The sequence below is a fragment of the Amblyraja radiata genome, chromosome 1, assembly GCF_010909765.2.
Source record: "Amblyraja radiata isolate CabotCenter1 chromosome 1, sAmbRad1.1.pri, whole genome shotgun sequence".
Lineage (NCBI taxonomy): Eukaryota > Metazoa > Chordata > Chondrichthyes > Rajiformes > Rajidae > Amblyraja > Amblyraja radiata.
In genome coordinates, this window is record NC_045956.1 from 128524447 (window position 1) to 128795820 (window position 271374).

At 42.3% G+C, this 271374-nt stretch overlaps 2 protein-coding genes and 1 long non-coding RNA gene across 9 annotated transcripts; 2 read left to right on the forward strand and 1 right to left on the reverse strand.

The window, feature by feature from the left end:
• The first annotated feature begins 43127 nt into the window (after positions 1 to 43127).
• On the forward strand, positions 43128 to 119122 carry mocs2 (molybdenum cofactor synthesis 2). 7 transcript variants are annotated; one of them, XM_033030876.1, is made up of 9 exons: positions 43128 to 43264; positions 46920 to 47041; positions 52411 to 52514; positions 59667 to 59792; positions 79818 to 79971; positions 97140 to 97263; positions 98277 to 98330; positions 99835 to 99950; positions 99987 to 101817. In XM_033030876.1, exons 1-8 carry the CDS (start codon positions 43253 to 43255, stop codon positions 99901 to 99903), a joined length of 765 nt encoding a protein of 254 aa, XP_032886767.1. In that variant the 5' UTR covers positions 43128 to 43252; the 3' UTR covers positions 99904 to 99950; positions 99987 to 101817. The 7 variants fall into 7 exon arrangements, 6 of the variants coding, with proteins under 6 accessions (XP_032886767.1, XP_032886757.1, XP_032886785.1 ...); XM_033030866.1 differs by having other exon boundaries at positions 99835 to 101817; XM_033030888.1 differs by having other exon boundaries at positions 43134 to 43264; positions 52368 to 52514; positions 99835 to 101817.
• On the reverse strand, positions 105445 to 237691 carry itga2 (integrin subunit alpha 2). The gene is made up of 30 exons (XM_033030853.1): positions 237272 to 237691; positions 203974 to 204097; positions 176391 to 176500; positions 173113 to 173204; positions 163697 to 163811; positions 160412 to 160539; positions 158122 to 158270; positions 152920 to 153070; positions 151364 to 151529; positions 149190 to 149269; positions 147975 to 148113; positions 140963 to 141108; positions 138824 to 138967; positions 137611 to 137817; positions 135955 to 136085; positions 132804 to 132967; positions 126997 to 127148; positions 126218 to 126328; positions 126037 to 126122; positions 123228 to 123357; positions 122442 to 122531; positions 120830 to 120906; positions 120640 to 120729; positions 118317 to 118419; positions 114855 to 114965; positions 112404 to 112514; positions 111583 to 111696; positions 109095 to 109181; positions 107710 to 107826; positions 105445 to 107222 (listed from the first exon to the last, which is right to left on the reverse strand). The coding sequence occupies exons 1-30, from the start codon at positions 237327 to 237329 to the stop codon at positions 107121 to 107123; spliced, it is 3585 nt and encodes a 1194-aa protein (XP_032886744.1). The 5' UTR covers positions 237330 to 237691; the 3' UTR covers positions 105445 to 107120.
• Positions 163098 to 179743, forward strand: LOC116979296. The gene is made up of 3 exons (XR_004413674.1): positions 163098 to 163219; positions 164037 to 164038; positions 179731 to 179743. It is a non-coding gene; the product is annotated as an uncharacterized LOC116979296 (long non-coding RNA).
• Positions 237692 to 271374: the final 33683 nt, after the last annotated feature.

Here is a 271374-nt window from a genome sequence, read left to right on the forward strand (position 1 = left end):
ACGGAGATGGATACCTGCCAGCAGGATGTGCTGGCATTAATGTGTACCACACAATTTGAGATCAACAATCTCCGGAGGGAAAACATAAGACCTGCCCTCAATCCCAAATTTGCTGGCTTGTGTAAAGCCCCAGCTGCGGAGACGGACGCGCTGCTATTTGGGAAAGATCTCAATAAAAAACTGAAGGAGATGGAGGAAGCATCAAAAACCTTCGGCCTAATGAGGGCAGGCCCCGGGACGAGCAAACCAAGACCTCCGATACCCAAGCGGCAGCACCCCACGGCATCCACCAGTCGACGTCCGCAATATGGGACTGGTGAACGCTTGGGGTCCGCACATTATCCCCAAAGATCTTTCAGATCAGGGCCCGCAGCGGACCCTCTGGAAAATGCGCCTCCCCCAACATCGCCAGCACGTCAGAACAAAATCTTCAGGAAAATGAAGAAACAGAATCGCCAATAACCATGGAGGTAGGTGGGTCTGGTCCCTACCAGCATATAGAGAATAAGGGTGCTTTACTAACAGGGGGGAGATTACACTTGTTTAAAGAAGCATGGGGTATGGTCACGAGTGACAAGTATATACTCAACAGCATTAGTGGATATAAAATTCAGTTTCTATAAGAAAAAACGCCACCAGTTCAACATTGGCCCCAAAGGGTATTTTCTCCCTCCGTCAAAGAGCAACGGGAGGGACAAGCTGAACTGGTGAGACTTATCACAAAGGGGGTCATAGAAAAGACCAAACATGAACCCTTGGAATTTGTATCGAATATATTCACTAAAACCAAAAAAGATGGTGGCTGTCGCATCATCATTGACTTAACATCACTAAACAAATTTGTTAAGTATATACATTTCAAAATGGAGACATTTGTTACTGCCAAACAACTGATTTCCAAAGGACACTTCATGGCAAGCATTGATCTTAAAGATGCTTACTATCTAGTACCCATATACAAGGATCATCGCAGATACCTAAAATTTATCTGGATGGTACAAAGCATTGCCTAATGGGCTAACTTCAGCCCCAAGAATATTCACCAAAATATTGAACCCAGCCATGGCAATACTAAGAAAACAAAAACATATTGTCATGGCATATCTGGATGATATTCTGATAGTAGGGAAAACGATGGAATTGGCTGTGGCAGCAGTATCAGCTACAAAACAGCTCCTCAAAACTCTGGGGTTCGTCCTACATCCAGATAAATCTAAGTTGAAGCCATCCACTATCATGGACTACCTGGGCTTCACAATTAACTCAGTCCATATGACTGTTACCTTGCCAAAGGCAAAAATGGTTGAATTAGCACAATCATGCAACAATTTAATGGTCAACGAGCGACCAACTATTCGACAATTAGCAAGAGTAATTGGGGAAATGGTAGCAGCATTTCCGGTTACACAATTCGGACCTTTGCACTATCAAAAATTTACAGAGAGCAAAGGTACAGGCAATAAAACGACATAGAGGTCACTATGATCATGTCATGAAATTACCCACTGAAGCAATATCAGAGCTACAGTGGTGGGCAGAAAACGTTTGGCATAGTTTCAGCCCTATCTTCATCACTAACCCTACTTTAGTTATTCAAACAGATGCCAGTGCTCAAGGCTGGGGAGCGACTAACTCCATATCCAGCACAGGTGGTAGATGGACTAACCTGGAGTCATCATTACTACTTACACCGGGCATTAACTATCTAGAGATGTTGGGCGCCTTTTATGGTTTAAAAGCATATGTATCTAATATGCAGCACTTGCATGTTCGGTTACAAATTGATAAATACTACGGTGAAGGCTTATATTAACCATATGGGTGGCATAAAATCATTATCATGCGACAAATTGGCCAACATGATTTGGCAATGGTGTGTCGAAAGACATATTTGGCTATCAGCTACTTACCTACCAGGTAAGCTAAACACCCATGCCATGAGAAAATTAAACGCCTGGGTTGCAAGTTTGAACAGACCTTACCTGGAACTGGGATTGTCCAAACAAACCATCACCACCATGTCGGCATCCCTTCGAACATCCACCAAGAGGCAGTACTTAACCAGCATCAAAAAAGGGAGAAGTACTGCCAGGAAACAGGGACAACATACGCAACAGCCACAGCCACCAACATACTGGAGTTCCTGGCCTATCTACACCACGATGTAGGGATCAGCTACAGTGCCATCAACACAGGTCAACACAGGAACCTAATCCAGTCGAGTGCTCTTCCTGCTTATCTCAAACCAGCGCCAGGACAACAGGCGATGGGATCCCATCCACTGGTGGTAAAACTGATGAAGGGCATTTACAATATCAAGCCCTAAGCCCAGGTATACCCATATTTGGGATATCAGTGAGGTCCTGACATATCTCAGGGAATGGCCACCAGCCAGATCCCTCGGCCTCAAGCAAGCTACGCTAAAGACGCTCATGTTGATGGCACTTGTATCCGCTCAGAGGGTCCAGTCACTACACCTATTGCGACTGGACAACATGATCACAGCTCCAGACCAGATCTGTCGTTATCCAGCGACTGATCAAACAGAACAGACCAGGAACACCTAATCCAGTCGTGGCTTACCCACCAGAACCACGGTTATGTGCCATGACCCACCTACTATCCTACATAGACACAACCAAAATATACGAGGGAGATGAAAAGCCTTGTGGGTCAGTCACAAAAACCTTATGGTCGGGTGACGAGCCAAACCATTGCGAGATGGCTCAAGCAGGTGCTAGAAACTGCTGGGATAAACACTAACATGTACAAATTTTATTCCACCAGGGCAGCATCCATGTCGACGTCTAAAGAATGGACATGCCTATAGACCACATCCTGGCTACAGCAGGATGGGGGGGGGGGGGGAAAGACCATTCAGAAATTTTATAATAAGCCGTTGGCAAAACCTGGTTTATTTGCAGTAAAGATTTACGAACTGCAAATATTTAATTTAAGCCCAGGGGAGCAATTGAATTCTTTGTTGTTATTGTTTAAAAAATACCATTGTGTTTTTCTACAAATAGACTCATTGGTTGATTACGATAACACTTCCTCCCTCAAGAACTTCGGCAGTGAGTGAAATGAAACTGTTACATGGTTTGAAATTACAGAGCTTTGAAGTCTTCACGTAGTCACTCACGTACTCCGAAGTAAAATAGTAAGATTAAACGAGAACTTACCAGTTTGAAGTTTGATCTGTATTTTATGAGGAGTTACGATGAGGGATTATGTGCCCTCCGCTCCCACCCTCATTATATGGATCAAACTAATAAATTGATGTCTCCTTATCTTTACTATGTTTACTTCAAATAACTGTGTCTATCTGTGATTCCACACCGCTGCTTGGAAGTATGCCGCGCCTGCGCACTGAGCGGGTTCTTCACGTAATCCCTCATCGTAACTCCTCATAAAATACAGATCAAACTTCAAACTGGTAAGTTCTCGTTTAATCTTACTATTATTGCCCGTCCTCAGTCGAACTTGAGAACAGGATACGAGTGAACAGGAAGAGACTGTTCCTGTCAGCCAAGAGGTCAGCAACTTAATGACATTGATTAATTGAAGAATTAGAAGGAAATGGAAACAAATCTATGTTGACCCAAAGAGTTGTGAGGATCTAGTGGCTTAGTTCCTCACTGCTAGTGGCTTAATTCCTCACTGCATTTAAAAGTTATATGTGAAGCCATGATCTACGAGACTGTAGACTTAAAGATTGGAACTGGCAGGTTTAGATTTAGGTTTAGGTTTATTACAGTACATGTTCCAAGATACAGTGAAAAAACATGTTTTGCATGCTATCCCAATGGATAAGATATATTATACATAAATACAGTTAAGTCAAACTTAAGTACAATAGGTAGAGAAAAGGGGAAGATACACAGTGCAGAATACAGTTCTCATCATTGTAGCGCATCAGTTCTACAGACAAAGTTCAATGTCCCCTATGGGGTAGAGGTGATTCAAACAGTACCCTAGCTTCTGGAAGGACTATTCAGAAGCCTGCTAACAGTGGTGCAGAAGCTGTTCCTGACTCTACACCTACTGCTGAACTGGAGTGGAAGTAATTACTGGGGTGGGACAGGTCTTTGAATATGTTGGTTGCTCCTTTGAGGCAGCGTGAAGTATAGATGGAGTCAATAGTGGGAAGTCTGGTCTGTGTGATGGACTGGGCAACATCTACAACTCTCTGCAATTTTGTGTGGTCTTGGGCAGAGCGGTTTCCAAATGTGGTTTGTCCACTAAATATAATTTTTAATATTAATGCCAAGGAAATTGAAGCTTTCAATCATTTCCACTTCCACAACATTGATGCTGAGTGAAACATGTACTCTATTATAACTAGTGCCTTTGTCGTACTGGAATTGACAGAGAGGTTGTTGTCCTGACACAATATTACTAACTTCTCCATCTCCTTTCTATAGACCATCTAATCATTGTTCATGATCTGGCAGCGGTGCTATCTGCAAACTTGTAGATGGAATTAGAGCCAAATTTGGCTCACAGTCATGAATGTACAGTGTATGTGGTAGAGGACTGAGAACGCACCCTTGCAGTGCACCAGTGATCAGAATTATTGTGGAGGAGGTGTCGCCACCAATCCTCACTGATTGTGGTCTGTGGGTCAGAAAGTCGAGGTTCCAGTGGCAGAGGGGGGAGCTGATTTCTATGTCGAGGAGTTGGAGATTAATTTGGATGGGATTATGGTGTTGAAGGCAGATCTATAATCGCCTTTTGGAAGTCTAACATAGGAGTCCTTGTTGTCAAGGTATCCGAGAGATGAGTCTAGGGCCAGGGAGATGGCATCTGCTGTGGACCTTTTGCAACAGTTAGCAAACTGCAGTGGATCAAGGCTGGCTGAGAGGCTGGAGTTAATGTGCACCACCATCAGTGTCTTGAAACACTTCATGATGGTGGATGTCAGAGCCACTGAATGGTAGGCTGTCTGCCTACAAAACTGTTCTTTTCACTAGGATGATAGTGGTAACTTATTATTTTTGGCCAACTGGGACTTGAATCTCCTTTTCTGGTATTAATTTCTAAAAAATATTGGGAAATATTCATGTAAAAAGAAAATGTAATGGGAAAGCATGTCAATGGAAGTTCAGCTAAGTAAGGTTAAATGGACATAAATGGGGCAAAGGGAATAATGAAGCAGAAACTATTGCTACACACTTGTTACAAGACCAAGCCAAACCACAATAGCTACTCATAGCTGTTAATCATATTTGCCAAAATCCTAGAGCTGATGCATCAGATTGTTTATGAAAACTGCCGTGGCTGATTTTTGTACTTGTTTTCTCAATTGGGTCGGTGATGCCAGGTCTAACAAAAGGTGAGTCAGAATTCTCGGCTTTTAGATTTTAATAGAAGGAGTTAATGACAAACAGATTATAGTCTCAGACTCCAAAATTATATGTTATCGATGTATTCAGATAACAGTAGCCTTTCATGTTATTAATGCAAGAATCCATACTTACATTTGTTTTGAATAAAATTGTCCCATTCTTTATGAGTAATATTTCCTTGCTCCATATTTCTTACACACTTATGTGTCAGAACACCTTTGAAAATTTGAAGTCCAAACAATGCAATAATTAGAAGAACAAACATCATTAGGAGGAGAACTTCCATTAATAGCCTGGCAGACTTGAATATTGCACCAATGATGGTCTTCAGTCCTGCAGAAACATACAATTTCTTTAACTGAGAATCTGTTTTCAAAAGAAAGTCAGAATTATAATATAAATAGCAGTTGGCTTATATTTAGGCTTGTGTAAATAATCTGAATTCTGGTGGTTATAGTGGGAGTTAACCACATCCAAATACTACTACTGCTAATGCACAATTTTTTAACACTTTGATTGTTTGTTTAAAGCAAGCCAAGTGAAAAATGAAGGTTTATTTAAACCCTATCCTTTTGCTGAAGTCATTTGTCTCATCTGGCAGACTTGTAATATTGAAAGGAACTTGGCAAAATTACTAGAAGATCTGCTGAATTCCACAATGGCAAAGTCTGGCACTAACAATGGTTCACTTACCTGAAATTTTAACTGTTTTTCTTTCTACGAATTTTGTTTAACCTGCTGAGTGCTTCCAGCATTTTCTGTTTTTCTTTAATCAAAAAATATTAGCTCAATTTCTCTGCACACAGGCTGCCTGACTTTGCTGAGCATTGCCAACATCTTCTGTTTTAATCCATGTTCGCATATGAACCCATACTTACTTGCAACGTATTCAACAGAACTGAAAGGGACTCAAAAGAGTATGCTACTGAATTGTTGGTCTTAGATAAGGAATCACATTGAATGTTACAATGCTAAATCGTCCATTGTCCTTACCAGGTAAAATAGCAATCATCTTAAGAGCACGGAAGGCTCTCAATGCAGATAATCCAGGAATCATTGGAAATGCCAATGTCATATAACTGAAAACAAACAAATTATGAAATTAACAGCAATATCTTATTTTGTTCAGCATCAATAGTCAGCAAAAGAAAAAGTAAACATTTTTTTTAGATAATGTCCTTCATGATCTCTAGAAATCCCAAAGTACCTATGAAAATTATGATAATGTAGAAAACAAAGCTTCCACATAAAGTTCCCACAAGTAACAAGTGGGGGAAATAATTAATCTATCGCAACAGGGATAACTTCCTTCCTTTTCTTCAGGCTATCACTTCAGTAAAGGGCTCACTTTAATTAATCTGTGCATAATAAATCAATGCAGCTAACACGTATCATGGAGTCTCTCCCTCCATCTGGTATCATATTTTCCACAACTTGCAATCACCGTTCAATGCTGTAGTGGGACTTGAACTCACAATCTTCTGCTTCAGAAACAAGGTTGCTACCAAGTAAGCCACAACAAAAGATACATATGTTAGGGTCCTCTGTTAAATTCCATTGAAGAGGAAAGTTTCCAAGCAATTACAGTGAAAACAATATTCACTTGAAAAACAGCTGACTCTAGACATATTTTTTGATACAGCCAGAGATAATCTAATAAGCGAGTTCGGTATTTCAACTGCGCATGCTTAGGTCATTGGTCACTCGAGATAAACATTCTCGGCAGCAGAGCTGCTGCGTGTGTACAGACCTGCATTTCATCCGTAGTCAGGATCGAACCCGGATCTCCGGCGCTGCAAGCGCTGTTGAATTGCTACTGGAGTTAGCAACACTATTTCTCCCTTCTCCTCTGGTCCATGCAGAAATCTCAGCAGTGACAATCTAATGTGCACAAACTGCAGGTGACAAAAACGTACGTGAGAGGGCCAATTTCTCGGCATTAATATCGGAGTTTGGGCAGAGGTGATGACATGCCAGATGATGGGGACTATTCATGGAAAAAGAAAGGCCTCAGGGTACAAACCAGAACCAAGGGCCTGTCTCCATGCTGTGTCTCTAAACCAAATTAATCGAACTATGTAAAGGTAAGTCTCGAAGGACGCTGGGAGGGTGGTCACGGGAACAGGTGGGGTTGAAGGAAGGAAGGAAAGTTGTCTGAGACCAAATTCTGGGACCAAAAAAACTAAGGGGGTTTGGTGCGAGGGGAAAGATTTAATACGAACCTGAGGTTCAACTTTTTGTACACAGTGGATGGTGGGAAAGTTACTACGGCAGGTATAATAACAACATTTTGAAAGACATTTGGACATGTGCATGGATAGGAACCCTCTCTCTCTCTCCATCCTCTCTCTCTCTCTCTCTCTCTCTCTCTCTCTCTCTCTCTCTCTCTCTCTCTCTCTCTCTCTCTGTCCACCCTGCCTCCTATTCGCCACTGTCCCAACAGATGAATCACGATCCGGTCCCCTTCAGCCTGGGTAAATGGGTTCCATTCTCAATCAGGCTGCCCTCCCGGATTATACAGGGTTATTATACAGGGGCGAACCATGCAGCCCTCTCCTGCATAACGCCAGGAGGCAGGTTTGTGAGCGGACTCTCACTACCGTCCCCGTCCTGTGTCTCATCCCTGTACGGAGGCAGCCGGAGATGTCCGGGGTGACCCTGGACTGATGAGACACCGGCCCAGAGCAGTGGAGGCCCCAGGTTTACAGCCACTGTGGAGAAAAAGCGCTAACTCCAGCTCAACTCTGCTCCAACTCCCAAGGAACCCGTTCCCTGATGGGCCGGGACCATCAGCTGCACCTCTCGCCTTATCCAGTGGCTGTCAGTTAACCCCCTCGGTGCCGACGAAACCCAAGCACCAGTCATCAACGGGAATACACACAAAATGCTGCAGTAACTCAGCGGGTCAGGCAACATCTCTGGAGAAGGGTCTTGACCCGAAACATCACCTATTCCTTTTTTCCAAAGATGCTGCCTGTCCCGCTGAGTTACTCCAGCCCATTGTGTCTAACTTCAGTGTAAACCAGAGAGAGAGAGAGAGAGAGAGAGAGAGAGAGAGAGAGAGAGAGAGAGAGAAGCCATACGCGGGTCCAGGCAGCAGGCAATGGATGGTCAGGCAAGGGTCGGCTGCTTGCCCCTCTTTCGGGCCTACATCCGTGCACGTGTGTCCCTGGAGAGGGAACATTTGTTTATTTGTTTATTTATGTATTGTATTTATTTACCTTTCCTGGACATCAGTGGAGCTGCACACTAAATCTCGTTGCACTGACGTGCAATGACAATAAAATATATATTATTATTATTATTATGCGGTGTTCACGGGGACTTTGGAGATATTCCGTGGGCGCTGGTCACCGCGAGGGGTTGAGAGTATTGTGAATAGTGATTGTAATGTTGTACTATAATGACACTTGGTATAATGTAATTTCGTTTTGTGTATGACGTGATCTGTTGTATTATTTGATGTGTTGAATAAAGTCTTGGAATTTAAAAAAAAAAAAAAAAAGAGAGAGAGAGAGAGAGAGAGTGTTCTCCAACACTGCCGGGAGAGGTTCTGCACAATTCCAGAGGGTGGGTTTGTGAAGTGAGATCGAATAAAATTGAATTAATGTTCATAAAAGAGCGACGCCTCTCCGCTATTGAGTTGACATAATTCTAAATTAATTAATTGGTCAAATAGTTAACAATTTATACACAGTTTATACAGCCAGCACTTTGTATGCTTTTTCTTTATCAGGAATGACCTTTGATAAATCCCATGATTCCTTGCGTTTTTCGGAATACTGAACTCACTTATTAACTGAAGTTTGGCTTCTGCAATGGTGGGAATGTCAGAAGAAAGTTGAGACAATGTATTCGTTCAGGACCTGACTGAATATGATTCAGCCTTCGGCACTCACTTCATAAGTGTGGATATTCTTGGAGACTCGTCCTTTCTTTTTATGCTTTTTTAACTGTCTGAACACTTAACTCCATCTATTGTACACTGATTTTGTTGTACACACCACATGTTGTACTGAGTTGAAACTCTGCCAAGATGGTGCCTCATTGTAGATCTGAATGAGATAATCTCTCATACTTCTATGCTCCGGTGAGCACAGCTAATATTATTCAATCTCTCCTCATAGAATAAACACCTCGTCCAGGAAATACATTTGTGAACGTATTCTGCATTGACTGCAAAGCCAGTATACGTTCTTTAAATGTTAAAATACTCAAAATGAAGTTTCACAGAAACCCCGCCCAAAATCATAAAACATCCATACTTTTGAATGCAAACCTCCCTGTGACAACATGTTGCCTGTCTCGCTGAATTACCCCAGCATTTTGTGTCTATCTTTGGTTTAAAGCAGCATCTGCAGTCCCTTCCTAAACATAAAGACAATACGGGGAGAAAAGATGAGGTACGAAGGTAAGCTAGCCAAGAATATAAAGCAGGATAGTAAAAGCTTCTTTAGGTATGTGAAGAGGAAAAAATTAGTTAAGACCAGTTGGACCCTTGAAGACTGAAAAATGTGAATTTATTATGGGGAACAAGGAAATGGCAGGTGAGTTGAACAGGTTCTTTGCATCTGTCTTCACTAAGGAGGACACAAACAATCTTCCTGATATAGTAGTGGCCAGAGGATCCGGGGTGACAGATGAAATTAAGGAAATCCACATTAGGCAGGAAATGGTGTTGGATAGACTGATGGGAGTGAAGGCTGATAAATCCCCAGGGCCTTATGGTACTTAAGGAAGTGGCTCTAGAAATCGTGGATGCATTGGTGATAATTTTCCAATGTTCTATAGACTCAGGATCAGTTTCTGTGGATTTGAGGGTAGCTAATGTTATCTCACTTTTTAAGAAAGGCAGGAGAGAGAAAATGGGGAATTATAGACCAGTTAGCCTGACATCGGTGGTGGGGAAGATGTTGGAGTCAATTATAAAACATGAGATAGCCGCACATTTGGATAGCAGTAACAGGATCGGTCCGAGTCAGCATGGATTAACAAAGTGGAAATCATGCTTGACTAATCTTCTGGAATTTTTTGAAGATGTAACTCAGAAAATGGACAAGGGAGAGCCAGTGGATGTGGTGTACCTGGACTTTCAGAAAGCATTTGATAAGGTCCCACATAGGAATTTGTAGGCAAATTTAGGGCACATGGTATTGGGTGTAGAGTGCTGACATTGGTAGAGAAGTGGTTGGCAGACAGGAAACAAAGAGTAGGGATTAACGGGTCCCTTTCAGAATGGCAGTCAGTGACTAGTGGGGTACCGCAAGGCTCGGTGCTGGGACCGCAGCTATTTACAATATACATCAATGATTTGGATGAAGGGATTCAAAGTAATATTAGTAAATTTGCAGATGACACAAAGCTGGGTGACAGTGTGAACTGTGAGGAGGTTGCTATGAGAATGCAGGATGACTTGGACAGGTTGGGGGAGTGGGCAGATGCATGGCAGATGAAGTTTAATACGGATAAATGTGAGGTTATCCACTTTGGTAGCAAAAACCGAAAGGCAGATTACTATCTAAATGGCGTCGTTGGGAAAAGGGGAAGTACAATGGGATCTGGGGGTCCTTGTACATCAGTCTATGAAAGTAAGCATGCAGGTACAGCAGGCAGTGAAGAAAGCGAATGGCATGTTGGCCTTTATAACAAGAGGAATCGAATATAGGAGCAAAGAGGTTCTACTGCAGTTGTACAGAGCCCTAGTGAGACCACACCTGGAGTATTGTGTGCAGTTTTGGTCTCCATATTTGAGGAAGGACATTCTTGCTATTGAGGGTGTGCAGCGTAGATTTACAAGGTTAATTCCGGGATGACGGTACTGTCATATGCTGGGAGAATGGAGCAGCTGGGCTTGTACACTCTGGAGTTTAGAAGGATGAGAGGGTATCTCATTGCAACATATAAGATTGTTAAGGGCTTGGACACACTAGAGGCAGGAAACATGTTCCCGCTGTTGGGGGAGTCCAGAACCAGGGGCCACAGTTTAAGAATAAGGAGTAAGCCATTTAGAACGGAGAAGAGGAAACACTTTTTCTCACAGAGAGTGGTGAGTCTGTGGAATTCTCTGCCTCAGAGGGCAGTGGAGGAAGGTTCTCTAGATGTTTTCAAGAGAGAGCTAGATAGGACTTAAAAATAGCGGAGTCAGGGGATATGGGGAGAAGGCAGGAATGGGGTACTGATAGGGCATGATCAGCCATGATCACGTTGAATGTCGGTGCTGGCTTGAAGGGCCAAATGGCCTACTCCTGCACCTATTGTCTATTGTCTATAAACTCAGTAAATGTTTCGCCGAACCCTTGCGCTCGTTCCCCCAAGCCATACTGGATCTCCTGCTTGCTAATCATTTTAACTCTTTTTCCCATTCCTATCATGACCTTTCTTTCCTGGACCTCCTCCATTGCCAGAGTGAGACCATAAGCAAACTGGAGGAACAGCACCTCATATTCCGTTTGGGCAGCTTATAACCCAACGGTCTGAACATTCAATTATCCAATTTTAGGTAACCACAACTCCTACCCCTTTCTTCCCCACAACGTCCCACCTTCATTTCCCTTATCTCCCCCAATCTCCCCATTGGATTCGGACCTATTTCTCCTCTCCGTCTCCTATTCATCCTATGTTCCTTCCTCTCGGTTCACAATTCGCAACTCTTCAATTTTTGTCTCACACCCTCTGTCTTTTCTTCTCCAGCCTTTGTCCAACCATCTGCCTCTGAAAACGCCCTCTCACCTGTATCAACTAATTACACGCCAAACTTTGTCTTGTCAACCCCCCCCCTCCCCTCCACAATCAGATTGAAGATGGGTCCCGACCTTAAATGCCACCTATCAATGTTCTCCAGAGATGCTGCCTGACCCACTAAGTAACCCTTTGGCCCGTATTCTATTAATTGCAATGTTAGACTTTCCTTAAACTCACCTTAAACCTGCCGCTCAGTCTAACTAAACCTGACGCTCGGTTTAAGAAAAATTTGGTATTCTGGTGGCGAGGTTTAGTTAGACTAAAGTCTAAGGCGAGTCTAACTTTAGACTCTGTTTTTAGCTGAGTCTAAAGTTAGACCACGTTTTAGTTGCCATGGTGACGATGTCTGCTTGAACTGCACATGTGCAATGCAATAGCAAAAGCACGAGCAGACGACAATTTCAACATGGCGGACAAAAAGAAACAGTGGAAAGGAAACTGGGACGCCAGCGAGAAATAATTTCTCCTGACGTTACAAGCCGATAAAATTACAATTATCGAGAAAAAATGGTGCAATGACACATTTATTTTGTTTTGGACAACTACATTTTCTGATGTAAAACCATGAATTCAGAAATCTTTGAAAGGATTTCGTTCAATATTTCTCAGAAATTAAATGATTTTAACATTTACATTTACCTGTACATTCACAGAATATCTGCCCTTCCCATTGACAAACTTCTGAGCGAGATCACCACCTGGACTTCTGATTGGGACATGTGTGCAATCAATTGCCCCTACCACGCCAGAAAAGCGGCAATACAGGTGGAAAGCATTTTGTGTGTCCTGAAATTGCTGGGGAGTTAATGGGAAGGAGATATAGGTTCTTCTCCATTGGGCTATGTGGGATGACACCTTCTGGACTATACGTGACATAGATGGCTGTGATAAACCTGAATCATCTCCATGCATTAGTTGGAAAGTTCCTACTCAAGTCAAGTCAAGTTTTATTTGTTACTTGCACATAAAGTGCAAGTGAAATGAATTTGCCAGCAATAAAAAAAGAACACACAAAAACACAATAAAAAGTTAACACAAACATCCACCACAGCATTCATCACTGTGGTGGAAGGCACAAAAATTGGCCAGTCCTCCTCCATTTTCCCCCATGGTCGGGACCTCAACCCTCCGCAGTCGCCACTGCGGGCGTCCAGATGGTCAGACAAGGTAAGTCCAGGTAAGCTCTGAATCGATTGCCTCTCCACCGGAGACCGCGGCTTCAAGTTGGTGTAGGCCGCAGGCCGGCGGTCAAAGATCTAAAGTCCCCGCCGTGCCGCAGCAAGAAGCACCGCAGACTGCAGGGCCGGCGGTTGGAGCTCCTCTCCAGGGATCCCAAGCTCCGGACGCAGCGTCAGCTGGAGCTCTACAGAGCTCTACAGAGCTCTACAGAGCTTCAGGCTGCCGCGGGCCAGCAAACGGAGCGCTCCCCTCCGGTGACCCCCGGTGAGGGCTCGCCCGCTCCGCGACTAAAGCGTCCTCGCTGCGCCCGCGGCTGAAGCCCCGGGCACGTCTCTGGGAAAGGCCGCACCAATCCTCTATGTTAAGCCACGGGGGAGGCGACATGGAAAAAGTCGCCTCTCCGTGGAGGAGGCGACCAAAGCGGTTTCTCCCTTACCCCCCCACACCACCCGCCACACAAGACACACAGAGAGACATTGAAAACACACATTAAGACACAGTAAAAAACAAAAAAAGTTGCTACTGGCAGCACTGCCGGCTCGCAGCGCCCCCCACCGACCAATTGACGTAGACAATGAAAGAATTTCTCTTTTAAAAATTTCCTATCCCTTCTACTGTTTAACTGACATTAAAAGTTGATTACCATATATCACTATAAAAGAAAAAAAGAAAAAAAGACATAACACACTATAGAATTCAACATGAACGGCCATTTCTTCTCTCCGTAGCGAGCCTAAACCTTCCTTAAACCTGCCCCCTGCTGAGTCTATATTTTGCAGCAAGTTAGACTCTAGTCAAAGGTCAGTCTAAGCTTTGGTGATTAGTAGAAAGACAATTTAGTCTTTAGTCTAAATATCAGGGATTTAAACCAGCCATCGAGTCTAAATTGCAGTTAAACCTGCTGTTGGGTTTAAAAAAATTAGTAGAATACGGGCCTTTGTGTCTTTTTTTGTAAAACATAATCCGCAGTCCCTTGTTTCACTCCTTGCAATAAAGGCTAAAATATCTTTTGCCTTCCTAGTTGTCTAATGTACAAAAGTTTATTTCTGTGCTTCACACAAAAATCCCAGTGTATTTCAATATTGATTATCTTCTCAGTCTAGAAAGTGCATAATGTTTTCTACCCACAGCTACTTGAGCTCTGCCTCACATCTCCAACTGCTGCCTGTGATGTTTGCATGTTCGCATATGAAGATAGGTGGAGGGGCGTGCAGCGCAGAGGAAGCAGGGAGTCTGCGGAAGCATAGAGCATTTCCTAAATGGGGAGATGTTTCAGAAATTGGAGGGGCAAAGGGACTTGGAAGTGCTGATGCAGAGTTCAATTATGCAGGTTAATTTGAACATTGAAACGGTGGTAAGGAAGGCAAATGCAACGTTATTTCATTTGAGAGGACTAGAATATAAAAACAGGGATGTAATGTTGAGGCTTTATAAGGCCAGGTCCGGTTGGGGGGAGTTCCCCCCGCCATGGATACCATTTAATCCCGTGCTACCTGCTCCATGGTCGGATAGTCGGCGACTAAACTGTCTCCCCAACCTGGTTTGCCAGGTGAGGAGGGGGCTGTGGACTCTCAGCAGGACCAAAAACAAGACCTGTCAAAGGACGGATGAGCTTCTGGTGAGCCAACGGCCATCCACACTTCAGTAGAAGTTGCGATCACTGTCATACATAGCATTGCAAGGAATGATGATAAAGCACACACACCAAAATCCTATACGTCCTGCGGCAGAAGTCCGCAGGAGCTGGAGGAGAGAGATGTGTGGTGCATCCGTCACCATGGGGCCCTTTCCAAACTGTGTGGCTCTACGGCTGTGTGACAACTCCTTCTGCCATTTTTATGTTGTTGCTTATCCTGTCTATAATCTCTATTACTCATTTCCCTTTAGCTTTATATCACCCAAATGATTTCCTGGAATACAGAATAATACACTAATTAAATTAATAACAGAATAATACACTAATTTTTCACACCCAAGTGTCTCACCGGCCTGCTCGGGCTTCTATTAAATTAACATAGTACACAGAGCATTGAGTTTAGAAGTTTGGATGTAATGTTAAAATTGTACTGGGCATTGGTGAGGCCAATTCTGGAGTATGGTGTACAATTTTGGTCGCCAAATTATAGGAAAGACGTCAACAAAATAGAGAGTGTACAGAGGAGATTTCCTAGAATGTTGCCTGGGTTTCAGAACCTAAGTTACAGAGAAAGGTTGAACAAGATAGGTCTTTATTCTTTGGAGTGCAGAAGGTTAAGGGGGGACTTGATAGAGGTCTTTAAAATTATGAAAGGGATAGACAGAGTTGACGTGGATAAGCTTTTTCCATTGAGAGTAGGAAAGATTCAAACAAGAGGACATGATTTGAGAATTAAGGGCCAAAAATTTAAGGGTAACATGAGGGGGAACTTCTTTACTCAGAGAGTGGTAGCTGTGTGGAATGAGCTTCCAGTGGAAGGGGTGAAGGCAGGTTCGATTTTATCATTTTAAAATAAATTGGATAGGTATATGGACGGGAAAGGAATGGAGGGTTATGGTCTGAGTGCAGGCAGATGGGACGAGGTGAGAGTAAGTGTTCGGCACGGACTAGAAGGGCCGAGATGGCCTGTTTCCGTGCTGTAATTGTTATATGGTTATATGGCTATAACAGTACAACACAGGAACCCACAATGACCCATAATGTTTGCGCCGAACATGATGCCAAATTAAACTGATCTCATCTGCCTATACGTGATCTATATCCCTCAATTACTTACACTTCCATGTGCCTATCAAAAAGCCTCTTAAATGCCACTATCGTATCTGCCTCCACCACCACTGAGCTCTGTGTAAAAAACTTGCCTCGCACATCTCCATTAAACTTCCCCTATCTCACCTTATAGCTATGCCCTCTAGTGTTGGACATTTCCACCTTGGGAAAAATGTTCTGACAGCCTCCCCTATCTATGCCTCTCATAATTTTAGAGACTTCTATCAAGTCTCCCCTCAATCTCTGATGTTTCAGAGATTTCCGTCACCTTTGTCCTGCTTCTTCTTGGAGAAGCAAGGGCTGACAAACCATGGAAGAATATTCTCCCAGACAATTCTCTGCACGGTTTTAAAACTGTTCTCATAAACATGTTTTCATTATTAAATGAGAAAAGTATTCTGAACAAAAAACACAGGACTTAACCTTTCATCTAGCATTACATAATTTTGGAATCAGTTGCTCACATCTCCTTTCAATTAACAGGGAAGAGAAATTGTAAATGCGAGTCACCTTAGTTGCTCTCACACAGCTGCCAGCAGCCAAATAATATGAATTGGCAAAGGTGAAAGCCCAGATTGTGCTCACAATCAATGCGAGAGATATGTACATTACATCAATCAGTTTCAATTCAATCATCAGAACAATCCAAACACTTATGCTTTTAATGTACATGTTTTCCCCTTCAGTGACATGGTGAAGAAAACAACAATCAAAATGAGAAAAATATAAATAACTCAAACTTGCAAGGATAAATGTTATCTGACTGATGTACTGACTAGATGGTTGATAAAGCACTGGTTATTTTTTCCAAAGTAAGCCTGCAAGACGAGTGTAACATTGAATTTCACCGTTTTAATCTTTGAACTATTTAATCCTTTGGCGTGCATTTGCAGTTGTCATTATTTTTCGTATAATCTCATGTTTAATGGTGTGCAATTAATTTTGAAGTCTTTGAACTATTAAACATTGCCAAAATCAGTTCTCAGGAATCAACCTTGATCCGTTTTTTGCAGTTAAATGCAAGAACAAATTGCAGGTACAAAGCAAACAGTAAATGTTCTAAAGTTGATACCTTTACAACAACAATAAAGTTGAACTTACGCCAACCAAACAACTGTAAAGTCCAACCAGTTCCAAGGGTTCCGGAGATAGGAAAAGGTGTGTAGGGCAAATCCTCGAGCCAGTACCTTAATAATTACTTCCAAAGTATATATTGCTGTAAAAAGGAGACTAAACAGAGATAAATAAAATATTATGAAAATATATATGCAAGTAATTTTACTTCATTATGCTTCATGAGTAAATCTGATTTCCTATATTTTAAAGTTCTGGTTGCAATTAACTTGAGCTGTGTCTCAGAGGAAGGGTTCAGCACTTGGTAACTGTTGAAAAGAACAAGAAAATCAAATTAAGGCCAACAGAAAATAGAGTACTGTTTCAGCACACTGATTTGTATTGTACACAAGGGAAAATCTACCCTGCAAACAGGGGCATGTGCAATAAAGATGGTGGGTGGGAGAGGGTGGGGGTGGGTGCAGTGAAAGTATAGATGGTGTATAGCAGAGATATAAGCCCAAATCCCATTAAAGACGTTAAAGACGAACATGTGTATTTAGTATGCCTTCCCAAAGAGTTTGGATGGTGTGCAGTAGGGATACAACAAGCCTAACTCCAAATAATTATTCGATGTATTAAAGACAAACACATATATGTGTATTTAGTGTATCTTTACAAAAGTAGTTGGTTAAATCCTTGCAAGTTTCTTTGCTGCTAAGAGTGCAAATGGAATGTGAAAGGAGGGTGAAATATTTGAACATGAACAATTATGCGTCCCTGATGGGGCCAAGGAGGAATATTGAATTGAGAGAAGAGATGTTGGTCTTTAACAAAACAATTTGCTTATGTAAATCTGATCCATAATTTTTCCTATTTTAATTTCTTTATAAAGATTTCATGGTCTATCCATTATTAATTTTATGTAGCATACAAGGTAAATGTATTCCGCAAGATGGAACTAAACACTCAGAGTAGTCAGACATTTTTTTAATGGTTAGTCAATAATATTGTCAGCCTTGAAGAAAGAAAATAATCTGCTCATTTTCGATTTCTGATTGGTGATTAGATATCATTACAATTTTCCTTTTCTCTCTTTATACTTTTTTGTGTTACCAGACTCTGCCATTTTTCACTCCCCTCCCATCAAACCCGCTACCACTCCCACCCCACCTCTCTTGATTCTATTTTATCCTTAATTGGGCATTTGCACAGATCCAACTGATAAGTGCTACAGTACAGTATCTCAGTCTATGACTCCTTCTCCTAACAAAGCACAAATGAATCTTGCTAACTTCATTTGCATTCTTTCTTTTTCCTAATGAAAGGGGAAAACGGATAAATAGTCATAAAATATATAATCATTAATTGAAAGCTGGGAGAGAGAGGGGTTGTGGGAGAAGGAAAGAGGAGAGAGGAGAGAGAGAACCATTGAATCATGTCTTTATATACAGAGATTAGAATTTTAAGGTAATTATACTTTCAACAGTCATTTCAGAACTCTGGCAGTTAGGTTCCTTCAACTAGGTGATCTATGATGATCTCAACTGATGACTGTAATGGTTCAAGGATTATTAAATGATAACATCTGCATTTTCACCGCAAGGCCTGTACTATGAAGGAACCTATTACAAATTATGTCTGGCACACAGATTTCATCAGATTACAGAATGACTAAACAACAACACGAGAAGAGGCTATTTGTGCATTTGAGCTATGCTAACATAAACACCATGCAAGCCCTCCCCACCATTCATCCTATTAAATAATAATTCCACTGCTTTCTCCCTCAAACACTTGGAGACACGTACTATTTGCTCAGCTACTTCATGTAATAGTGAGTTCTAATCTCACACTGAGGGCTTGTGAGAACTAATAAAGCCAGATCTTTATTTTCTTTATGTAAACTATTTTCCAGGAATGCAAATCAGGGGTAAAGAGCATTTTGGTTGTGTGACATGCAGTTCCATCCAGCACAAACCTACATCAAGAGTAGATGCTAAGTCAAATTATTTTTGAAATATATGGTGCAGAATCATTAAAAATGCATATTACACAGCATATACTTACTCAATAATGACAAAATTTTTGTTCATTGCCAGCAATAGCATATTGACAAAGATTGTTCCAATGATAACTAAATTAAAAGATGTATTCAAGTGCTAAGGAAAATGATCAGAACTTAAAAAAAAGGGCACAAAGAAAAAAAATGGAAACAAAACTTGACAGCAACATTTATATCAAAAGACAATTCAATTATTGTAGAGCATGCCGCTTAAATTTACCCATATGTCTGATCATTGCTAAAAAAAAGTGTTTACTGTAAATGACTAATAATGATAGAACACTAGTTCTAAATTGAATTTAATGTTAGAAACATAGAAATTAGGTGCAGGAGTAGGCCATTCGGCCCTTCGAGCCTGCACCGCCATTCAATATGATCATGGCTGATCATCCAACTCAGTATCCCGTACCTGCCTTCTCTCCATACCCTCTGATCCCCTTAGCCACAAGGGCCACATCTAACTCCCTCTTAAATATAGCCAATGAACTGGCCTCGACTACCCTCTGTGGCAGGGAGTTCCAGAGATTCACCACTCTCTGTGTGAAAAAAGTTCTTCTCATCTCGGTTTTAAAGGATTTCCCCCTTATGCTTAAGCTGTGACCCCTTGTCCTGGACTTCCCCAACATCGGGAGCAATCTTCCTGCATCTAGCCTGTCTAACCCCTTAAGAATTTTGTAAGTTTCTATAAGATCCCCTCTCAATCTCCTAAATTCTAGAGAGTATAAACCAAGTCTATCCAGTCTTTCTTCATAAGACAGTCCTGACATCCCAGGAATCAGTCTAGTGAACCTTCTCTGCACTCCCTCTATGGCAATAATGTCCTTCCTCAGATTTGGAGACCAAAACTGTACGCAATACTCCAGGTGTGGTCTCACCAAGACCCTGTACAACTGCAGTAGAACCTCCCTGCTCCTATACTCAAATCCCTTTGCTATGAAAGCTAACATACCATTCGCTTTCTTCACTGCCTGCTGCACCTGCATGCCCACTTTCAATGACTGGTGTACCATGACACCCAGGTCTCGCTGCATCTCCCCTTTTCCTAGTCGGCCACTGTTACCATGTTGTAATGGTAACAGTGCTTTATAACCTCTATGTTTCTCTGTTATATATATTGTTCTTAAAAAAATTAATTAGAATTATGTAAAAGCCTGTCCAAAGTGATAGGCTAAGCAAAGCAATATTACAATGGTAATGGATTTCCCTAAATCTCTCAAAAGGCAGTGCTCTCCGAGATGAATGTGAGCCTCATCATGGTAGAGATGGCAAAACCTGCTGGTCTGTGGAGGAGGCAGATTGTCAGTACAAGAAGGCTTTTGGTGTTTACCAGTCTATACATACCCAGAACAGTTAAGCAAATGTAGGAAGTAAGAAGAAAAATCCTGAATCACATTTAAAAAACTTATGTTGAAACTTACATCCAGTGATTTTTTTTTTGCAATCTGGCTGCCAAGCTGGAATAAAAACATTTGGCCTTTTTCCATAGCAATGAATCCTAAGGCATTACTGAAGAACCAGTTCTTGAACATATGTGTACTATTAGAAGACAAAGACTTAAAAATTGATTCAGGCCGATAGGCTGTCACAAAATTGTTCTAGGAATCAAGCCCTTCATGGGAACAGGTAGGCATGTGTCAAACTTGATAATGAACTTCTGTTCTCGTTTTCCGAGGGCAAGTGAACTAAAGGAATCTGCTGGGCATCATGTTGCAGTTCAGCAGCTGAGAACATTTCTACTTCAGATAAATCATGGGAAAAGGAAATAGAGGATGAATTGGGTGGTAATGGGGACTTGGGGAAAAATTAGGATAGAGGTGTGCAATCGACAGGGCTGAAGGCAATAGGGAGAGGTTTGAACAGTTGCTGGTGATGCCCCTAGCACTTCAGTGGGGTTGGACGGGACAGGCTTTCACCTCCATTTCCTATATTCAGTTCAGTATATTTTAGACATTGTTTTATTTTGGTGATGGTCTGCATTCCAGACCTTTTGGTTTTATAAAGAGGTGGACTGGCTTTTAAATGTTCATAGCCGAAGGAACGAACGATGGTTTCAGTTAGCAGCCCTGAATTGCCATTTTGCTGTCATTATCAATATCTATCTGATGCGTTCCTGGCAATCAATGAACATGTTTACCCTGCTTGTCATCCAATCGGATGCTTAAGTATACATTTTTTAATGGAAAACCGAGGATGTACATCAAACAGCTCGCCCACTATCTTTTTTATAATTAAACAATATTGTACAGGCAATGTGTTTTCTAAACTTTTTTAAAATGATATCACTTATTCAAATTAGAGATACAAAACACTTTCAAGAAAACAATTAAAAAAAAGGATATTGATGAGTTACTGCCTGAACTGCCACCTTTCTCACTAGATGGCTATGTGCAAGCAAAAAGAGAGATTTCTGGCAGCTGAAGCGAAACAAATACTGGGCACCAAATCTTGTGGACAGCACACAGAATGTCTGAGAACATAAAAATAAAAATTAAAGGAAACTTTAACAGCTGTTCCGTATTAGTAGTAGATTGTTGGCACAAGATAAAACAGTTTAAACAACCATTACTGATGTTATAGTAAATTATCAGTAGAACATCCTATGACTGAAGTTCTTCTCAGGATGTACATTTTGAACATTACATTTTCTGATCTAATTGAAGTTACTAAAGCTACAAAAGGTTCATTAAAAACATCATCATGTTATAAAGTTTCATGCATGTGCAGAATAATTAGATTCCAACGATTGTTGCGGTTGGATCTTCCATGGATGTACAGCTGCTGAATTGTCTTGGGAATAGCTAGGTAACTCAAGTTCAGGAAAACCATCAAGAACATCAAAAAGTATTAGCTGTTATTGTTATTATACATAACGTGACAGCTAGCTTCTGACAGTTGAATTTCAGTACTCTCACAAACAGATGTTGAAAATGGCACAAATGAATCTAGGATGGTGAAGCCAAAAATAATCAATTAAAAGTACATGCCATTTAAGTACACGCTGAGAAAAACCCAGTGGAAATGAGTAAACACAATTATTGCTAAAGTAAACTTTGAAAGTAATAGGAAAACAACATAACCAAAAAAATGACACGCATATTTTGTAAGTTTCAGTACCAGCAAAATTTGTGATATTCTTTTTAAGTTGCAGTTGGGAAACATCTGGAATGGTAAAGACTGAAACATTTATGGCATAATTAGATATCACAAAGGGAAACAATAGGCTCTTTCTAGATAGAATAATTAACTTCGGCTCTGCGGTCTTCATTCATAATTATAATGTGATCATATTATCTCCAAACACACTGAGGAAGATTTATTAGGTTTAATAAAAATCTTGCAGTGATGAAAGTGGCAATAATGGTAGCTCTGACACGATAAGTATAGGTAAGAAGGTGATAAAACTTTTTGGGATCATATGATATCACTTAACTTCAATGTTAACTTCAGTGTATCATCACCAATTATTTTGAGGATCAAGCAATTACAAATATGCTTGTAATTTAATACAGCGATTTACTTAATTGAAAATATAAAAAAACATTTTTGATCAGGGAACAAAATCAGAAATACAATCAGTCCTGAGAAGGAAGGTGTACCTGTAATTACAGGTACATCAGGCACCAGAGCCCGCAAGGCTTTGGAGATATGCCCAACTGGGTATTCATCATGCAATAGCAATGGATTTGGAACATTAAGGATGTTCTTTTATTGACCATTCATAAGAAAAGATGAAGGAATATCATGAGTCAGTCACGCAGAAGTTAATCTAACATAAGGGGCGGCACAGTGGTTGAGCTGCTGCCTCACAACGCCTGAGATTGTGGGTTGATCCTGAGTATGGGTGCTGTCTTTGCAGCGTTTGTACGTTCTCCCTGAGAACACGTGAAGTTTTTCTGGGTGCTCTGGTTTTCTCCCATGTTCCAAAGACATGCAGGTTTGTAAGCTAATTGGCTTCTGTGATTTGCCCGTAGTGTTTTGGATGTAAAAGTAGGATAACATGGAACAAGTGTGTGGGTGATCAATTTCATATGTTCATAAGTGATAGGAGCAGAATTTGGCCATTTGGCCCATCAAGTCTACTCCGCCATTTAATCATGGCTGATCTATCTTTCCCTCTCAACCCCATTCTCCTGACTTCTCCTCATAACCCCTGACCTGTACTAATCAAGAATCTATATATCTTTGCTGTAAAATATCCATTGACATCCACAGATGAATTCCACAGATTCACCACCCTTGGACTAAAAAAAATCCTCCTCATCTCCTTCCTAAAGGCATGTACTTTTATTCTGAGGCTATGGCCTCTGGTTTTAGATTCTCCCACTAGTAGAAACATCCTCTCCACATCCATTCTAAGCAGGCCTTTCACAATTCGGTAAGTTTCAATCAAGTCTCCCCTCATCCTTCGAGTACAGCGAGTGCAGGCCCAGCGCTGTTAAATGTTCACCATATTTTAACCAAATCATTCCTGGGATCAGCGGCAGTACATCATTCATCAGATATGGGGGCCAAAATTGCTCCCATTATGCGGTCTCACCAGCACCATTTCATCCCTCTTTTTATGTTCTAATCCTCAGTAAGTAAGTAAGTAAGTAAGTAAGTAAGTGAGTAAGTAAGTAAGTAAGTAAGTAAGTAAGTAAGTAAGTAAGTAAGTAAGTAAGTAAGTAAGTGAGTAAGTGAGTGAGTGAGTGAGTGAGTGAGTGAGTGAGTGAGTGAGTGAGTGAGTGAGTGAGTGAGTGAGTGAGTGAGTAAGTAAGTAAGTAAGTAAGTAAGTAAGTAAGTAAGTAAGTAAGTTCATATGCTAAGTATTCACATACAAGGAATTTGCCTTGGTGCTCCGCCCACGTAACAACATGGCATACAGTGACAGTTACGAATGACTCCAAAAACACTAAACATTAATAATAATAAAACATTAATGATAAAACACCATTGATCAAGCATGTGAACCAACAAAATACCAGATCAAAGGGAGGCTACACATTTTTGGCTGTTGAGTAGAGCAACTACTCGTGGATAAAAACTGTATGTCTGGCTGTGGCAGCTTTGACAGTCTGGAGTCGCCTTCCAGAGGGAAGTGATTCAAAGAGTTTGTGGCCAGGGTGAGAGGGGTCAGAGGTGATCTTGCCCGCTCGCTTCCTGGCCCTTGCAGTGTACAGTTCATCAGTGGAGGGAAGGTTACAGCCAATAACCTTCTCTGCTGATCGGACGATTCGCTGCAGCCTCCAGGTGTCGTGCTTGGTGGCTGAGCCAAACCAGACCATGATGGAGAAGGTGAGAACAGACTCTACGATGGCCGTGTAGAATTGGATCATCATTGCCTGTGGCAGATTGTGCTTCCTCAGCTGCCGTAGGAAGTACATCCTCTAAATAAATGCTAATATTGCATTTGCTTTCCTAAACTACCAATTTGACTTGCAAATTTACTTTTCGGGAGTCCTGTACCACCACTCCCAAGTCCCTTCCAATTTCTGAATTCTCACCCCATTTAGTGAATAATCTACTCCTTTATTCCTACTATCGAAGTGTATGACACCACACTTTGCTACACTGTATTCCACCTGTCACTTCTCTGCCCACTCTCCCAACTTGTCCAATTCCTTCTGCAGTGTCCCTGCTTTCTCTACACTTCCTGCCCCTCCACATATTTACGTATAATTTGCAAACTTAGCCACTAAGCCTTCAATCCCCTCACCAAATCATTGATATACAATGTGGAAGAGTAGCGGCCCCAGCACCGACCCCTGCGGAACCATTAGTCGCTGGCAGCCAAACAGAAAAAAAAACTTTTATTGCCACTCTTTGCCTTCTGCCTTCCAGCCAACCTGCGAGTATCTTCCCTCTGATACCATAGGCTCTCATCTTCTTTAGCAGCCTAACGTGCAGCACCTTATCGAAGGCTTTCTGAAAATCTAGGTAAACATAGAAACATAGAAACATAGAAAATAGGTGCAGGAGGAGGCCATTCGGCCCTTCGAGCCAGCACCGCCATTCATTGTGATCATGGATGATCGTCCCCTATCAATAACCCGTGCCTGCCTTCTCCCATATCCCTTGACTCCACTAGCGCCTAGAGCTCTATCTAACTCTCTCTTAAATCCATCCAGTGACTTGGCCTCCACTGCCCTGTGGCAGGGAATTCGATAAATTCACAACTCTGGGTGAAAACGTTTTTTCTCACCTCAGTCTTAAATGACCTCCCCTTTATTCTAAGACTATTGCCCCTGGTTCTGGACTCGCCCCAAATTGGAAACATTTACCTGCATCTAGCTTTTCCAGTCCTTTTATAATTTTATATGTTTCTATAAGAACCCCCTGATCCTTCTAAACTCCAGTGAATACAAGCCTAGTCTTTTCAATCTTTCCTCATATGACAGTCCCGCCATCCCAGGGATCAATCTCGTGAACCTACGCTGCACTGCCTCAATCACAAGGATGTCCTTCCTCAAATTAGGAGACCAAAGCTGTACACAATACTCCAGATGTGGTCTCACCAGAGCCCTATACAACTGCAGAAGAACCTCTTTACTCCTATACTGAAATCCTCTTGTTATGAAGGTACAGCAGGCAGTAAAGAAAGCTAATGGAATGTTGGCCTTCATAACAAGAGGATTTCAGTATAGGAGTAAAGAGGTTCTTCTGCAGTTGTATAGGGCTCTGGTGAGACCACATCTGGAGTATTGTGTACAGTTTTGGTCTCCTAATTTGCTAGTGTTGCTCCTAATTCCTTCTTCCAAATCATTAATATATATGGTAATGCGGTTTGAGGTATTATTGTCTAACATGAATAAAGAATAATAGAAACATAGAAACATAGAAATTAGGTGCAGGAGTAGGCCATTCGGCCCTTCGAGCCTGCACCGCCATTCAATATGATCATGGCTGATCATCCAACTCAGTATCCCGTACCTGCCTTCTCTCCATACCCTCTGATCCCCTTAGCCACAAGGGCCACATCTAACTCCCTCTTAAATATAGCCAATGAACTGGCCTCGACTACCCTCTGTGGCAGAGAGTTCCAGAGATTCACCACTCTCTGTGTGAAAAAAGTTCTTCTCATCTCGGTTTTAAAGGATTTCCCCCTTATCCTTAAGCTGTGACCGCTTGTCCTGGACTTCCCCAACATCGGGAGCAATCTTCCTGCATCTAGCCTATCCAACCCCTTAAGAATTTTATAAGTTTCTATAAGATCCCGTCTCAATCTCGTAAATTCTAGAGAGTATAAACCAAGTCTATCCAGTCTTTCTTCATAAGACAGTCCTGACATCCCAGGAATCAGTCTGGTGAACCTTCTCTGCACTCCCTCTATGGCAATAATGTCCTTCCTCAGATTTGGAGACCAAAACTGTACGCAATACTCCAGGTGTGGTCTCACCAAGACCCTGTACAACTGCAGTAGAACCTCCCTGCTCCTATACTCAAATCCTTTTGCTATGAAAGCTAACATACCATTCGCTTTCTTCACTGCCTGCTGCACCTGCATGCCTACTTTCAATGACTGGTGTACCATGACACCAATGTGGGCTGACAGCCTTCACAATTGAAATATAATACAATACCTTCAGCAGGGGAGAGGGAAATTCTGAGGGAGTACAAAGTATTTACAGCTATTTCCTACATATAACTATCTAGTTTTTATGTATCCCATTAAATAAAAACATTGGCACACTTTATTTAAATTATCGATCAGTACATAATGGAAGATGAATTTTACAATGCCTTTTTAACTTGCTAAGCAACATCCACTGACTCTCCTTTGTCTATCCTGCTATTTATTTCCTCAAAGAATTCCACCAGGTTTGTCAGGCAGGATCTCCCTTTCACAAAACCATGCTGACTTTGGCCTATTTTGTCATGAATTTGTGGGCTAAATGGCCTGTTTCCATGCTGTATCACTAAACTAAACTAAACATAAGTACTCTTGTGTTGTGAATGTACTAGAAGTGATAAGGTTGAGAATAATGAATACTCAAGGTTTTCCATTACAAAGTTAACAGATCCCATTGTGCAGACTTGTTGAAGGCAGATTAACGTGTTGTAGTTAGAACATGTTGACACATTGGTATTACGTTAAGAGGAGATAATTAAGCATATCTAAAATTACAGATAATAGAGCCCCTTGGAAAACTTTTCACTGGTTATTACCACTTGTTAAAAACAAAAGGGTTTTGGTATCCTGAAGATATAATTTATATGAAATTTATAATATTGCAACTGATATCTGAATCTGATATTCACCCTGCTTTAAAGGATTTTAATTTAGCAATTGTCTTGATTTAACTAAGACTATTATCCAAATGTTTAAATAATCCTTTGTTCTCAAACGTATTCGAGACAATGGAAGCTTCGTATCACCCTGTAATATATCCACAGAGAACATTTAGGAAAATAAAGATCATTAATACAACATTATATACTGTATTTATGTGACTGTGTGCGTCTGTGTGTTTGTGTGTGTTTGTGTTTGCTGATTAAATGTCTGATATTCATTAATTTCTCTTTCAATTTTTGGGCCAGTATAAAAAGAACTTAAGAGTCTTGCCCATTTTGGATTTAACAATCTGGTGACCAAAATAATGTCTGATTCAGAGATGCATTGCTTTGTAGCAAAGAATTCACAGATTCATATCTGGACTTTCCATCAATGGAACTGTTGCAATGGACAGCCGGCTAAATGCAAGCTGGGGTCAAGTAAATAACAACCTCATGGGTATCTGTACTGAAATTTAGGTTGGCTTCAAGCTGGCTTCAAACTCTGTCCTCATATCAGCATAAAATCCACTGCAGCTTTCCCTTTATCAGTTTAATTATCAGTAATAAGAAAATAGTGAATCTTAGAATTATTTGGAATCACAGAAGCAGGTTGCAAAACACATGATGGTTCCTCATAGAGTAATCCAGTCACACCGTTCCCCTGCTCTTTCCCCTTGGCACTGTTAATTATTTTTCTTCAAATGTCTATTTTGACATTTTGGGTTTGGACCCTTCTTCAGACTGAATTCAGACGAGTCTGAAGAAGGATCCTAACCCAAAACATCACCTATCCCATTTTCTACTGAGTCACTCTGTTTTGTGCCTATCTTTAGTATAAACCAGCATCTGCAGCTCCTTGTCATTACATTGAATATTTCTCCATTTTCTATTGCCTTGACCCAAATTGATCTTGTGTCAGGTTGCTATTATATACTTATTGCAAAAATATGTTGATTAACTACCAAACTCACTAACTGAAGAATTCACTGACTCTCCCTCTCCCTCTCCCTCTCCCTCTCCCTCTCCCTCTCCCTCTCCCCTCTCCTCTCTCCCTCTCCCTCTCCCTCTCCCTCTCCCTCTCCCTCTCCCTCTCCCTCTCCCTCTCCCCCCTCCCCCTCCCCTCCACCCTCCCCCTCCCCCTCCCCCTCCCCCTCCGCCCTCCCCCTCCCTCTCTCTCTCTCATCTCTCTCTCATCTCTCTCTCTCGCCCTCTCTCTCTCTCTCTCTCTCTCTCTCTCTCTCTCTCTCTCTCTCTCTCTCTCTCTCGATCTCTCTCTCGCTCTCTCTCTCTCTCTCTCTCTCTCTCTCTCTCTCTTTCTTTCTTTCTTTCTTTCTTTCTTTCTTTCTTTCTTTCCTATATAAATGCAAATCATTTTTACTTTTAACATAATTCTTTGATTTGTATTAAGCGCCTGTCCCACTGCGGGGACCTAATTTGCGAGTTTAGAAGAGTTTAGGAGAGTATAAAAAAGTGTCATGGTCTTGTTGTATCGCCGAAGTAGAACACCTCCTACGACCTCTTTCGACTATGTAGAGAACCTCCTACGAATATGTTGAAGACCTCCTTCGACTATGTAGAAGACGTCCTTCGATCTCCTTCGACTATGTTGAAGGCTAGCTTCGACTAGCTTCGGGAAAATTGGACACCGCATAGTGGAGAGTGAAGCCGACCACCTTCGACTACCTTCGATTAACCTCGACTACCTTCGATTACCTTTGTTTGCCTTCGAGTGCCTGTGAATAACATGCCAACCTACTACGACCTACTTCGACTAAACCTACGAGTAAAAAAAATATCAATTTTTTCCATGCTGACCAATTTTTACTCGCGGACAATTTTCAGCATGCTAAAAAAATACTCCTCGGCCAAACTGAGGCCTCAAGTATGCGGGAACTTCTCTCGAGCATGAAGGAGAGTTACATAGACCTCCAAGGACCACGTGTCGACCATGCTTAGCGTTTGAGTCGAGCGCAAACTCTTCTAAACTCGCAAATTAGGTCCCCACAGTGGGACAGGCCCTTTATGATCAGCATTTCTTTAAATGTTATCCTTGTCCATATGCAGTATTGGGAGTGTGTAAGGTAATCCTGATTCTGCACACTTCCACTAGGTTTTACATTTGAAGAAGATTGCCGCATTTTGACGTATGCTATCACCCACTGTGGTACACAATGCATGGCATCAATGATCACATCATTCCTCTCATTAAACTTTTCCTTGCACACTCTCAGCCCTTTTGTCGTTGCTATCTAAAGTAATTGTGTGTCCTGGTTATGCAAAAATGGTTAAGATTCAAAGCAAGTTTTTTTTAAATTGGGGAGGGAGCTGTTTAAGTTGAGCATCATAATTCATTATATTCTTGACAAGGTGATGCTAATATGTGTCATATTAACATGTGTCACATGTTGTAGACATAAATGTTTTAACGTGTAAAACTCATGGTTATTATCTTGGATGTCATTTATCAGAAGAATGGCTAGGAAATAAGAAAGGTGTTATATCAGCTGTTGGCTTATGTACTTAATGGATCTTTGTAGAAACAGATGGTAGAAAAGCTGTCATGACTCCAATATTTAAAAGTAAATCAGATCTTGAATATTACTGGAATCAGATAGACACAAATGTCATTGAAAGGTATTTTACAGGATTTCACCTGTCATTTGGAGAAGAGGGCAAGTACTCTCGGGAGACGAGTCCTGCAGTCACCAACAAATAACTTTTTTGAACAAATTAGTGAATATTAGTCCATAATTCATACTAGCACCCTAAATTCTGGGATACACAACCTATGGCAATGTGCTTGAGGTATCTATTTTATCATGGGAGATCAGAGTTCATGTATTATTGTAAACTGGAAATGGCAACAATTTAATAATGTGAGGAATGTCACTAATGTAGACTGATATGAATGGGCCTTTGGGGTTTTGTGTCAGGATGATAGTAATTTATCATCTTCTTAGAAGATTTGGATAAAACACTGTGATATAGCAGATGAAATCTCTGATTATCTATGCATTGTGCTGTGATATTCACCAAGGATTATGAACAGTCGAATGCAAGAGCTGGAAAAAATTATTCAACCCCATGAAAATACCACAATTCGAATCTAATTCCATCTTTGTGTAAGTGAAATCAGTGGTGGGAGTCATAGTTGGTAAAGATGATCACCCAATGGAGTTTTATGAAAAGTAATTGATTTGAAACATTAAATCAACTTCTCTCTCCACAAATTCTGCCTATTCTGCTGTATATATCCAGCAACTTTCAGAATGCCATTACCTGCTATATTTGCTCTTTTTGAAAGGAAAATAGTCCTCTTGAAAGGAAAATAGGTATTAGGTCTAATATTTAGGAACAGATTTATTTGGTATGTATATAATTGGTGTGTTATATCCAGTTTGGTTTTCTATCCATAGCAGAGAATCATAGAGATGATTTAGAGGACTATGACCAAAATAGTACTCAGCTTCACAAATATTTATTACTATTTAATTAGTCCAAGGATTGGAATTATTTTAAATCATCGGCTTAAGAGAGATTGATTGTGGGTTCTCATTTACAAATGTTTCAGAATCTGTCTTATTGTAAGATGCAGGCATTTGAAATATAAAAATAACAAGGTGGGTTTATGATAGGATCTATTTTTTTCTCAGAGAATTATTATCTTCTGGAATAGATTTTGAAAGAGTGCTGTGAATATGGATTCCCTCCAATATGCCAAAATAGAACCAGATGGAATAATAACAGAAGAAAATGTTTCAATGAATGAAGGAAGAATGTGCACCAGCAATTACTTTTCATAACCTCTGGACAAAACCGAGAACTTCATAGCCATTGAAGAACTTTTGATGTATTGTCACTGTGCTCAGGAATGTACCAGACAATAGTGCACACCAGTATTCCACTTTCAGTAATTAATGAATGATTGGATATTCTGTTTATGGTAGGGATGTTTGAAAGAACCAATTGCCTGGACGGAAAACAGTCTCCTGGTTTTTCTTGAATAGCATCAAACGATCTAATAAGTCCAACCAAAATGGAACACAGGACTTTAACATTATATCCTTCTTAATAGACAACTGACAGTAAAGCATTCCAGCAGCATTGGGCTAGTTTTAATATTAGATATCAAGAATGGAATTTCAGCCTGTATCCTTCTATCTATGAGCCAAGACTGAAGTTAAGAAGTCTGAGTTACTGGTGAGTCACCTTGGTTACTTTGGATTTGTTTGTTTGATTTTGGGTAAGTAGACACATTTCCAAGGGGTTAACATGGAGGGTTTGTTTCTTTTAGTAGATTGCTGCTTCCAATTTCATTCTTGGTCAGCTGAGCTGAACACACAATGTACTAGTTGCAGTATTTTGCATTCTGTCTCTGAAATTAATTCCATTGTATGTTTAGTGCTGCTGACCAGTGATCCCATATTAGACATTTGTGTTTGTTGGATTTGGATACTGATGGCATGCAAAATTACATTTGTTTTGGATGATTTGGGCTAGATGGACTGGATGTTCTCCATTGTTTTCCGTTTCTATGTTGCTCTTAATTTATCTTTTCCCTCAAATGTAACTGTTCAGGTTAGATTTCAAAATTTATATTCATTGTTTCCTAAACGATGTTGTATGATTTCCAATCATATTCATTTCCAATCATATTCATGCAAGAATATTTAATGTACTAAAAAGAGGTGAGCACCTATGGAATAATCTCATGCGTGAATCATTTCTTATTTATAAAAAGGTATATAATAAACTAAGTTCTCCTCTCCAGCAGCAGGTTATTCCAGAACAGCAAAACGCATATGTTACCCTACCTGTTCTTTCCTTTAATATTTAACCCAAAAAAATCTTACAGGGTGACAAAGAATATTGCCGTGCTTCGAAAATGTAATGTGTAGTTAGACAAGATACATCCGGAAATTGATCTAAGTTGCCTTGGAGCAGCGATTAAAAGAATACAACCCTGGAAACAATTGGCGGAATCCACTTGTCTTCATGCCATTGCAATGTCCATGAAAGAATGATCTTGGAGCAGGTGCATGCCACATTTATCAATCCATCTGAGATCGTTCACTTTCTTCAGTTTGCTTTTCTCTCTTATATATTGATCGTCCCCAATCAATAACCCGTGCCTGCCTTCTCCCCATATCCCTTGATTCCACTAGCCCCTAGAGCTCTATCTAACTCTCGCTTAAATCCATCCAGTGACTTGGCCTCCACTGCCCTCTGTGGCAGGGAATTCCATAAATTCACAACTCTCTGGGTGAAAACATTTTTTCTCACCTCAGTCTTAAATGGCCTCCACTTTATTCTAAGACTTGCGGCACTCCACTCGCCACTGCCTGCCATTCTGAAAAGGACCCGTTCACTCCTACTATTTGCTTCCTGTCTGCCAACCAATTTTCTATCCATGTCAACACCCTACCCCTAATACCATGTGCTCTAATTTTAGTCACTAGTCTCCCGTACGGGACCTTATCAAAGGCTTTCTGAAAGTCTAGATACACTACATCCACTGGCTCCCCTTCATCCATTTTACTTGTCACATCCTCAAAAAATTCCAGAAGATTAGTCAAGCATGATTTTCCTTTCATAAATCCATGCTGACTTGGACTAATCCTTTTACTGCTATCCAAATGTCCCATTATTACCTCTTTAATGATTGATTCCAGCATTTTTCCCACCACCGAAGTCAGGCTAACTGGTCTGTAATTCCCCGTTTTCTCTCTCGCTCCTTTCTTGAAAAGTGGGATAACATTAGCTATCCTTCAGTCAACAGGAACTGATCCTGAATCTATTGAACATTGGAAAATGATCACCAATGCGTCCACTATTTCTAGAGCCACCTCCCTGAGGACCCTGGGATGCAGACCATCAGGCCCAGGGGATTTATCATCCTTCAGTCCCATTAGCCTACCCAATACTATTTCTCACCTAATGAAAATTTATTTCAGTTCCTCTACCCCCTTAGATCCTCTGTCCTCCAGTACATCTGGGAGATTGTTTGTGTCTTCCTTAGTGAAGACAGATCCGAATTATCTGTTCAACTCTTCTGCCATTTCCTTGTTCCCCATAATGATTTCCCCCATGTCTGCCTTCAAGGGACCCACATTTGACCTTGCTATTCTTTTTCCCTTAACTTATCTAAAGAAGCTTTTACTGTCTTTCTTTAGATTCCTGGCCAGCTTCCCCTCGTACTTCATCTTTTCAGCCCGTATTGCCCGTTTTGTTTTCTTCTGTTGTCCTATGAAAGTTTCCCAATCCTCTGGCTTCCGGTTACTCTTTGCTGTGTTATACATCTTTTCTTTTAGTTTTATTCTATCCCTAACTTCTCTTGTCAGCCACAGTTGCCTCCTACTCCCCTTAGAATCTTTCTTCCTTTTTGGAATGAAATGATCCTGCGTCTTCCGGATTATGCCCAGAAATTCCTGCCATTGCTGTTCAGCCGTCATTCCTGCTAGGATCCCTTTCCAGTCTACCTTGGCCAGCTCCTCCCTCATGCCTTCATAGTTCCCTTTGTTCAACTGCATCAGAACAAAGGGGACTCTCCCTCCTCAGTTTTCACTTTCCTCTCTGGATTTACATATCCAGTTTTCTCTCATCCAGATTTTGTTTTATTCCTCTCTTCTACTGCCTTCTCAGACACATGGAGTCTTCATGCATGCCACCATCAATTGTTGGACCTGAACTCACACCACCAACTCTGCCACCAGCAAGGACTCTGTGCAAGTGTGCGTGTGTGATCAGTGGAAAAAGTGACTGTTTTCCCCAAGTCAGCAACATTGGTTTATGTCAGGCCAAGCAATTTTGGATTGTTATCTAGAAGCATGTAAATTGCCTCTTCCATGGTCTGGCCAAGCCTGGTGCTGGAGCTGGAGTGAGGGGCTTGGGATGGGGCCGTGACTGGGACCGCGAAAGAAGCCGCCACTGGAACGAAGGACGAGCCTGGGTCCGGGGTCAGGGACGAACCCGGTGATGAAGATGAGGCCTGCACTGGAGCCCAGGCGGCGGCTGAGCTGACGGCTGGAGTCTACAGCCAGAGCTGGGCCGAGTACGAGAACCAGGCCAAGTTCCAGGCCCTGGCGCTGGGGAAATGAGGAGGAGGGAGATGGGGTGGGGAGTGGGGTGGTAGAGGGAGATGGGGAATATTGGAATATTGCGTTGGGGGAATGGGTTGCGTTGGGGGATCGGGTGAATGGTGGAATATTGTGTTGGAGAAGAGGTTGCATTGGGGGACCAGGCCTCCCATGTGACAGAAACCCAACGGGTCCCACTTAGTCTAGTCTCCTTTAAACTCTGCCACTTTTAACTTGAAACTATGCCCTCTAGTTTTTGACATTTACATCGTGGTTCCAAAAGGGTTCTGATTGTCTACCCTATCTATGCCTCACATAACATCTCAATCTCTGACGTTCTAGAAAAAACAAGAAAAGTTTGTCCAACCTCTCTTCATAGCTAATTCCCTGATCCAGGCAGCATTCTGGTCTTCTGCATCCTCTCCAAAGACTCCATATCCTTCCTGTAATGGGTCCAGACTCAAGTTTACCAAATGAGAAACCTGGAACCTGAGAACACTGCACAACAGGTGAACCTGAAGAGCATGCTCTTGGTTTGATGTGTTTCAAATCAAATTTCCAGGGCTTGCACAGAATTTCAGGAGAGCTGCTAACAGATGAGGTACAGAGGTTTCTATATAGCGAGCGTGCAAAAGATCACAATAGGTGTTTAGTTCCTGATACTAACACACTGGATTCATTTTTCGGGGGAGCATGACAATTACAAGTCAAATCAGTGCTATCCAAATATCTGCATTTCAAAACAAGTGCCATCTTCTATGTGAATAGAAGAACCAATGACTACACCATTAAAGCAATCAATTAATTTTGCTGAAATCCTGAAGGATCTAACTCAGACAACTAAAGAAAGATAATCTTGCTTTACAACCGAGCTAGAATGTGAAAGTTAATACCCAAGCACATAGAAATGGTGAACCATTGATGCATTGAAACCAATGATAGAGATCTAAGATAGCTAAAATTTACGTGACTGTATACCTTTGTACATGGCAAATTGCTTTACTCACATAAACCATCTTGTAAAAGGTGACATGGATGTTTCCTAATGCCATCTTCGAGGATCAAATGGGCCATATTCTAATGTTTACTCAATTAACTTGAACAAAAACAGATCATATCCTGGGGCTGGCAGTGAACACAATTTAATAATGATGGCAAAAAGATGAACTGTAGAAAATTGCAAACAAAAGTACACCATGTGTTAAACATGACCAAGGAAAGCTCAAGAATCCCACCAAAACATTAGACCAACCTAAATTTGAATCACTGTTTAGGCTAATAGTGTTACAAAACATTTATTTCGGATTCACTCGGGTGATCAAAGAAAGAGTAGACGATGTGCTTGGGAGATCTAACAGAAGAAACAACAAGAGTGAGCGCCAATATTATGCAAATATTTAAGAAGGAACTGCAGATTAATTAAGACGGGGAAAATAGACTATGAAAGGAATTTAGCGAACAACATAAAAACTAATAGTAAGAGTTTTTATAGCTATATAAAAAGAAAAAGGGTGGCTAAGGTGAACGTTGGTCCATTGGAGGGTGAGACTGGAGAGTTGTTGGTGGGGAACATGGAAATGGCAAAGGCATTAAACGAGTATTTTGTATCAGTCTTCACCATAGAAGACACAAAAAATATTCCAACGCTGGATAAACAGGGGGCGGTAGGAATGGAGGAGCTAAATACTATTAAGATCACCAAGGAGGTGGTATTAGGGAAATTAATGAGACTGAAGGAGGATAAATCCCCTGGGCCTGATGGATTACATCCAAGGGTCTTGAGGGAGATAGTGAGGGAGGGGATTGTGGATGCATTGGTGATAATTTTCCAAAACTCCCTGGAGGCAGGAACGGTCCCAGTGGATTGGAAAATGGCCAATGTAACACCTATATTTAAAAAAGGAAGTAAACAGAAGGCGGGTAACTATAGACCGGTTAGTCTAACATCGGTGGTGGGTAAAATGTTAGAGACAATTATTAAAGAAACACTAACGGGGCACTTGGATAAACATGACTTCATCGGACAGAACCAGCATGGTTTTGTGAAGGGGAAGTCCTGTTTAACGAATCTGCTCGAATTCTTTGAGGAAGTAACAACCCGGGTGGATAAAGGGGAACCGGTGGATGTGGTATACTTGGACTTCCAAAAGGCTTTTGACAAGGTGCCACATAAGAGACTATTGCTAAAAATAAAAAATTATGGGATTGGGGGTAATATATTAGCATGGGTAGAGGTTTGGCTAACAAATAGGAAGCAGAGAGTGGGGATAAATGGTTCATACTCGGGATGGCAACCGGTAACTAGCGGGGTTCCGCAAGGGTCGGTGCTGGGACCCCAGTTGTTCACAATTTATATAAATGATTTGGAGGAGGGAACCAAGTGTAATATATCAAAATTTGCGGACGATACAAAAATGGGAGGAAAAGTAGGGGATGAGGAGGATAGGAAGAGTCTGCAAAAGGATATAGATAAGCTAGGTGAGTGGGCAACAACTTGGCAGATGAAATTTAATACTAATAAATGTGAAGTCATTCACTTTGGGAAAAAAAATGATAGGGCAAGTTATTTTCTAAATGAGGAGGAGCTGCGTTGTAATGCAACGCAAAGGGATCTAGGGGTATTAGTACATGAATCACTAAAAGTTAGTATGCAGGTGCAGCAAGCAATCAGGAAGGCCAATGGAGTTTTGGCCTTTATTGCTAGGGGGATTGAGTATAAAAACACGGAGGTCTTGCTGCAGCTGTACACAGTATTAGTGAGACCACATTTGGAATACTGTGTACAGTTCTGGGGTCCATACTTAAGAAAGGATGTACTAGCCCTGGAGGCAGTGCAGCGAAGGTTTACAAGATTAATTCCTGCAATGAGGGGATTGACATATGAGGAAAGGTTAAGTAGGCTGGAACTCTACTCGTTGGAGTTTAGAAGAATGAGAGGCGATCTCATTGAAACATATAAGATCGTGAGGGGCCTTGATCGGGTGGATGCACCGAGGATGTTCCCAATGATCGGGGAAACTAGAACTAGGGGACATAGTTGCAGAATAAGGGGGGGCTCTTTTAAAACTGAGATGAGGAAGAACTTCTTCACCCAGAGGGTGGTTAATTTATGGAATTCACTGCCCCAGGGAGCAGTGGAAGCAGAAACTTTAAATATATTTAAGACTAAAATAGATGGTTTTTTAGCTGCCAAGGGGATAAGGGGCTACGGGGAGAGGGCAGGGATATTGACCTAGGTATGGTTAGTATAGTAGACCTGAGTGATCTCCTGGACAAGTGTCGATCGCCTGGATTGGGGTCGGAGAGGAATTTCCCGGATTTTTTTCCCGAATTAGACCTGGGTTTTTATCCGGTTTTTTGCCTCCCCCAGGAGATCACGAGGTTCTTGGGGTGGAGAGGGGTGATAGCGGTATAAAGGGGAGGGTAGTGTCTTGTGTTCTGTGTCTTGTGTCTACTGTTTGTGGGTAAGTGTGTCTGTTTAGTGTTCAGCCATGAGCGAATGGCGGTGCGGGCTCGACGGACCTGGTGGTCTACTCTCGCACCTACTTTCTATGTTTCTATGTTTCTATGCTGGAAAATCAAAGGTACACAAAAATGCTGGAGTAACTCAGCGGGTGCAGCAGCATCCATGGAGCGAAGGAAATAGGCAACGTTTCGGGCCGAAACCCTTCTTCAGACTGGTCAAATATGCAAGTTTTATGCAAATATTTGATGCACGATGAAGACAAAAGCCAATAGAGATAAAAGGAATAGATGCTGGTTTACAGAAAAAGACACAGTGCTGGAGTAACTCAGCATATCAAGCAGCATCTCTGCAGAACATGGATAGACGATGTTTCAGTTAGGGATCTTTCTTCAGTCTGAGAAAGATCCCCACTGAAAGCTAAATGTTTTATTCAGAATTTGGGAGACTCAATGCCAGAAATCAGCAATGTGTGTAATGACATTAGACATGCAGAGTTAGATTCTGAATAGGCATGAGAATTAAAAGCAATGACAACTGAGAAATCACAACAGAGCATGAAGGAACTATACAAAAAGTATGGGTAAAGATAATTACAGTGAAAGGTAAGGATAAAACACTGCTTCCAGAAAATAGCACTAGTATCCAAGGGTTTTAAACAAATTAGACACAGAAACAGCAGACCCATTGGCTGAAGTTCTGAGAGATTATAAATGAATGGGAAATCCGTGAATTTGACGCCCTTGTTCAAGAAGGGAGGGAGATAAAAAGTGGGAAATTATAGATCTGTTAACATAATATTCGTTGTTGGGAAGATGCTGGAGAGAAAGAAATAGTTGATCCTTCAGAACAAGCTAATGGCGTCAACATGGTTTTATGAAAGGGAAAATATGTTTAAAATATTTGCTAGGTTTCTTAAACGATATAAAAAACAGAATTGATGGGAAACCTGAGAGATAAAGTCCATTCGGATTTCCAGAAGGCACTGTAGTTACTGTATAAAAGACTTGCAAAAGCTCCCGAACTGCGGGAAATGTGTTGACATGGATCTACTGGTTTCCTCACAGAAGATGGTGTCAGAATGAATGGTTCTTTTCCAGAATGGAAAAAAATGTAATGAATCACAGTGCTTCAAGGTGCAGTCCAATTATTTATCTATATTACCAATGGAGGAAGAGCTGAATACAAGGGACCCAGGCCTGCTGATGTCACAAAATATAAGTGGAGAGCATGCTGTGATGAGGATATTTGGACTTTGCAATAGGATATAGATAGGCTGTGTGAATGAACAAAAATTTGGCAAAAGGATTTTAATGTAGGAAAGGGAAACTGTTGAGATCCTCCAGCACTTTGTTTTTTGTTCTAGAATTCTCAACCCCAGATTGTGGAAGCTAGATCGCTAACATTTTAAAAGAGGAGGTAGATCAGATATTGTCTACGTATGTGTAGGGGAGAACTGCAGATGCTGATTTACACCGAAGATAGACACAAAGTGAAGAAGAAGGGTTTTGACCCAAAACGTCACCATTCCTTCTATCCAGAGATGCTGTCTGTCCTGCTGAGTTACTCCAGCATTTTGTGTCTAATGTCTACAAATATTCTGCATCAATCCTTTCTACAAATATTGTGCATTGTATGAAGGGGGCAGATCAATAAACACACCCTTTGATCTGTGGTTATTTTCTTTTGATTGCTATAAAATGTAATCAGCAGGTCAGCCAGCATCTCCGGAGAACATGAATGGGTGATATTTTGTAGGCGGGACCGATTTCAGTTTGATTGTGGTGGGGAGAAAGCTGGAAGAGAAGTGGGGATGGCACAAACCCTTGCCAGAGTTAAAAGGACAAAAAATATGCGCTAAAGATAGAAAAGGAGAGAATTGTTAAGCTAAAGGAGGCAATTTAGATGGATGGAAAAATCAGGGTGGAGCACAGGGAAAAGAGGGGAGATAAAATTAGGGGGAGGTGGTTGAGATGGGTGGGATTGGTTGCAGCTTAATTACCTAAAATTGTAGAATTCAATGTTCCTACCATGAGGTTGTAAGCTACCTAAGCAGAACATGAGGTGCTGTTCTTTAGTTTGCATGTGGTCTCACGTTGGCAATGGAGAAGACTCATGACAGAAAGCTCAGAATGGGAATGGGAAGAGGAGTTAAAATGATTTGTGACTGAGAGATCTGCAAGGCCTGTTGCTAACCATTTCAACTCCCCTTCCCATTCGCACACTGACCTTTCTGTCCTGGCCCCCATTGCCAGAGTGAGGCCACATGCAAACTGGAGGAACAACACCTCAGATTCTGCTTAGGTACCTTACAACCTGACGGGTATGAACATGAAATCCTCTACTTTTACGTAGCTAATCTACAACCAACCCTCTTTCTTCCCCCCCCCTAACCCTCTCCTTTCCCTATGCCCCACCAATTTCTCCCATTCCCCCTCCCCCTGTCAATCTGAAGAGTTGTCTCAACCCGAAATGTCACCTATGCATGTTCTCTGGAGACTCTGGCTGGTGACTTCAACTGATTTATTGCTGGACGATCCAACAGCAGACTGGGACAATGCCTCCAGGCTCTTGATGAAGATGGTCAAAGATGCAAAGCTGTGCGACATCTTCAGCAACCCTGCTGGCAGCAATTTACCTGCTCGAGATCAGACGGCTCAGTCTGGTCTTGGATAGACTTCCTCTTCACGTCAAAGGTTTTCATGGGCAGACACACCAACGTTCTGACCACTGGGACCTTTGGGCTTACTGTCAGCTGCAGGAGGACCGGAAGGCTGGGAGGCAGATGTGGAAATTAAATGTCAAACTGCTGATCTCAGAGAACGTTGAGGAACTAAAGAGGGACTACACAGGTCGGAGAACCACAAAGTCTCTCTTTAATTCTCTGATACACTGGTGGAAAATAATGAAGGAGAACATCAAGAGGTTCATCATCTCCAAAGGTGTTCAAGAAGCAAGAGAGGGCTGGACGGAATTGTGCCGCCCAGACAGACTTGCAGCAATTCCTCCTTCTGCAGTGAGTGGGGTGGATGTGAGGGAGGAACTCTGAGAGGTTAAAAGCCAGAAAGCCATGTTCTTTGCTTCAGAATCCTCCAAAATCATCTTCCGATTCAGAGTGCACCATGGAACAGAATGAGACGTGCCTACTCTTCTTATTCCAAAAGGTTCATAGGGGGAGCTCTGTGATCCAGTGCCTTAAAGAAGAGAATGGCTTAGTAACATCCTTGCAGACGAACGCTTTGTGGATCTGAATATCCTTCTATGCCGGTCTGCATGACAAAAGCCCTAGATAGCAGAGTCTCCCAGTACCTTCTGTCCTCTAACGGAGGTCTTGGAGGACAGCAAGCGGGAGAGTCTGGATCAAGCATGCACGATGGTTGAGCCGACTGACTCCATCCATTCCTTTGATTCAAATATCACTCTCGGAAGCGATGGCATACACATACCTGCTGGAAGTGTACAATGCTATGCTTCTGGCTGGAAGTATGTCAGACTCCATAAAGAACCTATCATCACCCTCATCTACAAGCAAGAGGGGGAGAAGGATGATATCAGGAGCTGAATATCATGAGCATCTCACTGCTAAATGTGGACTATAAGATCCAGTCCATATCCATCGCCAACCAGTTCAAGTCTGCTGTGGGACAAGTGATGCACCCATATCAAATGTGTGCTGTACCTGGCAGGAAAATCTCAGGCAGCCTCACGCTGTTCAACGAAACCATCACTTATATTGGCAGAGGGGTTGATATCTGGCTGGTCAGCTTGGACTGAGAAAAGGCCCTTCAACAAGATATTTCACATGTACAGGATGGAAGTGCTTTCCGAAATGGAGTCAGGAACTGGATCCTACTGCTCGATAAAGATATCTGTAGTGCAATCCAAATCAATGGATGTGAGACAGATATCTACCATATCATGTCTGGAGTCGGGCAGTCACCCACTCTCTCCTAAGAGAGACACAAAAAGCTGGAGTAACTCAGCGGGACAGGCAGCATCTCTGGAGAGAAGGAATAGGTGACATTTTGGGTTGAGACTGAAGTCTGAAGAAGTGTAATGAGTGTAATGGAGAGCAGACAGCTGCCCACTACGTCACGGGATCTGGAGAATGATGCAAGGGTCCTTGTCAAGGTGGAAGAACATTAACTCAGTGAAAGAGATTCTTTGGCCTCCAGAAACCTTTTGGCCTCTCAGCACAGCGAGGTCCATCAGAGAATGTTACCGACTGGCCCATTCCAGACTGCAGGAGCACGTGCTTAGGGGCTCACTGGAGCTTGGTGCGGACAACAGGGATGTAATGCTGAGGCTCAATAACGCGCTGGTCAGGCCGCATTTGGAGTATTGTGAGCAATTTTGGGCACCATATCTGAGGAAGGATATGCTGACTCTGGAGTCGGTCCAGAGGAGGTTTACAAAAATAATCCCAGGAATGAGTGGGTTAACATATGATGAGCGTTTGACGACACTGGGCCTGTACTGACTGGAGTTTAGAAGAATGAGGGGGATCCTCATTGAAGGGTACAGAATAGTGAAAGGCTTGGATAGAGTGGACGTAGAGAGGATGTTTCCGTTAGTGGGAGAGTCTAGGCTATAACCTCAGAATTAAAGGACGTTCCTCTAGGAAGATGAGGAGGCATTTCTTCAGTCAGAGGGTGGTGAATGGATATTTTTAAGGCACAGATAGATTCTTGATTTGTACGGGTGTCAGGGTTTATGGGAAGAATGGGGTTAGGTGGGAGAGATTGATCAGCCACGATTGAATGGCGGAGTAGACTTGATGGGCCAAATGGCCTAATTCTCCTATCACTTATGACCTAAAAACAGCAAGGCTCTGTTGGGGATGACCACATTCAAGGGTTCTTCTGCTGCTGGACATTGAGGGGCCAGGTGGGTATATCTTTCAAACTTCAGGGAGGCCACGTGAGTGACAAGGGTCTGAATACTAATGAGTATGACATTATTGAATGTATAGACATTGAGAATGTTTTAAGAGTTTTTACACAATTTTGTTTTGTATATATATTATAATAAATAAAGTTTATTTGGGGAGAAAATAAATGATGTTTTCTGCAGAACAGATGCTGCCTGACCCGCCGAGATACTCCAGGGCTTTGTGTGAACCAGCATCTGCAGTTCCTTGTGTCTCTATGAAATTCAGCTTGTTATTTTTGAATGCTGTGACAATTTAAAGCAGAGCGGGCGGAGTTTTAATTTGCCAAGTTAGTAGGAAGAGGCAGGAGGATTGGACGAGCCGGGTAACGTGCCCGAGGTGGCCCGACTGAGTCTTGCCCTAGCCTTGGCCAAAGGAGCCGCTCTGACGGCCGGCAGATGACCGCCCAGGTAGGTCCCGGGACCCCTGATGCTGCTGTTGCTGCAGCACCGCCGCCGCCTCTCTCCGCTTCCCGAGACTGCTCCGCTGCGGCGCGATAGCGGATTTACTGACTGAGCCCGACAGGCCTGCTCTGCCCAGGCCAAAACACAGCCGCCGTTGTCACCACATCCCCCTCTTCATCGGCCACACTCCCCCTCTCCTGCAGGGTCCTGGATTCAATGGCAACTCAATAAAACCCGCGGCCAATGTTTGCAGAACCGGGGCAAGTGAGCTGCGCGGCTGGGCCGCTGGGGAAGGCGGTGAATGGGAGTGTATGAACTCCCCCGCGAACTCTGGACTGTCACCATATTGAGTGTGGCCTTAAGGCTCTCTCCACCCGTAGTCAACATTTAATGTATTGCCACACCAAGAATATCCAGGGTGCATCCGCCCCCCCCCGAATAAATGTAAATACTTTGACCACATGTAACCTGTGTCCTGGGCAACAACTGCAGAGCTCTGGGCTAAAGTTATTGGGGTGCAACAGTTCATGTGATTCTTAATATTATAATGCATCCCCAGTCAGTATTTCTCCAAGCAAAATGTTGTAGAGTTAGCAGCTGTTATGCAGCAGTGCATTTAAATGACTGGAGAATGTTCAAATGTCTATGTTTTGCTGAGGGCAGCCCAATATTAGAAATTAGCATTAGCAAAACTGGGAGGAACTAAATAATTTTTTACCAAAGTTGTGAGCAAAAGTTCCAGCAGTCAGTGTATTTCAGTGTTGGAGCAGCAGTGGGATAATTCAAAAACTAGGCGTTGGATTGGTGCATTGAGTATATTTAAAGTTTATTTTGGAAAATAAATTTTCAGTGAGAGGGAGAGAGAGGGAGGGAGAGAATGAACGTGAAGTAATGTGTAGTGGGTAAGTGAGGCTTTGGCTTAATTGTCTTTGGTGAGAAGGCTGAGCAGACCACCTTAAAACTATGCCCGCTAAAATCGTATTCATACTGTACGGAAACAGGCCATTTTGCCCAAGTCGTACAAACCCACCGACATGCCCCATCGAAACTTGTCCCATTTGCCTGCGTTTGGCCTGTATCCCTCTAACTCATTCCTATCCATGTACCTATCCAATGTCTTTTAAATGTTGTTATTTTATCTATCTCGTCCATTTTGGCATCTCATTCCATAGTAACTACTCTCTGAGTGGAGCCTCAGGTTCCTCTATTAAATCTTTCTCCTCTCACCTTAAACATATGACTTTGGTTCTTGATTTCCCTTCTCTTGGTAAACGACTGTGCCTTCATCCTATCTATTCCCCTCATGATGTTATATACCTCAGCCTCACACACTTCAAGTCCAAGACTGTCCAATCTCCCCCGATAGCTCAGCCCCACAGTCCTGGCAACATCCTCATGCAAATCTATTCTGTCCTCTTTTCAGCTTAATTGCATCTTTCCTATCTGACCAAAAGTGAACAAAACACTCCAGTGCGGCCTCACCAACATCTTGAACAACTGTAACAAACGTCCCAACTTCCATTCTCAATACCCTGATTGAGGAAGACCATTGTACTGAAAGCCTCCTCCACCATTCCTATCTAACAATGCCACTTTCAGGGAACAATGTGATTGTACTCCTGGATCTTTGCATTACAACACTCCCCGGGACCTTATCATTCACTGTGAAGGTCCAGCCCTGGTTTGGATTCTCTATATATAATACCTCCCAATGGTTCTATGGTATGTTATTTGTCACATGTACAAAGTACAGTGAAATTCATTTTTGTGTACAGTTCAGTACAAGTATCACTAAACATAAGCACTTGGATACATCTTGGATAAGCATCTCAGATACAGTGCAAATGCATGGCAGTAGTAGACTGAGTTAGTATACAGAGTGGTCAGTTTTTGGCTCCATTTTCAAGTCTCAGTTGTTTGAAGTGCAGGGATCTTAATCTGTATGAAGGTCTGTTGTCCTGGTGGCATTGCAGGGTCGGCCTGGTCAAGCGTGGCCGTTGTGTCCTCTGTTGCTTCACCGCTGTCGGCCGCGTCTGGTCCACGTGCTCGGTCACTTGGCAGGGCGCCTGGACTAGCCGAGCCCCAGGCTGTTGCAGGGCCTCCAGCAGCCCACTTCACTGTCGAGCCCATGCATCTCCCGCAGCCGATCTGCTTACCGGCCCTCCGCCCTACTCCTTCCACTCTGGGCAGGCGAACAGGGCCTGCAGAGTGGGTCTACAGTGAGCGAGTCCTTGATCCTCGGCAGGTGAGCCGGGACTACCGGGCGAGTCCTCCGTTGTCGGTCTGCGGTGGGAGAGCCGAATCTTCCGGGCGAGTCCCTGGTCCATGGTGGGCGAGCTGGGCCTGCTGGTGGACTTGGCTATGATTTGCCGGGATGCTCTTACTTACCTGAATTAAAAAACTATTAGCCATTCCTCCATCCACTTGCTCATTTGATCAAGACCCTGCTGTAAATCTTGATAACTATCTTCACTGTCATCTGCAAACATACTAGTCATGCCTTGTACATATGCATCAAACTCATTGATAAAAGTGACAAACAGCAATTGACCTAATTCTGATCCCTGGTGCACATCACAGATCTCCAGTCCAAAAAACAACCTTCCACCACCACAATCTTTCACCTCTGCCGCCTAACCTGATGTCAATTCTGTATCCAGTTACCTAGTTTTCTTAGGATCCCATGAGATCTAACCTTCCAGAGCAGCCTACCATGCAGAACCTTATTAAAGGCCCTGCTGAAGCCCATATAGAACACGTCTAGGTCCTTGCCCTCATCAATCTTCTCAATTAATTCTTGAGAAAAATACAATCAAATTCAAGAGAATTATCTATCATGCATAAAACCATGCTGATTATTACTAATCTTTAGAATTTATAAGTCTTTAGAAATACAAAGATTGAACACTGATTTTCTGACAACTAATGGTTTCCCCCCCCAGAAAAAACATCCAGCACAACCCTTTGCATCCCATCACCAAACTTATTTTGTATCCAGTTTGCAAATTGGATGCCTTGACCTCCTGACCAGCAGGAACTTGTCAAGAAGTAGTTACAAACTATAACTTTAAATATAGAGTATACAGTACAAAGCCACTTTATCTTTTCCTTGAAGACAACAACTTGCATTTGTATCATGTGGATGTGGTAAAATAGCCCATATTTCAGGAATATTAGCAAACAGAATTAAAATTGATTCATCTCAAGGGGCAAGGATATTCAGACAGGTTATTGAAAGCTAGGTCATCAAGGTAGGTTTTTATGGAATTTCTTAATTCATAGGCAATATGGTTAGGCAGAGAAGTTTAGTGAGGGAAAGCCATGGCATCTAAAATCACACGTCAATAATGTCTATGTTTACTCTTCATTGAGTTTTATTTGCTTGTAAATAGGTAAATAACTGATTCTATGATCTTTGCTAAATATTTGTACTTTTACACCATTAGCCTCCCTTTGATCTGGTATTTTGTTGGTTCACATGCTTGATCAATGGTGTTTTATCATTAATGTTTTATTATTATTAATGATTAGTGTTTTCTGAGTCATTTGTAACTGTCACTGTATGTCATGTTGTTACTTGTGGGCGGAGCACCAAGGCAAATTCCTTGTATGTGAATACTTGGCCAATAAACTTACTTAAATATTTATTTTCTAATAACAGGTTACAGTGCTGTATTTTGCCAAGAGTGCTGAACTGTCGGGAATTAAATCTGAAGTGCTCTCTGTACCACAGCAACTCACTTCTTTGCAACTATGGCAGGAAATTGTTAATGAGCATCCAAGGTACTGCAATTAAATTTTTTTTAAATTCGTCGAGTAGTAATACTAAATTGATCTTGAGTTTCTTGATTTTCACTTTGTATTATGGATGTTCTCATTACTATTTTGTCATTATTAGTTGTATGAAGATAAAGCATTCTAAACTAAATTAAAGCTATTGGTCCTAACTATATTGAATTATAGGACATCAGGTCTCCATTAAACTTATCTATGTGATAAAGCATTCAGTCTTTCTAATTTCTCCATCAGCTTACTCTCAATTAAGGAGCGCAAGTAGGTCACATGGCCCTGTTGCTGTTTTGCTATGAATGATGAATGAATATTTTATTGTGAATGAATACTTTATTGTCACGTGGTCTGTCCTCGTCCATCGGTCAGCTCCATCATCAACCGCTGCACCAACCTCTCTATTATCGCCGCCGGGTCAATAAGGTAACAGGTGATCTGATGATCTTGGCCTTAACTTAATTTCCTTGCTCAATCTCTGCTGGTTCAAAGACCTGTTTATTTTGGCTTGAAGCATATGCAGTGATATTTTTTATTTTCCCTGATGACTCTCGGTGTCAGGAAATTCCAAAGATTTGCATCTGTCTTAAGAAATTCCACCTAATTTAGTTAAAAGGGTCATGCAGTGCAGAAATTGGCTTCTTGACCCTCCATGCCAAAGGTAGCATTATTGCCCATCTACACGAATCCCATTGGCCCACATTAGGGTGGTTCCTTAATTCTGAAATCCAGCCACTCGTTTTCTGGATTTTCTTCATTAGGGAACTGGTGTGAGTTAGTTTTCGAGATACAGCATAAAAACAGGCCCTTTAGTCATGCCCACCATTCACCCATTCATACTTGTTCTTTGTTATCCCACTTTCTCATCAACTCCCTGCACATTGGGGGCAATTTTACAGAGACCAATTAACCTACAAATCCGCACGTCTTTGGGAAACCGGAGCATCTGGAGGAAACCAATGTGGTCACAGGGAGAACATGTAAACTCCACAGAGACAGCACCCAAGGTCATGATCGAACTGGGTTTTGGCATTGTGTGGCACCAACTCTGCTAGCTGCACTATTACCATGTTCTAGTACAACCCGTTCCACCCAGGAATTAATTTGGTGTGCTTTGAATTCCCTCCTTTGAAAGTATATCCCTCCTCAAATAAGAAAACCAAATCCATATACATTCCTCCAGGTGTGGTTTTATCAATATTCTGTATAGTTATCGCAAGATGCTTTACTGATCCCTATGACACTACACTGTTACAACTTGTTAACCTGAAAAATATTCATTTATTTCTGACATTTTTCTATCGGTTAGTCAATCTTTGCTGATACGTTAGCCCATTCAGCAACCTTCTTGGTATAACCTTGTCAGATCATTCTTGAAAATCCAAATCCAAAATCTAAACACAGTCTTTTGGTTCATTTTCATCTAGCCTCCTGATTGCATCCAACAAAACCTCAAATCTTATGTTTAATAGATTACATGCTTAAGAAACACATTAAGATGTTTTTCCTATGCCAAATAAACTATATAATTTTTTTTTTTTTTTGCAATAAGAGAACAATGCAGAAAGCAATAATTTTGTTTCATGAATTGTCCATCTCTCAAGAGAGGTAATCCTACTTCACAATTTTTTACCTGTTGCAAGATTTTTATATTGCTCAGTTCCCTTTGAGGCTGTAATTGAAGCAGTGAATTTCAGATCTGAATTGTGCTCCACATAATAGTTTTTCTTTGAGTTGCTTATGGATCTTTTGTCTTCTAGTTATCAATATGTTAGCCATCTGAAACCATTTTTCTTTATTTCCTGTATCTAAAATTACATAATTTTAAATGCCATTATCAAATTTCCTCTTAGCATTCCCTTCTATAAGGAAACCAGCACCTGCATCTTTCATTTAACCATGTTAACTTAATCCTTGAAGCCTGGATCTGCTTCAACAAATCTGTTCTGTACCCTCTTTAAAACTTTCATATTCTTTCTGAATTAGAAACAGTTCTCAAATTTAAACCAAATAATGTTTTATGTTGGCACAGCATAACTTCCTGGCTTTTATATTCTGGGTATTACACTTTTGTCCGCAAGTACAACAAAAGCAATGAATATTTCTCCTGTGATACCATTTCTGCTTTTTTTTAAATCAAAAGCTATTGGCTTGAACATAATTCACTGCATCCGCAGCAGATGTAACACCTGTCCGTATATCTCCTGCTTCCCCTCCATCCAAGGACCACATTCCAGGTGATACAGCGGTTCATGTGCACCTCCTTTAACCTTATCTACCCCGATTACTGAGCACATACTCGGTCCGCCAAGGCCTACTGGATCTCCTGGTTGATAACCATTTTAACTCCCCTTCTCATTCCCATAATGACTTTTCTGTCCTGGGCCTCCTCCATTCACAGAGGCCACACGCAAATTAGAGGAACAGTACCTCATATTTCGCTTGGATAGCTTAACGGTATAAACATTGAATTCTCCAATTCTAGGTAACCTCCTACGAAGCTCCCCCCCCCCCCCCGCTCCCCTCCATTTTCTTTCCCTGCCTGGATGCCCACATATTTCTTCCCTCCCCAGCCTCCTCCCCTCCTGCAACTTTTCACCTCTTCAATCCTGTCTCACATTTTCTGCTTGTATCTCTGGCCTTTGTTCCACCCTTCTGCCAAGGGGGGGGGGGGGGGGGGGGGCTTGCCTGTGTCCACCTATTATCTGCCATGCTGTGTCCTGCCTCTTCCCTCATCTAGCTTTCTTTCCACCCATCAATCCATGTTCTCCAGAGATGCTGCCTTACCCGATGAGCTACCTAAGCACTTTGTGTCCTGTGTATTAACCAGCATCTGCAGTTCCTTCTTTATACTCTACAGAATCTACAAATCTACGAGGACCTAATGCCCTTAAATTTACACATGGGGTCAGTCAATTAAAGATTTGGAATAATCCTCATTAGATGTGTAGATTTAAAATGAATGAACATTTCTATTAGTCTGCATTTGGACTGTGGGCTAAACCTGCATTTAAACCGCCATAAATGTTTTTGAGAGTAAAACTGATTTAGCAAAATCGAGGAAATCTGTATCTTAAAATTCCCATTTTGTTGCACTGGACTCGTATCAGTGATCCGTTTAAGTGTGATGTGAGCAGAGTTCTAACGATGCTGTAATGCATGAAGCAAATAAAGATAATTATATACAGGTTTGAGACTAGACAGTTGAGGTCCCTTTTCTAATTCTATATTCTAGTTCATATTTTATTTTATTCTAAATTACTTTCCTGTATCATTCCCTTATTAAATGTGGCGCAGCGGTAGAGTTACTGCCTTAGAGCACCAGACAACCAGGTTGATCCTGACTGTAGGTGCTGTCTGTACGGAGTTTGTTTGTTCTCCGCGTGCCCTGGATAGGTTTTCTAGTGCTCTGGTTTCCTCCCACACTCCAAAGAACTACAGGTTTATAGGCTAATAGGCTGGTTAAATTGTAAATTGCCCTTAGTGTGTAGGATAGCATTAATGTGCCGGGATCGCTGGTCGATGCGGACTTCGTGGGCCGAAAGGTCTGTTTCTATGCTAAACTAAACTAAAATCTAAACTAAAACCCTGAAGAAGGGTTTCGGCCCGAAACGTCACCTATTTCCTTCGCTCCATAGATGCTGCTGCACCCGCTGAGTTTCTCCAGCATTTTTGTGTACCTTCGATTTTCCAGCATCTGCAGTTCCTTCTTGAACATTAAAATCTACCCATTCCTTCTCTTCAGAGATGCTGCCTGTCCCGTTGAGTTACTCCAGCATTTTGTGTGTACCTTTGATTTAAACCAGTTCTTTCCTACATAAAATGTACCCTAGTGGTTGAGAACACTGTTATTTATGAGGAGTAATACTATGTTCTGAGTACCATTGATTCAGCTCCTATTTAAGAAGGGCTGCTAAGAAAAGCCATACTATATAGCCTAACTATAGACCAGTGTGTCTAACATCTGCACAGAGTCTTGTACTTGGGATAGGGGAATCAAGAATAAGAGGACATAAGTTTAATGCGGAGGGGAAAGATTTAATTAGACCCTGAGGGGCGATCTCTTCACAGAGGGTGATGGATATATGGAACGAGGAGGTAGTTGAAGAAGGTACTATAACAGCATTTAAGACACTTGGACAGGTACATGGATAGGAAAGATTATGGGCCAAACACGGGCAAAAGGAACTAGCTTAGATGGGACATCTTGGTTGGCATGAATGGGTTGGGCTGATGGGTCTGTTTCCATGCTGTATAACTCAGTGACTATCACTTGGCCCCGAGTCAGCTGTTTTCCCTCAGTCGTGTTCGCTGTCCTGGAGTGTGTGTAGGGAAAGTATTTCTAACTTGCTTGTGATTGTAAATATTGTGCTAATTTCTTCTAATGTTGTGACTAGGTCATACTATATGAAATATAAATATAAATATAAATTTGCGGCTAAATGTCTACATGCACAGTTATTGACTTCATCTGCCTCATCAATTTGATATGTGAAAGACATTTGCTGGTACTTTATGCTTTCCCATGGGGAGCGGCAAGAAAGTCTGAGGAATATTCATGATGAATTTTGGATATATTGACCTAGACACAAAATGCAGAAGTAACTCGGCAGTTTCCCTGTCCTGCTGAGTTACTGCAGCATTTTGCACTTATCTTCAGTATAAACCAGCATCGGCAGTTCCTTCCTACACATTTTGGCTGCTTGACCTGGAACTAATTCTATGCTGAATAGACAGGATTTCTCTAAGTGAATGTCACCATATTCAGGATCCCATGCAAATCGGGAAATTGTGAGCATTCTAGCTGCTCTGAGGAGGGTTTTGTGGAATATTTGCACAAATTAGGTCAGGACTGGTGATGACTTGCTGGTACTTGCTCTGATAAATTTGTGCCTTGAACAGATTAGGTTATGCATTGGACTAGCAACCTATTCTTTTAAACGGAGGAATAGCTTTGAGGAAGAAAAGGTATAAAATCATGCCTTTATAAAAAAAAATTGACTTTTATAGTTTTTGTGTCTATTTCTATCGTTTAATATTTTTGTTTTGTTGCCCTGAGTTATAATAGTTTTAAAAATGATTGTGAATGTTATGGAATATCACTTTTGATGGTTAGTGAACCTAGGACACACGGCTTAGCCAAACGTAGACAGGTTTTGGAGATGGAGATTTTTCTGGCCTGGCAATGATGGCTATCACTTTGTTTTTAAAAGACAATCATTGGTACAAGTTAAAATAAATACAATTCAATCCCATATATTAAACGACACAGTTACGTAGCATATTTATGTAGCATATTTTTTCTTTCTTACCGCATCCACAGGCTTGGTACCATAAGAGATCATGTCATTCTTGCTGTTCGTCAGGTATACATCGTCCTGGGAGATCAGCTTCTGTTCCTCGAGCCAGGCGACGAGATTGCCGTCATCCCCCCCATCAGTGGGGGCTAGTTCCTGGCTCACATACGCAGGTATTTCCAACTTCTCTTCAAATATAACTTCAGGTGCAGGAGGCCGTATGTTAAAACTCCTGATTGATTCTTTAATTTTGGCCAGGTCCAGTGATTCAGTTGATCCATGTCTTCTGAGCTTTACCTTTCGTCCTTTTCCACCTGGCTTGGAGTCTTTATTAAACGGAGCCATATTATTCTTCTGTAGATGACACTGTAAACAAACATGACCAAGATGAGAATGAACCCATACGACCAAAAACAAACTAGTGAAGAAATATTTTGTTGGGAAAGGGATGGGATTGCAGCATAAATCATTCCAGAACATCGAGCATTTTCTGCCACCACTTAAAAATAGACACAAAATAAAAACAGAAAAATCTGGAAACATTTAGCAGGTCGGAAGGCATCCGTGGAAAGAGAAACAGTTAATACTTCAGGCTCAAGGTCCTTGAACAAAGAAAGAAAGATAATTTGAACTTTTTGAAAGGGTATATAGAGGCACACCATTTTGCTAATGATCATAACCTTAAATTTGACAAGGGTTTCATTGCGAGGAAGAGTGCTCGTTAGCACTTTCAATCAGAAAGTAGTATTATGTGCAGTTTTGATCTCCTAATTTGAGGAAGGGCATTATTGCTATTGAGGGAGTGCAGCGTAGGTTCACCAGGTTAATTCCCGGGATGGCGGGACTGACGTATGATGAAAGAATGGGTCGACTGGGCTTGTATTCGCTGGAATTTAGACAGATGAGAGGGGAACTTTTCAAAACATAAAATTCTTAGAGGATTGTACACGGTAGATGCAGGAAAAATGTTCCCGATTTTGGGGGAGTCTAGAACCAGGGGTCACAGTTTAAAGAATAAGGGGTAGCCCATTTAGGACTGAGATGAGGAAAAATGTTTTCACCTAGAGAGTTGTGAGTCTGGGATTCTGCCACAGAAGGCAGTGGAGGCCAATTCACTGCATGTTTTCAAGAGAGAGTTAGATTTAGCTCTTAGGGCTAAAGAAATCAAGGGATATGGGGGAAAAGCCACAACGGGGTACAGATTTTGGAAAATCAGCCATGATCATATTGAATGGTGGTGCTGGCTCGAAGGGCCAAATGGCCTACTCCTGCACCTATTTTCTATGTTTAGAAGCTGCTGACTGATGTGGCAAAGGAACCATTGTGCCATGCATGTTCTTGTATTTCTCATTGAAGTCTATTGGGCCTGTCCCACTTGCACGACTTTTTCGGCGACTGTCGGTACCCGTCATAGGTCATTGCAGGTCACTGAAAAATTTCAACATGTTGATAATCCAACGGCGACCAGAACAAGTTACGACTCTTAGGGCAACTACTCATGACCATACATTCTTCACCCCGCGACATGTCGCCGGGGTGTCGCCTGTATGGCCGTGAGTAGTCTCCTCAGTCGCCCAAGGAGTTGTAGCGTCTTTCTTGTCGCCGCTGGATTTGTGACATGTTGAAACATTTCGGCGACCTGCAACGACCTATGATGAGTACCGGCAGTCGTCGAAAATGTCGCGTAAGTGGGACAGGCCCATTAGCAACTGAGGCAACTGCCTTCAGGTGCAGAAACACCTAATTATGGTAAAGCTATTGAAATGGTGTCATTGGCATGTTTGTTCAATTTATCCTTAAACTCATAAGGAATAGGAGTAGAATTAGATCATTCGGCCCATCAAGTCTACTCCGCCGTTCAATCATGGCTGATCTATCTCTCCCTCTGAACCCCATTCTCCTGCCTTCTCCCCAAAACCTCTGACAACCGTACTAATCAAGAATCTATCCATCCATCTCTGTCTTAAAAATATCCACTGACTTGGCCTTCACAGCCTTCTGGGTAAATCATTCCACAGATTCATCACCCTCTGATTAAAGAAGTTCTCGCTAATGAGAATGAAATATTTTATCTCCTTGTTCCATGATTGTTTGGAATATTTCTCAATTATGAGTACTATAATGTTGTAAACAAGATTTTTTTCTTCTTGCAAACTTTAAGTTACTAACTTAGAATGAATTGCTGAAATAAGCATGATAAATTAAGTATCACAGTGATATGGGGTAAACCAGAAAGTAATTTTGAGAATCTTCACTGGATTTATCTGAATGAACAGATATTTTTATATTATTTAATCTTCTAATGAAATGCACTGATGCATAAAAGCATGGCTGATACTGACCTAGCTCCTACTCAGAAGAGGGGACTTGGTGATAACTTGATTTGATTTGCTTGGAGATCATAATTTGAAAGAGTAAAACCACCACACAGGAACGAAAGATAAAGTAAGAAGTGAGCAGAGAAATGGTAACTGAGAGTTCGTATGCATTAACAGACGGGATCAGCAATGTTGTGTCATCTATTGTTTTATTTCTATAGTTTTGAAATATAAACTGGGAAGAATCACAATGTGTTAGGTTTAGTATAACGAATAGTGAAAAGGTTGAATAGAGTGGATGTGGACAGGATAGTGGGGGAGTCTAGGACTAGAGGTCATAGCCTCAGAATTAAAGAACGTTCCTTTATGAAGGAGATGAGGAGGAATTTCTTTAGTCAGAGGGTGGTGCATCTGTGGAATTCTTTACCACAGAAGGCTGTGGAGGCCATCAATTGATATTTTTAAGGCAGAGATAGATGGTTTCTTGATAAGTATGGGTGTTATGGGGAGAAGGCAGGAGAATGGGGTTAGGAGGGAGAGATAAATCGGCCATGATTGAGCGGCGGTGTAGACTTGATGGACCGAATGGCCTAATTCTGCTCCTATCATTTATGACCTTATGACCTTCCGTGTTCAGTAAAGAGAGGTTGAAGGATCTTCTGACGTCAGCCTCTGTGACCGAGATTGTAATACCATTGGGGGCTATGGGGGCCCGGGAAGGCACATAAATGTTCTCCCTATTAAAGTGTGCGTAGAATACATTGAGCTCATCTGGCAGCTCAATAATACATAACTAATGTATGTAAATGTCAACAGCTTTGCATCTTTAAACAGGGACCACTGTTTCTATCACTCATTCACTTACAGTATAAGTCCAGGTCTCTCCCTAATGCAATAATCTGACTTCTGTCCTACAATTTTAGTGATGAAGGATGGCTATTACAGATTTCTGATAGATGAATTACAAAATAAGTGAATATAAAACATTCATGAAACTATGGATGGTAAATACATGTGGAGAAGACTAATCCAACAGAAATAAGAGATATGAAGAAGACAAGGCAAATGGCAAATGTGCTAAACAAAAGAGATTGAGAGGAGGTTTAGAGCTACGGACAGTACAATTATATGAAAAGCATGCACTTTGAAAACGTGAGTTGAACTGCAAGGTGAACGAAGACAGGACCTGCAATGGTTAAGTTATCGAATGGATTGCATTTAGCATTATTTATCACAATGACATTGCACGAGTCTTGCTTTCTTGGGCAACTTCCAGAGTCAATGTATTTACTCACTGTAAATTTTAATAATCAGTATATTTTAAAGTACTCAACTTTCTTTATTTGTGCAACTTGAAACTATACAACTATTATTGTAATTACTGATTTTACAGTCATCGTGTGTTTGGTTTTACAAAATATTGCAAACTTAGTTTCATTAACATCATGGACCTGTACACTTAAAAGCAATTATTTTGTTTAACTTTTCAAAACATTCAGATGTGCTCACCATTACTGTCATTCATTCTAGTGGTAAATGGTACTAATGAGTAGAGCAATGACAGATAGGAGAACTCCTTTACAGTAGAGACTCAAGAAACTGCAGATGCTGGAATCTTGTGCACAGCAGTGCTGGCTGAACTGAGCAGGTTAGGCAGCATTCACGATACGATAGAACTTTATTTATCCCAGGAGGGAAATTAATCTACCAACAGTCATAATATACAAGATACATGAAATTAAAATGAAGAGTGGAAAGGATTGGGGATGTGCAAAGTTTTGGGGGGAGGGGTGTCGGTCTACTCCATGACAGAAGGAGATGGCGTTGTACAATTTGATAACCACAGGGAAGAAGGATCTCCTGTAGGGAGGGAGTGGAAGGGCCCCATCCCAAAACGTTGTTTTTCCATTCCCTCACCAGGTGCTGCCTGACCCACTGAATTGTTCCAGCATTTTGTGTCTTGCTCCTTTACAGTAACTAGTCAGAAGCTTAATACATTGATAGAGAGAGATGTGCCTCACCCGGAATATAAATCAGCCACGTGGAGAAAGTCTCTTGAATCAACATATAGGATGAATAACCCCAGTATTTTTTACCTTAACTATTATTTATTTTTACTTCAAATGACTAATTTCTAAAATAATACATCTTTAGCAGATCACTACATAAATAAAATTGGTTGAATTGACATTAGTTATGGGGAAAAGTATATTTATCTAGAACCTTTCCCTTAGGATCACAGCTTGCTCTTCAAAATTTTATGGGACTTTTATATATCTGGATAATGTTCAGAGCACCCATCAGAATCTGAGCCATTGTCACCATCAAATGTGTATCTCCATTTCACTTGCTTAGAGCAACACTGTCTGTTTCAACTCGAGCCTCTTAGAACTTAGCACAGGGTAAAATAAATTATTTATTCATGTGCAGTACACTTAACTTTTAAGTCAGTGGGAAATAAATGTATGCACAATTAATGTGAAAAGATATGTCAGATTACAAATGAAAGCATTATTACTTTTGCAAAGCAATTAATCTGCTTTCCCAGATTATCATAATATTTCTAATTCACATTGGGCATTCTTAATATTAAAACCATAAGACATAGGAGCAGAATTAGGCCATTCAGCCCAACATGTCTGCCCTGCCATTCGAACATGGCTGATCTATTTTACCCTCTCAACCCCATTCTCCTGACATCTCCCATAATCTTTGACGCCTTTACTAATCAAGAACCTTTTTTTTAAAATACCCAATTATTTGGCCTACGCTGTCATCTGGCAATTAATTCTGCAGATTCACCACCCACATATTTGAGTAATTCTAATTTGTAGGTGTGATTATGTTTCTGATATGATTTAATAATGTCACCTCTCATTCTCCCCTTTCTCCCTGTGACTGCATGGGTTTTCCTTGAATGCTCCGGTTTCCTCCCACATTCCAAAGACGTACAGGTTTGTAGGTTAATTTGCTTTGGTAAAAATTGTATATTGTCCCTAGTGTATTGGATATACTTTTAGTGTACGAGGATCGTTGGTCGGTGTGAACACGGAGGCCTGTTTCCACGCTGTATCATTAAATTTAACTAAAACTAATGCTTGTGTAATCTCTCTCAAATTAGAGAGCCGAAACTTAATGTCATTCTGCAGGCAAGGCCTCACTAAAACTGTACTTTGGCAACAATACATTTCTATTTCTAAACTCCAACCCATTTGCAATAAAGGCAAATATGCGATTTATTTCCTAACTACCCACTACTTGCATGCTACCTTCTTGGATTTCATGTATCAAAAGAGCTAGATCCCTCTGTACTCGATTAGATAATGTTTTGTTTTTTGATTCAAACTAGTGCAGTGTATGACAGACTTCCTCCCACGTTAAATTTCATTTTGTCACGATTTCACCACCTCTTGCAGCCTATCAACATCCTGTTGGGTAATGCAGATATTTTTACCACAGCATGCTCTCCTGCCTATTTTTGTGTCGTCAACAAACTTACCTTTATCATCTACCCAAGTCGTTAATATAGATAATAAATAATTGAGAATGAAGGATTCAAAGCAACATTAGCAAATTTGCAGTTGACACAAAGCTGGGTGGCAGTGTGAACTGTGAGGAGGATGCTATGAGAATGCAGGGTGACTTGGACAGGTTGGGTAAGTGGGCAGATGCATGGCAGATGCAGTTTAATGTGGATAAATGTGAGGTTATCCACTTTGGTAACAAAAACAGGAAGGCAGATTATTACCTAAATGGTGTCAAGTTGGGAAAAGGGGAGTACAACGGAATCTGGGGGTCCTTGTTCATCAGTCAATGAAAGTAAGCATGCAGGTACAGCAGGCAGTGAAGAAAGCGAATGGCATGTTGGCTTTCATAACCAGATGAGTTGAGTATAGGTGTAAAGAGGTCCTTCTGCAGTTGTACAGGGCCCTAGTGAGACCACACCTGGAATATTGTATGCTGTTTTGTCCCCAAATTTGAGGAAGGACATTCTTGCTATTGAGGGAACAATGTTAATTCCCAGGATGGAGGGACTGTCATATGTTGAGAGAATGGAGTGGCATGACTTGTATACTCTGCAAATTAGAAGAATGAGAGGGGATCTTATTGAAACATATAAGATTATTAATGGTTTGGACACGCTAGAGGCAGGAAACATGTTCCCGATGTTGGGGGAGTCCAGAACCAGGGACCACAGTTTAAGAATAAGGGGTAAGCCATTTGGAACAGAGATGAGGAAACACTTTTTCACACAGAGAGTTGTGAGTGTGGAATTCTCTGCCTCAGAGGGCGGTGGAGGCCGGTTCTCTGGATACTTTCAAGAGAGAGCTAGATAAGGTTCTTAAAGATAGCGGATTCAGGGGATATGGGGAGAAGGCAGGAACTGGATACTGATTGTGGATGATCAGCCATGATCACATTGAATGGTGGTGCTGGCTCAAAGAGCCGAATGGCCTACTCCTGCACCTATTGTCTAATGTCTATTGTCCTTATGGAATTCCCCTAGTACATCCTCCAGCATGAGGAAGGTCCATTTGGCCAGCCTCTCTGACTTCATGTGATAACTAATCTGCACCGAACGTTAACACACTTCCCCAATACCAGAGTTCTTATCTTGTGCTCCAGCCCTTTATGTTGGGTGTGTTGAGATGTAGTGTGAAGTACTTAGAAAAGTTATATCTCTTTTAGATATTTATTGGCATGTTCTTGTTCTCTGTCAGCAAGTTAAGTTGCAAAACAGTTCATTAAACAGCTTGAAATTATTTTTTCAATCACAATATCCAAGGATTAGAGCCCCCATTTACGTTTATTATTGTTGCAGAATGGATATATGGAATCAACATTTCATTTTTAATTAATTAATTATTTCAAAAAGATTGTTCTAAATCGTTGAAATAACTCGATGTGGAACTGTATTTAGGGACAACTTTGCTGAAAAGTCAGTCTGATATTTAATCAACATGGCATGACTTTTCAACTCGCTAAATTATATCTCTCTTTCTCCAGTTACCATGTGCGAACTGGAAGACCAACCAAAGGATTTGATAAAAGTGACTTATGAGAAGCTTTCCACAGATGAAGTAGCAGAATCAGTAAAATCTCCATCTTGTGGAGCTGTGTCTGTGTTTATCGGTAAGCTGTTGAGTTGTCTATCTCACATTTGAACAGCATGATTGATAATGTAATTTTCTAGGTGTTGACAATGTTATGTTCCAGATGCCAGTTGATGGTTGAGTGGAGTTTGTAAATGGTAATGATATAGACATGTAGCATAATAACTGGGTCCTATGCCGAGGACTCAATTATTACGCTACATGACTATATCATTGCCATTTTCATGCATATATATCACTCGCAGGAGGGACAAGACATGGGTAAGGCCGTTTGGAAAACAGTCCATTAAAAATGGGTATAAGATATCGGTATTGTCGCTGAACCAAATAAGGTTTTGTGGTTTCAAATCAAATAAGGTCAGACAAAGCTCCAACTGATCTCTACTGTCTTCCTGCAGTAGCTGATGAACTTGACCTTGAACAAGTAGCATTTTGATCATGAACATCACCTGGCGGTAGGCATATAGCATCATCATCCAGCTTCCGGCGTATCATGGGCACTGATTTGCTTCCAGTTTAACATCTGAGCACACAATGTTTAAGCTGTCACTACATGCAGAGTATGTGGATCGATATTTAAATATTAATTGTAACTTGGGATCTATGAATTAAGCATATTATGTCTGTCTTAACATTTTTAGCAATGGAAAATGCTCCTCCCTCTGCACTGTTTAAAGGGTACTTCTGGATTAATTTCTGATTTATTTTCACTGGAAAGTAGCATGTTGCAAATGCTGGAAATCTGAAATAAAATAAAATGCTGAAATAGTCATCAGGTTGTTTCCATCATTTTCTATCTTACTTCAGACTTCTGTTTAGTATAGCTTTATAATCTTTAAATCTGCAGCGGGTGCAGTGCCAGGAGCTAATGTAACTTGTTTTGACTTCAAGATTTCAACAACTCCTTGACCCAGGTGCTTCAGTGCCATTCCTCTGAGTCTAATATCACAATGCGCCAGAGGCAAGCAGGGCAGCTTCTGCTTGTTTGAAGAGGTTGGGATGGGAGGGTTTGAAGGCTCTCAATAGGAGGCCATGTTTCAAAGGTTCTTCGGAGAGCAACTTGCTGATGTTTACACCATTAAAGAGCAATATGGCTGCTGCCTGGTTATCAATATGAGTGTCGTTACTGGGAGAAGTCACTTATTCCAGCTACAATCAATATCAGAACCAAGCAAGACATGCTTTTGCTGTTAAATCAGAGTAACCATTAATTTTTCTGTGTCAGACTCATACAAGCCTGACAATATCTTGACCCCATGTCACTTCTCACAAACTTTGGTTGAATGGAAATTATTTTGGAAAGTATTATGCAGTCTTCAAGTTCTGTAAATAACTTCCTTTAATCCATTGTAGATTCAAGTTTCCTACCAACATGTTTAATTTAGTTTTTTGCCTGCAGCGTTTTTGCTTCTGTGAATTATTTGTAAAGGTATAGGCAATCGTCTTGAGTGACAAGAGTAGTAGAAGTGATTTTTGTGTTCTTATCTTTTACTTTGTACTGTTTTATAAAATTCTAAATTTCAAACTTTTTAAAGTCTAAAAAAACTTATCTTCCCTTCGCTACAGATGTTTTCAGAATTTATTTTACTTAATGTCAATATTGGGAATTGGCTTTCGTTCTAGTCTTTCATCTTCTACCATTATTACATGTTGATATTCCTGTACCAGGTACCATCTGCGATTTAGAAAATGATCTGGTAACCTGTGGCCCTGCCCCAGGCTGCTGCCTTTGACTCTCCGTAATAGGATAACTATATTTTTTCTCTGCATATTTTGGGAATTGCTTGTCCGTTGTTGAATGTATTCCAATAATGTAAAAGCTAACATCTAAGTACTTATTGTGTATTTCTTTTGTGAGCTGCCATTTCCTCAGTCAGATTTTTCTCTGAGTTTTATTGATCACATCACTCTCCGGCAGTGATGTGAAGACTAAGTACATTTTGTGAGGGTAAAACTTTGAGGCAAAAATTGTAGAACATTTTTAAGATGGTGAAAAAAAGCATAAAGTTGTTTTGTGATTTGCCTCAGATTTGGAAACAAGTCCATTTGGCGACATGCTGTAAAAAGTTTTTTTTTCCTGTTCTAATTATCCCAGTTTGAAAAGATGGAACAAATGCATTTTCCATGATTAATGATTAGATTAATACATCATGAGCTTCAGGAAGATCTTGCTTTGCAATAACTTGAAATATTAAGGTATTTACTTTTAAATAGCGAATGAATGAATGAATTATTTAATGAGTTTGGCAGTGATGTAAAAATATAATAGCGGATTCCCAAGTATATGTTTGATATTCAAAATCAATCAGTTTCTGCTGTTTATAGTATTTACTGGAGGTGAAAATTTTAATCAATAATTGTGGGTGGCACGGTGGCACAGCAGTAGAGTTGCTGCCTTACAGTGCCAGGGAGCCGGGTTTTATCTTTACTATGGGTATTATCTGTACTGATTTTTACGTTCTCCCCATATCCGCGTGGATTTTCTCCGGGCGCTCCGGTTTCCCCCCACATTCCAAAGGTTAATTTGGCGTTGGTAAAAAGTGTAAATTGTCCATGGTGTGTAGGATAATGTTAGTGTGCGGGGATTGCTGGTTGGTGTGTACTCAGTGCGCCAAAGCGCTGTATCTCTAAACTAAACTAAATAATGGTAACCACTGATTCATAGCAAGGGAATTGCTCTTTATTTCCAATCTGTTTGGTGAAAAATAACTTGTTAAATGAGTTATTGTGACTATTTATACGTGTGCACTATATTGAACATGGATGTTTAATCACTCTTTAAATCTGGAATTGTAATCATTGGCTTTCTCTTCAGCGTGTGCTAACACATTAATTATTTACATATTTCCATTCAATGCTTTCTCAGATCATGTCTCTATGATAAAATATAAAATTTCATTTACGGTTTGAACTTCTTTGGACTAGGTTTAAATTATTCACAAGATAACATGTAGTTAACCTTTGCTTAAGATGCTAGAATATTATGGAATATTCACACATCAGCAGCCTTAAAGTGATCATTTTTTTTTAAAGTATGAGTTTAAGTGCAAAATGTATTCTTTAATTATAAACATAGATTTAAATGCCATATACTTTAGACAATTCTCTATTTATCACAGTTTATCCTTGGGGGGAAAAAGAACAACATTCCTGGAATGTGATAGGAGGTGCTAAATGGTGACCTCATCTTCGTATTCCTGTAATATGATGCTGCCTTTCACTGCTGTGTCGGACCTAAATCTAAATGGCTGAATGTGGTAATTGTGGAAGGTTGTACGAATTGTAGCAATATTCTTCAAGTGACGACAGTAAAGGAAACTAATGGACCTAGAACATAGAGCAGCAGTACAGCAAACGAACAGGCCCTTTGCCCCCCGATGTCTGTGTCAAATATGATACCAACACCATCACTAATCTACCTGCACATAACCCATATCCCGCTATTCCCTGTATATCCATGTGCCCACACAAAAGTGCTTTAAATGTCACGATCATACCTGATTCAAACACAAACTTCGGCAGTGTGATCAAAGCACTTGCCACCCTCCGTAAAAAAAAAAACATTGCCCCAGTTATCTGCTTTAAACTTTGCCACTCTCTCCATAAGCTACACCCTCTATTTAATTTTTCCATCCTGGGGAAAAAGATTCTTACTGCCTGCCCTATCAATGCCTCTCATAATTTAATATACTTCTGATCTGGTCTTCCCGCAATATCCGCCATTCCAGAGAAAACAATCTGTCTGTACAACCTCTAGCTAATACCTCCTAATCCAGGCTTCATTCTGGTAAACTTCCTCTTCACCTGCTCTAAAATTTCAACATCCTTCCTGTAACTGGAATTGCACACAATACCCTCTAAATACGGTCTAACCAAAGTCTTATAAAGCTGAATCATGACTTTTTGACGTACTCAATGCCACAGCTTATGATAGCAAGCATCATTAATGCCTTCCACGCTATCTACAGTGCCCTCCATAATGTTTGAGACAAACACCCATCGTTAATTTATTTGCCTCTGTACTCCACAATTTGAGATTCATTATAGAAAAAATCACATGTGGTTAAAGTGCACATTGTCAGATTTTAATAAAGGCCATTTTTATACATTTTGGTTTCACCATGTAGAAATTACAGCAGTGTTTATACATAGTCCCCCCCCCCCCCCCCCCCTCCCCCCCCCCCATTTCAGGGCACCATAATGTTCGCAATGTCATGTAAATAAAAGTAGTCATGTTTAGTGTTTTGTTGCATATCCTTTGCATGCAATGACTGCTTGAAGTCTGCGATTCATGGACATCACCAGTTACTGGGTGTCTTCTCTGGTGATGCTCTGCCAGGCCTGTATTGCAGCCATCTTTAGCTTATGCATGTTTTGGGGGCTAGTCCCCTTCAGTTTTCTCTTCAGCATATAAAAGGCCTGTTCAATTTTGTTCAGATCAGGTGATTGACTTGGCCACTCAAGAATTGACTTTTTTTTTTGCTTTGAAAAACCTCTTTGTTGCTTTAGCAGTATGTTTGGGATCATTGTCTTGCTGTAGAATGAACTGCTGACCAATGTCTTGAGGCATTTGTTTGAACTTGATCAGATAGGATGTGTCTATACACATCAGAATTCATTATGCTATTACCATCAGCAGTTGTATCATCAATGAAGATAAGTGAGTCAGTACCTTCAGCAGCCAAACATGCCCAGGCCATAACACCCCCACCACCGCGTTTCACAGATGAGGTGGTATGCTTTGGACCTTGGGCATTTCCGTCTCTCCTCCATACTTTGCTCTTGCCATCACTCTGATATAAGTTAATCTTCGTCTCATCTGTCCACACGACTTTTTTTCCAGAACTGTGGTTGCTCTTTTAAGTACTTCTTGGCAAATTATAACCTGGCTATCCTATTTTTGCAACTAACCAGTGGTTTGCATCTTGCAGTGTAGCCTCTGTATTTATGTTCATGAAGTCTTCTGCGGACAGTGGTCATTGACAAATCCACACCTGACTCCTAAAGAGTGTTTCTGATCTGTTGGGCAGGTGTTTGGGGATTTTTCTTTATTATAGAGAGACTTCTTCTGTCATCAGCTGTGGAGGTCTTCCTTGGCCTGCCAGCCCCTTTGCGATTAGTAAGCTCACCAGTGCTCTCTTTCTTCTTAATGATGTTCCAAACTGTTGATTTTGGTAAGCCTAAGGTTTGGCTGATGTCTCTATGATGGGGGGGGGGGGGGGGGGGGGGGGGGGGGGTGGCGGGGGGCACTATATGTAAACACAGCTGTAATTTCTACATGGTGAAACCAAAATGTATAAAAATACCCTTTCATGAAATCTGAAAATGTGCACTTTAACCACATGTGATTTTTTTTCTATTACAAATCTCAAATTGTGGAGTACAGAGGCAAATAAATAAATGATGGGTCTTTGTCCAAAACATTATGGTGCTGCCACTTTCAAGGAGTTATGGACTTGTCCCCAAAATCCCTCTGCACATCAATGTTGTTTAGGAAAATGCCATTAATCGTATATTTTCCCCTTGCTCGGATTAAACTCCATTGGCCAAATCCCTTCCCATTAGTCTATATTCCTTGTTCATTTAAGGGCCTGTGCCACTTGGGCGCCATTTGCGCGTCACGCAGGTGGAGCGCGAGGAATTCGAGAATCCCAAAATCCTGGGGTGCCGCAAGCAACCGCGCGTCACTGCCTACGCCACCACGTGCCATGTGCGCGTAATGCACGCCTTGCGCGCATCGTGCGTCGTGACACTTAAATGATGTAGCGTAAATGACACGCAAATGACGTCCAAGTGGGACAGGCCCTTTAAGTTCATCTACTTTCTCCACAATACTCCATGCATTGAACTAAACACATTTCAGCCCATTAGCGAATCACATTGCTCACCTCTCCCTGCCTGTCCTTCCTTTAAGACTTACTAGTCCTGCCTTCCCACCACTTCCAGTTTCTGATCTCCCACCCTGATTCCCACCCTCCTGCCTCTCTAGTTTATAGAAGGGAAGGAAAATAAAATAAATGTATATTAACTGTTGGTTTGGCCTCGATATTGCACATTTTGTGTATTGTAGTGTCTGATGACACTTCACATATTAGTGAAAAACAATTTAACACTTGGCCATTAATGGATATGATTGGATATATGATAAAAAGTTTGATGGATGCTAAGTCTTGAGACAATTAATGGCAGAGTAAATCGAAGCAAGTCTGAAAACTTTGAAAACAGATTTCAGGGCTTAGAGCATTATCACTAACCAGTAATTACATTTTATGTTTTACTTGACCAACTGGGACCCGTTGGGTCCCTGTCACATGGGAGGCCTGGTCCCCCAACACAACCCATTCCCCAACGCAATATTGCACGACTAACCCGTAGCCTCCACGTGAGGCGTTGTCCCCCAGCTCAACTCGTTGTCGAACGTAAGATTACAGCGCTCCCCTGCCTACCCCAGCACTGGACTTAAAAAAAATTCCAATTGCACTTCCCCAATTGCAATACCAATTCACCATCCCCCTCCTGTCCTGCCAGGAGCTGCATTAAGTGTTATACGATTGCAACATTGTTGTAAAAAAGTCGAGTGGTGAACTGTGATATCCTATTCAGGTGAAAAGTTGGTGGAAGCAGAGTGTTCCTGTATTGCAACTTTGTATCGATGTTTGTTGGAAGCTGGCAGGAAGGATTTTAACAGCAAAAATCTTGTTAAAGTTGGCTTTTTAAACCTTGAAATATCAATAACGTGAAATATAACATCAAATCTGAAGAAAACTTGACAAGACCAATGACGGGAAAAAGCTGAGGAAGGTTCTGCAAAAATTTCAGCGCTACCGAATAGAGTTTTGGTGTAGCTCCTGAGATCACAGACAGACAAACAAGTCAAGACTTTTAATAGTATATAGATCAAAAAGACATGACATGAGAAATAAATATATGAAAAACATTGAAATATATAAATAATTGTCTCAGCTACCAATGTTGGAATTATTGAAAATGAGTGCTACATGAAGGGTGGATCATTGAAATACACTGAAAGAGCCTCGTTCAGATCAATTTACGAACTAGATTTACCGAATGCATTTTTCTTTTTTCAAACATTTTATAATGCAGATAACCAAAGCAGCTGACTTGTCAAAAGCAAAATTCCACATAGCAACAAGATAATGACCAGACTCTTTTTCCGTGATAGTACAACAAGTATTGGTCATGTCACATGGAACTCCCCTGGTCTCACTCAAACTGCCACCGGAGATATGTAGGAAAGAACTGCAGGTGCTGATTTAAACCAAAGATAGACACCGAATGCTGGAGTAACTCGGGCAGCATCTCTGGAGAGAATTAATGGGTGACATTTCAGATCTAGTCTGAAGAAGAGTCTCGACCCAAAACGTCACCCATGTGTAGAAAGGAACTGCAGATGCTGATTTAAACCAAAGACGCAAAATGATGGAGTAACTCAGCAGGACAGGCAGCATCTCTGGAGAGAAGGAATTGGGTGACGTTTCATGTCGAATGTGAAGAAGTGTCTCGATCCGAAAGGCCACCCATTCTTTCTCTCCAGAGATGCTGCCTGTCCCGCTGAGTTAATCCAGCATTTTGTGTCTATCTGTCACCAGAGAGATGGTTGGGATAGGTCCATTCAAAAGACTAAATGACAAGAAATGTACTCCATTTTAATTGGGTAATCCCTGCAGTCAGTAGTTGTATTGTATTCAAGCTGACTGTGCAGTCAACCAATTTAAATAATTCTCATTGACAGGAAAATAGGGAGCAATTTGTGATTTACTGTACATTACACATAATTTTAAATAAGGATTTGAACATGCGTAAATGATAAATTGAATTAAAAATACTTTAAAATATTTTTTGTTCAATGTTCATCAAAAGAATTACATAAATTTAGACATACACTGGCAGATAGTTTGCTTGGCAGTAGTTAAGGTTTATTAAGTCATAACACTTCATTTTGACGATGTGTAATTAAGAGTAATGCCCCTGTCCCACTTAGGAAACCTGAACGGAAACCTCGGGAGACTTTGCGCCCCACCCAAGGTTTCCGTGCCGTTCCCGGAGGTTTTTGTCAGTCTCCCTACCTGCTTCCACTACCTGCAACCTCCAGCAACCACCTGCAACCTCCAGGAACCGCACTGAAACCTTGGGTGGGGTGCAAAGTCCCCAAAGGTTTCCGTTCAGGTTTCCTAAGTGAGACGGGCATAATAAGTGTACTTTACAGTGACACTAGCTTATTTACAGTGTCACCAGCTGTTTTACATTGGTTCAAATTAATGAAGTTTGATTGTGATGGATAAAGCTGGAAACACCATTGTCTCTTTTGTCACTAAATTATCGCAGATTTGGCACTGATAACTTCCCAGACCCCATCCTACATTTTTGTTACCCAATGGTTTATGTAGACACAAGGAACTGCGAAGCTGGAATTTTGAAGAAAGCAGTGTGCGGAGGCAGGTGAGATGAAAGGTGAGAACTAGAGGATGTCTCTCCTTGCTCTGTCTGGGGGGAAGGGGAGCAAAGCAGTACCGTGGGACACAGGAGACAAGGTGAGGGATCCATCTACAACAGCAGGGGGCAAACTACGCAGAAGCTTCTGGGGTGAAAGGGAGGACTGCGGGTATGCTATCCTTGTTCAGTCTGCAGGTGTGGAGGCTGGTTGGGTGAAAGGTGAGAACCAAGGGTACTAGTCTTGATAGACATAAAATGCTGGAGTAACTCAGCGGGGCAGGCAGCATTTCTGAAGCAAAGGAATGGGTTAACCTCTGCCTAACCTGAAAGGACTGTCGGGTTCCCTGGACAGAGTCGAGGGAGGAGGTATTGGGACAGGTGTTGCATCTCCTGCGGTTGCAAGAGAAGGTACCTGGGGAGGGGTGGTTTGGGTGGGGAGGGATGACATAACCAGGGAGTTGCTGTGGAAGGCGGAAAGGGGTGGAGATGGGAAGATATGACTAATCTCTCTACATCATCGTCTATATCTCTTGTTTCCCATTCACGTGTCTTTCAGTCTGAAGAAGGGTCTCGACCCAAAGTGCCACCCATTCCTTCTCTCCAGAGATGCTGCCTGTCCTGCTGAGATACTCCAGCATTTTGTGTCTATCTTCGGTTTAAACCAGCATCTGTAGTTCCTTCCTACACATACTCTATTCTTGTTCAGTCTCGGGGGTGTGAAGGCTGGTGGGGTGAAAAGTGAGAACCAGACGAACTATGTCCTTATTCTGTCTGGAGGGGTGAGGCCCATGGGAACTGGACTTTGTGTTTTGTTCCTGGTTTATGTATTAGAAAATAATTAACCATTTCTCCAATTTATTGTCACACATTTCACAGAAGGCAGTGGAGGCCAATTCACTGGATGAATTTAAAAGAGAGTTAGATAGAGCTCTTGGGGCTGACAGAATCAAGGGGTATGGGAGGAAGGCAGGCACGGGTTGCTGATTGTGGACGATCAGCCATAATCACGATGAATGGCGGTGCTTGCTCGACGGGCGGTATGACCTCCTCCTGCACCTATTTTCTATATTTCTATTAATCTCACCAACTTTCATATTGGTAATTGACTGGAAAGAATAACGTATTGTAGATTGCATTTAGTTGACTGTTTCTCCATTATGACAGCAGCTGCACATGATGTTTTCTCTTTTTTCCCCAAACCTTAACTTTTCCAATTTTAACAAAATTATTCCAACAGTATATTCATAATCTGTAGAAAATATAATATAGAAACATAGAAAATAGGTGCAGGAGGAGGCCATTCGGCCCTTCGAGCCAGCATAGCCATTCATTGTGATCATGGGTGATCGTCCCCAATCAATAACCCGTGCCTGCCTTCTCCCCATATCCCTTGATTCCACTAATCCCTAGAGCTCCATCTAACTCTCTCTTAAATCCATCCAGTGATATTCCCTCCACTGCCCTCTTTTTTTAGATATAGTTAAATCTGGTGACATTTTAAATTAATTCTGTTTTTAATGTAAGATTATGGATTCTCCAACTGAAGCTGTTCAAACGTCATCTAATATTGTGATTTAAAATATAACTGCACATGCTAGAAATCTAAAATAAAAATAGAAATTGCTGAGATCCTCAGCAGGTCGGGTAGGATTTGTGTTGAGGGAATCGGAGATAATATTACAGGACTGTTCACATTTCAAATGCCCTGCAATGTTAACTGTTTCTCTGGAGGCACTGCTTGATCTTTGGGTATCTTGGGCGTGTCCTGTACTTTAAATTGGCTGTTCAGTTTTGGTATAACTGGAATAGAATCATTGCATTGGAAGATACATTTACAGTACATCTGGATTTTCACTATTTGCACCTGGAAATCAAAAAAGGGTCCATTAATCATTGGATTGAACGTTAGTAAACATCAGAGGGGTGAGCAAAGTGAATGCATTATATTAAGATGGAGATATATGAAAGGATGACAAACCAAGAATTTACAAACCTTAAGTCAAGTGCAATATATATAGATGGAATTAACCCTACAAATGCAATTTGTAAGTCAGAAATTGAAAATGCTGGGCGTTGATTTTAAAATGGAGATGCATAATACTTGCAAATAGAGGATGATCTTTGGGAGCATATTTATATCCCTTGATGCATATATATATATTGTTGGAAGAGATTAAAACTAACCATTTTTAAGTTGCTGTAATCAAGGATTGTGCCGGGAAGACCTGAGTGAAATGGGTAATTGATTTAATGGTAAGGAAGGCAGAAGTATTGACTTTTCGCAGACAAAGACAACATTAGAGTTATGAATTTGACCATAGATGGCAAGATTTAAAGTAAGTCAACCATTTGCAAGAGGTTCTGACCAAGAAAATTGAAATATATTGAATATTTGAATTGCTTCAAGAACTATTGTCTATTGTCTAAAGCAAACGTTTGTGTTGAAACTTATAATCTGAACAGTTTTACTGGTCAGGATTAATACATTGTACAGAAGAGAAAATGTGGAACTTGGATTGAAGAGTCCTAAAATATTTGCAACATTTTGCAAAAATTTATAAATATACACGCCCGATTTGTCATTGATTGTGAATGTTCAAAATAGTTTCTTGTTACCTTAGCTAAGTTTATTTCTAGAAAATGTGCTATTTTATAAATTTCTTCAAATATACAGCCTGGGACCTTTTGTTTAGTTTAGAGATACAGCTCGGGAATAGGCCCTTCGGCCCATTGAATCCGCACCGACCAGCGATTCCCGCACGTTAACAATACCCTACACTACATGCTAGGGGCAATTTAACTTTTTTCTCATCAAGCCAATTAACCTACAAACCTGTACGTCCTTGGAGAGTGGGAGGAAACCGAAGATCTCGAAGAAAACCCATGTAGGTCATGTAGAAAAAGTATAAACTCCATACAGACAGCAACCGTAGTCAGGATCGAACCTGGGTCTCTGGCGCTGTAAAGCAGTAGCTCTACCACTGCGCCACCGTGCCATGTTTTGCTTATATTGTTGAGAATCTCCACCACTATTGCCGAATACTGCTTATGTCTGTTTGTAATAGCACCTTTACCATTGTTTTCCAGTGATTGCTGGGGCAACTGGAAAGGATTTTCTGACCATAATCGTACTAACGTAAAATCATTCATGGTGCTTTTGTTAAATGGCTCGAGTGTGGTTTGTTATTCAAACCAGACTGGTAATAACATTGCTTTGTTTGGCAACGAAGCTGATGATTAATATAGACAAAGAAGAGTAGTTGGGGAATACAGTATGTTGTTGCTAAAATTATGAATTAAATACTTGGCTCTCGTAATATTTGTAGACACTGCTTTTTTTTTAATGATTTCAAATGTCCTCCAGAGCTTCATAGACTGTGAAGTACTTTTGAAATATGGTTATTATCACCTCTTACGTGCATTTTTAATGAGATAAATGATCAGATAATCTTTTATTTGCCTTAGTTGAAGTGCACATTGTTATAATTCATGTCTGTTTAAAAGATCCCAGACTAGTCGGGGATCTTTCGAGCAGAATTTCAAGCACAATTCAATATTTCCTCAATTTCTGACTGCAATGTCGTTTAGGAGTGTATGTTTGAGTCTGAAATGTGGTGTGAACCCAGAAGAGAGAGTGCTGCCATTTGGCCAGGACTGGCAACAAACAGTAATATTTTAATGATTTCTCAGTGCATTCAGAAATGTAATGCAAATGTGTAATCAGTAGACTGAAAAAGACCTAAAATAATGTTTGTCCTCAAATGTCTTTCCAGGACTGAGTATCAGCTGGAAGGAAAAATTGAGGACAGAATAATTGCAGTTAAGTTCATAGCAGCTGCCACTAAGCAAAGATTTGTCACTTGGCTGGGTCATGGTTTCTAGATGCAAAATTTCAGGCTGCACTGCTGAGCGCTGGAATGGCAGCTCAGTGGAAAAATTATGTGTGCAATGCCGGCAGTATCCTGGCAAAACATGAGAGAGATAAACCTCATAGAAACTTACATTGGTTGCTTACTTGGAAAGAGGCACAATAGCTGGCTAAATTCTGATTCTGTGTGCATCAAGGAAACAGGATGGGGGCATAATTTAATCTCTTTACTTTGCACATGCTTTGATCAGAGAGGAGGGCAGGACAGACATATGATTAATACCCAAGTCGTTGTACAGTAGCCTGTGCAGCACGTTCCCATACTTGCCCAGACATATCTGTCAATTGATTTTTCTTTTCCCACTGCTGGCTGCAGCTTCGGCACAGCATATTCTTGTGTGAAACAAATTAAACACTAGCATTTAAGTGTTCAATATGTCTGGATCCATACTTTTAAAGGTGCTTACTGCACTAAAATGAAACATACATTTTAAATTATTTTGTTTGAAATGTGTCAAATAGATATACAATTAAATTTAGGGTCAGAAAGGATGATAATTATTTTACTTAAGATTATTTTACTTTAAATTATTTACTTCAGAAATGCATTTAAGGGGATTTTCCCATGTGCAGGATGATTTTTTTTTGTGTTGCAAGGCTGAGCACTTTACTACTGCTTGAAGCAATTCCATAATCTTCACGATTCAGCAACTTTTTTCAAGGAATTATATTATCACCTTTTGTGCATTAATATTTCATAGTCTAAATAGTGTTAAAGAACAGTACAGCACAGGAAAGGACCCTTCGGCCCTCAATGTATGAGCTGAATATAATGCCTATTTAAACTGATCTTTTCTACCTGTACATGATCCATATCCCTCTCTTCTCTGCACTTCCATGTGCCTATTGAAAAGCCAAAGGTTTATTTTCCATTGCAAACCTCAGGCATTTCACCGTTAAAATTGGCAACCTTTTCAGATGGGAAAGTGAGGTCCATTGACAAATTTGGGTGAATGATTTGTGAGATATCTCTCATAGTTTCTTGATCAGCATGCCTTCCTCAACCAGCAGTACCTAAATTAACTGGTTATTTATCATAATTGTATTTTTTTGTGTGATCTAAGTTATGCTAAAGTTTGGTTGTATGATTGCATATCTGACAAAACTATGCTTTTTAAAGTTGAAGCATTGAGCATTGATGTGAAGTATTCAAGCATCTTAGATAGGCAAAGATACTATTCAAACAGTTTCTCCTCGCTGAATATCTTATTATTATCACAAGCGTGCTAACATGCCAGAAATGTGCTTGTGGCTAGTAATTTGTAAAGTACACCAGGACGAGAACTTCTGAAAGTGGTAAATTGGCCATGCTTGTAGGTGATATTCATGCATTGATCTTGTATTTTCTAGATCTGATCACGTTGATTTATTCGCTGAAACTGTTCTGATTTATGACAGACTAATCCTGCCATATAGAACATCTTGTGCGACTTAAAGTTGTCATGAGGGATGAGGAATGAGAAAAAGACCTGACCTTAAAACAAAAAAAATGAAAGCCTGGCAAAGCAACAGTTTGGTTGTCAAAACTGTCAATGACTTGCAATGCTTATGCATGTTAGAAACATTCAAAACCTGTGTATTAAAACATTTAAATATAAAAACAATTAAAGAATAATTAATAGCTCTTTAAAAAAGTAATATTTTACTATCTTAAAATGCTTAGACACTTTTTAGTTGAATTTGCTTAAATCATTTAAAATATCTGTAAATTACCTTTTTACTTATTTCTGGTTCAAATAAATGTGTTTGTATCTGTGCTGGGTCTTACCTGATGCAGGTTCAGCAGGCAGAGTGCCAAGTGTAGCTGATGGGAAATTGTTTGAATGAGTATTCCATCACCAGACCGCTGAGGACTCTGGTGTTGGCGTGTAGCCAGGATATTACTGGCAGCAATCAGCCAGCATATTTGGGATATTTTTGTTCATATTCTATAATTTGTGACATTTACAGGGGTAAATCCTGGTGGTTCACGTTAGGATTTCTTGGAAGATTGTACCCCTTGCATTTTACTTTTTGCATGCAGTGTGTTGCATTCTGTGTGCTGAAGCAAATCAAGAATTTCATTGTCCTATCAGGGACACATGACAATAAACTCACTTGAACTTGAGCTTTATCCAAATATAATGTGGTATTGTTAAGCAGTGAAATATTGTATCGAACTATACAGCGCCGAAAAAGGTTCATCCCTCGTGTCCATGCTAGCTGCCAAATATCTATCTATACTAATCCCATTCTCCAGCACTCAGCCTGTAGCCTTCGAAAAAAGGAATTTCAAGTATTTAGCAAAATAGTTCTTAAATATGTGGAAGTATCTGTTTCCACTACTGTTTTAGGCAACCCTGCCAGATTTCACCTGTGTTGAGGTCCAGCTGGTCAGTGGACCTTGGGTGCTGAAGTTTTGATTCCCTATTTCTAGAGGCCCAAACAGCAGACGAAGCTGAGGGTAGCAATTACATTGGTGTCAAAGCTATGAGGCTTTTATATAGTCTAGCTATTGCAGATATCCAGACATTTTTGTTTCATTTTAGAAATCCTATCATGTCACACTTTGAACTGTGTTGAGGTTTCTTTCATGCAAATGGTCCCAATCCCTTTGTAAGTTGTGTTCTGACTTTGGGACTTGCGGTACTTCCGACTGTATTCTCATCTGCATTTTGGAATTGAAAACTCTATTTTATCAAAGTCGTTTGAGTATGAATTCCCATTACTGATCCTGGAGATATCACTATCCAACTCTAAAAAGAGCATATTTTCCAAATAGAGCATATTCTCTTCATTGTCTTCTTCCTGTCGTGTGGCTACACTTTTCCAAGCCGCTGCATAACGCAGGCTCTGGCACATGGGGTGAAGACCTTGAGATCTTCTGGTTTGCAGGGCTCTGGGAGGAGGGGGCAGGGAAGTAAGTGCTCCATAGTTTGGGTTGCCTCCCTGCAGTGACATTGGGCGGGTCCAATGTTGTTGTACCCCCACTTCTGCATGAGGGCTTTGCACCGTCTGACCCGTGTTCTGAGGCGATTGAGGCAGAGCCAGACTGGCCATGTCTCTTTCGCTCCCGATAGAAGGGACTCCTCAGGGTATAGTGTCAGTGTGTGGGGTTTTCCTGGGATGTCAGGACTTTCATATGAAGAAAGACTAGATAGACTCGGCTTGTATTCACTAGAATTTAGAAGATTGAGGGGGGATCTTATAGAAACTTACAAAATTCTTAAGGGGTTGGACAGGCTAGATGCAGGAAGATTGTTCCCGATGTTGGGGAAGTCCAGAACAAGGGGTCACAGTTTAAGGATAAGGGGGGAATCTTTTAGGACCGAGATGAGAAAAACATTTTTCACACAGAGAGTGGTGAATCTGTGGAATTCTCTGCCACAGAAGGTAGTTGAGGCCAGTTCATTGGCTATATTTAAGAGGGAGTTAGATGTGGCCCTTGTGGCTAAAGGGATCAGGGGGTATGGAGAGAAGGCAAGTACAGGATACTGAGTTGGATGATCAGCCATGATCATATTGAATGGCGGTGCAGGCTCGAAGGGCAGAATGGCCTACTCCTGCACCTATTTTCTATGTTTTCTATGTTGTAGGTGTGTCACCCAAGCATCTATCTTACTGGTGCGGGGGTTATCATTCAGATGTTGAACTGCATGTAGCTCTTCATTGTGCTCTGCTTTCTTCTCCTCAAACCATTAGTTCCAAGTTGGAACACTTTTATTACAGGTAATCATCTTTGTTGGAGCAGAACCTTGGCAAATATCTCATGTAGTCATAATCTATTGAGACTGCTCTGCACCTTGCTGGTTATGTCCTCAACACATACAAATTTATTGGTCAGACCTGACCACATTACAAATCCAAAATCACTCTCTTTGATCGTCACCTAATTGTCCAGGTTTTCAGTCATTTAACGCTTTGATGGCTTCTAGGAACTTACCTATACCTGATAAGGCTGACTAATAAAGGGAAAAGCTGGTGATGTGGAAATAGACTGGATAAATATTATGACTGTTATGTGCTTGCATTTAGAATAAATATTGGAACGAATAGTCCGGTTGAATGGTCCTATTGTAACTTTGAACTTCTGTTACTTCCATGAGGCATTTATCTCTGACTTAAGTTTTCCTAGCATGTATAAATATGACTGGATATGCAATGGAGAAACGAGGAACTGAATATATTGGTTTGCAAAAATGACAGTGCTGGAGTAACTGAGGGCTGAGGTTTGCTTTATCAATGTTCACTCCAATAATTCATCATGCTTGCTTCAACAGTGCCTCTATAATTTGTGACCACTGGCTTTCAGAAAGATGAGCAATATGGATATACCATAAAGTACCACAAGTTACACATGATCTTGACTTGAACATGTTCTTGGATCAGATAATGAATTTTATTATGACATCAAAAACATTGTGAGAACTGCAATAATGCAGTCTTTATCAGCTTTTAAGGCAATGTGGGACCGGCAATAAATGCAGCAATGCCAAAGTCACTTGCAATTCATTATTAAATGAAAACCATTCTGAAATGACCTCAAAATAATCTAAGCTATTGTCAGGAGGTTCGACATCTAAGTTCACATCAGAAGTTTTCCACTTAACAACAACCTGCGTGAAGATTTTGATGTGAATTCTAGTTGTTAATTCTTCAAGTCTATTGTACCTTTTCTTTCGTAATTAATATTTATATTTCAAGTTTCACAACAAATAAACTGTCATTACAGTTACGAATGTGACAAATGCATTGCAAACCTCACAACTCGTACAAAAGATCTCTTTTATTCTATAAAAACCTAGTTGCTCTCTTTAAAATGCACTGTACAATTATTCTTACCTTTTACAGTTGTTTTCCATCACAAAGGTAGTGCCCAAAGTATTATTCTTATGGTTGTCGTTTATAAAATCTCGCCATTGGGACGCATTTCAGACAGTGTGATGTACTAAATTGTGTGATGTTACTGTTTATGAATATTTTATTGTGAATATTGGATATGTAACCAGATTGCATTGCTTCTGAGGAACCAATTGAATGTGATAACTTTGATCAGCAGAAATCCTCTTGCTTCGTTTATAATACTGATACTATTAAAAAGTTAATTGTTAGTGTATTCAGAGGCCGTGAATTTACAAGTACTGTTAGCACCATTGAAATTACTGTCAAAAGATTTAAGCCATGATCCAAATTTCTGTGCAGAATTTTAAAAAATCGAGTAGAGGTTTGAGGTGTTAATAATGAAGCCAATCAGAATTACTTTGATCCACCTTCATCTAATGTTTGCCCTGATTACAAAACAGTTGCCATAGAAATGGCACTTTAATATTAATGAACAGTCATCTCTACCATAGACTGCATATGATTTATACAATACAATGTTTTATTTCATTTGTACCTGTAACTAAATGGCCTGTAACAACATATTTTACTGATGAGTTCTGTTCAAATAATTTTTCTGGCATTAGTTTATTGTTGTGTATATTGAGATATGGTGAAAAACTCTTGCATGCTATTGAGTCAAGTTATACCTTGCATGAGTATAATCAAGCCTGTACAAATACAACAGGTAGTGTAAAGAGAAATAACCAGATTGTAGAATATAGTGCAACAGTGTTCCAGCTACAGAGAAAGTGCAGATTAAAAAAGAGTGCTGCACTGTGTTGTGGTGCAAGATCATGTCTCCACCCTTAGCTTATGAGAGATCTATTAATTTCATGAAAGAAACTGTTCCGGAACCTGGTGGTACATGCTTTCAAACCTTTGTATCTTCTGTCTGTTGGGAGATGGGAAAAGAGAGAATGACCACAGTGTAAATTGTCCTTGATTATATTGGGTGAGGAACTGGGCTGAATCCACAACTCTGCAATTTCTTGCAATTTATTTCTGGGCAGAGTAAATCATAGAAACATAGAAACATAGAAATTAGGTGCAGGAGTAGGCCATTCGGCCCTTCGAGCCTGCACCGCCATTCAATATGATCATGGCTGATCATCCAACTCAGTATCCCGTACCTGCCTTCTCTCCATACCCTCTGATCCCCTTAGCCACAAGGGCCACATCTAACTCCCTCTTAAATATAGCCAATTAACTGGCCTCGACTACCCTCTGTGGCAGGGAGTTCCAGAGATTCACCACTCTCTGTGTGAAAAAAGTTCTTCTCATCTCGGTTTTAAAGGATTTCCCCCTTATCCTTAAGCTGTGACCCCTTGTCCTGGACTTCCCCAACATCGGGAGCAATCTTCCTGCATCTAGCCTGTCCAACCCCTTAAGAATTTTGTAAGTTTCTATAAGATTCATAAATCATGATGCATTGTGATAAAATGTGCATGGTGCATGTGAAGAAATTGGTTGGAGTCATTAGAGATAAGTTTAGTTTGTTGTCATGTGTACCGAGGTATAGTGAAAAACTTTTGTTACGTGCTAACGAGTCAGCAAAAAGACAATACATGATTACAATCGATCCATTTACTGTGTATAAATACATGGTAAGGGAATACCGTTTAGTGCAAGGTAAAGCCAGCAAAGTCCAACTGAATTTCCTTCATCTCCTGAGCATGTAGAGGCTTTGATGTGCTTTCTTGGTTGGAGTGTCAATACACTTGGCTGAGGACAAATTATCACGTTGAAGAAGGGTCTTGACCCGAAACGTTGCCTATTTCCTTCGCTCCATTAATGCTGCCTCACCCGCTGAGTTTCTCCAGCATTTTTGTCTACCTTCGATTTTCCAGCATCTGCAGTTCCTTCATAAACAAGTTCTATTGATGTATTTTTAAAATATTTTATGGCACCATAACGTTCATCCACTATGGGGACTCTGGCATTCGTTTCAACGTTCACCAATGAGTGATTTTAAAGTTGTTCTCTTTGGCTTACTTAAATTAAATTTCTCTTTTCAGCTGCGATAAGTCAGTAACTACTGCATTGGAGCATTTTTTAAATCATTAATGAAATTCCAATTTGATTGATAAAAATTATTTCAATTACATTGTATGGCGTTAGCAAAATTGGTCACTTCTTTATTTTGACTGTTTTAAGTACAATATTTTGTAAATTGATTTGATAAGTATGTCATATTAAGTGATATTAAGGTTGGAATTTGCATGTTGGTTGAAATAAAGCAACTTTGAGGCATACAGACAAACTTTCAGCACTGTAAGGATTTTTATAGTAATTAACCACAGGGAAAGTGTCAAGTATATTAATTTCAATTATTTGTAGTTATTTTATATATATTCATTACAATACGTAAGAATACGTTTTTTTAATAATATTCGGTTGTTACGTGAGTCTTCCATCTTGTTGCATCTGGGGAAGTTAAGGTGAAATGGACCAAAGTCAAAGTGAAGGTATCGGAAGATAGAACCCTTGAGTATTGGGCACAAGACAAGATAGAATGTAATCAGGAGGCCAATTAAATGGATGGAAAGAATACAAAGAGTCTAATCTTCAGGTTGGGAGCAAAGAATTAATATACTTTTGGTGATAATGCAATTGAACTGGAGAAGATAATGACAATTAAAGGCTGAGGAGATGGTGCTTGAGAATGAAATATTCATAACATCGTATAGAGTTTGGGAAGGGCATTAGATCGACTACTGAATCAGGAAGAGGTGTGAGGTGTTCAGAGCTGTTTGGTAAATCATTTTAACAGTCATCTGAGCTATAGTTTTCATTTATTAGGTACAACCAGAAATAATTTTGAAGGAAAGAAAGTAGTCCGACTTGAATATGAAGCTTATATTCCGATGGCTGAAGTTGAAATAAAGAAGATCTGCAGAGGTATTAGAAATCGTTGGCCAGCGATTCATCACATCAACATCCATCACAGACTTGGGTAAGTTACTGGTACTGAATACGCCATGACATTGAAACGGCGATAGTTTAAATGACGGGAACAGACAACTAATATGAAACAATTGTGCTCTTCTGTGCTACTTCGTGCTGTTTGCACAGAAGATTATGCAGATTTACATTAGAGTAACATTTGGCACTTATCAAAGCAAAGATTAAACTATTTTGCCTTTGACTGCCACTAAATTTGATGTTTAAGCAAGTATGAAATGAGATTTTGAAGCAAATGCACTTAAGAATTTGTACTGTTTAATGTGTGTGTTTTAATTGCATAATCTCAATCGTACTAAATCAGTACTTGAGGAGCCGAGCAACAGGCTGAAGTTGGGCAGGCTGCGTTCCTTGGAGCCCAGGTGGCTGAGGGGTGATCTTATAGAGTTTTATAAAAACACTAGACCAAGTGCAGACCCGTTGGGTCTGTTCCCCCAACGTGCGGTTGTAGGGGGGGAGGCGGCATGCAGCGTCACACACACTAACTATCCCACCCACCCATCCCCCATCCCCCCCCCGCACTCGCGCTAATTACCTCCCTTGATATTATAATTATATTATTAATTTGCTCCTTTTTACCCCATAACCATATAACCATATAACAATTACAGCACGGAAACAGGCCATCTCGACCCTTCTAGTCCGTGCCGAACACGTATTCTCCCCTAGTCCCATATACCTGCGCTCAGATCATAACCCTCCATTCCTTTCCCGTCCATATAACTATCCAATTTATTTTTAAATGATAAAAACAAACCTGCCTCCACCACCTTCCCTGGAAGCTCATTCCACACAGCCATCACTCTCTGAGTAAAGAAGTTCCCCCTCATGTTACCCCTAAACTTCTGTCCCTTAATTCTCAAGTCATGTCCCCTTGTTTGAAACTTCCCTACTTTCAGTGGGAAAAGCTTATCCACGTCAACTCTGTCTATCCCTCTCATCATTTTAAAGACCTCTATCAAGTTCCCCCTTAACCTTCTGCGCTCCAAAGAATAAAGACCTAACTTGTTCAACCTTTCTCTGTAACTTAGTTGCTGAAACCCAGGCAACATTCTAGTAAATCTCCTCTGTACTCTCTCTATTTTGTTGACATCCTTCCTATAATTAGGCGACCAAAATTGTACCCCATACTCCAGAATTGGCCTCACCAATGCCTTGTACAATTTTAACATTACATCCCAACTTCTATACTCAATGCTCTGATTTATAAATGCCAGCACACCAAAAGCTTTCTTTACCACCCTATCTACATGAGATTCCACTTTCAGGGAACTGTGCACAGTTATTCCCAGATCCCTCTGTTCACCTGCATTCTTCAATTCCCTACCATTTACCATGTACGTCCTATTTTGAATTGTCCTGCCAAGATGTAGCACCTCACACTTATCAGCATTAAACTCCATCTGCCATCTTTCAGTCCACTCTTCCAACTGGCATAAATCTCTCTGTAGACTTTGAAAATCTACTTCATTATCCACAACCCCACCTATCTTAGTATCATCTGCATACTTACTAATCCAATTTACCACACCATCATCCAGATCATTGATGTACATGACAAACAACAGTGGACCCAACACAGATCCCTGTGGCACCCCACTAGTCACTGGCGTCCAACCTGACAAACAACCATCCACCATTATTCTCTGGCATCTCCCATTCAGCCACTGTTGAATCCATCTTGCTACTCCACCATTAATACCCAACCATTGAACCTTCTTAACCACCATATCTACTGACGTATAGCCCCCAACTTGCAGTCACATCTAGAGACACAGAGAGAGGGGCAAGAGGGAGAGGGGGGTGGCGAGGAGGAGAAGAGGGAGGGTGGGTGAGAGGGGAAAGGTGGGGGTGGATGGGAGGAGAGAGAGAGGGTGAGAGTGAGTGGGAGAGAGGGGGGGAGCAGGGAGGGTGGAGGAAAGGGGGTACGGGTGTGGAGGGGAGGGACGGTGGGGGAGGGGGGGAGGAGATGGAGAAAAAGAGGGGAGCAAGAGAGGGGGGGGGAGAGAGGAGGGGGGAGAGAGGAGGGGGGGGAAGAGGAGAGGGGAGGGAGAGGGGGTGGGCTGAGAGGGGGGTGAAGTGAGGGGAGGGGGAGAGGTGGGGAGCGGGGAGGGGGGGTGGAGGGAAGGGGGGTTAGGGGAGGGACGGTGGGGGAGGGGAGAAAAAGAGGGGAGAGAGAGGGGGGAGTGGAGAGGAGAGGGGGGGGGGGAGAGAGGGGGAGGGGGGGGGGAGAGGGGGAGGGGAAGAGGAGAAGAGAGGGGGTGAGTGAGAGTGCCGTTTTATTTCAACCCAAACCCCCCAAACAACCATTTGCAGGCAGTGCTTTTTTTACTTTAACCATATTTTCATTTTCAAACCACTTTAAGGGTACTTACTCACAGTTGTGTGAACATGTGTTCAGTGTTATTCACAGCTCAGAGAAACGTGACCCTGTGCCTTCCTCCAGCTTGCAGACTAATTGAGGCACACCACTTCCTGGTTTTATAGTCCATCCCCCCTGCCGCCAGCGGGGGCAGCAGAGCGAATGGGGAATTTTGTAAAATCATTAATATCTCTGTCATTTTTCATCGACTGGAAAAATCCTCAGCACACATGTGGCGGAGGGGGGGCTCTGAGCGAGGTGGCCAAAAATGACGGCCGTAGGTGGCGGCGTTCTCTCGGAAATCGCAGCACAGATCGCCAAAACCGGTCAAGAACAGACTTTTAGTAATATAGATGAGGGGAATAGATAGGGTGAATGTCCAGAGTCTTTTACCCAGGGTAGAGGAGTCAAAAACAAGAGGGCATATGTTTAAGGTGAGAGGGACGATTTAATACGAACTGGAGGAGCAACTTTTTCACTCGGAGCGTGGTGTGTGAATGAAACAAGCTGCCAGAAGAGGTAGCTGAGGAAGATATCACAGTGCCTTCCATAATGTTTGGGACAAAGACCCATCATTTATTTATTTGCCTCAGTACTCCATAATTTGAGATTTGTAATAGAAAAAAAATCACATTTGGTTAAAGTGCACACTGTCAGATTTCATTAAAGGGTATTTTTATACAGTTTCAACATGTAAAAAATACAGCTATGTTTATGCATAGTCTCTCTCCCCCCCCCATTTCAGGGCACCATAATGTTTGGGACACATGGCTTCACAGGTGTTTGCAATTACTCAGGTGTGTTTAAATGCCTCCTTAATGCAGGTATAAGAAAGCTCTCAGCACCTAGTCTTTCCTCCAGTCTTTCCATCACCTTTGGAAACGTTTATTGCTGTTTATCAACATGAGGACCAAAGTTGTGCCAATGAAAGTCAAAGAAGCCATTATGAGACTGAGAAACAAGAATAAAACTGTGAAGAGGCATCAGCCAAACCTTAGGCTTACCAAAATCAACTGTTTGGAACATCATTAAGAAGAAAGAGAGCACTGGTGAGCTTACTAATTGCAGGCCAAGGAAGACCTCCACAGCTGATGACAGAAGAATTCTCTCTCTCATAAAGAAAAATCCCTAAATACCTGTCCGACAGATTAGAAACACTCTTCAGGAATCGGGTGTGGATTTGTCAATGGCCACTGTCCGCAGAAGACTTCAGAAACAGAAATACACTGCAAGATGCAAACCACTGGTTAGCTGCAACAATAGGATGGCCAGGTTACAATTTTGCCAAGAAGTAAACATAGAAACATAGAAAATAGTTGCAGGAGTAGGCCATTCGGCCCTTCGAGCCTGCACCGCCATTCAATATGATCACGGCTGATCATCCAACTCTGTATCCTGTACCTGCCTTCTCTCCATACCCCCTGATCCCTTTAGCCACAAGGGCAACATCTAACTCCCTCTTAAATATAGGCAATGAACTGGCCTTGACTACTTTCTGTGGCAGAGAATTCCACAGATTCACCACTCTCTGTGTGAAAAAAAAAAGTATTATCTCGGTCCTAAAAGACTTCCCCCTTATCCTTAAACTGTGAGCCCTTGTTCTGGACTTCCCCAACATCGGGAACAATCTTCTAGCCTGTTAAACCTCTTAAGAATTTTGTAAGTTTCTATAAGATCCCCCTTCAATCTTCTAAATTCTAGCGAGTACCAGCCGAGTCTATCCAGTCTTTCTTCATATGAAAGTCCTGCCATCCCAGGAATCAGTCTGGTGAACCTTCTCTGTACTCCCTCTATGGCAAGAATGTCTTTCCTCAAATTAGGAGACCAAAACTGTACGCAATACTCCAGGTGTGGTCTCACCAAGGCCCTGTACAACTGCACTTAAAAGAGCAACCACAGTTCTGGAAAAACAGTTCTTGTGGACAGATGAGATGAAGATTAACGTATATTAACAGAGGGATCTAGGGATAAATGTGCACAGTTCCCTGAAGGTGGAATCTCATGTAGATAGGGTGGTAAAGAAAGCTTTTGGTGTGCTGGCCTTTATAAATCAGAGCATTGAGTATAGAAGTTGGGATGTAATGTTAAAATTGTACAAGGCATTGGTGAGGCCAATTCTGGAGTATGGTGTACAATTTTGGTCGCCTAATTATAGGAAGGATGTCAACAAAATAGAGAGAGTACAGAGGCGATTTACTAGAATGTTGCCTGGGTTTCAGCAACTAAGTTACAGAGAAAGGTTGAACAAGTTAGGTCTTTATTCTTTGGAGTGCAGAAGGTTAAGGGAGGACTTGATAGAGGTCTTTAAAATTATGAGAGGGATAGACAGAGTTGACGTGGATAAGCTTTTTCCATTGCGAGTAGGGAAGATTCAAACAAGAGGACATGATTTGAGAATTAAGGGCCAAAAGTTTAGGGGTAACATGAGGGGGAACTTCTTTACTCGGAGAGTGGTAGCTGTGTGGAATGAGCTTCCAGTTGAGTTGGTGGAGGCAGGTTCGATTTTATCATTTAAAAATAAATTGGATAGTTATATGGACGGGAAAGGAATGGAGGGTTATGGTCTGAGTGCAGGTAGATGGGACTAGGGGAGAATAAGTGTTCGGCACGGACTAGAAGGGCCGAGATGGCCTGTTTCCGTGCTGTAATTGTTATATGTTATATGGTTATATCCGAGTGATTGAGGAGAGAAGGAACTGCCCAAGATCCAAAGCATACCACCTCATCTGTGAAACACAGTGGTGTTATGGCCTGGGCATGTATGCTTGCTGAAGGTACAGGCTCATTTATCTTCATTGATGAAACAAATGCTGATGATAGTAGCATAATGAATTCTGAAGTGTTTGGACACATCCAATCTATTTAAGTTCAAACAAATGCCCCCAAAACTATTGGCTGGTAATTTATTCTACAGCAAGACAATGATCCCAAACATACTGCTAAAGCAACAAAGGACTTTTTCAAAGCTTAAAAAATGGTCAATTCTTGAGTGGCCAAGTCAATCACCCGATCTGAACCCAATTGACCCAAAATGGCCTTTATTAAAATCTGGCATTGTGTACTTTAACCGCATGTGATTTTTTTTTTTCTATTACAAATCTCAAATTGTCAAAACAAATCGAGTCAAGTTGAGAGAATTTATTGTCATGTGTCCCAGATAAGACAATGAAATTCTTGCTTGCTGCAGCACAACGGAATATTGTAAGCATAAAAAATACAGAACAGTTCAGTGTGTCTATATAGCATAGACCATGTATATACACATATAAATAAACAGATAAAGCGCAATAGGCTGTTATAGTTCGGAGTCTGTTTGTTGGCGAGTGTAATAGCTTGATGGCTGTGGGGAAGAAGCTGTTCCTGAACCTGGATGTACTAAATTTCAGGATCCTGTACCTTCTGTCGTGCCGCTGCCGATCGGAACGCCTGTTGATGTTTAATAGAGAGTAGAGTGTTTAATTTGTTCATGATATATGTATTTTTATTTCTATTTATTTTTTACTGCACACTGAATGGACACTGGTTGAGCAACGTTTTTTTGTTTCCTCTGGGTATGTGAGTACTCCGGAAAATGACAATAAAGATATACTATACTATACTTTACTATTCTACCCGATGGTAGCGGAGAGATGAGAGCATGGCCAGGATGGTGTGGGTCCTTGATGATGTTGGCAGCCTTTTTGAGGCAGCGACTGCGGTAGATCCCTTCGATGGTGGGGAGGTCAGAGCCGATGATGGACAGGGCAGTGGTCACAACGTTCTGCATTCTTTTCCGCTCCTGGGCGCTCAAGTTGCCGAACCAAGCCATGATGCAACCAGTCAGCATGCTCTCTACTGTGCACCTGTAGAAGTTCAAGAGAGTTCTCTTTGACATACCGACTCTCCATAATCTTCTCAGGACATAGAGGCGCTGATGTGCTTTCTTTATAGTTGCATCAGTGTGCTGGGACCAGGAAAGATCTTCGGAAATATGCATGTACAGAGGCAAATAAATGATGGGTTTTTGTCCCAAACATTATGGAGGACATTGTATAATGGCATTTTGTTTTAGTTTAAAGATACAGCGTGGAAACGGGCCCTTCGGCCCACTGATTCGACGCCGACCTGTTCATTAGTTCCCTGTTATCCCAGTTTTGCATTCTACACACAAGGCACAATTTACAGAAGCCATTCAGCCTACAAACCTGCACACCTTGAGGGTAGAGTGCTGTCATGGATAGAAAATTGGTTGGCAGACAGGAAACAAAGAGTAGGGATTAACTGGTCCCTTTCAGAATGGCAGGCAGTGACTAGTGGGGTACCACAAGGCTCGGTGCTGGGACCACAGCTATTTACAATATACATCAATGATTTAAATGAAGGCATTCAAAGTAACATTAGCAAATTTGCAGATGACAAAAAAGCTGAGTGGCAGTGTGAACTGTGAGGAGGATGCTATGAGAATGCAGGGTGACTTGGACAGGTTGGGTGAGTGGGCAGATGCATGGCAGATGAAGTTTAATGTGGATAATTGTGAGGTTATCCACTTTGGTAGCAAAAACAGGAAGGCAGATTATTACCTTAATGGTGTCAAGTTGGGAAAAAGGGAGGACAACAGGATCTGGGGGTCCTTGTTCATCAGTCAATGTAAGTAAGCATGCATGTACAGCAGGCAGTGAAGAAAGCAAATGGCATGTTGGCCTTCATAACAAGAGGAGTTGAGTATAGGAGCAAAGAGGTCCTTCTGCAGTTGTATAGGGCCCGAGTGAGACCACATCTGGAGTATTGTGTGCAGTTTTGGTCCCCTAATTTGAGGAAGGACATTTTTGCTATTGAGGGAGTGCAGCGTAGGTTTACAAGGTTAATTCCCGGGATGGCAGGACTGTCATATGCTGAGAGAATGGAGCGGCTGGGGTTGTTTACTCTGGAATTTAGAAGGATGAGAGGGGTTCTTATTGAAACATATAAGATTATTAAGGGTTTGGACACGCTAGAGGCAGGAAACATGTTCCCGATATTGGGGGAAGTCCAGAACCAGGGGCCACAGTTTAATAAAAAGGGGTAAGCCATTTAGAACTGAGATAAGGAAACACTTTGAGTTGAGTGTGAAATTCTCTGCCTCAGAGGGCAGTGGAGGCCAGTTCTCTGGATAGTTTCAAGAGAGAGCTAGATGGGGCTCTTAAAGATAGCGGAGTCAAGGGATATGGGGAGAAGGCAGGGGTACTGATTAGGGATGATCAGCCATGATCTCATTGAATGGCGGTGCTGGCTCGAAAGGCCTACTCCTGCACCTATTGTCTATTGTCGATTGCCTTTGGAATGTGGGAGGAATCTGGAACACCCGGAGAAAACCTACATGGTCGCAGAGAGAACGTACAAACTCCATTCAGACAGCACCCATAATCGGGATCCGAACTGTAGTCTGTGCTGCCCATTTAAAAGATCATAAGTGATAGGAGCAGAATTAGGCCATTCGGCTCATGAGGTCTACTCTGCCATTCAATCTCTCCCCCTCCTAACCCCATTCTCCTGCTTTCTCTCCATAAATAAGGACACTTGGAAAGGCATATGGATAGGAAAGGTTTAGAGGGATATGTGCCAAATGCGGGTAAATGGAACTAGCTTAGATGGTTGGCATTGGCAGGTTGGGCCTGATACTGCGCTGTATGCTTCTATGACTATGACAATCAACACTAGTGCTTAGCCAATTGGGGAAATTCAGTGTGATGTAGGTTAATAGTTTATTTCCTGTATTTAAATTAAAATGTATTATGGTCTGATGTTTTAGTCAATGTTTATGGGTTATTGTTTTGTTTTTTTGCTTTGTAGCAGTTTCTCTCTAGTTTCTAAAAGTTTAACCTATTGTCTGAAAAAAAACTGCTCTGTCTGCCTGGGCCTGCCTGGAACTTCCAGGAACAAACTATTTTGATTTCCCCTTGCTCTACCCATACCAATCTGTCTGTCCATTGTCAGAGTGTGACAACACGCCAACTGGATGACCATCACCTCGTATTCCATTTGGGTAGCCTCCAACCCAACAACATAAACATTGAATTATCCAATTTCAGGTAATGATCCTCCCTCCTTCTCATCCACTCAGCTTTCCCAACCCCTCCCACTCCCTCACCTGCACATGCCTTTCTTTCCACTCTCCCTACCGCCAACATCTTATTCCTTTCCCCTCCCCCTTCCGCTCATCTCTCATTCTTCCTATTCCTGTTTTCCTTCCTTTCTATCCATCATCTTATAGAAAGGGATTGGACAGGCAAGATGCAGGAAAAAATGTTCCTGATGTTGGAATCCAGAACCAGCAGTCACAGTTTAAGAATAAGGGGTAGGCCATTTAGGACTGAGATGAGGGAAAACTTTTTCACCCAGAGAGAGTTGTGAATCTGTGGAATTCTCTGCCACTGAAGGCAGTGGAGATCAATTTACTGGATGTATTCACGAGAGAGTTCGATTTATAGACAAGAGGTCTATAGGACAATGGGGGGAGGGACTCAAATTGGGAAAGCTAGCAGTCAGTGTGTGAGGCAGGAGGCAGAGAATGGTAGCACTGACCCAAAATGTAGGGGAGAGAGAAGAAAAAGACAATAAACAGAGAATAAGAGAGGGTGGGTTTCTTAAATGTGTATATTTTAATGCTAGGAGCATTGTAAGAAAGGTGGATGAACTTAGAGCCTGGATTGACACCTGGAAGTATGATGTTGTGGCGATCAGTGAAACATGGTTGCAGGAGGGCTGTGATTGGAAACTAAATATTCCAGGATTTCGTTGCTTCAGGTGTGATAGAATTGGAGGGGCAAGGGGTGGAGGTGTTGCATTGCTTATCAGGGAAGATATTACAGCAGTGCTTTGGCAGGATAGATTAGAGGGCTCGTTTAGGGAGGCTATTTGGGCGGAACTGAGAAATGGAAAAGGGGTAGCAACACTTATAGGGGTGTATTATAGACCGCCAAATGGGGAGCGAGAATTGGAAGAGCAAATATGTAAGGAGATTGCAGATATTAGTAGTAAGCACAAGGTAGTGATTGTGGGAGATTTCAATTTTCCACACATAGACTGGGAAACACATTCTGTAAATGGGCTGGATGGGTTGGAGTTTGTAAAATGTGTGCAGGATAGTTTTTTGCAGCAATACATAGAAGTACCTACTAGAGAAGGGGCGGTGCTGGACCTCCTGTTAGGAAATGAGACGGGTCAGGTGGCAGAGGTATGCGTTGGGGAACAGTTCGGGATCAGTGATCACAATACCATTAGTTTCAATATAATTATGGAGGGTCAGAACTGGACCTAGGGTTGAGATTTTTGATTGGAGAAAGGCTAACTTTGAGGAGATGCGAAAGGATTTAAAAGGAGTAAATTGGGACATTTTGTTTTATGGGAAAGATGTGGAAGAGAAATGGAGTACATTTAAAGGTGAAATTTTAAGAGTACAGAATCTTTATGTCCCTGTTCGGTTGAAAGGAAATAGTAAAAATCGGAAAGAGCCATGGTTTTCAAGGGAAATTGGACACTTGGTTCGGAAAAAGAGGGAGATCTACAATAATTATAGGCAGCATGGAGTAAATGAGGTGCTTGAGGAGTATAAAGAATGTAAAAAGAATCCTAAGAAAGAAATTAGAAAAGCTAAAAGAAGATATGAGGTTGCTTTGGCAAGTAAGGTGAAAGTAAACCCAAAGGGTTTCTACAGCTATATTAATAGCAAAAGGATAACGAGGGATAAAATTGGTCCATTAGAGAGTCAGAGTGGACAGCTATCTGCAGAGCCAAAAGAGATGGGGGAGATATTGAACAATTTCTTTTCTTCGGTATTCACCAAGGAGAAGGATATTGAATTATGTGAGGTAAGGGAAACAAGTAGAGTAGCTATGGAAATTATGAGATTCAAAGAAGAGGAAGTACTGACACTTTTGAGAAATATAAAAGTGGATAAGATCAACAAGAAATCAATTACTTTTGCAGTCTTATGCTCAAATGTCATTAGAAACGGGAATAGTCCCCGAGGATTGGCGTACTGCGCATGTTGTTCCATTGTTTAAAAAGGGGTCTAAGAGTAAACCTAGCAATTATAGACCTGTTAGTTTGACGTCAGTGGTGGGCAAATTAATGGAAAGGATACTTGGAGACAATATATATAAGCATCTGGATAAACAGGGTCTGATTAGGAACAGTCAACATGGATTTGTGCCTGGAAGGTCATGTTTGACTAATCTTCTTGAATTTTTTGAAGAGGTTACTCGGGAAATTGATGAGGGTAAAGCAGTGGATGTTGTATATATGGACTTCAGTAAGGCCTTTGACAAGGTTCCTCATGGAAGGTTGGTTAAGAAGGTTCAATGGTTGGGTATTAATGGTGGAGTAGCAAGATGGATTCAACAGTGGCTGAATGGGAGATGCCAGAGAGTAATGGTGGATGGTTGTTTGTCAGATTGGAGGCCAGTGACTAGTGGGCTGCCACAGGGATCTGTGTTGGGTCCACTGTTGTTTGTCATGTACATCAATGATCTGGATGATGGTGTGGTAAATTGGATTAGTAAGTATGCAGATGATACTAAAATAGGTGGGGTTGTGGATAATGAAGTAGATTTTCAAAGTCTACAGAGAGATTTATGCCAGTTGGAAGAGTGGACTGAAAGATGGCAGATGGAGTTTAATGCTGATAAGTGTGAGGTGCTACATCTTGGCAGGACAAATCAAAATAGGACGTACATGGTAAATGGTAGGGAATTGAAGAATGCAGGTGAACAGAGGGATCTGGGAATAACTGTGCACAGTTCCCTGAAAGTGGAATCTCATGTAGATAGGGTGGTAAAGAAAGCTTTTGGTGTGCTGGCCTTTATAAATCAGAGCATTGAGTATAGAAGTTGGGATGTAATGTTAAAATTGTACAAGGCATTGGTGAGGCCAATTCTGGAGTATGGGGTACAATTTTAGTCGCCTAATTATAGGAAGGATGTCAACAAAATAGAGAGAGTACAGAGGAGATTTACTAGAATGTTGCCTGGGTTTCAGCAACTAAGTTACAGAGAAAGGTTGAACAAGTTAGGGCTTTATTCTTTGGAGCGCAGAAGGTTAAGGGGGGACTTGATAGAGGTCTTTAAAATGATGAGAGGGATAGACAGAGTTGACGTGGATAAGCTTTTCCCACTGAGAGTAGGGAAGATTCAAACAAGGGGGCATGACTTGAGAATTAAGGGACAGAAGTTTAGGGGTAACATGAGGGGGAACTTCTTTACTCAGAGAGTGGTGGCTGTGTGGAATGAGCTTCCAGTGAAGGTGGTGGAGGCAGGTTCGTTTTTATCATTTAAAAATAAATTGGATAGTTATATGGACGGGAAAGGAATGGAGGGTTATGGTCTGAGCACAGGTATATGGGACTAGCGGAGAATACGTGTTCGGCACGGACTAGAAGGGTCGAGATGGCCTGTTTCCGTGCTGTAATTGTTATATGGTTATATATATAGGTGCAGGAGTAGGCCATTTGGTCCTTTTAGCCAGCACAGCTATTCAATGTGATTATGGGTGATCATCCACAATCAGTACTCCATTCCTGACTTCTCCCCATCTCCCCTGACATGGCTATCTTTAAGAGCCCTATCTAGCTCTCTCTTGAAAGTATCCAGAGAACCGACCTCCACCGCCCGGCCTCCACGCCCTTTTTCACGTGTGAAAAAATGTTTCCTCATCTCCATTCCAAATGTCTTGCCCCTTATTCTTAAACTGTGGCCCCTGGTTCTGGACTCCCCCAACATCGGGAACATGTTTCCTGCCGCTAGCGTGTCCAAACCCTTAATAATCTTATGTTTCAATAAGATGCCCTCTCATCCTTCTAAATTCCAGAGCATACAAGCCCAGCCACTCCATTCTCTCAGCATATGACAGTCCCACCATCCTGGGAATTAATCTTGTGAACCTACGCTGCACTCCCTCAATAGTAAGAATGTCCTTCCTCAAATTTGGAGACCAAAACTACACACAATACTCCAGGTGTAGTCTCAGTAGGGCCCTGTATAACCTTTAGCTCTTGTGGCTAAAGGAATCAAGCGATATGGGGGGAAAAGCAGGAATGGTGTACTGATTTATGATGATCATCCATGGTCATATTGAATGGCCTACACCTGCACCTATTTTCTATGTTTCTATCCTTCTGGTTCTACATTTCACTCCCCATCTTTTGTCATTGTCAAATTCTACCATCTGTGCCATTTTGTTTTCTTCACGTCAGCTCCAGCCTCGGTTACTATCGCCAACCTTCTCTCTTCCTCCTGACTCATTTGCCAATCAAACTGTCCTCACAGGATGTCACTGTGGTGCAGCGATGGAGTTCCTGCCTTAGAGCGCTAAAGACCCGGGTTAGATCCCGACTGCGTGTGCTGTCTGTATGGAGTTTGTACGTTCTCCCCGTGATCTGCGAGGGTTTTCTCTGGGAGCTTTGGTTTCCTCCCACACTCCAAAGACGTACAGGTTTGTAGGATAATTGGCTTGGTAAAATTGTAAATTGTCCCTAGTGTGTGTAGGATAGTGTTAGCGTGCAGGGATCGGCATGGATTTGATGGGCTGAAGGGCCTGTTTCTGTGCTGTATCTTTAAACTATACTAAACCTGGCTCCACCAATCACTTGCTAATTCTTGCCATACCACTTCCCCTTGTCTCTTTCCACGCTATCTCTCCTCTAATCCATCAGTCTAAAGAAGGATTCCAACCCTAAATAGACACAAAATGCTGGAGTAACTCAGCGGGGCAGGCAGCATCTCTGGAGAGAAGGAATGGGTGACGTTTTGGGTCGAGACCCTTCTTAAGACGCATTCCAACCCCAAATGTTGTCTCTCCATTTCCCTCCACAATTACTGCCTGACCCTCTGAGCTCCTCCAGCATTTTGCTTTTTACTTAAGATTCCAGGAATCTGCAGTTTATTGCAACACTTGAACATATTTCCCCGACATTTGTTTTCTCTGCCTCTGTTTATGAAGCTGATAATCTCATGTTTTACCAACTGCTCTCACAAAATGTCCTGATCACTGTCAGAGATTGCACACAGACACTCCTATATCTCTCCCTGCTCTTACATATAGTTTATAACTTCCATTTAATCTTTATTGTACATCTAATTTTTTCTCTATTAAAATATGTAATATATATATATTGTTTTGCCTAAAAAATCATCTGCCAACTACGTCCATTTGAAGGGTATTACTATCCTTCTCCTTGAGTACTACAATTACAAATTTAATGTCATCTGCTGATTTTGAAATATTACCTCACTTGTTCACATCCAAGTCATTAATGTAAATAAAGAAAAAAACAATGGTTCCCAGGACTGATCCTGGCAAGCATCACTGTTTGCCAGCCTTCAGTCTGATCAACAACCATTACCGTGCCTGTCTGGTTTCTGTCCTTAACTTTTCATGTATCTATTCTGTTACTGATACTTTAGCCCATAGCCTGTAAATTTGGAAACCGGTCTTTTTAATGTGGGATTTTGCCTAATGGCGTCTGAAAATCCATATGAACAACATCTGCGACATTCCATTCATCAACTTTCTCTGTCAGCTCACCAAATGATGAAAGGAAGTTACTCACACATGATTCATCTTTAATACTTCCATGCTGGTTCTCATATGTTAACCCAAACCTCTCCAAACTCCGAGTGATTAGCTATTCCTCACCGTTTTAGGAGCTTCCTCTCCAAGATTAAACTGACTGACGTTGTTGCTGTCATGTCCTTTGCCATTATTGAACGATAGTCACATTTGCCTTTTTCGAATCCTTGTATCAAGAGGATTATAGGAAGCATTTTACAGTCTTTATCACTTTTTACCAGAAGACAAGGATGCATTTGATTTAGATCAGGTGACATTTCCAGTATAGAGTCATACAGCATGGAAACAGGCCCTTTAAACCAACTTGCCCATGCCGACCAAGATGCCCCATCTACACGAGTCCCACCTGCCTGCATTTAGCCCATATCCCTCTAAACCTTTCCAATCCAAGTACCTGCCCGAATGTCTTTTAAATGCTGTTATAGTACCTGCCTCAACTACCTCCTCTGGCAGCTTATTCCACCACCACACTCCGAGGAAAAAGTTGCCTCTCTTTCCTCTCTCACCATAAATGTATGCCCTCTGGTTCTTGAATTGCCTTTTCTGGGTAAAACCGTCTGTGCATTCACTCTATCTATTCCCCTCATGGTCTTAAATACTTCTATAAGAACATCCTCCTGCACTCCAAGGAATAAAGTCCTAGCTTGCCCAGCCTTGCCCTGTAGCTCAGGCCCTTTAGCCCTGGCAACATCCTCATAAATCTTCTCTGCACTCTCTCCAGCTTAACAACATCCTTCCTATAGCTGGGTGAATGAAACTGAATACTCCAAATGCAGCCTCAGCAAGGTCTTGTAGAACTACAACATAACATTACAACTTCTATACTCAATACCCTAAATGATGAAGGCCAAAATACCGAAAGCCTTCTTGACCACTCTATCTACCTGTGATGCCATTTTCAAATAACTATGTACCTGCACTCCTGGATCGTCCTGCTCCACAATACTCACCAGTGCCCTGCCATTCACTGTAAAGGTCGTACGTACCCTGGTTTGAGTTTCCAAATGGCAAAACCTTGTACTTATCTGCATAAAGCTCCATTAACCATTCCTCAGCCCACCTGCCCATCTGATCAAGACCCTGTTGTCATTTTTGACAACCTTCTTCGCTACCTACAATACCACCCACTTTAGTGCCGTCTGCAAACTTACTAATCTTGTCGGACATACTCATCAAAATCATTGTTATAAACCATAAACAGCAATGGGCCCAGCACTGATCCCTGACACACACCACTAGTCACAGGCTACCAGTCCATATAACAACCTTCCACCAACATCCTCTGCTTCCTTCAATGAAGCTAATTCTCTATCCTGTCAGCTAGTTCTTCCTGGATTCCATGTGATCAAACCATTCAGAACAGCCTACTGTTTGAAACTTCATCAAATACCCTGTCCAATAGACTACGGCTTTGTCCTCGTCAACCTTTTTGGTTACTAATTCAAAACATTTAATCAGATTTGTAAGACATGTACAAAACTATGCTACCCCTAATCAGCCCCTGTCTATCCAAATGCACATATCTTATCCCTCAGAATCTGCTCCAATAACTTGCTTGCCACAGATGTTAGGCTCACTGGTCTATTGTTCCCAGACTTTTCCGTGCAGCTCCTCTTAAAATAGAGGCACAACAATAATGGATGGGATTTATATAGCGCCTTTCTAGAATACTCAAGGCGCTTTACATCGCATTATTCATACACTCCTCAGTCACACTCGGTGGTGGTGAGCTACTTCTGTAACCACAGCTGCCCTGGGGCAGACTGACGGAAGCGTGGCTGCTAATCTGCGCCTACGGCCCCTCCGACCACCACCAATCATTCACACACATTCACACACAGGCAAAGGTGGGTGGAGTGTCTTGCCCAAGGACACAACGACAGTATGCACTTCAAGCGGGATTCGAACCGGCTACCTTCCGGTCGCCAGCCGAACACTTGGCCCATTGTGCCATCTGTCGGCCAATAGCCACCCTCCAGGCTTCTGGCGCCTCACCCATGTCATATATGTCAGCCAGGGCATCTGCAAATTCTTCCCTTGCTTCCTGCAGTGCCCTCGGATATATCTGTTCTGGCCGGGAGGTTTTTCTATCATCATGCATCTTTGGGCATTCAGCAGCTCCTCTACTTTAATGTGGACTGTCCTCAAGATTAACTGTCCAAAGTTCCCTAGTCTTCATGTCTTTCTTCATGGTAAGAACAAAGGAGGAATACTCATTGAGGATCTTGCCCATCTCCTGCGCCTCCAGGCAGACGTACCACTTTGGTTTCTGAAAGGCTCTATTCTCTCTCCTTCTTCCCCGTAATGTACATAAAATCTCATGATTTTCCTTAGTATTTTCCGGGGGCTATCTTCTGCCCACTTTTTGCCCTCTTGATATCCTTCTTAAATGTGCTCCTCAGTTCCTGAAACTCCTCCAGGGATACGCTTGATCTCAGTTGCCTATTACTGTTGCATGCCTCCTTTTTCATGACCAGAGCCTCAATTTCTCTCATCACCCAAGCTTTCTTACTCCCACCTACGTTGTCCATCATGCTAACAGGACTGGAGTTCAGGTTGCCCTGAACTCTTATCATCACATATTTAAAAGCATCCCTCTTTCTAGATGTTCCTTTGCCAGCAAACAACTTAGTTCAATCTACTTTAGCAAGTAACAGTCTAAGACCATCAAAGTCAACCTTGTCCCAGTTCAGAAGCTTAATTTGTGCCCCGCCCCTCTCGTTTTCCATAACCATTTTAAAGCTAATAGAACAATGGTCACAGGTTGGAATAGGCTTGCCCATGGATCCTTCAGTCATTTGCCTTTTGCAATTTCCTAAGAGTAGATCATACTTAGCTCTCTAAACCTTTGACAAATTTCACCTTGGCACTGTGACGATCCCAGTCTATATTGGAAAAGTTAAAATCCCCTCCCATGACAGTTTTATTGGTCTTGTGGCTGCCTGCAATCACCTGTCATATTGTAAGAGTCGAGTGTTTTATTGTCATATGTCCTGATATGAAACAATGAAATTTGTGTCTAATTATATAAGATTTTTTGAGAACTTGATGCTTTTTAAGACATAAGCCCGTGCACTTTAAGCATAGAGGCTTGCTTAATTATTATTATTTAAGTCTGTGTATTTCTAAAACAGTGAAGTATTATTTTAGAATTCAAATTCTTCTTATTGTTTTTAATGGCTTCAGAATCGATTTTTAATCTTGTAATTCTGCAGATTAGTTAATGTGACTGAAGCAAGTGTGATCATTGCCATCTCTGGTCCGCATAGAAATGAATCCCTTGAAGCAGTGAAATATTGCATTGACACTTTGAAAGCCACCGTGCCTATATGGAAGAAGGTATGAGTTTTAACATCAGGGAATTCAAATGGGGAACTTGTATAATAGCAAATTGGCAGTAAATTTAACTTGCCTAGTTATTTTAATTTTTTTATTCTAATATTTCTTTTTCATTTACTTTATAATATTTTGGTCTAAGGCTAACCTTAATTGGATACTCACATTTGTTCTCAATTTGTATATGAAGACGAATCTGTAATTAACATTCTGTGTATACTGGTTCAAGGGTTTCCCAACTAATCACCTTGCTTCTACCATCCTGCTCACATTGTACAATTAATCGTTCACAATCTCATCCAATCCATCCATGTCACATCCATATATTCATATTCAGATTCAAACTTTATTGTCATTGTGCAGTGTACAGTACAGAGACAATGAAATGCAGTATATCAAGAGCCACTTCAATGAAGGTTAATCTGAGTGAGGTGTTGCACTTTGGGAGTTCAAATGTTAGGGGAATACACAGTTAAAGGCAAGACCCTAATAATGGCATTTATGTACAGAGTTATCTTGGGGTCTAAGGTCATTGCTCCGTGAAAGTGGCAACACAAAAGTAGATAGGGTGGTAGAAGCTTACCTTATTTGGTCAGAGCATCGAGTATAAGAAGCTGACGGAAAGAAATGCAGATGCTGGTTTTATTAAAAAGGACAGTGCTGGAGTAACTCAGCAGGTCAGGCAGCATCTCTGGAGAACGTGAATTGGCGACAGGTCCTGACCCGAAACATCACCTATCCATGTTCTCCAGAGATGCTGCCTGACCTGCTGAGTCACTCCAGTACTTTATGTTTTTCATTGAGTGTAAGAGTCAGGCATTCACGTTGCAGCTTTATAATATTTTGATTAGGTTGCATTTAAAGTATCGTTTGCAGTTCTGGTCACCCTATTACAGGAAGGATGTGGAGGCTTAGGAGAATGTGCAGAAGAGGTTTACCAGAATGCTGTCTGGATTAAAGGATATTATCTACAAGATGAAGTTAGACAAACTTGGATTTTTAATTTTTTTGCTCAGTGTTTGAGGCTGAAGTGTGACCCGATATATACAATTAGAAGAAGCTTTGATAAGGTAGAGAATAAGAACCTTTTTTGCAGGTTGAAATTATCAAAGACTAGAGGGCGCAGTATTAAGTCCGAGGGAGCAAATTTAATGCAGATGTGTGGGAGATGTGTTTAAAGTTTTTTATATACAAAGAATACAGAGAAGCAGTAATGGCGTTTAAGAGGCTCTTAGATGGGCACATGGACATGCATTAATGGAGGGATGTGATTCACATGCAGGGAGAGATGATTAGTTTAACTTGGCATCATGTTTGGCACAGATATTGTGGGCCAAATATCCTGTTCCTGTGCTGTAACATTCTATGTTCTATAAAGGATGATGACATTTACTATTGTGTTCAGCATGCCAGCAAAGACTTGGGCCATCTGGGAAATAGAGTGTTTGAACATCAAACCTGACATTAAGCTTTTGGTGTACCAGACAACAGTGATCTCCATCCCACTGTTTTTGTAATGTCATGACAGCATATTGTTTGTGGTACTGGACCAGCAATCAATGTTCTGGTCCACTGCTGTGAGATACAAGACTGAAAGCCACTTGTGGTACATAAATTAATTTAACAAATATGGCATTTGAAATGAGAGCAAGTTTCACGATAATCACAAAACTAGATTTTCTTAAAACTCAGCTGGTTTAGTGATGTTTTTTTTCCAATTTGGCTTCTATGTATCTCCAGAATATAGTTAAGTGCAAAATAAGAGTGGTTGACTCTAAACTGTTGCTTTGGTTGGAGACAATTATGGATTGATGATAAATGCTAGCATTGCCAGTGCCATCTATAGACATGAACGAATAAATAAACAAAAACACTTGGACAACCTGCAAAGGCATATCAAATGCTGGAGGAAAATTGCCAACAAATCCATTGGCAGCATAAGAAAAGTATTGTCAGTGTTCTGAGGTAAACGGTCCCAGCATTGAGAATAATTGCACCCGATGGGCTCTGATGGATGGGCCACATTCTTTGTCCTGACACCAGACAATGACACATGACGATTCCCAACTCGGTTCCATGGAGAAACAACACTACCAAGCACATGCATCACTAAAAGGATCACCTAATTAAAGGTTGAGAACATGTTATATTATTTTAATGATTTCAAATTTAGACATTCAAATCTTTATTTTGAAGTACAAATATTCATACATATTTTAGTTTAGGTTGGAGATACTGCACTGAGGCAGGCCCTTCCGTGTCCACACTGATCAACGATCCCCAGATATTAAAACTATCCTACACACACTAGGGACAATTTACATTTATAGAAAGCCAATTAACCTACAAACCTGTACGTCCTTGGAGTGTGGGATGAAACCAAAGATCTCGGAGAAAACACAAGCAGTCACGGGTAGAACGTAAAAATTCCATATTGAAAACACCGGTAGTCGGGATTGAACCTGGATCTGTGGCGCTGAAAGCACTGTAAGGCAGCAACTCTACCCTGCTCTCGTGGCACTGTGCCGCCATTTTATGGAACGTTGTAATTTATTTTAAATTCTTTTATTTTAGGAGATCTATGATAATGAAGAATATATCTGGAAGGAAAATAAGGAGTGTCAATGGGCAAAAAATAACTAGAACTAACTGTATCTCACTGTATTCTTGAAATAAACATCATGCTGTGTGTTTGTCAAAGCATTTAATATCATGAATTGAAATAGCATTGTTATGCATTAATTGAAACTGATAATGTGCTTTTTGCACAATACTGATAAGTGCAACTAAGGACAATGATGGGTGTACATTTTGGAATAGAATGAAGTAAATTGTACCTTGCATTTTCATGATGGATAATTTCTTGATGAAACTAGTTGATGCCAATAAATTTGTACTGATTTCCAGCATTTCTGGAATTTTAATTTATATCTATGAATGGACATGTGCAGCAATATTCTTCATTAATTCTGACCATATTAAATTGAAGAGAAGACTATGCCAATTTTAGTGTGAACGGTGTCATCTTTTTTTCTTGGAGTAAATGAGGAACTGCAGTTGCTGATTTACAAACAAAGACATTAAGGGCTGGAGTAACTCAGCAGGTCAGGCGGCATCGCTGGAGAACGTGGTTGGGCGTTGTTTGCATCGGGACCCTGTAGATTAATTGTAGTGGGAGGGGGGGGTGGTGCTGGACAAGTGGTGGGGCTGAAACAAAGACTGGCAAGTGAGAGGTGAATACAGGTGAGGTGGGTAGGGGGTTAATTGGCAGAAGGTTGGACAAAGGCTATAAATGAAAAGAAACAAAGCCTGTAAGATAAGGAGAGACATGGAGTGAAATGTTCCCTCCTCTTTCCTCCCTGTGCCACCACACCCAGAGGCTCTCATTTCCACTGTTATCCTATCCCCCTTGCCTGTTTCATCTATATCCGTTCCTCTGGCTTCACATTTCACCCCCCATTCTTTCCTCTTCTCAGAGCCAGCCCACTTCATTAACTTCTTGTGATCCTGAGTCAAGTCTCTCTGTCGCTGAGTGGTCTGTCCTCACCAGAGGCCTCGTCTTTGTACCCCGCGCCAGCACCTCAATGAGTTCTGAGTTTGTCATGATAATTCGGCCATTCAATGTGATCATGGTGATCATCCCCAATCAGTACCCTGTTCCTGCCTTCTCCCCATATCCCCCGACTCCGCTGATGTTGAGCTCTTCTTCCCTTGAGTCTTTCCGCCCCAACTGACGACCCTTTCTCCTGTCTCCTCTTGCTCTTGGCCACCCACTTCTGGCCTTTTACAGTCTCTCATCCTTTTCATTTCCTACAGCTGACACTGGGCATCAATCTTGATTAATCCACTTCCTTATCCCACTCCAACCTCACATGCTACAAACTTGCAGGTCTCCATTCCCTCTGCTCCATTTTCAACCTCGTCATCAAATTTAATTCAAACAAAGTGTCTCAACCCAAATTATTGACTGTTCATTTCCCTCTGCAGATGCTACCTGAATGCAAAAAACCTCCAGCAGTTTTTATTTTGCTTCAGATGATGGCATCTGCGGTGTCTTGCTTCTGTTATTTGGACAATGCTGGAAAGTAGATAAACTGTGACCTCTAGTGGTATCAATCTACATGTGCATTCAGATATACATTCACACCGAAATACTTCATTGTATTTTCAATAGATAACAGTAACTTATCTAATAAAAGGCCTGTTCCACTTGGGCGACTCTTTAGGTGACTGCCAGGGACTAGTTTAATTGGAATTCACCTAGGACACCTGGCGGCAACCTACGACAGCAAAAATTGTCGCCACTGTCGCTGAAAAATTTTCACTATGTTGAAGATTTTACGGCAGTCGCCTGTCATTGCCCAAAAATCACCTAAGTGGGACAGGCCCATAATCGATGTTGGACAAAAACCTATGTTTGTAGTAATAGTAAACTGGGAACACTTAAGACTGAATGACATTTAGCAGAATTTATTTAATTTATGTTATGGAATTTCACAAACACTGCATTTGTTCAATGTATTGAGAAATGATTATATTAAAATCATGTAATTGACAGACATTTTGTGTATAATTTCTGTTGAATACAGAAAGAGTGATGCTTAATGCTGAGTTAGGTGATGGGGCATTCGGATAGGGGTAGTGGGAGTGGATAGATTACTATCAATTACTTTACATGTACTCTTACAAACTCCTACTTTTCCAGCCCCTATATACCTTTATTGTGAAAATGTAAAACATTGTGGATTGTGTCCAGGTGTCCTTTTTCAAACCTTTTCTGTCATGTGCCTTTTAAATGTTTTAGTACCTGCCTCAACTACTATCCTCTGGCAGTCTGTTCCATATACCCACTACCGTCTGAGTGAAAAAATTAACCTTGCGTTTTCTATTAAATCTTTATCCTCTCCCCTTCACCCTCTGTCCTCTGGCTCTTGACTCCCCTACTCTAGGTAATGACTGCATTCACTCTATGATGTTATACAACTCCATAAGATCACCTCTCAGCCTCTCTCGATCCAAGGGAATAATGTCCTAGTTTACCCAATCTCTAACTATATTCGAGACCCTCAGGCACTGGCAACATTCTCGTAAATCTTCTCTGCACTCTTTCCAGCTTAATGCAATCCTTCCTTTAGCAAGGTGACAAAAATTGAATAGAATACTCCAAATACAGTCTCACCAACCTCGTACAACTATAACATAATGTCCCAAATATTATACTCAATACCCTGACTGATGAAAACCAATATACATAAAGCTTTATTTACCTATGACACCACATTTTGGGGAACTATGTACTTGTACTCATAGCTCCCTCTGCTCTACCATACTTCCCAGGGCCCTTCATTCACTATGAAGCTCCTGCCCTGGTTTGAATTCCCAAAATGCAACATCTTTCACTTATTTGCATTAAACTTCATTAGCCATACCTCTGCCGACTTGTCCAGCTGATCATGATACTGCTGTACTTTTGATAACCATTTTCACTGTACCATATGTACTTAATATGCACAATGGAACTTAACAGGGTTGTTAAATGCTGTCAGCAAGTCGACCTAATCTGATGAGAACCATTTAGTCACTGAATCCTGTTCAAACTACTTATGGCTGCCTTTATGCACGCCCCTGCAGACGTTGCCAGAAATTAATCTAGTGTGGATTTATTTCAATTGACATTTCCATTGCATTCAGGGCTTATCATGGGATAGGTAGCGAGAAACAATTTCAGTTAGAAAATCTGGGATGAGGATTCACTACCTAAAAATTAAAGCCAGGCCTGTAAGAAATTATTTTATTTGCAAGTGACAGCTGAGCTTCAGTAGCGTTGAGGTAGGGAATGCTGTACTGTCATGAAACTCGGGCTATATCTGCTCGTTTTGTTGTAACAAATTCCATGGTGGTCCTTTGGGGGGAAGAAAAAGCACCAAAACAAGAGATTCATGGTCAATATGACATTGGTAGTATGGGAGCCTATTATATGCGAACTGTCTATTGCCTTTCCTGCATTATTATAGTTAAGTCTGTGCTCCTGCTTAAATGGACACAAAATGCTGGAGTAACTCAGCAGGTCAGGCAGCATCTCTGGAGAACATGGATAGGTCCTGTGGTCCTGCTAATGCTTGATCTTAATCTCATTTAGTTAACTGCATGTATTTCAGCAGGAAGGACCCCACTTCACCTACAACACCAGAAATAAAGGAATCAATCAATTTTGCAAGATTGCCTTTTGATTTTTTGATTGTTGCTTAATTTTTGAAAGCATTTGAGGTTTCATATAACAAAACAAATGCTGGAAGAACTCAGCCGGTCAAGCAGCATCTGTGGAAAGAGGAACCAGTCCATGTATTGGATCAATGACCCTTGGAACTGGGGGAAGAGTGGAGGACTTGCAGTTTTCAGAGCAGAAGTGGAGGAAGGAGTGTGGTAAAAGAGAAAAAATACAAATGGAGACGGGTTAAGGCAGATCAGGTGATAAGGAACATGCATACTAATCATTAGTAAAGCATTTTGGAAAAATTGGATAAAAGGGAGACGAGTATGATGCTTGGAAATGATGGGATATTGTTCAGCTAGTTTACATTGGGACTTAACTATGCCCATGTAGGAGGTTGCAGATTGAAAGTTTGGAATGCGATTGGGATTGCAAATCAAATGGGCAGGCTGCAAAAATCACCACCCCATGTGCACAAATAATCACCCAATCCCTTTGTTTGTTTCTCCATTGTAGAGGAGACCACATTGTGAACACCAAGTGTAGTACTCAAGGTTGGAAGTGCCTGCTTCACCTGGAATTATTGTTTGCATTCTTCGATGTAGGGAAGGGAAAAGGTGAATGGACTGTTGTTGCACCTCCTCCAAATGCATGGGAAATAGCATCATTTGTGCAAGGATCAGCTCTGCAAGAATTTACAATTTTTTATTAGAATTAGAATTTATTAGAATTTTTACCAGGGTGTTGCCAGGACTAGAGGGTCTGAGCTATAGAGATTGAGTAGGCTGGGGCTTTATTCCTTGGAGCGCAGGAGGGTGAGGGGTGATCTTAGAGGGTATAAAATCTTGAGAGGAATAGATTGGGTAGATGCATAGAATCTCTTGCACAGTGTCGGTGAATCAAGGACAGGGTGAAGGGGAAAATATTTAATAGGAATCTGAGGGGTATCTTTTTCACACAAAGGGTGGTGGGTGTATGGAACGAGCTGCCAGAGGAGATAATTGAGGCAGGGACTATCCCAATGTTTAAGAAATAAGTTACACAGGTATAGGGGGGTATGGGCAGGTGGGACTAGTGTACCTGGAACATGTTGGCCTGTGTGGGCAAATTGGGCCAAAGGGCATGCTGAATCACTCTCTGACTCTATGACACTATAATTGTAGGATATCCCCAAGTGCAGAGGGCTTTTGGCTGCATCCAGATCAATTTGTGAGTGCTATGTTTGAAAGGTGCTCAATTTCCTCAGTGAGCCGTAGAAGTATGATCATGTAGTGAATCAAGTGGTTCATTATCCGAGCATAATCAGTTTGGTTTGCAGGAATCGGCTGCACTAACTGTATTTGAAGCACCACATAAATCAAAGGATGGCTACATTGCATGGAGATCCTTGGGACTATTTTTTGTGGCAAAGATTTTGATAGCTATTTCCATAAATTCATAATTGTAGGAGCAAAATTAGGCTATTCGGCCAATCAAGTCAACTCTGCCTTTCAATCATAGCTGATCTATCTTTCCCTCTGAATGCCATTCTCCTGGCTTCTCCCCCTAACCCCTGTACTAATCAAGAATCTATTAATCTCCATCTTAAAATATATCCATTGACTTGGCCTCCACCGCCTTCTGTGGCAATGAATTCCACATTCATCTATTAATCTACCAATCTAGTTTTTCACTATTCCTCAGTTAATATGACAAAACTGGAGAAAGGATAGGGCAAGAGTTTATTAGCAAAAGGCACAGTACTTATATTGATAAACTAAAGGAATGCAAAGTTGTTTTTGAAACAAATAAATTTAAATTTTGAAATGGTAGAAGACCTCCATCAGATTACACGATTCTCTATGGAGTTGGATCAAAATTATGAGAAGTAGCACACAGATAAACTTACAGGGAAGCTGGATAAAATGTTCACAGACTCTTGTACAATGAAGATAATAATATTGGAAATAAATGAAAATACACAATAAGTTTTGCTCTTATTCTTTTTTTTTAATTAAAGCCTGTGAATTACAGAGATAGACATTTCACATTAAAAGGAGGCAATGCATAGCCAGACAACCCTTTCACTTTTCAATCCAAAATGAAAAATAAACAGTAGTATTGAATTTGGGAAGAAATCACCTAATAAATATTTGAAGCATATATTTACATATATATAAACCCAAATCTGTAAGTGCAATAAGTCCCACCAGTGCACCATGACTGGCTTTTGCATTGAGTTTATATAGATTTCCAGTGCTCAGAACATTTGTTTTTAAAATGAGCTTTATGGTGGTGTTTTTTAAAAATACTTTGAGAAACAAGAACTCAAATTTAAATGTTGTTGGCAGAAAAGTCGATGCATATAAAATGTACTAATCACATTATTGAAAACAGTACCATTCTTCAAGAAATTTTTCATTAAAAAAATTCTTGCAATGTTACCCATATCCCTTTGATTTGTAGAAAAAAACTTTTAATCGTATTCAAAAGATATTTTGTAAGTCTTATTTACATAATAATGTATTAGTGACCGGACATTAGTACATAGCATAATGTTGGCTTTAATAAACCCGAGTAGCTATCCTGAATGACAATAGATTATTTGCTCCCAATACCTGAATCAGCTTTCGATGAAGTATTGATCTGACGAAAGTGGAAATATTGAAACATAGCACACAGCAGAGTGGAGCAAAATAGAACCATTTTCAAAAGAAATAGAGAAAAATTAGCAATAATCTTATTGACCAAGAGGAAAGTTAAATTTTATGATAGAAGGCATATCTAGAAGGATAGATGGCAGTACAAATTGAAATCTGGGAAAGCAATCAATGTTACTGTGTGCCTGGCTGGGTATGTTAATGGCTGAATTAAAATATTAATTATTATTCCCATTGTGTATGTGGATCAGAACCAACATTCTGAGTGCAAAAGAAAACAATGGGAGTAATGTTCTGAAGATGTTCTTACAAAGGGAATCTTGGTCACCAGCAGCTCATTTTGCAAACCAGCAGTAGGATTGCCTGCAACCCTTTGACATTTGTACTTAATGAGGAACTTTTCCTGTTAGTTAAATATATGCAAATATTTGCCCCTGGTATCGCAATGACAGGTAATTAAGTATCACATCGTATAAACTAATTGTTATACTTTTGCCTTGAGGCTAGGTAGAATATTGAGCATCCAAAATTCTCCTTTTCAGTTTGGGGACCCTCTCGACCAAATTCAATTGATTTCAATGATGAGCACATTTACATTTTTTAGTAGCAACATTTTTGCAGAAGACCATGATCAGCTCTTATATTGATGATTCCATAATCTTCAAGAAGAAATAAAGGATGAAATTCCTGAAATGAATGTGGGAAACTGGCCATTTTCTTCATAATCTACAACCAATGACTGAAATGGCACACTTTAAAGTGACATGTTCCCACATTTAAATTAGTAGGTCAAATGGGAAGAAAAGCAGCAATTTTTGCTTTTCTCCAAAAGTGAAATTAGCTCCATAAAATGTAAACACTGAATCTATCAAACCTTCATGATTTTCTATAACGACTCAGTTTAGTAGTGACCTAATATGAATACATCTACCACATCCCTTGCGACCAGCCATATTCAACAATTCAGTCTAAGAACCTGTATAATTCACAGTGAAATTAACCATAATTCATTATTCTTCAGCAGCATTATCATTGAGATTGTCATTGTCATCGTCATCATTTTCCTCTTCGTCCTTTGCCAGTTTGTTGTATTTCCTTTTAAAGAAGCCAAGCTGTTGAAAACAAAGTAAGTATTCATTCACTGCTGGCAAAAATCACTGCCTCGTGTTAATTTATTTCACATAATTATATATTTCCATTTAGGATTATATATGTGTAGTTGATAATATTCGGCTATATTTTCTGCTCTGGCCACAATGTAAAATAAGATGCTTGTTTGCTATTTGGATATTGGCCACTGCCAGTGCAACGTCACTATTGGCCAAACAGTATCCATCTGAACATTATGAAATAAATACCATACGGCTCTGCTTTATAATCCTACACATAAGACTGTTTAAATGCGTGAATACATTATCAAATAGGTTATTCGTTTTTATGAGTACATTATCGACTAGACAATTAAAGATGTTCATGAGCCATGGAAAGCAAAATAATTTTATGATGACTGGAAAGCAAAAAAGGCAAATTAATAATCAGTTACTATCTCTCTCGCTCTCTAAGCCTTATGATTATTTGAAAACCAGAGAAGTAACTTACTTTCCATAGGGCACCAATGAGTGCTAAAAGCACAAGTAATCCACCTATGACACTCCCCGCAATCACTCCGACAGGTACATTAACTTTTCCCACAGGTTTGATTAATGTAACTGGGATCTAGATGTCAAAATGAAAAGCACAGCCAAAAGTCAGTTCTGTTAAAAGTTTCATTAAACCTATTAACTTGCAAAAAAAAAGTAAAATGTGATCAATCTCATGGTCATGCTGGAAGACTTACATTTTCTATTTGTAAACAATACACAGGACATAGTTGGAGTTTGTTGTTTGTACAATTAATTCTTTTAAAAGCAACTCAAATCAGGATAAGTTAAAATTATGTGGACGCAAGGCATTGCAGATTCTGGTTTAAAAAAAGACACAGAGTGCTTGAGAAATCAGCGGGTCATGCAGCACCTCTGTAGAACATAGATGGGTGACATTTTGGGTCAGGATCCTTCAGTCTTTAAAATTATGTTGATTATTTATGGAAAACTGCCAGACTCTCATAGTCAGCAGTTTTATACTGTTTTGCAGATGGCAAGGATAGTGATAAATAGCAGTGGGGCCATTCTTTGCATTAGCTCACAATAATAATTTTAAAACAGACAATGCAATTTAAATTTGAATTGTGGCTCTCCTGCCAAGTTGAGCTAACATAGAAATGATCTGGCTGAAGACCAAAGAAGTGTCTTTCATTACTTTGTGTTGCTCTGTCTAGGAGGAGCAGCAGTTCTTATAATTAAAGCATAACCTCGCATTTTGAATGCAAGAAATACTAAGTATCTGGCCCTTACTTATGTTGGGTCGGTGGGGGAAAGGGGTGGGAAGAGGTAGGGGGGATGTCACTGAGGTTCTCGATCTTCTGCCACCTGTTCTCCCAATAACCAATGTAAATGGGAAATGCTGTGTGCAACACACGTGATGCAGTGTCTGCAGATAGATTTCCCAACCCAAGAACAGTAAGTGGAAATCCACGCCAACCATGCAGACCGGGGCAACTGCTACAAGAAGCAGCAGGGCAGTAAACATTGCTGGCGCGTTCAGCATCTTCACCAGCGCTAGAAAATTGCGTCATCTGCAAGGAACCCTGAAAACACCCAGTAGAAGTACTGCTGTTTGGATGGAAAATCAGCTCCAACATTTATTTAGACAACAGAGAAAGAGAAATTAAAATGATGTCTGTGAGAATGCTGAACTTCATATATCATTTTAAAGTCATTATTTCTACTTTGCCCAGACTCTTTGTCTCTTTTGCTTATTCTCCTTCTGACAATATTTCAGTCTGTTTATCTTATTTTAAGTCTTAACTGCAATAAGTCTTTTGATTCAATATAAAATTATAAAAGTCGTAAAGGGATTAGAGTGGTAATGTTTAGGATACTCACTGTTAATGTATTGTTTTTGATGATCAACAATTGTCCGTTTATTTCAATCTGTGCAGCCAGACTCAATATTATGCTTTGAAAGATGGCCTAAAATAAAGGGTGATAAGGTTGTTAGTAAAGGCTTTAAAACTGCAATCATTTAATCTGAGAGAAAAATAAGAAAAATGTCAGCTATTTGCTTGGATTTGTGTAGCTCCAATAAACTCAAGAAGCTTAACATGATCCAAGACATAGAAACCTGTCTGATTGGCACCTAATCTGTCCCAAATGTCCACTCCTACATCATGACTGCGGTGTTGCTGATGGTGTACGAGCTACAAAATGCATAGCAGTTATTCAACTCGGCTACTCTGGCTATCTCCTAGATTGTGACGTTTACAAGAATGCACATTGGAAGGCATCATTCCACTGGTCTTTTCATCTGTTGATTTAAATCCTGGATCGCCCTACCCAACAGCACTGTGAGAGTACTCTCACTGGAAGACTGGAGCAGTTAAAGAAGCTCCTCAAGGGCATTTATGAGTGGGCAATAAATGCTTGCCTCGCCAGTGAAGCTCACATCCTGAAACATGAATAAAGAACGGGGCAGCACAGTGGCACAGAGGGAGATTTACAGCGCCGGAGACCCGGGTTCGATCCTGGCTACGGGTGCTGGCTGTACGGTGACAGTGCCAAGGTCACCCCGTGACCTGCGTAGGTTTTCGCCGGGATCTCCGGTTTCCACACACACTCCAAAGACACGTAGGTTTGGTCTAATTGTAAATTGTCCCTAGTGTGTGTAGGATAGTGTAAGTGTGTGGGGATCGCTGGTCGGTGCAGACTCAGTGGGCTGAAGGGCCTGTTTCTAAACTAAACTAAAAAGGCTCTGCAATGAGCATCTTTATTGATATCTTGAATTTATACTGTCACTCGATGTACAAAGTGGTGGGCTCAACAACATTTCCTTATCTGGCAAATTTTTATTGTATAGAACGTAATGTTCCACTAAGTTGACCTTTTTCTCCCCTGGAGCCTTGTTCAAAGGCAGTGTGAAGCCAAACTACATAGGAATTTACTGCTGAATCTTAGCTGAGTGATTCATTTTAGCCGATAGGTTAATATAATTGCTTATTTAGAATCAATGCCATGGGTTTTGGAGGAAATAACTAATTGATGTCCTCCTGATTGCTCCACAGAGACCAAGAAAAATATATGGCAAAGTAATTATAAAGGACTAATAATCATACATAAGGTTATGAATTATAGCATTCTATTTTTGTCTGAATATTCATTTCTTGGCTGACAATTAATGTGCATTATTAAAGACAGAAATTTCTAAATCTTTGGTCATAATCACTAAAGTTCACTATCAATGCAATAGTTACTGCATTTCATCAGAGCTTGAATACTGCCATTTTTAAAGCTCTTTTAATGGATGGAATAATTTATTGTCAAATGTGACAAGGCAATGTGAAATTCTTTACTTGCATACCAAATGTATGCAAATAGTCACCACATACGTGACCAAAAAGGTTGATGAGGGCAGAGCTGTGTACATGGGCTTCAGTAAGGCGTTCGACAAGGTTCCCCATGGTAGACTGCTCTGGAAGGTTAGATCGCATGGGATCCAAGGAGAGATAGCTGAATGGATAGTAAATTGGTTCCATCGAAGGAAGCAGAGGATGATGGTGGAAGGTTACTTCTTGGACTGGAGGCCTATGATTAGTGGTGTGCCTCAGGGTTTCGGTGCCGGGCCCGTTACTGTTTGTCATCTACATCAATGATTTGGATGAGAACATACAGGGCAAGATTAGCCCTTTACCCTTAAACTGTGACCCCTTGTCCTGGACTTCCCCAACATCGGGAGCAATCTTCCTGCATCTAGCCTGTCCAACCCTCTAAGAATTTTGTAAGTTTCCATAAGATCCCCCCTCAATCTTCTAAATTCTAGCGAGTACAAGCCGAGTCTATCCAGTCTTTCTTCATATGAAAGTCCTGCCATCCCAGGAATCAGCCTGATGAACCTTCTCTGTACTCCCTCTAAGGCAAGAATGTCTTTCCTCAGATTTGGAGACCAAAACTGTACACAATACTCCAGGTGTGGTCTCACCAATACCCTGTACAACTGCAGCAGAACCTCCCTGCTTCCCTATTGATAGGGGATGATCAGCCATGATCACAATGAATGGCGGTGCTGGCTTGAAGGGCCGAATGGCCTCCTCCTGCCCCTATTTTCTATGTTTCTATGGTTCGGCAGATTCCCCGCAGCAGCCTGGGTTCGATACCTGTCCAAGGAAGTTGGTTTTATCTGTACACTGTGGACGGCTCGATTATAATCTTGTACAATCTTTTTTTTTCTGAGTGGATAGCTCGCAATAAAAAGCTTTTTAATGTACCTTGGTACACGTGACAATAAACTAAACTAAACTAAACTGAAATGCTATTCCATTATGTGACCACACTTAGGATAAAACATATTTGTAAAAATGAAATTATTACTGATACTTACATTTATAAATGTACCCTCCCAGATTCTGGTGGTAATATTAATTAAATATTCTTTGTTCTTTGCAAGGTTGTTGATTGTGCAATCAAAACTTTCACAGATGGTATTTTCGCAGTTCTACAAGAACAAATAAAAATTGGCCTAGTAAGGTTATGCAAGACTATTTTCATTCATGAATATTTTCTAATCCCTTAATCACCAGAAAAAAAAGTGATTTGTTTTGATTAAACCAAGGGGATGTGGCTAATTGGCACTGATCTAACTTTACCACCCAGTTGCCTCCTCCCTTGGCCACAGGGGTTTGTTGCGGCTATACAGCTACTAATGCATTGGTGGCATCAATAAACGCTGCCTTTCCATGAGTTGCATTGGTGCAAACTACACCAATCACGGGTGAAAAAAGTTGTAGAGAAATAAATAAGAGAGATCACATCTTATTTAGAATAATAGTTTAACAAATCTATATTAAAATATAGAAAATTGTCATTACTTTATTAAATACATAAATACAGTGAAATAAAGGAAAATAGACAAATGACAATTACATTTATTTTTCCAGTGACACATGGCAACTCCACCTATATAGATGGGTCAGCTCTGACTGGCATGAGGCCGAGGGTACAGATATGGTCTATTTGGCCCTTCAATTTAGCAACTTGTTGAATGCTCCTGGACTGCTTTGGCATGATAGCCGGGGACATACTGCTTTCTCCTTTGGCAGTTCTTGACAGAACTGCCGTAATCGTCAGTGCATTCCAGTGTTTCTAAATCTTGCCAAACATCAACCAAAGAATAGTAAGTTAAGTAATAGGATGTCATCTTACCAAATCTTTTACTTTCCGGAGGCTTTCCTTTATAAAAGTTGCAGAATAAGGCGTGCGTTTGATATTCAGTCTGTCGACTTGTTCTTTTAAGTGACATATGAAGTTGCTCTCCTGAAATTATTTTAGAAACAGAAGATCTCTAAAATGAACGATCAAATAGTAGTAACAATCTTTATTCACTCTATGTTAGTCTCCAATGTGAAAGGTAATATGTAAAAAATAATTAAATAATGATGATGTTTGGGGCCTATGGTTTAATTGTTATATTGTTGCAATAAATGTACGAAGTAGTTTGTTTGATCGTTTCAGATCAGACGGTTTTCTTGATTGCTAAATTTTCTTTAGCAGATAAGGTTAGCAATTCTTATTCCCAACACAAAGCAATGTCTGTAATCAGTAGGTAAATTCACTCTGCTCCCAGCCAACTAATTCTCAAGGGATTCCCTATGAACAATCCAATTAATAATAGCAGATTAGTTATTTTAACCAGAAAATAAGATAGATGACTACTGTCTTCATTTGTTGAACATTTTGAAGAGAAGAAGTATTATTGAATTATTTTGATATGGCATGATCATTACACCCTAGCTACTACAAAGGGTTTATGAGAGTGTGTCATGGTGCCATCACAGAGGGACCCAAGTTGATTGGAAAACATTGACGCAGATTTGCATATGTACATACTTGCAAACATGTAGACAAATGGACATACATATATCTATAGGAGCAGGGAGGTTCTACTGCAGTTGTACAGGGTCTTGGTGAGACCACACCTGGAGTATTGCGTACAGTTTTGGTCTCCTAATCTGAGGAAAGACATTCTTGCCATAGAGGAGTACAGAGAAGGTTCACCAGATTCCTGGGATGTCAGGACTTTCATATGAAGCAAGACTGGATAGACCCGGCTTGTACTCGCTAGAATTTAGAAGATTGAGGGGGGATCTTATAGAAACTTACAAAATTCTTAAGGGGTTGGACAGGCTAGATGCAGGAAGATTGTTCCTGATGTTGGGGAAGTCCAGAACAAGGGGTCACAGTTTAAGGATAAGGGGGAAGTCTTTTAGGACCGAGATGAGAAAAACATTTTTCACACAGAGAGTGGTGAATCTGTGGAATTCTCTGCCACAGAAGGTAGTTGAGGCCAGTTAATTGGCTATATTTAAGAGGGAGTTAGATGTGGCTAAAGGGATCAGGGGGTATGGTGAAAGGGCAGGTACAGGATACTGAGTTGGATGATCAGCCATGATCATATTGAATGGCGGTGCAGGCTCGGAAGGGCCGAATGGCTTACTCCTGCACCTATTTTCTATGTTTCTAGTCTATATTCTCTTCCTTGGCCCTCCCTCACACGCCTCTATCCTGATCCACTCCTTCCTTTAGTGCCCACTTCCACAACTGCCTTCTCTTCCATTTTTACACTTTTTTAACCTCACCCGGACAGTTCCCCCTTTACTTATGTGTAGGAAGGAAATGCAGATGCTGATTTACACCAAAGATAGACACAAATTGCTGGAGTAACTCAGCGGGATAAGCAGCATATCTGGAGAACATGGACAGTCTGAAGAAGGGTTCCGACGCAAAACGTCACCTGCTCCCTCCGGAGATGCAGCCTGACCCACTGAGTTACTCCAGCATTTTTTGTCCATCCACTTTTACCCATTCCTCTCCTTTCTTGTAAAAACATTGGGCCATATAAGAAATAAATGTTACGAGCAACTGAAACAACAGAAAGATACAAAATGTATGCACAAACATTTATTCAATTGGTGAAGATGTGCAATAATTTATTTATACAATTTTACATACATCTAATCCACTGTGCATACAGCTGGCGGGACATAACTAGAAAATACATTTACTCAATGGTAAGAGATGCTGGCTCAATTGGAGACTAAAGTCACACTTTGGCTCAGCTTTATTAGATCTTATTTGTGTGAAGTTTGTTCTTCCCCATCACCAAATATCATCAAAATTTACTGGTTCCAGACTTCCTCCCCCCTACCCCCAAGTGAAAAGTCTTATTGCATCTAATCTGTTAAATCCATTCAGAATGTTTCCACTGAGGTCACCTCTCAATTTTCTACATTTCAAAGCCTACTGGCCCATTTTGAACAATCTTTTCTTGTGAAATACCTTTGTTATCTCAGGAATCAATCTGATGAAGTTAGTTTTGACTCTAGATGATGTTGCAAAATAGAAATTTTGATTTGCCTCCTCAATATACATCTTTCTTAACTGCATTCTCACTGAGGTCAAAATATTAGTATTGTTAATTATATACTTTTTCTCAAAGTACATAAAATTTCATTAGCTGCAATAGGTAGTGACTATTTTCTTCTCTTTGCTTTGATCTACAATCAAGACTTAAATTGAAGCTGCCACAGGAAGAATGTTAATACTGTTAGAGAATATTATGGTACATGATACATGAGAATTATGAACATGACGTACCGGAATTGTGTTTACTCCAGTGAGGTACAAAAGTTGACTGTTGTCTTTTGTGGTTACTGGTATTTTAACAGTAACAATGGCAGTCTGAACAGGAAAAAGTCCAGTATTGATCTATAAAATAAAACGTTTGTGGATTAATTGCATTCCCAATTATAATGCATCCATTCACGTGTAACTTTTAAAATAGTACTGCTTCATTTCTTGGAATTTGCTAGAATTCATCAGATGTGGACAGACATTTCAATCCAAGCAGTATCCATAGGAACATCTTGGGGTGGGGGGTTAAGGTTTACACTCATCGGGGTGGTTCAACTAATCCAGTTAGCACAGCACCAAAGATATAGCAGCAGCATGGAGAACATACTTCAAATCATAATCTTAGTCACTTAAATCTCAGCATAGATTCATCGAGTTGTACAACAGAAAAGGCTAAAAGGACAATACGGAGAGAAAAAATGAAGTACGAATGTAAGCTAGCCAATAATATAAAAGAGTATAGCAATCGTGTCTACGGATATATAAAGAGTAAAAAAGAGGCAAGAGTGTTCGTTGGGCTGTTGGAGAATGATGCAGAAGTGATAACAGGAAATCAAGAAATGGTCGGGGAATAACATTTTTGCATCAGTCCTTACAATGGAAAGCACCAGCAGTGTGCCTGCAACCCTAGAGAGTCTGGGGGTTGAAGTTAGTGGAGTGACGATTACTAAGGAGAAGGTGCTAGGAAATCTGAAAGGTCTGATGGTGTGTAAGTCACCTGGATCGGATAGACTGCACCCCAGGGATCGGAAGGAGGTGGCCTCAGAGATTGTGGAGGCAATAGTTGTGATACTTCAAGAATCATTAGAGTTAGGAGTGGTTCCTGAACATTGGAAAATTATGAATATCACTCCGCTGTACAAGGAGGGAGCAGAGCAGAAGGGCGGAAACTATAGGGCGGCTACCCCAACTTTGGTGATTGGTAAGATTTTAGAGTCAATTATAAAGGATGAGGTTAAGCAGTACTTGGAAGTTTACGATAAAATAGTCCGAAGTCAGCATGGTTTTGTATTCACCTACTCTGTGCATCTTCGCGATCTATTCATCATCAAGTTCACATTTATTTGTCACATGGACCAATTAATGTGCAGTGAAATTTGACCATGCAGCCCAACAATCAAAAAGAACACAATACACAATAGAATACAACATGAACATCCATCGCAGTAGAATCAACATTCTTCACTGTGATTGAAGGCAATAATGTTTAGTCAATTTTCTTCCTTTGTCCACCGTTGTCGGGACCATGAACCCTCCGTAGTCGCCGCTACGGATGGTCTGATGTACAAGCCCGCTCGTCAGGATGTTCGAAAATCTGACGTCGAGATGGATCAGAACACACACTCCGCGGCTTGGAATTCCTGACTTTCCCGGGATTCCCGGCCACTTTCTTACCGCAGCTTCACGATGTTATAGGCCGCAGGTCGGAGCACTTCTTCTGGTGATCCGCGGCAAGGGATCCCAAACTCCGCGATGGAAAGTCCACGCCATGCCCGCGGCTAGAAGCTCCACAGACTGAAGCTTCACAATGTTATAGTCTGCAAGCCGGCGGGCGGCACATTTCTTCTGGCGATCCACGGCAAGGGATCGCCCCACTCCACGATGTTAAAGTTCACGCCGCACCTGCCGTTGAAGCTCTGGGCCGGTCTCCAAGAAAGGCTGCACCAATCCAGTTATTAGGCCGCGAGGAGGGCGAAGATGCGACAAAGAGAAAAGTCGTATCTCCATCGAGGTAAGTGACTGAAAAACGGTTTCCCCTATTCCCCCTTCACTACCCCCCACACTAAAACATACATTTAGACATACTAAAAAACAAAATAAAGACAAAAGGACGAATATGCTGCTGACAAGACTGCCGCTCACGGCGCCACCCGATAACGGTTCCTCTCTTAATCTGATACACCTCTACGATCACCCATCATCCTGCGCTCCAAGGAATAGAATCCCAGTCTACTCAACCTCTGCCTATAACTCAGACCCTCTAGTCCTGGGAACATCCTCATCAATATTTTCTGTACCCTTTCCAGCATGACAACATCTTTCCTGTAACATGGTGCCCAGAACTGAATACAATACATTTTTGGTCATAACTTCATAAACCTCAATCAGATTTGTGAGGCACGACTTCCCATGCACAAAACCATGCTACCTATCCCTAATCAGCCCTTGTTCATCTATATGCCTGGAGATTTGTCTACCTTCATACATGATAGCACATTCAGCACTGGCTGCTCTCAAGTTCCTGCATCAGTGATGTTTTATATCCTATCAACTGGATACACGGCAGCAATTTATCCAATTTAATTCACCTACGGCCTCTCCTGTATCTTCAGCACTGAGCAATGACATAGGACCCACTCGTGAAGCTACTTTCCCCTTGAAACTGCCCATCCTGATTTGAGCATATTCTTCATTATTTGGGGCCAAACGATTGTTATAGGAAAGTGAAATAGAGAGGTACATTTTACAAGTTAGACAAAAATGCTGGAGAAACTCAACGGGTGAGTTGGCATCTATGGAGAGAAGGAATAGACGACATTTCGGGTCGAGACCCTTCTTACAAGGTACCTCAAGATGTTCTTGGATAATGAACAGGTTCTATTTTAACCAATGGTCATATGTTAATTTTGTCCGTAAATTGAAAGATTCACATTGATAAAAATACATCTATTGATGCTCCTGAACACATCATCAGTGATGTAACCTGGGGTCATTGGGTGCATCTGATTTTTCAACATCTGACACCCTCACCCAAGCGACCCAGCGTGGTTGATCAGACCACGGCTTGTGTTAGGGTGGCATTCGCTCCTTCCCATGGACCTCCTCTCCTGATCCAGAGCCATCTCGAGGCCTTCTTCGCTGCCTCTGTGGTGTTCTTGATGGCTCTTCTTATCTCCATTCCGTTGATGCCCAGTGCACTCAAGGCTTTGTAGAGCGATTGCCCTGCAAAACCTCTGCAGCCAACCTCGATGGGCATACACCTTGCCTTCCAGCCCTGCTTATGGCAGTCTATGACCAGCTCTTCATTGTATGTGTGATTCAGAATGCTAACCATGTCTCCACCGTATTGTCATGATTGACAACAAAAGCATATAAGACTGATATTAATAAAGAACAATTACTAAAAGTGGGGGGAGATAGGGAGTGGGGGGGAAAAGGGGGAGGGGAAGCGGGGGAGAGGGAGAGGGAGAGGGGAAACTAGTTCTGCCATTCGTAGGAATTAATGTATTTTCATACATTGGAATTTAATTTGTATGTAGGGGCGATTAAAGTGAAGATAATTTAAAGTATTTGAAAGTTCACTAGACTTTGTCCCTGTTTAACTGCCAGGTATATTCCGCCCCTAATGGAAAGGGAGGAGTGTAGAAACTTGACGTGAAACGGGCATTCAATGTGCAATAGGCTGCAAGAAACAACAAAACTTACTTTGAGTGTAATAATATATTCTGGACCAATATCCTTAAAGTCATTGATTATTTCTGGAATGACTTTATCAGGATGGACTTCATAGAAATGTATGTTGGTGGCTCTGTAAAATCAAAAACAATTAACACTGGCGGCTTATGCAGTCATGCTACAAAATATCATGAAGTCACAGAGAGATACAGCAGAAAAACTGGCCCTTCAGCCCACCGTCTTGACAGTAATTCGACATTAATCCCATTTTTCTATTCGCCCCATTTTCCGATCAACTGATACATTTTTAGGATGTGGGAAAGCAGGAAACCCAGGGGAAATTTATGCCGATACATTACAGGAGAACGTGCAAACTTCGCACAGAATGTACTGAGGTCAAGATTGAAGCTGATTCTTGGGAAATGTACGCAATCGCTGTGCAATTGTGCCAGCCACATTCATTCATCACCTTTTGATCAATATTTTAAAGAAACAGAGAAACATATGAAATGAGAAAGGGTGAGCTATTCAACCCTTAAAGTCGACTTTTCCTTTAAAATATTTAATGTTATGCTGTTTAAGTCATATTAGGTCATTTATTAGCATATAGACCAATGGGATTTCAACATTCAAACACAAATAGCTTAAATTGTCCACAGCAGATCATGGATGTACAGACAACCATCATGAGATGTGTATTAGTGTATTGTTGTGCAGATTTAGTTTTTATTTTAGAGATACAGCATGTAAACAGGCCCTTTGGCCCACCGAGTCCTCGCTGACCATTGTTCATACTGTTTTTATGTTATTCCACAGTAGCATCCACTCCCGACTCACTCGAGGGTAATTAACAGAGGCCAATTAATCTACAAATCTGTACATTTTTGGGATACGGGAGGAATCCAGGAGAACACCTGGAGGAAACCCACATGGAGAATGTGCAAACTCCACACAGACACCACCCAAGGTCAGGATCGAACCCAGGACTCTGGCCCTGTGAGGCAGCAGCTCCACTACCTGAGTCACTGTACTGTCTGGGTGGCAGCACTTCTGATGGACCTCCCCATGATTGTCTGCCCTGCTGTCTGTGTGTTAGTTGCCTTTGGTTGAACTGTGGAATACTCATTTCTCACAGTTTTCAGGCTCATTGAGATTTATGAACAAAATAGTCTGCTGGTAGAAGGTGATCTGACCTTCTTATTTGATTTAATTCAGTCAGTTTACATTAAAAAACATATTTTTGTGCGAGAAACTTTATTTTAATGGTTGTCTGTGTTCAAACAGATGATCACCCTTAGTGCATTACTGTTAATGGAGATGCAACAAGCAGTAGATGCTTGTGCAAACTCCACACAGACAGCACCCATGGTCAGGATCAATCCCAGATCTCTGGTGCTGTGAGGCAGCAACTCTACCGCTGCGCCACTGTGCTGCAATAAATAAAATGGCCTACAGTAACTTCACAGAGGCTGTGGAAAGGTTGACAGAGACGGTGGAACAATAAAACAGGTTGTTTCCCATTACATATAGATAATTTTGATGAATATTTGGTGTATGGAACATAAGCTGTTGATTTAGATGTTCTGTTAAAAGGCGAATGGAGATCATTTAACTAACTGAGCAGAAAGTTGGAAGAGAATAACGTGATGAATAATACAGGTGTTTCTACTATAACACATAATATAAATCGGAAATAACGTGAATGAAGAATCAGGGTACACTATCTGCATCACGTGAACCAGTTTGGTTATAACGGAATTTTAATTGAGGGCTCTAGCGAACCACTGAAAATTTACTTTGGAAAATGACATACAGAAAAAAATTTCTCCCATGTAACCTCCCTGTAGCTATCAGACATTACTCTCTGTTACTTTAAGCCTGGATGGCCATGAAAATTGACAAGCAATTGCTTCATAGAAACATAGAAAATAGGTGCAGGAGTAGGCCATTCGGCCCTTCGAGCCTGCACCGCCATTCAATATGATTATGGCTGATCATCCAACTCAGTATCCCATCCCTGCCTTCTCTCCATACCCCCTGATCCCTTTAGCCACATCTAACTCCCTCTTAAATATAGCCAATGAACTGGCCTCAATGTGTGACGTTTCGGGCCGAAACCCTTCTTCAGAGGGTGAGAATTCCAGAGATTCACCACTCTCTGTGTGAATCCATTAATACTTGAACAATAGTCCTCTGGTAAACAATGTAGCATGTAGCTGTTCGTACTTTTAGTCTACAGTAATGAAAACAAAGTCATTGCTATTGAAAATATCTTCATTTTTGAAAGTCCTTGGGCAAACTAATTTTAATTTGTGCAAGGCTGAAACTCGCAATCCCCAAATCCCCTCCATACCTTGAGAAGAGAATTTCAGCATCGTACTGTATGGTGAAATCAACTCTTTCCTTATTGTTGGTCTCAGTTTCTGGGCGCTCAATACTATCACTATGAAGTAAAGTAGCTGTGTTATTACAAATAGAAACATAGAAGAAATATATAATTAAAAAAATTGTGAATTATTTGTATTATAATTTAAAATGTATACCTTACAGCGTGGAATATCACATATGTATCTCTCCTTGGTTCTTCAAAGTTAAAGTCAAAATTGACAACAAAGTTGACCTATCAACGGATGAAAAGTGAGGCAATATATTTAATTTGAGCTTTTCTTTGGCATGTTTAATCACAGGAAAATGCAACAATGATACACATTTTGACTAAGCAATTACAGTAACCAAGGATTAGGCATGAGGATAATTTTAGACTAAAGAACATTTCATGAATTATGAGAGGTTTGATGACCTTTCATCAGGGCAGGTATTCACAGTGAATGGTGGGGCCAAGGGGAGAGTTGCAGAGCAGAGGGATCTAGCAGAGCAGGTACATTGTTCCCTGAAAGCAGAGGTAATGTTAGGCAGAGGGGTGATGAAGGATTTTGGTACACTGGCCTTCATCAGTCAGGATACTCTTCCGACTCTCAATCTGAAAAAGGGTCTCGACCCGAAACATTTTATACTCCTTTTCTCCAAAGATGCTCTCTGACCTGTTGAGTTACTCCAGCTTTTTGTATCTATCTACAGAGTATAGAAGTTGGGCCATAATGTTACAGTTGTACAAGAGATTGGTGAAGCTGCACAGAGTATTTTGTTCCATTTTGGTCACCCTAGCTGGATAGAGTATGGAGAAGATTTATGAGGATGTTGCCAGAATTGGAAGGCCTGAACTGCAGAGAAAGTTTGGTTAGGCTGTGACTTTATCTCTTAGAGCACAGAAAATTGACGGATGATCTTATGGAGGTGTATAAAACAATGATGGGAATAAATAGGGTGAACACATAGAGTATTTTATCCATAGTAGGGGAATCAAAAACCAGAGGATGTAGGTTTAAGACAATATTTGGGACAATATTTAATCAAAATGTGATGGGAACTCTTTCACTCAGGGGTATATGAAACAAGCTGCTAGAGGAGGTAGTTGAAGCAGTTATGATAACAGCATTTAAAAGATACTTGGACAGATACATGAATAGGAAAGCTTTTGTGGAATATGGGCTAAATGCAAGTAAATGAGAATAACTTAGATGGGGCATCTTGGTCAGCATAGAAGAGTTGGACTGAGGGCGCGTGTCTTTTCTGTAAGACTATGACTACAAAGGTTTACATATTAATAAGAGTAAGGGGTAGGCCATTTAGAACTGAGGTAACGAAAAACGTTTTCACCCAGAGAGTTGTGAATTTGTGGAGTTCTCTGCCTCAGAAGGCAGTGGAGGCCGACACTGAATGCATTAAAAAAGGAGTTAGATAGAGCTCTTAGGGATAGCGGAATCAAGGGATATGGGAAGAAGGCAGGAACAGGGTACTGATTGTCGATGATCAGCCATGATTACATTAAATGGTGGTGCTGGCTCGAAGGACCGAATGGCCTACTCCTGTACCTATTGTCTATGTACAGTATCTATGTATCTACAGTATGATTCTGAATTCTAAATGATATTGTTTGGTTAAAAAGTTTTCAACCTGACCCTGAAGTATTATTTCTCCAGGATATCTGATGGCTGGCATCTAGTTGGTCAATCAATATGCTCAAAAATCATTAATTATTTTAAATTTAATTTGTGCGGTACTAAAGAAATTACAAACAACCTAAAAATAACTCACCTTTTCTCCTCCTCGCAATAATGGGTGCCCAATGTCACAAGATATTGACTGTGGGTCTACAATTAAACATGGAACTTGAACATTATCAACCTGTCAAAATAAAAGAGTTAAATACACATCACAAATAATAAATTTAAGCATTAGTTGTCTAATACTGTCTATATCTATAACTATTTTAAATAGCCAGAAACCCTACTTCTGATTAGATTACATAATTTTGCAAGGAAAATATTTCACTAGTAATAGTGGAGCAAAGGTGGAAAAGAATAGCCGGCAGTTCAGCATAGGACTCTGTCATACCTCCTCTGAATAGTCTTCTGGCACACAGCAAACTTCTCCAGATAGCCAAACATGGCAAAAGATCAGAATGTTTGACCATATAGTTTAGCTTATGGGAGTCCAGCCATTAAAATTAATGTCTTGACAGAGAAATCAATACATTTTCACAAGTTCACAATTGCACAGTTGAAGCATGTGGAAGGCACTGTTGATATTTAGTGGCTGGAGATAAAATTGCAGGAGGCACACAATGGAAAGGTAGCCCTGGGTTAGAGTCTAAATGCACGACTTCTATGCAAGTGCAGATCTAAGCATGAATGGGGAGATGGGTGGGGATTTCCTCATTGGTGATGGCCATTATGTGACAGTCATGTGGAAGTAATTTTAATTGTAACAGAAATGCCAGCCTCCTTTTCTCTCAGATGAAGCATTAAGTGAAACAGACAATCATTTACCCTAGTAATTTAATTGCAGACATAAAGTATACAAATAAAATGTTCTACTCACTGAGGAAAAAAATATGTTTTTAGAAAAATGTATGTTGACTTTAGCATTAAACGCATTTTCCTTCTTGTTCTCTGTCTCCACATTAATTGTTATCCGTTTGTTCTTGCTGCTAACTATGTATGGTATTGTTCTATTGGTATTAAAAACATATTAATTTTAGTATACATTCAGGAAAGTCCAATGCAAAATATCCATTTTATTCAAATAAACACAAATTTCTACTATTATTATTATTCAAAGAAATGTTAATCAATGTATTATTGTACATCACAAATACACCAATAAATGCATCTCAACACAGCCTACAATTCACAGCCATGTATTTAAAGGAAATATTATTTAATTGTCTTGTTGATATCCTGTTTGATATGCCTTGGTCCTGTCCTTTCTCCGGCACTGGTTTTCAAAAGGAAGGGTGATTAAAAGCTATAATTGAGTAACAATTAATGTGCTTGAACTTCCGGTTCAAGTGTGAATAGGTTAATTGGCCTCTGCAAATTACCCCTAGTGTATCGGGAGTGGGTGCGAAAGTGGGAGAATATAGAACTAGTGTGAACGGGTGATCAATGGATAACATGGAATCGGTAGGACGAAGCGTTTGCCTCTCTGCTGCATCTTTCAATCTTTCAACCTAAAATATGTTTGGCCAGAAACATGGAGAAATATCAGTTTGCTCTGATTCTCAATGGCACCTACTTTTAATTTGTGTTTGGGATGTGGATAATACTAACATGGAAGAATGCATAGTCCATCCATTACCATGGAAGAACTATTTCGAAGTTGCATGGTATGGATTTGAACATATTCTCAATGTATATTTCCCCTCAATTTGATGGACACGTCTTGGGGATAGTCCGCATTACAGTAGGAAGATGCTGCATGTCTTCAGATTTCTGAAGGTATATAAAACTCCAAGTATATAAATCATCATATATCCAGGAACACTGTGGGAAGGTAGAGGATAAATTCACAGGAGCCCTGGTTGAGATATATGCAACATCATCATTCGCCACAGGTGACCGGAGGGGGGCTAATGTTATGCCTTTATTTAAGAAGGGCTGCAAAGGAAAAACTGCAAACTATAGATCTGTTCAGAGCACTGAAGTTGAGATTACAAGAAAATACTGAGCCTGAAATCTTGAGCAAAACAGAAAGTGCTGGAGTAACTCAATGGGTCAAGCAGCACCTTTGGAGGGAATGGACGAGCAGCATTTTGGGTCGGGTTCCTTCATCGGACTGATGGCAGTGAAAAAGCTGGAGAGAAGAGGTGAGGGAAGGTCACACCTGGTAAGTGATAGGTGGACACGTGAGGCGGTAGACACAAAATGCTGGAGTAACACAGTGGGACAGGCAGCATCTGTGGAGAGAAGAAATTGGTGACGTTTCAGGTCGAGACTCTTCTTCAGAAGTGAGGGGGGGTGATTGGTTGAGTACATGGAGTATGCGACAAAGGCTAGAGGTGAAAAGGGGGCAAAAGCATGTCAGATAAGGAGAGATCACGAGTGAAAGGTAAAGTTTGGTAGGAGAGGTATGCGTGGAAAGGGAAGGGGAAGAGAAAACAGGGGTGATCCAGGGCTGGAAGGAGGGGAAAGGAGTAGGGTGACTGGCAGGTGGGGGGGGGGGGGGGGGGGGGGGGGGGGTTGGGAGTGGGGGGGAGAAATGGAAAATTTTAAATGGAAAATTGAAATTGGAAAATGTAATGTTCATATTATTGGGATGTAAGCTAACCAAGCAAAGCATGGGGTACTGTTACAGAACACAAAGTACTGAAGTAACTCAGCGGATCACTCCAGTACTTTGCTCTATACAATATTCCAGCATCTGCAGTGTCTTATTGTTATGTTTCAGTGTACAAGACATTGGTGAGGTTGCAATTAGAGGTTTGTATTCAGTTTTGATCACCCTGCTACAGGAAAGCTGCAATTAAACTGGAAAGAGTGAAGAAAAGATTCATGAGGATGTTGCCAGGCTTTGAGGGACTACGTTAAAGGGAAAGGTTCTGCAGGCTAGGACTTTATTCCTTGGAGTATAGGAGACTGAGGGGAGATCTTAGAGAGGAGTAAAAATCATGAGAGTAACTTCTTCTTCTTCTTTCGTGTGGCGTGCACAGCCTAAAGTTGTTGGACAACTTGTTCTATTTGATGGTACACAAAATTGCTGGAGGAACTCAGCGGGTGCAGCAGCATCTATGGAGCGAAGGAAATAGGCGACGTTTCGGGCCGAAACCCTTCTTCAGACTGATGGGGGGTGGGGAAAGAAAGAAGGAAAAGGGGAGGAGGAGGATTCCAGCATCTGCAGTTCCCTTTTGAACACTTGTTCTATTTGATCTTCCGTTTGTGCACGTCGAGTTAATTGCATTAGTCGAAACAGGGCGGACCACGTGAAGGTTGCAATCTTCCACCCCCATGAGAGTAACTGATGATGCACAGTTCTTTCCCCAGGGCTAAAGAATCAACAATTATAGAGCATGGGTTTATGTGAGAAGGGAAAGACTTAATAGGAACCTGAGGGGCAACATCTTCACACAAAGGGCAGTACATATAAGGACAAGCTGTCAGAGGAAGTGGTTGAGGCAGCTCCATTAACATTTAAATTATATTTGAACAGGTACATGGATATAAAATGTTTACAAGGATATGGATCAAACTAAGGGAAATTGGACTAGCTTGTATGAGTATCTTGGTCAGCATAGACAAGTTGGGCCAAAGGGTCTATTTCCATGCTGTACGATGCTTTATCTTTATGGTTCTAAATATTCAAAGAACCAGTCTAGCAATTTCAGTTTTTACAGATGATTACATATTCTCACCTGATGCTGGGATTAATTACACGAACTTTAATTGCAAGATCAGTTACGCATTCTTCATCTTCACCGCAGTCATTGGAGAAAGGAATCTACATCAACGTTTTAAATGAAATAGAAAATTACATATGTACATGGACAATGTATTCTTTAATAAATTCAATGTGAGGTGCTTCCTTGAACTTACAAAGAACTCCCTGGATTTTGCTGTGTTGACATCAAGAGTGGGCCCGGTTTCAAGCCTTTGTGGATTAAAGTCTAAACGTAGGCCAATCGGGCTTACAATATCTCCAGGATCCTTGTTTGGAGAGAGTTGACAGTTATAATTAGAAAACACGGTCTAGCTGGATGTGAAATATACTGTACACTACAAGTCAAGTCAAGTTTATTCGTCACATACACATACGAGATGTGCAGTGAAATGAAAAGTGGCAATGCTCGCGGACTTTGTGCAAACAGACAAACAAACAAACAACCAAGTGCAGAAGTGCATGACTAATAAACATGAATCATAATTATTCGTAAATCTATTGTGCAGAATAATGGCATTAGCTATCAGAGCTGTTGTCTCACAGTGTCAAACACCCAGGTTCAATCTTGTCCTTGGGTGTTGAATATGTAAAGTTCACACGTTTTTTTCTGTTAGCATAAGGGTTTCCTCCTGATACTCCAGTTTCCTCCCATTTCTCAAAACTGCAGGTCAGTTATTGCAGGATTTGTAGCAAATGTAGGATTTATCTACACGGCAGTGATGTTTGGCATAGATTCGGTGGGGTGAAGGACCTGTTTCCGTGCTGTATATCCTTATGACTCGATCTATGACCTTTAAGGATGTTTTATAATGCTCAGTGCTTCGGTACTTGCAGCCATGTTTAATCCTTATATATTCTACCAAAGCAATTATAGCTATCAAAAGTAATTCAGATAGCATGCCATTTCTAACAAATAACTTGGTAGTTTACTTACTTGGACATAAAAGGTGAGTTCATTGCATTTTTGTGAGTTATCGACTGTAATGACCTTCTTTATTTCTCGATCATTATTTTCTTGAAATAGTCCTCGTGAACTAACACGAGATGACTTGAGACCAGCATCCAGTGTGAGTTTGTATCCAATATCTGGTGATTTTGAAAGGGATCCCTTTAATAAGGCATTTCTATTTAAAAGTTTACAAGTATTTTATTACGATACGATATGATAGAACTTTATTTATCCCAGGAGGGAAATTGATCTACCAACAGTCATAAAAACACAAAATCCATGAAGCATGTATTTACCGTAATCATACAATCATTTAATAAATAACAACAGCAAGACTAGTAAGTTATTAGACATTTTGAACACAGTTACATATCCAATATATTTATTAAAACTTCTTGAAATGGAAAAAAAGGTCTAATAATGATTAATCAAGAATAATTGGATGGAATGGAAGGAATGGAAATGAAATACAAATCCTGGTTTTCCTAGCTCTGCTTTTTGCTGGTTTGGCTAAAAATACAAGCTCCTTGTTGATGGAGAAAGTCACTGAACAGCAAGAACGTGTAATTAAAACAGGGAGGAAACAAAATTGCACTGCAGGTCAGACTGCAATTGTAGAGACTGATTAGGGTTACTATTTTCAGCTGATGATCTTTATTCTTTATTCAAAAGTGCAAAACGTTAGGACTGTCGATAGACACAAAATGCTGGAGTAACTCAGCGGGACAGACAGCATTTCTGGAGAGAAGGAATGGGTGACAGATCGGGTCAAGAACCTTCAGTCTGAAGTAGGGTCTCGAACCGGAACATCACACATTCCATTTCTCCAGAGATGCTGCCTGTCCCGCTGAGATACCCCAACATTTTGAATCTATCTTTGGTTTAAACCAGCATCCGCAGTTCCTTCCTACACAAGTTTGGGCTGTATCAGGTTTCAATCAAATACAGTCAGGGACAGAGAGTTGAGTTACAGAAAGTGTGTCAGTAGGTGGTGGTGGGGTGGGAAGGGAATGATTGAAAGATGGCTACATTGGGAGTGATTAGATGACAGAAGGGTGATTGTGTATGACAAAAATGATGGGAACTTAGGGAGTATAAAATAGGATGTGTAAAAAAATGGTGCTTGATGAAGGCTGAAGAACCAGTTTCTGTGCTGCATTGTTCAATAATCCTGTGCATTTGACTTTTGATGTTTCATGTGGAATCATGCTGGAGGTGGTGGAAGATGCGCAGTCATAGTTATGGGAGAAAAAGGAGAGGTTGAATGTGATGGATAGCCGTAGCAATGACTAGTGGGGTGCTGCAAGGCTCAGTGCTGGTACCCCAATTATTTACAATATATATTAACGATTTAGACAAAGGAATTAAATGTAACATCTCCAAGTTTGTGGATGACACAGAGCTGGGTGGCAGTGTGAGCTGTGAGGTGGCTATGAGGCTGCAGGGTGACTTGGATAGGTTGGGTGAGTGGGCAGATGTATGGCAGATGCAGTATAATGTGGATAAATGTGAGGTTATCCACTTTGGCGGCAAGAACAAGAAGGCAGATTATTAACTGAATGGTGTCGGATTAGGAAAAGGGGAGGTACAACGAGACCTGGGTGTCCTTGTACATCAGTCACTGAAAGTAAGCACACAAAAATGCTGGAGAAACTCAGCGGGTGCAGCAGCATCTATGAGCGAAGGAAAGAGGTGACGTTTCGGTCTGAAACCCTTCTTCAGAACCCGTCTGAAGAAGGGTTTCGGCCCGAAACGTCACCTATTTCCTTCGCTCCATAGATGCTGCTGCACCCGCTGAGTTTCTCCAGCACTTTTGTGTACCTTTGATTTTCCAGCATCTGCAGTTCTTTCTTGAGCACTGAAAGTAAGCATGCAGGTACGGCAGGCAGTGAATAAAATCTATTGGTATGTTGGCCTTCGTAACGAGAGGATTTGAGTATCGGAGCAAGGAGGTCCTGCTGCAGTTGTACAGTGCCCTGGTGAGGCCGCACCTGGAGTATTATGTGCAGTTTTGATCCCCTAATTTGAGGAAGGACATTATTGCTATTGAGGGAGTGCAGCGTAGGTTCACCAGGTTAATTCCTGGGATGGCGGGACTGACATATGATGAAAGGATGGGTCGACTGGACTTATATTCATTGGAATTTAGAAGGATGAGAGGGATTCTTATAGAAACATATAAAATTCTTAAGGGATTGGACAGGTTAGATGCAGGAAAAATGTTCCTGATGTTGGGGGAGTCCAGAACCAGGGGTCACAATTTAAGAATAAGGGGTAGGCCATTTAGGACTGAGATGAGAAAAACGTTTTCACTCAGAGAGTTGTGAATCTGTGGAATTCTCTGACACAGAAGGCAGTGGAGGCCAATTCACTGGATATTTTCAAGAGAGAGTTAGATATAGCTCTTAGGGTTAACGGAATCGGGATATGGGGAGAAAGCAGGAATGGGGTACTGATTTAGGATGATCAGCCATGATCATATTGAATGGTGGTGTTGGCTCGAAGGGCCGAATGGCCTACTCCTGCAACTATTTTCTGTTTTTTTTCTATGTTTCTATGGTTGAGTTGTCTATTAAGTAGATTTAAGTTGAATCCTTAGACAGAAAAGACAGAATCTTGCCAAAGAGCAAAATTGTTAAATACTAACATAATAAGCTATTTTTGGCCAACCATGTGCATTTATCAAACATCTTCCATTGAAAGATTATATTCTCTATAAACTGTACTATATTTTATAATTTCATATTTAATTCCTTATGATATTCATTGAAATGTTCACATTATATAGAACATATCATTACCATCAATCTAATTTTGCCAGGGTTTAGACAGAAACATTAACATCCTTGAAGATATCACTTGAGGCAACAGTAATGGGCCTGTCCCATTTAGGTGATTTTGCAGCAGGCTGCTGGTGACTGTTAAGTTGCCGGGCAGTCGCCTGAAAAACTGGGAATGGGAACGGCGACTGTCAGAGTGGAACACACACACACACACACACACACAAACACATTGCAAAGGTGGGGGGCCAGGGCAAGCAGGGGGAGCCCTGTGTGAAATTCACACGGTGCAAAGCCAAGGTGATACAGACACACACCGTGATGCACAGGAAGGTTGGCGCAATAATTAAGACGGCTAGCACAGTGTGCGGTAAGTCCTTTAAAAGAGGGGGGAGGGGGCAGAGGGGAGGAGGGGGGAGAAGGAGTGGAGACATTTTTAAGAAGCCAGAGAACTTTTAATGCCAGAAATACACAGCTGTGAAGTTCGACAGACATTTAACATTACCGGTCAGTTATCCTTGGTTCTGAAAACTCCTGCTTACGTTTTATTCCCCAATGAGCCAATGAAAATGACCGGTCAGCAAAGGCGATCAACTAAAACAACCTATGACTACCTCGAGTACCTACAACTCTATGGCGACCCCACTACAACTGCACCTACGACTACAGGATTATCGATTATCATGTTGAAAAATTTGCGGCGACCATACTGAGGCCGCGACTAGTTACCAGAATGCGGGAACTCTTCACGACCATGAAGGAGACTCACCAGCGAACATGTGGCGATCATGTGGTGAGTGCAGAGTCTCCTGCACTCGCCTAAAAAGTCACCTAAGTGGGACAGGCCCTTGAAGTATGTGTGGCTTAGGATATGTAAGACTTGCTCGCAATGTCAATGTTGTCGAACATGAGATTTTCAACTCCAAACTTAGTTACTACTTTGGAGTTTGTTTTCGTGGCTGCGACCCAACTACTATCTATATTACTAAAAGTCTCATCTTGAACACTTCCTGTTGCACTCTATATTGATTTTAGAAAAAAACGCTGCCACATACGGCTGTGATTTTTGGCCATCTTACACAGAGTCCCGCTCCACTGCGCAGGACAAGAGGATTTTTCCCATCGATGAAAAATAAAAGAGTTATTAGTATTTTAAACATGTTGAGATTCTCTCTCCTGAAGTCCATTCCCCTTCCGGAGGGACTATAAAACCTGGAAGTGTGGAGGTGCCTCAGTTCTCTGCAAGATGGGGGAGCGAGAGGTCGCAATTCTCAGTCTGAGCTGTGAGTAACACTAAACACATGTCTACTAAACTGTGAGTGGTTTTACTGACCTGTCAGTGCCCTTAATGTGGTTTGAAAATGTAGTTTGAAAATGCAAGTGTTTTTTGGTTTGAAAATGCAAAACTGTTTTTTGGTTTGAGAATGCAAAAGTTGCTTTGCCTAATTAAAAAGTTGGTTTGAGAATGCTAAAGTTGCCTTGCCCAATTGAAAAGTTGGTTTGAGAATGCTAAAGTTGCCTTACCTAGTTGAAAAGTTAGTTTGAGAATGCTAAAGTTGCCTTGCCTAATTGAAAAGTTGGTTTAAAATGCTAAAGTTGCCTTGCCTAATTGAAAAGTTGGTTTGTGAATGCGAAAGTTGCCTTGCCTAATTGAAAAGTTGGTTTGAAAATGCTAAAGCTGCCTTCCTGTTGGTTTGAAAATGCAAAAGCTGCCTTGCCTTTGGTTTGAAAATGCTAAAGCTGCCATGCCTTTAGTTGAAAATGCTAAAGCTGCCTTGCCTATGGTTTGAAAATGCTAAAGCTGCCTTGCCTTTGGTTTGAAAATGCTAAAGCTGCCTTGCCTTTGGTTTGAAAATGCTAAAGCTGCCTTGCCTAATTAAAGTTGCCTTGCCTTCTATATAATTAAATGTTTAATCTTGACCACCAGTCTGCGCTTTATATTGATTTTAGAAAAAACGCTACCACGTACGGCTGTGATTTTTGGCCATCTTACTCAGTCCCCCTCCGCTCATCAGGTGCCGAGGATTTTTCCCATCGATGAAAAATAAAAGAGTTATTAGTGTTTAAAAAATGTTGAGATTCTCTCTCCTGTCAATCACGCCATGATGGCCACGCCCCTTCTGGTGGGAGGCACTATAAAACCCGGAAGTGTGGGCGTGGCACAGCCTCTGCAAGATGGGGGAGGGAGAGGTCACTGTCTTTAGTGGCCTTGCACCTTGCTTGAAATGGTATGAAACTGCACTTGAATTTGGTGGCCTTGCATCCTGCTTGAAGTGGTATGAAACTGCACTTGAATTTGGTGGCCTTGCACCCTGCTTGAAATGGTATGAAATTGCACTTGAATTTGGTGGCCTTGCACCCTACCTGATGTGGTATGAAACTGCACTTGAATTTGGTGGCCTGCACTCGGTTTGAAATGGAATTTCAAGGAATAGCCGTGAGTCAACTGCCAGCCCACCAGCCATGAGTGAGTGAGCTGTCAGCACAACAGGCTTGAGTGACTGAGCTGCCAGCCCAAGAATCCACAATGTCCATAATATCCCTCTGGAAACTAGTCCCTTCAGCCCACAACACCCATACTAGTGCTCCAGAAAGCCCCTCACTCCCGTGGCCACCAATATTGGAATTGGTGGAGAGGTGGAATATTGCGCTGGGAGACCAGCCCTCCCGTGTGATGCTGGGACCCAACGGGTCCCACAGTCTAGTAGCTTCTTATTTCTTGCTGAACTGAATTTTTTGATTAAACAAAATACTTTTTTTGAAAATAAAAGCTATGAAATCCAGTCAAGATTGTCCCAACTTGTTTCATATTTCTGGAAGGAGACTGATTAATTTTGTCAAATAGTGGAAAGTCAATTGAGTTATGATATGATTGGGATGCCTTTAATGGATATTCAAGTTTATTATGAATTGGTTTCTCAAGGTGTTTAGTAACATTAAACAATACCACATATCTTAACATTGCATAAAATGTTTGATCATTAAAATAAAAACAAGACCAATGATTCTTACCTATGGATGATCCAGATTTTTCAGGTTTAATTGAAGCTTGGAAGCATATTGTAATTTTGTCACAAGTTTGACTATTTCCATTGATTGTACAAGATTTGGTCAAAATTGAGATTTTTGTTGGGTCAAACATCATTGTAACACTTACATTTGCAATGTTTCGTGACCTTAAAATAGAATGAAAGCCCGGTTATTATATGCTGTGTACAAAAAAGAACAAATTAAATTAAAGCAAGTGCAATTAGCACATTATAAAATCTAAAACATCCACCTATAGGACAGGTTTCCTTATACCCAAGGATGTAGTCCATCTACCATGGGAATAGAATGTACTCATCAGTTAATCCAACCACAAGGCACAGTGACAGAAAGATGACGCAATATTGTATCTGAAAACTATCTGCACATTTGCTCTCTGGTTATTGGCACCGCTGAGGAAATATTTTTAACTACTTTAAATAGTGAGATTGTGCTTTGTCTTTACCTAAATGTGGCCCTAGCAGTGATGTTTCTTTCTCAGTCATTAAAGCTGTTGTGGTAGACATCTGCACCATGGATGGTATGTGATATAGTGGGATACTTAATCTATTTAGCTTTTTGTTTTTTCCACATTGCAGAAATCAGAAATCTTGTTGAATTAATATTCAATAACTTCTACTTGTTTCTGATTTCATCTTCATCTTCATCAAGACTGATTTCATCTTCATCAAGTCAGCATGGTGGGATTTTTACTAATACTATTTCAAGGAGGCATATCCACAGTTAGATTCAAGATTACAGACATCTATTGTCATTGATTTCTTTCACTACTGACATAGTCTGCCACTATGTCCTTCAGTGCTTAACTGGTTCAGTCAGTGATAATACAATTGAGCTCCTCTTGGAAAAATATTTTCTTATAATATTTTAAATAATTATGGAAAAGAAGCATGCGGGTCATAGTGAAAATAATATCTTTAATGTGGAAACACCGGGCAAATGCTGATATCTTGAGCAAAAAGAAAATAACTGCTGGAGGAACTCAACAGGTCAGACAGCATCTGTGGAGGGAATTGGATGGACGTTTCAGATTCTGAAGAAGTGTCCCAGCAGTTTGTTTTTTGCTTCAAATTCCATTATCTCCAGCTGCTAGTTTTTTTTTAAGATGAAAAATATTGTTTTGTTAATATGACCCGATACTTTTAATAACATTTGTCATATCAAATCCCTGTCTTCTCATTTTATCCCAGAGAATATCCAAATCAGTGAAAAATAAACTTTTGCATTATATCCCAAAATGTCAACTATCCATGTTCTCCAGGGACCTCCTCTCTTCTAGCTTTTATCCCCCACCCCCCAAACAATCTGAAGAAGGGGCCTGACCTGAAATGTCCTATCCATGTTCTCCAGAGATGCAGCCTGACCCCCGAGTTATATTAGCACATTGTCTTTTATTGTAAACCAGCATCTGCAGTTCCTCTGAAAATGTGGTTAATTATTTCCAGAGTTATTTACTAAAATTAAAATGGAACTGAATCTGAAGCAAGCAGACTTTTCAATGCGCAGCCAGAGTTGCCAGTTACGTGGCCCACCCGCCCTCCCCCCCCCACGGGCTCGGGATTGAAGCCCGTGAACACGTGATCAGCAGGGCTTCTTGAATTCAACAACATGGCGGCGGAGGTCGTTATCGCAGCGCGGCCCCGGGGAAGCGCAGTTGAAAAGTCACCGTCGCGCCCGTCGCAGGGGACGACCTCCTCTCCGTCTCCCCCGCCCAATCGTCTGTCACGCTGATGAGTGCGCTGCCGGCCCTCCGCTGTTTTTCAAAGTCCTCAAATCGCTACGGGCCTCGCTCTGGTCCACGACTGCCGCAGAGGAAGTCTCCGGCGCTCACGTTCTCCTCACGGCCTGCACGCAGACTTTTCAATGCGCAGCCAGAGCTGCGTGTAACGTGGGCCCAGCCGTACACACTGGACTGCGGCCGGCAGTAGCGCCCTGCCCCGCCCAGAAGTTTCCCCCCACTCTCCCCCCTCTCCTCTCCCCCCCCTCCTCTCCTCCCCCCCTCCTCTCTCTCCCCCTCCTGAAAAGGTAGGGTAATATGGGAGAAAATGTATCAGCTAATCAGCTGATGAATCTCTGGAATTCTCTGCCACAGAAGGTAGTTGAGGCCAGTTCATTGGCTATATTTAAGAGGGAGTTAGATGTGGCCCTTGTGGCTAAAGGGATCAGGGGGTATGGAGAGAAGGCAGGGATGGGATACTGAGTTGGATGATCAGCCATGATCATATTGAATGGCGATGCAGGCTCGAAGGGCCGAATGGCCTACTCCTGCACCTAATTTCTTTGTTTCTATGTCTATGCCCCGCTGCCTTGGTCGTTGGGATTTCCTCGCCACCGCCTCCCTCCTCCTCCTCCGCCAGCCAACAGCAAGGTGCGGGGCCGAGCGGTGCAGCTCAAAGATCCTATAGCCCCGCACGCCAAGGCAGGGAGGGATGGGGAGGGAGGCCTCGGCGTGCGGGAGGGTTTGTTTTTAAAGAGCTGTTAGCGGGTTTACAAACAGCAGCCCTTATCAGGGCGGGCAGGGTGCGGGAGGAGGAGGAGATGGAGCCGCTATCGCGGCCGCTGCTGCCGCTGTTCGGGGCCCGTCATTCACTCCGACCCTTCGTCACCACGCACCTAGTATCTTTGCCCCGCACGACAGCCGTCGCCGACACGAAACGTCGCGTTTCTTTTCTCCAGAGATGCTGCCTGACCCGCGGAGTTACTACAGTTTTTTGTGTCTATCATCGGTATAAACCAAGTTGCCAAGCCGGGCAAAATGACTCGCCGGCGGCACTTTGGGTGGTCAGTGGCACCCGGGCAACCGCTAATTTCGAGCCCTGGTCACTCTCCCCCCTTCCCCCTCCTCTCTCTCTCCTCTACCCCCCTCCCCCTCCCTACCCTCCCCCTCCCTCCCCTCTCCCCCTCCCTCCCCTCTCCCCCCCCCCCCCGTGTGTGTGGGGTGGTTAGTGTGTGTGTGTGAAGCCGCAGCGCCCCAGCAACCACGTGTTGCGAGGACGGGAGCCAACGGGTCCCCCTTGATCTAGTGAAATCATAAAAAAACACACCACAGGACCCAGACTGAAATATGTAAAGTAACTGGACATTTCAGAAAGCAGATAGAATTATTTTCTCCTACCAAAGTTGCACCACATTCCCAATGGATCCAACTGTTAGATCTGTGATAGAATCTCCATTCAAATCCTTCTGCCCATCGATGGACACCCCAAAATATTGCAATTGAGAGTTGAATGCTGAAGCTTGTATTTTCTAGAAAATATCAAAATAAGTTGAGAATGTTGATTTATTCTAATGTATAATAAAGTGCCCATTTTGGTTTAATTCTCCAGCTAGTTACACATGGGCATTGATTGCATTTTCAAAGGTTTCTAATAATGAATAATACTTACTTGTGAGACTTTTCTAGAAGAATTGTTGTTGGTATAATGTGGAAAATACACTTGATAATTTCTATGCAACAGTGTGCCAAGAAGAGTAATAACAAGATAATCTATTTTTGAAGTATAAATATTGGCCAGAATGCAATGCAAATATCTAATTCAAATGAGATGTGTAATGTATGTTTTAAAAAAATTAAAAAAAAAAAAAAATGTTTTTAAAAACGCTGACTAGTGATCCCCATACACTAGCACCATCTTACACATCAGGAACAATCCACAATCTTTACTGAAGCTAATTTCACTACAAACGTGTACAACTTTGGAGTGTGGCAGGAAACCGGAGCGTCTGGGGAAAACCCATGCGGTCACGGGGAGAATGTACAAACTCTGTAAAGGCAGCCCCCATTGTCAGGATTGAACCCAGGTCTCTGGCGCTGTAAGGCAGCAACTCTACCGCTGCTCCATTGTGATAATACCTTGAAGGCACTAGAATACAATTGGAATTTTGCACTCTGATCTCTTCCATGAGACTTCAACGAGAGTCTTTGGTAGAATTTAATGTCAGCTGTGGTTCCGTTGGCGGTTAACTCACTACTGATTAATAAGGATGTGTCCAGAGGTCCCATTCCAGAGAAGAGGGAACTTTCACTGTGGTACTGATAAGATGCCTAACTGTCAAAAGGGGCAATATTCGATATCTGCTAAAACCAAAGCCCATTCTCCTTTCTCAGATGTGTGTACCAAATGTCATGGCCATATTTCAAAGCCCAAAGAAATTATCCACATTATCAGGCCAATATTTATTCTTCAGTCAAAATCACTGAAACAGATTAGCTGTTCAAAATGGGTTCTCATTGTGCACAACTAAATCACCACACTTTCTAGATTACTACCATGATTGTAATTTGAAAGTTCCTGTATTGGATTTGGGTGTCATGTTAGTCTTTCTAAACCAGAGAAAAGATTGCCATAATGGCTAATTTACCACATCTAACTTACTTATTACATCTAACTGTTACATCTAACAGTTAATACAGAACATATTTAATACCACAGGGTTTTTTGGATGAGATAGCATGAGATATCTGCGTAGCATCCTGGTCGACATTTATATGACAAAAATAGATAATCTTGTTATTACTGCATTACTGTTCCTGGCACACGGTTGCATATAAATTATCCAGTGTATTTTCTACATTACACCAACAATTCTTCTAAAAAATAAATGTGAAATTCTTCCTAGGGTGCAAAGTACTTTGGAAAATCCCTTAGGAATGAACCAATTTATGGAAAATGACACAAGCAAGGATGGCAGCAAATTATTTACTGAAACAAAATGTTAATTCTGGAATGTTTAACATGCAACCCCTTCAGAAATATCAGAAATCTCATACTTGCGTATGTTTTGGTTGGATTGATTTTTGATAACCATTATAAATGTAAACTACTCCATGGTTTTCATCTTCGACAGGTGCTCCCACTGCCACGTCATTGTAACCATCCAGATTGATGTCAGTGATGGCAGAAATGGCAGCTCCAAAGCGATTGTTCCTTCCATTGGTTGGTCCTTCCAACGTGCCTTTCTTTTCCAGATTTCCATGCTGAATTACAAATTCGTATTTTAGGCTGGATTGATATTAATGCAACTCACAAATAAATAATATATTATATTAGAATGAATCACTGGCCATTTAATTTCTTTGGTTTAAGAAGTTGTGCAGTGAATTGTTTTTCATGGCAATGTAAATATAATTTAACAGACTTTACGTTCCAGTTTGAGCCACTGCTGTTTACTCTTGGCCCTGTGGTTTAGTTTATTAATGTCATGTGAACCTCTTTTTGTTGCAATGCTATCCAGTCAGTGAAAAGACTGGATTACAATCAAGCTGTCCGCAGTGTACAGATACAGGATGAAGGGTATAATGTTTGGTGTAAGATAAAATCCCGTAAAGTCCGATTAAAGATAGTTAGGTCTTTAATGAGATAGGACCACTCTCTAGATGGTGATAGGACTGTTCAGCTGCCTGTCCTGGAAATTGGAGGTATGTGTTTTCAAACTTCTGTACCTCTTGCCTGATAGGAGAGGGGAGAAGAGGGAGTGACAAGGGTGAGACTGGTTCTTGATAATGCTGGCCGAGGCAGCATGAAGTGTAGATGGAGTCAATGGAAGGGAGTTGGTTTGTGTGATGACCTGGGCTTCGTCTACAACTCTGCAATTTCTTGTGGTCTTGGATGGAGCAGTTTCCAAACCATGCTATGTCACACCCCAATAAAATGCTTTCCACGGCGCATCTATAGAGGTTGGTGAGGGTTGTTGGGAATCACAATTAAGATCCAATTAAGTACTTTCAATTAATAGTATATCCACTGCTTCTGAGTGACAGAAAATAAAACTTATTGAACTGAAGTATTCTTTAGTGCAAGTTAGTTGCTGTTGTGCATGGAAGCTTAAATGGAATATATGTGTGCAAGGTTTAGGGAGATATTTATTATTACTGACCTAATGAGTACCTAATTAGGATAAATTTGATTTTGTTGGTGTTCCCACTGTGAAACTACCATTCAAATGGTCAAGTAGATATCACATTGAGTGAAAAGATATTTTACCTCATTGAGAGAAAACATGTACACTCTTCCTTCCTCATTTTTGTGTGAACCCATATACATCGGTGACCCAACTAACAGTACATCTGTCAGTGAGTCGCGGTTAACATCCACAGAGCAAAGCACACTGCCAAAATATGAACCAAGCTGCAAAACAAATGATGAAAACATAACACTTATTAAAACATTTCAATTATAGAATTACAGGTTAAATATTTGATCTTCATGATATAAGATCCCAACTATTCACTTGCCCTATTTTTCCTCCTTTGCAATGAAATCTTGTATTCTCTCCTCAGTGCAGTGGCAATAATTTATGCATTATCCTATATTCACATCTGACTTGCAGCATGCACAGGAGAGTGGTGGTAAAAAGACCAAAGGACATTGGTCTTCCTTTGCTGCTCTAAGTTTCCATGATATGACTTCGCTCGTTTCCTACTTGTATAGTAATATTTGTGGAGGCATGAGGAATGTTCTGCCTTTATTGTCAAAGAGGGCAAATGGTCTACATAAAGTTAACAAAAACTGCTTTTCAACCACTCTTTAGGCATAATACCTTGCCTCCGATATTTCAATCACGGGAACAACTTAAGTAATGGATGGGACAGGCAAGTGTTCCACTGTACAGTTATAGAGTTACACTGTACAGAAACAGGCCTTTCAACCCAACTCATCCATGCAGACCACAGTGCCCCATCTAAGTGAGTCCCATTTGCCCACGATTGGCCATTATCTCTCTGAAACTTTCCGAGCCAGGTACCTTTACCCATCTCTTCAATCTAGAGATGCTGCCTGTCCCGAGTTACTCCAGCATTTTCTGTTTATCTTTGGTTTAAACCAGCATCTGCAGTTCTTTCCCACATACCTTCCAAGTCTGTTTAAATGCTGTTGTAGTGCCTGCCTTAACTACCTCTTCTGTCAGCTTGTTCCATATGCCAACCACCTTCTGAGTGAAAATGTTGCCCCTCGGGTTTCTATAGTTCTTTCCCTTCTCAGAAACCTATGCCCTCTGGTTCTTAATTGTACTATCCCGGGTAAAAGACATAGAAATTAGGTGCAGGAGTAGGCCATTCGGCCCTTCGAGCCTGCACCGCATGCTCGAAGACTGTGCATTCACACTATCTATACCTCACAGGAGAACACCCCTTCTCCTGTGCTCCAAGGAATGAACTCATAGACTGCACACCTTTCCATACAGCTCAAGCCCCTCAGCACTCTTTCCAGGTTAATGGCATTATTCCTATAATAGTGCAATTAAAAATGAACACAGTACTCCAAATGTCGACTCACTAATGTCTTGTACAACTGTAACATAACATCCCATCTTCTGTACTCAACACTCTGAATGATGAAAGCCAATGTACCAAGAGCATTCTTTACCACCCTATCTACTGTGACGCCACTTTTAGGGAACTATGTACCTGTACTCCTAGTTCCCTCTGCTCTACAACAATCCCCAGGGCCCTATCATTCACTGTGAAGGCCCTGGCCTGGTTTGACTTCCCAAATTGTAATGCGTTACACTAATCTGCATTTACTCCATTAGCCATTCCTCAGCTAATGTGCCCAGCCGATCAAAGTCCTGCTGTAATTTTTGACAACCATGTTCACTGTTAAATGTGACTATGATATGTCAGTAGGGCCTTGGGATATAAATGTAATTTGGTGATAAACATTGATTATTATAATTTTCACAGCAATTTGAATGCAAAATTATTGGTCGCTAATAAAGAGATAACCCTTCCCTCAAAAATAGATTCTGTTATGTTGCAATACCATATTTTTATTAGGTCATAAGGGATAGGAAAGAATTAGGCCATTCGGCCCATCAAGTCTACTCTGCCATTCAATCATGGCTGATCTATCTCTCCCACCTAACCACATTCTCCTGTCTTCTCCCCATAACCTCTGACACCTGTACTAGTCAAGAATTTATCTAACTCTGCCTTAAAAATATCCATTGACTTGGCCTCCACAGTAAAGAATTCCACAGATTCACCACCCTCTGACTAAAGACATTTCTCCTCATCTCCTTCCTAAAAGAAGGTCCTTTAATTTTCTCCAACAAAATAAGTAATGGAATTGCATACCAGAACAATTAGAATCTAAAAGCAAAAGACGGGTTAGTAAGGTACATACCTGTTCCCCTTTTTGTGTCTGTTTAATCAGCACTTTATCATTTAATCCAACTGCATAAATGATTATCTGGCCCGTGTGTTGGAAGCGTGGGGCTCCAGCAACATAGAGCACGGAATCTTGTGTAACCATTGATGTCACAGAATAGCCTGGAATGAAAAGTACAAATATTACATCAATGGAGGTGATATTAAAACATCAGCATTGGTTTTCTAAATAACATATATGTACTATAACTGCTTGAGTTTTATTTGGTCAACATATTCAACATTGCAATACCTATAGTGGAAACAAGGAACTGCAGATGCTGGTTTACACAAAGTGTTGAAGTAACTCAGCAGGTCGAGCAGCATCTCTGGAGAACATGAATAGGTGATGTTTTGGGGTCAGGACCCTTCTTCAGATGGATTCCTATGAAACCTATATCCTAGATTTGCCTTATAACGAAATGGAGCCTCACTTGAATAGAAACATAGAAAAATAGGTGCAAGAGTAGGCCATTTGGCCCTTTGAGCCAGCACCTCCATTCAATAAGATCATGGTTGATCATCTAAAATCAGTACCCCGTTCCTGCTTTTTCCCCCATACCCCTTGATTTCTTTAGTCCTAAGAGCTAAATCTAACTCTCTCTTGAAAACATCTAGTGAATTGGCCTCCACTGCCTTCTGTGGGAGAGAATTCCACAGATTCACAACTCTCTTGGTGAAGAGGTTTTTCCTCATCTCAGTCCTAAATGGCCTACCCCATATTCTTAAACTGTGACCCCATGTTCTGGACTCCCCCAACATCGGGAACATTTTTCCAGCATCTAGCCTGTCCCATCCTTTAAAAATGTTATCTGTTTCGATAAAATTCCCGCTAATCCTTCTAAATTCAAATGAATACAAGCCCAGTCGACCCATTCTATCATCATATGTCAGTCCTGCCATCCCGGTAATTAACCTGGTGAACCTACGCTGCACTCCCTCAATAGCAATAATATCCCTCCTCAAATTAGGAGACCAAAATTGCACACAATAGGTTTGACATGTACTTGGATTGCTTCCTTTTCAGCCTGTTTGGCACTAGTGAGAATGAGAGTAACGCAAGCATGTTTGCTGTGCCTTGAACAGAACTCAAGCACGGCCGCAGTTTTGGATTATTCTTCCAACTGGATGTTCTGTTTTAGCAGGGCCTTACTTACACATAAAGGCAGTGCTTTAAAAAAAAATCACAACAGAAGGCATTGGCACCTCTAAAAAGTCAATTGTCATTATTTTGTTTTCCACATGTTTATTCATTGTACATATTGGCACCATTATGTATACTAAAAAGCACTGCATGGAGGCATGGAATTACCCAGGAATGAGTGGGTTAACATACGATGATCATTTGACAACACTGGTTCTTTACTTGCTGGGGTTTAGAAGGATGAGGGGGTGGGGTCTCATTGAAACTTAATAACCATATAACCATATAACAATTACAGCACGGAAACAGGCCATCTCGACCCTTCTAGTCCGTGCCGAACATGTATTCTCCCCTAGTCCCATACACCTGCGTTCAGACCATAACCCTCCATTCCTTTCCCGTCCATATAACTATCCAATTTATTTTTAAATGATAAAAACGAACCTGCCTCTACCACCTTCACTGGAAGCTCATTCCACACAGCCACCACTCTCTGAGTAAAGAAGTTCCCCCTCATGTTACCCCTAAACATCTGTCCCTTAATTCTCAAGTCATGTCCCCTTGTTTGAATCTTCCCTACTCTCAGTGGGAAAAGCTTATCCACGTCAACTCTGTCTATCCCTCTCATCATTTTAAAGACCTCTATCAAGTCCCCCCTTAACCTTCTGCGCTCCAAAGAATAAAGCCCTAACTTGTTCAACCTTTCTCTGTAACTTAGTTGCTGAAACCCAGGCAACATTCTAGTAAATCTCCTTTGTACTCTCTCTATTTTGTTGACATCCTGAAGGTTACCCAGGCCAAGATATACGTATCCCCGCCCCCCACCGATGTTGAGCGTCTAACACTCTCAACAATCAACGAATGTCGTGAAATGCTCCCCACCTATTGGCACAAGGGACTTCTTAACATCTTGTCCTGTGTATTTGATTCTCATCCTTCCTATAATTAGGCGACCAAAATTGTACACCATACTCCAAAATTGGCCTCACCAATGCCTTGTACAATTTTAACATTACATCCCAACTTCTATACTCAATGCTCTGATTTATAAAGGCCAGCACACCAAAAGCTTTCTTTACCACCCTATCTACATGAGATTCCACTTTCAGGGAACTGTGCACAGTTATTCCCAGATCCCTCTGTTCACCTGCATTCTTCAATTCCCTACCATTTACCATGTACGTCCTATTTTGATTTGTCCTGCCAAGATGTAGCACCTCACACTTATCAGCATTAAACTCCATCTGCCATCTTTCAGCCCACTCTTCCAACTGGCATAAATCTCTCTGTAGACTTTGAAAATCTACTTCATTATCCACAACCCCACCTATCTTAGTATCATCTGCATACTTACTAATCCAATTTACCACACCATCATCCAGATCATTGATGTACATGACAAACAACAGTGGACCCAACACAGACCCCTGTAGCACCCCACTAGTCACTGGCCTCCAACCTGACAAACAACCATCCACCATCACTCTCTGGCATCTCCCATTCAGCCACTGTTGAATCCATCTTGCTACTCCACCATTAATACACAACCATTGAACCTTCTTAACCAACCTTCCGTGAGGAACCTTGTCAAAGGACTTACTGAAGTCCATATATACAACATCCACTGCTTTACCCTCATCAATTTCCCGAGTAACCTCTTCAAAAAATTCAAGAAGATTAGTCAAACATGACCTTCCAGGCACAAATCCATGTTGACTGTTCCTAATCAGACCCTGTTTATCCAGATGCTTATATATATTATCTCTAAGTATCCTTTCCATTAATTTGCCCACCACTGACGTCAAACTAACAGGTCTATAATTGCTAGGTTTACTCTTAGACCCCTTTTTAAACAATGGAACAACATGCGCAGTACGCCAATCCTCTGGCACTATTCCCGTTACTAATGACATTTGAAATATTTCTGTCATAGCCCCTGCTATTTCTACACTAACTTCCCTCAATGTCCTAGGGAATATCCTGTCCGGACCTGGAGACTTATCCACTTTTATATTTCTCAAAAGTGTCAGTACTTCCTCTTCTTTGATCCTCATAGTTTCCATAGCTACTCTACTTGTTTCCCTTACCTCACATAATTCAATATCCTTCTCCTTGGTGAATACCGAAGAAAATAAATTGTTCAATATCTCCCCCATCTCTTTTGGCTCTGCAGATAGCTGTCCACTCTGACTCTCTAATGGACCAACTTTATCCCTCGTTATCCTTTTGCTATTAATATAGCTGTAGAAACCCTTTGGATTTACTTTCACCTTACTTGCCAAAGCAACCTCATATCTTCTTTTAGCTTTTCTAATTTCTTTCTTAAGATTCTTTTTACATTCTTTATACTCCTCAAGCACCTCATTTACTCCATGCTGCCTATAATTATTGTAGATCTCTCTCTTTTCCGAACCAAGTGTCCAATTTCCCTTGAAAACCATGGCTCTTTCCAATTTTTACTATTTCCTTTCAACCGAACAGGGTCATAAAGATTCTGTACTCTTAAAATTTCACCTTTAAATGTCCTCCATTTCTCTTCCACATCTTTCCCATAAAACAAACTGTCCCAACTTACTCCTTTTAAATCCTTTCGCATCTCCTCAAAGTTAGCCTTTCTCCAATCAAAAATCTCAACCCTAGGTCCAGTTCTGACCCTCTCCATAATTATATTGAAACTAATGGTATTGTGATCACTGGTCCCGAACTGTTCCCCAACGCATACCTCTGCCACCTGACCCGTCTCATTTCCTAACAGGAGGTCCAGCACCGCCCCTTCTCTAGTAGGTACATCTATGTATTGCTTCAAAAAACTATCCTGCACACATTTTACAAACTCCAACCCATCCACCCATCTTCCAATTCTCGCTCCCCATTTGGTGGTCTATAATACACCCCTATAAGTGTTGCTACCCCTTTCCCATTTCTCAGTTCCACCCAAATAGCCTCCCTAGACGAGCCCTCTAATCTATCCTGCCAAAGCACTGCTGTAATATCTTCACTGATAAGCAATGCAACACCTCCACCTCTTGCCCCTCCAATTCTATCACACCCGAAGCAACGAAATCCTGGAATATTTAGTTTCCGATCACAGCCCTCCTGCAACCATGTTTCACTGATCGCCACAACATCATACTTCCAGGTGTCAATCCAGGCTCTAAGTTCATCCACCTTTCTTACAATGCTCCTAGCATTAAAATATACACATTTAAGAAACCCACCATCTCTTAATCTCTGTTTATTTTCTTTTTCTTCTCTCTCCCCTACATTTTGGGTCAGAGTGCTACCATTCTCTGCCTCCTGCCTTACACACTGACTGCTAGCTTTCCCAATTCGAGTCCCTCCCCCCAACCATACTAGTTTAAAGTCTCCCCAGTAGCCTTTGCAAATCTCCCCGTCAGGATATTGGTCCCCCTCGAGTTCAAGTGCAACCCGTCCTTTCTGTACAGGTCGCACCTTCCCCAAAAGAGGTCCCAATGATCCAGAAACTTGAATCCATTCCCACTGCACCAGTCCCTCATCCACGCATTTATTCTCCACCTCGCTCCATTCCTACTCTCACTGTCGCGTGGCACAGGTAGTAATCCTGAGATTGTTACCTTTGCAGTCCTTCTCCTTAACTCTCTACCTAACTCCCCAAATTCTTTTTTCAGGACCTCTTCTCTTTTTTTACCTATGTCGTTGGTACCTATATGTACCACAACCTCAGGCTCCTCTCCCTCCCATTTCAGGATTTCGTGGACACGTTCAGACACATCCCTGACCCTGGCACCAGGGAGGCAAACTACCATCCGGGTCTCCTGTCTACGTCCACAGAATCGCCTATCCGACCCCCTGACTATAGAGTCCCCTATTACAATTGCCCTCCTCTTCTTTTCCTTACCCTTCTGAGCAACAGGACCGGTCTTTGTGCCAGAGGCCCGGCCGCTAGTGAATGAATAGTGAAAAGCCTGGATAGAGTGGATGTGGAGAGGATGTTTCCGCTATTTGGGAGGGTCTAGGACCCGAGGCCATAGCCTCAGAATTAAAGGAAGTTCCTTTAGCAAAGAGATGAGGAAGAATTTCTTTAATCATGGGGTGGGGTATCTGTGGAATACATTGCCAAAGAAGCTGTGGATGCTGTCAATGGATATTTTTAAGGCAGAGATAGATAGATTTTTGTTTAGTATGGGTGTCAAGGATTATGGGGAGAAGGCAGGAGAATGGGGTTAGGAGGGAGAGATAGATCTGCCATGATTAAATGGCGGACTAGACTTGATGGGCCAAATGGTCTAATTCTACTATCACTTTAAGAACAACATCTGCAGACTTGGCTTTGAAAGCAGTGAAATATTCCAATCCTATGGATTATACCTTATAGTTGGCCTTAAGATTCAATAGTGAACTCTCATCTCTGCAAGGAAAGGGAAATTAAACATTTAGTCCTCCGATATTTGCTGTGCACCGTTTCCTGGTCCTATCTTATGAGAGGGTCTCGGGAAGCAGAGCCAAAGGCTTGATTCTCCCATGAACTTGCAAAATAACAACACCTCAACAAGCTGGGGGGAGAGGAAGGAACCAGTGGGGTTTGCTTTGATCCACATCTTGTCGCGCAAGATCACTCAACACAAGACCTGACTTTATAGGAGCAGTAATCCTGGAAGGTGGTGGGTAATATAAAGGAATAAAAATGTGAAATGATGCTGATCTTCCCTCTTTCCTTCTTTGTACTTTGAAATATTACCTGTGACAAACAAAATATTCTCTTAAATCAAGCTTTTAGTTTAGTTTAGAGATACAGCGTGGTAAGAGGCCCTTTGACCTACCGTGTCCATACCGGCAAGTGATCCCCACATAATAACATCATCCAATTTTTCAATTTTTTACCAAAGTATGTCTTTGGAGTGTTGGAGGAAACCGGAGCACCCGGAAAAAACCCACGTAGGTGACGGGGAGAACATACAAATTCTGTACAGACAGCACCCGTAGTCAGGATTGAACCCAGTTATCTTGCGCTGTAAAGGGCCTGTCCCACTTGGGCGACATTTGCGCGTTATTTACGCGACATCATTTACGCGTCACGACGCGCGACGCATGTGGCGTGACGTGCACGTGATGTGCGCATGGTGTGCATTAAGTTTGCATGGTGTGCATTACACGCGCATGGTGATGTAGGCAGTGACGCGTGGTTGCGCGTGGCGTCCCAGGATTTTCGGATGTATAAAATCTTCGCACGCCATCTGCGTGATGCGCAAATAACGCCCAAGTGGGACAGGCCCTTAAGGCAGCAATTCTACTGCCGCACCACCGTGCTGCTCCAACACTAATGGAAGGCGCAGTATAAAATGTACAGAAATGTCTTACCTCCTCTATCTTTTTCTCCCCAGTGAGCAACAATGCACGGCAGTTCAGCACAGATTACAAACTCCATGCTTGGGATTTTGCAAATATTAATGAGGAATCCACTGCTACTTGATATAGCGTTGTGATCAGTATTGTCCTGTTAATCACAGGCTGTGCCTTTTGGCTGAATTGCAAATTGTGTTTGCTCTATAACATCTTAAAAATCTCACCTATCTTCTTGTTTACATTAAATCTTGCTTACATTAATTTTATAATTGGAGACTCTCGGACTATCTTTGATCGGACTTTACTGGCTCTATCTTGCACTAAACTATCTGTACACTGTGGACGGCTTGATTGTAATCATGGATTGTCTTTTCATTGACTATATAGCATGCAACAAAAGCTTTTCACTGTACCTCGGTACACGTGACAATAAACGAAACTCAAACTTAAAGGTAAATTAATAAATCAGAAGTTAAATACAATACCAGTTCAACATACTTGGTACTAAATTGATGCTTACCTAAGTATGAACTGTCATTTCTATCTTGCAGAATGTCTTGAAAGACTTTCTTGGAAAATATAGTCGTCTTGACAGAAGATTGATGTACAGTTGTGCCTGACCAATCATAAGCTCCTACTGCTCCCAATATCATTAAGCCCTGCAAAATGAATGTTTATCTTCAAAGAGTTACACTGTGATGAAAATACACTTGATGAATTGATTACAGTATGGCATTATATCATCATCATATTTTTCAAAAGGATTTTTATAGTTGCCTGGAATAGAGAATATTAGCTATAAGGAGAGATTGGACAATGCTGGATTGCTTTCTCTGGAGCGTCAGAGACTGAGGGGAGACGATAGAATTACATTAAAAAATGAGATGTTTAGATAGGTTAGACAGACAGAACCTTCTTCCCAGAATGGACATGTCAAAGACTAGAGGGCATAGCTTTAAGGTGACAGGGGCCAAGTTTAAGGGAGATGTTGGACATGATTTTTAGAATGTGCCTGGAATGAGCTGCCAGAGGTGGGGGTGGAGGCAGATAGATAGGCACATGTACTGTATAAGCAGGGAATGGAAGGATATGCATCTCATGCTGGCAGAGGAGATTAGTTAACTTATCGTCATGTTTGACATGGACTTTATGGACTGATGGACCTGCTCCTATGCCGGACTGTTCTATGTTCTATATCTATGTTTTTTTTTAAATGTTTGAGGGATTTTGCAGATGAAAAAATAGAACTTCACCTCACTTTAGGGCGCCAGAAATAGTGTTGATCATCTCCAGGACACCTATTTCAGACTAAAGTTTCCTCTGACTCAAATTTAAAGGCAAACCCCAATTACTCCATTATTTTCTCAAACCTTGGTTTAACCTTTGGGAGTTGGATTTGTAGATCAGAGCCAAACTGGATTGAAATGTTTGAATCTTTCTTTGTTGAATTACATAAGAACACTTTAATTGTGTTTTCAGAGTTAAGACAGGTCCAAAATGAAGGATTCCTGCACTTCTCAATCACTCCAATATTGTTAAACATTTTTGTTGCTTTTACTGTACTTTTGGAAATTTATAGAACCACGTGAAGAAACTGACCAATACTATAGAAGGTATTGCAGAAATATATTTTAAAAATGGCTTTTATGCTCCGGATGTCATGGAATGTAAACAAACACTTCTTCACCGTGATAATCATTAACGACAACTTAAAAATCATAGAATATGTTCGCACCTTGCTAGGTACAATGTGTGCACTGAATCCAACCTGTGCCATTTCCAACAGGAAGGTATTTTCATTCTTATTGCTGGTCCCTGGTGGATTAAAAACAGTAAGATATAAGACTTTTAATCACTGTATTTATAGAAACATCATGTAGGTAATATGCCACATATGTTATCAAGTATGGTCAACCTGAAGCCATCTATCTGGTCTTCCTTGTACACTAATATTGGAACCATGGTCTAAGTTAAGGTGGTCACAGGCATGGTGGCATGAGCCACTGCTTCTGCATACAGACCAGTTACATGATCTTAATGCAGAATCTGGTCAGGATTCATTAAGGCAGATTCAAAAACTCCGAGCAAGTCTTGATTGGAAAACACAGCAAATAACAATGAAATTGGTGAAACAAACACAGCAGCTACTCAAGTTTAAAGTCCCTAATGTGATGACCACACCTCTCATTTTTTATTAGCTTCAGCACTGTGTAGGAGATCTGATTACAGAATATTACTTCGTAACATTATTTGTGCAATTCAGGATTGAGATGGGCAGAAACAGATCAACAAATCTTCCTGCAGAATTTTAATCCTTAAGTATCCACGCTGAACCTTTTTAACTCTAGATGGATTTCACACCTTTGGCATCACGCCAATTTTAATCCTTAAACATCCATGTTGAACATGTTTAACCTTAGCTGGATATCACACCTGTACATAAATGTTGATATAATCTTTCTTTTAGTCACCAACTCTTGAAGCTTACACTGCCTCACAATCCAGAAAATATTTTCCATACGCCTTAATTTAACTTCCTTTATAAGAATACTTATGCCCCCTTAACGTAGATGTTACCTAAATATTAGATTTTATGGTGCTTTTATTTTAACCATGTGACTTAAATTTACTAACTGCATGACTAACATTTATGGCCTGTGTCACATCCCTCTAGAAATTCATCTGGACAGTTAGTCAGACGTGTATGTCTAATGCAATTTCTACATCCAATGCATATCTAATTTTTTCAGTATTGGAAGTGTAATTAAAGCAAGGAGAGAATCCACTTTCTAACATTTCTGTGACATTTATATTTTCACAGTATGGCACTGGGTTAGAACCTCACACTTTTCTTTCATTCTTAATGCTCCACACTTCCATTGCCACTAAATACCATCAACCCCCCTCCCACATCCACCATTCTCTGCCTGCTTTTCGAACAAGGCCCAACTTTTATTTTCCAGTTTATTGATGCATATAACCTGCCCCTTCCCAGGTTTACACCAGAGGTAATTCAAATTTCACTGTCCCTTAATTGGTACATGTGACAATAACCTTGACATTGAAACCCTGAAACCTTGAGGCTCTAATCTCTAACTCTGCATCCTGGAAACTTACTTGATCCATTTCCCCAAATTCCTAGGTCACATGTTTATCACCGTCACCTCTCCACCAACAACTACTGACCCTGCTTGCCAACACCACCCTTTATGCTCTTTCCATTTATCTCATCCCTAGACCTCGACAGGATTTATAACTGCTGAACTTTTCACCTGCAACTGGATTTTGGGCAGCCCACTTTCATAGCACCTGAAATTTGCAGTGGTGGGCCCATGAGAGAATAACTAGTTCCCATGTCACTGCTGTGCATAATGCACCTGTCCCACTTAGGAAACCTGAACGGAAACCTCTGGAGACTTTGCGCCCCACCCAAGGTTTCCGTGCGGTTCCCGGAGGTTCCTGGATGTTTTTGTCAGTCTCCCTACATGCTTCCACTACCTGCAACCTCCGGCAACCTCTGGGAACCACACGGAAACCTTGGGTGGGGCGCAAAGTCTTCAGAAGTTTCCGTTCAGGTTTCCTAAGTGGGACAGGGGCATAAGGGAACGCCTTATTGTGATTTCCTCTGCCCCATCATTCATAATTTTAAATACCTAAATCAAATTCTTCTGTAATGTTTCCTACTCTAATGTAAAGAGCTTACTTTTTCTTTCTTCTTTCATGTATGAAAGAATGTATATAGCTCCAAATTAATGAACCTGTGGTGTACTTTCACTGTTGCCTTAGCATTCTACGTACAGTTTGAATCTGCATTTGGTGCTGCACTGAAATAGATCACAATTGAAATTTCCCAATCTGTGAAATTAAGACAAGAACGCAAAATGGAGGAAAGTATAAAGAACAATTTACCTTCGATACTAAAGATTCGTTCTTTGAGGGCACTAGCTATTTCTATCAAGGCTTCTTCTGAGGATACATTGAAAAAATGCTTTTCTTTTGGAGTACTTGCAATGGACTTAATTTCCGTGATTAGCTTGTCTGTGTTTAACCCTGCTCTGTTGTAGTAACCAAGAACCTATGGAATGTAAAACAATCATCAAAATAGATTACATTTTTTTATCAACTGTTTTAATTACATTTAGATTTTACACGTAATGAATGTAAATATAAATGTCCCAGCAAATACTTCTTAACATTTGTCTGCCACCTCAGTCAACACTAATTTCTGTACTATACTTTGAAATAGTGCACAGTGTTTCAGAAATATAATTTAAAAACAATTTTGTTGTACGGTGCATAAACATTTGCTGTATTTTTGTTGACATCCCTTATCAATGGATCGTGATGGCTTGGAGTTTGCTTTGAATGTATCGTAACTTAATGGCTAAATCCAACATTGCCATATCTACAGCAGTTTGCAAATGAATGTGTCATATTTGGATAGTTCAGACACTAAATGCTGCATTTGGGCTTCTTTCTCTTCAATATACTGCAGCCAATTCCTGTTTAAAGCTTTGGTGCCCTGTTTTTAAAAATGACACAACATGTTCCAATCATTCTCAGGATATATAAATAGTCAGTATCCATTGCAGATGGCCTTTTGCCCCACTTGCATGCATCTTGCAAAGATTATAGCCTCCTGTCGTGCTTGTTCCCCCAGTAATTCCCTGTATAGCAGCACATTGTTTGGAGCAAGTAGAGCTACTGCTTCATGGCTCCAAGTGGCATATTGCAGTCTTGACATTTCAGATATGTCTGTGTGAAGTTCACATATTCTCTTTGTGTTTGCAATGGTTTTCTCTAGATCCCTCAGTTTCCCCTCCCACATTCTAAAGACTTACAGCTTGGTAGGTTTAGTTTAGTTTAGTTTATCTTTCTACATCTTTCTTGAAACTGACACACGGAGAATAGTATGTCTCTAGTTGCTCTTCCAGCCCTGAATCTATACTGAGAAACAGAAAATATGATTCATCTGCTGCCGGAAATACATCAAGACAACTCTTGAGGTCTTGCCATGGTTAATAATGGGATACCTGTGTTAAATGGTACTGTTACCCTTAGTTTTTGAAGCAATTTGTCCATGCAGTGTCATCTTTATAATGAGTGGAAAATTGGTAAAGCTGATGGATATGCCCATGGGGAAATCAGTGCAATATCTCACATTATCACAGGCAAAATGAATATCGCATCAGAAAGGCTCAACTTTCTTGGAAAGACCATTATTTTTGTAAACACCTTCAGTGCTTGTGCACAAACATTCACTGCAGTCCTACTGTGAAGAAAAATCATTACAACACCCTGCAGCAACTTAACAAAGGATTTCTATCAATTGAACAATTATTTCTTCTTGGAGATTCTAATGCAAGAGATAATGCAGATTCCCTTGTATAAAAATAAATACTTTACAACTTCTGTTAGTCTGTGAATATAGGATGTGGGACAAAATAAAGTTTGCATTCACTTACAGCAATCCCAAATCTGGTTATTCGATCATCTTCACACTGAGCTATCACTTCCGGTAATCTGGCACTGTCATGAGATTCACCATCAGTTACAACAACCATTACCTTAGTTGCTGATGGCCTTCCACCATTTTGAGGCGAGAATGCATATTTCCTGAAACACGACACAGCAATATGTCAGATCCAATCAGTTTAACTATCAAACCTGCCAACAATAGATAATAGATAATTGGTGCAGGAGGAGGCCATTCGGCCCTTCGAGCCAGCACCGCCATTCACTGTGATCATGGCTGATCATCCAGAATCAGTTCCTGCCTTCTCCCCATATCCCTTGACTCCGCTATCTTTAAGAGCTCTATCTAACTCGCTCTTGAAAGCATCCAAAGAATTGGCCTCCACTGCCTTCTGAGGCAGAGAATTCCACAGATTCACAACCCTCTGTGTGGAAAAGTTCTTCCTCATCTCCGTTCTAAATGGCTTGCCCCTTATTCTTAAACTATGGCCCCTGGTTCTGGACTCCCCCAACTTACCAAAGTAAGATAGGTTAGTGAATCCCATAGATTGGCTACATGTACCCACCAACCTACAATCAGTTTGCAAAACCTGATGTTAAAATTTCATGTCAGTCAGTAAATTCTGAATTTACACTTCAATTGCAAATGAAGAAAAGCACACATCTGTGCATTTCCACCTGGACAAAATATATTACTAATGTTACATAATATATCAGTCCATTAACAAGTACATGGTGTGACAGACTTTTTCAAGCTTTTTGCTATGACATTTTGTTGGATTACATCATTATGTGTTGATGTTAACTGTACCGATAAGGTCAGCAATTTAAAAAAAACCTTAATTGCCCTTCAGAAGGTGGGGTGAGACGATCCCTAGAATTGCAAAAGTCCTAATCGTGAAGAGCTGTCGCAGGCAGTGCTAGGATTTAGATTGAGTAATAATGAAAGAATGGTGATGGTGATGTATTTACAAGTGTAGGTATTGTGGCCGAGAGGCAGCCTGGGAAGCAGCAAGACTCAGTAGATGCAAAGGAATTTCTTTAATCAGAGGGTTGTGAATCTGCCTCAAAAAGGCTGGCAGTATCATCAAAGACCCACATCATCCTGGCCACACCCTCATCTCACTGCTACCTTCAGGTAGAAGGTACAGGAGCCTGAAGACTGCAACAACCAGGTTCAGGAATAGCTACTTCCCCACAGCCATCAGGCTATTAAACCTGGCTCGGATAAAACTCTGATTATTAATAACCCATTATCTGTTATTTGCACTTTATCAGTTTATTTATTCATGTGTGTATATATTTATATTATGGTATATGGACACACTTATCTGTTTCGTAGTTAATGCCTACTATGTTCTGTGTGCTGAAGCAAAGCACGAATTTCATTGTCCTATACAGGGACACATGACAATAAACTCACTTGAACTTGAATCTGTGGAATTCATTGCCACAGACCGCAGTGGAAGACGTCAATGGATATTTTTCAGGCAGAGATAGACAGATTCTTAATTAGTAAGGGTGTCAGGGGTTATGGGGCGATGGAAGGAGAATGGGGTTGAGAGGGAGAGATAGATCAGTCATGATTGAAAGGCAGAGTAGACGATGGACCAAATGGCCTAATTCTGCTCCTAGAACTTGAGGGCTTATGATCCAGGAGTGTTAATGGGCCGGGGTCATGGTTGCCTGGGGAAGCTGTAGGAGGCAATTATGAAGAGTTCTGACCAAACATCATTTGTCCATTCCCTCCATAGATGCTGCCTAACCAGCTGAGTTCCTCCACCACTTTGTATTTTGCTCAAGTAAGGACGAAGTTAAGTGGAACCAGATGAAGCAAGGATGATGGGCAGATGGAGTCAGTTGAGGAAGTGGTTAGGGAACTCACTATATGCAGTGTACGGATGAGCTGCACCTCCCTTACTTAACAGCAAAGAAAATCTTGCATGATCTTTTGCTTTATCTTGACATTGAGCCAATACAATAAAAGCTGTTCCTCCAAATTGCGCCTGGTCTCTGACAATGGAGGCCCAGGACAGAAAGTGTGGGAATGGGAGGGGGAGAAAATTGGAGGAACAGCACCTCATATTTCACTTGGGCAGCTTACACCCCAGCGGTATGAACATTGACTTCTCTAATTTCAAATAACTCTTGCTTTACCACTCTCTTTCTCCCCTTCCCAGTTCTCCAACCAGTCTTACTGTCTCTGACTACATTTTATCTCTGCTTTGTTGTTAACTTCTCCCAGCTAACAATCATATTCTTTGATCTCCATTCCCTTCGTCCTATTTTCACACCTGACACTTCCTTATCCATGTATCTCCCTCTCCCCTGATGTGTCTGAAGAAGGGTTTGACCTGAAATGTCACCCATTCCTTCTCTCCAGAGATGCTGCCTGTCCCACTGAGTTACTCTAACATTTTGTGTCTATCTTCGGTTTAAACTAGCATCTGCAGTTCCTTCCTACACATTAAAAGCTGTTAACTGACTGAGGAAACCATATAACAATTACAGCACGGAAACAGGCCATCTCGGCCCTACAAGTCAGTGCCGAACAATTATTTTCCCTTAGTCCCACCTGCCTGCACTCATACCATAACCCTCCATTCCCTTCTCATCCATATGCCTATCCAATTTATTTTTAAATGATACCAACGCACCTGCCTCCACCACTTCCACTGGAAGCTCATTCCACACCGCTACCACTCTCTGAGTAAAGAAGTTCCCCCTCATGTTACCCCTAAACTTCTGTCCCTTAATTCTGAAATCATGTCCTCTTGTTTGAATCTTCCCTATTCTCAAAGGGAAAAGCTTGTCCACATCAACTCTGTCTATCCCTCTCATCATTTTAAAGACCTCTATCAAGTCCCCCCTTAACCTTCTGCGCTCCAGAGAATAAAGACCTAACTTATTCAACCTTTCTCTGTAACTTAGTTGCTGAAACCCAGGCAACATTCTAGTAAATCTCCTCTGTACTCTCTCTATTTTGTTGACATCCTTCCTATAATTGGGCGACCAGAATTGTACACCATACTCCAGATTTGGTCTCACCAATGCCTTGTACAATTTTAACATTACATCCCAGCTTCTATACTCAATGCTCTGATTTATAAAGGCTAGCATACCAAAAGCTTTCTTTACCACCCTATCTATATGAGATTCCACCTTCAAGGAACTATGCACGGTTATTCCCAGATCCCTCTGTTCAACTGCATTCTTCAATTCCCTACCATTTACCATGTACATCCTATTTTGATTTGTCCTGCCAAGGTGTAGCACCTCACATTTATCAGCATTAAACTCCATCTACCATCTTTCAGCCCATTCTTCCAAATGGCCTAAATCACTCTGTAGACTTTGGAAATCCTCTTCATTATCCACAACACCCCCTATCTTGGTATCATCTGCATACTTGCTAATCCAATTTACCACACCTTCATCCAGATCATTGATGTACATAACAAACAACAAAGGACCCAACACAGATCCCTGAGGCACCCCACTAGTCACCTGCCTCCAACCCGACAAACAGCCATCCACCATTACCCTCTGGTGTCTCCCATTCAGCCACTGTTGAATCCATCTTGCTACTCCTGCATTTATACCCAACAGTTGAACCTTCTTAACCAACCTTCCATGAGGAACCTTGTCAAAGGCCTTACTAAAGTCCATATAGACAACATCCACTGCTTTACCCTCGTCAATTTCCCTAGTAACCTCTTCAAAAAATTCAAGAAGATTAGTCAAACATGACCTTCCAGGCACAAATCCATGTTGACTGTTCCTAATCAGACCCTGTTTATCCAGATGCTTATATATATTATCTATAAGTATCTTTTCCATTAATTTGCCCACCACCGAAGTCAAACTAACAGGTCTATAATTGCTAGGTTTACTCTTAGAACCCTTTTTAAACAATGGAACAACATGCGCAGTACGCCAATCCTCGGGGACTATTCCCGTTTCTAATGACATTTGAGCATAAGACTGCAAAAGTAATTGATTTCTTGTTGATCTTAAAATCTTGACATAGGGATATTTAGCGTTCAGCATTGCAATTAGTTTGCTTGTGGATAGTGCCACAGTAGATCAACTATCGTAAGTGCTGCCCGCAAGTATTGTAAAACATTTAAATTGTATCAACAGGTTACAATATTTAAATATGAAAAGTTTTCTAGATCCAAGTGTATATTGAGAATTAGTAGTGTTCCATTACGTTAGATAGGAACAAAAATAACTGTATATCTGGTAACACTTTGCACTAAAATGTCAACAAACATGTTAAGTGCCTGGCCCACGAGTATGCGACTCCATGCGGTGAGCGCGACCTAACGTGGCCGCTTGAGCCGTACGACTTTGCGGTGCCGGTCCCACTTCGATCGCCGGAGCCGTATGGAGTTGTGCGGAGCTGGTCCCGACATCGCACGGGGCTCCGAAAAACCGTGTTCAAAAATTCCGCGCGGCAACGGCCTGCCGGCCCGCAGCCGCCTCGACGGGCATACGCAGCTTCTCGACGCCGTAAGCAGCGTCTTGACGCCATACGTCACGCGCGAACTTCCCGCGGACTTCGCTCGAACTTCACGTCACTCACTCGACCTCCGCTTCCGGTTTGGTCGCGCTCGCCGCATGCAGGTGGGACCGGCCCTTTACTTTTCAGCACAAACAAGGAATACAAGATCCTAGAAACAAAGAACTGCAGATGCAGGTTAATACACAAAAGGACACAAAGTGCTGGAGTAACTCAGCTTTCAGGCAGCATCTACAGAGAACATGAATAGTTGAAGAATCGGGTTGGAATCCTTCTTCAAAACTTCTTCAGAAGAAGGTTCCTTAACCCGAAATATCACCTATCCATGTTGTCCAAAAATGCTGCCTCACCTGCTGAGTTACTCCAGTACTTTATGTATTTTTAATGTAAGATCCTAATTGTGCACCTTCTGCTAAACTCTAATACTTCAACATGGTAGAGTCTAAAAGAGTATTGTGAGGAAAGAGCATCCTCCCTACCATAGCCTTCCCTTTTCTCCTTTTATATGTGGTAAGTCCTGCTTACAATTTCTAGCATGAAGAAAACATTGATAGTCAGGGTGTCATTCAGCATGGAAATTGGTCTTCGGCCCAACAAGCCAGATATTGACCATGATACTATATAACCTTTCATGAGGAATCACAAATCATTTCAAGACGTGAATTACCTTGCATAGTCAATTCCACCTGCGGTGTTTGTTTCTTGTCCTTGCTTTTGAACGATACTTGCTACAAAGTTTTCAACTTTAGCTGTTGTTTCGAAAGTATTCAATGATAAGTCAATTCTTGCATTTTCACCATATTGTACAATGGACACCTTTTGGAGCAAAAGAGTAGAATTATCTTAACAACTGAGCACGGAAGACTCTTTCTAATAGGGATATGATGCCCTACTCTAAAACTAAGGCAGATTCAAGCGTTGGCAGAAGATCATTGACAGGAAATTCAATGATAAAGAATATAACAAGAACACACACTCAGAAGAACTGTAGACGCCGAAAATATGAAACAAGAACAGGAATTGCTTGGGACATTCAGCAGGTGAGACAGAATTTGTGAGGAGAATATGCTTACATTTCTGTTAACTCTGTTATTCCTTCCACAAGCACATTATGTTGAAAAAGGTCCCAACCCAAAACGCCATCTATTCATGCCCACCAGAGATGCTGCCTGACCTGCTGAGTTACTCCAGCACATTATGTATTTTATTTTTCTAAAGTAGCATCTGCAGCTCCTTCTATTAAAATCATTAATTTCTCATGCATTTATGTTGCTTTGGGGGTCATTCCATAAAATCTCAAACATTTGAATCGTTATTTCATATAAAATAAAACAAGAACAACAAAAATGATTTGTGTTGAAGAAATGCCTTTAACGTAGTGAAATATGGAAAATGGTAAAATATGAAATATAGCCTGGAACTCATTGCCAGAGATGGAGGTAGATACAGTTGTAGTGTTTAAGAGGCTTTTAGATAGGTACATGTAAGGGTAGGGAATAGAGGGATATGAACCACATACAGGCAGATGAGATCAGTTTAACTTGGCATCATTTTCAGCAGAAACATTGTGGACTGAAGGGCCTGTTCCTGTGCTGTATTGTTCAGTTCTATATTCTAAATAGCTCAGTTACACAGAAACATAGAAAATAGGTGCAGGAGGAGGCCATTCGGCCTTCGAGCCAGCACCGCCATTCATTGTGATCATGGCTGATCACCCCCTATCAATAACCCGTTCCTGCCTTCTCCCCATATCCCTTGACTCCACTAGCCCCTAAAGTATCTAACTCTCTCTTAAATCCATCCAGTGACTTGGCCTTCACTGCCCTTTCTGGCAGGGAATTCCATAAATTCACAACTCTCTGGGTGAAAAAGTTTTTTCTCACCTCAGTCTTAAATGACCTCCCCTTTATTCTAAGATTGTGGCCCCTGGTTCTGGACTCACCCAGCTACTCCACAGGAAGCCAGGATGGGGTTTGTCCTATATAGTGCGTTTAATATTCTGAGCGTATATACTCAGATTTAAGAAGGATGAAAGGTGATATTACTGAAATATATAAAATTCTTACATTAGTTTAAATTGGTATAATATTCAGCACGGTCTTAGTAGGCAAAAATACCTGTTCTGCATTCCTTGTTGACATACACAAAGTACTGGAGTCTGACGAAATGCCACCTTATCCATAATCTCCAGAGCTGCTGCGTGACCTGATGAGTTACTCCAGCATTTTGCATTGTAAGCAAGTTTCTTATGTCTACATTTTATGCTGTCTGGATGGATGTAGGAAAGTGATTTCTCCTATTGGGGCTTTTTAATCAGAATGGCAGGGAGAGATAGGCCATACAGTACTGAGGTAACCAGAAATGTTCTCATGTACAGGGTGATGATGAATCTTTGGAATTCTCTTCCTACAGTAACTGTTGACAGTTGAATATATTCCAGTGACAGATTAATAGATTTTTTTGTGTAATAAGGGACTAAAAGTTATTTCATATAAATTAAAACATTTGGATTGCAAGGTGGTGCTGCCTTATAGAGCTTGCAGTGCCGGAGACCCGGGTTCGATCCTGACTGCGGGTGTTGTCCTTATGGAGTGTTCTCCCCGTGATATGCTTAGGTTTTCTCCGAGATATTTGGTTTCCTCCCACACTCCAAAGACGTACAGGATTGTAGGCTTGGTGCAAGTGTAAATTGTCCCTAGTGTGTGTAGGATAGTGTTAGTGTGCGGGGATCGCTGGTTGGTGTGGATTTGGTAGGCCGAAGGGCCTGTTTCCATGCTGTATCCCTAAAATAAACCTAAAAAAGAGTTATGCAGGAAAGTAACAAAAAGAGTAAACAATTAGACCTCATCTTACCAAGAGAAAGATGGAAAAAAGGCTGAATGGTCTACCTCTGTTTCTGTATTCAAGAATGATAAATATAATTAAACACTGCCAAAATTGAATAGAAATGCAGTTACCTGAGTTTTCTTCGGACCTATATCTAAGCTTCCCATTAATTTTTTCAGGAAATCTTGGACTGGTTTCCAAGGCCAGATACTGTTGGATCCATCCAACACTATTACAAGATCCATGGCAGATGCACACGCTATTAAAAGGATAAATTCAACAATATTAATTGTGATGTATCAATAGTGGTATTCGATCATTAAATAGAACTTTCCTCATTTTAATCACCTGTTGTGCAATAAAATGGCTCATTTAATTTAAAATCTCTGCTGGAGAGTAGGGATTAATGGGTCCCTTTCAGAATGGCAGGCAGTGACTTGTATTGGTACCGCAAGGTTCGGTGCTGGGACCGCAATGATTTAGATGAAGGGATTCAAAGTGACATTAGCAAATTTGCAGATGACACAAAGCTGGGTGGCAGTGTGAACTGTGAGGAGGATGCTATGAGAATGCAAGGTGACTTGGACAGGTTGGGTGAGTGGGCAGATGCATGGCAGATGCAGTTTAATGTGGATAAATGTGAGGTTTTCCACTTTGGTAGCAAAAACAGGAAGGCAGATTATTATCTAAATTGAGGAAAATTGGGAAAAGGGGAAGTACAACGGGATCTGGGGGTCCTTGTTCATTAGCCAATGAAAGTAAGCATGCAGGTTCAGCAGGCAGTGAAGACAGTGAATGGCATGTTGGCCTTTATAACAAGAGGAGTTGAGTATAGGAGCAAAGAGGTCCTTCTGCAGTTGAATAGGGCCCTAGTGAGACCACATCTGGAGTATTGTGTGCCGTTTTTGTCCCCTAATTTGAGGAAGGACATTATTGCTATTGAGGGAGTGCAGAGTAGGTTTACAAGGTTAATTCCCAGGATGGCGGGACTGTCATATGCTGAGAGAATGGAGCAGCTGGGCTTGTATACTCTGGAGTAGAAGGACGAGATGGGATCTTATTGAAATTTATAAGATTATTAAGGGTTTTGGACACGCCAGAGGCAGGAAACATGTTCCCGATGTTGGTGGAGTCCAGAACCAGGGGCCACAGTTTAAGAATAAAGGGTAAGCCATTTAGAACGGAGATATGGAAACAATTTTTCACACAGAGAGTTGTGAGTCTGTGGAATTCTCTGCCTCAGAGGGCGATGGAGGCCGTTTCTCTGGATACTTTCAAGACAGAGCTAGATAGGGCTCTTAAAGACAGCGGAGTCAGGGGATCTGGGGAGAAGGCAGGAACGGGGTACTGATTGGGGAAGATCAGCCTAATCACATTGAATGGTGGTGCTGGCTTGAAGGGCCGAGTGGCCTACTCCTGCACCTATAGACTATAGACATTTGCTCTCCATGTATCTATATAGACAGTACAACGTGTTGCCTCATCAACAAACGTAGCTATGCTAATAGCTGGGGAGGTGGTAGAGCAGCAGCCGGAGATTTTAAATTAAATGAGCTATTTGATTGCACAACTGCTGATTAAAAGAAGGAAAGGTATCGTGGAGCAGCATTGTTAGGGGAGGCTGTCCATCTGCTGATTTGTTTGAGGGTAATTGCTGTGGCTTTGGGTTAGAATTTAGTTGAGTTTAGTTTAGAGATACAGCGCGGAAACACTACTAGCACTATCCTACACACACTAGGAATGATTTACAATTTTACCAAGCCAATTCACCTACAAACCTGTACATTTTTGGAGTGTGGGAGGAAACTAGAGCTCCCGGAGAAAACCTACATGGGTTACGGGGAGAACGTATAAACTCCGTACAGACAGCTCCCGTAGTCAGGATTGAACCCGGGTCTCTGGCTCTATAAGGCAGCAACTATATCGCTGTGCCGCCTTGCTGTGGTTCTGGAGGTTTCAGCGATGTGGCTGAGTGGAGGGTGACGGCAGATTAAAGTTCCATCTGTTTTCTGTGTGTAACTCATCTGTGGCCTTGGCGCTTTAGAGATTGCAAACAGGCCCTTTGGCCCAATTTGTCTCATCTACACTAGTCCCACTTATTTGCATTTGGCCCATATCCAGGTATACTGTCCTAACCATGTATCTGTCCAAATGTTAAGTTAGTGCAAATCTACTTAGCGCAAATGGCTCCGATGGGGCAGAATTTGTTAGGTGTATTCAAGGTTTCCTCAAACACTATGTGGACTGTCCAACTTGATGAGGGACCATACTGGACCTTGTGTGGAAAATGAGCCTGGCCACGTGACTGGTGTTTCAGTGGAAGAGCCTTTTCGGGATGATTCACAACTCCATTGGTTTTTACACAAATTGCTGGAATACCTCAGCGGGTCAGGCAGCATTTGTGGAGGGAAGGACAGCTGGCGTTGTGAATCAGGACTCTTCATCAGACTAATTGTAGTAGGGGGAAGAAAACTGGAAAAGAGAGGTAGGGCAGGACAAAGTCTGGCAAATTATAGATGATACAGGTGAAGGGGGGTTGATTGGCGGATAGTTGGTGTAAGTGACAAAGGCTAGTGGTGAAAAGGAGACAAAAGGGTGTCAGACAAGAAGAGGAAGAATGAAATGTAAAGCCAGAAGGAAGGATGTAGGTGGGGGGGGAAGGGGATTGAAGATGGATGGGAGAGTGGGTGAAATTGGTGCACATCGGGTAGGAATTGCCACAGTAAAGAAAGAGGTAGATGGTTTTACTTAATTAAAATTGGAGAATTCAGTGTTCATTCATTCGGATGTAAGCTACTTAAACGGAATCTATGGTGTTGTTTCTCCGGTTTGTGTGTGGCCTCATTCCGGCAATGGAGAAGGCCAAGGACAGAAAGGTCAGTATAGGAAAGGGAAGGGGAGTTAAAATGGTTAGCAAACAGGCGATCCAGCAGGCCTTAGTGGACCATGTAAAAGTGTTTGGTGAAATGGTCCCCTAATCTATGTTTGGTCCCGCTGATGTAAATCAGGTTGCATTGGGAGCACCAAATACAGTAGATGAGGTTAGAGAAGGTACATGTGAACCTCTGTCACATCTGGAAGAACTGCTGAGGATCCTGGATGGAGATGAAGGAGGAGGTGCAGGGACAGGTGTTCCATCTCCTGTGTTTGGAGGGCAAAGTGCCTGGGAGAGGGCGGTTTGGGTGGGAAGGGATGAGTGAACCAAAGAGATGTGGAGGGAATAGTTTCTGTGGAAAGTGGAAAGAGGTGGGGATGGGTTCAACATTTTCTTTGAAAAAGAAATGAGAGTTTGAAAGTTATTTATCAATTGTAAAATTATTTTCAGAACAGCTGATATCTTACAGTAAGTAACATTGCTACAATATATCCACCAGAATACCTGAATGAATTCAAAAGATCTGTCATATAACACTTACATTGAACAGCAGGTGAGAAGGTTTTTGATATTTGGAAGTTTGAATTTACATCTGAACACAATCCTGTTGGATAATACAGTCTTCCACATTTCTGTGCCCATAATGGAGCACAAACCTGAAAAAAGAAATAAAAATAAGCAAATTCTGCCAAAAACAACAAGACAAAGCTAAAGTCTGAAGAAGCATCATGACCAGAAACATCACTGATCCATGTTTTCAGAGATGCTGCCTGACCTGCTGTTACTCCAGCATTTTATATCTTTCTTTGGTAAGCCAGCATCTGCAGCTCCCTCTTCTGGGAAATGTGAAATCGCACCCCTTAGGGACAGTTTCTTCCCAGCTGTTATCAGGTAACTGAATCATCCTGACACCAGAGAGCAGTCCTGTCCTACTATCTACCTCATTGGATACCCAGGGACTATCTTTTATTGGACTTTAATAGACTTTATCTTGCACTAAACGTTATTCTCTTTATCCTGTCTTATCCTGACCTTGCAAATCTCCTTTGAACTTTCCTCCTTCTTAGGCCCCCTTCGTTCATGGCTGACCATGGGTGTCTCCAGGGTGCTGTTCCCTATATGGAGGATGCCTGTGCGTAACTTTGTTTAACGTGGGAAGACTGGTGCACAGACAGTCACCCCACGGTCCTTTGCAGATCTGGGTTAGGATCCAGTGGCATGGAGTCACTCACTTTAAATCTACGCCCTTTAGTATTTGACATTTCCATACTCTGAAACGACTGACTACACTACCTATGCTTCTCGTAATTTTATATACTGTAGTTCCATCAGGTCACCCCTCAGTTTCTGACACTTTAATTTTGTCCAACCTCTCCTTACAGCTAATACTTTAATCCAGGCAACACGTGAATAACTCTTATCTTCATCTGTTATGCTGCTGCAAGTAATCAATAATAATATCATTGCTCCATTTTGGAACTGCAGTACAAAGGTTAAATTGATAATTTCAGCTAAAATGTGGAATGGAGTCATCAGCTAAATTAGCAGCCCTACATTCCATAGCCAATGAAAACACGTTTCCAGATGCGTTATCTCCTCGCACCTGTGATCATTGCCCGGGAACACAGTCTTATCCATAGGATGGCATGGGGAATGCTGCATTGGTGAACAAAACACAACAGCAATAGTTGGGTAGACCACCCGCGCCCCCTGCCGCTAGTAACGCAGAAACGTTGCAGACAAGAGGGGCTTATGATTGGCTCGGGGAGTGGGCAGTGGCGTGGTCTGCTCTGATAAGAAATGCCATAAAGATTGGTGTTGGGCACCCCTTCAGTGAGAGATCCTCAGCCTTGAACCGTGTCGCAAACGGTGCCAGGTGATCAAGAACGAAACATCCTGTGACGTGCTCTGATGAGTTTGCGAGTGTGTACGGGGATAAGTAAGTGTGTAGAAACACCCTGCGGCGTGCTCTGCTGTGTACTCAGGGTTTGCGAGTGCGTTCGGGGATATTCGAGGATACGTGAGTGTATGTGCCTTATTTAGCAGTGTAATAAATTACTGAATGAATCAAAACTGTTATCTGAATTCAGTGATTTATCGAACACAACAGGAACATACTGTGTGACAATAAAATACTCTTGACTCTTAACACCCTCTCCAACTCTTCCACATCCTACCTATAATGTGATGACTAGAACTGCACACAAAGCAGCGAAATGTGAGGTGTTGCATATTTGGAAGTCTAACATGGGCAGGACATACACAGTGAATGGTAGGGATCTGGGGAATGTTGTGGGGCTAAAGGATCTGGGAGTGCAGGTACATAGTTCCTTGGAGGTGGTGTCACAGATGGATAGGGCGGTTAAGAAGGCTTTTGGCTCATTGGCCTTCATCAGTCAGAGTATTGAATATAGAAGTTGGGAGGTCATGTTGCAGTTATATAAGACACTAGACCAAGTGCAGACCCGTTGGGTCTGTTTCCCCAATGGTGTTTGCGGGGGGGGGGGGGGGGGGGGGGGGTAAGAAGAGTGGAGGGAGGGGAGAAGAGGAGGAGGAAACGGGATAGATTTGGGTGGGAAAGGAGAGCAGGGTAGGGGGTGAGAGATGGGGAGAGAGATGTGGGGGAGGGGGGATGGGGAGGGAGGGGAGGAGGGAGGGATGGGGAGAGGGGTGGAGGGAGAGAGGGGAAAGAGTGGGGAGGGAGAGTGGAGGGGAAGGGGGAGAGAAGTGGAAGAGTGGGGAGGGAGGAGGAGAGGGGTAGCGGGAGTGATGGAAGAGGGACAGAGGGATAGGGTGAAGGGGGTGGGGGGAGAGAGGGAAGGGGGTGGGGGAGAGAGGGATGGGAGAGGGGTGAGGAGAGAGTGGGAGAGAAGTGGAAGAGTGGGGAGGGAGGGAGGGGTAGAGGGGTAGCGGGAGTGGTAGAAGAGGGACGGGGAGGTGTGGAAGAGGGACAGAGGGGTAGGGGAAGGGGTGGGGGAGAGAGGGGAAGGGTGCGGAAGAGAGAGGGGTGGGGGAGGAAGAGGCGTCGGGTAAGGGGATAGAAGTGGAAGAGTGGGGAGGGAGGGGTAGGGGGAGTGGTGAAGGAGGGACAGAGGGTAGGGGTAAGGGGGTGGTGGTAGAGAGGGAAGGGGGGTGGGGGAGAGAGGGATGGGTGGGAGAGGGAGAAGGGTGTCGAGAGGGAAACATAGAAACATAGAAATTAAGTGCAGGAGTAGGCCATTCGGCCCTTCTAGCCTGCACCACCATTCAATATGATCATGGCTGATCATCCAACTCAGTATCCTGTACCTGCCTTCTCTCCATACCCCCTGGTCCCTTTAGCCACAAGGGCCACATCTAACTCCCTGTTAAATATAGCCAATGAACTGACCTCAACTACCTTCTGTGGCAGAGAATTCCAGAGATTCACCACTCTCTGTGTGAAAAATGTTTTTCTCATCTCTGTCCTTAAGGATTTCCCCCTTATCCTTAAACTGTGACCCCTTAAGAATTTTATACGTTTCTATAAGATACCCCCTCAAACTTCTAAAATCTAGCGAGTACAAGGCGAGTCTATCCAGTCTTTCTTCGTATGAAAATCCTGACATCCCAGGAATCAGCCTGGTGAACCTTCTCTGTACTCCCTCTATGGCAACGATGTCTTTGAGCATTGGGCATTGTGACATCACACGATGGAACGTTCACCAGGGGCTGGGGCTCCTGCAAAGGCATATGTAAATGAATCCATTCCGATTGGACATCTGTTAACATTGGGCATTGTGACATCACACAATGGAACGTTCACCAGGGGCTGGGGCTGGTGCTGCTTCTATGGGTGAGAAGCCAGTTTATTTTTGAAATATTGGGGGGGGGGGGGGGTATTTGATTAAAAACGTGTACTTAAACATGACGAAATGTAATGAGGAGCGGATACTTAGAAAGAAAAGTGAAATCTCTACCGAAATGGAAAAGATGTCGGCGATTCTGCGTCTGGTTTCGGAATTGCAGTGAATCAAAGGAAGAAAGGCGGCCAGCAGCCGTCCATGTAAATGGATCCATTCCGATTGGACATCTGCGAGTATTGGGCATTGTGACATCACACGATGGAACGAATCAAAAGGAAGAAAGGCAGCCCGATGGATGGCAGGCGACAGGCACACAGTTTTATATATTAACTAGACCAAGTGCAGACCCGTTGGGTCTGTTTCCCTAACGGCATTTGCGGGGGGGGGGGGGGGGGCTGTGGCATCACACTCACATTAACCACCCCCCAAACACACAGATGGGGGGAGGGGAGGTGAGAAGAGGGGAGGGAAGGGAGAGGAGGAGGAGGAAACGGGACAGATTTGGGAGGGAAAGGAGAGCGGGGTAGGAGGTGAGAGAGGGGGATGGGGAGAGAGATGTGGGGGAGGGGGGGGATGGGGAGGGAGGGGAGGATGGAGGGAGGTGGAGAGGGGTGGGGGGAGAGAGGGGAATGAGTGGGGTGAGAGGAGGGGGAAGGGGGGAGAGAAGAGGAAGAGTGGGGAGGGAGGAGGAGAGGGGTAGGGGGAGTGATGGAAGAGGGACAGAGGGGTAGGGGGAAGGGGGAGGGGGGAGAGAGGGAAGGGGGTGGGGTAGAGAGGGAAGGGGGGTGGGGGAGAGAGGGAAGGGGGGTGGGGGAGGGATGAGGAGAGGGAGAGGGGGAGAGGAGTGGGGAGGGAGGGAGGGAGGGGTAGAGGAGTAGCGGGAGTGGTGGAAGAGGGACGGGGAGTGGTGGAAGAGGGACAGAGCAGTATGGGGGAAGGGGGCGGGGGGAGAGAGGGAAGGGGGTGGGGTAGATAGGAAAGGGGGTGGGGGAAAGAGGGATGGGTGGGAGAGGGAGAGCGGTGAAGAGAGGGAAACATAGAAATTAAGTGCAGGAGTAGGCCATTCGGCCCTACGAGCCTGCACCACCATTCAATATGATCATGGCTGATCATCCAACTCAGTATCCTGTACCTGCCTTCCCTCCATAGCCAATGAATTGGCCTCAACTACCTTCTGTGTCAGTGAATTCCAGAGATTCACCACTCTCTGTGTAAAAAATGTTTTTCTCATCTCGGTCCTAAAAGATTTACCCCTTATCCTTAAACTGTGACCCCTTGTTCTGGTCTTCCCCAACATCTGGAACAATCTTCCTGCATCTAGCCTGTCCAACCCCTTAAGAATTTTATACGTTTCTATAAGGTACCCCCTCAATCTTCTAAAATCTAGCGAGTACAAGCCGAGTCTATCCAGTCTTTCTTCATATGAAATTCCTGACATCCCAGTAATCAGTCTGGTGAACCTTCTCTGTACTCCCTCTATGGCAACAATGTCTTTGAGCATTGGGCATTGTGACATCACACAATGGAACGTTCACCAGGGGCTGGGGCTCCTGCAAAGGCATATGTAAATGAATCCATTCCGATTGGACATCTGTGAGCATCGGGCATTGTGACATCACACGTTGGAATGTTCACCAGGGGCTGGTGCTGCTTCTATGGGTGAGAAGCCAGTTTATTTTTGAAATATTGGGGGGGGGGGGGAAGGATTTGATTAAAAACGTGTACTTAAACACGACGAAATGTAATGAGGAGCGGATACTTAGAAAGAAAAGTGAAATCTCTACCGAAATGGAAAAGATGTCGGCGATTCTGCGTCTGGTTTCGGAGTTGCAGTGAATCAAAGGAAGAAATGCAGCCGGCAGCCGTCCATGTAAATGGATCCATTCCGATTGGACATCTGCGAGCATTGGGCATTGTGATTGGACATCTGCGAGCATTGGGCATTGTGACATCACACGATGGAAACGAATCAAAAGGCAGAAAAGCAGCCGGACAGACCACAGGCGACAGGCACAGACTTTTATATAATAGATAGATAGATTGGTGAGGCCACATTAAGAGTATTGAGTTCGGTTTTGGTCACCATGTTACAGGAAAGATGTTGTCAAGCTTTAAAGGGTTCAGAGAAGATTTATCAGGATGTTGCCAGGACTTGAGGGAATGAGCTGTAAGGAGAGGTTAAGCAGGCTTGGTCTTTAATCTATGGAGCGCAGGAGGATGATGGGTGATCTTGTAGAGGTGTATAAGATCATGAGAAGAATACATCGGGTTTACGTCCTTTGCCCAGAATTGGGGAAGAACCAGAGGACATTGGTTTAATGTTGGGGGGGGGGGAAGGGGGGAAGGATTGAATGGGTAACCTGAGGGGCGTTGGGTGTATGGAACATGCTGCCTGAGGAGGGTGTTGAGGCAGGTAATATCACAACATTTAAGAAAAATGTAGACAGGTATATGGATAGGGTAGGTTTCGAGAGATATTATCCAAAAGCAGGCAGGTGGGACTAGTCAGGATGAGGCATGTTGGTTGGTGTGGGCAAGTTGTGTAGAAGGATCTGTTTCAACGCTGTATGACTCTATGATTCTAATACTCCTAAAGTGGCCTAACCAAAGTTTATGCAGCTGCAACGTAACTTGCTAGCTTTTGTACTCGATGACTAAACTGACAAATGCAAGTATACCACATGTCTTCTTTACCACCCTGGCTACTTGTCTTGCCACTTTTAGCATGCTATTGGGTTTCACTCCAAGATCACTCAGTATATCATCACTCCAAAGAATTCCACCACTTGCTGCATACTCTCTACTTACGTTTGATCTCCCAAAGTACACTTCACAGTGGTCTTGATTAAACTCTATCTGCCTTTTCTCCACCTACGTTTCCAAGTGAACTATGCCCTGCTATATTCTTTGACAGCATTTCTCACTATCCACAAACCTTTGGTGTCATCTGCAAATTTTGCTCATATTACTTATGACTTCAGCACCTCCTTCCAATGAGATCACTGTGCCTCTACCAAAACGAAATTCAAGATCATAAATCTTTCCAGCAGTATATTTGTAAAATTTCTAGCCATGACACATTCATGGTATGAACAAAACATAATCTGTATCTCTATCCTCGAATTCCTGTGTACAGATCAAAAACATGTTCCTGAACACGCATGGCTCTCCTGGAGAAATCTGTAATTGTCAGGTCTAAAATATGGCCCTGTGCATTATAATGATATCAAATTACTTGTTGTATGTGCAGTCCAGGGAGTTTGTGATTGTATTCCAATTGTGATGCCAAATATTTAAGCTCCCTTGAAATTAGATTTGTAAACCTATCACCCTGAAATTGCACAAGAATTCACTTGAACTGGCATGATCACAACCTGACCCTCAACTCAGGTAGAAGCAGATCGAATGGGCGAAATGGAAATGCCAGATTATTATCGCTAACTAATGAAAGCATCTGTTAAGTGTTTGATCATTATTCACATCCAAAACTAATTCATCACCTGTGATTCCACAGGTCTGGTCTCTGAGCCGCTATTTACTTCAACACTGTTTGTTGCTTTGGGGAGAGTGGGGCACGGAACATTGGTGTATAATACATAACACTGGAAAAAGATGTCTCCTGCGCAATGTTATACGCCTCCCAGCAACTGCAGTTCCTCGTTATTACATCTTTACTCCTCCCATTTGTCCCAATACTTCTATACGTCTGCAACCACTGGAAAAACTCCTCATCTCTCCAAACTTACCGAATAGTGAAAGGCTTGGATAGAGTGGATGCGGAGAGGATGTTTCCATTAGTGGGAGAGTCTAGGACCAGAGGTCTTAGCCTTAGAATAAAAGCATGTTCCTTTGGGAAGGAGATGAGGAGGAATTTCTTTAGTCAGAGGCTGGTGAACCTGTGGAATTCATTTCCACAGAAGGCTGTGGAGGCCGAGTCAATGGATATTTTTACGGCAGATATAAATAGATTCTTGATTAGTAAGGGTGCCAGGGGTTATGGTGAGAAGGCAGGAGAATGGTGTTGAGAGGGAGAGAGAGAGATTAGCCTTGATTGAATGGTGAAGTAAATTGATGGGCCGAACGGCCCAATTCTGCTCCTATCACATGAACATGAATTTATGAACAAACAGGTTTCTTAATCCCCGATGTCTCTCGTGGCTAAATATATCTCCAAGCTCTGTAAAGTCTCTCTTGCTTCCTTAGCCATCCCAGATGGGTGTGTAGATATCGGTCGTCTGACCCTATAATTTCATTCAGACCATAAGGTCTGAATGACAATAAAGGTAATTCTATTCTATTCTAATTCTCAGTTTTTCAAGAGCCCACCTCCCTCACCCCATGGTCCTGGATCAATTTCCATGCCCTGGTGTCCTCAAACTTCCCCCAAATCTCAGTTACCCTGATACATCCATAACTCCTGATCCCATGCCACCTTTCTAATTCCCCAGTGCAGCAAGTTGCCAAAAGCTTTTCAACTGAGAAGTAGTCATCGTTTAATCTGGTAGGCTTCAATGAGAAGTGAGGCAAGCATTTTAATCACGGCCCTGCTGTTAATTTTGGAAATATCTGAAGAAAACTCTGTTCATGAGGGCCCTTGCTCTGAAAATGCACCCAACCTGTCATCCCACTTATTCTCAGCCATCAACATATCAAGGCCTAATGAGCCAATGGTTCTGAATTAGATGAATATTTGCAAAAATGAATAGAATAGAAAATAAAAGAAATGCTCATCAAACCAGGTTGGTTCGGTGCTTAAATGAAAAGGGTTAACATTTCAGTTTGCAGACTTTTTGTCAGAAAAGTCATAGAGATATACACCACAGAAACAGGCCCTTTGGCCCACCAAGTCCAGGTCAACCATCACCCACCCATTTTTACATGGATCTTATTATGGCCCCATTTTATTCTCCCCATATTTCCATCATCAGTTCCCCCACCCTCCACCCCTCAGATTATATCATTTCCTTGTAACCTAGGGATAAATTTCAATGAACAATTAACCTCCAATCTGCACATTTTCGGGAGAAACAGGAACATCCAAGGAACACACATGATCACGGGAAGAATGTGCAAACTCCACACAGACAGCACTGCAGTTCAGGATTTTGTTTGAACGTTATCAGACTTTGGGGCAAGATTAATGGGATTCTGTATAGGAAGGAACTGCAGATGCTGGTTTTTACTGAAGACACAGAATGCTGGAGTTACTCAGCGGGTCAGGCTGCATCTCTGGTGAAAAGGAATAGGGTCGGCACCCTTCTTCAGACTCAGTGGGATGCTGTGTTTGCTTGGAAATTTCACATTTTTGTTCAATGTACAAGGCAATAGTATGTGTTGCCAGGTCAGAAGTCCAACCAACTCCAAATTTGGGAGCCTCTACTGTTGTTTCAAATGGTGAAGGATCTTAACTGGATTGACTGCCATTAAGAAACTCATATGTTTCAAGGATGATGACTAATCAAATGATAATCATTCTTCTTAACACATTGTCGCACCCTTTCCTTAAATGTCTTTCCATAATATGAGAAGATATCCACTGTATGTTCTGTGCAGTTAAGAGAAAGTTTATAATCTTCAATTGCAGAGAGGAATTATTCCCAGGACTGTGGCATTCTAATCATGAAGGGAGCTACCAATAAGTGTAGCGGATTCCTAACGTTCCTTCAAATGATGGAAGCTTAAATCACACCTCAGTTTAGTTCAACATTGAGTTCAACAGTTTTGTTAATCCATTTAATTTAAAGGAAAAAATATAATTTCCTTATTTTAGGTGTGTTATGCCATGCAGGAGTGGGATGCAAGAGTACAGCCCAACAGGTAATTCATCTCAGCAAAGGTCTTGGATGTCAGGGGTTATGGGGGGGGAAGGCAGGAGAATGGGGTTGAAAGGGAAAGATAGATCAGCCATGATTGAATCGCGGAGCAGAATTGTCTAATTCTGCTCCTATTACTTATGAATTTATGAACATTGAGTGCCATTAATTTAAATAATTCAATGATATTTCTTTGGGGATTATTAATACCAGGACAATGCAGCAATCTTAAACATTATATATAATGTTGGCAATAGTACGTACCAATCACAATCTTCAGAAAAGTGAGCACACTTTACAGTTTGAAAATCAGTAATTACCAAAAATCCGCCAGTTTCATCATTCCTGACAAGCGTTGCACCGGTATTCATGTTCTGCTTGACCTCTGTCACATTTGGAAAAGTCATTTTATCTGAAAGATCAGCAACAAACAGCTGAAACATTATATTTCAGTATAGAATTTGTGTAGTCAAAGTCACGCTTTATAGTTGTCTGCTACAGAGGGAAATCTCAACTTGTGGGCCAACAAAAATCAATCTTTAGTCGACTAAATGCCACTTGGCGGAATAATAGTTAACTGGTTTAACAAATTAAATAGCATTCGTTTGCAATAAACAGTCCCAATGTTCATTTGTTATTCAGGAGATAGACGGGGGAAGTGGAAGAGAAATAGGGACTGGATAAAAGTGGAAACGTTGGAACCAGAACTCAAGCACGGGATGCCCTGCAGAACTCGCTCTTCTCGGTGTGGTGAGAGCATCACAAATAGTTCAATCCTGAAGAGAGAATGAAAGATATCTTCCTGATTTCTAAGGGACTACATTTTTGTTATCATCATGTAGGCACTGATTAGTCAGAGTACAGAATCTGCCACTATACAACCCACACAATTGAACTATGTATGTTTATAATCATTCATCTGTGGCAATAAAAAGGGTTAAATCAATCTTTATTGTGAATGAAAGGGATTAATCTTACAACAAGGTATAGTCTGCAATCATCAAGTAGGAGTGTTGATAATGGTTTATCATTGTTACAAATACCGAGACACACTGAAATACTTTGGAGTGTTTGTTATTCAGGCAGATCATACTATACCTGGGTACAACAGGTTGTGCAAAAGAGACAATAGAGGAGGAATTTATTTAGTCTGGTGGTGGTGAATCTGTGGCATTTTTAAGGCAGAGTTTGACAGATTTTTGATTAGTAAGGTTGTCAAGGGTTATGGGGAAAAGGCAAGAGAATGAGGTTGAGAGGGAAAGATAGATCAGCCATGATTGAATGGTGGAGGAGCCTCGATGGGCCGAATGGCCTAGTTCAACTAAATAATTATGACTAACGAACTTATGAATTTATGAATATAAACAGTGTAGAATATAGTGCTGCAGCTACAGAGAAAGTGAAGATAAACAAAGTGCAAAGGCTGTAACGAGGTAGATTAAAAGATCGGAAAATTATCCTTAGCAGATAAGCGGTCTGTTCCAGAGTCTGATAACAGCAGGAAATAATTTGTTAACGGATCTAGTAGTATGTGCATTCAAATCATTGTATCTTCTGCATGATGGGAGAAGAGAACAGAGGGAATGACTGAGTTGCCATATCAAGCAGTCTTGCAACCGGATAGGATACTTTCTAAAAGGGAGTGCTGGACTGTTTGTGAAACAGCAGCGTGTTTTACCATCCAGTGGTTTTCATTTTTTTTTTCTTGGTTGAGTCACAAATGCTCAAATCTTCTGATTACATTTATAACTTCAATACAATAACTAATGGGCCAAAAAACTCTGAAATTTGGCAAAAGGAGATTAGTTTTCTTTTTGAAGGGGCAGCTTCGTTTTTCCAGTCCATATTGATGTAGTTAAATTAAATTATATTTTCAGTTCTCTTGAATCTCTGCTGTCATTTCATGGAGAAAATTCTTCTCTGTTGATGATTTTGGAGTTTGGTAGCCCAGTGGTTATGGTATTGAACTCATAAATCCAACTCAAATCCAACAAACATAATCAGTAAACACATGTATTGGTAGATTAGATCAGGAAGAATAGCAATGAAATATTGTACAGTTCTTCCAATTTAAAATCAAAGGAGTTGTATCTCTGGTTGAATCAATGTAATCATAATTATAATCATCATAGTACTAATAATATTTTATTAGCCAAGTATGTTTTGCAACATATGAGGCATACTAATAAAATGCAACAGAACACACAAAATACATTTAAACATAAACATCCACCACAGTAACTCCTCCACATTCCTCACAGTGATGAAAGGCGAAAAAAAGTTCAATCTCTCCCTTCTTTGTCCTCCAGTGGTTGGGGGCCTCTAACTTTCCGTTGACGGGATGATCTTACTCCCGTAGCCGACAGCGGGCCTCCTCGTCAGGGTGATCAAGCTCCTGCATCGGGGGGAATTCTCAGCTCCCCCGCGCCGGGCGATCTACCCCGGGTCGGGGCTAGTAGAACGTTGTGCGGCTTTTGGAGCTTCCCGACGTCGGTCTCAACCCGAAACTGCGAGCTCCTGATGTTAAAGTCCACAGGCCGTGGTTGGAGTGTCGAACCCAGGCAAGGGATCGGCTCCGATGTTAAGTCCATGCCCTGCGGTGGATCTCAAAGTCAATCCCGAGCAGGCCTCCAGCGCCACGATGTTAGGCCACAGAGCGACCGGAGATACAACCCAGAAAACAATCGCATCTCTGGAAAGGTATCTCCTCCCCTACCTCCCACATAAAACAAAACCAGAGAACATTAATGTAAACTTTTTAAATACACTAAAAAAAGACGAAAAGGACAGACAGCCTGAAGGCGAGGCTGCCATCAAGCGCCACCTGGTGGTTACTTGGCCTGACACTGTCTTTCTGTTAAATTATTCCAAATAATTTAAAAGCAAGGAATTTGCTCTTTTTTAAAGATATTTTCTATTTCTGCCAATCATTTTTCTGAGGCTTTCTCAATTTGTCTTTCTTTATTCATATCGCCTGTCCTGTTTGGAGTGTCCCAGATCCATATTATTAGCCACAGCTAATACAGACAATTAAGTATGATCTGATCCAACTGCCATATTAACTTATTTAGACACCCTTTCAGAGATCATTTTGTTCTATTCTCCCTCCCCCACCTCCCTTGCTGCTGACAATTAACTTGTTTTCTCCTTCTTAATGCTGACATAGGGTGTCAGATCTGAAATGTTAATTCTGTTTCCCTTTCCATAGATGCTGCCTGACTTGCTGAGTGTTTCCATCCATTTCTGCTTGTTTCCCCTATGGCCAGCATCCAAAGACTTTGTCAGATGATACATTAAGCTGTGGAGGTGGGAGAAAGGGGAGGAGGGTGGGGCAGCAAATAACAAGGTATGGATATTGTTCAATGAATGAAGAAAGTGAACCAGATAGAGAGGAGAAAGAATAGAACAGAACATAGTACTGTACTAGAACAGGAACATCAACCCACAATGTCTGTGTTTAACGTAATGCCAAGTTAAACTAATCTCCTCTGTTGATCCATCCATGTCACTCCATTCCCTGCATCTCCATGTGCATCTCCATAGGCCATCTTATTTGATAAGATATGTCACTAAGTAAAGTAAATGCCATCAAACCTACCTCCCAAGTTAAGTCTCTCACAACTTGCACTGTTGCCATTTACAGGACATCTGTAGACATCTCCCATGCGATTATCCGGAAACCCATTCCATGGAGAGCCGACAAGCAGCCTGTAGTGTGAAATAAAAATTTAAAGCTTAATATTTAAAAAAATGTAGCACCACATCACAACGTATTTGGTTGATTCAATATCGGTCGGATTTAATTTGTTCATAATTTTCTTTAACTTTAACCTAGCCTGCCTGGGTCTGAAGAAGGGTCCCAACCTGAAAATGTCTTGGAAGTTTACCCTTTGTGTAAACAATTTTGAAGTCGAATCGCTGGAGCTGCATCATCATACGCTGCAGACGTGCAGGTGCTGCGTGGATAAGTTTAACTATATTCGCTTTTTACGGGGAAGGATGTAGATTGGTTATTGCATGTGAACCAATCATAGTAGAAATAGCATCACTAACCCCACCTTACTGTATGCTTTATACTAACACTCACTTTCTACACTGGTCACTTGGAAGCGGTAAAGATGAACTAACAACTAACGACCTGCTGTACCACCATAATAAGGGTACTGATTAAAGATGATCTTGAACTCCAGATTGTACAGTTTGCTTATTTAGATAATCTTTATTAGATAATCTTTTTTACACATAGGTTAGGGCTGAGTGAATCACCTATCCCAGAACAGACTTGACCTGGTTGGCGATGACCTTGGACAGGATCTTATAGGACATAATTAGCAGTGAGATGGGTCTCCAAATCCTGATGTTATCATTCTCCACTTTTGCTTGTAGATGAGGGTCTTCCCTTATGGAGTCTGACATGCTGCCAACATGGCTTGCTGCCTCTTCATTTCTCAGAGTTCCTCCCTCATATCCACCCTCTTGACTGCAGGTGGAAGAATTGCTGCAAGTCTGTCAGGAGTTGGCACAATTCCCTCAGACCCCGTCTTGGTTTCTGAATGCCTGTGAGGATGAAGAACCTCTTGATGTTCTGCCAGGGTGCTTTTTAGCGGTGTATTGGTGAGTGAAAGAGGGGCTTCACAGTTCTCATTCCTGCATCATCCTTCTTTAGTTCCTCAACGTTCTCTGGGGTCAGCAGCTTGCCATTTAACATCCCCCAACCTGCCTTCTGATCCTCCGTATGTGACAGGAAGCCCAAAGGAGGCAGTGGTCAGAGAAGAACACTGGGGTGACGTCGGTGTGTCTGACCACAATGGTCTTCGAACTGAGCAGAGCTGTCCGGTCTCGACCAAGTGAATGGCGACTGTGTTCTGCCTGCAGGGTTACTGTAGACTTCACACAGTTTTGCATTTTTGACCACTCCATCAGCAGCTCCAGAGGTGCTGTTCCATCAGCTGTCAGCACCTAGACTTTGTGGTTTAGTTTTGTTTAGTTTAGAGATACAGCTCGGAAACAGGCCCTTCGGCCCACCGTGTGTACACGTCGACAAGCGATACCCGCAAGCTAGCACTGTCCTACACACTAGGGACAATTTACAATTTTTATCAAAGCCCATTAACCTACAAACCTGTATGTCTTTGGAGTGTGGGAGGAAACCGGATCACCTGTAGAAAACCTATGTGGGGCATGGGGAGAACATACAAACTCTGTACAAACATCCATAGTCACGATCGAACCAGGTCTCTGGCATTGGATGGCAGCAACTCTACAAATGCTCCACCATGCCACCCGACCTCTGGTCCATGCCACCCGACAGAACAGGCAGTGGTAACTGAGTTCACACACTTTTGGGAAACTGATAGTCTGCTATGGAGCAGTGTTTTACAGGAAATCTTCAACAGCCTAAATACCAGTCTCTTTATCTGAAAGATCTTCCTCTCTTATAAAGATTTGCTTTAAAATGGTAAAAACTGCTAAAAGATGCAAAAAAGTGCTGGTTTTGTTCTCAAAACCAAAGCCTTGCAACTTTGGCATTTGTGGTGCGGATGTGGGATGGAATTTGGTGAGATTAGGGCAAAGTAATAGCAGTAACAGGATCGGTCAGAGTCAGCATGGATTTACGAAGGGGAAATCATGCTCGACTAATCTTCTGGAATTTTTTGAAGATGTAACTAGGAAAATGGACAAGGGAGAGCCAGTGGTTGTAGTGTACCTGGACTTTCAGAAAGTATTTGATAAGGTCCACATAGGAGATTAGTGGGTTAAATTAGGGCACATGGTATTGGGGGTAGAGTGCTGACATGGATAGAAAATTGGTTGGCAGACAGGAAACAAAGAGTAGGGATTGACGGGTCCCTTTCAGAATGGCAGGCAGTGACTAGTGGGGTACCGCAAGGCTCGGTGCAGGGACCGCAGCTATTTACAATATACATCAATGATTTGGATGAAGGGATTCAAAGTAACATTAGCAAATTTGCATATGACACAAAGCTGGGTGGCAGTGTGAACTGTGAGGAGGATGCTATCAGAATGCAGGATGACTTGGACAGGTTGGGGGAGTGGGCAGATGCATGGCAGATGAAGTTTAATGCAGATACATGTGAGGTTATCCACTTTGGTAGCAAAAATAGGAAAGCAGATTACTATCTAAATGGTGTCAAGTTGGGAAAAGGGGAAGTGCAATGGGATCTGGGGGTCCTTGTTCATCAGTCTATGAAAGTAAGCATGCAGGTACAGCAGGCAGTGAAGAAAGCGAATGGCATATTGGCCTTTATAACAAGAGGAGTGGAATATAGGAGCAAAGAGGTCCTTCTGCAGTTGTACAGAGCCCTAGTGAGGCCACACCTGGAGTATTGTGTGCAGGTTTGGTCGCCTAATTTGAGGAAGGACATTTTTGCTATTGAGGGAGTGCAGCGTAGGTTTACGGTTGATTCCCGGGATGGCGGGACTGTCATATGCTGTGAGAATGGGGCGGCTGGGCTTGTACACTCTGGAGTTTAGAAGGATGAGAGGGAATTTCATTGAAACATATAAGCTTGTTAAGGGTTTGGACACGCTAGAGGCAGGAAACGTGTTCCCGATGTTGGGGGAGTCCAGAACCACGGGCCACAGTTTAAGAATAAGGAGTAAGCCATTTAGAACGGAGACAAGGAAACACCTTTTCTCACAGAGAGTTGTGAGTGTGGAATTCTCTGCCTCAGAGGGCGTTGGAGGCAGGTTCTCTGGATGCTTTCAAGTGAGAGCTAGATAGGGCTCAAAAATAGCGGAGTCAGGATGAGAAGGCAGGAACGGGGTACTGATTGTGGATGATCAGCCATGATCACATTAAATGGCGGTGCTGGCTCGAAGGGCCGAATGGCCTACTCTTGCACCTATTGTCTATTGTCTATAGAGCAGGCTCTTTTTGCAGTGATACTGTTTTGACAGTCGCCTTACACATGTAGCTATGCTTAGACGCCTTCCAAATCTGTCAATGTGCTATCTGCCTGACATAAAGAAATACTCAAAACTTTTCAAAACTATTGAAAATTACCTTGATATTCCCTGGTAAAATCGACATATGTATTAGGTGGCCGCTGTGTATTGAAGAACATTGCCAGCGTGATTCCTAACTTTGTCCACTGGATGGCAGACATATATTTCTGTTTTATGGTGTTTTCCATGAGCACAGGACATTCCAACTTGCTTTACTACTTTTGAAACACACTTTGCATTGCACAAACATTCATAATTTGGGCAACACAGCAGCCTATTTGTGCAGAGGGAATGGCATCTGAGAGGTAAATGTTCGTCAGAAAGGCCAATGAGATCTATTGGCACTAAAATAGGAAACACCCTAAAAACTCATGATATACATGTGAAAAATAGTGGAATCTATCTGCATTGAGGTTACCTTTGCTGTTTTGCAAGATAGAAACAAATCGATTAGGCAGTGCCTATCAATGGCATTTATACATTTGAGGTAGCTAGCAGCCACTACGAGGAGTCTGTGGAAAGGTCCCGACCCAAAACACCACCTATCCATGTTCTCCAGAGATTCTGCCTGACCTACTAAGTTACTTCAGCACTTTGTGTATTTTTTTTGTAAACCAGCATCTGCAATTCCTTATTTTTCCATTATCAAAAGGTGAATATTATGTTAAAATATCGTTCAGGATAGAAGAGCCAGGACTAAAAGGAGATTTCCTCCTGTGTGTGTTTCATTGTCAGTGTGAAGAAAATCAATGTATAGATGTCTATGGCAAACAAAGATCAGAAAATGACCAGCTTGGGAGATTGATGTAACCTGGCATCATGTTTGGCGAATGGCGTGCGGGGCCTGGCAGACATTGACGCAGAGACAACAACCTGGCTACTTAACACCCGGCTTGAGATCTAACTATTCCTTTGGAGATTGATGTAACCTGGCATCATGTTTGTCATTATTGTTCTATTGTTCACAGGATAACCTCAACCATTGATGAGAACATCCAAAATTACAAATGGGTAGCATATTTATCAAAGTAATTTCTTCCCAGCAGACAACTGAACCACCTTAGCAACAACGAGGGAGCGGTTCTGAGCTATCATTTACCTCATTGGAGACCCTCAGACTATATTTAATTGGCCTTACCTTGCACTAAATGTTATTCCCTTTATCCTACATCTGTACACTGTGGATGGCTGGAGTGTAATCATGTGCAGTCCTTCCGCTGACTGCCCTAGTGAGGGCAGGAACAGGGAGGTAGGGGATCTGAATGTGTGGCTGGGAGGCTGATGCAGGGAGCAAGGATTTAGCTTTAAGGGCTTGTCCCAACTGCCAGCGTAATTGACTGACGTATCAGGGTCGCCGAATGATTTTGAACATTTCAAAATCCAGCGACGACAAAAAAAATGTTGCGACACTTGAGGAAACACCGCGTGTCAAACGTCATCACGCCGCGTCATGCCGCAACTTTTTCAGTGACCTTATATATGTCAGTCAATGATGCCGACAGTCTCCGAAAAAATCACCAAGTGGGATAGACCCTTAAGAGTCCACGCTACATAGATGCCAGTGGATATGACACTCGGCATGTCAAAAGTAGTATTGTGGGCACATTCCCCATGCGATATGTGCGTGTGAGTGTGTGTTTGTGTGTGGTAGTGTTTTTTGTGTGTGGTAGTGTTTTTGTGTGTGTGGTTGTGTGTGTGCTTATGTGTGTGTGAGTGTCCTTCTGCAGTTGTACAGGGCCCTAGTGGACCACACCTGGAATATTGGGTGCAGTTTTGGTCCCCTAATTTGAGGAAGGACATTCTTACTATTGAGGGAGTGCAGCGTAAGATCACAAGGTTAATTCCCGGGACAGCAGGACTGTCATATGCTGAGATAATGCTTGACATGTATACTCTGGATTTTGGAAGGATGAGAGGGGTTATTGAAACAGATAAGATTATTAAGGGTTTGGACACGCTAGAGGCAGGAAACATGTTCCCGATGTTGGGGGAGTCCAGAACCAGGGGCCACAGTTTTAGAATAAGGGGTAAGCCATTTAGAATGGAGACGAGGAAACACTTTTTCGCACAGAGAGTTGTGAGTCTGTGGAATTCTATACCTCAGGCCATTTATCTGGATACTTTCAAGAGAGAGCTAGATAGGGCTCTTGTAGATAGGGGATATGGGGAGAAGTCAGGTACTAATTGTGCATGATCAGCCATGATCACATTGAATGGCGGTGCTGGCTCTAAGGGCCAAATGGCCTACTCCTGCACCTATTGTCTATTGTCTATTTTCACTGTACCTCAGTACACATGGCTATAAACTAAACTAAAAACTAAAACTAAACTAAGCTTCAAGGACCAAAGATCTGCCTGGCCCTCGACTGGGCAATAACAAGTGTAAAACAAAGCAAAACCCTCTGACTGCACAAGACCAAAACCCTTTCAATTTGGGCCTTGAATTTACCAGATGAACCTCCACTGATCTCTGAGGCAAAGAATTTGAATCTGAGGGTCTCCAATAAGGTAGAACTGCTTTGAATCAGTCTGAAGAAAGGTCCCAACACGAAACATCACCTATTCGTGTTCTCCTGAGATGCTGTCTGACCCTTGAGTTACTCCAGCATTTTTTGTCTTTCCTATACTGCTTTAAAAGTGGTTTCTCCACATCCCTCACAGTCTCAAAAGACTGCTGTACACTTACACTTTAATTACCTTGCAACAAAGGCTATATTGTTCATTAACATTCCAACCTGCTTCCTGTAGCTGCACACTTCTTTGCTCTCATGAACCAGTACACCAAGAACAACCACTGCACCCCCAACCCCACCCCCAATCTGAATATCCATAAATATCTCACCATTTGACTTTGCGGCAAACCTCAAAGAGGCCCTTGCTGTTAAAATATCAAAGAGTTGGCAGTGAGCAACACACCAGGACACTGCAAACATGAGCAAGTCAGATTGTTCCAGAAGTTAATAATTTCCTTTCCACACCCTCCATATAACAATTTAAAGTATTTCTAGATCTGCGATGCATGGAAGCAGAGATTGCTTGAGTCTATGTTGGTTGAAAGGTCAAATGGCATTTGCTTCTGAATAATTTACAGAGGGGATGACTTAAATGAACAAATAGTACCAGGGTGCAAATTCAGAGCAAATTAATGTTGTTTGTTTAGGACAATGGTTTTCGAACAATATAGTGACTTATACTGTGTAAGAAGGAACTGCAGATGCTGGTTTAGACCGAAGATGGACACAAAATGATGGAATAACTCAGCGGGTCAGGCAGCATCTCTGGAGAATAGGAATTGTTGATGTTTCAGGTAGAGACCCTTCATCAGACTGCTGAAGGGTCTCGACCCATATCATCACCTATACCTCTTGTTGCATAGTATTTTGCCCAGAACACCTTGCATATTGGAACAGAAACTTTGAAAAGAAAGTTTATGTTTTTATTGAGTTGTTCTTTAGTTTACTCTTCATCCCACGTGTTGTGCCTGTGAGATAGGCTCATGATCTCATCCAGGTTTTGCCGACTAATCTGGGTTTAGAAGTTGTGTAAGTACACAGCTTGTGAATTTCAAAGACTCTTCGTTTTCAGAGCATGAAATAGACGGTCTAGGCCAATTGCTGGGATTGATGAACACACACTAGCTCCCCCCACAACCATCTGTACAACCATCCCAATACCACATGGCTCCATTATTGTAGATACCATTAACTTTCTTAACCTTTCTTGTGGCACGTAATGCTGCACCATTGCTTCACTTCTCATCAGGTCATAAGGTCATAAGTAATAGGAGTAGAATTAGGCCATTCGGCCCATCAAGTCTACTCTGCCATTCAATCATGGCTGATCTATCTCTCCCTCCTAACCCCATTCTCCTGTCTTATCCCCATGGCCGACGGGCAGGACTTCAGGCCAGAATGAAGCGCAGGGGACTTCGGCCCCCTCTCCCTACTATCCTACTGGCCAATGTACAGTCCCTTGAAAACAAAGTGGAGGACTTAAGGGCAAGACTGCTTTATCAAAGGGAGCTGAGGGAATGCTCTGTGTTCTGTTTCACAGAGACATGGCTCACCCCCAGCTCCCCAGATTCAGTGGTCCAGCCTGAAGGGTTCTCCATCCACCGTATGGACCATGCACTGGCATCTGGGAAAGGGAGAGGAGGGGGCGTCTGCCTCATGGTCAACTCTGCGTGGTGTTCAGACGTGGCAGTCCTGTCCAACTCCTGCTCTCCACACCTGGAACATCTGGCGGTGAAGTGCCGTCCCTTCTACCTCCCAAGGGAATTCACCTCCATCATCCTGACCGCGGTCTACATCCCACCCCAGGCAGACGTCCGTCTGGCACTGGAGGAGCTGCAAGCCGTGGTCAACAAACACCAGACGTCTTACCCCGAGACATTTACCACCATTGTTGGGGACTTCAATAAGGCAAACCTAAAGAAATCACTCCCCAACTTCCACCAACATGTCTCCTGCTGCACCAGAGGACCTAACACCCTTGACCACTGCTACACCACCATCAAGAATGCCTATCGTTCTATCCCTCGCCCTAATTTCGTTAAATCCGACCATACCGCGGTGCTGCTTCTTCCTGCCTACAGGCAGCAATTAAAGAGCGCACCCCCAGAAGTGAGGACAGCACAGAGCTGGTCAGGGGGGGCAGAGGAACAACTCCAGGACTGTTTGGAGTCTGTAGACTGGGAAATGTTCAAGGACTCGGCAACGGACTTGAACGAATACGCCACAGCTGTTACAGACTTCATTAAGAAATGTGTGGAGGACTGCATCCCCATCAAAACCTTCCGAGTGTTTCCCAATCAGAAACCTTGGATGAACTTTGAGATCCGCACTCTTCTGAAGACCAGACACAGGGCATTCATGTCAGATGATACAGTGGTCTACATGAAGACCAGATACGACCTTGGTAAGGCCATCAAAAAGGCTAAAAGGGACTTCTGCTCCAAACTGGAGGACGAGACAGATGTTCGGCAGCTGTAGCGGGGCCTGAATGCAATCACCTCCTACAAGGCGAAACCACGAGGCTGCTCGAATGTCGGCGAAACATCACTCCCTGACGAGCTCAATGCGTTTTACGCACGCTTTGATAGGGAGAATACTGATGTGCCTTCCCGAGCCCCCATTCGCTGTGATGGTATCTCAGTCTCAGTCACAGAGGCCGACGTCAGGAAATCCTTCAGAGGGGTGAACCCCCGAAAAACACCTGGACCAGATGGTATACCCGGTCGTGTTCTAAAAACCTGTGCGGACCAACTGGCTGGAGTTTTAACGGACATTTTCAACCTGTCACTACTGAGGTCTGAGGTTCCCACCTGCTTCAAAAGGGCATCAATTATTCCAGTGCCCAAGAAGAGTAAGGTGACGTGCCTCAATGACTACCGACCTGTGGCACTAACGCCTGTGGTGATGAAGTGCTTCGAGAGGTTGATCATGGCGAAAATCAACTCCTACCTCGACAAAAACCTGGACCCACTGCAATTTGCTTACCGCCACAACAGATCAACGGTGGATGCGATCTCGCTGGCCCTCCACTCCACTCTGGACCACTTGGACAACAAAAACTCATATATCAGGCTGATATTCATCGATTACAGCTCGGCATTTAATACTATCATTCCCTCCAAGCTGGTTACCAAACTCGCAGAACTGGGTCTCTGCGCATCCCTCTGCAATTGGATCCTCGACTTCCTCAATCACAGACCACAGTCTGTTCGTATTGTTGGAAATGTGTCAGACTCGATAACAATCAGCACGGGAGCACCTCAAGGCTGCGTGCTCAGCCCCCTGCTGTACTCACTCTATACTCATGACTGCGTAGCCGGTCATAGTGCAATCTCCATCATCAAGTTCGTTGACGACACCACTGTCGTGGGACGTATCACTGAAGAAGATGAGTCAGAGTATAGAAGAGAGATAGAGCAACTGTCCATATGGTGCCAGCGCAATAACCTGGCCCTCAACACCAGCAAAACCAAGGAACTGATTGTGGACTTTGGAAGGTGTAGGATGGGGACCCACAGTCCCGTTTATATCAATGGGTCAATGGTTGAAAGGGTCAAGAGCTTCAAATTCCTGGGCGTGCACATCTCTGAAGATCTTTCCTGGTCCGAGAACACTGATGCAATTATCAAGAAAGCACATCAGCGCCTCTACTTCCTGAGAAAATTACGGAGAGTCGGTTTGTCAAGGAGGACTCTCTCTAACTTCTACAGGTGCACAGTAGAGTGCATGCTGACCGGTTGCATTGTGGCTTGGTTCAGCAACTTGAATGCCCTGGAGAGGAAGAGACTACAAAAAGTAGTAAACACTGCCCAGTCCATCATCGGCTCTGACCTTCCTTCCATCGAGGGGATCTATCGCAGTCGCTGCCTCAAAAAGGCTGGCAGCATCATCAAGGACCCACACCATCCTGGCCACACACTCATCTCCCTGCTACCTTCAGGTAGAAGGTACAGGAGCCTGAAGACTGCAACGACCAGGTTCAGGAATAGCTATTTCCCCACAGCCATCAGGCTATTAAACCTGGCTCGGACAAAACTCTGAACATTAATAACCCATTATCTGTCATTTTGCACTTTATCAGTTTATTTATTCATGTGTTTTGTAGTCAATGCCTATTATGTTCTGTGTGCTGAAGCAAAGCAAGAGTTTCACTGTCCTATCAGGGACACATGACAATAAACTTGAACTTGAACTTGAACCTAACCTCTGACAACCATACTAATCAAGAATCTATCTATCCCTGCCTTGAAAATATCCACTGATGGCCTCCACAGCCTTCTGTGGCAAAGAATTCCACAGATTCACCACCCTGACCAAAAAATGTTCACCTCATCTCATTTCTACAAGAACGTCCTTTAATTCTGAGGCTATAATATCTAGTCCTAGACTCTTCCACTAATGGAAACATCCTCTCCACATCCACTCTATCCAAGCCTTTCACTATTCAGTGTGTTTCAATGAGGTTCAATATCTTAGCCTTTGATAAGGTCACATATAGGGGATCAGTGGGCAAAATTAGAGCACAGGGTATTGGGGGTAGGGTTCTAACATGGATAGAAAATTGGTTGGCAGACAGGAAACAAAGGGATTAACGGGTCCCTTTCAGAATGGCAGGCAGTGACTAGTGGGGTAACACAAGGCTCGGTGCTGGGACCGCAGTTATTTACTATATATATTAATAATTTAGATGAAGGGATTAAGAGTAACATTAGCAAATTTGCAGATGAAACAAAGCTGGGTGACAGTGTGAACTGTAAGGAGGTTGCCATGTGGTTGCAGGGTGACTTGGACAGGTTGGGTGAGTGGGCTGATGCATGGCAGATGCAGTTTAATGTGGACTCTCTGCCTCAGAGGGCAGTTGAGGCCGGTTCTCTGGATACTTTCAAGAGAGAGCTTGATAGGGCTCTTAAAGATAGCAGAGTCAGGGGATATGGGGAGAAGGCAGGAACGGGGTACTGATTATGGATGATCAGCCATTATCACATTGAATGGCGGTGCTGGATCGAAGGGCTGAATGGCCTACTCCTGCACCTATTGTCTATTGGACAAATGTTGGTGAGGTTATCCACTTTGGTGGCAAGAACAGGAAGGCAGATTATTATCTGAATGGTGTCAAGTTAGGAAAAGGGGTATAACTACAAGATCTGGGGGTCCTTGTTCATCAGTCATTGAAAGAAGCATGCTGGTACAGCAGGCAGTGAAGAAAGCAAATGGCATGTTGGCCTTCATAACAAGAGGAGTTGAGCACAGGAGCAAAGAGGTTCTTCTGCAGTTGTACAGGGCCCTAGTGTGAACACATCTGGAGTATTGTGTGCAGTATTGGTCTCCAAATTTGAGGAAGGACATTCTTGCTATTGAGGTAGTGCAGCATAGGCTCATGAGGTTAATTCCCAGGATGGCGGGACTGTAATATGTTGACAGAATGGAGCGACTGAGCTTGCATACACTGGTATTTAGAAGGATGAGAGGATATCTTATTGAAACATATAAGATTATTAAGGGATTGGACACGCATGTTCCCGATGTTGATGGAGTCCAGAACCAGAGCCACAGTTTAAGAATAAGGGGTAGGCCATTTAGAATGGAGGTGAGAAAAAACGTTTTCACCCAGAGAGTTGTGAATCTGTGGAATGCTCTACCTCAGAAGGCAGTGGAGGCAAATGCTCTGGATGCTTTCGAGAGAGAGTTAGATAAGAGTTCTTAAAGATAGCGGAGTCAAGGGATATGGGGAGAAGGCAGAAACGGGATACTGATTGTGGATAATCAGCCATGATCAGTGAATGGCGATGCTGGCTCGAAGGGCCGAATGGCCTAATCCTGTACCTATTGTCTATGTCCCCCCTCATTCTTCTAAAACACAAACGAGTACAGGTCCAGTGCCGACAAACGCTTACCTACTAATTCTTGGGATAATTCTTGTAAACCTCCTCTGGACCCTCTCCAGAGCCAGCAGATCTTTCCTCAGATATGGTGCCCACAATTGCTCACATTCCACAGATGTTTAATGTTTTCAATGGTGGCTAAGGTCTACAGGGAATGGTAGAACATGTGCAGATGGACATATTGCTGACTTCAAGGCCAGTTGCTCTAAGAATTAGTGGACATACATTCCCAGGATTTGCCCAACAGCACCATGGAGAAGCTGGTAATTCCTTGCAAATCTTATCGTTGTCATCAATTTTAGAATGTCCTATTTAAAAAGAAAGACCTTATGAAATTTGTAATAACATCCAGTTCAAATTTTTTGGAATAGTTGACTTTGGAGATAAAGGCATTATGTTTAATTTTGTTTGCGCTATCTAGCTAGTAGAGACACAAGAATTCCCCATGTGATTTAAATCTTTATGCTGCAATAAATGAACTAACAAATGCTAGCCTTAATCTGTTATAGTCTACCATACTTGAGACTGTAAGATTTCACTATTGACACGGAATCTCACTGAGAGGCACAAATGGTCATAAAGTAATAGGAGCAGAATTAGGCCATTCAGCCCATCAAGGCTACTCTGCCGTTCAATCATGGCTGATCTATCTTTCCCTCCCAACCCCATTCTCCTGCCTTTACCCCATAACCCCTGACACCCATACTAATCAAAAAAGGAATATCATGCAGCACATAGATTTCTGAATGTGGATTTTATTTGAGAACCCTGAATCCTATTGTTCATTCTGTGTACCGGTCCTGTACCTATTTCAGAGCGTGTGTGGTATGTGAAATTCGTCAAAAGAAGTGTTTTTTTAGTATAGGCACTCTGTGTCGGCTGTATGAAAACATTTTCAAGAGATATTCTTTGCATATAAATGGAAGTTATAAATAGAAAAGCAGTTTCACGGAAAAGCAACACATCTTTGCAGCAACACATATCAACAAACTTTCATGTTATGTGGTCACAACATGCATGGAATCAACATGCACTGGAAGTATTAAGCAACTTTCTAAAAATATGCATGATCATATCTGTAGAGTTGAAATGCTCAAATTTGGCTTTGTTGTTTTGTAAAGAAGAACAAAAAAGCAGCAGGAGAGAATGTTGGTTAACCAACAGCTACTCTATACAGATTTCTATAAAGACTCAGCAGTATACAGGCCATAAATAATCCATTATATACGGCGAAAAAAACAAATGTTCCACTTTGAACAATAGGTTAGAACTTCTGCTATGAAAAAATGCAGACTGAACATTATTTTGCAATTTGTCTGTAATCTGTCTATCTCAAAAGTATGTGTTGTTGCAACGAGGTACTAAAGATTGGGCACAAATAGTTTAGTTAATGCATTGAAGACTTTGTTGAAAAAGTAATAATTAACAAAGAAATACTTGATGCATTTTTGACACTAGAAGAAGAATTTCCTTATTTTGTATACCATTGCTGAGAAAGCATCTCGCTTAAGCATATGACAACCGTTAGCCTGGAACCATGTAATGGAGTATGGCCGAGCAGGTTCAAAGATGTTTTTTCATGCCTGAATTGGAAGATGCAGTTCTGTGGGGGGTGTTTGCACAGCTTAACTGAACAGCCTGTTTCAATTACATCAAATAAGGCAATTTTCAAGATCAATTGCAGAAGGAAGACAAATCATGAAACAACTCTAATGACTGTGTGAAAACCACTTCTCAAATTACAGTAGATAGAAATACAAGTATATTTGAGGAATAAGATCAAAGGATATTGTAAATCTGGACTATGATCCAGATCAAGATTGAAGTCAATGAACATAGATCTTTCATTGCTCAATGAATCACACAATTCTGTCTTAAAAGAATAGCAACAGGAAATAATTAACAGGGCTGCCAACACTCACGCTTTGAGCGTGAGAGTCACGCATTTCAACCAATTCTCATGCCCTCACGCTGATGACAGAATTCTCACGCTGTCTTCAGTCTTTGCTGCACAGTTTGTCTCTTTGCGCCACATGACTGCGATTTGCACAGTCTGGGGAAGCGCTTCGGTCCCAGGCAGCGGGTGTCAGCACCTCTGTGTGTGTGCCTGTCTGTCTCCCTGTGTGTGTGTGTCTGTTTCCCTGTGTGTGTGTGTGTGTGTCTTCCTTTGTGTATGTGTCTCCCTGTGTGTGTGTTGTCACATCCTGGCCTTAGAAAGGGCTGCTTTGAGCGTGAGAGTCACGCATTTCAGCCAATTCTCACGCTCTCATGCTGATGACAGAATTTTCATGCTGTCTTCAGTCCCTTCACAGTTTGTCTCTTTGCGCCACTTCAGAGCGATCTGTGCGGTCAGGGGAAACGCGTCGGTTGAAGGCTGTGAGTGACGTCGCGTTTTTTCTCTTCTCTTCTTCCATGGTTGGATGTGCAACTGCCGACAACATGAAGCAGCCGGAGATGGAACTAACCAGGTGAATCAGTTGTAAAACATGGGGGGAACACGATGAGGCCAAACCTCTAGGACAGGATTCGGCAACCTACGGCACACGGGCCGAATCCGACCCGTAACCCAAAAAGCCGTGTTTTTTTTTCAATTCATTTTCGCAGGTTCGGGGCAGGCGAGCCGACCTGAGAACTGCAGCCAGTCCCTGGGACGCAAGCTGATCTGGGAACGGCAACCAGTCCCAGGCCACGGAGAATGCCAACTTGATCATTATGGACAAATTGGGCCAGCCATGTACATGTTGTATAACTCTGACTCTATGCAGATCTGAATGGGCTTAGAATTAGCATTTAAGCAAAATTGCCCCCACTTTCCCCATTTTGATTCTTGAGATTAATTTTCCTTTGTTCTGTTAACAGTGTTAAAGTACTAATGAGGTAGAGTCAGGAAAGGGAACATGATTTTTATTTCAGTTTGCTTTAATTTGTTAGTTGATTGGTAGTTCAGTGCCATAATTTCTGAAATGGTCTTAAAGTAACTTAACTGTTATAAAGCAGTAATAAGTGATTTTTGTCCAAACAATTGGAACTCGCATAAAATGTTTGCATTATTAGCAGGGCTGCCAACTCTCACGCATTGAGAGTGAGCCTCACGCATTTCACAAAATTCTCACACTCTCACGCTGATCACAAATTTCTCACGCTCAAAAATCTACAGGTACTGGAAGTTCAAAATAAAGCAAAAATTGTTTTAGAGGTGAGTAAAAACCATGAGTGGAATATAAAGTGAATGCATAGTCTTTATCCCGGGATATGTGATTCAAGAACTAGAGGGCATTGGTTTAAAGCAGTGCTGCCAAACTACCGGCCCGCCGGATGATTTTTAGGGGAAACAAAAAGTAGTTTAGTTTCTCCCGTGCAGATGAGGTGAGACACGGCAGTGGTCCCAGCACCAACCCCCTTCCCCCTTCCCCACTCCCGAGGCACAGCACACACCTCCCACACATGTCCGTCGGCCGCTCTGTCCACACCCCATGGAGTTTTAACCGGAGCGGGTCGGGTGAGTGGGGGCGTCGGTGCCGCCTCCGGAGCCGTGGAGATGAATATCGGGCTTAGGCTCCGCTCCAATGCCCGACCCCTGGGTCACTGACCCTCACCTCCTCCGGACCCCAGCTGGACAAGGAGCACCTGGGCTGGCCTGCATTCCCGGGAGGAGGGGGGAGGGAAACGCTCCCCGGGCATCGCCAAGTCTCTACTCACTCAGGATGTTGTCGCCGCTTCACTGACACACCCTCTCACACACACACACTGGCACACACAAGGTTTACCGGGATATAGGCCATAGACTAGTTTAGATGGGGCATCTTGATCTGCATGAACAAGTTGGGATGAAGGGCCTGTTTCCATGCTGTAAGACTATGACATTGTAGAAAGGATGCAATTACTCTGGAGAGGATCCAGGGGCGATTTATGAAGATGTTGGCAGGGCAGGAATTTTTTTTTCTTTTTGAAGAAAGATTTGATAACTGGGATGGTGGTATTCTCTGCAGCAATGGAGGTGAAGAAAATACTTAGTTGAGGTGAATAATATTATGAGAATAGGACCTGTTTTGCTTAACAAATAGTGTAGGAAGGAATTGCAGAAGCTGGTTTCAACTGAAGATACACTAAGAACAAGAAAAGCAGGACAGGCAGCATCTTTGGAGAGAAAGAATGGGTGATGTTTCGGGTCGAGACCTTCAGACTGAAGAGGTTGAAAACCAGCCATAAAACACAATGACTGGAGATGTGTGTTATCCAACTAAGGGCAGAAATCAGAATCATGTGTTCATCTTTATTGGCGTGACACCATAATAAATATATTACAGAAAAGGTCATTTAATGGGATGGCACGGTGGCGCAGCGGTAGTGTTGCTGCCTTACTACCACATGGGTTTTCTCTGGATATTCCGGTTTCTCCCATATCCGAAAGAAGTGCCAGTTTGTAGGTTAACAATATTGTAGGTAACAATGGTTTGTACAGAGAAGGTTCACCAGACTGATTCCTGGGATGTCAGGACTTTCATATGAAGAAAGACTGGATAGACTCGGTTTGTACTCGCTAGAATTTAGAAGATTGAGGGGGGATCTTATAGAAACTTACAAAATTCTTAAGGGGTTGGACAGGCTAGATGCAGGAAGATTGTTTCCGACTTTTTTCACACAGAGAGTGGTGAATCTCTGGAATTCTCTGCCACAGAAGGTAGTTGAGGCCAGTTCGTTGGCTATATTTAAGAGGGAGTTAGATGTGGCTCTTGTGGCTAAAGGGATCAGGGGGTATGGAGAGAAGGCAGGTACAGGATACTGAGTTGGATGATCAGCCATGATCATATTGAATGGCGGTGCAGGCTCAAAGGGCCGAATGACCTACTCCTGCACCTATTTTCTATGTTTCTATGTTAATTGGCTTCTGCAAATTGTCCCTGGCGTGATGGATGGAACAGGTGTATGATAGATTGCTGGTCGGTGTGGACTTGGTGGGCTGAAGGGCCTGTTTCCATATATATTTTTTACATGTAAATCTTAATTTCATTGAACCATATATGATTGAATATGTGGCATTATTTTCGTCTTGTTTCTATATTCAAAGGGTAAGGTTGATTGATTTATTTGTGCAGAACAGTGATGGAAGTCTGACTCTTGCCTTGTTTCTCTGTGTTTTTCTGTATATATATGCATAACAGCATGAATATAATCTGATTTCCATACATGAATATAGTCATTCTTGTGCTGCACCTGTTGATCAGAGCCTGGCTCTATTGTGGAATGTAATTAGGAATGTAATTTAGCCTTACCTTATTCATACCTAATCCAATTTAAAACATAAATGTTGCATTCAAGTGTAAGTTAAAAGACTCGCTACTGTATGCACCAGATTGCAAAATTTCAAGCTGAAAAATGCGAAAGCTCCCTTCACCCTTCCCCTTGGTCGCCACGCTCCCTCGCAATTTCTCACTCTCAACTCTCACCCAATATTGGCAGCCCTGTAAGTAATTACATTTCATTTTCAACAATTTATGTCCACTAATGGCTGAAATTAGCAATAAAGGCAATGTCAGTCAGCCAAGGTATTTGTGTTCAATTACAGGTCAAATTTCCTGCCATTAATATTAATATCTCCTCGCTATTCCGCAGCTCCGCTCTTGCTCCCCCTCACCCCATTCGTAACAAGGACAGACTCCCCCCTTGTCCTCACCTTCTACCCCATCAGCTGTCGCATACAGCATATAATCCTCAAACATTTTTGCTACCTCCAAGGTGATCCCACTACTGGCCACATCTTCCCATCTCCACCCCTTTCTGCTTTCCGCAGAAACTCCCTGGTCAACTCATCCCTTCCCACCCAAATCACCCCCTCCCCAGGCACTTTCCGTTGCAACTGCAGGAGAAGCAACACCTGTCCCTTTACCTCCCCCCTCGACCATCCAAGGACCCAAACAGTCTTTCCAGGAGAGGCAGAGGTTCACTTGCACCTCCTCGAACCTCATCTACTGTATCCGCTGTTCCAGGTGTCAACGTCTCTACATCGGCGAGACCAAGCACAGGCTTGGCGATCGTTTCACTGAACATCTCCGCTCAGTCCGTCTTAACCTACCTGATCTCTCGGTTGCTCAGCACTTCAACTCGCCCACCTATTCCCAATCCGACCTTTCTGCCCTGGGCCTCCTCCATTGTCAGAGTGAGGCCCAGTGCAAATTGGAGGAACAGCACCTCATATTTCGCTTTTGTACTTTACACCTCAGCACTATGAACAGTGACTTCTCTCACTTCAAGTAGCCCTTGCTTTCTCTCACCATCCCCTCTCCCTTCCCAGTTCTCCCACCAGTCTTACTGTCTCCGACTGCATTCTATCTTTGTCCCGCCCACTCTCCTGACATCAGTCTGAAGAATGGTCTCGACCCGAAACATCATCCATTCCTTCTCTCCGGAGATGCTGCCTGTCCGGCTGAGTTACTCCAGCATTTTGCGTCCACCTTCGATTTAAACCAGCATCTGCAGTTGCTTCTTGCACACTTCCTGCCATTAATAATCTAACATGAGTAATGAAAAATCCCATGTAAAATAAGCCATGGTCTCCTTGAAACATTCATGATATATTCAGATATCTCTAATTGTATTCTCTCATTTTTCAAATTTAAAGGACATTTCAGAATCAGTGAAAATCTTCTTATGTATTTTAAAATCTCTTATTTTAAAGGACAGATGATCTATTAATTTTCTTCAGCTTATAGTACGAAATGGATAAGGATGAAGATTCCATTCTGACTATCTTTTATAAAGTGATTTAAGAAATTATTACAAAACGCACAGCAATTTCTTACCTAAACTATGCTGGCAACAACTCCCAACCTGTAAACCCAATCGCCAATATGAACAACATAAACTGCAAGTTCTTCTTCCAGTCACATATAATCTCAAAAAGATGACTGCAGCTCACAAAGCCTCCTCATCTCCAATATTTCAAAGATGATGAGCAATCAACACTGTCAATGTTCCTTAACTGAATAAAGTAAATGTTACTACTTTAGTGAGATAACATTTAACCTGTATCATTATGATTAATTTCCATGTGGTACAATGTCTGCTTGCTTGGCTAAATGACAGTATTTAAATAGTTGGAAGCAGTGGCCCCTTATTACCCATTCTTATATTTCCTACTTGGCTTTATACAATGTATCCAGTATCTGTGAAGCAATTTATATGTTTAAAATTACTAGTAAGTGTAAATTATTTTTGTACATGTCATACTTTACTATCTATTGTAATGCTTCTCAATCATGAATATTGAGTTCATGATGATCTGATTAGCAATTAAAAGCTTCGAAGAGGATGCAGAAGAGTTTTACTAGAATGGTACGAGGAATGAGGCAGTAGAGTTATATGAGAAGCCTGAAAAGTTAAGATACTTTTTTTGCCAAAGCCAATTAACCTACAAACCCGTATGTCTTTGGATTGTGGGAGGAATTCGGAGCACCCGGAGGAAATCCACGCAGTCACAGGGAAAATGTGCAAACTCCGGACAGACAGGACCCGTAGTCAGGATCAAACTGTTCAATATTATTTATGGTTGAGTAAATTGATACTGAGGAATGATACAAAAAATAGATCAGGCGCAATGTTATAAGCAATAATTTGTTATACTTTAAAAATAATTGATGTAAATGGTGATGAAAGAAGATTCATTGTAACATTGCCCACAGAGAATTGAATATATGCTTGAAAAATGGAAATCAGTAACATTGAATAGAAAATACAGAGGAGTGATAGAACATGGAACACAGAAAAGTGCCGCACTGGGAACAGGCCCTTTGGCCCACAATGTCTGCCTCAAATATGGTGCCAAGATAAACTAATTATATCTGTCTGTATACGATCCATATCCCTCCATTAGCTATCTATTTGAAATTTTTTCCAAAGATAAAATGCAGAAAGAATACCTCTTTCTGTACTAAATGAATCAATATATCTGATTTTAGAATAAAGAAGGGAAACATACTTGTGATGACCCTTTGAACAAATAGTTCCAGAATTATTCTCTGGAAATCAAGTGTATACAAGTAGAAATACAAGGCAACTGACCAAGTTTTTTCAGGAGAAAATCAGCGGGTGAGGCAGCATCTATGGAGCGAAGGAAATAGGCAACGTTTTGGCCCGAAACGTTGCCTATTTCCTTCGCTCCATAGATGCTGCCTCACCCGCTGAGTTTCTCCAGCACTTTTGTCTATCTTCGATTTTCCAGCATCTGCAGTTCCTTCTTGAACAAGTTTGTTCAGGAACTGGAAATGGTAATGCTAGACTTGCATAGTTTCTGCTGAGGAACAATGTATCAAGTATCAAGGTTTAAGTCAAGAGAGGCAAGATTAATTTGGAACCCAAGGAGCATCTTGTTCACTAAGGGGGTATATAGAATGAGCTGCCAGAGGAGGTAGTTGAGGTAGGTACTACAACGACATATAAAGAACACTTGGACAGATCCATGGACAGGAAAGATTTTAATGAATACTAGACTAAGTGGGACCCATTGGATCCTATCACACGGGAGGCTTGGTCCCCAAATGCAACCCATTCCCCAATGCAATATTCCACCACTCACCCATAGACCCTGACTGCGCAGGCATGGTTCATTTCCCCTCATCCCCCAGCACTCCCGCCCTCTCCTCTTCATGTGTGGGAGGGGAGGAGGGGAGGGAAGTGGGGTGTGTGGCGGGGGTGATGTGGGGTGGGAGGGGAGGATGGGTGTGTGTGGATGGGGAGGTGTAGGAGGGGGGGAGAGGGTGGTGTGGGATGTGGGGGAGGGGTGTGTGTGGCAGGAGGGGTGAAGAGTGGGGGGGAGGTGTGTATGTGGGCGGAAGGGGGGGAGGAGGGATGTGGGGGGGGGATGTGTGGGGGAGGGTGTGTGTGGGAGGGGGGTAGTGTGTGTGGGTGTTGATGCTAGGGGCTGGGCTGCTGCTTGGTGCGGGGCTGCTGCTTGGGGCGGGGCTGCTGCTAGGGGCTGGGATGGGCTGCTTCGGGTCAATAGACAATAGGTGCAGGAGTAGGCCATTCGACCCTTCGAACCAGCATCGCCATTCAATGTGATCATGGCTGATCATCCCCAATCAGTACCCCGTTCCTGCCTTCTTCCCATATCCCCTGAATCCGCTATTTTTAAGAGCCGTATCTAGCTCTCTCTTGAAAGCATCCAAAGAAACTGCCTCCACCCAGTCTGTGGAATTCTCTGAGGCAGAGAATTCCACACTCACCACTCTCTGTGAGAAAAAGTGTTTCCTCATCTCCGTTCTAAATGGCTTACTCCTTATTCTTAAACTATGGCCCCTGGTTCTGGTTGCCCCCAACATCGGGAACATGTTTCCGGCCTCTAGCGTGTCCAAGCCCTTAACAATCTTATATTTTTCAATGAGATCCTCCCTCATCCTTCTAAACTCCAGAGTGTACAAGCCCAGCTGCTCCATTCTCTCAGCATATGACAGTCCCCCCATCCCGGGAATTAACCTTGTAAACCTACGTTGCACTCCCTCAATAGCAAGAATGTCCTTCCTCAAATTAGGGGACCAAAACTGTACACAATCCTCCAGGTGTGGTCTCACTAGGGCTCTGTACAACTGCAGAAGGACCTCTTTGCTCCTATATTTGATTCCTCTTGTTATAAAGGCCAACATGCCATTTGCTTTCTTCACTGCCTGCTGTACCTGCATGCTTACTTTCATAGACTGATGTACAAGGACCCTCAGATCCCATTGTACTTCCCCTTTTCCCAACTTGACGCCATTTGGATAGTAATCAGCCTTCCTGTTTTTGCTACCAAAGTGGATAACCTCACATTTATTCGCATTAAACTTGATCTGCCATGCATCTCCCCATTCCCCCAAACTGTCCAAGTCACCCTGCATTCTCATAGCATCCTCCTCACAGTTCACATTGCCACCCAGTGTCATCTGCAAATTTGCTAATGTTACTTTGAATCCCTTCAACCAAATCATTGATGTATATTGTAAATAGCTGCGGTCCATGCACCGAACCTTGCGGTACCCCACTAGTCACTGCCTGCCATTCTGAAAGCGACCCATTAATCCCTACTCTTTGTTTCCTGTCTGCCAACCACTTCTCTATCCATGTTAGCACTCTACCCCCAATACCATGTGCCCTAATTTTGCTAGTTACATCTTCAAAAAATTCCAGAAGATTAGTCAAGCACGATTTCCCCTTCGTAAATCCATGCTGACTCGGACCGATCCTGTTACTGCTATCCAAATGTTCGTCTATCTCATCTTTTATAATTGACTCCAGCATCTTCCCCACCACCGGTCAGGCTAACTGGTCTATAATTCCCTGTTTTCTCTCCCCTGCCTTTCTTAAAAAGTGGGATAACAATAGCTACTCTCCAATCCACAGGAACTTATCCTGAGTCTATAGGACATTGGAAAATTATCACCAATGCATCCACAATTTCTAGAGCCACTTCCTTAAGTACCCTGGGATGCAGACCATCAGGCCCTGGGGATTTATCAGCCTTCAGTCGCATTAGTCTATCCAACACCATTTCCTGCCTAATGTGGATTTCCTTCAGTTCCTCTGTCACCCCAGATCCTCTGGCCACTACTATATCAGGAAGATTGTTTGTGTCCTTCTTAGTGAAGACAGATCCAAAGTACCTGTTCAACTCATCTGCCATTTCCTTGTTCCCCATAATAAATTCACCTTTTTCGGTCTTCAAGGGTCCAACTTTGGTCTTAACTAATTTTTTCCTCTTCACATACCTAAAGTAGCTTTTACTATCCTGCTTTATATTCTTGGCTAGCTTACCGTCGTATCTCATCTTTTCTCCCTGTATTGTCTTTTCAGTTATCTTCTGTTGTTCTTTAAACATTACCCAATCCTTTCGCTTCCCACTCATCTTTGCTACGTTGTACTTCTTCGTTTTAATTTTTATACTGCGGAGGATCCCTTCGAAAGTCTGGTTGGAAACCTCCACCGGCCATCCTCAGCTCCAGTATAGATGCGATGGCGCAGGAAGGGCTGACCATCCCGGGGAGTGACAGGGGAAGAGACTAAACAGCACGGCGCTGACTGGCAGGAGAAGAGATCGACCTGCGCACACACGGTTTTTAAGATTTTTAAACCTCGCTGACCTTTACGACATTCAACCGATCGGAACAAAGCTTGGTGGATTCACAGCACAGGAGAACGGTGAGTGAACTGACGAAAAATCATAGCACTATCGCGAACCATTTTTGCGCGAATAGAAAGACCGCCAAACCGGAAGATAACAAGATCAGAGTTTTAGACAAGACCAAGTGGGACCTGTTGGGCCCCGTTCCCCCAACGTAACCTGTTTCCACCGCTCACCCGTTCCCCCAATGCAATATTCCACCACACACCCATAGCTCCCAACTGTGCAGGGGCAGCTCATTTCCCATTATCCCTCAGCACTCCTCCCCCCTCCTATTCACCCTCACCCTTTTTAAAAATGACTTTTCACTTTAAAAAAATCCAATTGCACTTGCTGCCAGGAATCAGTGTCCTGCAATTTGCAACATTGTATCAGGCAGGGCCAGTAAGTGCAATAGGATTTTTTACAGTGAATGGTTAAGTGGGCAGTTTATGTAAATGAGATCCCATTGTGACGACGTAGCTGCGAATTGTCACTACAGTTCAAATTATATTTCTCAAACTGTATTTTGTATTTTGTAATTTTGTTTTAAATGTGAATAAATTGTAACATCAATCTGAACGAAATTTGATAAAAAGTCACCACAGGATAATTGTGAGTAAGGTGGTCAAAATTGTAGTGCTATCATGTACTGTTTTGGCATAGTTCAGGGCATCCCTGAATCACAGTTGGGCAGACAGGCAGACTCACAAACAAACACGAAGAGAGTTTTAGTAATATGTAGATAGATGGGCCAAATGTGGGCAAATGGATCTTGCTTAGATGGAACAATTTGGTTGGCATGGACAAGTTAGGGCATTTGATCTGTTTCTGCAGTGCGTGACTTCATGATTCTATGAAAGGGTGAATGCACAGAGTGTTCCAGGTTAAAGGATCAAAAACTAGAGGGCATAACTTTCATGTGAGTAGGGATCTTGAGGGGCAACGGTTTCACACAGAGGGTGGTGGGTATATGGACAAACTGCCAGGAGAAGTATTTGAGGCAAGTACAGTAGCAGCATTTATAAAACATTTGGACATGGATAGGAAAGATTTAGAGGGATATGGGCCAAATGGGGCTAAATGGGTCTAATTTTGATGGGGCTGCTTGGTCGGCATGGGCTGAAGGGCCTATTTCCGTATGACTCTATAACTGTAAGTATTTGTTCATTTAAAGACAAGATTTTCTTCTGAATCGGTGCTATCTAACATTGCTATCTAAGGAGCAAACCTTCATTATAAATATTATATTGACTATGGTGCGATCAGCTCTGATCTCTGTTTGCACGTGTCAATATTGGTGGAAACATCCGTTATCACGTTTTAAACTGCTAATAAAACTGAAAAAAGGTTTACATTTCAAAGAATTTTTGTCGTGCTGATGTTTGGACATCGAGGTGGTTCAATTAAAAGATTGTAATTTTTTAATTATAAAGTGTAAGAGGGAGAAACAGCTGCAGTTAATGGTAAAGGTGTTGTGGATGAGATAGTGTGATAACTAGTCAGGATGTTTAGGTGCTAAAAAACTCTGAAATAGGCAGGCAAAAAGGCATAATATAATTGCAAAAAAGGCATGAAAATGCACTTATTGGCAAAAAAAAGGCATAAAAGCATGTATTTCCACCCCCAAAATATGGTTAAAAATGATAATATAAAGGTATTCTACATTAAATGACCAAAGTTGCCTGGTTGCACATAATTACAAGCAATTTTTTCAAATTATCTGGTGTTAAATTATGCCGCCTCTCAGACAGAATATGCTTCAGTTGTGAAAAACTTATTTCTACCTCAGCTGAGGTCACTGGTGCATACCCAAAACAAGCTACAGACTCTATATTCATGTCGATATCTTGTGCATTACAACTACCTTTGAGAACTTTAGCTATGTTTTGTATTTCTTCAAGATCTTTGTTAGCTAAAATCACTCTCTCACATTTTCCTTGTATATCTTTACCTACATCGTCAGGAATTATACGCATATCGTCAGTTACTTTGTTGAAAACCTGCAGGTTATTCACTAATGTTTTGCCACATTTCTCAAGGGAAGTGATAGCTTGTGGGAAGTTTGCAAAATTGGAAGCAATAAACACAAGATCGCGGTGGAGGAACTTTTTCTGCATGATTTCACTGACGATCCTGACTGCAGCAGGTTCTTCTTCAAAACAGTTGACAAATGATTTTATGTTTTCGAAATTTGCAGCATAGTAGAGTACAGCAGAGAGCCATGTACCCCACCTAGTCAAAACGGGCTGAGGAGGTAGCGGAATCTCGGGTGCCATTTCCTTGAACATGCTTTGAGGAAGATTTTCTTGACATTGGAAACTAGGCGATCGACATTTGGAAACAACCATGTATGTGCTTGACAATTCTATGAAGTCCTTGAGCTAAGCATGTCAAATGCAACATTTTGGGGGAATAAAACTTTAAGAGCACGAGCAGCTTTTTTCATGTTCGGAGCTGCATCAGTCACAAACAGAAGAGCATTCTCGTGTTTTATATCTTCTGGCCAAAGATCAGCAAGTGAGGATGTAAACAACTGAGTAATAGTTGAGCTGTTTGACTTCTCCAATACTTCCAATGCCAACAAATACTCATTTGATGGTTGACCTGCCTCCAGTGTACCGATGACCACATTGGCAACATATCTCCTCACAACATTGGTTGTTTCGTCTATTGAGATCCATATTTTGTTGCATGCAACTTCAACTCTAATTTTCTGCACAACAATGTTGAAGTTGATGTCAACATAATTTTTCCGTAATTATGACTCGCTTGGTATATGTTCCTCTGTGTATTTCTCTAAAAAAACTCTGAGAGATTTGTTTTCCAATTTCCAAATGGAATTCCAGCATCAATGAATGCCTTGCACAGACCACTCGAAAACTCAGATTTGCGACTGGAGCCAGCAGTAAATGTAGTGAGGAGACAAGCCTGGATATTTCGCTTGTGTAGTCTACACCCCAGCGATATCAACATTGACTTCTCTAATTTTAGAGAGCCCTTGTCTTCTCCTTCCTCCCCCTCACCCTTTCTAGCTGTCCTTCTAGTCCTACTGTCTCTGTCTCTTCCTTTCTTTTTCCCAACTCCCCCCCACCCCCCCACATCAGTCTGAAGAAGTGTCTCGACCAGACAGGTCGCCTATTCCTTCTCTCCATAGATGCTGCCTCACCTGCTGAGTTTCTCCAGCATTTTTGTCTATCTACGATTTTTCCAGCATCTGCAGTTCATTCTTAAATAGATCTTGGAGAAGGCTGAACCAGCGGGCAGCGGCATGTACGAATGAATGACCGACGGTGGCGCACCCGATTTCGCCCCAGTGGTGGAAATTTTCTTGTAAGTTATACTATGTTAACACGTTAATAATAACATAAATGTTAATGTGTTAACATAGAAAACGTCATTGAAATTGACGGCGGCAGCGACCCAACTTCGGAGGTTCGGCCGCGGGTTCAGTAGACGACATCGTCGGGAGCTTGCAGGTCACAGGTTGGTGACCTGTTTTTCTGGAGCTCCCGCGGCAACAGCTTCTTCCGCTGGACTGGAGGGCGGCAGCTTCGACCACCCCGGGCCGCGGAGATTGAACCGGCCCGTTCGCGAAGCAAGGTTGAGCCGCGGAACTAAAGCACCATCACCCGGTGGGGGTCACAACATCGAAGGCCTGGATCGCCTCAGCGCAGAGGGAGAACAAGGAGGGAAGAGACAAAGACTTAAGATTTTTGCCTTCCATCACAGTGAGGAGGTGTCTGGTGAACTCACTGTGGTGGATGTTAAATTTGTGTTTATTGTGTGTTTTGTTACTTTATTATATGTATGACTGCGAGGCAACAAAATTTCTTTCAGACCGAAAGGTCTGAATGAAAATAGTTTCCATGATCCAAGAAATCACGGTACAACTAGAGAAAATAGCACGACCTTTGAGCAAAACGGAAAAAAAAAGGCTGATTTAGGCACTCGATCGTGAAAAAGGCATTATCCTGGTGAAATCATCAATAAAAGGCATGAAAAGTCACATGGCATTTATGGCTAAATCCTGGCTCTAGTGATAACATTGAATTAGTGTAAGTGGGTGATCATTGGTCGGTGTGGTCTCAGTGGGCTGAAGGACCTGTTTCCATGCTGTATCTCTAAACTAAACTACACAATGGGTCTTGTTCCTGTGGCTCAAATCCACGCTTCCATTTGTTCCACAAAACGCTTTACTCTCTTAGTGTGCAAAACATCTATCAATCTTAACCTTCAATACCTTAACCATTGAGCAACCTTAATTCTTTGAGGAGGAGAATTCCGAAAATTCTCAATCCACTTCTCAATTGACTAGTTTAGCTGGGATATGTTGGCTGGTGTGGGCAAGTTGGGTCGAAGGGCCTGATTCCACACTCTATGACTCTAATTCTGGACGACTGATCCATAATGCTGAAATGATGTCCCACAGTGACAGACAGTGCCCACAATAGAAACCTATCAGCACTTAACAAGACAGTGAACTGCATCCTGTGTAGGAAGAGAACTGCAGATGCTGGTTTACACCGAAGATACACACAAAATGCTGAAGAAACTCAGTGGGACAGGCAGCATCTCTGGAGAAAAAAAAATAGGTGACGTTTCGGGTCGAGAGCCTTCTTCAGACTGTGAACAGCATCCCATTTTGTTGTTCTCTCAAAATAAATTACAGAGTAAACCTTGCCTTACCATTGACCATTTTGAGGGTTTGAGTACTGCTGAACGGTGGTGCCAAAGAGAACATCTGGTGGGCCTGAAAATGTTTTGGTGCTCATCACGTCAACATTAAATGCTTGGGATGGTTGAAGAATACCTGCAAAAAGGACAAAAAATATCATCATTTGTGAATCAGAATTAAGGAAGCAATTAAGAATGATTGCTACAATATGAAGTACTTCTGTAATTTTTCAAGCTTAATCGAGTAGTGTTAAGGGCCTGTCCAACTTTCATGACCTAATTCACAACCTCTGCTGAGTTTGCCCTTGACTCATACTCACAGCATGGTCGTCACAAGGTCGTAGGAGGTCTTAGGTAGGTCATGATGCTAGTTGTAGGTACTCGTGGCATCAAGTAGGTCGGGGCGTTTTTCTAGCCTAATGAAAAATGTCCACGAGTGAAAAAGGTCATGAATTAGGTCGTGAAAGTGGGACAGGTCCTTTAATCTAACCAGGTTATGGGTTATTTATTTTAACAAGTAGCATTTCATTTTAAAATCTGTATCTCCAAGATAAAGAACTGTATCTCCAAGATATTTTTAAGCTTGAGTGGGTGGCAGAGTTTATGGATCAGCTACCTGACCTTGTGGCATTTAATTTCTATGGAAGGTCATAGAAAACATAGAAAATAGGTGCAGATGTAGGCCATTCGGCCCTTCGAGCCAACACCACCATTCAATATGATCATGGCTGATCATCCAAAATCAGTACCCCGTTCCTGCTTCTTCCCAATATCCCTTAATTCCTTAAGCCCTAAGAGCTAATTCTAATGCCCCTGTCCCACTTAGGAAACCTGAACGGAAACCTGTGGAGACTTTGCGCCCCACCCAAGGTTTCCGTGCGGTTGCCGGAGGTTGCAGGTTGTTGCCGGAGGTTGCAGGTAGTGGAAGCAGGTAGGGAGACTGGCAAAAATCTCCTGGAACCGCACGGAAACCTTGGGTGGGGCGCAAAGTCTCCAGAGGTTTCCGTTCAGGTCTCCTAAGTGGGACAGGGGCATTAACTCTCACTTCTCATTGCAGTGTCTTTGAAGCGCAAACCATGATTAACCATGATCTTACAATGAATGGTCCAATGAGGGTGTGTGTGTGGGGGAGGGGGGGGGGGGGGTTGTGGGGGAGGGGGGGCTGTGTGGGGGAGGGGGAGCTGTGTGGGGGAGGAGGGGTTGTGTGGGGGTGGGTTGTGTGGGGGAGGGGGGGGAGTTGTGAATCTGTGGAATTTTCTGCCACAGAAGGCAATGGAGGCCAATTCACTGGATGTTTTCAAGAGAGAGTTAGATTTAGCTCTTAAGGCAAAAGGAATAAGGGATATGGGGAAAAAGCAGGAACGGGGTACTGATTTTAGATGATTAACCATGATCATATTGAATGGTGATGCTGGCTCGATGAGCCAAATGGCCTTCTCATGCACCCATTTTTCTATGTTTCTAATTTCAAAGAAACGATCAAAGAAGTTCAGAGACACGATTCCTTTCATTGTTATGCCACTTCCAATATCCTGACTTATGCCGTTCATCCTATCATGTCCATCTCGGCAATAATAAGCTTCCTGGGTTCATCCCACTTCACATTCCTCTATTGCTTTAGTAAAGCATTTGCTGAAACCCTCATTAATGTAGTTGGCTCCCCACATACATGAAATATGAATGTCTTGTATTCACATTGGGCTGGCACGAGCATAACACTTTAGACATTCTGGAACCTGGGTTTCATGTAGATATTAAAGCGGTTTTTACTTTTCCTGACAAAAACTTGCACTGTAAATCCTGACTATCAATCTATTTACTGTTATCAAAAAGGGTTACATTAGAAATGAGAGGTTTTATCAATAGTATTTATTTTTACAAATGTACCTGTCAGTATGTTAGAAAATGGAGCATAAGATATTTTGCTTGGCACCTTAGAATAGCAGAATACCTCATTTGCCTGCCTAACTACCTTTACTGTGTAAGAAGGAACTGCAGATGCAGGTTTAAACCGAAGATAGACACAAAAAGCTGGAGTAAAGGGCCTGTCCCACTTGCGCGTCATTTGCGCGTCACGCAGGTGGCGCACGAAGATTGTGTGAATCTCAAAATCATGGGGCACCGCGCGCCATTACCTACGTCACCACGTGCGCATCACGTGCGTCGTTACGCGTAAATGACCTGCAAATGACGCCCAAGTGGGACAAGCCCTTAACTCAGCAGGACATGCAGCATCTCTGGAAAGAAGGAATTGGGTGATGTTTTGGGTTGAGACCCTTCTTCAGACTGGTTAGGGATAATGGAAATGAGAGAAAAAGTGGGAGAAGGATAGAGAGAGAGGGAATGCTGGGGCTACCTGAAGTGAGAGAAATCAGGATTCATACCACTGGGCTGCAAGCTGCCCAAGCGAAATATGAGATGCTGTTCCTCCAATTTGCGTTTAGCCTCACTCCGACAATGGAGGAGACCGAGGATAGAAAGGTCTGTGTAGGAATGGGAAGGAGAATTAAAGTGTCCAGCAACTGGGAGATCAGGTTGGTTGAGCGGTGTTCCACGAAACGATCGCCCAGTCTGCGTTTGGTGAAGGTACCCGGGGAGGGGGTGGTTTGGATGGACAGGGATGAGTTAACGAGGGAGTAGTGGAGGGAACGGTCTCTGTGGAAGCGGAAAGGGGTGGAGATGGGAAAATGTGGCTAGTGGTGCGATCACGTTGGAGGTGGCGGAAATATTGGAGGATTGTGTGTTGTATGCAACGGCTGATGGGGTGGAAGGTAAGGACTAGGGGGACTCTGTCTCTGTTGTGACTAGGGGGAGGGGGAGCAAAGGCGGAGCTGTGGGGTACCGAGGAGATACGAGTGAGGACCTCATCGATGATGGGAGAGATTGAGGACATCTCGGATGTCTTAGTATGGGACACCTCATCTTGGGCGCTGATGCGGCGTAGATGGAGGAATTGGCAGTATGGGATAGAGTCTTTGCAGGAAGCAGGGTGGGAAGAAGTGTAGTCAAGATAGTTTTTGGATATATTATTCAAAAACTAAATTAAATAAAATCTTTCCTAATGTTTCACCAATCTGTGATAAATGTCTGTGTCAAGAAGCTACCATAGCGCATTCTTTTGTTTTTTGTACAAAAATCCAAAAATTCTGGCATGGAATATTTGATATTTTTTCAAAATTAATTAAAATAAAACTGGTACCAAAACCAGAATGGATCATTTTTGGGATATCGGAAGGTATCCCTGAATTAAACGTGTATCAGAAGAATTTACTCAATTACGGGCTAATAATGGGAAAAAAGCTTATACTTAAATTCTGGAAAAATGCGCCCACACCAACAATAAAAATGTGGACATCAAATATGTTTGAAACATTACATCTGGAAGAGATGAGATTCCTCTTAGCAGGTAAAGCCAATTCCAAAAGACGTGGTCTACGTTTATGGACCTATTACAAGCATGAGGTGCAATAGTAATTTTAAAAATAAATAAATAAATAAATGGTATCAGGACCTGGCAATGGGAGGTAAAACAACAAAAACAGACTTGGTTGGTAGTCTTTCTGCGGAGTTTAATGTTATAATAGAGCGATTGTCCTTACTTTCTTTTTCTTTCTTTTCTAGGGTCTACTTTCTTACTTCACTTCCTTCTCTAACTTCTTTTCTAAGGGGCTTTCATTTCCCAACACTCTCTTGCACTTCACGACTCTTGCGCACCTTCTTTACTTTCCTTACTTCTATCTTTTTCTTAAAGCTTAAAAAAAAATGAAACGGTACAAAAAATGTATTAAGATATATGTGTTGTGTGTTATTGTAATTTACCGTACTTCTAATAAAAATAATTTAAAAAAAAAAAAGATAGTTTTTGGAGTCAGTGGGTTTGTAATAGACGTCAGTCAATAGACTATTTGCTGAGATGGAGACTGTGAGATCAAGAAACGGGAGCGAGGTGTCGGAGATGGTCCAAGTAAATTTGAGTGCAGGATGAAAATAGGTGGTGAAGTTGATGAAGTCCATAAGTTCTGCATGGGTGCAGGAGGTAGCACCGATGCAGTCATCAATGTAACAGGATAGAGTTCGGGGATGGGGCCAGTGTACGTCTGGAACAGGGATTGTTCAACATACCCTACAAAGAGGCACGCATAGCTGGGGCCCATGCGGGTACCCGTAGCTACGCCTTGGACTTGGAGGAAGTGGGAGGAGTCAAAGGAGACGTTGTTGAGGGTGAGGACTAGCTCCGCTAGGCAGAGTAGAGTTTTAGTAGAGGGAAATTGGATGGTTCTGCAGTCAAGTAACAAACAGAGGGCTTTAAGGCCTTCCTGGTGGGGGATAGGGGTGTAGAGTGACTGAACATCCATAGTAAAGATGAGGGAGTGGGAGCTCAGAAAGCAGAAAGCATTAAAGAGACGAAGGGCATGTAAGGTATCTTGGATATAGGTCGGGAGAGATTGGACCAGGGGGGATAGGATGGAGTCGAGGTATGTGGAAATCATTTCCGTGGGATAAGAGCAGGCAGAAACGATGGGCCTGCCAGGGCAGTTGTGCGGGGCTGGGAACGATAAGGTTGGAGGCTGTGGAAGGCAGACAGCCAGAAGTGATGAAATCAGTAATAGTGTTTGAGGTTAAGGCCTGGTGCTCGTCTGCGGGATCATGGTGCAAAGATAAGCAGGAGGTGGTGTCTGAGTGCTGTTGCCTGTTGGGGTCCATTGCAGGTCTGGGTGAGTGAGGCCCGGAGCTGCAGGAGAGTCAGGGCCTGCTGGTGCCAGCACATCGCAGCCAATGTAAAACGCAGGGCACGGAAGGAGAACTGTTGCGAAAAGCAGCTGATCGACTGTCGGTACGAGTATTCCGGGTTGGGTCTGAACTGGGACGTCTGGAACTTGCGCTGGAATCCATGAGGTAGAAGATGGAGGTGCAGGCACGCACCAAAAACACATGTGGCTGTGGTAGTGAGTCTGGTTTAAGACGTGGTCATAGAGTCGGAAATTTCGCAGTGGAGCAGATGGAATGTGTAAGGAACTGCAGATGCTTGTTTAAACCGAAGATAGACACAAAAAGTTGAAGTAATTTGTGGGACAGGCAGCATCTCTGGAGAATAGGAGTAGTTGACGTTTCGGGTCGAGACCCTTCTTCAGACAGGTTAGGGATAAGCGAACTGAGAGAAAAACAGGGAGGAAACCAGGAGAGACTGGGTGGTGGTACTGGCTGAGATAAGGCAGTGCATGTTTCTTTGGGCAATTCTGGCAGCCAGAAAGCTTGCGGCATCGTTGACAAAGTACTTCTAGAGATGGTGCTTGCTTATTATAACTCAAGTGGGCCTTGCCATTCTGGACTTTCCTTTAGGAACCACATCATCGCCACTGACAAGTGTGGAAAGGAAATCAATGATTAGAAGGTTGTGGCTCTTCATTTGAATGGGGTGGTTGACAATATCCCATAGTCTGTACATGACTCAAGAGTAATATGGCGCATAGCACTGGAATATAACATGTCTCAGTTTTGCTGATGATACAAAGTTAGGTGTGTTGTACAAAAGTAGTGATGTTTATTTCATTCCTCATTACAAGAAAGTAGCCAGTCTAGCATTGCACATTTTTGTTCCACACTTTTCTATCAAATGCTAATCAGTCTGTTGTTTTTTCCAAAATCTTTATTAATATGTGCAACATTTGTGGCATTATTTTTTTGAAAATTTCAATTTTCTGCATTTACAAGAATCGGGACTAAAAATATTTCCCACCTATAGATTCACCAACTCCATCCAGCCCCTGTTCTCCTCCCAAGCCAGACACAATTTCTTAACAAATTCAAATACATTGACATTGATTCAGTTCAAACTAAACCATACTTGCAGTAGAAAAAGGCAAGGCTGAGCGCTTCTGTTCTATTTTTGCCCAAGGGGGACGTTTCTTACCTCTCTTTATAAAGATGAAAGAGACTCAAAGAAAATAAGCTTGGAAATTGGCTTGCATTTTTGCCCATACTCTAATTACAGTTTCATTTTGGAATACCATTAAATTTTGGCCAAGAATTTGGGAGGTGAATAAATTGTGATGATATTCTAATTTCTGTTCATTAAGTATTTTTGTATATTTGCACTATGAATTCCAGAAATACAATTTAAGGTCTGAGACTGATCATTGTAATTACTTATCACTTCTAGCGCCATGTGTGCCCAGTCTCAAACTACTAACATGCAAAATGCTAGTAACATAGATAAAAAATCAACTCAAACACAATTTACATGATCATGTAGTGATTGTGATTCAAATAGAAATGATAATCTGTTAGCTGTCGGTATTATCTATGCCGAGGTAAATATTATCCATTAGTCTGATTTCTTTTATATTCCTCACACGCTTGCTGAATGCACTAAATTTAATCACATTTTTGTAAGAGAGTAGGTTTTAATAATGTCAAACACTAAAATGAATTCTGATTATTTTTTAATCATGAGATGCAGTGAAACTATTTTATTGATATCCTTTAATAAAGCCGAGACATAATTCTTCAGAGATTGTTGCTTATTAAAATATTGGTACTGGAATTGGTTTAGATTTATTATTGTCATGTGTACTGAGATACAGTAAAACAAATATTGTTTTGCATACTGTCCAGTCAGATCATGGTATACATGAGTACAACAAGCAGTGTAAAAGGGAAAATAAAAGGTGTGCAGAAAATGATGCTACAACTACAGAGAAAATGCTGTTCAAAAAGTACGTGCTGCTTCGAGGAAGATTGTAAGATTAGAGTACATTCTGAGCAGAAGTGTGGTCCATTCCAGTTAACAGCAGAAAGAAACCACTCTTGAAACTGGTGGTGCGTGCATTCAAGCTTTTGCATCTTCTGCCCAGAGGGCAAGGGGAAAAGAGCGAAACACTGGGGTGCAAGCGGTCCTTGATAATGGCTGCTTTCCAAAGTTAGCATGAAGTGGAGTTGAAGTCAAGGGAGGGAGAAGCTGGAATGCATGATAGACTGATATGTAACCGCAATGCTCTTGGAGTTTTTGTAGTCTTAGATCATAGAACAGTACAGCACAAGATGGCTAGTTATCTGATCTCATCTGCCTGTACATGACCCATGTCCCTCCATTCCCAGCACTTACCTGTGCCTATCTGAAAGCCTCTTGAACACCACTATCGTATTTGCCTCCAGCACCAACCCCAGCAATGCGTTCTAAGCCCACATTACTCTCTTGGGCAGACTAGTTTCCAAGCTGTGAAACATTCCGAGATAATGCTTTCTATGGTGCGTCTATAGAAACTGGTGAAGGTCATTGGGGACATGCCATATGTCCTTCATCACTGAGCCCGCGTCCAAGAGGCGCCAGGTTTCGACACCATTTTCAAGAGCGAGTTAAGGGCCTGTCCCACTTACACGACGTTTCAGCAACTGTCTTCGACCTTCAAGCTCGGGGGCACTCGCCTGAAAAACTGCGAGCTGGATCGACCGTCAGCGATGAAACCGCGAGCTGGATTGACGGTCAGCACACACACACACAAACACATTGTAAAGGTGGGTCCTAGGGAAAGCGGGGGAGCGCTGTCTGAAATTCACATGGCGCAAAGCCAAGGTGATACCCGCGATGAACAGGAAGGTAAAAGGCGGCTGGCACAGTGTACGGTAAGGGGGGGGTGAGAAGGGGGGGGAGATGGAATGGAGACGCTTTTAAGAAGCCAGACAACTTTTAATAAAGTTTAGCGGGCATTTAACATTACCAGTCGGTTTTCCTTGGTTCTGAAAACTCGTGCTTACGTTTTTTTCCCCAATGAGCCAATTAAAATGCCCGGTCAGCAAAGGAGATTGCCTACGGCTACCTCGACTACCTATAACTACATGACGACCCCACTAACACTGCACTATGAGTTCAAAAGAACCATGCCGACCAATTTTTACTCGTGGATCATTTTTCAGCATATTGAAACATTTTCCTCGACCAAACTGAGGCCGCGAGTATGCGGGAACTTCTCTCAAGCATGAAGGAGAGTTACAGTGATCTCCTAGGACCATGTGTCGACCATGCTGCGAGTTTGTGGCGAGCGCAAACTCTTCTAGACTCGCAAATTAGGTTGCCATAGTGGGACAGGCCCTTTAGAGTTTTCAAGTGAGAGTAATGCCCCTGTTCCATTTAGGCAATTTTTTAGGCGACCACAGGCGGCTAAGCTGTCGCCACATGGTCGCCGGGGTGTCGCCTGTATGGTCGTGAGTAGTCTCCTCAGTCACCCAAACAATCGGAACGTTTAGCTGGTCGCCGCTAGATTTTGAAAGGTTCAAACCTTTTCGGTGACAGTCGGCGATAGTTGGCTTGATGCCAAGGAGCGTAGCTTGACTTCTCCTGACATAGGTGCTGTCGTAGGTTTTCGCCAGGATGACGTAGGTTGTCGCCGGTGCTGACTTCAGTGAATTCCATTGGTGACTACCCACATCAACCTACATCAACCGGCGACAGGTACTGGCGACTGAATTGTCTCACCTTGTAGCTTGTCGCGGGTGGACGTAGGTTGTCGTAGGTGTGGTCGTAGGTGGACGTCTTAATGGGTCGTCAGTAGCTTCCCTTAGCTTGATGTCGACTAGGTGGTAGGTTGTTGTAGACATTGTCGTACACATTGTCGGAGGGTGACCAGTCGCGGTTTTTCGGCGACCTGCTATGACTATGACAGTCGCCAGCAGTCGCTGAAAAAATCTCCTGTGGGACAGGCCCATTAGAGTTTTCAAGAGAGAGTTAGATTTAGCTCTTAGGGCTAAAGGAATCAAGGGATATGGAGTAAAAGCCAGAACGGGGTACTGATTTTGGATGATCAGCCATGATCATATTGAATGGCGGTGCTGTCTTGAAGGGCCAAATGGCCTACTCCTGCACCTATTTTCTATGTTTTCTATGTTTCTATGATGAAATATAGGCATTTAGTGAGCTTTCTCGACTGTATTGCCAACATGATTGGATCAGGTCAAATCAGTGGTGATATATTTATACCAAGGGACTTGAAGCTCTCGACAATCCCCACATCAGCACCATTGATGCAGACTGGAGAATGTACACCACCCCACTACCTGAAATCAACGATGAATAACTTTTCAAAATGCTTGTTCTTTGGTTTGGGGTAGCAGGAATAATACACATAAAGAGACACAAAATGCTGGAGTAACTCACGGGGTCAGGTAGCAGCTTTGAGAACATGAACAGGAGATGTTTCGGGTCGGGACCCTACATATAGTAGCATAGCATTAATCTAAATTTAATTTGAAATTGCATAAAGGAACATTAGTATGCTTTAGTGGAGAAAGAAGCAGAGGTAGCACCTGGGCTAGAGATGACACAGTGCTGGAATAACTCAGCGGGTCAGGCAGCATCGCAGAAGAACATGGATGGGCGACGTTTTGGGATGGGACTCTTGTTCAGACTGGTAACACCTGGGCTATACTCTTTCATAACAATGACAGAAGTGAAAAACGAAGTGTATTTAAGTTGCAGAAGGACTGGAGCACTATAAGTATGTAAACAGTAAACTGCAGAAACAAGGAGGGTGGAAATCAAAGTTGACCAGTTACAGCATGTTTCTTTAAAATTATCTCTCTAACTTCCCTCATTCATCTATTAATTATTTGGCTTCTGAACCATGATGTTACCTGGGCAACCTTGGTCTCCACCCTATCCCTTTATTCTCTTTGCTCCCTCTCCCTTCCTTTTGCACAGCAATTTAAAACATGCTTGCTTTCTCACTTCTCAAGTTCTGATGCAGACAGTGGCATCGACCTGAAACATCAACAGTGTAGAATGCTGTCTGACCCGAGGAAGGATTTCATGCACCCAACGTTTTAAATTCAGATTTCCAGCATACACTGTTTTTTGATTTTCAGATAATAGTCTACTGGTATTTAACAGAACTATTTCAGTCAACATCTGGTTCAAGTGTTCAATGGTGCTTTATTGTCACCTATTCAAATGCACAGTGAAATTATTTCCTTACATGCAGTTCAGTAAAGTATTGCCAATCCTAAACACAATCACTGATTAGCAAATTGTACAGAAACAGTCCACTGAGCCCGCATGCAAGACGTGCCAGGTTTTGGCACCATATTCAAAGTCCAGTCTGCACTCTTGGTCTTATGAGAGAGGTGCCCAATCTAGGCAAGCCCCAGGCTGTTGCAGGGCTTAAAGCAGGTGAATCGAGGACCAGAGCTCATAGATTCAATGTGAATGGGAAAAGATTTAACAGGAATCTGAGGGGTAACTTTTTTACACAAAGGGTGGTGGGTGTATGGAACTAGCAGCCAGTGGAGGTAGTTGAGTCAGGGACTATACCAACATTTAAGAAACAGTTAGGCAGGTACATGGATAGGACAGGTTTGGAGGGATATGGATCAAACACGGGCAGATGGGACTCGTGTAGCTGGGACATGTTGGCCGGTGTGGTTAAGTTGGGCTGAAGGGCCTGTTTCCACACTGTATCACTCTATGACTCTATGATTTAGATCTCCTGCTGAAACTCTTGTCCACCCTTATCTTTTCCACCTGTCAACTTGACTTTTCAGTTGCACATTGACATGACGCATTTGGTATACCTGGTGAACTTGTCTTTGTGTTACTTTGTCATGCTGCTGCTGCTGACCTACAGGATTTCCAGCACGGACAATTCCGCAGGTTTATGATCCTTATTCTGGTTTCATGCATGACGTTCAACTTTTAAGTTTGCATATGACACGAAGATTGATGGGGACACGGACTGTGAGGCAGATTGTATACAAACTTCACAACCGGGATATAGATCAGCTACAGAAATGGGCGGAGAAATGGCAGATGGAGTTTAATCCAAGTAAGTAAGGTGTTTCCCTTTGGGAAGTCAAATGTAAGGGGAAAATATACAATCAATGGCATGAGCCTTAACAGTATTGATTTACAGATGGATCTTGTGGTCCAAGTCCATATCTCCCTGAAAGTGGCAACACAAGTAGGCAGAGTGGTGAAGAAGTATGCTTGCCGTTATTCTTTGGGACATTGAGCGTAAGGGTCAGGAAGTCATGATGCAGGTTTATATGTCTTTGGTTTGGCTGCATTTGGAGTATTGTTTGCAGTTCTGGTTGCCCCATTGCAGGAAGGAGTGATGCCTGGATTAGTGGGTATTAACCACAAGGAGAGGTTTGATACACTTGGATTGTTTTTTCTGGACCACCAGAGGTGGCGGGGAGATCTGGTAGAAGAATGTAAAATGATAAAAGGCATAGATATGGTATTACTTATTAAATACCATAGGTACTATATACTATAGAGACAGTCAAAATCTTTTTCCCCATCGTGGAACACTCAAAGTATAGAGGGCATAGCTTTAATGTGACCTGGGGCAAAGTTTAAAGGAGATGTGCGGGATAAATTTTTTTTACACATATGGTGGTGAGTGCCGGGTCGTGTTGCTGAGTGTGGTGGTTGAGGCAGACACGTTAGTGGAATTTAATAGACTTTGGGATAGGCATATGGATATGCAGAGAATGGAGGGATATGGATTATGTGCAGGCAGATAAGAATTGATCTTGACATCGTGTTTAGCACAGACATAATGGGGTGATGGGTCTGTTTTTGTGCTATACTCTTCTATGTTCTATGGTCTTTGGTCAATGGTCTCTGGTATTTTGGTCTATGGTCTATGTTCTATGGTCTATGTTCTTTGGTCTATGTTCTTTGGTCTATGTTCCATCCACACAGTCTACACCCTGCACCCACAAACCGTGGCTTTCCTCTAAGTTTCCAAGAATAACCAAAAGCTCACTGCCCCCATAGGATGCTGTTGGTTTAGGATCCCCACCATCTAGGCCTTGCTCCCTTCCCACAGGCACCATCAGAAGCATGAAGTCCCACACCAACAGGTTCAGGAACAGCTACTTTCCTACAACCATCAGGATATTGAACTGATCTGCCCAACCCTTATCCAATCTTGACAATGGAATATTTCTGATCAGCTCTTGCACTACCATGGACTCTTTTTCCAATTCTAAATATTTGTTGGCCCATCACATTTCATTAGCTCAGTGCACATTTGTCAGCATAGACTAGGTTCTCCCTCCATCCACTCTTTCGGACCTAAATCTTGTTGGCCTGGAAAATGCTTGACCAGTCCTTTGGTCATGGGGAAAAATCATGAGCATATTGAATGGCGGTGCTGGCTCGATGGGCTGAATGGCCTACTCCTGCACCTATTTTTCTTTGTTTCTATATTTCTGTGGCATCTGCCCTGAATATTATTCTATATTTTACAGTAGAGCACTGTGATTTTTTTATAAATATCACCGACTGTAATTAAATATCTCAGAACTGACATTAAAATTGCTCTATAAATGCATGTTGTTGTTGTTGCTGAAATCAAACAGCAAAACATCCTTATTACTTAAAAAGCTGCGACCTGTAAATTTCTAACTGTGCAAATGAAAGTTTACAGTGTACTATGTTTACATATGTTTACATATAATAATAATAATGAATGGGATTTATATAGCGCCTTTCTAATACTCAAGGCGCATATGGTTACATATGCAGCAAGTAATAATTTCATTGTTCTATCTGGGACATATGACAATAAAATATTCTTGACTCTCTTGACTCTTGAAAGTTGAAGAAAGAAGTATAATAGACAGTAATTGTGGTAATTTGCAATGAAAACAATTATTTTTGTAATCTGAATTGTTTTTCTCGTTTAGATAGCAAAGCTCTGAAGGATCATTGCGATTAGTAGTCATAATGCCACTAAAAAGCCTAATAAATGTATTTATGGATTACTTTGTTCAATTATACATGAAACAGATCAAGCTTGGAAATGAAGATCGCGATATAGTTTTGTCAATATTAATTTACCTAAATAACCTGCAGTGTGAGTTTAGTTGCCTTTAGTTGTGTTTTCTGATGCTTTCACAGCGTGAGAAACAAGTTGCAACTGGACTATCTTCTCCACAATGCTTTATTGGTTGCTGCTGCATTCCACAGGAATATATCATCAACTCGACATAAGGCTCAGTCTCCACTCTTCACTACACTGCCTCCTGTGCTGGGCTATGCAATTGGATCTAGAAATGACCACTGGCTTCAGTCTGACCATAGCACTGTCCACTTTGTTCATAACCTTCTCGAACTTCAAATATGTTTGGATCAATATAATTCCTCTCTAAACTTTACATTGGTCGCATGTTACAATGGTCACACATCTGCCTCAGCTACCTCCGTAGGCAGCCCATTACATATATCCACTACTGCCTTTGTGAAAAAGTTGCCCATCAGGATCTTATTAAATCTTTCCCCTCTCACAAACCTGATCAGGATTCTGGTTCCTGAATCCCCTACGCTGGGAAAATAAATCTCTGTTACACCTGTATATGATCACCCGTTAGCCTTGTCTATTGTCTATTGCCTTCTGCACTCCAAGGAATAAAGTCCTAGCCTGCTCAACCTCTCCCTGTAGCTCATTCCCTCAAGTCCTGTCAATGTCCTCATAAATCATCTCTGCACATAAAATATAGAGTATACAACAGTACAGAACAAGTACAGCCCACAATGTCTGTGCCAAACATGATGTCAAAACCATCACTTATCTACCTGCACGCAACCCATTTTCCTTCATATCCTGCATATTCTAATGCCTACCCAAAGGTTTTTAATTGCCACTAACGCATCTGCTTCAACCACAACCCCTATCAATGCATTCCAGGCACTCACCACCCACTATGTAATAAACCTGCCACACACATCACCTTTAAACTTTGCCCTTCTCATCTTAACCTATTCTCTCTGGTATTTGATTTCAAAAATTAATGTTCATAAGTGATAGAAGCCGAATTATGTCATTCAACCCATCGTCATTCAATCATGGCTGATCTACATTTCCCTCTTAACCCCATTATCCTGCCAGTCTGAAGAAGGGTTTCGGCCTGAAACGTCACCTATTTCCTTCGCTCCATAGATGCTGCTGCACCCGCTGAGTTTCTCCAGCATTTTTGTGTACCTTCTTTCAATAACCCTTGACACCTGTACTAATCAAGAATCTATCTATCTCTGCCTTAAAAATATCCATTGACTCAGCCTCCACAGACATTTGTGGCAATGAATTCCACAGATTCCCCACTGTCTGACTAAAGAAATTCCTTCTCATCTCCTTTCTAAAGGCATGTCCTTTTATTCTGAGATTATGGGCCCTAGTCCTACATTCTCCCACTAGTGAATACATTCTCCCCACATCCATTCTATCCAGGCCTTTCACTATTCGGTAAGTTTCAATGAGGTCCTCCCTCATCCTTCTAAACCCCATGAGTACAGGCCCAGTGCCGTCAAACACTCATCATATGTTAACCCAATCATTCCTAGAATTCTTCCATCTTGGCAAAAAGATTCTAACTGTCTACCCTATCTATGCACTCTTTCCAGCTTAACAACCCTTCCAAAAGCAGGGTGACCAAAACTGAATACAATGATCTAAATGATGTGGGGGAGAAACGCAAATAGAGATGATACTCTGCATGGATTGTATTATGGCTGAATTTGTTCAGAAAAGCAGATTGTAGCGTACCAAGATAGCCCATTCAATCGTGAGTCTACGCTGGTATTTACCCATACCTTTTGCACAATGCTCAAATCCCACCACTAGCCACATCTTCCCATCTCCACCCCTTTCCACAGAGACAGTTCCCTCCGCAACTCCCTGGTCAACTTGTCCCTTCCCACCCAAACGACCCCTGCCCCAGGTACTTTCCCTTGCAACTGCAGGTGAGCCAACTCCTGTCCCTATACCTTCCCCCTCGACTCCTTCCAAGGACCCCAACAGTCTTTTCAGGTGAGGCAGAGGTTCACTTGCACCTCCTCCTATCTCATCTGTATCCTCTGTTCCAGATGTGGGCTCCTGTATATCGGCGAGACCAAGCACAGGCTGTTTCCCAATCTCAGTCCGCCTAAACCTACCTGATCTCCCAGTTGCTCAACACTTTAACAAAGGCCTCAATAGGGTTCCTAGCCGTCTCAACATAATACACCGTGAATCAATTTTGGGTGCTGGAACACTCCATATCTCTTCGTCTATGTCTTCTGGTATCGCCAGCACCTTCAGTTTCTCCTCACAGCTACATCTTCTTATCCTTGGTCTCCCCCTGGTAAATCTTAAATTCAGTTTACTTTGATAACGTTTTAAATTCAAACGTATCTAGACTGTTAAAACAAGTAGCAGCAGGACATGAAAAAGGTGAAATTTTCCGTTCTTATCTTTAAATATCTGTGCGATGAGAATGCAATGTCTGGCATTTGAATGTAGCTTTGCACTGTTAAGCTGTAACAACATGTCATGCAAACCAGTCTCGACATGTTCCACAAATAATGGTTCTGAGACAGAATGGTCGACTGTGCACGACTGCAATACGCTATAGGAAGGATGACTTAAAGGCAAGGTAAAACTAATGAGGCAGATAACATCAATTCACCAAATTGAAAGTGATTAGTTTGTTCTTGATTTTCATTCCTGAAATCACAAACAGGTAGTTCATGATCACTGACAAAATTCAGAGACGTAACAAATGCACATTTCACCTCCTCAGTGCATCATGAAGTACTCAGACCTAGACATTTATTGGTACTGAGGTAAGGCTTATAAAACTGTGAACAGCCCTTCTGGTTATGGGCCAGATGCATCAAAATGCAGTGATGCCCGAAGCCTAAAGCCTACACACCCTTCCCTTCATGTGCAACACCATTGTGGAGCTCAGAAATAAAGTCTCAGGTAACTCCGGGAGTGAGGGTTTACAATGAATATTTGGAGCAGAGGGAGGATTGCTGGCAAAGGGCCAGGGTTTAGATCACTGCCTCAGATGGTGGCCCAGTGTTGTCAACATTCTGTTCTAAATCCTGAGTAGAGGAGTTGACCTGAGTCAGGGGATGATTGGAGATGATTGGAAAAGGGGTCTAGGGTATTGCGAAGACAGGGGGTTTGTAGGATGGGTTGGATTGGAGAGTTAAAGCTGAAGAAGTTGGATCATTGAGCTTGAGGTTTAGATGGAAGGCCAGAGTCAGTGATCAATCAGGGAATCGGGGGCAATTGGGCTCAGGGGTTGAGATTGGGGAGTGGTCTTTTTCTGTGTGGAAGATGTGCCATTACAGCCCTTGAATATGCAGACCAATATTACACAGGTAGCATCCAAAGTCTTATTGTGTGTTGTTTGACAACACAGTGCATGGCCAGTAACCTTCATACCCATGTGAACCATATACTTGAGAGGCCACGGAGCAAAACCATGAAAGTGCTTTAATAACACACAAAATAATTAATCACATTTACCAAAAGGATTGAACTGCTTGCAATCTTCCGGCATGTTTATTCTTCTAATTCCTGTTGATTATTTGTGGCCTATAGTACACTGCTAACAAGATGATCATCTTTTTATTTCTCAACTCCACCCATATATCTACACTGGAAGAACCATCAGTAAAGCCATCTCAATTGATTGTCGCAACATTCACCTTAATCAGTAAAACAACACTCCCCTCTCTTTTACACCAACCTCTATATCACCTGAACCCTCAAAAGTTAAGCTGCCAGTTTGCCATCTGTAATGGCTACCATGTCCCAGTCACACGTACCTATCCATGCACTGTTTATCCATCTTGCTCATCAGCCCTCTCACATTGATATTACTGCAAATTCATACAACAGTATGAATTCATACAATTCCCACCATGCTCCTGCCTATTCTGTCTAAGTCCTTGTTTTTTCTCGACTTCCAACCTCTCCTCCACCTCACTCCTGCTTTGAACTGTCTCATTGCTGATCTAATTTAAACCATCCCAAGTAGCGCTAGCAAACCTGCCTGCCAGAGGTCCCCTTCAGTCCAGGTGCTGGCTCGAAGGGCCGAATGGCCTACTCCTGCACCTATTGCCTATTGTCTGTCCATTTTGTACCAATCACCTCTGCCCCAGAAGTGATCCAGATGGCCTAAAACTCTGAATCCCTGCCTCCTGCACCAATTCCTCAGTCACACATCCACCTGTTGTACCTTCTTGTTCTTACCCTCACGAGCAAACTGAAGATTGCTACCCTCGAGGTCCTGCATTTTAACCTTTTGTCTAACTCCCTGTATTCACTCCAAAAAACACAATTTATTTTCCTCGTTATGTCATTTGTACCGACATGCTTGGCAATTTCCAGCTCTCACCCTCTCCCTTGAAAATGTTCTTCAGCTGCTCAGAGACATCCTGGACACTGGCACTATGGAAGCAACACGCCTCTTGGAGTCTCATTTGCTGCCTCCTATATGTTCCCTTAACTACCGACAGTTTACAAAAGAAAAAACACAGATCATATCTTATCTCGCCATTGGCTTCTCGGCCAAAGCCTCACATTGACCCTCCACATGGCACTGATTCCTTTCACAGCTACTATTCTTGAAGTATGAGGATGTTAGAGAGGAGTTCCGGGATTTTGACTGTGATGGTGAAGGAATGGTGAAATATTTCGTAGTATTGATGTGGTGTGACTTGGAGGGCAACGTCTAGGTGGATTTGATGCAATTTAAGAAGGATAACGTTAAATCGGAAGTGTCAGTGATGCAGTTGAACAAAGGGGACTATGAAGGCATGAGAGAGGAGCTGGCCAAGGTAGACTGGAAAGGGATCCTAGCAGGAATGACGGTGGAACAGCAATGGCAGGAATTTATCGGCATAATCCGGAAGACGCAGGATCATTTCATTCCAAAAAGGAAGAAAGATTCTAAGGGAAGTAGGAGGCAACCGTGGCTGACAAGAGAAATTAGGGATAGAATAAAACTAAAATAAAAGATGTATAACACAGCAAAGAGTAGCCGGAAGCCAGAGGATTGGGAAACTTTCATAGGACAACAGAAGGAAACAAAACGGGCAATACGGGCTGAAAAGATGAAGTACGAAGGGAAGCTGGCCAGGAATATAAAGAAGGACAGTAAAAGCTTCTTTAGATATGTTAAGGGAAAAAGAGTAACAAAGTCAAATGTGGGTCCCTTGAAGGCAGACATGGGTAAAATTATTATGGGCAACAAGGAAATGGCAGAAGAGTTGAATAGGTACTTCGGATCTGTCTTCACTAAGGAAGACACAAACAATCTCCCAGATGTACTGGAGGACAGAGGATCTAAGGGGGTAGAGGAACTGAAAGAAATTTTCATTAGGCGAGAAATAGTATTGGGTAGGCTAATGGGACTGAAGGATGATAAATCCCCTGGGCCTGATGGTCTGCATCCCAGGGTCCTCAGGGAGGTGGCTCTAGAAATAGTGGACGCAACGGTGATCATTTCCCAATGTTCAATAGATTCAGGATCAGTTCCTGTGGATTGGAGGATAGCTAATGTTATCCCACTTTTCAAGAAAGAAGCGAGAGAGAAAATGGGGAATTACAGACCAGTTAGCCTGACTTTGGTGGTGGGAAAGATGCTGGAGTCAATTATTAAAGAGGTAATAATGGGGCATTATTATTATTCGGGACTTACCTTCCAGACGAGAGGGCCTGTACATCCGGCCGCCCGCAGCGATGACTGCGGAGGTTTATGGCCCCGACCACGGGGGAACAATGGAGGAGGACTGACTGTACTTTGTGTCTTCCACCACAGTGAAGAATGCTGTGGTGGATGTTTGTGTTAACATTTTTATTGTGTATTGTGTGTTCTTTTTGATTGTACCACTGCTGGCAAATTCATTTCACTGTACTTTATTGTGTGTGATGAATAAATCTGATTGATTGATTGATTGATTGAATAACTAATCTCCCATTGCAACGGTATCATATCATTGCGGGTGCATAACTAAACAGGTTAGCAGGGTGTGTTCAGGAATTAAAAGTTGAATGTTCTTGGAGAATCACATTAAATACACACATTATATATGTGTTTATAACTTTATGCTGACCACTATTGAGGTGTTTCATATTATTGCATTCCCTGCCCTCCAGGCTTTTCTACGCACAGAAGGCTGTGGAGGCTAAATTAATAGATATTTTTAGGTGGAGATTGATAGATTCAAAGGTTTCAAAGCTTTCAAAGGTCTTTTATTGTCACGTGTACCAATGAAGGTATCATCTCATGATATTTCATTAATCTGAAATGATAATTCTTTCACTCCAACTTCATTTAGGAAATATATTGGTAACTTCTGGGATCATTTCTCTTCTGATTTTGCATTGATAAATAAACAACCGGATATCTATTGTCCTGAATCAAAGTGTGATTCATTATTATGGGTCAGTCTGATAATTGTTTTGCTTTATAGAGACATAGAAAATAAGTACAGGGATAGGCCATTCGGCCCTTGACTATGATCATGGCTGATCATCCAAAATCAGTACCCCGTTCCTGCATTTTTCCATATACCTTGATTCCATTAGGCCTGAGCTAAATCTAACTCTCTGTTGAAAACTCACTCTTTATCACTGGGTAGATTAAAAAAGTTCATTAGAAGGCAGTAAGAGTAGTTGAAACCTCTGGGAATAGAGCTATGTGTAGACCAGGCAGAATAAAGGTGGTGCTTCATGTCCCTGAAGATTGTGAAGATTGCATAGTGTCATTTATATGGTGCCAACCCTGAAATATTCAGAGCTACTAAATTTGATTTCATGACACGCCAGGCTGGATTTATCAGTGCTATGCTAGAATTGCAGAGGTATTGCATACATGTATGTTCACCGACATGCATAGCATCTGCATGCCTTGCCAAGAAGCAGACAATATATCTCTTAACAGCTCATGAGACTGTAGACTTCAAAGATACAGCGAGAAAACATGCCCTTCAACCCGCTCTGACCAACACTCGCACTATCCTACATACTTGGGACAATTTACAATTTTACCGAACCCAATTAACCTACAAACATTGACGTCTTTGAAGTTTGGGAGAAAACCGGAGCACCCGGAGAAAACATATGCAGTCACAGGGAGTACATGCAGACAGCATCCGTAGTCAGGATCGAACCCGGGTCTCTGGCACTAAAAGGCAGCAACTTAACTGCTGTGCCACTGTGCCGCCTATTATTAATTATTTTAAATAATACCTAATCTCCCATTGCAAATGTATCATAATCACTTCTGGCGCAGGGTGTGTTCCGGAATTAAATAGACTAGCAGGGTGTGTCCAGAATTAAATGTTGATTGTTCTTGAAAAATCACATTAAATACACACACGCGTGTCTACTATTCGGGTGGCTCATATTCCTGCTTTCCATGCCCTATAGGCATATCTCAGCAGTTTCAGTAAAGCTCTGAAATGCAAATAGCTATTTTATATCAGGCTTAACATTATAAAATTTGCAAATCCTTGTTGATTATCATTCTTCAACATTCCAGCTGTGAATTTTGGCCATCTAGTGACTTTAAATTGTAACCTGGGCTGTGGTGTTTTCCATTGTGGAAGGTGCTTACCTTTTGAATTAGATGTTAATCTGGTGTCATATCTGCCACTTAGGTGGGTTTTATAACTCACACTTGAATGCAATATATATGCTTTAAATTGGATTGGAGCGTTTTTGAAAGGGGGAGGCTGAGCAATCACTGATCACTGGCCTTGGGGGTACCCGGTGAGGGAGTGGAGCAACCGAGTGGGGAGAGGGTGTGGAAGAAGGGTGTCCCCCCTTCCAGGGTAGGAACTTTTTGAAATTTGATGTATTAAAATCATGTTTTAGTGCATTGTAGAAGTATGATTTCAATGTTTTTTGTATGAAGTATTTTTAAGAGGTAACTTTTTAAGGAGTAACTTTATCCCCACAAAGGATGATGGGTGTATGGAACAAGCTGCCAGAGGAGGTCGTTGAGGCAGGGACCATCCCAACATTTAAGAAAAAGTTAGACTGATACATGGATAGGACAGGTTTGGAGGTATGGACCAAAAGCAGGTAGCGTAGCTGGGACATGTTGGCGAGTGTGGGCAAGTTGCGTCGAAGGGCCTGTTTTCACACTGTATCACTCTATGACTACATTATACCTCCACCATACATGAATGGTTCAAAATCAAGTGGTCGAATTTTATTGCCATATACTCAAGCATAGAAACATAGAAAATAGGTGCAGGAATAGGCCATCGGCCCTTCGAGCCAGCACTGCCATTCAATATGATCATGGCTATTCATCTAAAATCATTACCTTTCCTGTTTTTACCCCATATCCCTTGATGTCATTAGCCCCATGAACTAAATGTAACTCTCTCTTGAAAACTTCCAGTGAATTGGCCTGCACTGCCTTCTGTGGCAGAGAATTCCACAGATTCACAACTGTGTGAAGTAAGTTTGTCCTCATCTCAGTCCTAACTGGCCCCCCCTTTATTCTTAAACTGTGACCCATGGTTCTGAACGCCCCCAACATCAGGAACATTTTTCCTGTAGTTACAGTAAGTGAAAATCTAGCAGGCAAGCAGGATGCTTTCTCCAACCACGCCCATTTGAAGTCCACTATCTTCCACCGTTTCTACCCAGTGCTTGGTACTTACTTCCAGCAGCCACTGGTTGTCCTCCAGGATGCACCGAGCCGCAGCCTGATCCATGCCGGTTACCTGGGTGAATTTGGCACAGAGACTCTCACGGCAGCGGCACAACGCTTCCAACGCCTCCGACTCTTGCACTGAGGCTGCTCCATGGCCGGAGCTGCAGTGAGCGACTCGCCAGCCCGGCAAACACTCGCCAGCCCCGCTCCCCGTCCGCATCTGTCCCCGCCACTGCTTCTGCTTCCAACACCCACGACCCATGCAGTTAATATGAGTTTTAAAATTTTCGTTGATCACAGAATTTCTCACAACAGAGCGAGAGAAATTTGTGATCAGCGTGAAAATTTGGCGAAATGCGTGATTCTCACGCTCAATGCATGGGAGTTGGCAGCCCTGCCTCTCTATCCCCCCCTCTCTCCCCCTCTCTCTTCCCCCTCTCTCCCTCCCACCTCACTCTCCCCCTCTCCTTTCTCTCCCTCTTTCCCCTAACTCTCTCTCCACTCTCTTTTCCCTAACTCTTCCCCCAAACTCTCTCCCCCTCTTCTCTCTCTCTATCTCCTCTCTCCCCCTCGCTTCCCCCCTCTCTCCCCCCTCTCTATCTCCCCCTCTCTCCCTCTCCACTCTCCCCTCTCTCTCCATTCTCTCCCCATCTCCCTCTCCCTTCTCTCTCTCTTTCCCCCCTCTCTCTCTCTCTCTCTCTCCTCTCTCTCCCTCATTTCTCCCTCCCATCTCACTATCCCCCTTGCTCTCTCTCCTCTCTTTCTTCTCGGTCTCTATCTCCTCTTTCTCTTTGCCCCCCCATCTCTCTTTCCCCCATTTCTCTCTTTCCCCCTCTCACTCTTCCCCTTCTCTCTTTTACCACCCCTCTCTCTCCCATTCTCTCCTACCCTCTCCTCCCTTTCTCGCTTTCCCCCCTCTCCCACCTCACTCTCCCCCTCTCTCCCCCCTCTCTCTCTTCCCTCTCTTCATTCACTCCCCTCTCTCTCTCTCCCCCCTGTATCCTTTCCCCCTCTCTCTCTCCACCTCCCTTTGAGAGTCTGTCCCTTTGGCACAGAGACTCGCGCGGCAGCGGCACAACGCTTCCGACGCCTCCGACGGCCCGGGACTCTTGCACTGCTCCATGGCCGGAGCTGCAGCGAGCGACTCGCAGGCCCCACAAACACTCGCCAGCCCCGGCTCCCCGCATCTGTATCCGCCCACTGCTTCCATCCCTCCCTCAGCCCCGGCTCTCCAACACTCACGGACTATGCAGTTTATCTGAGTTTTGAACTTTTCGTTGATCACAGAATTTCTCACCACAGAGCGTGAGAATTTTCTGATCAGCGTGAGGGCGTGAGAGTTTATTCAAATGTGTGATTCTCACGCTCAAAGCGTGAGAGTTGGCAGCCCTGCTATGGGGGAACGTTCTCCAGTGAGTAGGCCAACATTTATCCCTGAACCAACATGTTCAGCATTATTAAGCAACAGATTATTTCACCATTATATTAGTGCTCTTGGGATGTTACAACATTCAATTGACATCCTAATATTCTAGTTTACTTACACAACTACGATTTATGCAATATGCAATACGATTTATGCAATATGAAACACTAAGGGGCAGAAAACGCTGGTGGGTGTTGTGTACAGGCCACCTAACAGTAGTAGTGAAGTTGGAGATGGTATCAAACAGGAAATTTGAAATGCGTGTGACAAAGGCAAAACCGTTATAATGGGTGACTTCAATCTACATATAGATTGGGTGAATCAAATTGGCAGGGGTGCTGAGGAAGAGGATTTCTTGGAATGTATGCGGGATAGTTATCTAAATCAACATGTAGAGGAACCAACGAGAGAGCAGGCTATTTTAGACTGGGTATTGAGTAATGAGGAAGGGTTAGTTAGCAGTCTTGTTGGGCAAGAGTGACCATAATATGGTTGAGTTCTTCATTAGGATGGAGAGTGACATTGTTAATTCAGAAACAATGGTTCTCAACTTAAAGAAAGGTAACTTTGAGGGTATGAGACGTGAATTGGCCAAGATTGACTGGCAATTAATTCTAAAAGGGTTGACGGTGGATATGCAATGGAAGACATTTAAAGACTGCATGGATGAACTACAAAAATTGTTCATCCCAGTTTGGCAAAAGAATAAATCAGGGAAGGTAGTGCATCCGTGGATAACAAGGGAAATCAGGGATAGTATCAAAGCGAAGGATGATGCGTACAAATTAGCCAGAAAAAGCAGCATACCGGAGGACTGGGAGAAATTCAGAGACCAGCAGAGGAGGACAAAGGGCTTAATTAGGAAAGGAAAAATAGATTATGAAAGAAAACTGGCAGGGAACATAAAAACTGACTGCAAAAGTTTTTATAGATATGTGAAAAGAAAAAGATTAGTTAAAACAAATGTAGGTCCCTTGCAGTCAGAAACAGGTGAGTTGATCATGGGGAACAAGGATATGGCGGACCAATTGAATAACTACTTTGGTGTTGGGTAAATTGAATGGATTAAAGGCCGATAAATCCCCAGGGCCAGATAGGCTGCATCCCAGAGTACTTAAGGAAGTAGCTCCAGAAATAGTGGATGCATTAGTAATAATCTTTCAAAACTCTTTAGATTCTGGAGTAGTTCCTGAGGATTGGCGGGTAGCAAACGTAACCCCACTTTTTAAGAAGGGAGGGAGAGAGAAAACGGGGGATTACAGACCAGTTAGTCTAACATCGGTAGTGGGGAAACTGCTAGAGTCAGTTATTAAAGATGGGATAGCAGCACATTTGGAAAGTGGTGAAATCATTGGACAAAGTCAGCATGGATTTACAAAAGGTAAATCATGTCTGACGAATCTTATAGAATTTTTCGAGGATGTAACTAGTAGCGTGGATAGGGGAGAACCAGTGGATGTGGTGTATCTGGACTTCCAGAAGGCTTTCGACAAGGTCCCACATAAGAGATTAGTTTACAAACTTAAAGCACACGGCATTGGGGGTTCAGTATTGATGTGGATAGAGAACTGGCTGGCAAACAGGAAGCAAAGAGTAGGAGTAAACGGGTCCTTTTCACAATGGCAGGCAGTGACTAGTGAGGTACCGCAAGGCTCAGTGCTGGGACCCCAGCTATTTACAATATATATTAATGATCTGGATGAGGGAATTGAAGGCAATATCTCCAAGTTTGCGGATGACACTAAGCTGGGGGGGCAGTGTTAGCTGTGAGGAGGATGCTAGGAGACTGCAAGGTGACTTGGATAGGCTGGGTGAGTGGGCAAATGTTTGGCAGATGCAGTATAATGTGGATAAATGTGAGGTTATCCATTTTGGTGGCAAAAACAGAAAAGCAGACTATTATCTAAATGGTGGCCGACTAGGAAAAGGGGAGATGCAGCGAGACCTGGGTGTCATGGTACACCAGTCATTGAAAGTGGGCATGCAGGTGCAGCAGGCAGTGAAGAAAGCGAATGGTATGTTAGCTTTCATAGCAAAAGGATTTGAGTATAGGAGCAGGGAGGTTCTACTGCAGTTGTACAGGGTCTTGGTGAGACCACACTTGGAGTATTGCGTACAGTTTTGGTCTCCAAATCTGAGGAAGGACATTATTGCCATAGAGGGAGTGCAGAGAAGGTTCACCAGACTGATTCCTGGGATGTCAGGACTGTCTTATGAAGAAAGACTGGATAGACTTGGTTTATACTCTAGAATTTAGGAGATTGAGAGAGGATCTTATAGAAACTTACAAAATTCTTAAGGGGTTGGACAGGCTAGATGCAGGAAGATTGCTCCCGATGTTGGGGAAGTCCAGGACAAGGGGTCACAGCTTAAGGATAAGGAGGAAATCCTTTAAAACCGAGATGAGAAGAACTTTTTTCACACAGAGAGTGGTGAATCTCTGGAACTCCCTGCCACAGAGGGTAGTCGAGGCCAGTTCATTGGCTATATTTAAGAGGGAGTTGGATGTGGCCCTTGTGGCTAAGGGGATCAGAGGGTATGGAGAGAAGGCAGGTACGGGATACTGAGTTGGATGATCAGCCATGATCATATTGAATGGCGGTGCAGGCTCGAAGGGCCGAATGGCCTACTCCTGCACCTAATTTCTATGTTTCTATGTTTAATTCAGTACAAACTTCCATGAAAGAGAATTGGGATGTATAGAAGTAGAGTCATTTAGAGAGGGGATTCCATTGACAGGGTCTTGGCGACTTAAGAAATGACCATCCATAGCGACGTGATTAAAATCGTGGAGGAGAAGCAGATCAATATTGGAGATGCACAGAGATGTGGCAAAACTATAGAGTGGAAGGAAATGGGGCAGAATAGGGTTATTGCGTAATGAATATATATGGGTTTGGGAATTCAATTCAGGTTAAGATAAAATGCCAAGTCATATTGCAGAGAAACAGGCCCTTCAGCCCAACCTATCCATGCCGATAAGGTTTTATAGGTAAGCTAGTCCCATTTGCCTGCATTTGGTCCATATCCCTCTCAACCATTCATATCCATTAACTAGTCTAAATGTCTTTGAAATGTCATCATTTTATCTGCCTTGATAGTAGCATCCACTGGCATTTCATTCTATATATCCACACTCTCTGTGATGAAATTGCCCTCAGGTCTCATTTAAATATTTTGTCCTCACCCTGAACTGATGACCTCCTCAACATAGAACATAAAGCACAGAACAGTACAGCACAAGAACAGATCCTTCGACCCACAATGTTTACGTTGACTATGATGCCAAGATCATCTCTTATCTACCTGCGCATAATCCATACCCATCCATTCGCTGCCAATTCAAAAGCTTCTTAAATGTCACTATCATATCTGCCTCAACCACAAACCCTGGCAGCTGGTTCTAGACACTCACCATACTCTGTATAAAAAATTTGCCCTGCACGTCTCCTTTAAACAATGCCTCTATTTCTGGATTCCTCCACCTTGGGAAAATGACTGTGACCATTCACCTTATTTATGCCTCTCCTGATTTTGGATTCCTCTATATAATCACCCCTACACACAGGTGAAAAGAAAATGCCCAGTCAATGCAGCCTCTTCTTATAATTCAAGCCCTTGAGTTCTTGGAACATCCGGGTGAATCTTTTCTGCACACGTTCCAGCTTAATGATATCCTTCTTATAGCAGGACAACCAGAAATGTACACAATACTCCAACTGTGACCACACCAACGTCTTGTTCAGCTGTAGCATGATATCCCAACTCCTATTTAGCTTCAGTTAGAGACACAGTGCGGAAACGGTTCCTTCAGCCCACCGAGTATGCACCGACCAGTGATCCCCACACATTAACACAATCCAATTTACACTTATACCAAGCCAATTTAGTTACATACCTGTACGTCTTTGGAGTGTGGGAGGAAACCGAAGATCTCGGAGAAAACCCACGCAGTCACGGGGTGAACATACAAACTCCATACAGACAGCACCCGTAATCAGGATCGCACCCGGGTCTCCGGTGCAGCAAGCACTGTAAGGCAGCAACTCTACCACTGCGCCACTGTGCTGTCCTATACTCAATAGCCTTCCTGATGAAGGTGAGCATGCCAAGCACCTTCTTCACCACCTTGTGTTGCAATTATCAGGGAACTGTGTGTCTCGGTTTCCCTCCATGTCTCTACCACCTTCTCCCTGGGTCCTAACATGTATGGTGTTTATCCAGGTCTGGTATGACTTAGCAAAATATGCCACCTCGCATTTATCAAAATTAAAATCCATCTGCAATTCCTTGGCCCGCTTCCTTAGTAGATCCAGATCCTTCCATAAACCTGGATAGTCCTCTCCATTGTCCACTATCCCAATAATCTTTGCTTTCATCAGCAAATTTGCAAACTACGTTAACGACGTTGTTATCCAAATTGCTGATACAAGTGACACACAATAGACCCAAACATATCACTGCTCCAACCCTCTGGTGACTGGTCTCCAATCAGAAAAACAACATTTCACCCATTCCACCAAGTCTATTTACAATCCAGTGGCTAGCTGTCCCTGGATAATGTGATTCAACCATCCGGACTAGTCTACAATGCGGGACATTGTCAATGGCCTTGATAAAGTCAATATAGATAATGTTCACTGCCTGTCCCTGCCAATCCACTTCAAACAACTCTTATTGGTGGGAATGATCTCCTATACACAAAGCCATGCTGACAATATCTAATTAGCCCTTGCCTTTCCAAATTCTGGTAGATTCTGTCACGTAGAATTCCCTCGTCTAACTTACCCACCACTGATGCCAGGCTCACTGGCCTATAGTTTTCTGACTTTTGTGTGCAGCCTCCTTAAATAACGGTACAATATTAGCCCCCCACCAGTCTTCCACGACATCTCTGTGACTAAATAAGATGCAAATGCCTCTACTAGGGCACAAGCAATAGTCTCCCACAATGGTGACTGATTATGGATTGTGAGTGGAAAGGTCCAGTTGGTTTGGAAACTATGTTTATGGTTCAAATAAAAGACAAAGGAATAGTTATTCTCAATGTTTATACCCAAGAACTTAACATGAACCAACAGTTGTAAATTACCTAATTAGCCAGAAAGTTTTTTGGGATGTCTTCAGAGTGAAAGACATTCTTTTTTTCAGTCTACTTAGATCCAAATTATCTTAAAATGATGTTTCAAATTCAAGTCTCTCTGTTTACATATCTTTATGTGAATATTCTTTATGCTCCAGCATTGAGGAGAATTGTGAGTTTCACTGCAACGTCAAGGTGAACTATGTTATGTGCTTAAGCAGAGGGGATATGATATCGTAGAAGTGTTGCAATAGGAATGGATTCTCACAGATATAAACCACGATGCAATCATTATCCACTTCATTGAGCAATCCAGTCTAGACCTGCAGAATATACTCCCACATATATGTTTCATTCATGCAAGTCACCATTGGGTGGGACCACAAATATAATAATTATATTTTATTAATTACCCCACAGAAAAGAAAAGATCACAATCAAAAGTCTGCAAAAAATACTTGGATTCTAGAAATACTTGATGTGCAATAAAAAAAAACATAATTTGTAGTATAGTACTTGACAGTATTCTTGATTAAACACCCAATGTCTACAGATGAGACAAAGCCTTTTTTTCTCTGCAGTGGAAACAGTGAACAGTAGACGTCTTTTGTCTGATTTCCTCTCCCCAGCATTGCTCTCTCTCTTAAGACTATTTCTGTGAGACAGTCAGTCTGCAATCATCCCTATTCAAGATGACGGGTGAGGAGTGACAAAGGAAACTTTATCTTGGCAGACATGGAACGGGGTGCAGCATTGATAAATGACAATGTACATTTACACAAGTTTGGATGTCTGACGGTATATACGTGGGTGCCTGGAAAGTCAGCACAAAAACATTAATTGTTTCCTTGATCGGTGGACAAAACATTAAGGGCTATAAACTCACGTTCATTTCACTTTGCCTGTGCTCCTCTTTCATAAATGTAAAATTCTTGCAGCGTTTTCTATGACAGTGTCAATACATTGTCACTAGATTTTTGTTTGAATTTGTCATTTTGGACAGAAATTGACAATTTGTGTGGAGATGCACAGGAAACTATAAATGTAGAGCATATGCAGAACTTTAAAAAAGGAACAGCATCTTAACAGCAACGTAGCTGTGAAAGCTAATGACGATGAAAGACATGCTTCACCACAAACATGTCTAGGAGAGAATTTAAACTTGCCCATTTATCAGGAAGGAGAAGTCTCTGAAGCTAAAAATTGGAGGCAATGATCTGCCATGCTCAATATGTCCGAGCAGATTCCAAAAACATTCAGCTCCTTTTTAACATCCACGGTTACCATTTGCATATATGAATTAGGATGTGAACACCAGTTGTAAGGTCCTAATTGAAAATTGCAGATGAATGGATGGATCTTGTGTGGATCAAGTCCATCCAGCCAGATCTTCAGAGGCATCAGCTGCAGCTGTTGATTACGGATCTAATACGATCCCCTTAGTCTGGTTCAATCAATCACTGAAATGAACGCTTGAGTCCAAACTCTTCTTTATTTGTAAATGGTACCACGGGGCCGGACTCAGATCTACTCACTTGAGCCCTCAACAGCCTCGCGTAAACAGAACAGAAGAAAGAGACATCGGCATGCCCAAACGAATTACCTACACATTTATACCCCTAAACGGAGGCGGAGACACTAAAGGTGCGAAAATCCAATTGGAGGGCCATCCCTACATGCCAATCACTTCTTACAGATAAAAGATCACATTAAGAGACACTTACTTTGCTTACTGACAAACAGTGTATACAAAAAAGCACTTAACACATATAAATACAAAATCCTATACCCTATCACAGACCTGGGTTTAGTGTCTGTTCAACATAAACTCAGACTTAGCGGCACTCCAAGTTTCCTTGGAACTGAAACAGTTGGGAGCATCTTTACAAATCTAAACTTGATGGCAACATTTAATAACATGAACCTCTTGCACCTGATGTCCCTTTGTCACTTCAGCAAAGCTTGACCTTTTTCACAGAAGCCTGCCGTTTCCAAAGTACCCAAAACCCTGCATCTCTAAAGCAGCTGGTGGCTTCTGAAGAAAAATATAGGGACACCTCCCCTCCCTTTCTTGATCTCTCTGTCTACATCTCAGCACATCCCCTGCTCCTCTTCCCTCCGAACAGTCAGTCTGAAAAAGGATCCTGGCCCAAAACGTCACCTATCCATGTTCCCGGGAGATGCTGCCTGACCCACTGAGTTACTTTAAAAAAAGACTGTTGGAGGAATGTTTGCCTTCATTGCGAGAGGATTTGAGTTTAGCAGCAAGGATGTCACACTGCAGTTGTACAGGGCCTTGGTGAGACCACACTTGGAGTATTGTGCGAAATGTTGGTCTCCTAATTTGAGGAAGGACATTACTGCTATTGAGGGAGTGCAGCGTAGGTTCACCAGGTTAATGCCTGGGATGGCGGGACTGACAAATGATGAAAGAATGGGTTGACTGGCATGTATTCCCTGGAATTTAGAAGATGAGAAGGGATCTTATAGAAACAAATCAAATTCTTAAAGGATTGGACAAGCTAGATGCAGGAAAAATGTTCTGGATGTTGGGGGAAGTCCAGAACCAGGGGTCACAGTTTAAGAATAAGGGCTAGGCCAATTAGGACTGAGATGAGTAAAACCAGAGAGTTGTGAATCTGTGGAATTCTCTGCCACAGAAGGCAGTGGAGGCCAATTCACTGGACGATTTCAAGAGAGTTAGATTTTGCTGTTAGGGCTAAAGGAATCAATATGGGAAAAAAGCAGGAACGGGGTACTGATTTTAGATGATCAGTCATGATCATATGGAATGATGGCGCTGGCTCGAGCGGGCGAAATGGCCTACTCCTGCACCTAATTTTCTATGTTTCTATGATTGGATAGTTGTAGAAAATCTGATTTTTAAATAGTACTAGATCAAGGGGGACCCGTTGGGTCCTGACCCCTCAACGCATGGTTGTGCGGCTGCGGCATCTCACACACACACTAACCAACCCCTCACACACACACACACTAACCACCCCCCCCCCCCACCCCATACACACACACACAAACCACTCCCATTGATATTATATTAATATTATTAATTCACTCCTTTTACCCCATCCCCAACACAGAGAGGGACAGAGAGACGTAATTCGTGGAAAACAATGCATTGACAGCAGCTGTTTTAATCCAGAGCGGGGGGGCTGGGCCACGAGCAAAGGCATTGTGACATCATCAGCTGGCCAGCGGTTAGATTAAAATAAAAGTCAGATTGGTAAACAATGTTAGTAAATAACATGGGAAATAATTAACCAAATTTACAGCGGAATGGATTTTTGAAATCATAACATAAATCTCTACCGGAATATGTAACAATTTCACCGTTTCGGCATCGGGTTTTCGAGCAGATGTGAATCAAAGGCAAAATGACACACACACACACACACACACAGAGTTTTAATAGTTACTAGCCCAAGTGCAGACCCGTTGGGTCTGTTCCCCCAATGTTCCTTCACATGGAGTCCAGTGCTGGGGAGGAATTCATCAGGTCTAGGAGCAGAATTAGACCATCGTCAACTCCGCCATGTAATCATGGCCGATCTATCTTTCCCTCTCAACCCCATTCTCCTGCCTTCTCCCCATAACCCCATACATCCCTAGCAATCGAGAATCTGTTCATCTCCGCCCTAAAATCATCCATCGACTTGACCTCCACATCCGTCTGTGGCAATGCATTCTTTAGGATCACCACCTTCTGCCGAAAGGAATTCAGCCTCATCTCCTTTGGAAAGGTAGTCCTTTTATTATGAGGCTATTGTCTCTGGTCCTAGACTCTCCCACTAGTGGAAACATCGCCTTCGTGGAGACTAGTGACAGACACCTGCCACTCCTTTATCTCCGGACTCCGGGAAGGTGTTCATCCAAGACCACCAGCTTATGGCGTCCCAGCAGATGAGCGCTCACAGATCCACTCGCCAACGTTGGACATTCCCTGGGAGTGATGTCGGTAAAGCAGTAGATTCATATCGCGAACAACATCCCACCCCACCAATTACTCCATTCATTCATGGAATGCGGACGTTGTTTATATATGGGCATTTCCGGTAGGATATATTTGTCGGCTGTTTGTAAATAACTTCACAAAGTGGTCGCTTTTCATGACTATTTGCCCTTCTGTGTAGCTGGAGGGCACTGTATCAGTGTTATTAAACAGGGGGGCAGTGACTTCTTCCGAAGACAATAAAGATAATTGTGCTGATGCGGAGTTTCCTCTCATTAGGAGTAGGATTTTCATCAGAGGGTCTAGAGATAAGGTGGCATTTACTGGAACTACCATACTTCCTTTTTAGAAACTGAATTCAAATTCTCGAACTACGACGTGGGACTTGAACTCATGTTCTCTGAATCATTAGTTCAACTAAAGCAGACTGTGGTTCCGTGTAACACAAATACCGCGTTCCCGAACATTCACCTTCATAACAAGTATCGCAAACATTATGTAGCCTGAAGGTACACAAATCTCTGAAACTTCTAGTAACACGCCTGAGTGAAACACGAACAAACATGACTCTAGGCTATCAGCCAACGGCTGGCTATGTCATGTCCTGGGTGCCTCCTGTTACTTCAGGTTCACTTAACAAATGTAAAAGGAATGTTCATTGGTAAATGCGAAAGATTAGATTACACTACACGACTGTATACAATGTGCACACATAGTTTAGAGATTTTGAAACAGTGTGTAATTTGTTTCCTCTCTTTGCAACAATTGCAAAAGGGGGAGCGCAAACTAATATTTATATCCATGCACTGAGCTTATCATGTGTGGACCTTGAAATAAATCAATGGAGTCAAAATAAACCATGTATCCATCTGAGAGCTCCGTGTTACCAAGTTGCGCCAGTGGAATGTACAAGAAAGGTTAAATGTGGACTGAAACACTTGCCATTATTTCAACTAAAAACGCAACATTCGTTGGTAGAACTTTTATTTTCGGGATATTTACAAGTTATTGGTCTGCAGCGACCAAACTTTAAATTGAACACAATTAAAAACACAAGCAAGAGAGGTTTTCTTTTGAAATAAAAGGTCAGTCGCTTTGATCAGTGGTGCTGGAGCGCAGACAATGAACGCGACTCATGCAGCAACATTACACATGCACACAGGCACCATCTTCTCAACAAACAATTGAAAAACGAGGAGCAATTTATGTAGAAAGACACGCAAAAAAAACTCCACATGTAACTTGCAGAAATCTAAACTGGAGATAAAGCTTAACAGATTTTACCTGTCTTATTATATTTTAAATAGTTATTTTTCCTCAGTTACTTTCATTGCTCAAAGCTTTTAACACAATTGAGGTACATTGTTAGGGTTATAACATTCCTTACCTTGGACAAGGAGTAAGAAAGAAAGCATCCCTCGTGTAGTGAGACCCATTGCTGGCATTGAGCTCACCCACGTTCTATGTCTCCAGCACTGAAGATCCTTATGGTCACTTGAGCTCTTTCTGATTGCTGCTTGCAGCTATTCTCACTCTCTGCCTGTTCACCTTAATCAGCTACTGTCTTGAATGTATGTTTATTATTCTGCCATGAAACTACTTTCTGAGTCAGAACCACACCTTCCAAAAAAAGTTTGAGACACCGCACAAATGTTTCTATCCAATGAATGACGAAACTGCAGGCTGTTGTTTGTAAAAGTCCGCCCACTTGAAATTATAACCCTCTGACCAGACTGTAACTCCTCCTTCTGCAACAACGACACCCCGTTAGTCCTTTCCGAATGACGGAGGATAACTTGCTTCAGACCTGCTGTTGTGTGTTCTCAGGGGGCTAATGAAGCAAGTGCGGGACCTGTTGTTCAGGAGACGGCTGACAGTGTAAGGAATGCGGGCAGCTTGGGAGGTTGTGCATTCCTTCCACTGATTATGCGGGGGCTTTGTGTGTTTCTGTTGACCTTGAGGCTCCCAATATCAGTGGAATTCTCTTTCTTTACGTTGAGCTGTGTTAGAGTCATTGGGTAATAGAGCATGCAAACTGCCCTTTGGCCCAACTCGTTCATACGGACTACATGCGCTGATCACCATTTGCCTCTATATGGTCTGAATCCCTTTAATCCTTTCCCATCCATACAGGTAATGTTAAAAGAGATTTGGACTGTCTAAGTATCTCCTGGAGCTTGTAACTGTCCATGTGTCTACCATTTCCTCTGGTAGCTTATTCCACATACTCACCATCCAAGGAATGGAATACTTGTCCCATCACACTTCCTTAAAACCTTTCTCCTCTCACCACAAACCTTTGCCTTCTAGTCTTACACTCCCATATCCTGGGAAAAGACAGTGATCATCCACATTATCTACATTGCTCATATTTTTATAACCATTGATAAGGCCACCACTCCTCCACTTCATTCACTGCAGATTCCTAACTTATCCAGTTTATTTTTATAACTCACGCTCCCCAGTCTAAGCAGAGGCTATGAGATGTCAATGTGTATGTTACTATTCTTCAAGGACATTTTCAACATAACCTTGAATCCTTTCCTCTGTCCACCTGGTTTACTCTTCCCATCACTCTTCCCAAAATGGTTAGTTTTGAAAATCTGGTGTCAGACATGCAAATGGTGTAGCCAGGTCAACATAGTTGACTGAACTAATCAGGTACTAAATGCTGAGGAAATTGGTATGGAAGAGGAGGTCAACATTCACCTTTCCTTCAAGTAGATTTGGAGGATTCAGCTGAGATTCAGATGGTGAACTTTGTTTAGGGCATGACATTGCCTTTTGTAGATAATCCAAGTATACCGGAGAACAGTGATCACCAAGAAGATCATGGGTTTTGTGTGGGATCTGAAGCTTTGATCTTCAAAAAGCTTTCCCCTCAATTGACCAAAGGTTGCGCTGGTGCACTTGAAGGTGACAGTTAATTACACCATTTGATTTCTGGCTTCACTGGGAGTTGGCTCACAAAATTTGTTGTTGTGGGCAGGTGGGATGGTCTTCAGATGTTGCATGTGAGGCACATCCTCTCGTAAATGCTCTATTAAATGAGCATTCGTTTATGCCTTGTAGCTTGGCCTCTGAGCACGTGTACTGCAGCTTCCCCATTGAGAATCACGCGACCTTGGTTCTAGTTAGGTGGGAGAATTTTCTATTATTTCTGAAGTTTAGTTCCATTCCCACTGGAAGCTTGTTGGAGGTGTTGTGCTGAAAAACATGCAGGGTAGTTGGAGTCTGAAATGCAGTGTGCGAATAGCGGCACAAGCTGATACTCTCAGTACATTCACAAAGCATCAGAGAAGCACTTAAGGTGCTGAGACACAAAAGGCTACAGAAGGCTACAGACCAAATACAAGTAAATAGAACACAGTGGACATGGACTTGATCATACAAAAACTTCAAGAAAATTACGGGAGCAACACCAGCTTTCTAGTGTGCTGCTTTCTTGGACTTAGTGACACAGCGGTAGAGTTGCTGCCTTCCAGCACCAGAGACTCAGGTTTGATCCTGACAACAGGAGCTGTCTGTATGGAGTTTGCACGTTCTTCCTCTGACCTGCATGGGTTTTCTCCAGTGGCTCCAGTTCCGCCCACATTCCAAAGACGTTGGTTATAATTGGCTTAGTTAAAATTGTAAATTGTCTCAAGTTTGTAGGATAGTGTTAGATTGCGGGGATTGCAGGCAGGCACGGACCCAAAGGACCGACAGGCCTGTTTCTGTGCTGTATCTCTAGAGTCTAAAATCTAAAGTCTGTTTTCACGATCAACTTAGGGTACTCCTGCTCTCTCTGCAAGAAGCAGGATAAGTTCTTGATTCTGCTTGAGCAGAGCCTCGAAACCTTCAGGAACTAGCAAACAAAGCAAATTTCAACATGTTAGTTATGTCTCCAACCAGCCAGCAAAGAGCCAGAGGCAAAACATTCAGCATAATGTTGCTCTGATGGCAACACCAATGTAGTTCTGGCTTCACAGTTGTAGGTATGTCAGAAACCTGTGAGGACCTGTTTACTGAAGTGGAATCTTCAGAAATAAGCTCCTGTGAAGTTTTATTGCTCCCAAAAAAATAAACAGTAGCTCCTTCTCCATTTATTCCTTTTCACCCATCTTTCCTCTCCTGGCAATATGCTCAGAGGATATGATCTGGGAACCGCTGCCTCAAAAGCTGTTGGAAACAGAGCTGAATCCACCAAGGCTTTTAAAAATGGGGGTGGATATATTGATAAAAGGGGGTGGAAATATTTTGCACAACTATAAGCAAGGAAGTGGTGGTTATGGAATGAGGCTGACTGGATTGCAGCATAAGGAGCTGGCATGGACTTGAGTTGAATGACTTTGTTGTGCTTCTCTGCTTTTCCTTTAGCAGTTTTTTCTTGCCATCGCTGGAAGACTAGAGCCACAGCCACTGAAGGTACCATTCCTGGCATAATTAGTGCAGGTGTAAATGCAATTTCACCCTGAAGTCTAGCACTCTCTTCCCTGAACTAAGACTTTCGTGGTATCTCACCATAAATAGTAAACAAATTTGCAGAAAATCATTCCATTCATCACACATATACCTGCATTACTTCGACAAGGCCAGCAGCATCATCCCTTCTGAAGGAATCACAAACTACTTTAAGTCCAACTGGCCAACTTCTATTACTTATCACTTTGATTGCATGAATGTTTGATTTTTTTAAAGGTTATTTTCTGTTGTTAAATTCTACGTGCCAGATGTTGAAATTCTACGTCCCTGATGTTCAGACTTCATGGCATATGTGTTCCACCTAGAAAATATATATTTTTTCATTAGTAAGCTGGGCAGATGAAAAAAGAGCGGCTTGAGTTTAGTTTATTGTTGCTGTACCGAGGCGTAGAGTAACAATGAAGAAACAGGCCCTTCAGCCCACTGAGTCTGCGCCGGCCAGCGATCACCCCATACACTACACATTAGAGACAGTTTTATCAAAGCCAATTAACCTACAAACCTGGTGGGATGAAATGGGAACACCTGGAGAAAACCCTATACGGTCACAGGGAGAAAAACAAACTCCGTACGGACAGCACCCATAGTCAGGATTGAACCCAGGTCTCTGGCGCTGTAAAGCAGCAACTCAACAGCCGCGCCACTGTTCTTCCGTTAGAATTACCCAATTAAATCAACCAAGCGCTGAATCCATAACATATTTCTTCTTTAAGAGGTGAGGTGTACCTTAAATAAAGCAGGCTGACCGTAAATGATATCAACTTATTACAATATTGTACAACTCATTCAGAGCAAGCAAAAGCTTAGCAGCAGTGGGTGGCAGCTATTATCTTATTAATTAGCAGATGGCATTCATTGAAAGCTACATACATGAATCAATCATGCATCATGAACTTGTGACTCCGTACTCAAGGATTATTGAATCTTAATTTCATAATCTCTTTAAAGTTATTTCTTTTGAAAGAAATTGCCTTCTTGGATATGGTACTGAGATGCTGTGTATTATCTATGAAAGCGCCACAAAAAACTCATGAACAGTACTTTCAGCCTCACAGTTCTCTGATTCATAGTATTTCTGTTCCTGGTCTTGCTTCCCTATACCTCTGCAATAGTCTGCTGTCCTTCCTCATAACCAAAATGCATTTCTAAGTATTCCCAATATTGGCAAGTCAGAGCAGAATTGTCTGGTTGCCGCCCGAATTTGGTATTTCCAGTGCAAATTCTCCAACTTCGCCTTTTCCATTAACACACATTTTGACCAGGTTTGACCTTATGTTTTCCTTTGTCTCAGGTTAAATTTTATCTTATTCATATGACAATAAGTGATAGGAACGGGCTATAAGTGGTTAGGCCATTTGGCTCATCAAGACTACTCCGCCATTCAATCATGGCTGATCTATATCTCCCTTCTATCCATTCTCATGCCTTCTCCCCAATGCATCACGTGTTATCTTTCCACTGACTGGTTAGCATGCAACAAAAGCTTTTCACTGTACCTCGGTACATGTGACAATATAATAAACTGAACTGAATGGTTGCAAGCTTGCAGACGCTGGACAAAGGGCCGATAGGAACCAGGGATCTTTCCTTCTGTGCCCTCAAGGTGGTCTGCAGGAGGTGCCCCAGGGCAACAATGTTAAAGGTGGCAGGTGAGGTGAGGGATGACTGTTCACTTGAGGCTCTAGATCATGGCAACCGCTGCAACGGGCCTTTATGGCCAGCTGCAGATGGGACTTTGAAAATGGCGCCAAAACCTGGTGACTCTTGCGTATGGATTCCGTGGGCTGTTTCTATGCATTCTGTACTTAATTGGGGATTATACTTATGTATGACATTAATCTTACTAATCTGTATGTAAAAAAAGAAGGATGTCACTGTACCTTGGTACATGTGATAATAAAGATCCATTGAACTATTAAATAGGAAGAGAAAATGCGAGAGAAAAAATCAGCAGATCAGGTAACATCTGTGGAAATATATATAAAATGAATGTTTCATGTTTGAGATCTTTTTTCAGACTGGGAAAGAAGCAAATGATGTTTTTGTAATTGCAGCGAGGCTAAGGTGGTGGAGGGATCGGTAGAAGACATGAAGTATCTCCAATACGAGACCAATTGAGTAAATGTAACAGTCCGAGGCAGATTATAGATCTTCATCTGTGTTGCTAATAGTCAGCCTGTGGGATGCACAGAGTAAGCTTGGCTACTGGAACAGAGGAAGAAATGCTGAGCCAAAAGTCACAGATGGACGACAGCCAAAATGACCAGTTCGTATACAGGTTTAAAGAAAGGGCACATTGAGATTTTGATATTGAGTCCTGATGGCTGCAATGTGGTGAGTCAGAAGATAATTTGTTGTTCCTCAACTCTGTGTTGAAACAGCGAAGGAGACGACAGACGATAGGCCAGAGTGGAAATGGGATGAAGCATGAAAGTGGCAAAGCCGTCGCCCAATCTATATTTGGTTTTGTCCAAACGTAGAAGAGACCTAATTGTGAACACTGAATGCAGTACACTATATTGGAATAAATGCAAGTTAATTGCAAATTCACCCGGGAAGATTGTTCAGGTCCCTGGGTGTGGGGATGGGAAGCAGTTTGACATTAAAAGGTAGTTGCATTGGTGGTGGTGAAGTGCATAAAGGTAGATAAATCCCCAGGCCCTGACCAGATATATCCCAGGACATTGCAGAAAGCAAGTGAGGATATTATTAGCTCCATGGTGGCAATTTATGAATCTCCATGAGCCACTGGTGCTGCACCAGTAGACTGGAGGATGACTATTATTGTGTCATTATTTAAGAATGGCAGCAAGCCAGGGAACTGCACACCAGTGAGCCTTACATCAATGATATGACTGTTATTGTAAGGATTTACAACTAGAGAGCGTAGCTTTGTGAGAGGGAAAATATTTAAAAGAGACCCAAAGGAGAAACGTTTCACATAGTGGGCTGAAGGTACGTGGAAGGAGCTGCCAGATTAAGTGATTGAGTCAGGTAAAATTACAACATTTAAAATACATTTTTAGTTCAATTTAGTTTAGGTTAGAGATACAGGGTGGAATTTATCATCATTCTATTACTAACCTGCTGTAACATTTGCTTGCATTTCTGTGTGTATAGTTCCATGTTTAGCTTTCTCTCTATTTTCACTTTCTAATATTTCGTCATTAAGGTATACACCATTAATATCAAAATTAAAACCAACATACTGATGGACAATCATTACCCTTGGTGATTAAGAAGGAACTACAGATGCGGGAAAATCGAAGGTACACAAAAATGCTGGAGAAACTCAGCGGGTGCAGCAGCATCTATGGAGCGAAGGAGATAGGCAACGTTTCAGGCTGAAACCCTTCTTCTGCACCAAGTTTCACCAAATGGATTCCATCAATTTCCTGCCCAATGTATGGCAGGCATTAGTTAACTGTTTCTCAATCCATTGTAAAACCTCCTGCAGGTGCTTAACTTTGATAACATACTTTCCTCTATCATTTTCTCACATAGTCGACTGCTTTAAAAAAGAATTCATCTTCTAAATGGGAGTAAATCCTATCCCGAAGAATCGTCTCCAATAGTTTTCCTATTACTTACATGAGGCTCATCGGCCTTTAATTCCCTGGATTCTCTCTACTTCCCTTCTTATTAAAGGAACAACATTAGCAACTCCCCAGTTCTCCAAGACCTTGCCTGTGGCAAGGGGAAAACAAAGATCTTCCACAATCTCCTCTTTAGCCTCTCTCAATGAACTGGGATAACTCCCATCAGGTCTACGGATTTATCCACCTTAATGCTCTTCAAGAGCCCCAACACCTACTCCTTCTTAATCTTAAACTGCCCTTAAATTCTCCGCACTGATCTCCCTGTCCTCCATGTCCTCCTTGGTGAAAATAGATGCAAAGTACTGGCTTACTACCTCGCCTACATCCCCTGGCACCAAGCACATATTCCCTCCTTTATCCCCGAGTGGTCCTACCTTCGTCCTGGTTTTCCTTTTGTTGTTATGTTGGTATAAAACATCATGGATTTTCTTTAATCTGACTTGCAAATACTTTTCGGGCCATGGTTGGCTCACCTGACCACCAGCTTAAGTTATTTCCTCCTTTCTTACTACTCCTTAAAGGCCCTATCTGGTTCCATCCTCTTAAACCTTGCATGCATTTCTTTTTATTTTTGACAAATTTATAATCACTTTGTTCTCTTACTTTGCCATCCTTATCTCTCCTCCTTACTGGAACATGCCGGTCCAGAACTTCAATCATCTGGCCCTTAAATAACTCCCACATGTCAGATATAGACTTGCCCAATAACAACTGCTCCCAGTGTACTCCCCCGAGCTCCTGCTTAATAATGTTGTAATTTGCCTTACGCCAATGTAATACTTTTCCACAAGGTCCAGCCTTCTCCCTATTTTAAATAATCCTAAAACCTATAAATAATCCTAAAACCTATCCTAAAAACAGACTTATTGCCTTACAATGCTTGCAGCACCGGAGGCCCGGGTTCGGTCCCGACTAGGGGGGCTGTCTGTATGGAGTTTGTACATTCTCCCCATGACCGCATGGGTTTTCTCTGAGATCTTCGGTTTCCTCTCTCACTACAAAGACGTATAGGTATGTAGGTAAATTGGCTTGGTATAAGTGTAAATTGTCCCGAGTGTGTAGATGGTGTTAATGTGCGGGGATCACTGGTCGGTGAGGACTCGATGGGCCGAAGGGCCTGTTTCCACGCAGTATCTCTAAACTAAAATAAGTTGTGAACACTATCCCTCAAGTGCTCTTCCACTGTAACATCAATTATTTGGCCAGGCTTATGGTCCAGAACAAGGTCCAGAATGTCCCTTCTCTGTTTGGACTATCTACAGACTGTTTTAAGAAACTCTCTTGGATACACATAACAAATTCGACCCCATCTAAGAATTGAGCAAGCCCCAGTCAATATTGGGGAAGTTAAAGTCATCAAATAAGACAATCCTTTGTTTAAGAAAGAACTGCAGATGCTGGAAAATGAAAGGTAGACAAAAATGCTGGAGAAACTCAGCAGGTGAGGCAGCATCTATGGAGCGAAGGAAATAGGTGACGTTTCGGGTCGAGGCCCTTCTTCAGACTGATGTGGGGGTGGGGGGGGGGGGGGCGGCGGGAAGAAGAAAGGAAGAGGCGGAGACAGTGGGCTGTGGGAGAGCTGGGAAGGGGAGGGGAAAGAAGGGGAAAGCAGGGACTACCTGAAATTGGAGGTCAATGTTCATACTGCTGGGGTGTAAACTACCCATGCAAAATATATCTTTGGGCCATGACCCCACAGACGAGCACCAGGCCACTACCTCTAACACTGTCACTGACTTCATCACTTCCGGCTCCCTGCCCTCCCAAGCCTCCAACCTTATCATTCCCCAGCCCCACACGGCCCGATTTTACCTTCTCCCCAAAATCCACGAACATGACTGTCCTGGCAGACCCATTGTTTCTGCCTGTTAGTATCCCACCAAACTTATCTCCACATACCTCGACATTATCCTATCCCCCCTGGTTAAATCCCTCCCTACTTATGTTAAAGACACCTCACACGCTCTTCGTCTCCTCCATGACTTCTGTTTTCCAGGCCCCCACTCCCCAGGCCCCCACTCCCTCATCTTCACCATGGATGTCCAGTCACTCTACACTTCCATCCCCCACTAGGAGGGTCTTAAAGCCCTCTGTTTCTTCCTCGACCGCAGGACCAACCAATCCCCGTCTACTGATACTCTCCTCCGCGTAGCGGTGCTGGTCCTTACCCTTAACAACTTTTCAGTTGACTCCTCCCATTTCCTCCAAATCCAAGGCATAGCTATGGGCATGCACATGGGCCCCAGCTATGCCTGCCTCTTTGTAGAGAACGTCAAACAATCCTTGATCACGGCGAACCGTGGCCCTATCCCGAACTCTACCTCCACTACATCGACGATTGCTTTGGTGCTACCTCCTGCACCCACACACAACTCACTGACTTCATCCATTTCACCACTAACTTCCATCCAGCATTCAAATACACCTGGACCATTTCCGACATCTCCCTACCATTTCTAGACCTCACTATCTCCATCGCAGGTAACAGACCACTCACCGACGTCTGCTATAAACCCACTGAATCCCATGGCTATCTGGACTACACTTCTTCCCATCCTGCTTCCTGTAAGGACTCCATCCCCTACTCCCAATTCCTCCGTCTACGCCGCATATGCACCCAGGATGAGGTGTCCTCATTCTTTAGGGAACGGGGGTTCCCCTCTTCTACTATAGATGAGGCTCTCTCCAGGGTCTCTTCTATACCCCGTAACTCTGCTCCCACTCCCCATCCCCCCCACTCGTAACAAGGGCAGAGTCCCCTTTGTCCTCACCTTCCACCCTACCAGCCATCACAATAATCCTCCAACATTTTTGCCACCTCCAACAGGATCCCACCACTGGCCACATCTTCCCATCTCCTCCCCTTTCGGCTTTCCGCCGAGACTGCTCCCTCTGTAACTCCCTGGTCAATTCATCCATTCCCACCCAAACCGCCTCCTCTCCTGGCACTTTCTCTTGCAACCGCAGGAAATGCTACACTTGTCACTTTATCTCCCCCCTTGACTCCATCCAAGGACCCAAGCAGTCTTTCCAGGTGCGGCAGAGGTTCACCTGCACCTATTCCAACCTCATCTATTGTATCTGCCGCTCTAGGTGTCAGCTGCTCTACATCGGTGAGACCAAGCGTAGGCTTCACGATCGCTTCACCCAACACCTCCGCTCAGTTCGCAATAACCAACCTGATCTCCTGGTGTCTTAGCACTTCAACTCCCCCTCCCATTCCGAATCCAACCTTTCTGTCCTGGGCCTCCTCCATGGCCAGAGTGAGGCCCACCGGCTTGGGTAGTTTACACCCCAGCGGTATGAAAATTGACCTGCAATTTCCGGTAGTCCCTGCTTTCCCCTCCCCTTCCCAGCTCTCCCACAGCCCACTGTCTCCGCCTCTTCCTTTCTTCTTCCCGCCCCCCCACCCCACATCAGTCTGAAGAAGTGTCTCGACCCTGAAACATCACCTATTTCCTTTGCTCCATAGATGCTGCCTCACCTGCTGAGTTTCTCCAGTATTTTAGTCTAAACTAGACCAAGTGCAGACCCGTTGGGTCTGTTCCCCCAACGTGTGGTTGTGGGGGGGGAGGCGGCATGCAGCGTCACACACTAATTACCCCCCCGCACTCACGCTAATGGAGGGGAGGAGGGGAGAGAGAGAGAGAGGGGGGAGGAGAGAGGGGGAGGAGAGAGGGGAGAGAGGGGGGGTGCTGAGAGGGGGGTGAGATGAGGGGTGGGGGAGGTGGGGAGCAGGGAGGGGGAGGGAGGGTGGAGGGAAGGGGGGAGGGGTGTGGAGGGGAGGGTGTTTATGGGAGGGTCGGTGGGGGAGGGGAGGAGGGGGAGAAAAAGAGGGGAGAGAGAGAGAGAGGGGGGGAGAGGAGAGGGGGGAGAGGAGAGGGGGTTGAGGACAGGGGGGGGAGAGCAGAGGGTGGGAGAGGAGAGGGGGGAGACGAGAGGGGGGGAGAGGAGAGGGGGAGAGGAGAGGAGAGGGGGGGAGAGGGGGGAGAGGGGAGGGAGGAGAGGGAGGAGATGGGGGGAGGAGAGGGGGAGAGGGGGGGAGGAGAGGGGGAGAGGGGGGGAGAGGAGGGGGGGAGAGGAGAAGGGGGGAGAGGGGAGGGAGGAGAGGGGGGGAGAGGAAAGGGGGGAGGAGAGGAGAGGGGGGAGGAGAGGAGAGGGAGGAGGAGAGGAAAGTGGGGGAGAGGAGAGGAGAGGGGGAGAGAAGAGGGGGGGGGAGAGGAGAGGGGGGAGAGGAGAGGGGAGGGGGGGAGGGGAGAGGGGGGGGAGAGGAGATGGGGGGGGAGAGGGAGGGGGGGAGAGAGGAGAGGGGGGGAGAGAGAGGAGTGGGGGAGGAGAGGAGAGAAAGAGAGAGGGATAGGGAGAGAGAGAGAGGTGGGGAGAGAGAGGAGGGGAAGAGAGAGAGAGAGAGAGAGAATGCCTTTTTACTTCAACCCAAACCCAAACAACCATTTGCAGGCAGTGCTTTGTTACCTCTAACCATATTTTCATTTTCAAACCACATTAAGGGTACTCACAGTGCTGTAAACATTTGTTCAGTGTCATTCAGAGCTCTGATTGAGGCACATCACTTACAGAGACTGATTGAGGCACACCACTTGCAGAGACTGATTGAGGCACAACACTTCTTGGTTTTATAGTCCCTCCCCCTCCCTCCAGCAGGGGCAGCAGAGAGAATGGGGAATTTGTAAATACATTAATATCTCCGTCAATTTTCATCTACGGGAAAAATCTTTGGCACACATGTGGCGGAGGGGGGCTCTGAGCGAGGTGGCCAAAAATGACGGCCGTAGGTGGCGGCGTTCTCTCGGAAATCGCAGCACAGATGGCCAAAACCGGTCAAGAACAGACTTTTAGTAATATAGATAAGACAATCCTGTTGCTTTGAGATTTTTCAGTAATCTGCCAACATATTTGTTCCTCTATCTCTTGCTTGCTATTGGGGAGCCTACAGTACAATCCCAATCCCTTACAGTACAATCCCTTTCTCATTTTTAAACTTTACCTTTATGGCCTCAGTGGACAAACACTCATCCAGTATGTCATCTCTGAGTGCCACTGAAAGTGGTGGAATTAGATACAATCGTGGTTTTCAGAGGCTTTTTTACAAACATATATATTCAGTGAACGGAGGGATATGTGCAGGCAGAAGGATTAGATTAATTCGGTCAATGCAGACATTGTGGGCCAAAGGATCTGTTCTTGTGCTGTACTCTTCTATATTCTATAAGGAGTTGGGTAAAAAATGTAGTTTGAACTCAACGTTTGATTTAAAAGCAACTAACTTGTAAATGACTTTATATGGCTGTATTTGGCAGCTGAGAGACTGATATGATGGCCACACAGTAGGTAAACTACTTACTGATAACGATAACGATCAGTTGAAGCTGCACCACGGACTAATCACAAGCAGCAGGCATGTCGCTCCTGGAACAGGCAAAGGCGAAACACAGATAGCAAGTTATTCATTTCCTCTGTTGACTTTTTAAAAAAATGGAAAAGCATAAATTTCAAATTGATTGTTTTACATTTCAGAACAATGACAGCCTACATTCAAATTGGCTAATTTCCTCAATTGTAAGCTTTGCACTGAATTAAATCATACAATGATTGAAGACTTTATAAGGAAGTGGATAAGGTAGGGCCAGTATTAACATTACTATATTCTGGATTGCTACATTAGAATGGCAGCAGGGTGGCGCAGCGTTAAGAGTTGCTGTCTTACAGTGCCAGGGACCCAGGTTTGATCCTGACTAAGGGTGCTGTCTGTTTTCTCCGGGTACTCCAGTTTCCTCCCACATTCCAAAGACATACAGGCTTGTAGGTAATTGGTTTCGGTACAACTGTAAATTGTACCTAGTGTTTAGGATAGTGTTAGTGTGCAGGGATTACTGGTCGGCGCGGATTCGGTGGGCCGAAGGGCCTGTTTCCGCACTGTATCTCTAAACTAAACTAAACAAAATAATCATCTTGTGTTGATACTCAAAATCTTTGCATACAAGTTTCTTTGGCTGTTTCTTTGACAAGGCAAAGAGACAAATTTGCTCTAAATTCAAGGGGGAGACAGACGTTAAGTAGCAATGGTAGGGCTTGCACATGATCACTCCCTACAAGGCGAAATCTAGTGGTAGCTCAAGCAAGAGCGAGGTTTAACTTCCAGATGTGTTGTACACATGCTTCAAAAGGGAGAACTCTGATGTGCTTTCCTGGGCCCCCATAGCTCCTGATGGGCTTGTAATCCCAGTCAACAAGGCTGACATCAGAAGAACCTTTGTGAAGGTTCATCTTCAGAAAGCATCTGGAACTGATGGTGTACCTGATCATGTTCTTAAAACCTGCGCGGACCTCCTGGCTGGAGTTTTTGTCGGCCTCTTCAACCTCTAATCACCAAAGGTCTGAGGTTCCCACCTCGTTTAAAAGGGCATCAGTTGCTTCAAAAGGTGTCCAATTAGGGTAAGGTGATATGCCTCAATAACCACCAACTGGTGGCACTAACATCCATGTGATGAAGTGCTTTGAGAAGGAAGGCAACACCACTGTTATTGGACAAATTACGTAATGATGAGTCAGAGTAGTGGAAGGAGATGGATTGTCTGATTGGATGGTGCCAGGACACAAATCTTACACTCAACAACAGCAAGATTAAAGGGCCTGTCGCACTTGCATGTGATTGCATGCGTCTGGCACGACCAAATGTGGTCGCTTGAGGCGTATGGCCGCGCAGGACCGGTCCCACTTAGAATCGCGGAGGCGTATGGCGTTGTGCGGGGCTGGTCCCGACATCGCGCGGGGCTCTGAAAATGTTGCACTGTCTGAAAATTTCGCGTGCCAACGGCCTGTCAGCACAAAGCGCATTGCGGTCGTACGCAGCGTATTGACGGCGTACGCTGTGTCTTGACGGTGTACGCCTAGCGCGTGGCGTTGCGCGATGACGTCACCGCCCGGCGTGGCATCGCGTTATGACGTCACCGCCCGACGCCCAAATTCAGTCGGCCCGCCTCCTGCCCAGCTGATTGGTGAGTATGACGCAAATGACGTCACGCGCGAACTTAGCGCGAACTTAGCGCGTATTTAGCGCGTACTTAGCGCGAACCTGGCGTGAACTCCGCTTCCGTTTGGTCGTGCCAAACGCATGCAATTGCATGCAAGTGGGACAGGCCCTTAAGTCGCTAATTGTTGACTTTAGAAGAGACAAAAGTGTAGAGACTTTTACCCAGGTTTGGGGAATTAAGAACCAGAGAACTTGAATTTAGGGTTAGTGAGACAAGATTAATCGGACCCTGAAAGGCAACTTTTCGCATGAGGGTGGTGGGTATAAGTTCATGTTATTAAGTGATAAGAGCAGAATTAGGCCATTTGGCCCATCATCTACTCCACCATTCAATCATGGCTGATGTGTTTAAGAAAGAACTGCAGATGCTGATAAAATCGAAGGTAAACAAAAATGTTGGAGAAACTCAGCGGGTGAGGCAGCATCTATGGAGCGAAGGAATAGGTGACGTTTTGGGTCGAGACCCTTTTTCAGACTGATGTGGGGGGGGGGCGGCGGGAAGACAAAAGGAAGAGACAGAGACAGTAGGCTGTGGGAGAGCTGAGAAGGGGAGGGGAAGGAGGGAGAAAGCAAGGACTACCAGAAATTGGAGAAGTCAATGTTCATACCGCTGGGGTGTAAACTACCCAAGCAAAATATGAGGTGCTGCTCCTCCAATTTGTGGTGGGACTCACTCTGGCCATGGCCCAGGACTGAAAACGCGGATTCGGAATGGGAGGGGGAGTTGAAGTGCTGAGCCACCGGGAAATCAGGTTGGTTAATGCAAACTGAGCGGAGGTGTTAGGCGAAGCGATTGCCAAGCCTGCGCTTGATCTCACCGATGTAGATCAGCTGACACCTAGAGCAGCGGATGCAATAGATGAGGTTGGAGGAGGTGCAGGTGAACCTCTGCCTCACCTGGAAAGACTGCATGGGTCCTTGGATGGAGTCGAGGGGGGTGGTAAAGCGACAAGTGTAGCATTTCCTGCTCGGGTGGGAAGGGACAAATTGACCAGGGAGTTACAGAGGGAGCGGTCTCTGCGGAAAGCTGAAAGGGGAGGAGATGGGAAGATGTGGCCAGTGGTGGGATCCCGTTGGAGGTGGCAAAAATGTCAGAGGATTATCTGTTTACGTGACGGCTGGTAGGGTGGAAGGTGAGGACAAAGGGCACTCTGTCCTTGTTACGAGTGGGGGGATGGGGAGTGAGAGCGGAGTTACGGGATATAGAGGAGACCCTGGTGAGAGCCTCATCTACAGTCAAAGAGGGGAACCCCCGTTCCCTAAAAATGAGGACATCTCCGATGCCCTGGTTTGGAACACCTTATCCTGGGTGCAGATGCGGTATAGACGGAGGAATTGGGAGTAGGGGATAGAGTCCTTACAGGAAGCAGGGTGGGAAGAAGTGTAGCCATGGGAGTCAGTGGGTTTGTAGTAGATGTCGGTCAGTAGTTTGTTACCTGCGATGGAGATGGTGAGGTCTAGAAATGGTAGGGAGATGTCGGAAATGGTCCAGGTGAATTTGAGTGCCGGATGGAATTTAGTGGTGAAATGGATGTTCAGTGAGCTCTGCATGGGTGCAGGAGGTAGCACCAATACAGTCGTCAATGTGATGTATCTTTTCCCCTCAACCCCATTCTCCTGCCTTCTCTCCATAACCCCTGACACACGTATTAATCAATCTATTTATCTCTGCCTTAAAAATATCAATTCACTTGGCCTCCACAGTCTTATGTGGCAATGAATGGGTATGTGAAACGAGCTGCCAGAGGAGGTCATCGAGGTAGATACACTAACAGCATTTGGATAGATACATGCATAAAATAACAGAATTCACATAAAAAAACAGTTGGAGGGAGAAACTAAAGCTTCACCCCACGTCCCTCTAGACAGGGATAGTTCTGTTCTGCCTGCAGGGAGTTGGGCTGAGAATGGAGATCTAAAGCTGAAGTTAGATGCGGGTGACAGCCCAATTGGCCACAGTGGTAAGGAAGCAATATTTCTGTACTGGCTATCTCTCCTCACCACTCTCAGTTCTGGTCCACGGTTTTGACCTGAAACATCAACCTTTCCTTTCCTACCAATGCTGTTTGACCTGATCTCCCATCTCCCTCATTGGAAATCTTTGAACTATCTTTAATCAGACTTTAGCTTGCACTAAATGTTATATCCTTTATCTTATATCTGTACACAGTGGATGACATGATTGGAATTATGTATAGCCTATTCTTTAACTGGATATCATCCAACGAAGGCTTTTCACTGTACCTCGGTGTACATAACAATAATAATAAACTAAATGAAATTAAACAAAGCAGTTACACATTGTTACCTGTTCTCTTGCAGAAAGTGAAACAGTTAAGTACTTTTGGTGTTACTGGTGAGCTATACTGCTGAGTGTGTATCGAAACATTCCTGTTTCTGGTTCCAGCAACTGGTTTTTGTTCCACTGCAAGGTCTGCAGTTTATCTGCGAAAAGCCCAGTGATCTGAGTGATGAAACACAGATTATAACCCATCCTTCTTCTGTTAGCTTTGTGACAACCTTCAGTGCCGTGTTGAAATCTGTGTGATATTTGATCTTGATCTCTTTCAGTAATCGCACCTCTCTTTTACTTCCAACGAAGCCGTGCCCAGGAAAATTTACCCTAAACTTTGTAAATTCTTACAAGGACCTAATGCCATTATCAAATATGTCCCATAGCATTCTCTATCTTGTCTTGCTATTCCCCTCCATGTTACATGAGAGGTGATCTAGTTGAAAAAATGTAAGAGCCTAAAAGGTTGTGACCGGGTTGGGGTTGAAATATTTTCACTGGTCAGAGAATCTTGAATGAAGGGACATTTTTTTATGATAAGGGACTGGTCATTTAGGAATTTCTTTGGAGTGGGTGGAGAATCTCTGGAATTGGTCCAACCCAGAGGTTGTGGAGGCTTGGTCATTGGGGTTATTTTAGAAGGAGGTTGATTAATTTTTGAAAGATCAGGCAAACAAGATCTGTGGGGTTCTGGTACAGACGAGGAGATGAGGCTTGGAATACTTCTTCCATGATCGCATTGAATGGTGGGGCAAGCTTGAAGGTGATTTACTGCATGTTCATGCTATTGAAAACCTCTTGCTGTGAATTATAGTGGAGGGGGTAGGAGGCGGGAACTGATGGGAGACTCCTATAGGGTTACAGGCTCTGACAAAAGGAAAATCTACCAATGCCCTGGTAAAAAACAAAAAATGCTCACCTCAAAAGCTCTCTTCTACAAAAGTCATCAGCACACCAATTTGAGTAAAACACAATGTGCTGGAGGAAATTAGCGGGTCAGACAACATCTATGGAGGAAATGAACAGACAGCGTTTTGTGTTGGGACTCCTCGTCAGACTGACTGTAGTGGGGAAGAAAGCTGGAATAGAGAGGTGGGAGCAAGAAAAGGTCTGGTAGGTGGATAATAAGATTGTGGAGCAGCAGGGATCACAGAGGGAGAACAGTATGAGAAGGACTCAAAAAACTGTCGGAGATTTGAGGAGAACTTCTTCAAATTAGACAACCTTTCTTTAATTGTCAGGCTCCAAAGGAATTTATTTCGTTAGTTAACAAGTTCATAAGTTATAGGAGCAGAATCAGGCCATGCGGCCCATCAAGTCTACTCCGTCATTCAATCATGGTTGATCTATCTGTCCCTCTCAACCCAATTCTCCCGCCTTCTCCCCATAACCCTTGACACCATTACTAATCAAGAATCTATCTATCTCTGCCTTAAAATTATCCATTGATGGCCTGCACAACCTTCTGTGTAGCAATGTTACAACATTTTGAGATTTTAAAAATCAAGTCTGTAATTTATCCCATCAGATAAAGCATAAAAAGAAGTTTAATTTGACCTAATTCACTTTCATATCTTCAGTATTAAAAATATTATGGCCATTTTCATACTCGGAAATTAGCATCTTGTTCCCTATTGCTTTTCCATTGACTTAGCACAAAAGCTGTGATCGAGGACAGTCAAAAGGCCATAACTTTCTTAAAAATTAAGAGAACTGAAAGAAATGTTCAGTTATTATAGATTGAAGCATTCTGAAACAAATATGAAACAATCTTACTTAGATGACTTGAAATTAAAGCATATAATTAGTTAGTTACCTAATTGTAGCTAATTACAAAATTCAATTACTAGATCTAAACATCTATCAATTTCTTAAGAATAGATTAAAATTTTTAAATAGCCTAAGTGTCCAAATAACATTCACACAAGAATTCACAATATAACATAATTTTTAAATCTCATTGTCATGGATTTATAGGCCAAATGGAAGGAATTTAATGTTTAATACCTGTAAATTTATGGCCATTTTAATCATCTTGCGAGTGTTTTTTTCTGGAACGCGACCATTTGGAACGTTGCGGTTTGCGGTGATATAGACCCCCATATCTGCAGCAAAAATACTGCTGGTTCGTATGGGGACTAAATCACCGTTTCGCAACTTAAAATGTGAACTAAAGGCATCTTAAGGACCACTTTTATACATAAAATAAACGGCTTTCGTTTACCTGTCCCCTACCTGAAATCTGTCCCCGTTGTCGGCGTTGACGGCTTTAGAAGCTGATTTTAAAATGACTCCAGCGCTGAGCTAGTCGGGCGATTAAAAAAAATTACACACAGAACGCCCATCGGAACGATTCTTCAGCAAAAGCTTGCACTCCAACCAAATATAATCCAGGACAAGATAGGAAAAAAATGCGTTTAACCCCGCTCCTCCCCTCAAAGGTGCCAAAATCGCGCACACGGCCAGTGGCAGAATTGCAGCGCCGCTGTAGGTAAGTATTGTAACATACCTACTTCTGTGGCAATAAACTCCACAGATTCACCATTCTCTGACTAAAGAAATTCCTCCTCATCTCCTTTCAAATGGTACGTCCTTTTATTCTGAGGCTTTGGTCTCTGGTCCTAGAGGCAGTTTCAGCAGTTTTGGTTGTCACTGGCAACAGATATACATCAGTAAAATCATTCCAATTGATCCGCACCATAGTTCAGTTTAGTTTATAGATACAGCGCGGAAACAGGCCCTTTGGACCACCGAGTCTGCACCGACCAAAGATCCCCGCACATTAACACTTTCCTACACATACAAAGTACACTTTTACACATACACCAAGCCAATTAACCCTCATACCTGTACGTCTTTGGAGTGTGTAAGGAAAACTAAGATCGCGGAGAAAAACAACGCAGTCACAGGGAGAATGTATAAACTCTGTGCAGACAACACCAGTAGACGGGATCAAACCCGGGTCTCCGTTGCTGTAAAGCAGCAACTCTATCGCTGCACCACCGTGGCCGCCCTGTGATCATTGCCGATGAAGTGTTGCTGCTTTGGAGCTATGACTCCTGTTTTACTGTATGTAGGAAGGAACTGCAGATGCTGGTTTAAATCGTTTTAAACAGGAACAGGGTACTGATTGGGGATGATCAGCCATGATCACGTTAAATGGCGGTGCTGGATCGAAGGGCCGAATGGCCTACTCCTGCACCTATTGTCTATTGTTTATTGTTTATGCTCAGCGGTGAAATCCTTCAACTCACAAATCAGTTATGATAAGATGCCATTTTTCAAGTGGTCAGATGTCTACTGTTGTTTTTAAGCACGATAGCAAGTGAGCTATTCCTACTGTGAAAATAGCACAAAAAATTGCAAGAACATACTTGGTCTCCATACTGTAAAGCAGTTTTTCCTTCCCCAACATCTTATATTCGAGAGGAGTGATTGTCTGAGTGGACTGGAAAGAAAACATCCTGGAACTGCACCTTTGGCTAACTAGAAGTGGGATTTGCACCTCCCCCCTTCAGCTGCAGGTGTTGAGCTAGAATCTGAAGGGTCATGTCTCCTGAACTGATGGCAAGTCATGCATTTTAAATGTCTACATGTTCCAAAATTCTGCCTTCTGCTGTTTAATGCCTTATCCCCTAGTGCGAGATGTTGCATATTGTAACCACGGTGAAATGAAATGTTGACATAAGGAACTGCAGATGATGATTTACAAAAAAAAGGACACAAGTGCTGGAGTAATTCAGCTGGTCAGAGAACATCTCTAGAGAACATGGATAGACAACGATTCAGGTTGGGACCTTTCTTCAGACTGATTGGAGCAGGGGAGAAGTCAGTATGAGAATGGGGACTTAAAATGGGTGAGGTCCAGTAGGCCTTGGCAGACTTAGCATGTATTCAGTGAAATGGTTGCCTAGTTCACACTTAGTCTGCAGATCAGCCATGATTGAATGGTGGAGTAGACTTGATGGGCCAAATGGCCTAATTCTGCTCCTATCACTTATGCCCTTATGAGTGGGCTACAGTATTATTGGAAAACGCATATGGGAATGTCATGTTCTGGTGATGTCTTGAAAGATTGAGGAAATGGAGCATGCTGGTCTTCAATGTTTCCGAGTGCAGGAACAAGATAATATTATTTCCTCCAATCTTGCTGTGACTGCTTTTATAAGTGTTGCAGCCACACACCAGTTTTTACTTGGGCTAACTCTGTCAACTCTCTGAAGTCTCTCAACAATTAATGTATGACAGACAGCTGAGGATTAAAACTAACATTGCCTGTACTATTTCCTGTAGCAGTTTCTGGTAACTGCCATTATTGAACCAAGGATCCTTAAGTTATTTACTCAAATAAACGGCACGATAAACACATATTCACAAAAAAAGGCAATTTACCACAACCCTGTCACAAATGACTATCAACATATTTTCAGAGAAATAGGGCTAGACAATTACAGTGGCCTCCATAATGTTTGTGACAAAGACCCATCATTTATTTATTTGCCTCTGCACTCCACAATTTGAGATTTGTAATAGAAAAAAATCACATGAGGTTAAAATGCACATTGTCCAATTTTAATAAAGGCAATTTTTATACATTTTGGTTGCACCATGTAGAAATTACAGCAGTGTAATTATACAAAGTCTACATAGTATACATAGTCCCCCCATGTCAGGGCACCATAATGTTTGGGACACACCAATGTCATGTAATTGAAAATAATCATGTTTACTATTTTGTTGCATATCCTTTGCATGCAATGACTGCTTGAAGTCTGCGATTCATGGACATAACCAGTTGCTGGGTGGCTTCTGTGGTGATGCTCTGCCAGGCCTGTACTGCAGCCATCTTTATCTTTTGCTCACCTTCAGTTTTCTCTTCAGCATATAAAAGGCATGCTCAATTGGGTTCAGGTCGGGTGATTGACTTGACCACTAAAGAATTGACCATTTTTTAGCTTTGAAAAAATCCTTTGGTGCTTTGGCAGTATGTTTGGTATCATCATGTTGAAACAAATAAGGTTATTAAGGGTTTGGACATGCTAGAGGCAGGAAACATGGTCCCGATGTTGGGGGAGTCCAGAACCAGGGGCCACAGTTTAAGAATAAGGGGTAAGCCATTTAGAACAGAGACGAGGAAACACTTTTTCTCACAGAGAGTTGTGAGTCTGTGGAATTCTCTGCCTCAGAGGGCGGTGGAGGCCGGTTCTCTGGATACTTTCAAGAGAGAGCTAGATAGGGCTCTTAAAGATAGCATATGGGGAGAAGGCAGGAATGGGGTACTAATTGGGGATGATCAGCCATGATCACATTGAATGGCTCGAAGGGCCGAATGGCCTACTCCTGCACCTATTGTTTATTGTCTATCATCTTGCTGTGGAATGAACCGCCGGCCAATTAATTTTGAGGCATTTGTTTGAACTTGAGCAGATAGGATGTGTCTATATACTTCAGAATTCATTATGCTACTAACATCAGCAGTTGTATCATCAATGAAGATAAGTGAGCCAGTACGTTCATCAGCCAAACATGCCCAGGCCATAACACCCCCACCACCGTGTTTCACAGATGAGGTGGTATGCTTTGAACCTTGTCTTTCTCTCCTTCATACATTCCTCTTGCCATCACTCTGACATGAGTTAATCTTCATCTCATCTGTCCACAATAACTTTTTCCAGAACTGTGGTTGCTCTTTTAAGTACTTATTGGCAAACTGGAATTTGGCCATCCTATTTTTCTGGCTAACCAGTGGTTTGCATCTTGTAGTGTGCCTTCTGTATTTCTGTTCATGAAGTCTGCTGTGGACAGTGGTCATTGACAAATCCACACGTGACTCCTGAAGAGTGTTTCTGATCTGTCGGACAGGTTGTTTGGGGATTTTTCTTTCTTATAAAGATAATTCTTTTGTCATCAGCTGTGGAGGTGTTCCTTGGCCAGCCAGTCCCTTTGCGATTAGTAAGCTCACCAGTGCTCTCTTTCTTCTTAATGATGTTCCAAAGAGTTGATTTTGGTAAGCCTAAGGTTTGGCTGATGTCTCTAACAGTTTTATTCCTGTTTCTCAGTCTCATAATGGCTTCTTTGACTTTCATTGGCACATAAATAGCAATAAAGGTTTCCAAAGGTGATGGAAAGACTGGAGAAAAGAGAGTGTTGAGAGCTCTCTTATACCAGCATTAAGGAGGCAATTAAATACATCTGAACAATTACAAACGCCTGTGAACCCATGTATCCCAAACATTATGGTGCCCTGAAATGGGGGGACTTATCTGTAAACACAGCTGTAATTTTTACATGGTGAAACCAAAATGCATAAAAATGGCCTTTAATAAAATCTGACAATGTACACTTTAACCACATGTGATTTATTTTAATCACAAATCTCAAATTGTGGAGTACAGAGGCAAATAAATAAATGATGGGTCTTTGTCCCAAACATTATGGAGGGCACTGTAAATCACGGGGATTTAAGATATTGGCCTCATTCTGCCTTTTTACTGGATAAAGAATTTTCATGTTAACATCATATTCCACAAAACATGTTTTCCCTCGGAATTGTTTACAACAATGTTTTAATCTTTCTTGCTCTTTCCAATGGTTCAATGGTATTTTATTCTCACATGTACCTAGGCACAGTGAACTGCCTTTTTTGCATACAATTCTTTAAAAATTCTTACTATACATAACCACAATTATACCTAAGCACAAGAGCATAAGAATAATAGATCACACTGAGGCAGTAGACAAGAGTCACCATGTTTCTGAAGAGTCTTCATGTTCAAAGTTCTTAAAAATGTAGTCTTCACTTGGCCTTAAAGGCTTGATGTCCTGCTTGTCCCAGCACTGGGTTGAAGCCTGGCCTGGCGATGATGTAGGTGCCCTGCACTGCTGCTTCATGCTGCTGCAGGCCGTGTCCGTTCCATATGCTTGTCTGGCATTCATAGGGCCTTCAATGGCACCTGATCCAATTGATACCCAGCTGCTGCAGGGTCTCCTGCGGCCAACTCCACGAGCACAGCGATCCGGACACATCGACCCGTGCGTCCGATCGCTCCAGCTCCATGCACTGCGGCATCGCTTGTAGCCAACCTTCAAATACCCAGAGCACCTCGGTGTGTGCTGGAGGGGAGCCCCAGCCAGCTCACCATCATGGCTCCTCTCCTCCATCTGCCACCTCCAACAGCCACTGATGTGACCCCGTGCTCTTTAGTTGATCTCGGAAGAGCCAGAGTGCCCCCCGGGGGGCACGGGAGATAATTCCCCAGACCACTCACCTGCACGGTACCTCTCCTCCATCCGCCACCAACGCCATCCGGCTGGGATGCAGTCATCTTGCTATCTCTGGGTGAGTGTGATCACCAGCACTTTGTGGCTTGATTGAAGAGTCATCACTCAATTCAGTTGACTGAGATAATTGTTTTATTTTGCTTTCTTAGTTGTGACTATCTGGATAAATATTACAGGTAGTATTTACAATGATTATAAAGGATCATTTTACTAAAAAAAGTTTATTTTTTTGACATGTAGGTTCTTGCTTTGCATCTAATTGATTTGTCAAAGACAAACACTGATGTGACAAACATATTATGGGTTCATACCTTGTGGTTAGAAGTTAGATAGTCATGACTGTTTTTGGAAATGAGTGGTGTAATCTGTGAATTTGATTTTGTGTGATGACGTGTAAAAATGAATTGAGAGTCGTCTATTGAAGTAAATAGAAATTAAAATTAAAAGGTGTAATCTTCCATGACTGAATTTGAATCAGAGGATATGACTATGAGGGAAATTTTGAACATTATTTCAAGGAAAATAATGTGATAGATGAATCATTATTAGGCATGAGTGAGGTGCTGGAAGATTGGAGGGGGGCTAATGTGCCTCTATTTAAGAAGGGTTACAAGGAAAAGTTTGGGAATTATAGACCAGTGAGCTTAACATCCGTGGTAGGAAAGTTACTCGTCAGAACTGCTATATTGAGAAAACTAATGGCAGTCACGGTGGCACAGCGGTAGAGTTGTTGCCTTACAGCGAATGCCAAATACGGGTGCTGTCTGTATGAAGTTTGTACGTTCTCCCCGTGACCTGCGGTAGGTTTTCTCCAAGATCTTCGGTTTCCTCCCACATTCCAAAGACGTACAGGTTTGTAGGTTAATTGGCTTGGTAAATGTAAAGTTTGTCCCTAGTAGGTGTAGGATAGTGTTAATGTGCGGGAATCGCTGGTCGGCGCGGACCCGGTGGGCTGAAGGGCCTGTTTCCGTGCTGTATCTCTAAACTATACTGAACTAACAGTGGCGAGTGGCGAGAAGGATTTGCTCCAGTTTGCATCTTGTTTTCTTTACCCCAATAATGGCCAATACTCTTCTTGTGGTTGTGGGGTCGCTGGTTTGGGACCCTGTCAGCAGCGTGTCCGTTTTTTCCTGCTTTTTTTTGTTTTTTTAGTATGTTTTAATGTATGTTTTTAATATTTCTCTGTATGTCTTGTGTGGGGGGTGTTGTGGGGGGGGGGGGTGAGGGGGAAACCGCTTTGGTCGCCTCCTCCATGGAGAGGCGACTTTTTCCAAGTCGCCTCCCCCGTGGCCTAACAGCAAGGATCGGCGCGGCCTTTCCCAGAGACGCGACTGGGGCTTCAACGGCGAGCGTAGCGTGGACTCTCGGCGTGGAGCGGGTGAGCCCTCGCTGGGGCTCGCCAGAGGGGAGCTCTCCGTTTCGCTGGCCCGCGGCAGCCGGCAGCCTGAAGCCGTGGTCTGCAGAGCTCCAGTTGGCGCGGCGTCTGCAGCCCGGGATCCCTCGTGGGGGACCCAGGGGGAAGAAGAAGCTCCATCGGCCGGCCCGCGGCCGACCTTTACCGCGGGTGCGGTGGCGACTTACCATCGGCGGGGATCCCTGGAGGGCAGCTTCGTCTGTCGGCCCTGCGGTCTGCGGTGCTTCTGGCTGTGGCGCGAACTTTAAATCTTTGACCGCCGGGCTGCGGCCTACACCAGCCTGAAGCCGCGGTCTCCGGTGGGGAAGAGCCGATCCTGGACTTACCTTGATTTTTACCACCTGGACGCTTTACCACCTGCGGAGGGTTGAGGTCCTGACCACGGGGGAAATGGAGGAGGACGGGCCAATTTTTGTGCCTTCCACCACAGTGATGAATGCTGTGGAGGATGTTTGTGTTAAATGTTTATTGTGTTTGTGTGTTCTTTATCATTGTACCGCTGCTGACAAATTCATTTCACTTGCACTTTATGTGCAATGTGACAAATACAACTGATTGATTGATTGATTGATTTAGCACTGATATATGACGGTTTCCAATCCTTGCACTCTCTGGTTTGCTGTGATAAAAAGTGATTGTTTACAACTTCCAGCAAAAGGCAGACGCGCATTATTAAGTGTCCTGTATATTGTTTTCTTCGAATGGCATATAAGGTTGGAGACGAGGGTGTGAATTTTGGAGTGTGGTCAAAAGTACGAGTGTAGTATATGAATAGTGTAGCATATGAGCTGTGAGGGATGGGTTATCAGGCAAATGTAGAGCAGTGCATTATGACAGCGGCTCATCTGTTCAGTCCCAGGACTTTAAGTATGTCAGGTTGTTAAATCTGTTACAACTATGTCCTGCGCACCTCACTTATATGTCATGTCCTAGCACAGAAGCTAGTTTAGATCATTCATCTCTTAGAAACATAGAAACATAGAAACATAGAAATTAGGTGCAGGAGTAGGCCATTCGGCCCTTCGAGCCTGCACCGCCATTCAATATGATCATGGCTGATCATCCAACTCAGTATCCCGTACCTGCCTTCTCTCCATACCCTCTGATCCCCTTAGCCACAAGGGCCACATCTAACTCCCTCTTAAATATAGCCAATGAACTGGCCTCGACTACCCTCTGTGGCAGGGAGTTCCAGAGATTCACCACTCTCTGTGTGAAAAAAGTTCTTCTCATCTCGGTTTTAAAGGATTTCCCCCTTATCCTTAAGCTGTGACCCCTTGTCCTGGACTTCCCCAACATCGGGAGCAATCTTCCTGCATCTAGCCTGTCCAACCCCTTAAGAATTTTGTAAGTCTTGATGCCGTCTTCCCCATTGAAATCATCAGTGCCACTTTCCTGCACCAGCCCTTGCACCCATATTTTCCTTCATACCTTAAAATCTATCAATCTCCATCTTGAATGTACTGAGTACTGAGTGTTGGAGCCCCCCCCCCCCCCTCCCCCTCCCCCCCCCCCCCCCCCAAGAAAGGAATTCTGCAGATTCATTATAGTCTGGATGAAGAAATTCCCCAGCATTTCATTTGTGTGTGTCCAAACTTTATTATGAGACCATGACCCTAGGTTAGAGGCAAATGACTACATCTAGCCCCATCAGGTTTTTGTTAATTTCAAGTAGATTAACCATTGATCTCAAGAATGACATTTCCATGGACATTACGTGATGGACCTAGATACCCTGGTGAGCCACCGTGCATAGAGGACATCTCTACTCCTCTCCACTCCTTCCAGTGACATATTGAGGTTACACCAAAGGAACAAAAGTAGGAAAAGACGATGGAACAAGCTATTATCTTGGTAAATAGTATTCGCTCAGTGCTACAGTTGTGAATTTTCGTATGGCCTGCATTGAATCAGTTGTGTATTGTGATTCTACCTCTGGGTGTCCAGCCCCATCCATGTTCTCCACATGTTGTTCCATTGTTTAAAAAGGGGTCTAAGAGTAAACCTAGCAATTATAGACCTGTTAGTTTGACGTCAGTGGTGGGCTAATTAATGGAAAGGACACTTAGAGATAATATATATAATCATCTGGATAAACAGGGTCTGATTAGGAACAGTCAACATGGATTTGTGCCTGGAAGGTCATGTTTGACTAATCTTCTTGAATTTTTTGAAGAGGTCACTAGGGAAATTGATGAGGGTAAAGCGGTGGATGTTGTCTATATGGACTTCAGTAAGGCCTTTGACAAGGTTCCACATGGAAGGTTGGTTAAGAAGGTTCAATTGTTGGGTATTAATAGTGGAGTAGCAAGATGGATTCAACAGTGGCTGAATGGGAGATACCAGAGAGTAATCGTGGATAACTATTTGTCAGGTTGGAGGCCGGTGACTAGTGGGGTGCCACAGGGATCTGTGTTGGGTCCACTGTTGTTTGTCATATACATCAATGATCAGGATGATGGTGTGGTAAATTGGATTAGTAAGTATGCAGGTGATACTAAGATAGGTGGTGTTGTGGATAATGAAGTAGATTTTCAAAGTCTCCAGAGAGATTTAGGCCATTTGGAAGAGTGGGCTGAAAGATGGCAGATGGAGTTTAATGCTGATAAGTGTGAGGTGATACATCTTGGTAGGACAAATCAAAATAGGATGTACATGGTAAATGTTAGCAAATTGAGGAATGCAGTAGAACAGAGGGATCTAGGAATAACTGTGCATAGTTCCCTGAAGGTGGAATCTCATGTAGGTAGGGTGGTAAAGAAAGCTTTTGGCGTGCTGGCCTTTATAAATCTGAGCATTGAGTATAGAAGTTGGGTGTAATGTTAAAATTGTACAAGACATTGGTGAGGCCAATAATGGAGTATGGTGTACAATTTTGGTCGCCAAATTATAGGAAAGATGTCAACAAAATAGAGAGAGTACAGAGGAGATTTACTAGAATGTTGCCTGGGTTTCAGCACCTAAAGTTACAGAGAAAGGTTGAACAAGATAGGTCTTTATTCTTTGGAGCGCAGAAGTTTAAGGGGGGACTTGATAGAGGTCTTTAAAATTATGAGTGGGATAGACAGAGTTGACGTGGATAAGCTTTTTCCATTGAGAGTAGGGAAGATTCAAACAAGAGGACATGATTTGAGAATTAAGGGACAGAAGTTTAGGGGTAACATGAGGGGGAACTTCTTTACTCAGAGAGTGGTAGCTGTGTGGAATGAGCTTCCAGTGGAAGTGGTGGAGGCAGGTTCGATTTTATAATTTAAAAATAAATTGGATAGGTATATGGACGGGAAAGGAATGGAGGGTTATGGTCTGAGTGCAGATAGATGGGACTAGGTGAGAGTAAGTGTTCGGCACAGATTAGAAGTGCCAAGATGGCCTGTTTCCGTGCTGTAATTGTTATATGGTTATGGTTATATGGTTATATTTAAGCACTGTTTTCAGCTGTGACTTGACAGGAGGCTAATCCATCAGCATTTACATACATCTTGGTTAATGCATTGAACCAGTTGGTACTTTTGTATTGTATTGTATTGTATTCAAATTTATTGTCATTGTCTCAGTTAGAGACAACGAAATGAATTTCCCTTACAGGCAGTATCATAAAAATAAAAATAAATAAATAATAATAAATAATAAAACATATTAAAAATAAAATAGAATTTAAAAAAAAGCACAAACAGTGAAAGTCCACGACACAACTTAACACAGTGGCACCAAGGTTAGGAAGGCACCATAGTCCAGCCAGCCTCCACTCCGTTCTTCCCAGATGTTCACTCGTGGTCGAGGCCTTCCTAGCACCCGCAGTCGCCGCCCCGGGTGGCCCGTTGTTCAGGCCCTCACGCCGGGCTGGTGGAACGCCGACGCCGAACCCCGACGGTGAACATCCTCCTCAGCGGCCCGGACCTCCTGATCAGCCGCCTCCCGCAGCCGGAGTCCGCAGCTCCCGTGTCCGCAGGACAAGATTCAATTCATGAAAGGTATCAAACTCCTGGCTCCTATTCCACCTGGAGTTTAAATTATTTTTGCAATCAATAAAGGTTGCAAAAAAATCTTAAGTATATATTTAAAGCTTGCAAAGGAAGGGGTTGAAAATTCACACTGTGGTAGAATGTGACAAAGCTTCAAATGAGGTTATAATTACCTCTTTTATTTTGCCATCTTCTCCATTTCACATGGGATTAGATACCCACTTTCATTCCAGTTTGTTTTTTGATCAAAAGATGCAGCATGAAAACAGGACCTTCAGCCACACCAGTTCAATGTCATCTCACTTTCGCAACTACTCCCAACATACTGGGGGAACCTTAGAGGCCAATTTACCAACAAACCCGTGCGTCTTTGGGATGTGGGAGGAAACCAGAGCACCCTGAGTAAACCGACACAATGATAGTGAGAATGTGCAAACCACGCAAGCAGCGCCCGAGCTCAGGATCGAAGCTGGGTTTTTGATATCGTGAGGCAGCAGTTCAACCAGCTACACCACATTCAAGGAGGAGTGAGTGATTGGTTTATTCTGGATCTGGAGTCACTGAGCCTTTCCCCTTTAGGAGATGCAGGTTTTGTCTTCAATTAGCGGTACCCGGACGAGACGTCGAAGGACGAGAAGCCAAAGCGAAGAGGTAGAATCTAAGATACCGAACGGAAACAATGCTGAAAAGCCAAATAACCGAACGGACATATGCCGACAAGCCAAATAACCAAGCGGACACAATGCCTAAAAGCCAAATAACCGAAAGGATACAAACTTGAACGGACTCCACGCAGAATGGACAATACGCAGAACGGACATGACATTGAAAAGCCGCAGAACGGACGACATCTCCGGGGATGGGATTTGTCCGAAACCTTGTCAGCGATTGGTCCAGACCCCTGCGTCCATCACATCACTGGCCGGGGGAGACAGCAGGGTGTTTATTATTTTTTATTTTCCTTCGCCGCTTTTGGACTTTCCTGAATATAAAAAAACCCGTGTGATTGGAACTTTCAGTGGATTTAACAAAATGATAATCCAAATTGGATCCATAGATATTTACTCCAACAGTAACGCTGTAATCCAATTTGGATTATCATTTTGTTAAATCAACCGAAAGTTCCAATCGCACTGGGTTTTATTTAATATTCAGGAAAGTCCAAAAGCGGCGAAGGAAAATTAAAAATCCCCTCCCGTCACCCCGGCCAGTGATGTGATGGACGTAGGGGTCTGGACCAATCGCTGACAAAGTCTTGGACAAATCCCATCCCCGGATGTCATGTCCATTCGGCGGTTTACGTCATCATGACCGTTCTGCGTATTGTCCTTTCAGCCTGGAGTCTGTTCGGGTTCATATCCTTTCGGCTTCATGCCCTTTCAGTTATTTGGCTTTTCAGCGTTGTGTCCGTTCGGTTATTTGGCTTTTCGGCACCATGTCCGTTAGGTTATTTGGCTTTTTGGCGTAGTTTCCGTTCGGTATTTTGGCTTCCACTTCTTCACTTTGACTTCTTGTCCTTCGATGTCCCGTCCGCACACGCACTTAGCACCCATTAGTTTCAGCTACTGTTGTTGATCATTGAAATTGCACCCAGTTAATGCCATATACTAAACAGCCTAGTTGGAGTTGGTTGAAAGCAGTACTCAATACAATAATGCACATTCAGTCATTTTAAATTAGGGCTGCATCAGGTAGAAACATAGAAACATAGAAATTAGGTGCAGGAGTAGGCCATTCGGCCCTTCGAGCCTGCACCGCCATTCAATATGATCATGGCTGATCATCCAACTCAGTATCCCGTACCTGCCTTCTCTCCATACCCTCTGATCCCCTTAGCCACAAGGGCCACATCTAACTCCCTCTTCAATATAGCCAATGAACTGGCCTCGACTACCCTCTGTGGCAGGGAGTTCCAGAGATTCACCACTCTCTGTGTGAAAAAAGTTCTTCTCATCTCGGTTTTAAAGGATTTCCCCCTTATCCTTAAGCTGTGACCCCTTGTCCTGGACTTCCCCAACATCGGGAGCAATCTTCCTGCATCTTGCCTGTCCAACCCCTTAAGAACTGTGTAAGTTTCTATAAGATCCCCTCTCAATCTCCTAAATTCTAGAGAGTATAAACCAAGTCTATCCAATCTTTCTTCATAAGACAGTCCTGACATCCCAGGAATCAGTCTGGTGAACCTTCTCTGCACTCCCTCTATGGCAATAATGTCCTTCCTCAGATTTGGAGACCAAAACTGTACGCAATACTCCAGGTGTGGTCTCACCAAGACCCTGTACAACTGCAGTAGAACCTCCCTGCTCCTATACTCAAATCCTTTTGCTATGAAAGCTAACATACCATTCGCTTTCTTCACTGCCTGCTGCACCTGCATGCCCACTTTCAATGACTGGTGTACCATGACACCCAGGTCTCGCTGCATCTCCCCTTTTCCTAGTCGGCCACCATTTAGGTCAACTACAACATGATCCCAGTGGAAGTTTAGTATTCTAGTTCAACTTGTTCCAAATGTCATTATTAAAGGCCAGGTAGACAAAAGTGCTGGAGAAACTCAGCGGGTGTGGCAGCATCTATGGAGCGAAGGAAATAGGTGCGAAACCTTCTTCAGACCAAAGGGCCAATTTGATAACAAATATTTCATTTCTTATGTTAGACTACTCTGAATATTTTTTCAGATAAAGTAAAAAATATTTCATTTAACATCATTGGCCTTGGCTAAACATTGTAACACTCCTATACATTATGTGGTAACACATTCTTACATTCAGGATAAATCTGCTCTTGTACATTCAACAAGCAATTGAAATGCCATAAATTCCGCTTCTAAAAGCAGTGAGATTTTCAGTGGAATTTGAGGTTGAAATATTTTTATTATCATCTTGTGACAACACATTGAACTTGACTAAAGATAATCTTCACAAAATTACTGCAAATTTTCTGAAATTGTTTTCTAACTATCCCAGGGTCTTCCTGGACAGATAAAACACAAAGAATGTAGAAAGGGACAAAACAATTTATTTTGAACATTTAAATACACATTATCAGATGTCTAAGGCCTTTGTAATCAAATAAACTATAAAATTATGTATAAATATACAAAACAATTTATCTTGCATATCTAGCATTCACTTTAATTTACAGCAAATAACAATGGCTTTGTGTTCAGTGCTTCTCTCAGTAGATGAAAAATGAAAAGTGTAAGTTGAAAATCTTTGTTCAAAATACACTTTTCGATATCCTTCAACTCCTCTGCAAGTAGTTCAGAATAACATAGTGGCCTCATTTTTGCCAACTACAGTATTAAATGTCTTAGTTACAGTGTTTAAATTTCCCTAATAGTCAGCTCTATTCAATGTGACACAGATAAAATGTTTATACTAGAATGATAGTTAGTTATACTCCTTTGTCCAATTTCCCCTAGAGATATTCTCGGAAATTAAGCTGAAATCTCACAAATGTTATGAAGGCTAGACCACTAAAACCCCAGGAAAACAAATTAGCATCTAAATGATTTGCAAAGGTAGAATTTAAACAAGAACTGGACTGTTTATTTGAGCCATGACACCAATTAGATAAATGCCGAGCTAGATATGGGAAGATTGCATTATATAGAACTAGATGGTATGTTTGTATGAATGTTGAATTATCTCCAAATAACTAATCAATGTAATGTTTTTTCTTTTTTTAATTTGGTAAGTGAACCACACGGTCTTATTCCAATTTTATTTTATTTATTTACTTCTTTTTTTCCCCCCCGATCTACTTATTTTTTTATTTTGATTGCTGTTTTTCTTACTTTGTTTTATTTATGGTGATGGTGTTGCACTGTTTTGAATATATCTCTTAAAAATCAATAAAAATTTAAGTGAAAAAAAAAGAATTTAAACAAGAACTGATTGGCTAAGTGAACAGCAGAATACCAAAGTTAGGAATGTCCACTCTTTAGATTCCAGTGAAATAGTTGTGTCTAGCGTGCTCAATGAATTGAAGGTTATCTGGCTCCATAAGGATACTTGAGGAGACCACTAAAAAGATTCAAGTGGGTAACAGAATAATTGTTGAATAAGATGGTAGTAGATAAATGAACACAATGTAGGTTTACTGAAACAGTCCTGCACTGTTCCACCTGCTCTCTTCAACTTCCAGGATGATCAATGGCACAAGACCATTGGGGTGAAGAGACCGCATCTGAGGCAGCATCTACCTAATGCTAAAAGGCTTTTCACCTGAATGCTAAAAAGGCCAAAGCTAAAGCATAATCGTGTTATTACAGCCACATTAGGGTCAAACATTTTCAGAGCCAGTAGACTTCACAAAAAAACAGATAATTTAACAAAATAATTTAAAATGTTAGTGCAGTTCAATAGGGACAATTTTACAACTAGTTTGCCTTAGCTATCTTGGGAAATTAATCCCTATTAATGATTCACTTACACAAAATCATCTGCATAAGTACAAATCTTTCCAGCCAGTGTCACCAAAAGCGTTGTGAATTTTAATGATTGACTGGAAACCCCAGGAAGCATTTCACTCTACCAGAAAATTAATTGCGTCATTTCCCACTAATTCCTTCAATCCAATAATGAACTTTAAAGTTTAACAACTTACTCAGCTTTGACCTTGGCTTTTACTCCATTTCTCTTTTGTTTATCTAGATAAATAGATGTTTCCACTACTCCTACGGTGAGCTTATGTTAGCAGAGATGGACGCATTCCAAAGAAATTCCTAGCCTTGGTTTCAGAATCTAACGAGGCTTTTAATCATCAAAGTTAAACGTTTCTTGGAAACTTAAATCTTTACTTATGCACATCTGGTACAAATATTTTCAAGATTTGGTTGATCTGATTAGTGTATTAAACACGCTACATCACTAAACATGTCACATTAGAAGAAGATCACATTGTAAGCGTGCGGTATAGGGGTCCACAAGCTCCAATGCAAAATAAAATTATTTTGCTCGTTCAACCTTCTAAATGGGATACTTGTTTTAAAGATGCCAATGAAAATGATAACATTTGGTGCACTGGGTACTGTTATGGTGAAAGCCAGACAGAATATACATATTGAGGACCGTGATAGAAGTGTTTGCTCTACTATACCGTTTAGTATAACACAATCATAAAACAGAGGATAAAGATCATATAAATAATTTCATCATATGTTAGGAACTTGATCACATTTTACATTTAAGCTGCAGTGCATTCATAAGTTACAATGTGCAGAGAGAAATACATATAAATGCAGTAAATAAATGCAGTAATTCCTAAACAATAAAGGATTTAGGACATTGCACACAAATGTAGCATGAGAAACATTGGTGGCACAAGCAGGATTTTTGTGGCCAGTGTTTACATATAACCCTACTGGATTAAACACCATTCTTCAAGGATATTAAAATAGGGTTAAAGTGGAAACATTATTC

What these genes read in the sequence shown, in the direction of transcription:
- itga2 (XM_033030853.1), bottom strand. Translation starts at nt 237,329, where the DNA reads ATGCCAGCAATGGGTCTCACTACACGAGGGATGCTTTCTTTCTTACTC. An exon ending in AACTCACCTTTTATGTCCAA is followed by an intron (nt 126,329 to 126,996) that starts GTAAGTAAACTA and finishes TCTCCAAACAAG; the next exon opens with GATCCTGGAGATATTGTAAG. An exon ending in TCCGGAAAGTAAAAGATTTG is followed by an intron (nt 111,697 to 112,403) that starts GTAAGATGACAT and finishes TTGTTCTTGTAG; the next exon opens with AACTGCGAAAATACCATCTG.
- mocs2 (XM_033030866.1), top strand. An exon ending in TTCCTGGCTCACATACGCAG is followed by an intron (nt 52,515 to 59,666) that starts GTATTTCCAACT and finishes CTCTTTCTCCAG; the next exon opens with TTACCATGTGCGAACTGGAA. An exon ending in TTAGAAGAAGCTTTGATAAG is followed by an intron (nt 98,331 to 99,834) that starts GTAGAGAATAAG and finishes CTTTTATTTTAG; the next exon opens with GAGATCTATGATAATGAAGA.